Source organism: Anopheles ziemanni, chromosome 2 (genome assembly GCF_943734765.1).
Source record: "Anopheles ziemanni chromosome 2, idAnoZiCoDA_A2_x.2, whole genome shotgun sequence".
Taxonomy (NCBI): domain Eukaryota; kingdom Metazoa; phylum Arthropoda; class Insecta; order Diptera; family Culicidae; genus Anopheles; species Anopheles ziemanni.
In genome coordinates, this window is record NC_080705.1 from 12,177,665 (window position 1) to 12,466,022 (window position 288,358).

At 44.6% G+C, this 288,358-nt stretch overlaps 4 protein-coding genes and 1 non-coding gene across 5 annotated transcripts; 2 read left to right on the forward strand and 3 right to left on the reverse strand.

Moving 5' to 3' along the window:
- Positions 1 to 44,897: 44,897 nt before the first annotated feature.
- Positions 44,898 to 44,970, forward strand: Trnak-uuu (transfer RNA lysine (anticodon UUU)). Its single transcript has one exon. It is a non-coding gene; the product is annotated as a tRNA-Lys (tRNA).
- A 3,442-nt stretch (positions 44,971 to 48,412) lies between these two features.
- Positions 48,413 to 61,160, reverse strand: LOC131292981 (leucine-rich repeats and immunoglobulin-like domains protein 3). Its single transcript, XM_058321062.1, has 6 exons — positions 60,946 to 61,160; positions 52,003 to 52,077; positions 51,573 to 51,854; positions 50,844 to 51,495; positions 50,607 to 50,775; positions 48,413 to 50,529 (listed from the first exon to the last, which is right to left on the reverse strand). The coding sequence occupies exons 1-6, from the start codon at positions 61,158 to 61,160 to the stop codon at positions 48,413 to 48,415; spliced, it is 3,510 nt and encodes a 1,169-aa protein (XP_058177045.1).
- A 13,963-nt stretch (positions 61,161 to 75,123) lies between these two features.
- Positions 75,124 to 76,744, reverse strand: LOC131281164 (U6 snRNA-associated Sm-like protein LSm4). The gene is made up of 4 exons (XM_058310423.1): positions 76,637 to 76,744; positions 76,519 to 76,560; positions 75,610 to 75,708; positions 75,124 to 75,487 (listed from the first exon to the last, which is right to left on the reverse strand). Exons 1-4 carry the CDS (start codon positions 76,637 to 76,639, stop codon positions 75,152 to 75,154), a joined length of 480 nt encoding a protein of 159 aa, XP_058166406.1. The 5' UTR covers positions 76,640 to 76,744; the 3' UTR covers positions 75,124 to 75,151.
- A 581-nt stretch (positions 76,745 to 77,325) lies between these two features.
- Positions 77,326 to 79,836, forward strand: LOC131294351 (aspartate aminotransferase, mitochondrial). The gene is made up of 3 exons (XM_058322400.1): positions 77,326 to 77,455; positions 78,040 to 78,547; positions 79,030 to 79,836. The coding sequence occupies exons 1-3, from the start codon at positions 77,367 to 77,369 to the stop codon at positions 79,723 to 79,725; spliced, it is 1,293 nt and encodes a 430-aa protein (XP_058178383.1). The 5' UTR covers positions 77,326 to 77,366; the 3' UTR covers positions 79,726 to 79,836.
- A 5,501-nt stretch (positions 79,837 to 85,337) lies between these two features.
- Positions 85,338 to 233,145, reverse strand: LOC131292982 (CD166 antigen-like). Its single transcript, XM_058321063.1, has 17 exons — positions 232,998 to 233,145; positions 169,048 to 169,177; positions 151,554 to 151,668; positions 151,022 to 151,115; positions 128,929 to 129,042; positions 110,310 to 110,513; positions 107,824 to 107,969; positions 103,653 to 103,797; positions 99,229 to 99,359; positions 98,696 to 98,855; positions 97,298 to 97,591; positions 97,091 to 97,232; positions 94,974 to 95,173; positions 94,646 to 94,848; positions 88,942 to 89,119; positions 88,720 to 88,778; positions 85,338 to 85,816 (listed from the first exon to the last, which is right to left on the reverse strand). Exons 1-17 carry the CDS (start codon positions 233,143 to 233,145, stop codon positions 85,355 to 85,357), a joined length of 2,925 nt encoding a protein of 974 aa, XP_058177046.1. The 3' UTR covers positions 85,338 to 85,354.
- Between the last annotated feature and the right edge of the window lie 55,213 nt (positions 233,146 to 288,358).

Below are 288,358 nucleotides of genomic sequence, written 5' to 3' on the forward strand. Positions count from 1 at the left end.
GTACCACACACAGGACGACGATAACATCTTTATTGAAGGCTCGTCCTCCTGCACCTGCTGCGTATTTGCGTGCTGGAATTTCGTGTGTAATCAGTAGGAAATCGTTTCCGCGACCTCGGCCCGGACAGAGCGAGCGGGCCTTCAGAATCACGTCCCTCAATGGCCGCTTCCGCTGTACCGGGCCTGTGTTTACCTTACGCAATAGTCATACACAGACCGAAGGAACTCGCGACCCGCTTTTATGCTGTGTTGGCTGCAACATTTTCATTAACGTTCATGTCCTTCTATTCGCCCACCGCTGCTGACAGTAACGGGTTTGGTTTGCCCTGTTGTCTGTCAGCATTACGATTCGAGGCTCGACTTCTGCTGCGACCGTTCTAGGCTAAAACCTGGGGCTGACGTTCTTTGTCTTCGTGCAAGTCGCACAATGTTTGCCATATTTCCATAATTCAGCCCGGAAAACTCAATCAAATTGGACAATCAATCCATTCATTCGGCAGAGAAGTTTTTCTTACAATCCAAGCAGGTCAATATTAACCCAAAAGTATAAGGTGGAATATGCATAATTATCATACGAAGTTTCATTTGCCTCTTCTGAAAGAGTATAACAACCCAAACCCAAAATATAGTGTTGGATCTAGTGTTGTGTTTAATGAATCTTTTCGCGAGATTCATTCATATGAATCTTTCACCTAAGATTCATTCATATGGATTCATGAATCTTTGCGGATTCGAATCTTCAAAGCTTAGTGAATCTTTCGAAACCTAAATGAATCTTCATTAATCTTTCATCTCCGCGATTCTTTCAAAGGCGTGGATAATGCGACCAAAAAAAAAGAGGTCCCTCGACCCATTTTTGACTGGTTTTCATCACTTGTGTCTGTGTCTTCAGGATTCATGAATCTCTTGGCGAAAGATTCATGAATACCTTACAAGGTAGAGATTCATTCAGATTCATGAATCTGAATCAGATTTACACAGCTCTAGTTGGATCTATTGAAATTCCATAAATATTCTTATTCCATTTCTTTAGTGAAACATGTGGTTAAACATATTTACATCAACTGATGAGCATGTGAAATTCATGTAAAAATTTATAATTTTACGTAATAATCATGTTAAACATTTAACAATCCTTGGATTGATGTCCAATTTATTCTCGTGTCTTAAGTATAAGTTCAGTTGAGCCTAGGACTTTTATTTTTTTAAGCCAATAGTTATGAGTGGAAAATGGAACATATACCTCATATTTTCCTTGTGAGCTTCACTTGTTTTGTAAACAAACGTTAAATAAGATTTAAGAGTATTTTGTTCCGAAATTTATATGATTCTTCCATGTGAAAAACACATTTTGGTAGCGAATAGAATACTCAATCTATGCGAAGTAATCAGGAAATGGGGGGAAAAAGAAAACTGACACAAAGAGAGAAGGCGGCGTAACACATCGCGTTGTATTGTTTCGGAAGGAATAAAGATTTATTAGCATTAGGTCTCAACGGATCAAGTCACACATCGATTTCACCGGCGCTTTCCCAAGCGATGATTCTTTCTTTTCACGTCTTTCACCAGCATTATTAGTGACTATTATCGTGACGAGCAACAATTCGCCTCCGCGCCCCGGTTTCGGGTCCCGGCGGACATCAAATTCATATGAACCAATTTTCGTACCCACTCACGTGACAGCAAAGGGTCTCAACGCTGCAACGTCCCGAGTGAACCCACCACGACCCAAAGCGAGGCCGAAGGGATAGAAATATCCTTTCTCTTTATGTGCTTCCGGATCGAGGGGGAAATTTCCAACGGTAACCATTTCCTGTCTGCGTACGAATAATTTTCCTTCCTTGCCACCCCCACAAGTCCCGGACCAGCCGGTCGCTTCACAAGTAGAACAAAATTGACTTTCCTTTCATACCGAACCCGAGGTCGCGCAACTTTTCGGAATTCACCAGTTCGCTTTTCTTGTTCGTCTCGCTCACTTGGCGAAACGTTGGTGGTTAATGTGCGAAATTGCTCCGTGAACGAAGTGAATGGCCCCACCAGGCACCAGAGCCATCCATTTGAGCTATTCATTTACATTCACTCTTTCAACGAACATCCTCCCCAGGATCCGTCCTGTGGTCTTAAACTAGAACAGAACAGAAGCGCGTCAAGTGGCAAATAGCTGACAGACCGCGGATTGAACGATATTCGCGCGGAAACTTTTTGCTCGCCCCACCCTGATTATGATTAATGCGCCCCTCATTCGACCCCCTCCCGTGGGAGAAGGCGCGAGGGTGTCGGTGGGGTGGGCCGGTGCGGACAAAATTTCCACCCTAATGGTTGACAAATTATAACTGCAATGTGTGAACTTGGAAATCTGCTGACACACAAAGTAGAGGTGCGAGTTTTCCACTTCGTTTTTTCGTGTCCAACGTTACGGACGGCGTGCAACAGACGTAATTTTGCACGAACAGTGTCCTCCAAACATGCAAAAAAAGAAAAACAAGGAGATGCAAACATTTCTACACGGCACATTGCCTTCGCTCTTCATTTTTGCATTCAATTTTCTTTGTCAGAGATGAATATCAAAACGTTTTACCGTTCGTTTGTTTTGCGGTAACCGGTGGCTTCAAAGGAAAGACAAATAAAAATATGCAATGTCATATCTTTGAAAACATATATTTTTTACCGTGTACGGAAAGCAACAAATTTTGAAATTTTTACAACTAAATATGTTCAATTCATTGCTTTTGTACGTGTGCTTTTGTTATGTGCTATTGTACCTAATATATTTATTTTATAAATAAATCATTTTCTTCACACGGAATACAACATAAAATTTTTTTTTTTTGCTTTTAAGAAAAACATTCCGACAACATGGGAAACACACAAATAACGGCAGTCAATCAGGTCGCCAATCGAATCAATATTGACCGTTTATTTCTATAAACCCAATCGTACCCGTTGCAACGAAGCACGAAAGCAACGCTTAGCGTCCGTTTTTAAAAGCCTAATGCAACAAGAGAGACAGGGTGCGGAAAAAAGGCTCGCAAATCTCGCTTCAGGGCTTCAATCTGATTAGATCAGAGCCAAATGTGCCCGTCCTGGACGACCGATGCGAGCACGTGAAATCGGAATGGTGCGAGATCGAGCCGCCACTAACAAACTAACACTAAATAAGGGCACATCCGCGGACGTTGTGCTGCGGCGATGCACATGCGAACCACATCACCGCCAATCAGGGACGCCACCAAGAAAAGCCACCGTACGGTAGCGCAGCCCAATGTCACAGTTTTGCCCGACGCGTCCAAAGTTAAGGTCCTAGGACACCGAGCGGACCCCCTGTTTGCGTGCGAGTTGGCTTATAAACGTATGTACAAACTGAAGCGTAAAGCAAATGTTAGCTCACTCTAACAAGATTAGGCGCATATCGTGCCGTGCAGAGGCACAGAGTTACGCATCGAATCGACATACGGGTTGGCGTTCGGTCTAAAGTTACGAACATTGCGAGCGACACTCAGCCTCAGCCCGATAACGCCGGCATAACTGACGGCAAAGGGACATTTCTGCCAGCAAAACTGCGGGCTCATCTAGAACCTGCGAGTGATCGGGAGGACAGACCACCATATGACCGACCTTGCACTGAGTCAGATGTCGCCAGTGACGACTATTTAACCTAGAACTGTTTGTTTGTCTGGCTGACGTTCATAACGTAGATGGGTGTCTTTTTTATCACCCCAAACGGAATCCATGCATTTTTTACGCTGTATTCCATTTTAACAGACGTCATACACCCTCTCCCCGTAACTTCGATCAGTTCAAACATGAACCAAACACTAAGAGAGAGAAAAACATTCCCAGCCGTTTAATCGATGACATGTGGGGGAGTGGTGTTCGATGAACTAAACGCGGCTACAATGAACGAAAGGGAACGGCGGCAAACGGCACGTTGAGTTTCCCACAAGGTAGTGGTCACCGACGCCCGGTTCCGACGCCACCCCTTCAGCGGTGGTCAGCGGTTCGTCGTCCGCCACCCTTCGAGAAATGTGGGAAACGGTTTTATGCTTGCCTGCACAAACTGAACCCAATCCGTCATCGGAATCCCACGCACACACACACACACACATTAGGAGCTCCACAGATCTCCATGAAACGGTACACCGAGCAGCGCCGAACAGTACGGCGAGCTAATTATAATGCTGTTTGTTTGGCAAATGCCTTCGAACTCAATCGGAGCTAGCGGAGGGTGGAGAGAAAAAACACACCCACCCACCCTGGGGGGTGGTGGTTGATTTTTCACGCCGGTTTGATAATGCAAGCACATTATGCGGTAAATTGGAATGATTTGCCCGATGCTTTTGCAAGTGAAAGTGATCCGCCACTCGAACGGGGTAACAACACACACACGGAACATTCGGAAGGAAGAAGGTGTTACATTCTTAAAATGTCTAAGGAATTGTTTGGTTCCATTTGAGCGTTTATTTTTAGCGAGCCTGAAAGTATGCAATCAAGTGTTGGACAATGTGTTGGGGGGAATTTCGAAATAATTGAAAGTTGTCCGAATCTTTAACAGTTCTTTTTAAATACTTTCTACAATGTATGTTAAATTTGAAACTTTGATAATTGTTTTATATGTTGTTGTTTAAGCTTTAATTTCTGCTTTCCACGTTCTTTGTTGTTAGCATTCAGAGTGTGACTGTATGCCTTTTTTGGATTTACATAAACTCGTTCACAACTGATAGGAAACATCAACTATTCAACTGAAACGCATAATAATTTGAATATAAAATTATTTTGATTTACAAAGCATTCCAGGAAATCGTCATCTACCGGAACGCAGCCACTAGCCGCTCCACGAAATTCCGATATTACTCTCTCCGGCCGGTCGTCATCAATCATGCACTCGTTAACGCCTCCGGCATAATTGCGCCACGCATAACGCATAAGTGAGCAACTATTCATAACACTTCTAACCAGCGCCAAATCAAACAGAATGCCCAAATGTGGAAGGCGCGCACCGCTCCGAAAAGGACAGCGACGTACGCGTTCGGGAGGCTGCATCCCGCACGAGGAAAATCACTATTTTAACCTATCGTCATCACCGTTAGGCACGTGTGTATGGCTATCAGGCTTCCAATCGAAGATAAACACAATGTACCGAACCGTGCACGAATGTGATTTTAATTGTTGTTCCACACGTCATTCCCCGCTAGGCTCGTCTGTGTGTGTGTGCTTTCATTTGTGATTTGATCTTTCCACCCCGGCGCACAGCCGGGGGTGCATCGGGAAAAGGGATATGGGGCCATGTTTCCTGCACGGTGATGCCCCCCAACCGCTTTGCTGAATGCAGAATTTAACTCTTGTTAATTTCCGCCCATCCACTCGCCGGGCGTGTGGAGGTGAACATAACCTCTACAACAACGATAACAACGAGCCGTACAACCGTGAAACACATCCATTGGCGATAATGTCAAAACCCACCCGAGCCCGAATGCAGGAACCCAGGCGTAGCTGCACAGCTGATGAGGGTGGTTAGAGGTGATAATTATGTAATTACGCCTCAGTAAACAAACGGTTGACTTTTTGTGTCCCGAGTGCAGCATCGCTCCAGGATGGTACGACAGCATTCCGTCCGTACGCATGGGAAATCGCACCTTAGGGCATTGGCACAAATCCCTGCCCACGGCACGCGGCAGGCATATTGTTCTCAACACCAAAGACGAATCCGGTGATGATCACCACTAAGCTGGTCCTCGTTTACAAATGTGCAACTACGTCGCTTTCTTCGACCACTCAACCCTTCGCGGGATAACGCGACCGAAGGTGATTGATTTATGGCACGCATGTGCAAATGCAGCCGAGATCGTCAACCATTCACGCGCAACGCCTAATTGCACCGTATTGAGTGGGCCTCACTGCGTTAGCAGACCGCGTACAATAATGCACCGACGATGCATTTCACTGCACAAAAGCAAGATTAATTGACCGCCGTTGCGAAATGTGGCATTGACTGCACTTTGGAAGGAGTTGCTTTTTTGTCTTACTATTGCCTGCCAACCAACCGAGCCAACTGGTCGTAGTACATTAGCATCCACTTCTGTAAGTGATGATTACTCGAATTGGTACGCCTCGTATTTCTAACAGTGCCAATGGTACGAAATTAGGCACCGAACCACCATTGACCGGGAATTAAACCGATCTCCCTGGGGGGGAAGGAAGCTAGTGATTATAAATAATTCGACAGCGTGCTGCCCGGGGTGTTGGATGGGTGGGGGTGGGTCGAGAAATTAGGACGCCGCATGCTCCATGATAGATAGTAATCTTCACGAAACATTTAACCGATTATATCGGACTTAATCGATCGGATGAGGAAGCACAAATCGCTTCTTAACCGGTCACGGGCTTAGCGCTTATGTTCGACGGACGCTTCGGGGTGCGTTCATTAAACCGGCCGACAACAAGGTTGGCGACAGGGCAGGTTCAACGAATATCGTTATTAAATCATTTGCAACTGTCATTAGCAGGCGCCCCCAGGGGAGGGAAGCCATGCTAAAGATGGTACCCATTCGAGCCGGTGATAAGAGATAGGAGCGGAAGAAATGAATAGCGCTGATCGAATTTATGTTTGATTCAGCGTATTATGCGGGGACATAAACTGATTAGGACCAAAGCTATCAATAAATAAACATTCTATAGATGAACGAAACTAAACCATCCGATGTGACTCTGCAGTATACAAGTGAAGCAGAAAATGAAAGCAAAATCACACAAAACGTAAGTAGCATATTCTATTCAAATATTAATCAATATACCAACAAACAAAAATTAAACAGTCTTATTAAATTTGCAAACGAATGTAAACCAATGACTTGAAGCATCCTAACACAAACGGAGGAAGGTAAAAAGGGAAAATTAACGTGTAAAAAAGCATAAACATCATTTTCGTACCAATCTTGCACTCATTGAACCATCGCATAACCATCGCTGCACCCAGCGTACAGGCGGCGCTCCATTATCGCTGTGTTGACGAGAAAACTCAATTCCATCCAGCGACATGCGAATCCATCATTCAACTGCCAGACAGCACCAAGTGTTCCCATGCTGTCTCCTTGCCAAAAGGGCATCCACACCCCGGCATCCATCCAGAGCGTACCTCTAAATCATCATGCAGTCGGACAACGTTGAGTCAACAGACTGCCAGCAAAACGCATTGGCCAGTCAAACAAGCCATCGCCGTTGCATGGGTGCATGCAAAGGAGCAATTTTCCACTGCGCTATTTCCCTGCAGACTGAGTGGTACAGTGCGTCACTTGATGCGTCGGAGCGAATATGGCTACGGTTTTTATTATTTGAGCCGTTTTATTCATTAATAACTAAATACATTCGATATTTAGCGTTTACAATTGAAATGGATTCATGTTTTGTTATTTTATTTGACGAGATGGGAAACAAAAAAACATTAATTTTAATTTTATTTAAAGTCATTTTATAAATAACTATAAGCAAAACATGAATAATAGTATGCTATATTTTTAAAAATTAGTTATTAACACGTCCAAGTACGTAATATGGCTTTTTGTTTTGCCAATAACATTATCACTGTATTTTCAATCATCAGGACTTCGTAAGGACATGGGAACGCGGGAAAAAAAAACAACACCATTGGAACGCAAACGTGTCCCTCACTAACACAGCCACTTGCTCCGCTCTGTCATTGCGTTGCAGCGTGTTTTGATGCCCGGCAGCATGCATATGATGCCTTGCTTACTTTGCCAACGCCAAGAATGTACGGAGCATGGACAGGTTTGTGAAAGCGAACCTACGCCAATGCTAGTTGCAAATTCTAAATGCTTCTATTGATTTAATTTTGCGTATGCACGCGCAGCCCTTCGCATGTAAATGCAAAAGGTTAAAGTCACGCTATTTTGCTGAGTATGAGAAATGTTCGAAGGGGGTTTTCTGTTAACGGCACACCTTCGAAGGCAGAATGTAAGATGAACGTGAAAAGAAAACAATTTCTAAAATAGGTTATTTTGCTAAATGTAGCGTGCAACGATTTATCACCAAACCAAACAAATGCTCAAACAACCCAAGAATGCATTGTAAATAACATCGTATAATAGATTTTACTCGCACCAAGAGCTTTTCATAAAGTATTTTACATGTCGTAATACATGTTTATACATTTGTATGTCAAAAAAATGTCTCCTGATGACATCTCCTGTTAATATTATGAAATATTTTATTTGCTTAAATAAAACGGGCAAAGACTGACCATAAAAGTTTGAACGACGAAAATGACAAATGACGACGAAATAAACACAGACCCATAAAAACAGTTTGGTTAAACTCTCATCATACTTCCAGCAAAACAGGGTCATACATGTTTAAATGCAGCCATATCAATTAAGATTATCCTTAAACATTTCCAACCAGATCTAAATCACGAAATTATTTTACATTTCAATCCTCACGATTAATCAAATTCACACGCTTTTCCCCGAGCACGTGGAATGAGCGTTACGATTCACCCAAACCCTGGAGCTTTCAACAGCTCCACACGCAAGCCAAAATTAAACGTTCAACCTCAGTCCTGCCCAGGGGCAACCGTCGGCAAAGTTTGCCGCCTCCCGGCACTGCCGTTGTTATCGGCGTTCGTCCATCTTGACCTCGCCTCGCTCTAATCCTTCTATCAGCAGTCAAGTCAGGAGCCTGCAGCCAATGTCGAATTTCACGGCTCACCAGGCCGCGCCGGGTCCGCGATGGTGTGCAGATTGAGGCGAACAAATTTGCACCATTTTCGGCATCTTCCAGCGTCGGGGACGAGGACTGTCGGACGTGAGCCGCCACGAGTACTCGCAACCAGTCAGTCCTCGGTGAGTGAGTGAGTCAGTCCGTCAGCCTCTTTCAGGGTAGCAGAGTGCGGGGTGGGTGTTGATGCGCAGCAACAAACAGTCGGAGGAAATTGATATCCAGTTTCATTTTCACCCACGGCTAAACGAACCCCATTCCAGCGGCAAAGAACAAGTCTCGCCGAGAGTGGAAGAGATGCACAGCACAACATTCCTCCGCTGCGCTTAAGCCTGGTTTTAAACTGAAAAACAACCCTGGGTGTATGCTGGCGTGTGTGTGAAAACGGCAAGCGGTAAGGCTTTCGCTCAAAGCTAAATCGGCACGTTGGGGTTAACAGAAATAAAATAATGTTTTCAAAATGTTTTCGTTCCATTCCCGGGGCGCGCGCTAGAACACATTACTCAACCACGCCGGAAAAACCGCACACCGACATCCCACGCTTATGGCCGCGGAGTCAAGTACCAACGTCGACGGCGCTAAAGCCTTTCGAGCCCCGTGGTGCAAAGCGCGAACCAGGACTTTGCAATGAAACCGAAAAGAATTCAATTTCCCCAGAGTTTTGCATGGTTTGCCAATCCCCCTTCCATCTCGAAACAACGGGTTTCGATTTCAGCGAGAATCCGCTCCGGGAATGGGTCCTGATGGACGCTAGACGTGCCGGTGCCACCAGGCAGCATATGACCCTCTGGTGTGGTTTGCACGCCGAACCGCCATCGAACCATCGGGCAGCAATCGAACCTGAAGCGAAGTAGGAGGGAAAGATCAGTGGCAAAAAAAGAAAGGAAGAGCGAGAAGAGAAAGAAAAAACTAACCCCGCCTTACAGGGAAAACCATTTCCGACTGTTAGCAGGCTATGATTTTCCGACCGGATTTGCACAGTTTTAGCGGAACGAATTTTCGTTGAAGGAAATAGAAAATTGGCTTACCGTCTTGGTGGGTTTTTGCTTTGCTCGCCTGCACGATGAACTTTCGATTCCCTCCTCCCCGCCGCTGCTCGCGCGTTTGTGCATTTTCGTATTATTCCATGCCATCCGCCGCAGCCCCATCGCGGTACCTTCCTGGGGCTTCATCCCGGGTTCTGCCGTATCTTGCCACTCCTAATCGGAGACAAGCGAAATCCAGCCCAACTCAGCGAGAGATGGAGATGTTCGAATCAGAACGAATCAAATCCGTACCGTTCTCGTTCCATTTTATTATCCTCTTCTGTTGAGAAGGGCATCTTCTTCTCGTTTAACAGCGTGTGTCTCTATGTGTATGTGAGTGTGCAGCCTGTGCATCGCTGAAACTTTTGAGAATTCTTTCTTCGTGCTGACGAGCAGTTTTGCCCCGATAGCGGTGGAATTTGTTATGCATAGAAAACTTTGCAGTTTCCGATAGCCGAAATGAGATCTGGTTAATGATCCATCAAGCCACATAACAGACTGTGCGCGCTGGGAAGATTAAAGCACTGCAATCGAACTCGAATGTCTTTGGTCTCGGTACGCAGGATGATGGCGAGGCAAGTTTGAGAAAAACATATTTTAATAGCCATATTTTCCATCGCGTTATGTGTGGTTCTTTGTTTTCTTGGAGTCCAGATTTAACGGACCTTTAAAATGAAACGTAAGTCACTTACAGCCAGCGATAAAATGTATTTTTCTGAGTAGTTTTATAAAATCGAAACCGATGATATCAACGTAATGATCTGCGCAAACACAATTATGTTCCTTAAGGACCAAAACCATTCTTACAGACAGAAATCCGTACTGTGTTCTTCATCAAAAAACAAAAGAAATGTAAGAATGTTCGGTTTAAAGTTGTTGTGGATTGTTCACTTATGTCCCATACCAGATGTATAATAATTTTAATAAAATGTTTCAAAGTACATTCTATAACTCTAACAAAATTTAAAGTGATCCAATTTTCACAAATAAAACCATGTGCAAATATTTGCATATCGTTCTAAGGCAACTGTCAAACCCTACCATAACAACTTCGAAACTGCCGTTCCAGCAGGAGAAAGTAAGCAACGATGAAAAACGGTTCTCATCCCAGTCAGTTGCAGCGCATCAAACGATTAATTAACGCATACATTAAATCACGTGTCGCGAAAAGCTTCCCCGGTAACCAGCTACCATGTGTCTTTCGCTCGCGTTTCTACCGATAAGTAAAATTTCCTTACCCCAGAACTACACGAGCCAACGGTTGATTGAAGCCCAAGTGTGCCCCGGGTGCGATTGCGGGATAACCTGACGCCCTGTCAGACGAAAAATACACACACACGACACACGAACCACCGGGAGCACACACGCAAACGATACGGATTAATTACATCGACATTATTTGCCAGTTTTATGCTCCCGAGCACGCCGCTGATGGATGCATGCCGCCCGTCATCCCACGCCGAGGCCATCCCTTTTTGCTTGCCGGTTTTCCCAATGTCCCGCAATACCCGGCAAGTGCCCTAACGAAGTCAATTTATGTGCATAAGAAATTAATTTCGTGGTGCATTGAACTCAGGGCAGGGGAGAATTTTATCAGCACCGAGAAAGACACCTTTCGAACTCGCGAGAATTGGACTGACCGTCAGCCGAACACGGGGTCTAAGATCACAACCATCCGACCATGGGCATGCCACTCTACCCATTAGCGGCCGCGTGGTACAGTGCTCGTGACGCTATTTATATTATACACGCCCCACGTGTTCACCACACACGCGGCTGCACATCGTCCTAATGGGCGATCGGAGCGGTGGATCAGTGACGGGGGGCCGCACAGCATTGCCATCGAGATGTGAAATCAGATCGTCTTCGGGAAGTTTTGTCGCATTCCGAGTGACATGGAGACGCTGTACAAATTCTTACCGCACGCCCGCTTCCAAGGGTCATAAACTAGCCAACGGTTAAGCCAAAGAGGTGGCCCTTTTTATTCAAACTCAAACTAACGGCTCCATCTCAGCATCGTAGAACCGACCATATTATCCTACGAATAAAAAAAGATACATTCCCCGAATGACGCAAAGAAATATGTGTCGATCGGTTGAAGATGTTTAACGATTGTTTTCTAAAAATATATTCACTCACCATCGTTCTCTATTGTAAAATCAGAAAGCGACCATCAATCATGGCGACGCGATGATTCTTTCGAGAGAACAACAAACAAACTGATATTCGTTGACTTATAGCAGATTGAACATTGATATGTAAACGAAGACAGCGTATGTATCGACATTCACAAATCAGCAACAATAAAGGATATTTCAATAAAATAAATTATAATTGAAACACCACTTCAATCAACAAAGGTGCTTATTTTTATAATCAAAAAGAAATTAATGCGTAAGATATCAAATCTACTCTTACTGAAAACTTCTTTCACATTCACTCGAACGTACGGTTGAATAAGTAATCCTGTTATCATCTACCGATCGTTATGAATTCCGCAGAAAAAGTTTCCTCGTCCCGTCTAATTGATACACATCTCATCCGATTTGTAGCGAAAAATTCCCCCACATTTGAAACACAATCAGCTTAATGGGTGAAAGATTATACCTTTTTCCTTTTCACGGAACCTGCAGCACATAATCATCTGCACGGTATTCTAACCTTTGGCCTTTGGAGGGCAACTCCCGGCGGAGCCAAGATTCACCTACTTCTGCCGAAGCGAGGAGGAGGTAAGAAAACCCTTTTTGCTAAAGTTCATCAGTAGCGTAGCGTTTCTCCAGCAACCTTCTGCACAGCACACATACCTTTCCTACCATTACCGCGATCGATCCGTGCCTTTCTACCGGGTGTCTTGGAGCATCAAAAGCGTTTGGTTCGAAAGAGGACAGCGCCACAACAGCGGGTCCTCAGTCCTCAACGAGCTCGTGTTACTTCATTATCACTATGTTCTTGCGCGCTGCGGCAGATTCTTTCCCCCGCCGGGATGGAAGAAAATGTAACAGAAGAAGCCCTAGAAAAGCAGGTCATATCGGGCTGGACATCGCGCCCGGCAGTGGACGGGTTAAGAAGATCCAACCGCCCTTTTGTAAGATGCTCCGGATGGATATAAAACCAATTTCAATTAACCTTGCCTCATTATTCCCAGCACCAAGGGACGGGACGAGCGTGGGCATTGGGGGGTAGGAACAGAAGGAACTTGAGGAAGGGCCGTTCATAAACGTGCCAACAGACCGGTAATCGAGGTTAGTGGCTAGGATCAGGACCTTCGGTTCTAAGCAGCCTTAGCCCCGAAGAATCGGTAACGTGTCTACAACGGAAGGATAAAATAGAACTACAATTACGCCTTCCGTAAACACTTTTGCTCGCACTTGCGCCGTACGACATTGTTGCCCAGTCCCATAATTTATTTCGATCGAGCGAGCGAGTTAGTTAAGGCGACCAAACAGAGCACACGGTCTACTAAAATTAGACTGACAATTAGATGAGCTTCCAAATCCATGTTCGCCGTTGCTTCTCCGCGGACCGGCTGCTTCGACCGGTCTGGTTCGGTTAAGGGCACGCACGGCAGTTAAACTAAGGCACTCAGAAGATGTCCCCAACGGGGTGGCCATAATCTTTTCCTCGAGTAGCCGAGTGGAACCGTCCACCAGAGCAGAGGACAACACATTTAACGAGGGTTAGCGATGACACTTCTTTCATTCTTCTCCGACTCCACCAATCCCCTGGGTCCTGGGCAAGCGGGGCCATTGCTCCTAAACGGTGGTGTACGACTAGAAGACATGCCGACCGAAGCCAAAAGTCCATCACTCAAGCCAGCCCTCGGATGCACTGTTTACTTTGGCCAAACGATGAGCCGCGAGACCCGTGCTGGTCTGCTGCACGATGCACCTAAAATTAGACTAAACATTAGTTCGGTTTCTATAGCTTTTGCAAGTGCATCGATGGTCATCCCAGAGAATCGTCTCCATCCCCCAAACTCTATATGCAGTGTGTCACCGAAGATTAATATGATCCATCGGACGGTCAAGATTCGGTTGGCAAACGCACGCCGTCTGGCCCTGCACAATTTGGCTGCCGCGCGTACTTCCTTATCGTCGCGTCTAAACAGTACACGCAGCGGGACATGACGGCGCAAAGTGAATCCACTGTCTGCCGGCCGGCGGCTGAATCGAGCGCGGAAAGTGCCACCGAAGCGCAGCATTGAGACGGCCCGAGAACAGGTGGAAGACGACCCGTTCGGATGGAAGATTTATCTCTACACTTTGGGTGCACACCATGGGTTGCACATGCTCCTTTATTATTGCATTATTTGTGGCGCTTGTTAGATTTGCCAAAATAATGTGACATCTTGAAGTGCGCTATGGTTGAGATTTTGCACTTGCATAGACTAATGACGAGCGTTACACTGTAACGTAATGATAAAGGTGTTTCAAAATAGATCCACGATTTCTATGAAAATCTGTTCAACATAATTGTAATGAAGTAAACTGACCTTCAGTTATCAAATAAATATTCATCACGAACCAGCACGAACATAGATGATGAGATTTAGTTCGACGTGACGCTCCAACATCTGCTAATTTCTCATGAATTTTCCGCAGACATTTTCTTCGTAAGCCAAATGTGCCTATGCAAATTTAAGGACGTCAGTTTCGGTGTCAATGAAATCCAATACCTCACTCATAATCAGGCTGCTTTAAGAGCGTTGCAGGAAAGGTAGGTCTATTCCGAGTGAACAGCTGTTTCTCGCGAAAGCCTTCTCTGAATTATCGTTAGACCATTCCAACAGTTTACTCCCGTCACCTGATAGGTTTAAAACTGGGATCTTACAAAATTCATAGCCTGGTAATAATGACGCACCGCTGGCACCGCGTCCGTTAATTGAAACAAGGCCTTACGTCTTCCCGAGCCTGAGACCATTGGCTTTTCGACCACCTTCTCCAGCTGATACCCCGGAGCGGCTTAGTTTGATTTATACCAGCCTCCGGAGCGAGCGCCATTTAGGATAATCAGAGTAAAATCTGAGCCTCACCCATTTCAAGGCTCTTGTGCCAAAAGTGCACCACAAGTGTACCACAAACCTTGTTGCTTCAAAGTGTCAGACTCGGTGGAAAATACCACTCGGGAGATGGTTTACAGGTGCTTGCCGCCAGACCAGCTCGACAACACCCGGCACACACGAGCAGACATTGGGAGTTTTCCTTCTTATGGCGAACGCGGCTTACTTTCGCGTAATGAAACAGGTCGCATACCGTAGCAACTGGCGTGTACTTAGTGTTACACTAAGTACCGCCAAGAGGTCTCACCGCACACCCGACCGCCGTTGAGTACGCAAACTAGTCGACAACCGGGACGGATGAAGGTTGTCGGGAAAACTATCCACCTGGCCGCCTCGCTGGAAACCTCTTTGTGACAAAATTCTAAAAGCAACGGCAAGCGACGTAAGCGTCTTACAATTTCTTGAAAAAAGTATGTAATCTAATTAAAATTAATTGAAAAGTAATTAACATTTGCTTTGACAACGTCACATGTGGAAGGGTTCTCAAAACCCTTGCGACGAGATAAGTAAAATCTTTCCTTCGCGCAGAGTGGGAGAATGAAATAGGGTCGTATGCAAATATTAATTTTTTAGTTTAAATGTAAGCGAACATCGGGTGAATTAGGCCGAATGTCGCAAGGAGTGCAGAAATCGAATTTTACATTGCACAAAAACCTACCAACTCTTTAACCAAAAAAGAAAAACTTTGGAAGGGAAGTTATTTTGCAGGTTACACCGCATTCCGAAAACGCTTCGGCAACTTGCATACAGCGGGGTGAAAAAAAGACATTGTTAACAGTTTTTCCACTGCAATAAACTACTCCGCGATTTATGAACTACAGAACGCAAAGGATAAGCGAGCAGAAAGGGAATGGCATTTAAGGCGAAAAGGGAAACTGACCTGAAAAATAGCTTCCAAAACGGACTTCACCATGCCGGCAAGGCACGCCATTATGCCAGGGGACATCCAGCCGACCGTAAACGGAACAGACCGGCCGAGCCGCGCCGGTTTCACTTCATCAGCAACGGTCGATGGTTTTATGAGTAGCTTAGTTTTGCCTGCCTTTCTTTAGATCAGCCCGTTTTCCGCCCAGAGTGCCAGCAAAACATTCCTAAGCGGTTGTGTCGGTTCTTGTTTTCGTTTTTTTTTGCCGTCCCGTTTTCCCTTTGTAGTTTGATCCTAAGCGAAACAAAGAAAGGAAAAAAAAGGCAAGATCAACGACCACCAAACTCATCGGCCAACCGAACGATGGCCATTTATTTAAACAAAACCATTGCATCACCAGAAAACCGGTCGGAGCTGGCAAAGCGGTGTCCGGGGACGACGAAAAGGATACCCACCAGTGTACCCTTTTAGCCGGGTGTAATCCGCGGTCGGACGCTTGTTAGTTGGACATTTTGCAAAGGCAGGCAAGCCGTAGCCCAACGTCAGCATGTGGCAATAGGTTCCCCGGCACGGATATTCTCCCGTACGGAGCGCCAACGTCAGCTACTTGACTTTCGGTATAACGACCAGCTCCGGTAGTCCCTCCTCTGTCGATAGGGCAATGTCGGGGTAAAACGGTGGAATGTTAACACCCGCTTGTCCGGACGTGTGCTAGGGGTTCGCTGGTTCGCAGGAAACCGCTAACGTGACCTCAAGTTACTTAAACGTGCGGCCAGCGTGCTTACGGCAAACGCTGAAATCCCCTGTCGGGGGGAATTGTAACGGTCGATGTTGTCCAACCGACAACATACAACATGTGTAGGATGTGTTAGAAAGAAGCGGTTTGCTATTCGTCGTTAAATGCAAATAATATGATCCACAAACAATCGATCAAAGGCGAGTTTTTATTTCCACCACAATTCAATCGAACGTAAAAACGTGCAAAAGCACGTGACGTAAGTTCCGGTGATAATTTATTTCGAAATAGAATTTTACATTCAAATACACTCGACATGCATACGGACCGAAACGTTTTCCCCCAGGAACGGGGGGTTTGGTTTTCCCTGGACGTACGTACACAGTGTAAATCGTAAATGTTCACATCTTTACACTCCATATAGGACGTTCACCAACGGCCACAAAACTTCATTTAATGGCCCCGATTGCAACCGTTCCGTTGGACGAAAACGAGCTTAGTGAAAACTGCAGCGGCCCTTGACATTCACCAAAACGATCGTCCAAACGGTTCAGGCTTTCCCGCACTCCAGGGAGATCATTTTTGGTTTCATCGGCACTTTTCCTTCAACACGATAGAACCCACAGCAGTATGGTACGATACACACACACACAGGACGTCAATGGCGGCGAGTTGTTAAAACCCCCAGCAATATCACATGGGAGTGTGTGCACCTTGCTTTTGATGCAAACCTATTTACATAATTTCATTGCTCCGGTCTGGTGGACGGGCGGTCTCTGGATGCGATGCATTTTCCCGTCCCGATGATGATGACCGTTGGCGGAATACTAATCGGGGACCGACAACCCCGAGCTACGGGACGGAGGGTGTTCGTGAGCGAAATTCAAACCGGGTTTTTATGATACGCGAAATAAAACGCTAAATGATGTTTGATGGGGTAGGATTTTGGGGATGGTAGTGACCCAATAATTACACGAATTTTAACGTCTCGCACGAAACGCAACCAGCGATTGACTAAATTACAGGATAGCTTGATTGCAAAAACAGGGGAACAAGAAGAAATTTTATAACTTAACATTTATTATGGGTGCATTTGGGAGTTATTTTGTCTACTGTGTACTTTGAAATAGTTCCAAATTAAATTATTTTCATAAAGGAAGTACTTTAGGAACTCTTAAGGAAAAGAATATTATTGCAGGGAAATTTGTACCCAAGGCTGTTTAATTCCACATCACCGAGAAAAACCATTCACCCATCGGTGTGAGTCACCACAAGGTAAACCCATTTAACCAAATCCATTCCCAAGTCATTGCAATTTTCATTTCCTTTCCGCCTTACACCCACCGTGGTCGCCATCGTCTTGCCCTCGACGGGGTTCCAATATACCCAGAAGGAATGCGTCCAAGATCGGGCCGGAAAAATCGATTGAAAGTGAGTTCCAACGGCAACCATTTCCCTGTACCACCCCGTCGGTAGGAATGTGATCGGTGGAAACTGGAACTGCAACTATCCGAAGGCTTATCCGAATTGCTTTCCATTCCGTACCGGACCGCACGCCCCCCTCCGCTTTCCACATGCACTTGCACCGGACCACCGAGCCGTAAAGAATCGAATGTGTTTTTCCGGCGCAATCGGACGAACGGAGGGTTGTATGAGGTACGAAAAACAACAGAACCCGCTGAGGCCAAACGGGTTTTGGGAAAGTACTCGTGTCTGCCTGCCGTGCATTGCCGGTTTTGGGCCGACTTTGGTGTGTGCCTTATTTATAGCCTTCCCGTGCGCCCGTCAACGCCTTCGCACCGGCAGCCGGAGGGGGGAAGTTCGGGAGCGTTGGTTGGCCGGAACCAGGACGGAGGCTATCAGGATGTTGTTCCGGATGGGAGCAACATACCAGCACTCACACACAGCGAATAGCAAAAACGGCCCAAAAAAAAAGCAGGATCTATTTCCTCCACACGAAACACGCCGACGACCGGCCAGCCACCCCAAGGGAGCGCCAGGATTCGACATTCAATGGCGAGAAAACCGAGCCGATGTGCGCGTTTTTCGGTGAACACACTGCAACGCTGCAACGGCAGCGCCGCAAGGCCGGTGCCGTGGGAAATGAATTCATGACCAAGGAAACCCCCGGTCAGCTTGGAGCTATCTGCTAAGCACCCTCCAGGCAGGCAGGCAAACCGGCGACCACTGGAGTTGGCTTATGGTTGAGCGTATCCGAATGCAAAGAAGGAAGATTGAGAGGACGAATTTTGTGTCGTGTGTAAGAACAACGAAACCAAAAAAAAAAAAAAAACAAGACCCCGAGAGGACACAAGAAGCAACGCAACAAGGATCGATGGCCTTTGGCTTGCCGTTCATAACTCGCTGCAATGTGCGCGATTGAAAGTACAATGGTGGGCCGAATTGAAAATCGTGGAAAAAATATAGAACCAGAACTTTTGAAAATTAATAAAAACATGGGCTTGGAAGAAAAACAGTCCAAAACTATAACTTGACGAAGTAAAGCACTAGAAAAAAAGAAATTAAAAATTTGAATGAAAAAATAACGTCAAACAGTTAAAAAGAACACAATCCAAAAACCAATAGACAAACAAAATCTTCTTACACATAATCCAAATAAAATATTATGAAAAAAAAATTACAAAAACCCGAATAACATGTCATGAATACATTTGAAAGTAAACTTCATAGGTATAAAAAGGAAAATAAAAATAAAAATTTATGAAAAGAACGTTAAACAACATTCCAAATAACAATGGACAGCACTGTATCCGACGGATGCTACTTGCGGAAACGGATATATCCCCTGTACGCGCCCATGCGACGGACAAAAAAATTGCATTCTACTTCTGGTTTCCACCAGAGCACCGAGTTTACCACTGCCATCGATCACACTTCGAATGAATGGCGCAACTCGATACGACAGATGCGGAAGGCTGCAGGTTACCCTATCGAAACATATCTTCCGAGTCCATTGGTGGCCGGCGGGCGGTCGGATTTCCGTCGATTTTATGACTCCTGCCTACAAACACACACACAGATATACGGCGTCTGCAACCGTTTTGGCTTCTTCTGGTCGACTTTTGAGAACGCAAACGAACCGACTCGACACCACCGACTTCTACTTGAACTAAGCGTCCCAATCGGTTTCGCCGTGCACTTTGTAGTGTCTCCGGTGCCCGGTCTGCGCTCGCCGTCGGGAGTTGGCTCGGCGATGGCCAGTGCCGAACCCGGTATGCCATCGATACCGTACCGAAATCGATCCCGAAATTATCACCGACATGCCATTCTCATCGGCATTCATACCGGCGAGCGATCGAGAGCGTCTATTTTCGAGCCAATCATCGTAACTTCAACCCACCCACTCCCCATCCGATACCGGGGGGATGTGCCGCTCGAGCCGGAGTTCTTAAGCTTAAGCTTATGGGTGGATTTTCCTACCGCGTTTGATTTTCGAGATCCACTGGGAGAGTTTTGATTGCATGTTCACCATCTTTTCTGCCGCTTTTTGATCTATTCCTACGTAAGCCCCACGGCTAAAGCTGCTGGGAGCTAGAGGTTTTTTTTTCTGCGATGGACATTTCTTGGCATGATTGCTAACTTCTTACAGCAGTTTTCTGTGTTGTGTATGAAAACAATCTACTACCATTCCCTCTTCTCTACTTTATTGCCCTATTTTTATAGCCCCAACTACCTCCTATAAAAACCCATTAGTTAATGCACGCTTCGTACCAGATAAATCTTGGGGTTTTTTTGAGTTTACGATTCCGATTTTAATTTCGTTTCAATCATGCCAAATTCTTTTTTCAATTTTCAACGAAATTGTCTGATTAAAAGCCGCTGCTTACGTCACTGGAAAATGGATTGCCTTCAAACCTGTACCTCTCTAATTTCCTTTTAAAAATATTGCGATTGACGTCCTTTGGGAATCTAATATTAAATCATAAACCCTGCACTATCATGGAGGAGTAGATATGTACAATAATTGCCCATCACAATGAACAAAACATGCACATACTAATCATAAAATAACCCGGAAAATTAAAATAAAACTCCCTCCACATCAGTACCGTCTCCAAATAAGAAGTCGACAGTACAATAATTTTCCTAGCACATCTTGGCTAAACCCGTCCATTAGCCAACCTTAACGTTTAACAGGGCATTTCCGGAAAAATCACGTACCTCCCGAAACAATATACATTCGTTAGCCTACATTCATTTGCAAGACGCCATCGACGCCGGAGCCTTGCCGGCCGGCCGTGCTAACTGACGGAATGCCTATTTAAACATTATGGCACCGACCGGGACGCATTCGGCACGAAATGGATTCCGTTTAATTAGTCTCCATTTCTTAATTACACGTGCGGTTGACCCTCACGGAGCGCCACGGAAACGGAACCCCGGTCTGGTTTGTTTTTTATTTTTATTTACTTTCTTATGCTTCCACTTTTAAGGAGTTCAGGATAACACGTCGGAGAAAACTCCGGAAAAGTTACGCAGACGAACGCCCAAATTACAACCCCCACGCTCCCGGTGTTGTCCAACCGGGTGGGCAGCACCTACAAGCCCTGAACAATCTGAAATACCTGCAGCGTCACGCAATTCATCGAGGGTGCGCACGGTTTTTGTATCGGATCGGGATCGGATTTAAACGATCAATTAAATTAAGTTTCCCGACCGGTCGAAGGAGCCAGGACCAAGTCCCAAGAAGAAACGGGAAGAAGCAATCCATCCCGTCCAGTCCTAATGCAAAACCCCGTACCTACGATACCGAAGTCGTTTTGCAATCTTCCCACCTGGGGTCCGGTTGGACGGAGGGGGGGAAACCCCAGGCCGGAAGGTCGATGCCGATGTGAAATGTTTTCACTGAACCGTTCCTAATCAAATGCGGTTACCAGGAATCGACCCTCGGAGCACAGGACCACCTCTCTCCTAAGGAAATGAAACTTTCTTATTAAAACAATCTCAACGGCTTCGTATTCATTTCCCTTCTTCTTTCCTCCTCCGATGCAAACGACTTCAGAAACCACTTACATGCTTGGGCTACCGGTGAGTCTGGGAAGCATTAATCCACTTGAGAGACCACCCCCAACCCTCGGCAATGGAAAGATCCTTCCTCGTTTTGTTCGTCATCTAGCAATAGTTTTAGATAGACCAGGGAGATAGGTACACAATGTCTGGCAACTTCTACACCCAATACAATGTGATGTGACCTCTTCCACCTGGTATGTTGAATTCAGAAATCGTTCTCAAGATTCTTGCCTGCACAAGAATTTGTCTTGTGGTGGTAAACTTTTCGTCTGGTGTGTGGCCAGACATTTTAAGACGTGGCGTTGCCCGTTGCTATCCACCCGGAGGACCATACGTGCTGTGGACAATGAGCAATAAGACGGAGCAATATGGTGGCCCTTTCTGTAAAAACAAGCCTGGGAAGATGTAGATCAATTAAAAACTTTTCTTCACACACGAGACACGGGGATGGTTCATCCACTATTCCCAGTATTTATCAAGAAACTACGCACAGCAATGGTACCAGGGACCCCCTGTTGCCCTTGTCATTTATTTTTATTTCAATCTTCAACCGAATATTAGCCTCTCCCGCACCGACGTCGTCAACCAGCCGTACGGTTGAACTGTTTACGTCAATTTGGTTTTGTAATTAAAATCTTAATTATGCCACTTCACTCGATACCGGTAACCTCAACCATATTGCCCTAACTTTCAAGTGCCGCTCGACAATGTTACAGAAAACTGGTTCAACGAGCATATGTTGGGCCAGCACGCCTTATTTAACGGTTATCGTCTGCTTCTGCTGGTTGCATTGGGACGTAAATTGTTAAAGACATTCCGCTACCCATCGTTGCCTTTCTTACTATTTGTTCAAAATTTCGCACCGATCGAGATCTGAAACGGCCAAACTCGTGACATAAACCTAACCCTAATTTCAAGCAAACCCGATTGAGTTGAACTATTAAAATTAAAATGGACACGATCGACAAGAATTCCAGTACAATAATACCCTTCTTTCGTAAAAAACAATACATTTAAACAATTTCCAAAATATGTTTGTGTCCTTTACAATTGAATACTTTTTTACCCTTTCAATTCAAACTTCAGGTTTTATACAGATACTATTGTTTGTCTGTGAAATTATTTTATTTAATAACCCATGATTTGTTGATTGGGGTAAATTTATTGGGCAACATTAGCTTGTTAAACTCTTGCTCACAGCCAATAATATCTTATGTATAATGATGGTAAAAATTGGTATATTTGCAGTAAATCACCCCAAAAAAAAAATGATCGTATGAAACCAACGAAAATAGCCAGTCCTAATAGGGATCCTATCTATGATAGATCGCTTTTCTCCGAGGGCCACTAAGTGCGTGTATCAGCCGTTTTGATTTTCTTCGCTCTATCTAACCCCTTTTTACGGTAACAAGAAAGTTGGTTCATTAGATTAACCTTGGCTATTCTTCAAATGATAAAAGTATATCGGACTAGTTCACTCTTGCCCACACCGGTTTGTACGTAACAGAGAGCCTTTGAATCACAACTGGCCCGGATGACGGCTGGCGTCAACAACGATTCTAACGCCGAGCTTTTCAGCCAGCATCCATGTGGCACATACTTACGGGTTGGTTCACCGTTATCTGATGAAATGTGGGGTTCAAAGCTGTAAATTAATTGTAAACAATCCTGTCAGCAGATGCTGCTACAACCGGCAGACACCAACGTGCCGACAAGTCGGTATCCCGAAGTCTGCTCCGGATCAGCCGGACCGTGTTGCAAAACAATGGACCTGGTGGTAGACAGCACATCGACTGATGGTGCTAGACAGACTCGACCATAACTAGCCTCAACATAATGGTCTGTTCGGTAGTGTCCCGTTTGAATGGTGAGGCGAATGTTTGTACCGTCTGTGGTGTCAACGTTAAACCATCCGTTCCTCAACGGCTTAGAAAGGCAAACCATCATTAGAACTATGTATAATATCCATCCTTGCAAAGTGCCACGTTTTCATATCCTTGCCATGCCGATAACGAAATATTTTGTATTTTTTTTATACTGTGTTGCATACACAGCCAAATATTCCTCAATGAATCTGTCTAAAACGACGTATTTTAGGAAAAGATAAAATATGGAAAAAGTATTTTACAAAAACATAACAAAATTTTCAAATGCAACCTTCCCACTAACCTCTTCTTCCGTTAAAGGAACGAACTCTTCGAACCACACGACTTGCTCCTCCGCATTATCTTCCGGTGTGGGCTGCGGTGTGAAGCAGCGCTTCAGCACAACGATGTTTTCCTCGTCCACCGTCGTATAGTGGCCGTGTTGAGTTTGCACATTTCGTAAGCGCGGCTCCAAAACCTTCGGCCCGGCTTCCTCGCAAGGTACATCTTTCACTTCGATTTCCACTGCACTCATGTTGTCGTTTTGCACTACACTTTGCTTCACACTACACCAACGCGAACTCGTCGAACCGATAACCGAACGAAAAACCACAACGTATTTGCGAAAACCCTCAAACAGACGTAAGTAAACAGCTTATCGAATGGTTTGTTCACAGGTTTTTGCTAAACATTTGTGTTAAACGCGTTTTGGACACTGTTTTGGTAAACCGCACAACACATTGGTTTGTTTACAAACTTTGCGAGCCGGTTGCTTTGACGTTTGTAGAGAAGTGTTGCCAGTTCGTCCGGTAGCTATCCTTGAAACATTTCCGTGAAATGTTCAACCTGTAGAACCTTTCGCAAAAAAACTCGTCGGTGCAAGTACAAAAACCAATTACGAAAAAATTGTAATTCAGGAATACTTTCTCCTTCTACAGGTTCAGAAAACTAATTAACGAAGTAATATTCAGCATATGTACAAAATATATAGGTACTATGTTACTAACGAAGTGGAAAAATTTGTTCCAATAAGCATGGTCGAAGAAATTCATTGCATCAGTATAGTTTTACGTTCTACTTCCGTTTAACTAGAAGCAGAATCCTTTTCAGCGATAAATACCCTGCACTACTAGTAAATAAGGCTCCAGGAAAGTTTTTTCGTTCCCGATTTATCGTTCCACTCTAAGCCATAAATTCACCCGCTCAAACCGCCAAAACTCCATCAAGCACGTGTTTCCGTTGCATCAAACACGGCCTGTTTGTTTGGCCTGCCAGCCCTAGAGGTAGCCATCGCGTAACCGAAATGAGGAAATGTGCATCAATTTCATCCCGCTTTTCCACTTCCCGTTTTGTTTTGTTCGTTTGCACACCAATCACACGGATTTTATGGGGCACAAAGTAGCTTCCTGCATCAAATAAACACAAATCCCGAGAAGTTTGCCCAAAATACGGCTGTGTCATGGAGCCTTCCACAACAGAGCGGAAAGAATGATGGGGTTTGCGTATCAGGTGAAAAATTACCAACACGATAAGGTAAATTACACTAACAAGCTTCAGATTGGTTTAGTGTTCGATTTTTGGTAACCATAAATGAGACACAAACTCTTTTTTTAAGAGAAGAACAAAAGCAGACTTGTTTATAGTATAGAATTTACAGGAAAAGAAATTTTCTTTTTTTAAGCGCTTATATCTTTCAAAAGGCTCCACATGGGATTTCTTTATTGCAACATATTGATTCAGTTTATGGACACACAGATATCATAAATTAAACTATAGTAGATTATGGTGCAGGCCGTTTCGGGTTCGACCGCTAATAAGAGCAGCAACACTTGGTGCAAGATATCGGACCAATTGCCAGCCGGTTGTAAGTATCCCATACCATCCCCAAGGCATCGAATGGCAAAGTAGAAGATTTCTGGCCAACAACGACGACGACGACGACGAGACATCCGCTTTGGTCAGCGGGATCATCATCAATGCAGTTGGCCCTTCATGCATGCACGTGCTGATACTGCACCATGTGCATTATGTGCTTACTGGACGCTACATGCCAGAAAACAATTCGTCCTTTGTTTGCACTGTCCCGAGGGCTATCAAGCCGGATGCATCCGCTCTATGCGACCCGAACGCCATTCAGTAGCGGTCGGAAGCTAACCAACCATAGCGGCCCGGGATGGAGAGAGAAAAGGCACGTTCACTACTTTATGTAGATTAAGACAATTCATACGGGACGAGCGGGCTCGAGCGGTGAAGCGAAGATTCCTAAGACGCTGGCGTGGTGCATTTTCGTTGGTCTCGGCCTCCAAACGGCAAGCCATAGTGGAGTACCGACGAAATTTTCTATCCCCAGCGTCCCACTGCAACTTGGTATGCATTGGATCGAGCCGGCAACTAAAGCCGAAAGTGCACCGACGGGACACAAACGACTCCGGAAGATGGCAAACTGTTTGCCCTTCTGCACGCTGCCTTGTTTAATGAATATCTAAACACTGTTGACAATATGGTATGTGCGGTGCGAGCAGATAACATTAATTGATATGTGATTCAAATTAAATTATTTGTCCAACCATGGCAGTGCATTCTTCCCGGGAACAGTTTAAAAGGCGGTATGGTGAAATTGTGGTTTAGCTAGTTTCCACTACGACTGCCACAGTCCGAACCGTTGAACTATAATAAAATTTTAACTTTCAATTGCTGCAACTGAAACTGGAAGTATTCATACATTAACTATTTTCATTTCGGATGAAACATATTATATTTATTGTATTATACTTTTCATAGACGATCTTTCTTGTTTGTTCCCAGTGTAATTATGTTAAATTAATTATACAGCAATTCTTCACCATTTACTTTTACTTTCACTTTCACATTAAACATGCAAAAAGCACATGGATTCGGAAAACTAAAGGTTCAAAATAATCTTACTAAAATTGTGTTGGCTGTCATGGAATAATTGAATTTTCTTCTTGAAGTTCGGAATAAAGTGGACTTCTAATACTCATCGGCAAGACTTATCTATACTGAACACAACTTGAATTACAAAACAGTTATCAGTTGAAAAAATACACATATAGTAGCTTTACCCGCTGTAGGTTTCCTAATTCATATTTTTTTAAAGTCAGCCAAAATAGGTTATATAGCACTGTTAATTATTTATTAAACATATTTCAGAGATTAGATATTTCAAATGTAAAAATTATTTCAATAAAACCTAACACTCGCCTTCCTATTCATACAGAAGTGCTCTCTTCTGTCGATTTAAAAACGGCGTATTATCTAACCTCAAACGGTTCGGTTTGAAAAACAAACTTAAATTAGAACGATTATCAAGACACGTACACGCGCACCTGGATCGTGCACCTCAGCACAAAGCCGTCGCTTGGGTATCGGTTTACCCACGTACATCCATAAATCACGTAATACGCAATCCAAACTGACCACCGTCTTTCGATAATCACTGCGAAATCAGTTTCCATCGCCTTCCAATTGCTGCCGACCGAACGTCGCCGCACCAGGAAAACCCGGACCGACATCCGGGAAAGTCTGTGTGCCACGGTGCGGCTCACGAACAAAGAACGTACGCAACTGCGTCATCATTTGGTCCTTTCCCCTTGCTTAGCCAGTGGGCTCCTTCTGGTGCAATCGGTTCCGGGAGGATACGGAAGGCCTTAACCGCCCTGCTCGCCAGGTGTTTCCGGCCGAGTAGGCTGTGAGCACTAAAGCCATCGCAGGCAGTTCACGCATTAGAACGGCCGTGCACGCTTGGCCCGGAAGGTACATTTTATTGGATGTCATTGTAGCTAATTTTGCCCGAGCCTGCACACCGACCTACGAGCCTACGACCTGCAAAGACGCCAGAAGACGCCGCAGGACGTGCGTGGTGCTGTAGAACTGCAGAAGGATCTTATTATGTGCCCCAGCAGAGGATTGGCATCGTCTCATCGTGCTGCCGGGTTTCGAGCGGTTCCTTACTGCTAGATAGAAACACAGTGGTCCCCACTGGACGGACACTGCACACTGCCTTCCTACGAGCCTCCGCTTGTTCGAGGTGGAATACCCGTTTGGAATTCTGATTTATTGCACCGGTTGAGATAAATTAGCTCGGGGCAGATTAATGCACTTCCTGTTTGCAGATTTTCGCACGCATAAGCGTGCCCTGGCGCTAGTGCCAGGAAAAACTATGAACCGGAAAGAGTGTGGCCAGTGCGGCGTTGACCAACTGCTATCACCTTCCTACCCCGATCTTCAAACCCGTAAGAATAACAGATCGTTATCATGCCCGGCGTTGGTCGTCTGGAGCCGTGCACGACCGCCGTGCCGTGCTTCTAATTATCCTTTGCACGCGGTCCTGCAGGAGGCGAACGGCTTCCTGACGAATGCGGCATCGATCAGGGTTGCCGCCGGTGTTCCGCTTTTGCGGCATGACGTTGAGAGGCTCCGGACGCCGCAATGCACGGTGAAAATCGATGCCGCCTTCTCGGAGCACAAGAGGGTGGGATTTCCACGGCTCACACCACTGCCAATCTGCAAATGCGAGACTCCGCGTGGAAATAATTTTCCATTCTACGCACGCACACGCAGGTGGTAATACTTTCTGCGTACCGTGCCTTCAGGGTACGCCATCGTTAGCGGAGCACAATGCCTTAAGCTTTGCTTACGCTTCGGTACGGGGAAATACTTCGTCAAAGTTTTACATCCCACCACCATCGTTGGACCACTTCGACGGGTGTCAGAAGGTGTCAGACGTGAGGGTGAGTCCTTGCATGTGTGTGTGTGTCTCCGGCGCAAAGTTGTATAATATTTGGGTTAATGTTTCATCATCAGAATAAATTTGTACCAACTCTCAAGATCTCCACGCGCGATGTCCTTTCAAGCAGGCAGCCTTGAAGTGCTACCATTCCTGCACCGTCTCAGGTTTGCCTTACCCCGTTCTCAGTTTTCCATGCCATCGTACTTCCACATCCTTCCGCCTTATCACTCACCGTAAACGACCATGGGAAATTGTGGTGACGAAGTCGTGCACAATGAAGAGACGATCCGTGTCCTTGGCGGTAAGCGGGACCGCGAGGTAAACCGCCAAAAATCCGGCCCCACAACGAGGTGATTTTTCGGCAGACACAAACGGAATGCACAAATCGTCGCCTCGGAATGTTCCTCTTTATCTTCACGCAACTCGCGTGTAATCCCCGCGCTTCTCAATCCGTGTGGGAACTGGAGGGAAATATTAAACATTCAACTTTCGGCTCCATATACCTGCCGGCTCCCACGTGCTGCATACTACGCTACTTCGACCACTCTTGAAACCGGCTGTTGAAAAGTACGCGTGAGTTATGGGCACATGCTTAACCGTTAAACCGTTTCCGTTTGTCAGCGTTTTTGCGTTTAATGGAGCAATAAAAGTTGCTCTGGTGAGCAAATTAATTCATTAAAATAATGACTTCCTCCCAAATAATGTATATATTCACACACACACGTTTTGTTGCCAGAGGTTTTTGGCGGATTTCAGATGGCCGACACAAGACAAGGACAGGTAAAAGGTTACCTTTTTTATCGTCGGCGTTTTATGGTTTGTGAATGAGCAAAATTATAGTTATTTCTCTTTGTAACTCAAACAAATAAATAATTTCTTCATCATATTTGGATGACAAGCAAAAACGCTGAGCATTTCATTGAAGCTTTAACAATATTTTTCGTCTTCAGATTTGCTCACAATCCGATGCTTTTAGTGGTAGTAAACTGTGGTTATCAAACCCAACACACAATCTAAAATCTAGTTCTACTTTTGCTGGGAAAACAGATAAAAAAACGCTCCCCAAAATAAAAAAAGGCCCTATTTCCCAGAATCACTTCCCTGATCCATTACTTTATTTGCTTGGAAATTACTGGTGTTTAGAAAGCCTTCAAATTCATAATCAATGTCAGAACTTTTTGGTACAACTCTATCTTGACTTTGGCCGGGACATAAAAGTGACGCCCAATGTCAATTCAATAAATTACAAAGTTGTCCATTGCCGGTAGCCACGACTTGGCCCCACCAGACCAGTCATCTAGACAAATGTTTACCCTTGTCCTGGGAGTTGGTGAGAAAGTGAGTAAAACATTCCACTCCCTCACCCCCTCTCCCGGTGTACCAACGGGCCGCGACGCTAATCGACGTCTCCGGGGACCAACGGTTTCGTGACGGCGCTCGTCTCACGAACGACGGCGCCGGGATGGATGAGGTGATCGCCATAATATGTTGATTAAAAATACACCCTCCATCAGATAGCGGCGTCCATCCGCAGGGCGCTTAGGTGACATCGGCGAATTTGACGGAATTGTAAAAGACACAAAATGAACCAACAAAACAAGAGACAACCAGAAGGGGCAAACTTTTCCGGGAACTGCCGGTGAAAAAAGCAGTCCGAGTGTCGATTCGAACATTTGTTTGCCCTTGGGATCGGACCCGACACCGGACGTCATTGTTTGTCCGGGGGTGAGAAAAACTTTTTCGACGACCTTTGACGAATGGTGGTCCGAAAGTGAACGTAGTGATACCGAGTGTCCTTTCAGCTAGCTTTTATGTGACAGTATTTTTCTCAAGGTTCGTCTATCCGGCTTTATTTGATGATTATAGGCTCTCAGAAGGAGAGTATTAAATTTTCCATTACTTTAGATGATGTATAAGGCATGTACACGCCATTTCAACCGAACGAACAATTATCCAGGCCGGTCTAACGATGATCCAATTTATACTTAAAATATTTATTATGTTTTGAAAGAAAACTCTTCACTGTACTTTTGTAATTTTGTTTGTGTGGTTTTAAAGGTGAACAATATTTCGTTACATTTTTTTTTAAATAGTTAATCCGAATTTCTAACGTCTGTTCCCACAGTTTTCATCCATAATTATATTCATGAATCTGCAATCATCCCAAAATTGGATCGTATCGTTGGCCTTCACCATTGCGACCGGGCAACTGTCGCATCCTTTTACGATTGGAAACTTTTACTTCACCTCGAACTCTAATCTCGGATGCTACCGGAAGCCGCACGACAGATTAGCAAGCAATTTATAACCTTAATGATGATGATGATGCTTTCGTAGAAATTTGACATTATATCACACCGCCCACGACTGGCCATGGTGGATTTCGAGGGCTGCCAGTTAAGTGCTAAAGGATACGGTTTACGTGTGTATGCCGGGATCATTTCGGTCGCTTTCGGGTCAACCGCTTTGGGGCTAGATAAAAGATTAATAAATAACGTACAAAAAACCGAAAGGAGAGGAGAGGTGGAAAGTTTGCCCAACCCGAACCGGAACAAACTCAAACACCGGATGTCCGAAAGAGAGTGGGGAAGAAGGGGGGCCCAGAAACACCTCCAAGCAAGCCGTTTTCCACGCGCCACGATGTTTACGGAAGCGCAGCGGAACGAGCGAGGAATCCTTCGCAAACATCTCCTGATGAGAAAATGGGGAGGTTTTTTTTGCCACATGGTTTTATTTATTTATTTGGTTGTTTATTTGTTTCGTTGATGTTGGCTCCTTCCGAGCAGCGAATCCTTTTGGTTTATCTTCTTTCTTTAGCTATCGTAGGTCGCTTTTTGCGTCATCAAAAATCCCTGGACAGGCCTGATTGTTTCTTCGAAATCGGTGAGCCCCAACACCCCGGGAAAGCTGGGGAGAGGAAAAGTTTCGTGTCCTTTTTTGTGAGGGGGATTCGCTACGGTCCGTTAATTGTTGACACCGCACTTTCTTCGGGACAGTTTTGGTGGTTGGGCGTGCAATGATCAACTATTTATAGGAGCAAAAATTCTTTCGAAACCTGAGGCGCTATTTGAGTGTCCTCCATCTCGGTGGTGGTGAAGAGCAAATACTAGTTCGGAAAAGTTGCTAAAAGTTCTCGGTGGAAATCGAGATCAAAGTAAAGTGAAGCGTTTCGGAAGCGTAATGACCAGTTAATTAGTGCTTATTAATAATGCATAACACGAAATCAGTAAGAAGAGGCGCTTGTCGACATGCTAGATAACATGTTGTTAACACCGAGGAATGTACATAAATTTACCAAAAAATGCAACAAAACACATATTATCAACATTCTGCCTGTATCTCGCAAAATAAAAGCGTCTAGTATGAAAACGAAACTAGCCTTAGCTCTTTATTGTCCCAAAGTTTGCTGGAATTCCTCATCTCAAACAAACTGACAGCTAACACCTGGAAAACCTTTTTTCTGACTGTCAAAAAACTGGCGTTGCTGCCATTCGGAAAGGAAGTAACATATTTAGGTCAGGAACAATTCCCACTACACACCTAAACACACAATAGCGTGAGTTCATTGTGCTTATCCTGGGAAGCATTGCAGTATTTGGCGGATGATTGATACCACCCCTACCCCCCATGGCACAACCTTTCCCCCGCCGGTGATGATCCTTTGCGATTGTAATTCAAATTCCAAACACCCACCTTTTCCGCCCAAACATCTAGCCCGGGGGGGGGCAGAAAACCCAAACACCAAAGAAAACTATTGCTCCAACCTTTCCCATGATGACGCCCCGACACCGTGGCTAATGGCCCTTTCTTCCCGCGTTTCTTCCTAGGATCGTTAAAACGGTTTCCCCCCCACCCCGGGGTCCCTGAATGCTCCGGCATTGGACTGCTCAAATGTCAATTCGGCTATATATCCCTCGAGTATTTACACCCCGCACAGTGGAGCGTGTTTCATTTTCTGTGTCCTGTCGTGTATTCCTTTTCGTTTCTTTTGCTTCTTGCGAAAACGATATTCATTTCCAGCGTGACAGGATGTCTGCTGTGCCCGATCAGTCTTGCCAGACGTTTGTTGCATGCAGGACCCGGTGGAAAACCGTGCGGGCTTTTCCCACCGACCCGCACAGAGCACACACAAAGCTTTTGATGGAATCGAACGGTATGCCACCCCGACGGCTGAAGGGCTCGGTATTTATTTCTCCGGTGGCATTTGAGGCATCGAAATGACCCAGTTCCATTCACCTTTTCCAGCAGGTTTCCTTGTCGTATCCCCACGTAGCGTGTGAGTTCGGTCAGCGGTGATAAGTTTCCAGAACTATTGGAATGATAACAAAAGAGAAAAAAACTAAATTTAATTTAAATGTTCAGAATTTGAATAGAATATGTAGTAGCATGAAAGTTTAATGTAGTTGGAAAGAGGTTCGCCAATAAATACAATCCTTGAAGAACTGTTTCTTTTGTTCAGATAGTAATTTTCATGAAATAAATCTAGGTTCTCTCCCTTGAAACAATCGAGGGTTGTCTAACTTTTAACAAAGGTTATTTTTGTTTGTTTTGATGTTGAAAAATTAAAAAATATTGCTTAGTTCTCATAACATTTCAGCCAATAACACATGTTTGTCGCATCCTGTACCTTCGATGCAGAGGTGCCATATGATTGCGTGCCGACCAACGTCGACGTGTCAGCACGATCCGGGCGTTTGCATTGGACGAGCATTGGAGATCACGGCGGCGCCCTTGTATGCTTGTGTGTTGTGCGCCGTATTTTTACTCCTAACATGCTTTTGCAATATAAATCAAACATGCTCATAAATGGAGAACCATGCTGTTGACTGCGCCTGGTTTCGGTTTTGGCCAAGTGTTAGCCGGGGCGCTGTCTACTGTGGCAATCCCTCTCCCTGTTCGCCATCCACAGCGTTGAAAGCTCGATGGCCATCCCACCCCAGCATGACAACGGTCGGACGCGGAGGGCAAGGGTGATGATTACCAACAGGAGGACAGCCGGGGAAGTGGGCACCCCACCGTCCCCAACTGGAAGGGGAAACGTTACGCAGGATACGAGAAAATGCGTACACTAATCCGCAGCGCAGGAAATGTCGGTCGTTAGCGTCGAGCGAAAGTGAAAAATCATGAGTTCTGATATTTATTCGATATTATATTTCTTCCCACCGACCGCAAAACGCGGAAACAAACGCCAAGCGGCTAATGTTGCACGCCCCCGTTTTTGTGTGGTGAAATATTTTCCCGTGTGCTTTTGAATCATAACATCAATAAGAGATAGGGCGAAAAGATGGTTGTAAAACAATCCATGCTAATGTGTTTATTTTTATCAAAAACGATTAGTATTATAACAATCATAAATGCAATCAGTAGCTAGGATAATAAACGATGAGGCGATTGATGCATACGAAACCATTACGGCAAAAGCCATCAACGTTCAAATCAATTACTGCCGACCGTATTTCGATATCAACAAGCCTCAAGCACCCTTTCTATCCACTCGTCCGTACCCCGGTCCGTTAAAAGCCACTAAACACGACAGTAAATCCGTACAACTTAATTCCACTCGCCCGGTGTATTACATTACCAAGTGCCAACGAAGCCAGCGGGTCTCGAAGTTCGATGGGAAAAGTTGGGCGAGCAGTGCAAGTGGACATTCCAATTGATTCACCGGTCGGTGTCCATGACTAAGCTCCAGCAGTATAAAACCGAGAAAGCATAAAACCCCGGCACTGCTTCCGATGAGCCTCCGGGAGCTCGACAAGCCCGGCCACAGCTGCATCGGCAACCGTTCATGTTGTCCGTGTAGCTGCAGGTGGTTGATCTTAGTTCGGCCAGCTGCCGGCCGAACACTTCTGATCAATTGGTTTCCGTTGGAATTGATTTAAGTTGTAAAAGTCCTGCAGCATCCTGCCATGGTTGCGCTTTCGTCCCATCGACCAACCGACAGATGACGAGCGCTTGAGCCGATGACTTGAAGTGGTGTGTTCGCAAATTTCCACCGGCAGAAATGGCCATCGTACGCCTTGGTCAGTTGGACTGGAGTGGTGGAAATTGTCCATTAATTAGAACCTGCTCAAAAACACACGGAATTAACTTGGCAGGAAAATTCTTCCTTCGATCGTTTCAGAGGACGAGACCAGCACTACAGCGTTTAGTTCCAGTGCTTGAAACTCTACAGATCTCAAGTATTACTAAGCAGTAAATAAGGGAGGCATCTGATGAGTGGACACTGTGCTAGGAACGATGCCAGATACCAGCTTATGAAATGTTGAAGATAGAAAATTCAGGCATGAATATTCTGTGGAAGCATCTGCACTTGTTTAACCTCAAAGCTGAACATTTCTCGACTATCTTCCTAGAATTAACACAAGCCGTTCATTATTTGAATCAAATAACTTGAAATCAATCAGCGATGTCGTCCTATTGGCGATGTACTTATGCATTCTACTACAAAACCATAGGCAAACCATAATCAAGCCCATTGAAGCCATTTAAACATTATTTTACGTTAGCATTTTACATAGATAACATGTTTTGTTTTACAAAACTAAATGGATGGTTTGTTTGTTGTTTAAGTAAAAACTAAAGACAAAATGAATTTATATTAACCAACTTATTCACTCCACTTGAAAACTGTTATTTTTTATCAATTAATGTTGAAAAATTCTTCCGTACCATGTTGATTTTGCTTCTCTTCTTTTTGTTGTGGGACGTAAAATCCCTTTTGCAAGTTTCAGTTTTATCCTTTGCCCGGACGAAATGAACATCCGGTTCAAGAAATGAGGTCAAAGTGCGTGCGATTTACTCCCTGACCCGATTGGCGGGCTCCCCGCAAACGATCAACCATTATGGGGCCCATAGAGGCCGAGCCTGTTGAAGCGGGAGTCGATCGAAAATGGCCACATAACTGAACCCGATACGTGCGGTAAACCCTTTCCCCGTACGCTACCCCCCGGGTGGGCAGTTCACTTAATACCGATACGGTTCCGGTTGAATTATGACACCCAATAAAGTGCTGTTATCGAATGAAAAAAAGCATGCCAAAACCAAGAAAAATCGGCACCGGGGCTAAGCAATAAAACCAAATTATCCTCGTTTTTATCCATTTTTTTGTTCGGACATCACTACAAGCGAGCCTTGTTTCGGATGGAGATCGAAATGGGAGCACCGGAAAAGGTCAGGTTAAAGTGGGGTTTACCCCTTCATGGCTGGACAGGACAGGGAAAAGTGCAACGTTGTATGTGTGCATGTGTATGTGAGCCTGGCAGGATCGCAAACCCATCGTAGAACAATCTTTCAACCCAAATTGATTGGGATCATTTTATTTTTCTTTATATTTTGTATGAATCTTTCACATTCTGGACTAATAAAAACGAATAACCAAAGGTTCCGTAAAAGAGGCGTGAAGAGAAGGTCAGTGAAGAAGGATATGGTGAACGCTCAAGTAAATATGACTTGGAACAATCCAACCGTAATAGAAAATGGGTTTTTTACAAATCGGTATGAGCCATATTTTCAGTCATGAAGAACACAAGAAAAATATTTCTTTTTTAATAAAACGATGCATGCAGCATGTTTGAAAACCACTAACTTTCGTTGTCTTTTATGTGTGATGCTAAAGAACAAAAGATCTGCTGTTTAATATGAAAAATACACGGGAGTTAGGAATTTGTTGTTTTAAATACCATGTTAACGACTATTTCATTTTAAAACATTTTTAGATTACCATTTATTGCTCTTTTGGTATCTTTTTGAACCACTTTATTCTACTCCATCGTTCGTTCTCTTATATTGAAACGGCTTAAGAGAAAAAATATTATAACTTATGATCAACCTTTTAAACTCAAACGTTATTTTCGTAGCTAAACAACACTTATTTTAAGTGGCAATAAAGCTACATATTAACTTCTCCCGTACATAATACCACGCACTAATCAAAACAATTATGTTACGTATTCAAATGATCCCGTGTCACCAAACTTCGCTTCACGAAGCACTTATTTATAATTTCAATTAAACCATAATTTATACCATAACGGGTGTAGTTTAAACGTTCGCGTTTTAATGAGATGCACTCCGAGTTACCGTGGATCAGTTAGCTTTTTTTGCTGTCAATAGAAAAAAGGGTAACAATCTTGCAGTTATTACGATAGAAAAAAAATACTCCCGGGTGATGTTTGTGTTTGTTTTCATACGAGTAGCATCCATTTTGAAGCTCATAAATTCTACCATCCAGTGGTTGAATGTGTACATTGTCAATGCGGAATGTTTGCACAGGTCGTTCAAGTATGACTGCATTTAATTATTATAACATGTTACCTACCTGAATTGGGTTTCCTATAGAACAACACTCGAAAACTAAACAACGGTACATTAAAAAATGTAATAAGGGAAAAACTGACAGCAGACTAAAATGAAACAAATATTAACCTTGCCGAAAGCCTTATCAGTCCATAAATGGTACGAATGGTTGTGTAAAGCGGTTTTCACACCATTCGGTTTAAATACGTAATTGCACCCGCTAACTCGTCGGCACCCCTAAATTCTCTTTCACTGAACTGCAAGTGAACTTTCACTTACAGCGTGGTACAATCAAAACATTTAAATGTCGTACCCCTTCAACATTAAGCAAACCGCGCATAAAATGTAATAATTGATGAGGGCAAGATATGATCCTCTCTGCCATCGCCCGCGCCATTCTTGGGAAGACAAAAGCAGGGATAAAGCTGTGCAAGCAGGCAATTTCCACCCTTTCTAATGGCCCCATAAAATCCCAGCAAAAACGTGTGTTTATATTGCATTGCCACGGTGGCGAACCCTTTTCTTACTCGAAGTATCGTTTGCTTTTTGGCTTACAAATATTTTCCATGAAATAAGAGTAAAAAAGCCAACGTAATTGATCGTATTCATGTCAAACAAAAAACGAAATGCCAATTTACAAACAGCATCAGCCTTCGGATTGTCAAAATTATCAAAAGTATAAATTGCGCTAAATAAAACTTTTAATTAAACGTAACATGTTTTCTGGGAAGGGGAAAACATGGATGCTATCTGTAAGGTGGAACAATCTTTTCTTCGTACAAATGATTCGTTCAAGTTTATACTTCACTTTCAGAGAAAAATTTCTCCTATAGAGCCCCAATTAAAATGACGAGCAGAATGAATAATATCGAAATAAACAGTTGCAGTTCCCCGTGTTTCACTTTTTTGTTTTTCTTTGTTTTGAATCATTCCGAATTGTGTCACAATTCGTCCAAAGACACTCCTCGTTTTGCGATAGGCTTAGGGGTGATTCAATTAAAAATTTCCTTTTTTTGTCCATCCCCCAAAACAATCACAAACAGGAAAGAAAGAAATAAAACAAACGAAAACTAGGTTGGGAGGGAACAATTTAGGGTCGGTATAGGCTGCTAACAGGGGGTGAAGAAAAACGAATGGTTATCCATCTTCCGTTGGGCGCTAAAAATCCCGGAGGCCAATGTTTCGGACGTGAAGAATTTAAATCCATTTTTCTGCACTCAAGCGATGCAGCAGTTTTAATTGTTGCCTCCTGCCGCCGCGACCTTCTGCCGTCACTTTCCCCACGAGAGAGACCCATCAACGGCTGATGAAAACTGATGCCAAAGCACCATCCATTACATCATCACTCATTTTAATTCATTTTTCATTCATTCACCATCGGCGGGCGCCGGCCAGGGCTGAGCCGGAAGTTTGCATCTGTGCCGCCGGCATTCGGACAAGGCACCGAAAATGTGCTTCCTCGCAAAATCGCCAAACGGAACGCGGACATCCTCGCTTTGCATAACGAATGGGCGAACGAATTCCACGGATGGAATTGGGAAATGTATGAAGGCAAAACACACACACAAACACATACACATTTGTGGACTGACGGAATTCGTGTGCCAAATGTAGCACGGTTAAGTGGTGAAAAACAGGCGCATCAACAGTGGAGCAGATTGGAAAGCAGATTTATCTGGTGCATAAATTTTCACAACGGCTAGAAAATATTTCCCATTTCGAGAGTGCCTCGCAATGCAAGGCTTGGAATTTGGATTTTTTGTGCCTTCGGTGAAAAGGTAAAATCTGCTAGTTGGGTTTGATATTCCACAAGAAATAAAAAAGAATTTAATAAAATCATTGAAGAAGTAATTAAATATGCATCGACATGTTTTTTTTTTTAACTTCTGATTTAGTAAAATTAAGTTAGAATACACAAAGACTTGAGTCAACTACCGTTGAAAATTCAACTAATTTAACGGGGAAAGATGACATTTCGTAATTTATTGTTCCTCAATAGTATAGAACAGTATATTTACAGAACTCCATGACTAATATATTTCGTAGGAGATCATAAAAAAGTATGCTCTATTCAAATTCTTCATCGATAATACTTGTTCGTTTATAAACACTTTGGTGGTAGTGCAACAGTTTAATCAACACTATCCAAAAACATAATCAAACTCCACCGGAACACGGTTCCAAACGTGTCCCCAAGGAACTATTACCGGTTGGTGGAAATAACTTGTTAAGTGTGCACGGGAGGCTTTCATACAGCCCGTAGCTGCTGAATGGTCTGTTCCCCGAACCAAAGTATATTTGCGAACCTAACGAACGACTCGTAAAACATAATCTATCGGGATTTTGGAGGTGTTTCGTGTTTTTCCGTAGAACGAAAGACTAGTTCGTTCGATTCGCTCCCTAGCTCGGGTCGGTTTCATTCCCAGTATAGCGATTAGAATCTTCCTAATTGTGCGCGAAACGTGTGGTCCAAGTTTGGTGATCGGTACTCTCGGGAAAACGGGTAATTAAGGGCAATAAGAAACATGCTTAATGTACATCAAAGCGTTGGTGACATTACACTAAACCCCGATGGAAAATGTTACCCCGAACAGTTTACTGCAACTTGTTTCTTTGTTGTGTCCATTCTATTTATGTTGTCGTTTCACAAAGCCATAACACTATCCCAACAGGGCGGTTTGAGGATCCTGGATATCCCGTTCATGCACAATGGCTTGAAGTTTTATTGATTGAACACCTGTTTGAAACTGAACGCAGCTGGAACTGGCTTATATAGCACCTCCATTATTAATCGAGTCTGGAAAAACTCTCCTAAGTCCTAACGTATCCCTCGCACCGAAAGGATTTAGGCACGTAGGGAAGATTTTTAATCCCTTCCTTAGCATAGACTTTGCAGAAAGTCCACAGCACAGCTGGTACCATCACTCGCTTTACCCACGCCAGCTCCCCGGGCCCCGCTCCGTGCTCCCATCAACTCCATCAAATTTCATCATCTTTCCCGACGCAACTTTTCCCCATCAAAAAAGCCGCTCGCTCCATGGGGGCCAGCGTTCCATATGCACGTCCCGTTGCCGCCCGAAAGAAGGATTAAGTTTTCACACTTCCTGATGGACGGGTTGCAGTCAGCTGGCTGCAGTTTTATTCACGGTTCCGGGTTCTTCACTATGCTTTCACTGTCCACCCTCCCTCGCCTCTGTGGGCCCATTACTGCTGACCTTTCCCGTTTCCGTTCCATTTCCCTTTTCCCGCGGAGGAATCACCAAATCGAAAGCGGACGAAAAAAAGGCTCCACCATTTTTCCATCTGCTAGATTGCGCTTCAAAAATGAAGAGATTTTTATTGGAAGCGGAAAACGTGCGAATTTCACCAGCCGTTATCGGACGTCTGTTCCGCACCGTTTCCGCACTGGGTGGGCAAGTTTTTCCCTCGGTCTATTTTTGGCACGATCTCCCCCTCCTTCACTCCCTCGCTCTGCAACTCTAAGGATATATATTTTCACTGTTGAAATGAGTTTCTTTTATTCATTTCTCGCTGCAAACTGTTCTGAAGGTTTTCCCCCATTCACAAAATGTCCATCTTTTCCCGCATCAATTTCGTTGTTTCGTGCGTTTTCCGTTGCCCTACGGCGCAGCAACAACGTAGAATTTCTGTGTTCAGTCGAATGAAAGTTACTTCCGGTTTTCGTGCGATCATGCAACTGCGCTCTCGAGACAACATTTCACTTCATAAACTACGATCCCCCCCCCTCCGGCACGCTCGGGGGAAAAGGGCGACGCAAAACTTTGCACTAAATCTTTTTATTACACCCCGGATAATCCTTCGATCCTTTGTGTGCTGCTGTGTGCCGTCTCCTCCCTCGAACACGTAATATGCTAATCGTTTTCGTTTTCCCAGCTTGCCGTTACATCTTCCCAAGGCATGGACGTTGCTAGATGGTAGCGCATTCTAGGGAATGCACAAGTTCTCTGGTACTTCAACCCAACCACACTGACGGGCTTCGGTGTCGCTAATTCAATAGCTTCGGGAGTCTTACTGCATGTGCTATAGTTAAACGACCATGAACAATTTTATCGGCAGCTTATGCGAATGCTCGTTGTCGTGGTTGTCTCGCCCGACAGGCACACCAAGTAATAAAATTTCGATGAGGATTTATGGTAAACTTTCCATTCTGAACTCTTCCATGGGCATGTATGTTCACACCAATGAAATTTACTTTTTTGGTTCAGAACTTTTCAATCTGATTCGGCATGGTGAAATTCAACAAGTTATAAGCTTCAAGTATGCGTTACTTGCTAAACTTTAAAGTAATAGAAACCTATTCGAAAATAGGATAAAATAAGTTAAACATTCTCATTTGAAGAAATAATTATGCAATAAGTAAACTTCTCCTACTTTTCATTTGTATAGGAAACCTTTTATAAAACTGAAGGGATCTATATTTGAAATAACTTCAATAATTTTGTGTGGTTTGTAAAATATTCTTATCAAGAATAATAATTAATACATGTACCTGCCTTTCTTACCAAGTTTCTGTTTTTTAAGGTACAACTATTTATAAGTACGTACATTTATTGTTTCAGTGAATATTTGTAAACTCGATCTTTCGACATTATATAAAACATCATCCATCATTGTCACACGCTCATGAATTTTGCCACACTTCTGACCCGAACCGGATGAAAGATGAATTAAATCTGTGGCCAACAAAAACAACCCCCATTGGGAAAACTATGCTCCACCATCGTCATCATCAACTGCATCGCGATGACCAGCGCTCATGTGATATTGAACGCATAAAAGGGTGGCGTGAAGTAAGAGACGACCTTATTTCATTTAATATGTAAATATATCCGTTCGGACGATCCAACCCCCATTCCCAACCCGGTTGTTGCGAGGACCATACTCTAATGCACTTTTCGCACCAGTTGCAAAAGGCTCTCCCGGACGGGGAGCGATCGATGGTTGGCCGCTTTATGCGCGCGCTATACATAATCCTGCCAGCTTTTCCATTCGACCAGCATAAATCCACCGTCGGCTAAGCGCCGTGGGTTGGGTCGGTTTAGTGCGAACTCGTTGATGGTCAAATGCATTTTTCTTTTCAGCTTTACTTCTACAGCTTTCCACGTACATCCAGGAAAAATCAACATCAGCGATGGTTTGATGGGCGTTGTGCGATGGTTTCAATCCTCATTAATGATGCAAGTGCGTTGAAATTCAAATGACTAAACTTTTGATTGAATTTTTATAATTTTCCCTTTACGACGTCGCGGTAAAAGTCCTTTACGATCGAATTGCTTTGTGGTAATGGGTTAAATTCCCCGTAGTAGGTAGGCCATAGCTGATTGGAGTTGATAAAGCCATCACCTAAACAAAGGCAAGCTAACAAAACAATAAATCAATAAACCTTGCTTCATTCTCACATACAAAAGTGGCAGTTAATTGAAAGTAATAAATCCTCCACACACCGTGGAAATCCTTTTTTCACCACATTGAGAAATGTCTATCAGTAGTTTGTGACAAAACTTCATTCACGAGCGATTGAATAATTTATGACCGAACAAATCACACTGCATCACGTGCTCAATCACTTTGCTTACGGTTTCCAAACAATTACCTTCTTCGGGTCATCGTGCTCTTGTGGATCGTGGAAACAATTGCAATGCACACCTGACCCATTTTTCAAACAGTGGGTCTTTCAAGGATCCGATAATTGCATTAATTATGCACTTGGTGCGGCTCGGTTCATTAAGTGTACTTTCTTCCGAGGGGAATATTCCTTACGACATCCTATGTTACAGGTTCAAAGGTTACCAAATTGTCAACGATTATGAATAAGTTATGATTCAAGATGAATTCACATATTCTATTCACTTTCAAGTTGCACGTTATGAAGTTTAGGATAGGTATTTGTACATTTTAAAACTGCAAGAATACATTAAACAACGTGGATAATACATTAAACAAATAAAAATTTATACATATTTTCATGCATTGATTGCTTATAGCAAAAATACTAACTTTAGTCAACTTTATTGCTGGTTGTACAAGATCATGCAGTGTAACGCGCCTTTAAACATAATCGTGGTTGGGTACAAAACGTGATATCCTCAAAATAATTACCTAATAATCTGGATGAACAAGTGCAACCATTTTGCCCTCCTTTCGACATTAACTTGTCCGCATGCTCCAGGTACAACAAGCAATGCCCCATAACGCAATATTGTAATCTTTATCGTTCGCTCTCGATTACATAAAACAAAATCGTCTCAATTTCGCGCTCCCTTGACTTCAAGTATCCGGACAAGTATCCGGAGATGATCGTACAACTTCAACGGTGAAAAAAAAAACTACTCCACCGCGAAAATCCCACAAACACGCTGTTGATGCATTTGCAAATAGAGATCCAAACTTGGAAAAGTGCTAAGCTCGCTAGAAGTGGCAAGCGGGAAAATAAAAGGAAACCCCGAAACATAAAAGGACAACATTACAACGCCCAAGGCCACGGTGGGGAAAAACAAGGCAAAAGCATCGGGGAAGTTTTAAACCTCAGACGCGGTCGGGACACGAAACAAACAAAAAATCGGTCCACAGGCACATAAAATGGCCAGTAAAACTTTAATGCAAATTGAATTTTATGCCTCCCCTACTTCCCCAAGTTTTTTTTTTTTTTTGTAGTGGAGAAATTTATCTTCCGTCTACGGTTCGTTTGACGCGATCCAACGGAAGGATCTTTGGAACTTTGGCTGGTGTTTCTGTTTGCTTTCCCTCCGCAGTACTTCCGTCGGGGAATGTTGCACTTTTTCAGCATTCGTTTAAAATTCCTGCCCTTTTACACGGCTGTAAACATTTGTTACAGTTTTGCGAGCTGAAATGGCCGCAGGTAATGGAGGAAGAACTTTGTGTGTTTCGAAGAACGGATCACTTTCAAGGGTACCATATCCTAGTCTTACAAAGCAATAGTTTCACGATAGAAGTACTGAAAACATATAAAACCGTCCAATATACGTTAGAGAAGTAAAACTTTGTAGACTCTTCAATTTTGTTGAAAGGATCCATCATGATCGACGAAATGGTTCGAAACGTTCAGAAGGAAATTGACTATATTCGCTTTGAAAACTACTGAAATTCACTTCGTCATCATGTGCATCATATAAATATTTCAAAACAACACAATCAAAGGTGTACGATCATAAAGATACACCAGCGAAATTCAATTACATCGAATCAGCACAAATTGTGCAGTCATAAAACGCTTTCATTCTCATTCTCACTACATCGTTCGACTGTGTTCGACCGGTTACTCTACAATTTTCGCTGTGCCGCCCCAATGCAACCAAGGGAGTTTGAAGCCAAAATTTACGGTAAAGTAAATTTACATGTTTTACCCGATTTCAATTTGGTACTCCCTGAACCAGCATCGACGAGCAGCAATGCCGGACGCTGGATCTGCAGCAGATTGTGATAAATGGATCGGTAAAGGTTTGCGCTTTCTACATTTCCCGTAAAACCCGTAACCAAAACGAGAAAACCAAAGTAAGGCAATCCCGTCTGACGCACACGATGCTGACGGAGGCATCGTCCTTTATGTTGCATCGTATGTGGAAAAGGTGTGAGGCTAAGTCACGGGATTCGAAATCAATTCCATCCCAGCCCAAGCCGGCATAATCCACTGGGTTCGTTTTAAATATCCGAGCTAACAACGTCCGATCGTTAATGTCTCCAGTCGAACAATGGAGGTAAACGGTACCGAACGTTAGCGTGTATGGTTCTACACTTTTTAGTGAACACTTCCGTTCTGTACACCATAAAACTGTTGCTTACGTTGTTCTTTGTAACTGAACAACGGAGAATGGAGAAGAGTCTTTCCAACCTGCTTGATTGTGAGCACACAACCGATTTACAAACGCGAAAAGCTCAGCCTCCACTTCTATCATCGTTAAATCACAACGTTCTTCTACAAATACGAACCATTAAGAATAAGGGGTATGAGTTAAATAAATAAAAATAACATATTTTATTTATAGTGTGCTGCAAAACTAAAGTGATCTTGAATTTTTCAATAACTCGCAACACACCTATTCTTCTATTACTTACTGAAAAGCGATAAGTTGGTGGAATCAGAAATAGAGGTGAAATATATGTCTTTGCTTTTTGGAGCAATTGTTCATGCAAAACTGATACCAAGAATACGATACAGAAACATCCTGAACTATTCAAAAAACTTTTAATTATTTGTAACCTATTTCACTAGATTATGATTGGCTTAAGTTTATCTGTTAACATATTGTACGACGTGATCGATGAAAACCGCAAAGTTTTTAACAAAAAAAAAAACAGCTACCGAAAGGCAAAACCAGCATCATAAAAAATTAGCACCGTCCCAAAAATAGATTGCACAGAACGATGGGCTCTGGAATCAACGATGCGGCACACAAACGCCATGCGGATGTCCTTGAGGAAGAGTGTGCAAAGAGATAATGGAACAAATCACGGACGCGCATGGTAACCGGATCATTAGGAATCCCTCCTCCTCCAGCGGCCCGGATAGCTCAGTCGGTAGAGCGTTGGACTTTTAATCCAACGGTCTAGGGTTCAAGTCCCTATTCGGGCGGGTTGACATCATTTTTGTTTAGAATCGTATGATAGAGATGATAATTTGTTATGACAACAGCATTAGAATCTAGTTGTTGTTTGTGTATTGGTAGGTAGGAATGGACAAATTAACATCCAAGCTGTGTGGCTCACAGTCGTTTGTAAACGTTCTGCTGACGATTAGATGCTACGTACTTATCGCTGCAGTTTTTGGATTTATTACATTTTACTTACCTGTATTTTTACATTTTCATCCGTAGTTTACCCTAAGTTGGCTGTGATTTTTTTCGTGAGTCGATTGAAAGTCGTTATAAACATTTCATTTTATATTTCATTTATTTCACTTCCATAAAGTTTGACCACATTAGTTTATCCTAATTGTCTGACTTTGATTGGGCCCTAGAGTAACATTTTGCAATAAATAATGTGTTTAATCTTACGGTAGTAATATTTATGTGTACAACATTTCTTATCAATAGAAACGTTCTATGGTATCTTGTGTTCTGTTTATTTGTTATCCGACGGTATGTTTAACTAGCTGAGATAAATGTAGTCCATTGTTTTTTTATTGTGGATGGCAGAGTTGCTCGTCAAATTCATTTCTCTTTCATTCTTGCTCAATTTCCTCTTATTTTTACGTGCAAAGTTATGACCGGATGTTATAACGTTTGAAGTGCTATAGAAATGAAATGGTCGTTTTTTTTCGTTATTTGAGCAATCGTTATTAGTAATATTTATAACATTAATTTTGAGAAATCATCCGTATGATTGAAACTGGTCGAAAAGTGAAACCGGAAGCCCGGTTGTAATCCGGTCTGTGTCTTTTTTAAAGGTTTTCGCCAACAACATTAGTACAATGGAAAGCATTTTATGTTTGCTATGTACGTATGAGAGGAAGGCCAATTCATTCCGGTCCGAAGGCGGTGGTGTATGCTAACATGAAGTAATAAATTAATGTGTCAGAAAAGAAGCGTGAAGCGTCAAAGGAAAGGTTTCAAGGCAAGGGTGCGTTAGATGCAACATACAATGTTGCAATTTTTCTAAACGTACATGTTTAAGCTACTTTTATCAATCGTTAAGTAGTAGTAGAAACATTTCTGAAGGCAATAATTACAGCTGCTTGCTGCTGAAGAGAATACTGCTTAATAAGGCCATTTCTTTTTACCTGCCAATTTTAATTTTCCTGCTTTGTTATAATTTTTTAGAACGAAATATTCAATTGCACTTTAAGAATTTTAAAATTTTGTTTTACAATGTAATCGAAATCGATAGTGTTAAGGCTGTCATCTTATGCATAATTAGTAAATAACGGCACTTTTCCTCAGTTTGCGGTTGCTACTTAAAGACACTGATACATACAGCTGAACCTAAGGGTATTTCTTGCAAAGTTATTCCGCGTTTTACAGTATGTTTCAATTCCATGTACGCTCAAATTCAACGTCAACATCTTTGGTGTACAGTACGATCATTGTTTTTTTTTTATGAAAGAAACATATTGTATTAGAAGCCTCTCGATATAATTGCGAGTGTAAGAGTTCTACCGTTTAATATGTATCATCGACAAATGTGAACGTACACTCGTTTGAAACGAATTGCAAACGGGTTTCCTAACGCCCATGGGGTGAAACTTTTCTTTACATTAATTGTTGTAACATCAGTTCAGATTGTGAGTGTATGCATCGGTTTGAATATGATGGGTCTGATTTGCGGGTTGAAAATTGAGCCATGGATAGAATTCGACAGAAAATTTGTATAGCGTTAAGGTGTAAGAACATAAGAGAGGTATGTAGAGAAAGCATTTGCACTGCGCGTAAGAAAAGAACCTAAGTTTATACAATCTTCCACTTAAAAGTAAACTATCAACGCTAAACTAAACAAAAGAACGCCACCCAGCAATGCCGGGCAGTGCGCGGGGATAAACAAAAACAAATCATCACAGTCCGAAATTCGCTAACACATAGGTCTAAGCAATTTAATACACTAAAAACCCCCGTCTCCAACGGTGTGCGGGAAAGATGCATGATCGCGGTGGATCGCGGCCAAACAAAACAGAACAAATTATGCCAGTGCAACGGGGGGCAACGAAAACAACGCCCGATCATTGTTTTAGTGGGTCGCCAAACGTTTAGGACAATGGGAAAAAGGGACTTATTATATCACACCACTCAAACCACACCATGTCCACACATTGCCATCATTATTATCGTCTTATCAATTCTATAGGGTAGCAATCTTCTAGTAGCGTTGCCTTATGTCTTTCTCGAAAACCCAGTCGTTACCAATTCCCTAATCCCAAACACGGTTCAATCACAATTAAATGGCATCTGGCAAATGTGAACGTGCCGCTAATAAATCGTTTCAAACAACCGTCCGCAGTAGAGAACTTTTTTCGTTAACTTGCTTTTTGCAACCGTTTTAGAGAGATGTCCTTAACAAATGCACGGTAAACAGGTGAAAATTTGGAATTAATTTTAAAACGTGGAACCTGAATGTGTATCCTTGAAAAAATCTGGCCATCTAAATTGGGCATGGAAAATTTTATAATTAATCGGTTTTATCAGCAGCGCATTCCATCACTGTATTTTGTGGCACTTTCTTGTAATAAATTGCACTTTCAGCACAAACATAGGCACTTTACAAACATTAAGCGAGTAAAATCGAACTGTTCGTGAGCTGGTTCTGTGTTGTTTGGTGCTTTGTTAGAAAGAAAACGTATAAGCTTCCTGTACGTGATTGTGTGTTGCTGAGTATGGCTGTACCCCATAATGTGTGATCTATTTACAATCTCCTATGCGAAACATTAGAATAAAGGAACTTTTTTCATTCGGCTCCGTCTTGATAAGCAATAAAAGTAGAAAACAAACTGCACACCATTTTCTGAAAACACGGGCACACAACGTTCGCTTATCGGAACACCAAAACAGACACAGGCATAGGCGCTTATTGCGAGACTATTAGGGAAGGAACGTTTTTTGAAATAAATGTCTACACTCACGCGTTAAAACCTCAACACACTCTGTTGTGTTGCACACGCCTAAAATCTAACTACCAAACAAGCGTACGTAAACCCTACAGCTCCCTTCCACTGAAGGTCATATAAACATCAATCAACATGCCGTTCCGGAGAGGCATGCCTGTGGAATGATTGGATCGAAAGGTGGAAGAGAAGAGTTGCTATCGAAGAATGAGCTATTAGTAAGAGCGAACCGTCAGTGCGACAAAACCCTCCCCACTCAAAACCCATCGTCGCGATAATTGATCGTTTTGAGGGTAGCAGGCAAAGGGGTTGGCATTGGTTGAAGTCTACCAGTGTAGCCTATATTAGCGTAGATCTAAATAGTTTGTTTAGTAATCAGCAGAACCAGCTGCTGATAAAATCCGCCCCTTTGTGGGAACGAACAAAGCTGAATCTATTGGTGCTTGGTGACAAATCGCGTACCACGGTCTCGCTCTCGCTTCCTCTACCGGTTCACCTCCCGGCGGATGTCCGAGCCAATCGCTCGCGTCGCCGGTTTTACCCGGCCCCGACCGGACTCACCGTTCATCGTGCTACCATTACTGCTACTGCTGCCCGTATCGATGCCACTGCTACCGTCGGACGTTGCTACGCCGTCATCCGACTCACGGCACTGCTCCACCAGCGATTTGGTTCGGTATTTGGCCGGTTTTTCCACCAACCGGGGATTTTCCAGCAGCAGCTGATACAGCTGATTCACTTGTATCTGTTGCTGGTGCGGGACGGGAAGCTTCGGCGGGAGCACCGGATCGGCGGATGATTCCAGCGAGGAGGTGCGGTTCAGCGACGCGGATCCGGGTGGTCCCGATTGCGAGTGTGCGAAGGAGCTGGGGAAGGTTTGCGAATTTGGCATACGGGTGGCTACGAAGGCAGCCGGTGCGGGGATACGATCGTCTTTGCGGTGCGGGACGACCGGCGGGGAGGGTGGGATGGTTGACGAACCGACCATCAGCACGGCGGTCGTTGCGTTCACCGGTGGGATCGGTGGCGGTGGTTCGATCCGTGGATCCTCGTCCGGATCGTGCGGTTCCTGATGTGATCGCCGAGCCGGATGGTTGAACTGTGGCCGATCGTGCAGATCCAGATCGCTGGTGTGCTTGCGAGTGAGCGAGTGCAGCAGACACTTGAGATCCTCACGACTACCACGGTGAGCGGCATTGGTTGAACCGTTGGCCGACGCGCAGTCACCGCCGGTTCCGGAATCCTTCGACGAGAGATCATCATCCAGATCGTCCGAATCGAGCTCCGTCGAGCGGGTGGTGGGTTTGGTGTGTACCGCCGTGTAGTAGCAGGCGTCCCGTCCAATGGTCCGGCCATCGGCACTGTCGCCATCCTCGTCCACGTTCGTTGTGATCTCCCCATTGCGCACCATCGGAATCAGGTACTCAAAGTACCCAGCAGGAGTTGTCGAAGTTCCGACACCGCTTCGCACGATCAAATTAGGCTGATTAACCTCCATGCCGGTGGCCAGATCCAGTACCGTTTCTCCCCCACCCCGGCCAACACCTCCACGCATGCGCTTCTTAATGCGACTCATATAAACCCACCAACAGAGCGATGTCACCGCTACGCACATGAGCAGCACAAACATCACCGCCATCAGTGCGGTGTCGAATACCTGGGCCCGCTTTTCCTCCCCATCCACTGTGGGGACATCGCCCGGCACGGATTCATGCATATCCTCCACCTGCCCATCGATGACGGTCAGTCGCGTCGATCCACTGTCGCTTCCAAGATCGTTCTCGATCCGACACTCATACAACCCGGCATCGTCCAGCTCCGTGTCGACGATCACCAGCAGCTGCCCTTCGGCCGTAACAAAATGGCGCTCCGTTAGTCCCACCGGTTCGCCATCCTTCAACCAAAAGATGCTCGGTTTTGGCGTCCCGGTGATCTTGCACTCCAGCACGCTTGCCTTTCCGATCGGGATCTCCAGACTACTGACCGGCCGCAAGACCGAGGGACTTTCGAACACCACCACGGACGCATTCGCCCGGATGACGCCGGCAGCATTTTCCGCCGTGCAGCTGTACACTCCCATGTCGACCGGCTGCACGTTCAGTATCAGAAACGCATCCTCATTCGGCAGCACACGCATACGCCGCTCCTTCGCCGCCGGAAAATCGTTTCCACCGTCCTTTTCCCAGGAAATCTGCGGCATCGGGTCACCCATCGCGGCGCACTCCAGTCGGGCCACCTTGCCCGCCTGAACGCTTACATCCGAGGGCGTTTTGCTGAACTTCGGGTACGTGCCGACCGTCACCTTCACCTTCTGCGAGTACACCACGCCGTAGCTGTTCGTGATGATGCACTGGTACTTGCCGGCGCCCGGTTGCTGGATGTTCGGGATGGTAAGCTCCGTCGTGCCGATGGTTCCATTTTCGTTGTTCAACTGATCCACGGTGTACTGGGACGCTGGCAGCTCCAGATTGTCCTGCTTCCACTTGAACGTCATCGGATCGGCGGCGGTCGAGGTGGCCGTGCACACGAGCGTTAGGTCGGTCCCACGAATACCGAGCTGCGACTTTGGTTCATCAATCAGGTGAGGTTTCGGTGAGTCATCTAAAAGAACAACGGGCCATAACAGAGATTAGTTAGTATACGGAGATAGTTCCAAATGGAGAAACCCATATACTTACAGCAAGTAAAATTCGTGGGATGCAAGTTACGGATCAGCCGATTGCGCAACCACATTGGATAGATGCACTCGGCATCGATTTGGAATACTTCCTTCCGTTCCTTGATCCAGTGGTAGAACCAAACCAGGTTACAGTCGCATATCAGGTTGGTGGAGTTCATAATTAAACTCTGCAAAGGAAGCAAAGCGGTTAATTAAAATGGTTCTTGTTAGGTTATAGTGCGCTGCATTAACCTACCTTCAACCGGTTCGTATCCTTGAACGCATTGTTCTGTATCGACGAGATGTTGTTCTGACTCAGCTCGAGCACGGTCAACGATTTCAGCCCGAGGAACGCATTCCGGCTGACCGATTTGATTTCGTTCGCGTTCAGATACAGCCGCTCCAGCCGCCCGAGGCCCAGGAACGGCCCACGCATATCCTCGATCGTCCACGAGATGCGATTCTCGTTCAGATAGAGCGTTTCCAGCGATTTCGTCTCGTTGAACGTACCCTCGCCGATCGCCGAGATGCGGTTGCCCTGCAGGTTGAGGGTCTGCAGCGCCGACAGCTCCTCGAACGTGTAGCGATCGAGCGACTCGAGCCGGTTGTAGCCGAGGTCCAGGTTGATCAGCCGGGGCGTAAACTCCCACCCGGACTGCTCGATCTCGGCGATGCGGTTCCGCGCGAGGGCCAAGTTCGTCAGGCTGGTTAGATTGAAGAACCCACCCTTGCGTATGATGGTGATGCTGTTGTTGTTCAGCTCGAGCGTACCGATCGCGATCAGCCCGTGGAACACGCCGTCCATTAGGGCCGGAATGCGGTTGTTGTTCAGCTTGAGACTTTTCAGCTGGTTCAGATTTTGGAAGGTAAGACTTTGCACCTCCTCCAACGCGTTGCTGCTGATTTCTCTGCAAAAGCGAAACAAAGCGCATGTCAACACCTACACTAGACAAGTCCCTCTTATGACGCTCTTCCAAGTACTTACAATCGTTTCAGCGACTGCAAACGGTCAAACGTCCCCTTCGTCAGGAGCGTCAGCTTGTTGAAGTTCAGATTCACGTACTGCAGAATATTTTTCACCGGAAAGGATGTGTACTGCAACTCCCGGATCGCGTTTCGGGATAGATCGAGGAACTTGAGTCCCGGCAGTCCGGCCAACGCTTCCACGTCGATCGTTTCGATTTCATTGTTGTTCGCGAGCAGCTTCGTAAGATTTCGCAGACCACGCAGCACTGGCAACCGTTTAAGGCGGTTGTAATTCAAGCTCCTGCCGAGAAGAAGGGAATAAATAAATAGGTGGTTTAAATATAATCAAACAAAAATAAACCGAAGACAACAGACAGCAGGTCGCAACTCGCGGGAGATGCACCCCTTTTATCGCTGCCTTGCGTTAACAAAGTTTAATTTTTACTCACAACTCTTGTAGCTTGCGAAGGTCGGCTAATTGCGCAGAAATCGTGTCGTGGCTCAGACGATTGGACGCCAGGTCGCTAGTAAAAATAGAAACGAAAAAAAACACAGATTAGGATAGGGAAATAGAAAAAAAATGAGGAAAAAGATCGCACACAAGCATACCGAACATTAAAAAAAGAAACGCCCATACAATCGCACAAATCGTTCGCGATGATTATAAATCAATCAGGTTTCCCATTAAATTGCCCACGGCAAGGGCAGACACTGGGAAAATCGGCGGGTTATCGCCGCAACTCAACGGACCTGCGGACGTACCGTTTGTCGTCCCATCATGCGGCATGATCGTGCAAGCGTATTTTTAACCCGCGCAATTCATGTTGGACAATGATAAAGTAATTTCGTGCACTGGCGGGCTTGTCATTACTAGTTTAAAATGAAGTTGTAGGCAATCCTACTCTCTTCACCATATCACAACTAAACATTCGGGTCGACTCCCCAGGAGTCCATACATACACAAGCGTAGAGTGCAGAGTAAACAATCTTTAGTCTATTTAACCATCTGTAACAACGGGACAACCCTCACTCTTCACGAACAGATAAGATAAGGGCCCCCCAAAAAAAAAGGTGTGTACCTATTATTTTTTTATGATGGAACAAATCATACCTAGAGCTACATCGCAGAAAAAGCGTGCAAGCCCGGATTCGGGGGTATTTACTGGTTTGCAAAGGGCTTTCTGGTTGGTTCACAAGATAACCACCAAAGTCTGAGAAGCTTTAACGGTCGAGATAATTGAAAACAAAACAAAAAACAACCACCGCAAAGTAAGTACATAAAAAAGCACAATAAACCGGACTTGAACCTTGATGCGTTTTGTTTGTTTTTAATTGCATCGTAATCAACCACAAAACACGTGTTCATATGCGACCCATTTTGTGATAAAAAACTGTAGAAACCGGGCACAAAAAAAAAATGTGTCCACAATTACGTATGCTGTCGGGCGCATCATTATGTACTAGTTGCATCGCTATGATCACATTCTAATACCGCGCCATCATAATCTAATCATGATTGGTTGAGGCCGTTTTCCCCGAACGATTCCATTCCATGATTTATGGCCCTGGGAACGTGTCTCCCGGTCTGCCAGGGAAGACAGACAATTTTTTTACCAAAATAAAAACACTTGTCCAAGCAGACGCGCGTTTGAGGGGCACGAAACGTCGATGAAACCCCTTTTGTGCCCGTTGGAAGCAATCGAATGAAAATAAAAATGGAGGAAAGCAACATGCAACCCCAAAGGCGGTGACAACGGCGGGGTCTGCACTCGATGCGATAGTAAATTGAATTTAAAATCATCATCCATCGATCGGTTGGTCGCTTGCACAGAGTCGACAAGCGAGAAAAGGAGACAGAGTAGAATAGCGATAAATCAAATCAGCCCATTAATCATCATCTGCATCGTGCGGTGACGGGGGAGGAGGACCCGAGAACCCGGGTTCGTCTTTTTCCTGGGAAAATGCAAGTGTGCAACCGCACGTCCAAACAATCGGAGTGGCTCATTCGAATTAGTCTTATCACCCGAACGATACCGTCATCGTCGTCATCGTCATCGTCGTCATCGTCATCGTCATCATGATGCACTTTTTAATGCAATGGTTCGGGGTGACATTCAGTTTTTTTTTCGTATTGTCGCCCCCGACAAAAACTTGCCGCGCATTTGTCCTGTGCGACGGGGGGAAGGGAAATGGGAGATAAGTGTGCCATCAAGCGACTCGATGACTAGCGACGACGAACACACTTCGTGGCACCAAGCTGGCTGAGGTGTTCGCGGTTTCGCCATCGAAGGAAAACAAAAAGAAAACACGAGAATGTGTGTGCAACAAACTTGCATTTGCGGTGGATTAATTCACCCCCACCCAACACTCCCTCTCCCTGTTTCTCTCTTTCTCTCTCTCACACACACGTTCGCCCCGGAAACTATACAAGTTCCGTGTGGTGCGATTCATGAATGGGTCAGGTCCCCAGTGTAACCCGGCGGAACTAAAGCGCGCGCCAAACGGGTTTTAGCTGCAATCACGTCGTCGCGAAGGTGAGAAATGCACATGCGCGGGCGGACAATGCTCAATTTATGATGGGGACTCCCTACTCCATCATTAGATCGACCTAAAAAAAAAACAACCCAACGTCACCCACCGTTGTGCAATGTGTGCCATTTTTATTCTGCAAATTACATGTTACCGTGACCCAAGTGTACCATTGACGTGCGGTTGTCATGTTTGCTCTTCCCGTTTTACCCTGCGTCTGTTTTTCGAATCGATTGACTTTGGTTTATGTTTGTGTTATTCTTAGACAAATAAACCCGCGCAGCTAACACAAATGATAATGCTTATGCTACCAATAATTGCGCCCGCTAAAAATGCATGTCAATACCACGCCGAAGTTGCGAATTCATTTCAAGGGCACACAAACAACGTTTGACAAATGTTTTGCCTTTACATATTATCCAACGGGTATTCACGTCGAATGCAAAATATTTACTCAATGATTACTGCGCTGCACTTCCGATGAGTCATTGGTTCGTTGCTGGAACCGGTGCTGCACAAAATTCGCCAACGTTCGTACGTAAGTAAATTGGGAGTTGAAAGGGAAGAAGGAAAAAAAACACTCGTAAACAAATAAATATGCTGCTCGCTGCCCGGTTGATTTCCGCTGCGGCTTGCGTAAGAATAAATTTAAACATCCGCGACCCCCGCGTGACACATCCCCCCTACGGAACTCCGTGCTCCCGAAACAAGCCTGTTTTACCAGCAAAAAAAAAAAAAAAGAGCGTTACAATTTAAAAAGGGGAGACCTATGCATGCTCACGTTTGTTTGGGTGGCGAATTAAATAGGAGTTAAAGTGAGTGCGATCTGTCGCGTACAAAGATAACCGCGAAGATACTAGAAGGCAGACGATTTAACTGATAAAACAGACAGATATGGTTGGGTTTTGTGCAAACTTAAGAGTTGAAACTAAAGGGCAAACGTAATTGAATTCAGTGTAAATTGAACGATACTTTCGCTTAACTTCAAAATATTTCTATTGACCATTCCCTGCGTTCACTCCAACTCGAACACACCCACATTCCATTAGCATTTCCTCTACTTAATAGCGTTGCTGCAGTGTTGCTGCTGTTGTGCTGCCATTGTGGCTCGAATTACGAGCATTTACCGCTGACCACAATCGTTTGGGTGTGGTGTAAGATCAGTTCAAACGTCACAAACAACCACCCGACCAACCGGATTGGATTAGTCACCCACGGACCCCCGGCTCTACCTGAACGAGCGTTTCGATAGGCAGCACACACGGCTAAATGGTCAATTTGCTAGATCGCATCTTACGTGGGTCGATCGCGATTATTTTCTAACGTTTCTTTTTTTTTTTTTGAGCTCGATCGTTGCACAAAACTGCTGCAGCCCTTTTACCGCAGCTGCTGCTGCTGCTGTAGGGCCAGTTTGCCCGTGCGCCAACGACTTTACGTAATGTGTGTTAGTGCGTCTGGTGCGGCACATGGGGCGGATAAGCGTAAACCAGACCACCCGACGACGGTGAATGCAGCGATGCACTTTTTTGCATCGTTCAAAGTGCTGTTAGAAAAATCCAATAAAGCACTATGAAAGGGTAAAGAGAAATGATTAACAAACATATTTATAAAGTAATACAAGAGAAAAGAGAATGATGCGTTAATTTAACCATAAATATGAAAAATCAATGTTGAAATTAAATAACAACAGCACCAAGGATAGTTTTCACTATAGCTTTCCAGTTTCACACAGTATACGGACATGTTTTTATCCATTACAATATAACAACTATGTCTACCGTTATGCTTTGCAGTAAATATCCTGCCCCGCGCTGCTATCTGTGGTCGAATATGATGAATTGCTTGCGAAGTTGACATTGCGGTCGAAAGATAGATTATCTAAATCACCTCCAAGTTTCCGGAAATCGATCAAAACTAGCGTTCACAGAGTTTTAGAAGCCGAAGATAACGGAGCATGGTCGGGAGCTATATTTTGCAGAATGTGGAAAAACAAACAAACACAAAAAAAATACTGGTAATCCGCCGTGGCCATCACTTAATTTTGTGTGATGCATGTGTGTTTAGGGGATCTTTGTATGGGCAAAAACTAAACAAACTTTTCTGCTTCCATCATTGCGTTATGTTTATCTTTTACATTTTTCAACAAAGATTTGTTTACACGTTTACCAAAAGGAAAGAAGTTTGTTACCAGTGATTTCATAATGTGTAATTAACTTTCAATCACAGTTTAAACCAAAACAAAATATCCCAAAACTGCAGTGGTCACAAAAACCATAGAACGAAACGATCAAAACACCAGCGTTTAATGCTTAAAATAAATTTCACATAATTTTATGATACTATTTACTGTAACTTGTAAATGACTTTTGAAAAGTCGGAGGACCAAAATGTGCCATAAACAACCCCCCATAAGTGACACACAACTGATTGGCGGATGTTTCATGGCATTATCAACTTCGTTCTAGCGGATAACAGATAGCAAACGATCGTTCGGTAAAAAAAAGTCAAGCGAGCAATTTCTTGTTTACAAAAAGTGATGCATTTGCTTTTCGAACCTTTAGGAGAAACTCCAAACACGGCGTTCAAACACACGCCCGAGGGGAGGATCATTAGGAGACCATAATAAACTAGATTCTACCTTTGATGTTTTGCTTTCCGTTACTTAAAATTTACAACCAACACTGCGCCAATGGCCGTTATCGAACGAATATCGATAACTAACGAGGTGAGGGTTACCTCGGGAGTGGGGTAAAGGTGTTGCCTTGCGGTGTGGGGGGGTAGGTAGGTAGTAAAGTAAATAAATTGGATGCCGCCTATCTTATCGAACTTATCAAACCGACCGCCAATAGGGCGCGATAATGGACCGAGTCAATCGGATACTGTTCTTTCTTCTAGGAATCGTAAAAATATGTTACCCAACATAAAGATTGAGTGTTACAAATGGCATTATTATGCCAAAATGCTTACGGAAGAACAAAGTGAGTTTAAATAGCGTAAAGTTGTTCCTTAAGTTTGACGATCCTAAAGTTTGACGATCGAAGTATCAAAAATAGAATTAACCCTAACAACACTACACGTTTATCAGTAACCCTTCGCACCTAGGCAGCGTTTCAGCATTGTTTGTCCGTTGAATTGGACCTATTCAGTTGATTGTCATATATCTTTGGCAAACAATAGATAGGGAGACAGATAGTTAGCTGCTTCCAACATCGGTTCCATAGGTGGACAACTATCGCAGCACGCGTTTATCATGCACATGAGGATTCTTCTTATCACCGGCCGAAGAAAACTAAGCCCTTCGAGCCTTTTGAGGACGCACTATCGATCATCGCAACATAAACAGAGACGTTTCAAGAGCCATCCGAAGAGGGACAGTAAAAAAGCGTTCATAAGATATGTCAACAGAACCATCGATCGATTGGCAAGATTGTCCCCGAGGTTCTCCGGTGGATTCGGGTTTGGGGGTTAGGGGAGGAGGATGTAGGTCCTAGAAAACCGCCTGTTCAAACACGCTAGCGAAGCTGGTTGCTTCTTTAAGTGGTGCTTCATGTTTTGCCCTCGTCGATAGTGTTTTTCACATAAACGGTAACAATTGCAACCAAGAAAGTTGTGGAATAAGAGCAATTGCTAAGGTGTGAACACCTTTAGGGAACATTTAAGAGCATTTTGGTTGTGAAAAAACGTCCAAAATGTTAGTACATAACGTACTAAACGGCAATAATTGACATCCTAAGTATTTCATAATGTAACATCAAAGTAACGAAATAGGTTAGGTCAATAATATAGCACTCGAGGAAAAAAAGGCTGATATGAAAAGAACATGGATTCCACGTCCAAAATCGAACACACGTCCTCTGTCATCCAATCGTGGTGTTTAGAAGGAAAATCATGTCCAACCAATGACGGCAACAAACATCGGAACATGGCCTCAAAACCAAAACCGCCACAAATGGAAGCAAAAAGATCGCGTTCTGCCCTTATGCGATGCAATTGGCGCACATTGCGGATCGTACTTTTCTCGGAAATCAAGCACCGTTCCGTGGCCGCACGAGCACCGCCCGCCCGGACAACAACGGAACACAATTGCGCACTTCACGGCCGAGAGAAAACAAAAAGTGTTGGAAAATGTAATGTCAACAGGAAAGCCCCCCTCCGGTTGTTCCATCGATAGGAAATCGAAGCCGTACGAGTGGTTCTGGTCGCAACATTCAAACTTCGGTCGTTGGTGTTTCTTTTTCTCTTCACGCCTTCGCAGAAATCACTGGCGTGGCCTGTGTCACGTTTGCCGTATTATGGTGGGCGAGAACTCAATTGCAATTGGTAAGCAAAACAACTGCCGATAAGCTGCCCTACAATACTGTGGCAAGAGCAAACATGGTCTCTAATGGCTGGATGGTGTTTAAAAAAGTTGGACAATAACACTACGGTGCACATTTAGCAACTTATCGCAGCCCAGATCTACAACAAATTATCTTCACTGCAACAGTTGGGCCAAACACAAATGTACAAAAAGGGAAATTTCTTGGCCAATCTAAACCAACTCTGACTTCTTTCATTCATCGTGCCAGTTCGTTTGATTCAACAAAGAAACCATCTATAAAATAAACTGTTTTAGGAATGTATGAAGAAGGCCAAAACCAACATTCAAATCGCTCTCGAAACTAAATTCAATAAGATTAACATTCTTATTATAAACAACTCGCGATCAACAATTCGTGAATGTATCTAAAACAAACGTGTCCAAAAGTGGGATATAAAGTACGTCAAATTCAACAATGTGAAGGTGAACAGGAAGAAAATCTAAATACTAAATTGTTTACAATGAAACAAATGCAATACAAATTATTTACAACAATCTTGTATCTTACTGTATATGCAAAAGAACCAATCTTGTATCTTGTTTGATAGAACTTAATTAAACTTGTTTTGAAATAGCTCATCGAATATTGAAGCTCATTTAATTTTTAATATTTCAGACAAGAATGTATCAGGTTTTTGTAGAATTATTACTCACTTAATTTAAGTTCATGGTGATTTTTGTTCAAAAATGGGAATCTGTTTGAATTAGAATACTTTTTGTGAAATGAACCGTTCTTGTAAACCTCTATTGTATACCAAGAGTTTATTCTAGGATGTACATTCGTTTAGTTCGAACTGACGAAAGGGTTCGCCGGATGAAAACACTTCCCCTCTCCCCACCGAACGAAAAAAGGAAGAAACGGTGATCTTCCAGCGTCAATCAATCATCACCTTCGACTCTCACGAGACCTCCTCAGACGATCCGGAGCGGATCCGTTGGTGTCGATTGATCGCCTCTAACGATCACGACTGGGAACACGTGCCGGGATATCCCACGTAGGGAATGTGCCTGAGCTAGAATTTTATTTCTAGACCCTCCTATGGAGCCTTGCGGTCACGTATTTCACCACGACCGGACGTGAGAAAGTGTTAACGGGTAAGCGTAGGTGGTGATAGCATGCGGATATAGTGCTTTCTATCCTTGCTGGCTTAAAACAATGCCCGGTCTGAATTTTCCTCGCTCGATATGATTCATATAGTATCGATTATATCTTCGCATCGCAATGTGTGTACTTACACGCAAAGCCCTTAAGTCTGATGGGATTCTTTAGCACGTAAACTTCAAATCAGCACGTCTATCATATTTGATCAATTTCAGCTGTCAGAAGACTCTAATCATAGACCCATCCATCTATCCATCCTTCTATTGCCACCACGGGACGTTTTTGGCATCGCTCCAAATCATTGCCCTTTTCAGTATCAATTTACCACTTCCACTTCCCCCTCAGCCCTCACCACCATCGCATTTATTTTCCCATGCCGTGGCCGTTTGCAGTATCTCACCAAAAAGTTTCATCTAATACACACGAACACACACGCTTAGCATGAGAACCGTACCAATTTTGCAAGCGAACCGGAATCGATCAAACATTTCAAACGTCCATTTGCAGAAAGGGCGAAATTATTGCCAACCAGTGAATAAATTACGCGACCAGACTAGAAAACCGTGTCCGACCTCCGGGCCGTGTGTATGCAATTTCCTCACCATGTTCCTTCTCCTCGCTGTAGCTAGTTTTTCGTGACATTTTCCTTTCCATTTTTTCCGCCCTAATTTGGGAAAAGAACGTCCCAGAACAGGCCTGCCGTCAAGAGTGTTGGAAGTCAAAAATGGAAAACGAGCGGTCGAAGACCTTTAAATTAATGGGAAAGTGATCTTTTCCGTGGTCGATCGTGATTTTTCCGAAGCGAGGTTGGGATCCGCACCGGACGACCTTTGCATGCGCACGCCATAGAGCAAGTGCATTCGCGCCGTTCCCGGTATGATGGATTGCTGCCGTTGGCAAGATGGACAGCCGAGCCGGCAGTACCAGGATCTTCACGAACGATCCCCCCTTTCGCTGGTCAACGAGTATGACTTCTGCCGGAAATGTCACTACGCCCGGCTCGGGACCATTAATTTGCTCCCGTGTTCATGCGGTGTGGGGGAAATTATGCTACGCGTCTCGCTTTTTTGACGGTACGGCACACATCTTCCAAGTGCAAGCCCGCGCCGGGATGCTGCGTACCATCAGCGGCCATTTGGAGGAACGATCGGTAATGCGTGGCATAATGTGGCATGGCACGCAGATAGAGAGAAAGAGTGTATGGTGGTGTGTATTAATAAATCCAATCCTCCTCCGGACATCACCGTCAACGAGCGGCGTGTGGCGAGACGGTCCGCCTCGGCGAAGAATTCGCAACTAATGGAAGTTTAAAAAGGAACAACCGTTGGGTGGGAAAATGGGGAGGTCGTTGGTGGGGAAAAACATTTATGAAGGTGCCCGCACCCGGTAAATGGTACTTACAGATTATCCACCCAGTGCGGTATCGGGAACAGCGTCCGGAGGTTTTTCTTCGAGCAATCGATGGCATTTCCCAGGCAGGGACACTGCCGCTGGCAGAAGCTGCCACCGGATGCGTCCGGCACCGCGCCACCACCACCATTCTCGGCCCTCGCCCCCTCGGGCAAGCCGATCGCGACACCAGCGACAACGACGATGGTCGCAATTAATCGGAGCATTTTTATTTTTAATTCACCTCTCCTGCCCCGGTCGGCTCCTCTTCGATGGTCCACCGTCACTCGCGCCATCGAAATCGCGTGATCTTCCGCGGGTTCTTGCGCTTCGATCGATCGACACCCCTCGTTTAAATACCAACGGTTTTGTAATTTGTTTTTCCCTTTGTTTGCCAACCGATGCTATCTGCAACGCGAGCAATTTCTGGCGCAGACAAAACAATTGCAAGGCACGTCGTTTTCGCTTCGATCTTTCTCCCCTTCTTAGTTCAAGTCACACGGTAAACGAAACAATTTGACACTTTCCACACTCACACACACACACCGGGTGCCGCATTCTTTTCCCTCTTATGCTGCCGCCACACCGTTTCTTTTCTTTTCTGTCCGTTTTTACTCTCGCTTGCTCGTGTTTTCCTCCGCTTTTCAATTTGTCGCCACCGCCACAGCGTCGTTCGCCGTCATCGGTCCCCGAGCGGTGCTGGCGGCATGATGAGCATCATGGTTTTCACCGGTGTCTCGAGTTTCCCATCCATTTGCGGCCGATCGCAGTGTGCTGCGTACGCATCCCGCACCGTCCGACGGGTGCCGGGGAAAAGGAGGCTGGTACCGGCAAGCGGGGTTCATGATGTCTGCCCGAAACTGTCTCTAAACCGGCGCAAGAATCATAACTGTGACGCGAGGAGGGTAAACCTAATAATCTTTTAGCACGACGTTAAAATGGCGGCCTGCGGTTCATTTTCGCACTGGTCATTGAGATTTATTTTTAATGTTTACGCACGCACAGTCTATGTAACTGTGTACAGTGTGCGCTATTTAGAACCATTCGTTTGTTAGGTCAAACGAAGAACATCCAGTGGGTCGGATGGTAATCGGATACGTTCCTCGGTTTTCCCTACGTCGACCTCCACCGGACGTTAGATGCACTTTCGATCGTAAGCGCAACTGCAACCGCTGATTCCCGGAAAATGAGCCTCGGAAAAGCACCACCCGTTGGCACACGCTGAGTCTGGCAACGCAATCGTTACACCACGTTACCACGCACGGAAAATGGTGCGCGTATTTTCGACGTCTTTTAAACACACGCACTACGCGGTATTATTCCTTTCCCTTTTTTTATTATTTATCCACCCCGTTGGAACGACGGTGCAACCGAGAGGATTATCTCCGCTTTCGCTCTCCCCTTCTCGCCGCGGGACTTTAATTTTCTCGCATGAATTGTTTTTGTTTTGCTTCTGGCTGCACGCGGGGATGACGTTCTCGTGCGCCGCGACAGGAACCCAACTGTCTCGGCTGCTATTTTTCTAACCCCACGCTGCTGCCGGGGTTGGTGTTGTTGTTGCTGCTGCTGCTTTCTGCCTCACGTTCAACGACGAGGCCTACTTCGGTCGGGGAGGCACAGCTGCTTCCCAGCACCCACGCGCCCGCGTCTCCACGGGGGTAAAAGACGGAGTATGATTAAACTTTAAGATTTTGTTATTGTTGGCATATGGGCCAGGAGGCACAAACAACACTCTCAGCAGCAGTGTCCGGCAGTGGCGACCATCGTGCTGCGCGCCGTGTCTGTTTTCTTCGCTCTGAAGTGGACGATTATTTTCTACCGGTTATGGAAGCGCGAACACTAACTCCGGTTGTAACACCGTGGAAGGGTAAGGAAAGAAATCCCGCAACAACACCAAACGGTACAGATTTGTCCAGTTTTCCAACACTTCCCGGCGGCGCAGCGGGCTGCTGTCTGCACCGAAAGGGAATTTCCACCAGCACCAGTCGATCGTGACCCTTTGCCAGCCCGTGGGGCAACGATTTCGGGCCGAAAAATCAATCCAAAAAGTCACACTTTTCGCCCCAGCATCGCAGAGTTTAACACTTTTTCGCGGACCGAAAAACCAGTACAACACTCTCGTCGTCGCTCGCCTTTGCTGTCAATGTTGTTTGCCCGTGTATGTTTTTTTGTATGCTTCTCTTCTCGCGGTATCGTTGTCCCGCTCGCCCGCACGTGGATATCGCTACGTATCCTCACGTTTTCACACACAACACAAGTAGGCGAGCCGCGAAGCGCAAACGCGCCTGCGTCGTTTCCCGTCACTGTCTTATGAAATTCGAAAAAGGCACTGAACCACCAACACCACGACCACCACTACACCGGGAGCAGAGGGCAGCGCGTGCACATGGATATCCGCCCCGCGAGATGCGCGAGCTTTACGTGGAAAAACGCCGCCGAACCGTTCGACAGCAGCGCTCAGAACGTACTGAACGCTACATGCCCGACGCGGTCCGGGTGTTGTGTTGCCCGGCGACCATTCTCGGTGACGGTGTGTTTTCTTTTCTTCCGCACTTCGATATGCTCGAACGCGGGCGGGTGTGTGGTGGTGTTTGTGCGCGATTATCGGAAAAGAGATGTACAAGGGTGGAAGGAGGGGAGGGAAGCGAGCGGGCGGAGGCTGCGCGAGGTGACGAGAGAACAAGCGAATGCGCGTTTCTTTGGTTTCCTCCGCGTGCCTGCATCAGGGGTCGCCAATTGTGTTGCCTGTGAGGCCCAATTGGAGCATAGTTGTGAAATTATTTATGTTACGTTCTTCTATTTTGTTGTTTTGAAAGCCAACACATTTAATATAACGGGACGTTTTCAATTGACTTTATATAAGGTTTTGAAACTTAAGAAGTATGGACAGTAACTGCGAAAACATTTAACGTCAGTTATGTTAGTAATTTAGAAAGAATGCTATTTGGCATGGTCTTTACAACACTACTTCAAGTTAAGAGAAGACATAATCCTTGTTGTTGAGGACCCTTTGCTCCTTGAGATTAATGACTAAAGAATAAGCACCACGCAAATATTCCAAACAGTTAGCAATATGTAAAAATAAATTATGATCCCTCATTTTTCTAGATGCAGAAGAATTATGAAAAATAAATTGTTACTCATTTTTTACATTTCCACAACATTTATTTACATTTTTTGGTATCGTTCAATTTATTGTATCATCCAAAGATTGTGTAAAAGCGCCTACAGACTACGCCAATATTGGCGCCAAGTACTTACCGCCAATGCGCTACTCGCTAGCGATTCTACACTAGCGACTACTAGTGATGGCTAGCCCAACCAAAAGTTGCTCGTCGAGAAAATGTTGTCGCCAACACTTGACAACTTGTTCACGAAACAATCAAAGCAAACTGTTTTCTATGCGTGTGCATCAGAAATGGATGTGTCTACGAAAATAGTGCAGTGCTTTGTGTTGTGAAACGCTGTTTGTAGTGTAATTTTGTGTTATTTTGTGTCCTGGAACAGATTAGGCACTAAAGTCGTTCAACTATGAACGAATGAAAATGAATCAAATCGACTGTTCCGAAATCACCAACGGTTTCTCAGCAATTTCAAATCCAATGATTGCTGAGTATTACCGAGGGCTTTCACACACGGGCAAGACCAAGGCAAGATTTTTTGGCACTTGCTAGTAGCTTGTCAAGTGTTGCCTTGGTCTTGTCTTGGCAGGCCTTGGCGACAGTCTGTAGGTACTTTAAGAAATCTTTTTTAAATTCTATTCCACTTCTTTTGCCAACCCCTGCCTAACACCATGTGGATTTTTTTTCTTCTCTTCTTATGCTCACCCACTTCTACGCACACTACCGTACAACCGCCGAGTCTTCGCTTCTCTTCCGCTCGGCAGTCCCCTCCCGATCCTTCCGCTGCTTCTACGCCTGAGGAAGGCGTACCCCTTGTCTAGCTAACGACGAATTTCTAGACATCTTGGCACTGACTTTCTGGTCCGTCGTCGTCGTCGTCGTCGTTTCGAGGGGGAGAGGGTGTTCTGTACGGGTGGCAAGGGAGGGTACGGGAAGTCGATTGGATGCGTGTGGGAAGCGAGTACGTTGGTTGGGTTTTTTTTCCCTACTTCTATTCACAGACCAGTGGCACAGGGAAGGGGGTGGCCCGCAACAACACCAACGCATTAGGAAAACACCCCGCCTGTGCCTCCCCGTTCCGCTTCCATTTGGAAAGGAGGAAAAATTGACGTTTTCAAGCCGTGTCGTTCGAAGCGAAGACGTTTTGTCACCGACGTTCCCATCTTTCCGCTCGATGCCACGCTCAAAATGCTGTGTGGGAGGATGTGTTGCTTAATCTTCCTTTTTTTTTGTGTCTTTCTTCCGTTTCGCCCTCTCGATCGGTTTCTCTTTCTCACACCTACACACACGGTGTGTTCATTCTATCGGGTTACCTCGCGGCTTGATTTATTCGATAAAGCATAACTTCGCACCCGCGCTCTCTCTCTCTCTCTCTCTTTCCCACAGCCGCCGTTTGAATGGCTCGGATTCCCACTCACCCCCGGGATGCTGAATCTATCGCTCACCCCCAATGTCAACATGCCCGAGAGGAAGATGAGATTTCGGTTGCCCGGCGATATAGCACCATCAATTATGGGACTAACGGTGGACATTTGATATTACGATCACCGGCATATCGCGCGGTCAGCTTCGAATGGCGGATGATGTGATTCTATAAGATTCCCGTTTTGTAAAGAAAAAGAAACCCCACCGCCCATCCCCCTTGTGTCCGCTGGCTAGGGGTTGCTAGAGGTCGAGGGCGAGCCGGGTCATACGGGCAAAGGGGATTACGGGTTTTACGATGGGTAATACGATGTCTCCTTTCGGTCAATTCAATACTGAAATACTTTGCTTCGATACGAAAAGCCCCTCGAAATAAAACCACGCCACGGCCTTAAGGGAGTCGAAAGGGCTAATCCGATTTGGACGGAATGTGTGCGTATCATCTTCGGAATACATTTTCATAATTAAATCGATCATATTGCTGAGGGGAAGTATTTGGGAAACGAAATCTTATTAAATTGAAAGATTTAAATAAAAAGGTACTAAAACGACTGAGGCTGAGTTTAGGTCCATAAATATATAACGTATATATTTTAATCCATGATGATTGCAACCTTATGTATTTGAATTTATTCTACAAGATTCCACTGATTGTCTGTTATTGAATGAAAATAATCATTTCAACACCGAATGAGAAAAGAAAATCATCTTTTTTTTAAATCGATAAAAAACTGAAGAATTGAAATAGTGAAGGTAAAGTATGGATAGTGGAAGTAAAAAAAATATAATAGAAGAAAAATGCTATTGTTAAATGTTAAATCATGTGTCGATTAGACGCATCCTATTGATCAACAAATCCCACCAAATATTTTCAAGGAAATGCTCTCTTTAATAAACATATTGTAGTTTAAATCGATATCTCTTTTAAATTAAATGTTCTATGTGATATTTGAGAACCAATACTTCCACAGAGGAAACCCCGTCTTTCATGTTGTTATTTTTAAGAACCGTGAATTACCAAGAGAATCTTTCATTATAGAGTTTCAACAATAGTAACAAAACGTTTTCTGGAAAGCACATGTATCAAAAGACCCATCGAAAGATGATTTTCATTTCGAAATTTGTCCACAAAAGGACGTCCTGTTCAACGAATTTCACATTTAATTGTTGAGACAAAATCAATGAATCCCCACGAACCCGAAAAGCCAACAGCCACATGTGAACGTTGACATCCTTTTAACTTTTCGTCACATGTGACCACCATGTGTTCCGTGCACTCAAGGACATGAAAGGATTTTCCCGGCTGGAAAATAATTACGGCTCAAATCGTACGCAAACACCGAACCATAAATCACCGGACGCTCGACAAAGGAACTCGTCTTGGAAAAGACCTCGGATTCCCATTCCGGAGTCCAAGGGCAAAGGAAATTCCCTCGATCCGGACGATACAATTCTTTGCGAAGCTCTTTGAATCGCAAGATCGCAGCTCGTCCGGTGATTCCAAGGGATGCCAGGGTTAGGAGAATATGCTCACCAGCGCACACTTTTTGTCCGTTCTCTCTCCTTCCTCCGTTTCTTGGCGTGCTTTCTTCTTGCTAATCTTATCACGCGAACCGGCTACCGGAAGGCTGAGCAAGTGGGATGGCATATCACACCTTTTTCGGAATCTCTTTATTTTATCCTCCGCTTTTAACCGACCGTTTCTGACCGTCTTTCTTTTGGCCCTCTGTCCACCATCTTTCTTTCTTCACACTTTCGTGGTCCGTGAGCCGTTCTCAATCCGCTCCCTTCTGCTGGCCATATGTACGGCCATCTATCGATGGACAAGCGGGTGTCCACGTGTAAGTGTGTGTGTGTGTGTGTGCGAATGGTTTTTTTGCCTTCTGGAAGAGGCACAAAGGAAGCATAAATCTATGCCCTCGGGACGAAGGACAACCGGAGAAGAAGATGGAAAACGATCGTTTTACAACCAGCCTTGGGTGACGCTGAGAAACTGAGTCTTCCTCTTCGCCTTTTCAGTGGAATCGCTTCGCTTTTCTCCACACCCCGCACGTCATCCGGCCACCCGCATCCCTCACCTTCTTCGTAGCAATCCTTCCGCCGCGTTACGACTCATTTCGTTCCCGTTGTCCGCCGTTCTCGTGCTCTTTTCGTAATATTTTGTGTGGCTTCCTTTTTGACACTTGCTTCTACTTTTCCCTCGCCCGGTTTCGTCTTAGATGCTCGAGTGCATTGCGTGCGGAGTGTTTGAAGTTGGATGTTTTTCTTTAAGTTTTCTCTCCTCTTCGGTGCTGCATCGCCTCCCTTGCACGGGGATGCAGCCGTCCATGCAGCGCTCCATCTACATATCTACAATGTTTTGCTGCGACGGAGTGAAACCAATCGAGTGGAAAACGAAACGACTCGAACTGGCGAACGAATTGTGCAAACGGAACGGAAACGAGAGGATTTTTCAGCATCGTAACTGGAAGCGAAAACCATAAACAACGAAAAGCCATTCCGGGGACAATTTCCCGCTTGCTGCTGGAATACCATCGTGCAGGAATTGAGAATATTTCAAAGTGTGAGAATATATTGAACCGAACCTAAACGGAGCGGGATAACAAATTAAAGAAAAAATGTACATCTCGCCCGCCTGACAGTGCGAGAAGAATCGTTCGAAAAATGGATTGAACGATTTTTTCAAAACTTTGTTTCGGTTCAATAAAGCAAGGAAGAGGAAAGAAAAGCAAAGTCGTCTGGAAACTTGAAGCGGCGAAGGAACAGAAAAACCTTCCTCTTCAAACCAGTGACAGCAAAAGGGAAGGCAAATCTTCGAACACAACTGAATAGAGAATGAAATGCACACCCGTACCCGGGATTTGATGCAGTTTGGAGCGGAAAGCAAACAGCGTAGGAAAAGAACGACGAAGTGAAGCACGTTTCACTTTTCGAAAGTGACAAAAAGACAAATGTCTGCCAGGAATATGGACTGAAGGGAATTCCATCTTTTTCGGTTCCTCCGCTTGCTAGAGGATGGTTGAGTGTCGAGATGTTCTGGGAAGATGTTTTTCCGAGCGGTGTGCAAGTGTGCGTATTCCCCGCGTGGTTGTGTGGACACAGAAGGAACGGAAAAAGCGTGAGTAGGATTACAGTGAACTACGATTTTCCTCACGTCAGTTGCGTAAGAAGCCGTTCGAGTTTGAAGTCTCTATAATCCATAACCAACTTCAATAACTATCTCATTTATAATTAGTTTTAGTTATCATTAGTTTTTTTTTGGGTAATACAGAAAGTGTCATGACAAGATTGTAGATAAAAGGTAGAATTGTAAACGAATATAAATTGAAACATTAAATAGATTGAGCAAAATCAATTTAAAAAAAAGTTTTATCATTATCACTTCTTTTAGTATTATTGACTTTGTAAACAAGTTTGCAAAAACATCAATCTTAGCAAAATATAAAGACGTAAAACTGTTTAACAACGTGATTTAACATTTTTATATTGGTTCTTATTTTATTCATATTTGAAAAAACATTTTACTGAATTGAAAAATACCTTCAAATTGAATTAAATAAGAAATTTAGCTCTTCTTCAATCAGCAACGTCTAAATTGGTCGTGCAGTGTACTCTGAATACTTTGTGTTGGATGAATATGGGAGATGAGATAAGATGCGATGAGAATGATGCTGCCATCCCGCAGGGTTCAATCCATCACAAACCGAAACCGATCTTTCCCTCGTTCGTCGTAGGGCGAGAGGCACGGCGTTGGGGGAGCGGAGGCATAGACCGCGGGATCCGAACAGAAGGAAAGGAAATGGACGATCCGATGAACGTGCCATTGGGATTGGAAACTCAGATGGGTAATTATGTGATTACGGAGCGATAATTTCGGACGCGTTTTTGGAGAAACCCCTCTAATCAGCGCGTTTTGTTGTAGTAATTACGATTGCTGCGCACTGGCCTATGGCCGTCGTGAGTTCTCTGTGTGGGCCTGATTGGGCGTCGACCGTTTCTTGTTTCCGATTGTGAACGATCGATGGTGGCACGAGTTCTGACGATGGGTTGTTGGAAGCCTGCCCCAGAGGAAGCAATCATTTTGTAGCTTCCGAAAGAATCAGCCCACCGACGGCTAATGGTAGCCCATCGTTCGTTTGATGCTCTTAAAGGCTCGATTCGATTGTTTCCGGAACACATTACAATCAGACTGATCACTTACGCCTGCACAGGTGCGCGAGAGGCGAGCGGGAAACGGAAATATTAGAATTTTCCGCTACTAATTGATGGGTTTTGCGATACATTTACCAACACTTGGGTGCGGATCTATTCACGTGCAGATCTGTTCGAGGGATTGCATTACAAAATATACGTTAATGGTGGTACCAAAATAATGAGAATTCATTGCTCCCAATAAAAGTTTATTTATGAAAAAAGAAAATATTAGAAAAACGATAAATGTTTCCGGTACCTTGTTCTCTGTTTCTTAAACAATTCTCCGCAAATTGCACTGCTTTTTAATTTTGCACTTTGAAACTCCTTTTTTTTCGAGCATAGGAGATTTTTACTTATAATGAGCAACAAATGCAAAGTGCAAATGGAAGCGACTGTTGTTAAAAATGGCCCGGGCAGATGGTTTCTGCGAAAATGGACTTCATTTTAACACCACTAGCTGCCACAAAAATTATGCATGCATTGGACCGCTTCGAAAGCATAAAAACCGAAAGGCAATTTAGGGTTTCCGAGTGATGAATCTTTGAGTGAAGCACAGGAAGCTCATTTCCATCGCCGGCGAGAATGGGCATTCCCGCAGAATCCATCCATCGTGGAACGGGTGAGAGATTTTATTACCAGGCATGTTCGTTTTTCTGCTTCACCCATTTGCCCTTTTACTTGCGCGTTTGGCGTGTGGTGTAAAATAAGGAGCGAGCAAAAGCAGACGACGCGAAGGTGATACATCAACCGGATGACATCAGAATGGGCCGCCCTCCACCGGAACACCTTGGGCGTCGCGCAATGGTAATGCGCAACCACACCGACGCGGTTGGCGCATTTCTGAGTAAAAATGCGCCAATCGCTCCGGCGATCGATATTCATCGACTAGCAATTTTATGTGTTCGACCCGGCAGGATCGCGTCCCCTTTCGTGACCCCCCAAGGAAGGAGCAGGATGCCATCCCGTAAAAAGCAGCACCCGCCCGGAATGGACGAACGATGTTGTGTCCCCCCGTTCCAGAACGGCTCGGGACGGACGAGAGAATCCTTTTAAAGTGTGGCATGTATTGTGTGCCGTTGAAAAATGGTTCGCGTTCGCGTTCTTGGGAGAAATTGATCCGCATTCACGCCCAAACTGCACCACGAGGCCAGCAAAGGCCTTTTTCCATAAATTGGCACCGTTCGCCCCGCGAAAGGAATTGGCCCGACGCGGCCAAATACGGAATGCAGATGGCCGGAATCGGAATTGGTTTCGCAACAGCAACAAAAGTACGGCCTCCAAGAATCGAGACCGTAAAGAACACGCAAGGTCCATGGCTACTAGAGGCAGCAAATTAGCCCCCGTTGTCCCGGGCCACCATGAGCTCGTCCGAAGTCGGTGTGAAGTCGGCCATTTACGACCGTTTGGATGCCTTCCACCTTTCCACCTACCACCGCGCGATCGCAATCGAAATTGGACACGGCCCGGGCACGGTTTTTCGCTGGCATGATGATCGCGTTCCTTACCGCTACGGCGTGGCAAATATGGCGCGCCCGAGTTGAAGAAGCTGCGGAAAAGAGTTCAACGCGCGTTCGAGCGACGAACCTTTTGGGTAGTGGTAGTGGGGGGTTTTTCGCGCGCCACGAACGTCCCATGGCGCGGTACATGGGATATTTATGTAGAAGCAATGTTTTTTCCTCGTCCCTTCTTTCTAGCGTAACGTTCCCGGGATTGATCTCTGGTTGCACCTTTTCTTGGGGTTTGCTCATTCGCAGCTTCATTCCCCCGGGGAACTAATCAGATGTAAAAGCATTGGTTAAACGGAGAAACATAACATTGGATGCGTTTGCAGTAAAACATTGGACAAATATAATCACTTCAAACTAACATTCCTCTAATAATTTTTTAAATAATGGATTTTATTACGGGATTTACCAATTTTCATTTGTTTGTATAAGAGGATTATCAACTTCGGAAATCCTTTAACATAATATTTTTGTAACTAATTAAATTCATTTAATTTTGATTGCTTTTCACGCTTCATCTCATATCTTTCTCGACAAACAAAAACAATTATTGTAAGAATATTTAGTTTTTACTAATTTTTTTTTGAGGATTCACACGCCCATTGTGCAGTGGAGTCGCAAAGGTGTGATGGTCGCCAGCGAAAAACGATGTTAAAACGTGACCAACAACATCGGCTTTCGAACCGTCCGCTGGCCCGTGGGTCGCCGAGGCTGCATACCCTCCGACACACAATTGCAAACAATGGTACATACGTACATCGGTTCGAGCGTGTTGGCGTGGCCCTCGATCGGTTCCAGCGGGGTCCCGTCGAAGGGAGGTATCGACTTCAACGTTCGCACCGACGGGGAACGTGCGCCCGTGCTTCGAAAACGGGAAAACCGAAACTCCCCAAACACACACACATGCACGCGCGCGTGTTCAGAAAATCCCGCAGGAATGGACCATTCAACGGCGCGATCAATAAGATAAGACGCCCAAGATGGAGCGAGAACGAGGGTTAGCGCGCACGACGATGGACGACTCAGAAGGCAGGAGTCAGAATCCGAACGACGGAGCCCCAACGAGAACGGGGAGGACAACTGCAGGCGCGGAGAACCGTAGCGCGAAGAAAGAAAACCGGTTTCCTTTCATTTCACACCAGCTTTTATTCAATTTGGTTGAGGTGTCGTTTTTAACAGATTTCAAACGATTAATTCTCGCTCTCTTCCTCTTCACGCGATCGTGGGCTGGCGAGGATGCTGCTCCCACCCCAAGCAGTGTCGTTTTGCGAAAGTCCAAGTGGAAGCCCGTACGAGACGGTCCTGTCCCGACTCGGCGGCTCCAGCGATGTTCTGGACCTCTTTTCAAGATTCGTTCCGAGGCGATTGGTTTTGGGCCGGGATCCCGAGCTGCTCCAACGAGAACGCAAGCAATGCCTCTTTCCAATCGATGTTTTACCTTTTCATAAGTTAAGGTCTGCACAGGGTGATCTCGAGCTTCAGCTGATTTCCCATAACACCGATGGTTATATTTTTTATTCACTTAATTTATCAAAAAAAAAACGAACGTTTTAAACTTCCTCAAAAACAAAAAAAGTTGGATAAATCACTTAAATAATTAATGGTAATCATCTAAGTTTAAATATTGACTTCTAACTGGTTTAAAAAGTATTTCATACCTTTTTAAGTTCTAGAGTAGAATATAGTATCTTGAATTTTCTACAAGAAATGAATAATTTGACGCTTAAGAATTAAATTTTTCCGCATTGTAACGTTTCATTATCATCTTTAGTTTATTTTTGGGTTATAAATTTATCTGGAATCTATTATTTCTGTATTTTCTTAGTCCTTTTTATCTTTGCGATGGCAAAAGCTATCATGTTTTCAATATGTCTTTAGCTGAAAAAGATATTTAAAAAAAGTATTTTACTGAAAAACTAACTTCAAAACATTTTTAATCGTCGCCCTGTGCCGGTCGTGGTATCGTTTTAAAAAGAACGACTCAAACCGGGAATTCACCCCAAACCCGTGACCAACGCATGATTATTCACCTGGGCATCAGTTAAGCAGCATCATCGCGGGTCATTCCGGCTCGCCCGTCTTGCAAGACGATGGCCAACGGTCAACGCCAAGAACAACAAAACGCGCCCGCTCGGGAAAAATGAAGCAGGCGCGAAGAAGGCTCACGGGATAATTTATACAAAAAGAAATTAAATTTATCTTTGCGCTCACGCCACACCGCACGCACGCATGCACGCCCGCAAGTCGATCCCTCGGGCAGGCCCCTTTAACCGGGAGGATCGGAGGGCGGAGGACGGCTGTGTGGACGTTCTTTTCTCGACTCATTCTGCCGCCGTAGGACCCGGAGCTTCACGGGGCTGAGGTTCGTTCTTTTACAGTTCTTTTATATTTATGTGGTCTGTCGCTCAAACGGATTGGATTTTGAATTTGTAAAGGCAGACATTTATTTTTTTAACTACCCTCCCGGAGGACTTGAAGAAACCACGAAACTATTCAAATTTGTGGAGAATGGAGACAGGAAAAGCAGAATACGACGAAAAAAAAAAACACATCATCGTACGTTGGCCACGGACAGAGCGATCCCGGCTGAATGACAGGACAGCTCGTAAAAGGTGAGAAATGGTACGAATATGTGAAACCCAACGAATGCCGAATACCACGAATCACCATCATTTCTGTGGACAACTTTGGGCGGAACGTTGCATATCGGTGGACATCTAAGAGGGAATTGGGGTGGTTTAGTCACCCCGATTGCGGTCACCACGTACAATACGCTTGAAGACGATGATGGAGTCCCTAAAAAATCTTGTTAGAAAAAAGGTCAAATACCACCAAGCTGTGGTTGAGTGGTTTCGTTTTCATAACAATGTTCGGCACGGTAAGCTGTAGAATGGTTAATCCATCGCTTGGACTTCATCTGAAGGAGCAAGATCGGAGATGACGATGGGAGCCATCGCAAAGTGTCAGCTTTAATGATCGAGACGGATATCAGGGAACGGGCAGGATGACTTAATGCAGAATGTCGTCTCGGAATGATTCATCAAAAAGGGGGAGTTGATTAAAGAAAAGACCACAAATTATCTCACGATCAGTTTTTTCTGATATCCTTGTATTCAAATTGGATGTCGAATTTATCTAGCGGTTCAACCAGAGTCTGATATTCGAGAGACACGTCTATCATTTAAATATGAAGATATGCTCTATACAAGAGTATCACTAAAATTCTTGATGTTCTTGAGCTCCACGGGTGAATTTGACGTGCCGAGTGCTATTATGATCTCGATTAGGAATCATTGCTTCATAAACGATCGTTATATTTTTGGTTTTGAAATTCGAAAGTATCCAAAAAAAACTGCAACCACTTTTTTTCGTCCCTAATCTACATATTTATTCGAAATTGATCAGCGATCATCCGCTCAATCAACATCACGGCGGTAATTTATTGCCACCGGGGTGCCTATTTGTCTCATTTCACGCCCCAACTTGATGCTAATGAGCAAACCGTGCATCAAAGTGGCGAATAATGACACATTTAAATTTTCAAAACTGCCGCATTACCAACGCCGAAGCACGTCCATCAGCGCCGTTCACCGTTGAATTATGAATATGAATGTTTGCCAATTTCTATTTTCCTTTCCCAGCACAAACGCAACGCCCCGGGAGCGTCACAAGCGACGACAACCCGCTGTTCGGTGGAGACGTCACCAAATAAGGCGACACGCTGCCAGCAATTATGGAGACGATGGTGTTCTTTTTTTTTGTTTTATAAATATCTGGCATTTGTTTGATTTCATCCTCCCGTGCAGTTTTCATCCAGACGCGACCATAATTTTCGATCCGATCGATTCCGGAGGGTGCCTTTAATTTTTAACTCAACCCACACCAGACAAAACCATCCTTAGTAAATTACCAAAAATAATAGAAAACATCCGAGCGGTCGAGCCAAATTTCACGCTGTCAGCCATTCCATTTTTATTATTTCTTATTCTGAGCATTTCGATTCGGATTCCCCAATCCGGCACGGTTGCCTCCGCGATTGCCGCCGAAGGTGTTTCGGTTGTTGGCGTTCATATTATTTCGCCCACCACCGCCGCCGCCGCCTCCACCGGCACCACCGCCACCGCCACCACCGCCGCCACCACCACGACCCTGATTCTGGTTCCTTCCGCCTTTGTTCATTTCGGTCCGATTGCGTGACTTTGCCTGGACGTCCTCCTTCACCATGTCGATCACTTCGTCCGGTATGCGCAGATACTTGATCGTGCTGCCACGGATGTAGCATTCGGGCATACGCCAAAACTTATCACCATCCTGTGCGTGTGTGTGTTTGTGTGTGTTCGGGGAAAAATATATGGCTCCATTAGTAAACCACCCTGCACAATGCGGGACAGAACAACACCGGCACCGGTAAGCAACCGTGCTGAAAAGCTTACCTTAGAAGTGCAGATGACCTCCCGCAGATTAATATTCATCCAGGTGTCACAGCTCACCAGGTGTCCGTTGTATGTTTCGCCATTTTTCAGCTCCACCAACTGTGTGCCATGGCGGAGCGGAGAAAGAGGGAGTGGAGAAAAAGGAGCGTAATATAGTAAATTTATTGGCTATCGGTTGGTGGAATCGGGGTGTGAGTCAATCGGCGCATTAATGGAGATCTCTTCCAGGAAGGACCCCAGATTGCGAAATGATCGTCTTCAGGGAAACGGTCGAAAAATGGCTATTTTTCATTTCTTTATCGATCTCTGATTAAAGATAGATTCGAATTGATAAGATCCTACTTCGGAGAAATTTATGTTTATATTTAAAAATTACAATGACTGAGTTTAATCGAGTGTAGGACATTCTTTAGCCTGGTGTGACAAGACTGTAAAGAGTTGAATTTTAAATGAGAAACAAGATGACGACATGCTGCTTCGAATGCATTTGTTGAGGGAACCGTTTGTATCATTCAAAATATAAAGGTTTTGGGATGGAAGGAAGGGATGCTTTGGATTGGTGTTATGGAAAAAGGAAGATCCTTGGTGGAAAGGTGGGAACTAGTAAAACTAACTTTCTAACTGGAAGGTATAGATAACGGGTCACTTTTTCATTCAGCCGAGATTAACTGAAATCATTTGCTTTAACATTAAACAAAAGTTTTTAGAAACAGACCACGAACGTATTGGTCGTTCGAAGGAAGCCATTAGCACTTTGTAAACATTTCTTTGTTTTAATCAAAATCGCACTTCGAGGGTTAAGGATTAACAGAGTCTCAATGTTAAATACAACTATTTTGTACCGAAACACATTTTATAGTTTCCTTTCGGGCTCATATAGTGAAAGTTTCAATGTTTTGATTTACTTACCATCGGATGACTCTGGGCAGTCTTTAGTAGAGACAGCGGTAGCTAGAAATCAAAGAATGGTTTGTTACAAACTAATAGCTCTTTATGTTGATATGTTGGGTGATTTACAAATACGTACCATTTTAAATTATCTAGCTGAAGTAGATCGAATTGAGAAAAGATTGCAAAATCAACGCGGCAAACAAATCTTCATTTCCAATCAAAACAAATTGTACCTACTAGAGTTACACTTGCCGGAAATTTGACAGCACCAAATGGTTCCTGTTTTTGGATCGCAAAAGATGCCTAGGTTCAAATGTTGTCAGATATTCAATTTTATTGTTTGAACAATATCCTCAATAGTAGTTAATATAAATAAGCTTCAACATTGAGTAAAAAACTATGCAATCGTTGATCGGTTAAGTGACTTAATAAAGACAAAATTGCATCTTGCGGGACGGGTATGATCCGTTCCGTATAAAAAAAACTAGTTACAGTTCCTGGTTTATCCCACCACTACTTAGCTGTCATTTTGTCAAGGTGACTGAAGCTCTCGCAAGCAGAACTGCTTCGTTCTAGTTACCTTGCAGGGTTCAATGCTATCCTACTTGACGTGTCAGATACCGGTGCTATACAACCCTGCGTGTTGTTGATCTGAAAAGTTGCATTTTCGTGGTGCGTTATCAGTTGCATTACTTGACAAATCTTATCAGCGGTAAGTCGAAAGAGCGTGTGTAATCTGTTCCACAGCCATACAGATTTTGACCGGCACGATAGCAGTCCACAAGTTCTACTGCGACGTCCATTAAAAAGTGCAAATCTTTTTCACAGTCGTTTCGCCAGGTGAAAGCAGTGCAGGTTCTGGAAAAATGGCATGCTCGAAGGCACTCCAACGCAGCTCAGCTGTTCTGATGCGGAATGTTCTCCCCGTCCAAAGTCAGCTGGCGGTGCGCGCTAGGTAAGACAGTGTGGCTTTTATCCTGCCGTTAGTGAATTTGGTGCATCGGGATCGATTGCACACAGAGCCCTGAAAATGGTGACCTTCGGTACGCGTGCCAAGGTCGGATCGGTCAGTGAACGAAAACGTGACCGTTCCGTGATGACGTCGAAAGTATTTACGCTTGAACGATTATCTAACGGAGACTGGTCAAGATTCGTCCCGCGGTTGGGTGAAAAAGAGTGGTCTATAAATAACAGATGAAAGTGGCCGATCCACAGACAGATCCGTCCTGCTACTGCAACTTCCAAAGCGGATCAATAACCTTCACAAATGGTTAGCCTAACTTTAACATTGGTAATTATAGAATTACGGTGTATTTTTGTAACTTTTCAATATAAATGGGTAGATACTTATATGCTTAACTAATTTCCATTCAAATGTGTTAATTGATCTCAACCGCTTGTGGCTTCATGATCATGATCAGTAAAATCAAATAAGTAAACAGCCCTGTTCGATATAAGTTAGAGTGCAAATACGCCTTTCATGCAAACATGTTTTGATTCGCTAATAAATTATCCTTTTCTTCTTGTCTTCCGTTCAAGCTCCTGGTGGAGTGCCGTACAGATGGGACCCCCGGACGTCATTCTGGGCGTTACGGAGGCCTTCAAGCGCGACACCAATCCGAAAAAGATCAACCTCGGCGTAGGCGCCTACCGGGACGATAATGGCAAACCGTTCGTCCTGCCGAGCGTGAAAAAGGCCGAACAACGGCTAGCGAACAAGCAACTCGATCACGAATACTCGCCGATCGGCGGAACGGCCGAGTTCAGCAAGCAAAGCATTCTGTTGGCCCTCGGTGAGGATAGTCAGCACGTCGCCGATGGCCTGAATGCCACCGTACAGGGTATCAGTGGAACCGGTTCGCTGCGCATCGGTGGCGCGTTCCTGGCCAGCTTTTTCCCCGGCCCGAAAGATATCTACCTGCCGACGCCGTCCTGGGGTAACCATGGGCCCATCTTCCGGCACGCGGGACTGAACGTAAAGTCGTACCGCTACTACGATCCGTCGACGTGTGGATTCGACTTCAAGGGTGCCCTCGAGGATCTGTCGGTGAGTATGCCGGCGGCGCTTGTGACGATTATGTTTGTCCCACTTTTAAGAGGTGCCGAGTGACGCCACTCAGGCGTCGGGTCGAAGTAACCTACATCGATCATAAGAGACCGATGTCACGATTCTCTCCATTATCAGCTCGGTTGAATCTTAAGTAGGTAATGACCTCGCCGTAAAGTTGTTTGCTTGTGAGTTGTTTACAGATCCTCAAACAGTTGTTTTTGTGTCTGGGTTTACGGTTTACGCTCGAGTAAGAAAAACAATTGATGCTTCTTTGTGGTTGTTTATTATTTAATCCGTTGATGAATGATTCAACAGAATGAATTTCATATTATCCTATAGTCAAACTTTTTTATAAATTGCAATTCATTCTGAAGATAGCTGTACGCATAAAAAAGATATGGAAATTGTTTTTTTTATCATTTTAATATTGTAGTTTTTATTTAACTAATCGATTTTTTTTTACTATGATCGGTTTACAGAAAATCCCAGAAAAGTCGATAGTATTACTGCACGCCTGCGCACACAATCCGACCGGTGTCGATCCGAAGCCGGAACAGTGGGCCGAAATGTCGGCCGTCATCAAGAAGCGCAATCTGTTCCCGTTCTTCGACATGGCGTACCAGGGCTTCGCGAGCGGAGACGTCGCCAAGGATGCGTTCGCCGTGCGTTCCTTCCTCCGCGATGGCCACCAGATTGCGCTGGCCCAAAGCTTCGCCAAGAACATGGGCCTGTACGGTGAACGTGCCGGTGCGTTCTCGCTCGTCACCGGCAGCAAGGATGAGGCCGACCGGACGATGTCGCAGATCAAGATCATCATCCGACCGATGTACTCCAACCCACCGATCAACGGTGCCCGGCTGGTGGCCGAAATTCTGAGTGACAAGCAGCTGCGTCAGGAGTGGCTCGCCGACGTGAAGCTGATGGCTGACCGGATCATTTCCGTCCGCTCGAAGCTGCAGCAGAACCTGAAAGATTTGGGCTCGTCACGCAACTGGGCCCACATTACCGATCAGATTGGCATGTTCTGTTTCACCGGCATGAACCAGCAGCAGTGCGAGCGGCTGACGAAGGAGTTCAGCGTGTATCTGACGAAGGATGGGCGCATTTCGATGGCCGGCGTAACGTCAAAGAACGTCGGATACCTTGCGGAGGCCATTCATGCCGTTACGAAGTAAACACACACGTTCCTTCAACGCATTGGGACCCGGCCTGAAAGGCGCGCGTATGACTTTTGTTAGCCCAAATTGAATGCATTTAGAATGCATTTGACTCTACTGAACGATATACTGTGCTTTAAAGCGATCACAACCCAAAAGTTCACACCATGAGACACATTTAGGAGATGCATTTTTTTTTATTGCCTTACACAAAACCATCCCATTTTTGCCTTTACAACTTTGGACCGCATACGTATACCGGACCATCGGATCATATCAAACGGAAGCACTCGGAAGATGCACCGTCGAGCTTAGCTGTAGTCAATCTCTAATTGATAAAAAGTGACACAATTTTCATGCAAACAGCCGTTTTAAAGCAGGCGCTATTTTTTTATTTTTGTTAGGAAACTTAATCAAACAAACACGTGTGCAATTGGATTGCTCGTGTCCCATTGAGGCCCTTACATAATGATAACTTGTTTAGATAGTTGGTGAAGGATCGTTTGATATCTGCTGGCATTGATTGTGAAAGTGTTTTGCGAGAGATTAATATAGCATTATTTAAAGTGTAATAGATGGTAGTTTAAATTCCTGCATCACTGCCTTTTGGGAAAGGGACGTGTATGTGTTTTGTTACGCTAACAATATCACAATATAAATTGATTACTAAAAGGTTTAACAAGGTTGAAGGTTTGTTTTTTCTGCTATTGTAGAAAATTCTTATAATTAAATTAAACCATACCTACCGAATCAGATCCGCGTGCCGGTTCCGTAAATTACTGTCAACTTATTATTTTTCCACATGCTGATCTGTAGTGAATATGGAATTGGAAAGGAAACAAATCTGCCCCACGCACGGCCTGTTGCACGATGCACTGGAACGTGTTATGCAATTAAATAATAGATGCGATGATAATGAACGTCGGCGCGCTGCAATTACTATCTGCAGTTCATTTGTTAGATAATTTCTGACAATTGTTGATGATTCGAAATTGAATTAAATTGAGCTGCAGGTAATTGAATTCCAAGCCTGCATGCTTGCTACTCGTATTGTATGCCGCATAGTTTTCCTGATCGACGTCCGGAAGTGTTTCTGTCTGGAGATCGTACACAGATTTTTAGCTCGTGATAATCAGTGAAATGATTAATTGGAAATGCAACAACTTCCATAACGCTTTGTGTGGATTCTAAATTTTGTGCATGGCCTAAATCCGTGAAATTTGTCACGCTTCGCGACACGTTAATTGATCGATGATGCCGCTGGTAATGCGTTCGACTGATTAGCTCACATTTATTTTCTAACCGGTAATAAGCTTATCTGGCGGACGGTGATCGCTGGAGCATTAGCCCTGTGCGCTTTATCGATGACATTGATGAATGAAATTACAGTTTTTGAATGCATCAACATTGTGTCGCCATGGATGTTTCGGCCGTTGTCAGTAATTCAGGGCGAGAAAATCCATTTTGAAACTATTTTCCCGTTTGGAGATTTATCCTTTGAATTAGGTGAGTGGTTAAAGGACCATCACTTCGATTTTGAATTAAAGTGACAAAATAATGACTGAATGTTTTAAAAATGTATCATGAACATCATTGATTAACTAATTTAGGGAAGCGGAGTTTCAAGTATACAAATTAGGTTTAATTGTTTACTCATTGTTTGTTACTTGTTTACCATTAAAGGAAATGTTTTGGAGTCTCTCTCTAGCCGTGCAGCCGTGTTTGTGCTAATCCAGCTGTGGTTTCACTGTATACAGCCCACGTGGTAGGGCAAAACAATGCACACATCGATGCACGCACCACGGGAGCATATTTGCCGAAAAGCGCTTTCCATTCCCAGGCCAAACCGGGGCAACCGAAGGACACAAAGCTAACGGAACCGACTGTGGCGGTTAGAGATGGACAAGCTTTTCTCGTTCCAGTTTCCGGTTTCACCAACCAAGCCATTTTGACTACCGGGAAAAAGGTGAAGCGTAGCGTTTGGTGTGGCAAATGTGTGTGTGTGTGTGTGTGTGCGGGGTACAGTACACCCGACCGATCCCACATACCACAATCGAGCGTCACAAATAATGCATTTACACTGGCCACATGCACACGCACCGAGAATCCCGCCCAACCATCCGCTACGGCGCCGCATAGCATACCGTGGCCGTTGTGGGTTGCAATAATTAAATAGATGTGCATGAATGTAAACACAGTGTCCAAACTTCTGCGGCGGGATGGGGGGGGTTGCTTCCGGGCGGGATGGGATACTAGGGATACAGCAATTTGTACGGAAGCTGCGCCGGTAGGAAAAACTTTTGCGCCATGATGTTTGCGCTGGGTGTTTTGGGGAGGAGGAAATTGTTCACTCGGTATGCTCGGTTTCCCCTCGGTTGGGTTCTCCCATTACCCCGAGGTGGGCACGGGTGGCCCGCCCTAGGCAATCAAAATTCTCCGCTTGGCTCGTTTATGGTCATTTCCGAACGATTAGCGAAAAAGTCGCACCGTGCGTGGCAAGGAACTGGTTCGTATGGTGAAGCGTGAAAACATTCCGGGCGGTCAGTGGACAATGGAACGGAAATTTCGGAGCTGCATTTGTTTGATTTTACATTAAAACTTTCCCATGGTAACAATATGGTAATTAAAGGCATGAGAAGAAAAAACAGTAAAATATAGAACAAAACAATGGACAAAAGGAAGTCACAAATCATAACACCAGCACTGAAATGGTTGCTTTGTTTTGTTTTATTACTTCCAATCGTTTGTTTCTTTCATGTTTCCTTTTTTTCAAAGTTCATTGTTTTCCACAATTTTCGTTTACTTTAGTCACATAGTTTACGTGTGTCTTTTTTTTCCACCCCCTTCCCAACATTTCACTTGCTTGTTTTTTTTGTTGTTTTTTTTCCTTTCATTTGTTTTGTACAACAACATTACACTCGTTTGATTCATGTGTTTGTTTTTTTGCTAATGATTTATGCTTCCAACACCCAACGCGTGCGTCTGTCGTATCGCTCTTCTCGGGCTGTTCCACCAACGACTTCCTACAAATTGCAGTCCGCGGGAAAACATTTTTCAAACTTGGTTAATGTTAATGTCTCTGTTCGAATGCACTCTTCGCTTTTCGGTCGTTTCGGATTAAAACGTGTGAGTGTGTGATTTTTCCTTTTTTTCTTATGTACAAATACTTTCTACGACCGCTCACGTCGTGACTCAGGGGGGAAAACAGTTGGGAGGCGTTAATGGGGCCCTGGCGGAAAAGGTGATTATAAAATCTACCAACTCGGGTTTTCTTTATTCTGTAGGCAGTTGGGTCATATTCCTTCGCTTGCAAATTCTATTTTGTAAGAGGAGAATTTCCACCGACTGTAATGTTTCAAACAACCGCTCAAAGTTGTTTACTCGACCATGTGGTTCGTATATTTACATAAATCCTGCCTTGCAAGGGTGCATTTATTGATTTACTTCACGCTCGAAAAATTGAACTAGAATAATATGTACAATTATTAAATAAGAAACACCACCATAAAAACAGTCCCGCACTTGAAAATGATTATGTTCGATAAAACCGCCAACGGGTTTGGGGATATGCATGGGGTCGGGTTTCGTTCGTGGAGAAATAGAGGCAAAAGGGTAATTCAATACTGAACTGGTTTGCTGGATGTACCTAAAGTGTGGCGGGCGACTGTTCGAAACCAGACCGGATTATGTTGTGCGTCGGATGATATGTAGGAGATTGGGTTTTCACTCATATTGGCACAGAATAAAGATTCTAGGAAGTTTATATTTGGATCGGGCTGCGACCAAATCGGGCCCTTCGGCTTTGGCAGCCTGATTCAATTAATGTAGACTACCTAAAGAAAAGTGATTAAAAAAAGGAGTGTGAGTGACCATGCGCCTCCATCGAAAACCTAACAAACACGGATGTGGCGGGCACCCACACACATACACACACACACACATACACACACGGTGTTTCTGCAAATGACAAGGTTCATTCTAATTAAAAAGTTATTTCGCTATCCACGGCGTTCGATATACTCTATAACATTTACTTTAACATCAACTTTTCCACCCGCTAAAACTTATGTTTTTATCTGCTTTCAACAGACTTTATGGATGTTTTTTTTTTTTTTATACATCGTTCAAACGGATCTTTATTTAACTTTTCCTTCGCGTTTGCACGAAACGATGGCTTGTGCTTGTGGAACAAAAATGGGAAGATATAAAAACAGCACCGGAGCTGGTAGGGAATGTGTTTTATGAGACTCCAAAAAAACAAGCTCATTCCGTTGTGTACAACTTTAGATCGTTTCAAGGTTCTTTTTTCCTTAACTCTGAACAAAATAAAACAGATTCACCAGCGGTAATATTTTTTAAATGTTTCCTTCCCATTGGTTTGTTGTTCAACATTTATGTTGGATAATTGTTTGCACATTTCACAATGCTTCGTCGGCGTGTGAATGACTATTTTCTAACGCTTTGCACCGTTGCTCACTGAAGATAAAAATGTTGGCCAGTGCCAATTAGCGGAAGGTGTGCGCAAATGCACAAATGATTTCTTGGTAATGGTTTTTTATTCACCCATGAGACGTTGGTCACATCTGTACGCTGCGTTGGCTTGTATTTTCTTATTTTGTTTCCTATGATTTCTTGCCCGAGTTGAATGTTTTGTGTTTTGCCTTCACCATTCGTCCAATTATTTCCTAACAGTCATTAAATCTTCGCTTTTAACCTTCGATGGTCATTCGGCACTCTAAAATTAATAATTTTATTATTTGGATATGCATTTCGTTCAGTCAAAGAAATTATTGGTTTGTTTATGGTTTTTGATAGAAAAACCAAAATTGGTAACGTTCATAGATTACACTGCAGTAATCGTAAGTATAAAGTAAGTTGACGAAACCTTTTATAATTTTTGAAAGTTTTAGAAAAACTCGTTAACTTTGAAGTGGTTATAAGGATTGCCTAATGCACGGTTTAAAACAAGCATCTTTCCATAACCAACTGATGATCGGTTAAGCCTCGTGACAAGTTTTATAGATACCAACTTTTGGTGTTTTCTACAAAAAAAGGTATGATAAGATAAAGTATTTAACGAAGATAAACTAGAACACTCAAGAGTAGGAATCGGTTACTTTGCGTTGCTAAGTACATTTAGATGGAAGCAGTTTTTGGTTTTTAAATGATAACAATTTTAGAAATCAAAGAAAATGATAAAGAATAAAGCATGGTAGCCACCCCAATGAGAAATTAATAATAGAACTATGAAAAGATGGAGTTTTGAATGACCAATCATTTGAACTTGTAGGATTGGTGTGTGCCACAATATGATCTCATGGAAACCTATAAAAAAGTTATATTTTTCAGTCATAATTTTTGAGTAAAATTAATGTTACTGTACGGCATATAACAATCCAAGGCATTAACTTTAACCTCAAAATAATTCGTATCGGATGATGCGGGAAAACAAGCCACCTTTCAGCAGAATCGCAACGCCTCGAAGAAGTAAACAGTTATGCTTTGGATTTTGCAACGGAAGCGAAGGAAACCCGTTCGGCTGGAAGCTCCTTTCGGCATTCGGGAACAACCCCTCTCCCACCCAGTCTGCAAGAAGTTGGGGTAGGCTTTTCCTCGGACCATCGACCGCCATTCCCGGTGGACGCAACTAGACGCAGCTTTCGGGCACGCGGGTCGTCATTAGCATATTTTTGATGGTATGTACATTGATGTCATAATCGTTCGGATTAACTCCGGTGCCGGTGCCACCGTTTGGCAGCAGGGTTGATTGATGATGGCCAACTCCGCCACCACCACCACCACCACCACTGCCAGTGCTGCTGTACATCAGTGCGTTTCCTCCGATTCCGCCGTCCAAACCGCCACCGTCCAGTGGATGGGAGACCCCGGCAAGGTACGATCCACCCCCGAGCGGTGTCCCGGTCTGGCTGGCCGACACCGGCAGTCCTCCACCGCCCGGCCCTGTCAGCATACCGCCGGACGTGTAGTACGGACCTAATTTAATACTATCGCCCGGTTGATTAACATTCGGGTGTAATTGATTCGTGGCTCCCGCGGACGGTATCAGCAGCTCCGATGGTCGTATGTCATGGTTTGGGTATCTGTCATACTGCAAATAGAACGTCATACGAAGAGAGAGAGAGAGAGAGATAAAACGAGGAAGAAGCGGAGCGACATTTGCGTGCAGAGGGTTCGATTATTTAATTGATTTTAGATCTGGTAATTAATTTTCTGTAACGACAACAGCGACCCCGCCTCGACAAGCGCAGATGGTATGATGGCCTGGCCCGAGAGTGCGGTGCAATCTGTGCGCTCGAGGGAATTTTCATTAGCGGTTTCCAGCTTATTTATGTGTGCTCGGCAGCGTGGCCTTCGGCGGCGGGTTTTAAGTCACATCACTGGAGACTCGTACTTTAGTACTCCAAACGTTATGCTGGCAATGACATCGAGTGAAGTCACTCGCTTCGAACTGTTTGATAATTACTGTTCAAGATCAGCCTGGATAGTGCCGGGTTAGTTTGTTCAGCGAAAGCGAAAGATGCAGTTATTGATACCGTTCTGCGAATCTCCATATTGATTGATATTGCTGCTTTTGCTTGGAGGAGTTGAATCGGGCATTAAGTTTATATTAAACGGAAAGCAATAGGGAAGCGAAGTCGAAATATTTGATACACTGGTACCTTTCTGAACGAAAGGCTGTTCCAGTTACTGATTCATTCAATATTATTTTCAATTTATTCCTGCAATATTATTCCTGGTAAGCAAAATGTTGATACAGCTCAGAGGAAAGGAGCACTTAGAACATGACATGAAAAAGATTAAGTCTGTTTAAATCCAATCTCAAAACTGAATAATCTTTGTGAGAAAATGAAATAAAGATTACCGACTAATAAATTAGAATCTACAGTGAAACCCAATACATATTTAATGGTTTGTTATATTCTCAGGAGGAATGATCTTATATTGAAATCTGTTCTGCAATTTCATACAACAATGTGACCTATAATTTCTTGACACTTTTGGGCGAAAATAAAAAGAAACAAATGGCATAAAAATAACAACCATGCAGACCATGTGACAGCTAGGATAAACAACTATAACAACTTCTACCATTCCAACACCTGCCAAAGAAACATCCATCTATTCGTATCAATCTCATCTCATCTGCGATAAGGACGTGTCGAAATGACCTGATAACAAATGTCAAGCATATCAGGCATTGTATCCAACCGACAGCAGTTCGGAGAACAATGTACCCGATTCATAACGAACGCAGTAGAAAACCACTTCATCGGAGCACCGATCGGAAACTCCTTTTAATGGGAAATTGTTACGAAGACCAAAAAAAAAAAAAATGGTTGCGAGAAAGAATAAAAAAACACAGGACAATGCGTGAAGAAGTGGGCAGAATGGAACGATAATTGACACCGAGCGACATCACTTCACTTCTTGTGGCGCTCCCTCCCCTCCGGTTGACCGATGGGCGGCCGTCCTGGATGGGGCGTTTCCGGTCCGGAGCGTGCCAAACTAAATGAGCAAATGCTGCTGCTGCCGGGTTGGTGGAAAAATCGGACAGTGCAAGCGATTTCGGGGAAGGAAACTATTGTGGAGGCCCGGCCCCGGCAGCGGGGGGGTGGTGTTTACAGTTGTTTTTCCACAGATCTGCTAACAACTTGTTCTGGCACCTTGTTTTCCTGTTGCCGGTCCATTGTGTTGTGGTTCGGTTGTAGGCCGGGGGACGTGAAAAGTCGGTCGACTACAGCGACACGACGTTGTGTTATCGAGATCGTCACCCCCCCCCCCCCCCCCCCCCCCCCCCCGGCGGCTCCTCGGGCGCCGACAGACATTCTTAGCATGTAAAGCATCGATACGGTACATCGGGTGGTCGGGTGGTTTCTCTTCGCTCTTGGTTGGGGTGCGCTTTTCCCTACGCCATCGTACACGATATCTTTCAACAACGAGCGCCTTTCGACATCGAATGTTTTCGGATACACCGAACACGGCTGTCCATGGACTCTCCCGGACTGGGGCCCGTGTCCTGAGCGGAAATGCCGGGGGGAAGCGAATTTCAGCAATGTATTATTAATACATGAAATCGAGACGAACAGACCGTACCACACTCCGTACAGCCGTAAGGTACTTTTATCGGTTTTGTCTGCAAAACGAACGCCCTGGCCCGTTCGTCGCTTCGGAAAATGTGTGTACTCGCCACGGTTTGGAAAGCTGCTTGGGAAAATATGTATGTATGTTCTCCCTTCACCCGGGCGGAAGGCTTTAAAATTCTCTCCATGCAGTGTGGTAAACATTTTACCGAACGCCAAAAGGGCCTTGGTGTAGGCAAAACTGTTCCGCTCGCATCTCATGGCCACGGGGTTGAACGATTTATGCCGGAGAAGATTGCTTCCACGTAGCATACAAATATTGATGCATATTAAAATGGAACGTGTCGAACGCGGGGCACAGGGACGGACGCATGGATGGAAGGTCGAATGTGAGAACGCTATTAGGATAAGAGTTTTTGGTAGACGAATCTTGCCTAGAAGTTTGTGACAGCTTGAGTAGAAGACGAACCTTTTTCTTAAATAATGTCTTATCGATTCAACCATTCTAGAATGGTGATGGAGACTCCATATCGAGTTTCAATGGAAGCATACAACGATCCGGAACGTCGCATATGATGAGTATAGGCAAACATATTTAAAAATCAAACGGGAAGGAAGTATGACGTTATACTTGCCAATGCAATGATGATCGAAAATAACCAAGTTTTGCAAATTTAATGGTGCTAATTTCATACGAAAATTATATTATTTTTGATTATGCGACTAGTTAGACATCACATAATTATGAAATACACTTGATTCTTTCTCAGATTCTGATTTAAATCAAACAGTCAATCAAGCTTCAAAGACATAAAACAGCTTTCGAATTGGGGTTTATCCAAAAGAAACACGCTTAACTTATGGTAGCAATTTTCGAGTGCAAAAAAGGACACTAGAGTTTAATACTTACAAAGTTCCCGTTTGGCCACTTGGAGGAGTTGAAGCTCACACTTTCCGAATCATTGGAAACTGAAAAAAAAAACAGTAAGGAAAGGAAAGTTGTGGAATGATGAAGAAAGAAAAAAAGGAAAGTAAACCGAACCGTGGATTGATTTGGGGAAAACTTTTCAATGGCGTTGAATGGCGAACGGAACCCTGAATAGAAGGAAAATTTGTATTAATCGACTCTTACCGAACTGCGCCGGTATCACGTCCGGGTCCCGCTCGTCCTCCATCCCGTCCGGTGCGCCCAGCTTGTCGTCCCGCGTTCGCCCATCGACGATCAGTCCACATCCGGTTCCGGCACCGCCGTATCCACCGCCCGGCCCACTGTTGCCCTGCTGCCAGCGGGGGCTCTGCTTGGTGGCTTTCTGTAGCCGTCCGCGGTGGTTTGATAAATTGTGCAAATTTTCCGTCCAACGAACAGCGGCAGCGATCCGTTCGGCGTTTCGCGTGAAAATAGTGCAATAACAATAGAGTGAATGGTGGGCAAATTAAGAGTAAATAGTGGAAATCCGTCCGTCGGTAGACTTGATTGCAGCTGATTTTCCCGGTCGATTACCGCAGCCCTTGCAGAACACACAGGAAGCTAATTAAGCTTGAAAGAAAATTCCCGTCAATGGTTTTTTCCGAGATTTCTGTTCTTCGGGGAACAAAAACTAGTGATTTACAGGTATTGACTTTATTTAACTTTTCTTTTCTTCACGTGCTTTCTTTAAATCGTTGTATAACTGTCAAAGCTATGTAAACTAGTGTTGTGCTTAATGAATCTTTTGGCGAAATTCATTCATATGAATCTTTCACCTAAGATTCATTCAGATAGATTCATGAATCTTTGCGGATTCGAATCTTGAAAGCCTAATGAATCTTTCGAAACCTTACTGAACCTTCATGAATCTTTCATGGATCTGTCATGAATCTCCCCGATTCTTTCTCGATTTTGGCTGGTAACTTTTCGTCATTTGGTGTGTCTTTCGGATTCATTGTAAATCTTTAAGTGAAAATGAAAGTTTTGCGTGAGTCATAAATAAACTCTTATACTCAAGAAAAATCTTTCCTTCATTGAATACAACCTTATTTAATTTGCCAGACAAAGCTCAAAAAACTGCCAGCAAACGCTAGTTAAATTATTCATTTCCAACCTACAAACGGTTGGACATTTTCCAAACCTGTTTTTCGAACCAATTCGTAGAACTTTCCGTTGCCGCGTTTAAGTTTAACAAGCTCACGACAGGGCCGCTATTTTTAGGCAATTCATTGCTGTCAAGTCGTTCTAAAACTCTCATAAAACCCGACCCCGTAGTGACAGATTTACCATCTTTTTTTTCTCGCACCCGCAACCGGCAAGAGATTCTTCGGTGGATCAAGCCCGCCCGGAGAACATTCTAACTTTCATTTAAACATTAAGAAATTTGACATCGTTTCACGTCGGTCGTGCTCGGGTGAATACGGTAGACTTCTGCTCGAACGAGGAAAATAAATTTTCCTCGTGCGCGAAATGGCTTGTAGCGTTTGTCTTGTTGCTATTTTAATCGTCATTTCCGTTTTTTTTTGTCCTCGCCTCCATCTCTAAATCCGAACCATGTTTTACGCCTCCCAGAGTCGTAAAGTTTTTAACATGACTGCTCTCCACACCAGTGTCCGCTCTGTCCGTCGACATGGAATGTATGACGGACTGGCGGCGTGTCGTTTCCAACCACTCCACTTGCCTGGCAGTTGCACAACGGACCAGCTGTACTTCCATTGTTTAATGAACGGAACATCATTCAATTATAATGGGAAAAGCGTGAATTAACGCCTCGGACGGAAAATGAAAATGGGACCGCGGTTGCTTGGCCAGGGGGGTTTTTTGCTCCGAAAAGGCAACCAAAATGAACCCTCCGGCTGTGGACAGCGGAGCTTTCCTTTTTAGCACCTCACTTTTTCGCCTCGCCTTACAGAGTGTCACAACGGAGACGCGTTTTTTTTGTTGTTGTTCGGTTTTTGTTCTGCCTTAATTTTACGATCTAATCACCAAAACCGCGTGGCCAGTCACGGCCTCCTGGCGTAAATGTGTTTTAACAAAATCGAAAGCAAAAGGACGTTGGTTGACTTATTTTGTTATTTTACCAAGAGGAGATGAAATAAAACACCGAACTGCTGTTTCTGGACGTTCTTTCTTTTGGGGTTTTGGGATTATTCTCAGCAGACACACACACAGTTTTTTTTCATTCATTTATCGTATCGAAATCCAGTGGGTGGAGAGGGCCGGGGACGTGGTTCCGACAAGGCTAGATCCGTTGAGGTAGGTGACAGCGTGAAGTGAAAAACGAAGATTTAATTACGCCCAGAACACAATTGCGCGGGCTGGGGCAATTTTTCTTCACTCGCACATTTCAACGCCATTTCGTGGGGTGAATGTTTTCTTGCTTTTACCAATTTGTTTTTTTTTTGTTCACGGGGGTTTTTTTCCTGGTTTTGGTTTAGGGATGGTGCCCTGCCACAGACGGCCCGCGTTTCCGGGAAGGTTTGCTGGTTCTTTCCCGGTAGTTCTTTCCCGTTCTATTTCTCTATTTTCCTCCCCACGTTCCCGGCGTTGGTCTGTTGTTTTCCCGTTTACGAACACTGTCGGTAATGGATGCTGGAAAGTTGCCCCGCAAGGCAGGACCGGGCCCAAGCCAAGACAGTGCAGAGAAGTCAAGTTAAAATGTCAGTGCAGGGAAAACCCGGCGTGCGAAAACGCGGAAGGGCGTCGTTCCCCCTGTCCACAGGATGATGGTCGTGGGCGCTAATGGCGAGCGAAACAATGCCGAAATGGCTAAATTACGAGCACCAAGCGCGACGCGAGCGCTTTGACGGCGGATTTTAATTGCATTTAATCTAATTTTCACCCCGACGCCTCGAGGACACGGGCACGGTGGTGCCGCGCTTTTTTCCTCTACTCGGGGTATGCTACAAGGAAAACGAGCTTGCTTCCGCCATTCCTTGCGGGTGGAAATGGTACAGGTAACGGAAGGCGAGAAAAAGGAGAGTATGCTGAAGTCGGTTAGTAGTAAGCCCTCCGGTTAGGGAAAAGTTTATCCGGCGTGCAAACAGCGTCCGGTGGGGGAAAAGAGGGGCAAGAAGTGTAGATCATCACCGTCAGGATGCGACTTCGTATGCAACGGTGCAACCCGGGTAGGTGTGTGGTGCAATTGTGTGCGCGGGAGAAAGATGAAAAATTGTTTCTCATCCAATTAAGAACGAACCGTTAGCGTTCGTTACAAAGTTGCACCGGGAAAACCGTTGTGCAATTTAAAAAAAAAAGAAGGGTTGGAGAAAAACATGAAAACACCATCACTAATTCCTCGCCGTACGCGGATCCACTCTCCCTGCCTTCCATTCTATTCCGAGGCATGATGATTCTGTTCGTCCTTTCTGCTGGCAAACCAACATGGGATCTACTATTCCGGTCCCGCGGTGCACGAACGAACGCCCGGCGATCCGGAAAGGTGCAATAATGGAAACGATTGCCGTGCACTCGCCGATTGCCATTCAAAGAGTGTATTATCGGAGCTCACGCCCTCGCCTAACGAACCCGCCGAAGCGACTCCGCCGGTCGTCCGCCAGGACACTTTCCATCGACGGGAGAGAGAGGAGGGGGAATTTTATCGTTTGGACCGTTACTTTTGATCGAGTATTTAACTGCGGCAATTTGTTGGAGGTTTTGGTGCTGCTCAAATTTAGCATTAATTGAAATGATGATTGTTAATAGCCGCCGCTAAAGAGGCTAACGGGCACGACAACATTTGTTCGCATAGATAATGGACAAATGGGTTAAATGGGGCTTGTCGTGAGTGAGTTGTGTGTTTTTTGAAGAGCGCACAAGGGTTAATTCAATCAAACTAAATGTTATCAATGGAAATTTGAGTTGCATTAGCGTACCTGCCATGTGCCTAAAAAGCCCAAAAAAACAATCCAACCATCATCCAAACAAAACCAAAGTGAGTGTACTTGTGTTGTTATGTAGTGGTATTTTTTTTTTGCTAAATTGAAGCTGAAAGTGTTGATTTTTTTAACTCTGTACAACAGATTTAAACAGAGATATTTGGTTCGTACATGAACAGTTGAAAGCTGTAAATTTACATAAACTAAATCATTTGTTTTCTCAGAATTGAAGTATGGCTTTGAAAACATGACAAATAGAATTGAAAATATGACTCTGAAAACATAAGTCATCTCTTTTCTCGAATGGTTTTTTGTCCTTTATTACCTCATGGGAAGTTTGGAAGTTATTCATAAGCGTTTCACAATTACGAGTATGTGCTCGAACGATATTGTGAATGTTTCACAATGTGTTGAAAGAATTACAACATTGTTTGCAACATAATAAGCTCACACTCTTCAGGCAGTTTGTGCGAATCCAATCCACGAAGTTCTTTTTTATTTGACCAATATTTCATTCAAATTATGTAAAATATCAAATATTCGATTAGCTGAAGCACTTTTTGTATCATTGTGGTGATGAAATGAGAAGAATTTCGTGTACTTTAAAAAACATAGAACAATCAACGCATTGCATAAAATGACGGGCGTCATTGAAATAATTTAAAATGATGGTTTTAATCGATCCATGGATCATTTAAAATTATTTATAAAATACCTGTTTCACTCCACAAGCTATTTTTCCAACAATGTTACCCTTCGTGCCGTCACAAAAACTGGAAAATAACCAAAGAGCTGATAGAAGCTGATTTTTCGCGTCGTATCACGTTATTCAGTGATTTGTTGAAAAATCGCTTCAAATCGATACATCGCGTCAAACCGAATCAATGGCGTTTGTTTCGCCAGCTTCTATTGCGGCAGAGATTACACGTGACGTTGGACAAAGTGATACATACATCAATATGCTTTTGCACACCTATCGCACAAGTGGGAGGAGCGGGTGAGGTTTCTTTGTTCGCAGAACCGTGTCTGGAAATAAATAGGAAAAACAGGTCCGCAGGAAAGCGCAAGGTAGCAGCCATCTTTCCACCCTGGTACCGGTACCGGGAAACACAATCAGTCAGCTTTCGGTTCTTTGTCTACTGCCAGCAGTTTTCCCCGGGTTTTTCCTCCCGCAAGGCGTCTGTACTGGGAAGTGATTTGAAGATGTGCGAAACAAGATAGGAAATGACACAATCACATGAGTTTTGCAACTTGCCGGAAAGCTCGCACCATGCGAGCTGGTATCGTTTTTCCTTGCACGAGGTGGTGGTAATGGTGGTGTGATAAGAGAAATAGAGAGAGAGAGTCGTGAAATGATTGTTTGATGTTTTACATACGTTTGTTTTTTAACATCTTTTCAAAGCTGCTGTTGCATTGTGTGCCGATGACGACGTGTAAAAATATCTGTGTTTGATTGAAAAGTGTGTAAGAGGACTTTTTCGAACAAACAAAAATAAAGTTCTTGTTGAAAACATGGATAAATATTGGGAATTGAAAAATAAAAAAAATAAAAATTTAATGTAAAAAAATAAATTTGATGGAACAAATTGTTTATTTGAAATAAAATCGTCCGTATCAGGATGGAGTTTGTTCAGAACAAAATGAGTTTGCTATTAGATAAACACTATAATTTACGAAATAATTAACTTGAATGTTACCGAAAAGCAATAAGCATTGGTAAATGGTTTCTATTTCGAAGAACTTTTCAACCTCGTGCAGAGTAATAAAACATCCCGAGACGAAACAGCTTCGGAAACATTTGCAGGGGCGTACTCTAGTGTCTAGGAAAAAACAAAAATCACTGAAAACCAACCCGAATCGGTGTCACACCGGGCTGCGGTTGCCAGGTGCTGCAATCAGAGCCGAAAAATCCGACAACACCTCGAAGGTGGCATGCATCCCTTTCGGCGGGTGGAATGTCACATACACACCAGCACGCGGCGTACACCTACCTTGCCGAGGGTATCCTGTTTGCTGTTACCCTGCTTTGAATTACTAACTAAGTCATTACTGACGTTGGTGATGGTGGTCGTGGAGGTGGCGGTCGCTTTGATGTAGTACACCCGCACGAAGATGACGAAGCACAGGACCAGCAGCGTCAGCAGCACCCCGAACAGGATCGGCGAGACGCTGTCGAGCGAGCTGCTCGTTAGCACTGGAATCGTTGTTGTGGCACCAAAAACCGGAGGGAAAGAGCGGGAAAACACACCCAAACCAAACGGCCAAGTCAGTCAGGGGTGGAGGGAAAATCACTTTCCATCCGTCGGGGCTTCGACTTACCTGCGCGGTTTTCGACACTGCTCTCAAGATAGAAGTCCTTCACGACGACTCCTTGACTGCGGCCCTTCTGATTGACGGCGTAGATGATGGCTTTCAGTGGGTTGTCGTCGCCGACGTCGTCGTACGCGGCCCCGTAATGAATCAGGTTCTCGAGCGACTCCACCAGAAAGTACGGCTCGTCCGGATTGGTGAGGTTGTACCTGTTTGGAGGTTTTATTTTTGCGTGTTGTAGTTGGCGGTGGTTTAATGACACTGGGGACGATTATCGAATGCAATCAATGTGCGCCGTGCGGAACCGACACTGCATGTGCCTGCATGTGACGTGCGGCAAACACTTTGTCGCGGAATGCAATTGTGCACCGACGGGTCGGATGTTTATCGCACTCACGATGTCGACATTATCTCACATTATATCCAAGGATGCCGAGGAGTGGATGGGGGGATACGTAGACAAAGAACCCAAGAAAGGTAAAAGCCTCGGTCGGGGTTGTGGTGATTTGCTAAGAGTCGTTAGTGAGTGACAATCGGAAAGCGATTGGAAAGTACTCATCCGTTCTCATGAGATTTAACGTAGATAAATTAGGTAAATTTATTCCTGAATACGCTGTATGCTACCGATAAACGTGGTGTTATTTGGGCTATCAAATTCTTTTCAGTAGAAACACTTTTTTGTAAACTTTATAAAACAAACGATTTTTAACAATTAAAAAAAAATTATTATGAACAGTTTGTTCTCTAATTATGTAATCCACACCATTGGAAATAATGATGCTGTGATTGACATAAACGTTATCGATTGTTGTACAAATAAACGACATTTTGTAAAAACAAAACACAACAAATTAACGTACAACGAGACACTTTTCCTTACTGGCTTAATTTTTCTGGATTAGAATTCGCAAGTTAGTTAGAAAAGTTTTATGTCATGGAAGTGACATTGATTACCCACTTTATACAAACGAAATGTTTTAAAACAAATTTATTTTGGTTGATTTTTTCAGATTTTTTACTCAAGAGTATTTAAAATTTGGGCGATTTGGAAAATGAAAATTAATCCACCATATCCAGATCCATCCTGGATGAATGAATTGGAATTCTTTTTTTCGAATCAAGCTGTACACTAGTTGGTTTTGTTAGCGTAGTATTTTACCTACACAAGAAATTTCTCTTATGTCAATCAATTCAAGTACGTTGGAAAATTTATTAAAAAAACACCTAATTGTTAAATAATTCCCTGAGATAAAAGTAATCATGTTGTTTCTTGCAAATCTACATAACAATGAACCATTTGCTTCTGATGTTAGCAAAAGACCTTTTGATGTCATTTTGTAAGAAAAACCAACAAAACAAAAACATGGAGCAAACGGTGTCTTCACAGCGTATCAATTTTCCACAATCTCTGATCCTTTCGAGCTGCCACCTCGTAGGTGTCGTGAAAAATGACCGTGTGTGTGTGTGGGTGCTGCTCATGAAAATACGTTGCCGGGCGTCGGTGATTGGCATCGTGCAGGAACGGTTTGAACGCATTCTCCATGCACCTTACTTTCCCAGCGGTACGAAAACATCTTTTCGTTTGACATCGACAAAACACACACACACACATACATCGCTTGGAATCGAATGTGCTGTTGAGGTGCGGTTGTGTTTTCCACTTCGCTGGCAGCGCCGATGTTCCCCTCCATGGCCACGAACTCCGGCGGGGTTGCATTTCACCGCAGCGGTATTTGCAATTTCTCACTCAACTTTCGACCCACTGCTAGGGTGGGTGTAGGGTTACGTTCCCTTTGAACCTTCCAGCTTGTGGGTGGTGATTGGGGGGGGAGAAGGCCGGGTACCTGACGGGTGAGAGATAATGATGGAGTGTTTCCTATTGTTGGCAGGTGCGCACCGAAACGTTACACTGCAATTGATGGTGATTTGTTTGCCAAAGAGAGGGAGGGAGGGAAGGGTAGCTGAGGGGTGGATTTTTCCGAGGTGGATACGGATGTGTCACACGTCGAGTGGCACTTCAAACACTCTCCCGCACGCCAGGCGCACATCGATTGCACACATAAACACACAAACACGTTCAAGCTCCCGAGCACACAAAGTGTTGTGTTGTGCGTCCTGTGACTTACCGCACCCGGCCCGTCCGGCTGGAAATCACCTCGAGGATGAAGATTTGCGGTAAACCCCCGTCGTACCCGGGCAGACACTGCACCTCGACCGAGTGCTGCGTTTGATTGTTTATCGAGCAGTTTTTCACCGCCGACGGGAGCCCTGGAGGGACGGTTGAGTTGAGTTGTAATGAGAGCGCAATTTGCCACCCGGTCGAGCCAACTTACCCGCCAGGACGACCTGGAAGAAGCAGGGCCAGTCCTGCGTCCCGACCTCGTTCTGGCCCCAGCAGGTGAGCGTCCCGTAGTCCTGATCGCTCACCGGCATGTAGTTGAGCAGGCTGACCGAGCCGTTCTTCACGAAGCGCTCCTTGCCGATCTTGAGCGTTTCGCCCGAGTTGTTGAACTTCCAGTTGAACTGGCGAGGCGGCGGATCGGCCTGCACCTCGCACGGTATCTGCAACGACTCGCTCCGGAACGCACCGACGATGATGATCCGATCGGTCGCGCACACTGGCGCATCTGCGGGGAGGAAGGATGGTTAGCAGGCACTTGGTTGCATGTTAAGAGCGTTCCGAACATCACTTATTAGATGTTGCCAACACGAAAGCGAAACAGGTGACAATGGAAAGGGATTAAGAAGTTTGCTTCGACACATAATATATTTTATGAATGCTTTAAACATATGGTATGAATTCAGATTTTCTCATTTACCATCATTCAGTTTTGAATTTTTGTAGCAAATTTTGTAAGGTTCCCATTTAAACCCATGAAAGTTGTATCTAGATTACTGTAAGTAGAATTTAAGCATTGCCCTTTGTTTTCCAAAGTTCTGCAATCAATGTCATTGTGCTTAAATAATTATTAATAACCTTGTTTTAACAATTCTTTTCATATATCTGCTTTAACTGAAGGTGGTTAAGAATATTTTCAAACAGCTGTTTGTTTGGTTGTTTCTAGACCCTACAACTGTTTGGGGTTTTGTTTGTTTTTTTTTGCAAAGGAAAAACTTTCAACTTTTAACACGTCCACTGCAAAGTGTTTTTAGCACACTTGTTTGGTACAATTTTTTAAAATAAAATGTATTTATAAGATTTGTTAAATGGGCGGGTTTCGCAGACAAAACGAAGACTTAGCTTCCCAAAGAACTTGTTTTTAATAATACTATAGTTTTTATTTATAGGTCAAATACTATAGTTTATTTATAGGTCAAATACTTTTTAGAACTAGTTGCTGTTGTCACCCACTTTTGGCTGTTTTCAAACTTTGTGCCTTGTAATTTTAGTGTTTGAATGAAAATCAAAATTGAGAACTCATGTATACCTTTTTAAATGCGCTAGGTATTAATGTGGTTCAACTTTTCTTCTCCAATTCAATAGTATTTATCGCAAAGAAAAATACAGATGACGGATGATCGTTTTTAAATTTTAAATCTCTTTGTTAACCGATTTAAAAAGTGATACAGTCGATCGGAACCAATCGGTCAGCAGGAAATTGGGTTGTATAATTTCCTCCTCGCTTGGAGGGGAGGATCGGACTGGATTTGAATGAAGCAAAAAAAAAATGGGAACTTTACAACGGATGGGGTTAACCGCAGAAACCGGCAGCAAGGGGGAGTACACTTACACTTGACCCGCAGCGCGAGCTGATTGCTGACCGTTTCACCTTCGGCGTTGATTGCGCTGCACGAGTAATTTCCGGACGAGTTGCGGGTGACCTTCTGCAGCACCAGGCTCTGATTGGACCGTATCACCCGCGCGGACGCGTTGTGAGTTATCAGGACACCCTGCGGGAAGGCGGAAAGACGAAACGGTTCTGGGTGAGGGCTGAAAGCTTCGGAGCGCCCGGAGAGCGCTTATAAAAGTTTAATATCTCATTCGCCCATCGCTGATTATCCGTTCCGGTGCGGAGACTGGAAGCCATCCGCCGCGTGCCTCCGAATGCGGGTTGGAATTGAAAACATCTTTTACGATCATCGGTTCATGGTTTCCATTTCCACCCTGAGGGGGCGGGAAGAGTGCTGGGAAAAGGTGCTTGGCCGGGCGGACACAACAATACGACTCCCCCGAGGAAGCCGCAGGCCAAGTTCGACGGCGGATGTCTCGGGTCCGAAATCGCGCGCTGCGGATGTAAAAGAATTGACCATAAATAACACTTACGTCGTGCAGCCAGTGTAATTTTCTCCACGGAGGGTTCGCCTGCACGTGACACTCGAAGTAAACATCGTCGCCTTCCTTGATGTCGTCCGCCGATAGCGTGGAGCCGAGCCGCAGCGACACGATCGGAGGGTCTGTGCGAAAACCGGGGGAAGATCGGGTAAGTGAGATAGATGTGAACGGAAATGTGGTTAGTGTGACGCGGCGGGGGCGGCGCGAAAGGCGGAATCAAACCCGCAAGATGGCTGACAAATAGAAAATAAAAATCCTAAAGCCAATCCAAAGCGATCGGGCTCGTGTGTCAGGCGCCTTTTGGAACCGTTTTCTCCAACCATGCCGGAAAATCCTTGCCTCCGTGTGTATGTGTGTGTGTGTACGTGCCCTAGTTGCCAAGGGTTGGTATGCTTGGAAAGTTTCTCCGATGTGACATCTGCCACCCTATCACTCCCCCTTGCTCCCAGCCTCCGGTCCTACCCCAGACCTTTCATTCAGCTTAACAATAGCGAAACGCAAAAGAGATAAATCATTCGGACTAATCTTTTTTGTGCCTCCAAATCGATAAACCAGAATTCCACCGGTTTCGCCTGTTCGAACGGACAAAAAGGTCACACTTTCTGTGGACTTTCGCACTACACACACACACACATAGACGCAGACATTTATCCTTCCCTGCAGCACGGCATGGAAAGCGGTAGCTCCGGCGAACGTTCTTGAGATAATTTCTATCGGCAGCCTTTGGCCCTCGGGCTGCTTCGCTATTAACTGCTATCGGATCGAACCGGGCGGGGGGAGGTAAGTTCTAATAGAGAAAAAGGCATATTTATTGTAGCATTAACTCTGCCGAACCGTTCCTCGTTGGCGGGGCAAGGCGAAAAATTTGTAACTCCATTGTAATCAAGATATTAAGTAGCTTAAAAGGCGGGGCTTTCGCAGGGGAACCGGCCAACTTTGGGGCCATCGTTGGGGTGGCTAAGTCATTCTAGATGAGAAAAGTCTGTGCCGCTGTTGAGTGGCGTCAAACCCTGCCACATTGAAGCCTTCCTCCCGAGATTTCGTTGCATAATAATTTATTTTGAAGAAACTTTTCATTGAGAACCTACATTAAATTTTTGTCAAATAAATCCCAGCAAAACATAACTGAAAAAGGATCAACACAATAAAGACGTGTTATTTATTTTTATTTTTACATCCAGTGTACTTTAAACTGTAATTGCTTTACGTTAAAAATAGAATCCTTTTGCAGTTTGTGCATTTCTGCCAGCTTTAAATCGCTACAAGACCTATCGATTTCCATTTTCATCCGTTCCGTGGGCGAACGGAAAACTCCCATCGGTTGAGTGAACTTTCTCTACCATTCTCCGAACCGATCGATCTGACATTGTCAACCCAGCCCCGCGAACGTGTGGACAACCAGGAACATATTGGACCGAAGTATCTTCCGTAGGTTTTCATCCCATTTCCCATTTCCCAACCGACCGACCGAACCCGGGGTTGGCAGTGAAAAATGTATCCTTTTTAGCCCCGGCGAAAGACCGGCCGGGAACGAGACACCAGTTAGCGGTTAGTAATGCACTTTTCTCCGCACCGAGGGAGGGGACGGGGGTAAGCGGTCGTGTTCGTATCGAGAGTATAAGAACGTCACGTAAGGCCGGTTAGGTTTCGGTCTTTTCTTTTCTCCTCCGCACGAGCAAGATGGAAGGATTTCCACGAGGATGAAAAATTCAGCACTCTGCACTAATATCATAAATAAAATCTTGCATTTAGGTTAATCGATTGGATTTGGTGCTAAGATTCAGGGGAACCGGGGCCACCGAAGTGCAGTCTGGGTGGATTCGGAAACCAGCCGGCACGTTTCGGCATCTTCACGTGGATCGTACGGCTTTCGGGAAAGTATGCTCGAACACCGAAAAGCGGGAAGATAGCAGTTCGTTCTTCGGCTAGTTTACTGCCGTTACTCCCTCCTATCAGTGCCTCGTTCGGTGCCATTTCCGTACGTAAGCGCAATTGTTTCGTGCATCATCTGGTTCGCCCTGCGGTTCGAAGCATGTAATGGAACCCGGGTCTCGAGGCCCGGCTGAATGGAGCGGAAAATCGAATATTTAAAGTGCATCCCAGGGCGTTCTGTGGCTATCGATTCTTACCGGTGTGTGATGCACGGGTGACGATGAGATGCGAGATTAAGGACCGGGACCGGCTCGGTTTTGGTTCAGCACACGGAGTACCGTACACTTTGCCATTTGCAGCGGCTCGTGTGTGTGTGTGTGTGTTGACTAGTTGTTTACGGAGAGTTGCTTATCTGCATCAAAAAACTATTAGGGGGTTGTGCCAACCGACCGGTGAACAAATTTGAGCTCACCGAACCGGTTGGGTGGTGCGGTGCGGTGGGAGGATATACTTGAGAGCTAATACTATTACAAGATTAATGGTGAGGATGCTTTGCACGAGGCCTTGCAGTCGTTTATCGACGCGTGGTAGAGTTTTATGGTGAAACTGTTACATAAGGTGGATTATATGATTAAGAAACTGGTAAAATTATAACTGGTTACGTTAATCATAAGTAATGGTTTTTTCAAGCTCTTTGTTAAGGGTTCACATTATTGTAAGTTTTACTCACAGAAAAGTATCTAGGAAAAGTGTTGTATGGTTTAGAAAGGTGTTCGAAGAAGCTTGTTGTTTAAAGTAAATGAAGGTGGACTTATAAAAGAATACTTTTAATTATTATTTTTTACTAAAAAGAAATTAAATTCACGGAAAAAATCAATTTATTCAGTTTTCAAACTTTATTATCCTAGTTTGTTAAAACACCTAAGTTACGTCTAATCAGCATATGTTGTAGTCGATGAACTGCACTAGATTATACATTTTGCATTAACAAACATGACTCCAAATGAGTTCCAACTCGTTTAAAAATTTTAAAAGAAAAATATGGTTGTTTCAAGCCGATCGTTTAACCAGTAATTTTCTTAAAGCTGTTGTAAAACCGTTGCACATCAAACTGCCTTGCATTAAACATTCTAGTTCAAGTTCATAAGCGGAATGAAACCAAATGTAAGCATACTGAAATAAAGTTGGGAAAAATATGTTTAATCACTTTGAAACTAAACGACCACATAAAGGCCCACATAGTTTCCCAACTACCACCAATTGCTGCGCAGTCACACCGAACGGTACTTTCTCCCGACCAGTAATTGTTCGGAAGTGTCAGCCGTAACCGAAACTGCAACTCAGTTGGTCGATTTTAATCGAAAAAGCTTTGCGCACAAAATTTGAGCAGAAAACTTTTTAATTATCGCATCGAACAGACGGAACGGCCGGCCCCGACCCGCAGGACTCCTTTCCTCCACCGAGACCGAGGACGAAGGATGTTTGACGCCATATTACAACAAACCAGAAACGGAACGGCTTCGGTTTGGAATGCTTGCTCGTTGTGGAGGGATGGTGGTGGTGGTGTTTCAGATAAATTAGTTACCCTACCCCAAGGTCGGGCACGTTCACCAATTCCGGCCGCCTTGGAATCGTCCCCGGGAACCGTGACGCGCGAGGCCTAGGAACGCTCTCCGCGAAATTCTTCCACGAGGTTCACCGGGTTCGGCTGGCGTTTGTGGAACGTTTTGTCTTTTGCGCAATTTGGCGCAAACAGTTTCCGAAAATCTTGGCCACACCATCAACGCGTGGGTTTGGGGAGGGGGGGTGCGGGGGACTGCGGCCCACAATGATAAAGTTTTATCAAACATACCGAATCAAAAACCGCAATTAACTCGACAATAAAAAGCCGAATTGTATTTTCCTTACCCACCATTGGCCCAAGAATTCCGAACGTCCTTGTCTTGGGCGGAAAATTAAGGGACGCCGTCTTGGGCCACGGATGGGGCACCACCACCCGCGTCTCGGTGTTTGCGAGAACCTTCCTTTTCGACGATCGGCGGAAGGTTGGAGTTGATGGAAAACTTGAAAGCGCCCGAATTGCGCGCAGGCCGGCTCTTCTACCGCCAGCCAAAAACCGGAACTACGGCGCGCAAAAGTTCCCACAGGAAGCGCGAACCGCCTGCTACCCCCTCCGTCATTCGGCACGGCACTATAAACGCGAATACTTTTTTACGATTGTTGATTTGAATTTAATTTTAATTAATTTCTTCGCTTCCACGCTTCGATGCGCCGCGGCTACGGAGATCTTTTATGGGATCTCAGGCAATCCCGTCCCCTTCCGGGTATTCCCGCCCGGGCCAACCGGTCCCGCACGGTGGAACGCGACCGACTTCCGGTAAAGCGCAGTGAAGTTTTGAATTTATTCTTCCCGCAGAAATCCAAAGTTCTGTAAACTTGCCCTTGCCCGTGCCCAGCGTGCGCCACAAAGGCCTACCGTTTGTGGGCTGGTTCTGGGCCTTCGAGCTGAGCCCTTCCCGATGGTACATGGTAATGCTACTCACAGACAACTTCAATCTTCCAGGATGTTTCCAGAAACAGTCCGGTGACGTTCGGGTTCTCGGCACGGCACGTTATCAGCTTGCCATCGTCCTCCGTCGTCGGCACGAAGCTTAACTCCGACCGGGTCGTGTTGTTGAGTATTTCCTCCTGCGGGGTAAAGAGAAGCGAAGAAAAATGGCAGACAAATAATACCAAGGAAGGAAAACCATCACGAACGAGAAAGGACATAGACAGTGTGGAGGGTAATTTTATTGGAAGGAACCATTTTGCCACACACACACATTCATACTCATACACATACATAGCAGCGAGTGGAACGAGAATCGAGGGAACCACTCCGGATCGCAATCCCATCGTTTGACGGCAACTAAATGGAATGAAACACGAGGCACTTTTGAATATTAGAAATTGAAAATTGAGAGCCACTCGTGACCGGCGCTTGGGATAGTGCGGGGGGTTTGGGGCCAAGAAGTGGAGTCGTTTGATGTTAAACTTGATCCATAATGGCTGGTAAGTAGTCGGGCTCGTTATCGAAATGCAACGATTGAGACGCACGTAAACGGACAGTTTGTGGAGTTCCTCTTCCGTGGAGGTTAAAGTTCAAATAGGTTGCGTCGGCTTAAAGAATGAAAATAAAGTTAGTTAAATGTAAACAAAAATACTTCCAAGTCAATGGAGTTGTTAGTAAAGTTATTGAGTAATATATTTTAAATGATTTTGAAAAAACATATTGGCTTTCGTTGAATTATCTTAATCAAACACAATAAAGAAAAGTAAATGTGTACTTTCCGCATAATTGCACTCTACAAGGTAAGCACAACATTTCCATACATAGTTAATTCGATTTAATGATCGTAGGCGAAAAAAAAACACGGTTGGGAAAAGTTTCCCGATGTGTACCAAAGGGTGTGATAGGGGTGAAACAAATTATCACCTTTATCAAACGTCTCATTACATCGGGGCCTCATTATGATACGTGCACTGTTTCTTTTTTTTTTGCGGATGTATTCCGATGATCAAAAGCTTAAACTGCAATTTAAACGATAATCTTCTCGGTTCGTTGCCTTTTCACTCATTACAATTAAATGGTTAAAAACAGTGACACCGGAAAAGCAGGCTGAGATAACGTGATTACAGTTTTTTTTTATCAGATAAGAGGATAAAATCCGATTACGGCTTCGGGGCTGTTCGTTGTTGCAGAATGAGTCTGTTTTATTCATGTGACTTTTTCTTTCGTTTTTACTCAATTTGAATGGTCAATACATTACTACCACTACTATTTAGGTAGAAGGTTGATTTAGCTGTTTTGTAACTCTTGCTTCTAGTTGTTATTGTTTGTTAAGTTAGTATATCAGATGTAAAAAGCTACATTAGAACTATTTTGGATGCCTTGGATTTTTTTTTTCAATTTTACATATTTTGTTTGATTAAGGTCCTTGTTGTTTTATCATACCCAAAATTTCGTGGTGATGTTATATTTTCAGGACATTTAAATAATATTTAGAAAGTATCTAGAACATGTACCCACACATTGCAGAATTTGCTCGCCAATGTTGAGTTCTGCTTTGCCTTGAAACAAAACGTAAAAATCACACAAAACCTCTGAAATGCACTGCAAACGTTTGCACCGTAAATTGTGTCTTTGTCTACGCTGTGTCCCATTTCACGGTGATTATTTATTTACCATTCGACGAGCGATTATTTTCCCCCGCTTCGAAAAGAACAGTGAAGCAGCGGCTCCCGTCCGAATTGCAAATCAATTTGAATATTTAATTCGAAGCTTAAACTCTCGAGCTTTTCCGAGACTATCTGCGTTTTGCTGCGGTTCATTGCTCGGGCATTAGATCGGGCAGGAAAAGTGTTTGCATTCGTTTATCAAATCGTCTCGATAAGATTACTTTGTATTTATCCTCCGTTTTGCGCTGGTTTATTTTCAGTTCATCAATGGGGACTGAAATATTTTTTGTTTTCGTTTCTAGTTTTAAGAGTGCTTTCGTTCTAAATTGAAATTGGAAACACAATCGTTCAAGATGTGTCTAGTGTATTTTTTTACGCCGCTGCCATTCTCACACACTTTTGTTCTTCTCGCAAACTATGGTGGCCCTCGGAGTGAGCCTCGGAGAGGCAAGAACATTCGCGGGGAAAAAATCATTCCCGGCTGTGAATCACTTGAGGGCGAGCGACAAAAGGGGCGGAGGGGTGTGGGGGCTACGTTTGAAAAAAGGGCTTCACTAATTGAATGTCCGTTTAGTATTAATTGCTGCCCTGGGCCAGCTGGTGCGCTATTTCGCTAAGTGCAGTGTCGTGTTTGCGCTCGAGCTGCCCCTCGTGCGCCGATGTTAAATGTTTGAACACTTTTCCAAATTCTATTCCACGTCAAGAACGTACGCAAGCGAGCGATTGAGTGGCGCTCGGGCTTAGTTGTCCTACGCAAGCCGATGATAAAGTAATCAACCCGTAGTGCAGCCGAAGCGGCAGAGATATCGTATGCGCTTGGGTTGAATGATTGATGCTCGGTGGACAACGACGAACGCCGGGGGAAAATCGTGGGGATGAAGTTGGGAAAATTTCACACACTTCAAGCACATAAAAATGTAACTTTTAAGGTAGGTCATGCCGACGTAGCCTACCCCAAAAAAGACAAATATTTAAACAATTCGAGTAGCTTGCACTGTAAGTAGTGGCACACAGACATGTTAGGCTTTAAATAAATAAAACTGGAACGTTCCCGAGCGTTCCGTTGATTGACATTCTGAAACGTTTCAAAACATGCAACTGACATGCAACATAAACTGTACGTATCCCTTGCGCCGTGTCAATTAAAAAGCTTTTGCTTTCAACGGCTATGACTTTGGGCCAACACGAGCAAATCATGCCCAGAGTGTGTGACTTTGATGCAATAAACAAACAAAAGGGGGGGAAAACACAGCTTCTAGAGAATTTAAATTGCGTTTGCCGAATGGTTGTTTTGCCTTTCATCGCTCAGCCCACGATCGATGGGAATGACATCGAGAGTAATAAAACTGCCAATAAAACTTCAAATGAAAAACTAACACGATCAGTGTCTCCGGTGTTATCGCATTTTCTCGATCCCCCTTTCCTCATGCGCTCCGTTTTCCGCCGGGTTGCTTTCCGAACGGCAAAGCTAGCCCGAGCCAAACTCGGACCGATAAAGAATTGATGAAGTTTCGTCTTTTGTTTGCCTGGGAAAACTCTCGGACTGCCTGTGCGATGGTCTTGAATTTGATTTTGCCAAAGTGGTACTGTCCTGATAAGACGGTAGAATGTTCAGCCCAAAACGAAGTCAACACCAGCACATCGGTTGTGGTAGTTGTCATTCCCGGTGCCCGATGTTTGTGATACAATGTCGTACACTTTGATACGGGGAGCGTTAGAAAAACTGGCAGCATGGGGAGTGAAAATGACGAGCCTTTGCATAGTTTTGCGCATACCGAAAGGTGCATTTTTCCAATCGACCTTTAAACAGAAGGTGCATGCAGTTTACTTTCGGGATGCTTTAAAATGCCGCTCACGAAAGACAATCGATGCACTCACCGTGCATGTTGCATACCCATGTGCAGTATTCACAGACAAAGCAAAGTTTTGCCATAGTCAAACACCTCGTAGCGAAGCACCATAAAGTCCTGCTTTCCTCGAGGGAGTCGGGTGGGATCGTCCCCCCGAGGGAGGAGAAGAATGATTCCTTATTTATAGGTGCATATACTTGCTTCCCGCAAGCACACGCCAGACTCGTTCATTCCGAGTGCCCGTAGTGCCAGGAATTGGCAATGGTTTACGTCGTACATTCTGGGGCTTAGGCTCCGGTACGGAAATTCTATGCGGTGCTCTCTGGTCCATTTTCATAAATTCAATAAAACATTCCCCCTTCGCTCCGGTGCGGGTATTGTTTTTCTTTTCCTGCTGTCTTTGGCTTGCGTCTGGAACTCACATTTCACCGCATCCCGGGTGGACCGGCCAGGTTAGGGTAATGAATGGCGCTTGCGAAAGAAAAGGCTTGCTCAGGCTTGCACCACCGACTGTCCTGGTTTTCCTCCAGCGCTCCTGCTATTGACGGCGAATTGGACGAGTTTTCCCACCGTTGCCCCATAACTTACCCGTCCTCACCTGGTTTTCCACGGGGAAAATAAAGGGCATTTTTTTATGTCCACTCACCTTCGCACGGCGTAATTGTCGCTTTCCTTTGTACCAGGTTATAATCGCATTTGGCCTCGAACCGACGCTTTCGCAGGAGATTTCGTACCGCCGATCGGCTACTAATGGCGTCTGCGGGTTCATTATCTTCACACTCAATGGTTTCACTGCAGCGGCCGGACCCGGGGGGACGTTCGGTTGCGACGGCGGTGGGGTGGTGGGGTTGAAATATGAAATGAGAGAAAAAGATGGTTGGGCAATAGATGAAAGCAAAACGGAGACGGCAACCAAACGTCCAGTATTAACCTGTAAATGTGCCCGATTCCGAGAGCGACCGAGCGGGAAAAACGACTCCGGAGAAGGAAAATAACGAACCTGAAGGCGAACGGGGCCCGTGCCTTGAGGTTTCCAATCAAACCGTAATATTTGCTTGTCCTGTGTCCACTGGGACAATGGCCAAGGAAGCTGCGGAAGGATATACCATTTCCAGAAACCGTGACGAAGCAAAGTGATTGGTCGGGGAAAAGTATACAGCGGTAGGGAAGCAAGAGATATGGGCGGAAAATTTAGGTTCAATGAGACATGATATTTAGCGAAAAGGAATTGTATCTGTGACATGATTATTTTTATGCATCAAAGAAACAAGAGCGCGCGATCCGTGAATGAACGATATTGCTGAGGCATTCGAGATAATGGATATGTGTGTTTTCTAATACTGGGAAAAAAAGATTTGGTTTTCCTAAAGGTAAAATTTCTTTTAGTATATGGTTTTGCATTGGTCGAGGAAAGTTTCAATAGGAAAAACAACACCTGAAAAGAGGTGAAAACTGAGAAACACTCTTTCAAATGCAAAGGTAAAAGGAAAAGAAACCCGAAGCCTACAATTTCGGCGAACGACCAAACTCCGGAGGCAACCGTTCACTTTCCGGGGAAGAGGAAAAAAAAAAACTCCAGTGAATTATTATTTTCATCATTTTATCGATAACTCTTTCATCTTCCCTCCGCGGCCCCAGGGCGAGGACACTCGGTTACGCAAAACCGTTTTTCGCTTTCCGTTCGGAATCGGTCGATTTTCCGTTTTTTTGCCTCCATTTTCCACCCGGCCTTTCCACTCCCTAACGACTAACAACTCGAGAAGAGCTTCGCCGGATTGTCATTTGAGGATGTAAATTCGATGCTTTTCGTGCCCGGCTCGACGCTATCCGGTCTGGTCTGTTTTCTTTTATCTGCCGCAAATCCGTCATTTGGTGCGCCCTACATTCAAAGGAAGGTTCGGTTTTTCTTCGTAATTTTTTTTTTCTCGCTTTGGTTTGGTTTACCAGAATTGCCCATCCACCATGGGGCCTTATTGCGCAAGATGGATTGAAAAAGAACACCAGTCCCCGATGGAAGGGAGGGAATGGGATTTATTTCCCCGAACTCAAGCCCTCAAGAGTTCTGCTTTCAGTCCTTTCCGAATCAAATTGAACTCGACCGGTAGCACACTGTCCAGGTATTATCATTATTGTTTTTAGGTTTTCCTTGTGCAGTTGTCGGTTCTTTCTGGTTTAAGGGTCTCTTTTCGTGGAATCTAGCGTTTGATCGAGATATGGTTTCCCGAGCGATTGCTTGTTTCTCGTTAGAAACAAACCGTTTCGTATATCATTTCGTTTTTTGAATATACAATGTTAAATAAAGGGCAGTGCACGCTTATTTCTATCTTTCAAATGACTATGAGAGCATGAAACTTACATTCAACGTTAAATTTCACCAGTAAATAACATGTTTTACCTCTAAAGTACTTGACAAGTGCTACTAATTTTAAAGCTCCACAAAGGAATTGATCGATCGATCAGCTCGTTAGCAGCTTTAAATTTGGCAGGCATTCGTATGAAACACATTTATCACGCAATAAAAACCCCAAAAATAAATGCCACCGCGGAAACTTCCCAAGACAATGTTCCATACAGTGAGAAAATTTCCTGCGGATTCATTGTCGCCAGAAATGGCTCACTCCCAGGAGGATTGTGCGCTTGGCGTGGAGTAGTCGTCGAATAGAAAAAAAAAGGAAACGTTGCCACAAATCAATGGCTAGCAACGTGAAGAAGAATTTTAGAAAACCTTGCGGTGGTTTGGTGCCAGTGCCGAAGGGAGGGAGAAATACGATGACGTGCTCAATTTTGCAGCGCAGCAAACGTCTCGGTGGGCCCGCGGGGTCCGATGTTGCCGGTGGTGGACCGGTCGGCAAAGTAATGAGATTTTAATGAAATGAGAATTCGACAATCAGATGGATTCATCCCGTGGGGACTACCGGGTACCGGAAATCATAATCCCGGGGGAAAATCTTTTGCCCATTAGTTGGCACTTCTTCGTTGGATTGGGTCGGGATCGTCGGGGGGATCGTCTGGAAAATGTTTAAAATGGCGACAATGATTTGCAATGAGGCCGCGGTCGACCAAGAGAGAAAGCGGGGGAAGGGGGTGAGAGAGAGAGGAAAAAAGCAATCCGAGCTGGGGAAGGATACTTACGGTGTAAATCCAGCACGAAGCTGCTTTCCTTCGGCTCCACCAGCAGCGTGTTCGTTGCCTGGCAGGTGAAGATGGAATTCAGGTCGGAGCGCTGGATCGCCGGCCAGAGCAGCCGGTTTTCGATGACGTCGCCCGAGTTGTGCTCGTACTGCTCGTCCACCAGGATCCCGTTGATGAGCCACTTGACCGACGGCTGGGGGCGGCCTGTGGAGAAGTGAAACGGATTGGAGAGAGGGAACTGTTTAGTCCGTCGCTTTAGACAAACCGCTGAAGCTTCTATGGAGGGAGGAGGGTTTAGGGACTGGGGGTGTGTTTGTTTGCAGCGCAAGCGGAGATAGAGGGTAATTGGAGCATACTGCATATTAAACGATTCCCTCGAGTAGCATAATTTAGATGCAGTTCGATGGTAGATAGAGGATTTATGCATTTTTCTCATTTTTCCATTTCTCGTAAGCAGGTTTCGGGAGGGTTATATGGTGAGGCAGAGGTGGCGAACGAGAAGGGTGGATGCTTTGGTATGTATTTCGGTCTGGTTATAGCGGGATTCTTGGAGCTCCGAGGGGGTTATGCGATTGTTATGAAATATTTTACTGCAAATGAGGGCAGGCAAAATTGCATCGGCCTCGAAATACATATTTGATATGTTCAATATGAGGATTCTGTTTTCGATAATAAATATTGATGATGGTGACTGGATGAACAGTTTTCAACCGCTTGAAATAAGCAAAATCATAAGGTGCGGTTGAAAAGGAATGGGGAATGCATTCCATTATTAATTATTTAGTTCAAAATTTAGGTGGTGAAATATCACAAAAGATGCGTTTGCTTCATTAAATTTGCGTGGAATGTTTAGTCACAAAATGTTATAAATATTTAAATGAATTTTGTTTGCACTGAAGAGGCGAATAACAGATTTTAAAACTTTCATAGAATCCCATCAAACAGCTAACATACACAATAGTTCTGAAAATGACTGATTCTAATAGACTTCTAAACTGTATCCTGTAAAAAAGTTACTCTGCGTCGGACGTTGGTCGTTCCATCCTTCAAACGGTTCCATCGGCCAACGACAATGTTTGGAACGGAAGGATGGAACAAAAGCCGCCGTGCAGTTAGACACTTCCGCCCATCGGACTCATGCCGCCCCCCAAAAGCCTATTAAACAATCTATCGACTTTTTTGCTGTCCTGACATGGCGTACGCTCCACCCTTTCCGGTTAGTTTAATTATGAATCCACCCATTCCGTTCGGCGACCGGTCGCTGCCTGCTTTCCAATGCACATCTCGTCGTACCCGATCATCGTACTAACCGGGTGGGTGGCAAATGGTGCACCGGTGTGCAACAACAGTTTGCCGAAAGTGTAGCCATTCGATTAATTAAATCTGGTGGTCGAGCGATGAAACCACGTGGATGTAGATTAAAAATATAATTTATTACTCCGTGGTGGTTTGTTCTGCAATCAGCTGTACCCGGTGGTACGTACACCCTGGCTCGTCATTGCTCGGTAGCCATGTTGGTTGGGCGGAGTGTGAGTACGATAAAAACCCATTTGCCTTTTTTGCGGCGGTTTCCCGCAAAGCTGTGTGTAGAACTTTAAAGTAACGGAACCGGTGCCGCTTTTGTACTGCGCGCGGTGTAGGTTTTAATTTAATAAATTATGTCAACAAAACGGGTACAGTTCAATTAACTTTACTAAGAGCCATCAGAATGGACGATTTGTTCGAGTTAACCAAGGCGTGTACAATGGAATCGTTTGGTCTTTTCGTGTGCATTGTTCATGAAAATTAACATGGTTGTCCTAAACATGATGATGAAAAATAGCTCGGTAAACTGTAGGAAACTATAGAGCCTTTTCTCTTTTGAAGAATTTGTAAAGTTTTACAAACATCTTCAAACAATAAGCTAAGAATCTTTACTGTTACTTATTTCATTTTAAATTGAAAGTTTTCTGATCTTCTTCGTGTTTTTCAAATTTTTAAATTATTAATGTATCATCAATAAAACATCATAAATTTGTAGATTGATTTATCAATTCAGGAAACTAGTTCAAATAAATGCTTTTGTACAATTCTTGTACCCAGTATATAACTCTACAACATGCTTCGATGATTCCGTAAACTGTCATGCGAATGTTGTAAAGTAGTTCAAACATTGAACAGCTTCCAAATCATTAAGCTCTGATGGAACCGCAGTTGAGGGAACTTTTTACACGTTTTACGTTTACGCAACCAACAAGCAACCAACCGCAAAACATCATTAAAGTTCATGCAAGTCGTTCAAAATCTCATCGACGTCGATGGCTGTCAGTTTTCAATCCACCAAACCAGACCCATTCAAGCATGCGTGAGTTTCGCGGGAGTGTCATGCATGGAGAAAAGAATTCACTGCCATTTTTTCCCCCAACATTACACCATTCGTTCGACGCAACGATGAAAAGGGTGTGGGTTGTAAAAAAAAGGGCCACTCCTCTCTGAAGACACTCGTTGATCCTGAAAAGCATTCGCCCGCCAGCCGAGTCCTTCGTTCGTCGGTGGTGTGCAGTGGAAAGAAATTTTAAAATTGCAGACATCAACCACCCGTTCGGTAGCACATGTGCACGCCAACGGATTTTCGTCTGCACGCTCCGTTGAGTGGCAATTATTGGAAATCCCAGCGGTTCGATCGTCGGCGAGCAGCTCAATAAAAAGTATATAACCATTATCTGCGTCTGAAACAAATGCCTTTTCGACGGTTCGCGATATCTGGCATCGTTTGGTCGAACGGCATCAAACACCATCTTGGCTCGGTCTCGAGACGCGCTGATAGGAGTTAAATTTGATATTGATTCTACCACTAATCGATTTTGATTCACCCAACGTCTTGCGATTTCGCACTGGGGGGAAGATGGTTATTTGGCGCAGTTGAGCTACCCTTTGGGTGAAATACACAGACTGCATTTTTTTCAGTGTGGGATGTTGTCGAATTCTGGTAGCATTTTACAGTCCATCAGTTTCAGAGCGTTTTGTTTTTACGAAGCGATGCAAAAGAATTGTGCCAAACGTTTGTAATCCAAAGAAAAGTTTTACAAAAAACAAAAAAAAAAACGGTTATATCAACGACTTTTAATAGGTATAACTACAAACGGCATGACCTATTCTCTAAATTTTTCATTGAAAAGATATTCATAATTTAATCTCTAGGTTTGATAAATTTTGAAGAATAAAGAAAGCAATTGATAATAACTGATTACATGGCTTCTTCAAAAGGAAACTTTCCGTATCATCCACATCCAAATTACGCTTACCTAAAACGTAAATTATGACATGTCGTATTATTACTCTTTGCATATCCAAATGTATTTCTACCTTGAATTTCTATCATGCGTTCTAAAGTAGGACCAAAGTTGTAAGTAAAGTAGTCAAACCTTCATCGTTTTTCCTCGTTGGCATCGCTACAGGAATGTTTCCACGTAAAGCGGCGGCATGAGCTGGAACAGCCACACGGCACCTGACCTCACCCTTCAATTAATCCCAATAAAATTGCTGCCATAAAATCAATTCCTATCGCGTGAAAAAATGTAAGTGGGTGCTCGGCACGCAGAACACCTCCGTGTGGCATTGTAAAGGGAGCTTAAGCATGGAAATGTTTCTGGATGCTTGTACTATCCCTTCCAAAAGTAGCCGGTTGTGGTTAAGCCCGAACGAACGGAAGGCGGTGGGCGGCGATGGGAAAATAATGATAGAACGGGAAAAGGGTTAAGCGGGCAACTTCACCGCGTGTACAAAAATACAGCGCAACGAGTCCGAAAGTACTGCCGAACTTTGCCGTGTACAAATTGTTACCGGCACGACATAAAGCGATGTATGGAGGTACCCATCGTAAGGATGGGAGAACTCACGAACCGTGGGGACGTGGACCTCTTTTGCGGCCCGTTTTTTTTTTTTTTTGCAGGACTTTCCATTCCTTCCGATACAATGCGCTCTTGTTTCGCTGGACGAGTAGCACGTTTTCGAGGTCGGTTTTACCTGAGCGGTTGGATAGTTACGGGCGTTCAATGGTTTTTACCCGATTTTCCATCTTGCAGGAGGATTTTCGTCGATTCTCCGGCGATTCTTTTGCAACAAGGCCACAACTAAAACGCACGGAACCGTTGGGTTTGGGTTCGAAAATTATCGTTTTGGAATGCGATGTATTTGTGCTGCGGTTTACTCTTTCGAAGCGATTAAAAATCCACAATAAAACGTGCGGGATGTTTAAGTGTAGTAAGGTATGAAATGAGAATATAAAAGCAAAATTCGAAAAAGTTGCGCAAAAAGAGCTTCACTAAACATATCGATTTATAACATCTTGGAAGTTGATTAATTGTTCTTGTTTCGGCAACCTTGAAGGTCATTTGTTTTTGTAAATTATAAAATACAAGAGTAATTATAGCAAATTTGGTGGACAACACATATATTTTTACATACTTTTATCCATTAGACGGTCTTATAGATCCAGCAGTACATATTTTAGATCGAAACTTTAGATCGCTACGGTTGTTGAACGGTTAAATTCTTTCTCGTGTCACCAAAGAAGGGCAATTGCATTCCACGGTTGAAGCGTGCAAGTTCCTCTCCCCTACGTAAAAATGGCGCTGAAGAAGCGAACCGAGGTGCTTTCAGTGTGACAACGGTTTGCCACCCGTCTGTTATTCGATGGCTGGGAAAACCACGCTCATGGTAATGTAGCTCGCGAGCCACACCAGCTTTTCCCATGTACCAAGTGTAAGGGAACGGGTCCTTGTGAAACGAAGCGTGTTGTACATCAAGAAACCCCGATCGTAGGTGTGGGTAGGTGCTATTTATTTATATAAATAATTTACACTTATTTCCACATCCCATGCATTCGCAAACGCCATTACTGGCGTCGGTTTCCTTCCGTCGGCACTTCGGGCGCACTTCCGCACTCCCGAGCGGACGGTTTTGCGAGTCCTTGCACCGCAAGCGAGACGTGCGAGAAAATAGCGACGCGATGGAAAACCGCTGCCACCCACCCACTGCCGAGGCCCTTCCCGGGGCGGGCGGGCGGTATACTGCGTGTTCGACAACGACCGACCTTTCAGTGGCGAATGAATGATGGATGTCAGGGAAACCGTTTTGCAGTATCGATAACACATGTCCTTACGGATCTCGTTTCACTTTGGCTTGCGCTGCCATCGCCTGTGCCACCGACCGCAACAAAGCTTCCCTTTTCTTCCCTCCCCCTCTGATCCCCACCCATTTCATCTCCCTTCCGAAGCGGCTCCTTCCAATGCATCGGAATGGATTGCTTGTATCAGCAGATTCATTCCAAAACGCCACCCTCAGGCCCCCTACACACTTCCGGCTTTTGCATAACCGGATGCTGGAAGCTGGGGAATGTGATGAGAAATTTATTTTGGCTCGGATCAGGCGCACTGTTTTCCCGCTATATCCGTTTTTTCCCCCCCGGTTCAGCCCTCTCCACCTCCCGGCCTTGCTGACACTTTTATGTTGGCCTCCGGCCGCTCCGGCAGTAATCGATCGAATTTCGGAATTCATGCTGACAAAACGAAACGACATGCTCTTCGGTTTGCGATCGGTGGTGTACGGTAAAAGTGTGTGTATGTGTGCTTTGGGAAACGTTTTTGGGCATTATGAGTTGGAATTGTTTGGATGGAACCGGGGTCAGCCGGCGCGTCGGCCAGCCGGTGTCAGCCTTCCGGCAGATGAGGCGGCTGTGAAGGGCGGCCCGAATGTCCACATTGTGGTTCGATTTCGATGTACCACTCTAGTTGGTGCAATTTTGCTGACCTTCGCTACGTTGCGAAATGTAAAACATGGTTACCACGTATTACCATTCCTTCTACACGATTCCTCCGGAAGGGTGAAAGTTAATACAATTGGTTTCATTTTACCAAAATTTAGTAATCTACATCAGCCATGTCTTTTATTTATTGTAAAAAAGCATTGATTTAAAAGCAACATTTTTAACAAAAATCTGTTTAACATACCTTATTGTACAAAATAAACAAACTGTTCTCATTCTGCACAACTCATTAATGTATGCAAAGGGGCGAGCTTGAAGGTATTTTCTGCCGAACGCTTGTGGCACTTGCAAAGCAGTCGCACCGTAGAGCGGCCCTCGTAAATCAGCTTCCGATAAGTGTGGCCGACGTTTCACGTAAAACTCGAAATAAAACCCGATAACGAAGCTGTAGTACGATTTCAACGAGATTCGTTTTGTTTTACCAACGGGACAAACGGGCGCACAAATGTAACGCAAATGATGGGAAAGCGATAAATTTATGCTGAAATTATTCAATCCGCTGCCTTCGGTTGATTTTACGTGAGACTGCACCACAATGGCGGCTTGCGCGCCGAAACTGGCTGGGAGGTGAAATGAAAACACAAGCACACACAAATTTACATGAAGTGGGAAAAATGCAGCGCACCGAGGATGTGGACAGAATAAAGGCTCAGCTGTGTCGGAAACGAGCAAAAAAAAAGTGTATAAAATCCTTTGTAAACAGTTTCGGTAAAGCCTCGTGCCACGCTTGGTGAGCGATTGATAAAACCAATCTTTCATGGTGAATATATTTTATTATTATACCATCGGCTAAATTGAGCGCCTCCGCAAACTACTCCACGCACGTGGCAAGCGAACGAGGAACATGATAAAAAAAGCATCATCGCATCCCTCGATGGGAATAAGGACGAAGTAAAACGAAAGATGGATTGAGTTGGTCGACATGGAAAAAAACTTGTTCACGCAGACAGCCGTGGTAAGCCTCACTAGTAGTCGGAGTAGGCGTGTGGTCACAGGAGGCATATGTGACAGGAGTCTCCGGAGCTGTCACGTTTGACATGTGATTATCATGTCAATACCGACTCACCGGTGTGTATTACTCCGACAGTCATTTCCGTCCCGTCCCCTTCTTGTACCGAGTACATGCACCCAAAAAGTACCACAATTACTTTGTTTATCATCTAGCCCGTTTTCGTGCTTCCTCGGCCTCCTCCGCCCCACGGTCGTTACGCTTTTCGGAAAGCAATTTTTCGACAGCCTTTGTCGGGCGTATCCTGGCAATTTTCCTGCGCTGGCGGGAAGTGTGGCGGCAGGGTGGGATAGAATTTTCGATGGGATGGATTCCATCAACGCTATCGGGGAAATTTATTTGCACGAAATATGTAAATCTGTGACACTTTCGAGCCGCGTCGGACTCCCAGCCGAAAGGGGAGAAGGGGCCCCGGGCTAGCCTCCACCAGAGCGGTAGGGATTTGTCACAGGGGGAAAAACCTAGGGGGAAATTGCAACCGTTGCGGAGGAGGGGGGAGGGACGAAATCCGTGGATTGAGATATATGGGGCTCGTGAATGGGCACATTTTGTCACATAAATGTGCGATTCTTTTTCCCCCGCGAGCGAGCAATGGCTCGGCGTTACTAGCGTTACGGCGTCCGGTGCTTGAGCCGATTTTGCTGCTGATCCTTTGTGCATGCAATTTTTCGCAAGTGTGTGTGTGTGTGTGTGTGTGGTGTATGGCTGTCCAAAGGTACTATTTTTCATCCCTTCGCAACACGCTGCGAGTGGTCTTATCACGCTGTAAATCCGGGCACTTTAATACACGTTCCCAATGCTGCCGCATTTCTGGGGGGGGGAGGGTGCAATGCGGCGGGAGTTGCACTTAAATTATTGTTCACAGGATAGTCACAATATTCGCGTGCTATTTCGTGCACTACAGTACACCGAGCTTGCTTGGAAGTTTTGTTTTTCCTTTTTTTTATTACCGTTATCTGAGATGCCATTTTTCAGCATTATTGCATGAAGATAATATTTTCATATTATTAGCTTTCGCCTTCAAGTGGACTGTCCTTGTGGCGTTCAGGATGGTGCATTGCAACTGTCTCTCTCGCCGGTCGAGGAAACAAAAGTTCAAAGCGCATCGCTTACAAGTGAGAGAGATATCACGACTAATAGTACATCAAAAGGAATGTTCCTTGGTTATTTGAATTGGTTTCGTTAAAGCCATTGTATGATACATTGTAAGCTTACTGTCTCATCATGGAATTCGTATCAAGCTGGATGGTTTCGAGGGTTTCTTTTGGAATAAATAATATTTCCAGCACAGCTAGGAATTCTGTTGAGTATGACTTCGACATCTCGTGACCTTGTCTGTTTTGAGATAAAACGGAATGTTAATCAGCTTTCGCAATTTTCGTATAATGTGGCTGCGAATAAGCTGAGCTGAAAAGTATTTTGGAACTGTATGCAAAATGCATCAATTATTAATGCGAATATTCAAGCTTTTCAAACAATTGTTTTCGACAGGTTCGAAATACGTTTGCAAAATGGCTTGGTTAATGCTTTAACTTAGCACCTAAAATAATAATGTTACATTATTTTCGCTCAAGTAACCAAGCTACAACAACTCGATCCAAGTTTTACATTTGTCATATAACTGACGAAGAAATGGATAACCACACGTCGCAACCAGCGCAATGCCACGACCCGGTGCCAGTGAAGGAAACTAACCCTAATGGAGCCCGCCGAATTCCCTCGAGAATCTGCCATGATGGAAAATACATCTCCTCCGAGCGATGCCATCAAGGCACGTGCAACGCATGCATGGCCGGACCTCGAGACGGACCGAAACATGAGCTTTTCATTTTTTGTTTCATCGGCCATTTTCTTTCCGTGCCGTCGATGGGTTAACGGTCAACTAATGGGAAAGCAGGTTCCAGCTGGCATCGTCGGCGTCGAGAAACGGACGACGGGGTTTCGGGGTTTGCGTACGCTTCCGAAGCGAACCGAAACGTGACCACAAATGCTTTTAAATGGAACGTTCGATGCCCAAAAGCTGGGCCCGGTGTCTTTACTCGTTCGGTGAGGAGCGTTGGAAGCGAAAAAACGGGGTGGGATGACAGAGGAAGAAAGTTTTTCGGAAGCTTCGGATACCAAATATCCTACGGTCGGGGCGGCTACGGAGAAAACTGACGTCCTTCTTCTCAAACAGGCGTTGGAAGCAACCGGGTGGAAAGAATATCTGTGGGTAATACCAAAAGCCGACCGTTCGACGCAAAAGATCGAATGCTTCAACGACGCATGGGAAAAGCAAGAGAAAAGCATGAAAAAAAACATCACCATCACAACGATCGCAAGTGTAAGATCAAAGAAATGCTACCGAAAGAAATTAACGATTTTTCCACAGCGTGTCCAGTGTGCGTCCGGCCGAATGCCGAAACCGATAGGAAAACGAAACGTGAAGGAAAAAACTTAATCATTCCTCGGGGAATGCGTGTCATAAACCACTGAATCCAATCAAACGATTCACGATGCAGGACACGGAGCTCGCTGCTCGCCCATTCGGAAACCCGCAAGGACTCTGGTGACATTCTGCCGGTTGGGTGAATGTGTTATCACAAACCGACGCGGTGTGGTGCGGTTGGAGGGTTTTTATTTTCTTTCCCCCTGTCGGTTCATGTTCTTGCCTTCGTTCGGACACGCTCGCGTCTCGTACGTATGAACGGTTGTAAGAATGTTTGGGAAACGCTGAATGCGAGGAAAAAATTGCGTTCCGATTTTCCCCGCTTGTCTGCTGGTGTTTTCTCTTGTTTCCTCTTTCATTAGCCAACTCATCTGGCAGGTTGATGGATCAAATGGTGAATAGGATGGACAATTCTCTGGACCAACACTGACGCTAGACAGTGGAAGATTGACGGATTTACGAGATGTTTGATAATTTAGAACAAAATTTTGTTGTTTTTACTTGAATTTCTAGTAAAACCAGTTCAAACTATGAATAAATTACATGTTTGTAGTAAGTATTTCCTTTTTCTCTTCAATTTCAACAAACATCAAAGCCTCCAATGTGCCTGTTTAGTAAGGGTAGTATTTCTTAGAAACATTTTCCAACTACATTTCGACTGGATGTCATTTAAACTGTAGCTTTTTGTAGGAAAATGGAAGACTGTGCGTTTCCGGTTCTATCTCCGTTACGTCCTCCAGACCGTTACAGAACGGGTCAGCTTGATTGTAGACAGCATAGGCTATGTTGAGATGTCATCCATGCCACGGTCAGGCCAGCGTCAGGATCGATAATCACGTTGTCAAAGTCCGCAACACCGCAATGCCTGCCGAACCGGAAGAGGCCCTTCCGATGGGTGGCCCGGTATCGCATCGAATACTTTTAATTCCAATATTAGAAGGATAGATGAAAACCAATTTATTTCCAATTTACTTCCCAACCACACCGGATCGACGGTGGTGATGACGACGGACCCGATCCGCTGCCCTTAGCTGAACGTTTGTGCTTTCCACCCGCAAGCCGATGTTGCTGGACATCAGCTTTCCGGTACCTTTTGGATCCTCGGTAGGTCGTACTATTACATTTCGGTCTCGTTCTGCCTTGCGACTTGGTCGTCGTTCTCAACGTTAGCCGTATTTCTATTTTTGGTTCATTGACCGCGATTGACATATCAAACTGCGTTACTGTAGGCATATACAGTAGTTAACATTAGATTTGGCACAATCGATATACAGTGTTTGTAGAATAATTAATAAATAGATAATTTAAATTGAAAGAGTTCTCTTTGCACAGTGAGTATTAATACAAAAGAAAACTCAACAATAAGAATCACTTTTCTAGAATAAGTTCTAATAAAAAAAAGATCAGCCATCCGATAAAACTGTACCGTTCACAGTAGCTTCCGGATTAAACACAACCATTCGAGCACACGCACAAGAACAAGACTGAGGCACGCATCGGACGGCAACTCCCCGTGAAAGCCACGTGTAAACAGTTCCATTTTACGAAGCAGAGCTGCGGTTAGCGTATTCGATTATTGTTATTATGAAAATGATTGCCGCTGACACGGCCAGAGATTATGTTTTCCGGTGATACGTGATTCGGAAAAGGGACGAAAATGGACCTTCTTCGCGCCCGGGGGATGGACGCACACGTGGTGGGCTGAAGGGCTCCGAAGGGCGCAGGATTCCTTGTTCAAGCACTGGCCGTTTTTCCAGTGTCTCCTGCCACGCAGTGTTGCGTCGAGAGTGGGAATGGTAGACATTTCGCACCTAGAAAGCCCATTACACTTAGAACCACTTATGGTACATTATCACCACTTACGAGAAGTGATGGTTTTTCGTAACGTGGGAAAAGAAATAAAAAAGTTGGACACTTAATTTGACAATATGGACACGAAAATTGAGACAATGAGCTTTTGTGCTGCGCGCGGAGGAAGATGTGTTTATGCATTTCTTGGGTTCTTACTTTTCTTTTCTTTTCCTACAATATAAGTGAAGTTGATCTTTCCGTCCACCTTAAAGAACTTTAAGTTATTCAATCCAATCTGAATCAGTTTACCTTAAGTTCGTAATCTTTTCGGTTTTCATTGTTGAGTAGAAAAATCGCATTCAATTCTTTGTTTTGAAGAAATGAAACAAATCGAATCCTTTCGTGCAATTGGCGCACTCTGGTCTGCTACCTACCGGAGCCAGATGTGTCCAAAACTCGTCCGTAAAATCAAATTACTGTCAGCAGTACCGTACGACGATGGCGATGTTAACGTTGTTTGATTGGCGTTGGGTGATAAATTTCGACGAGGATTCACAGCAATCCGACAATCGGCATTAAACGTTATCCTTGGGAACGCACCTGGGAGTGCACAGTAGTTCAAACGTCCGTTGTTTTCGGCTATGGTGGTCACATGGTGGTGCAAAAATAGAGTTTAAGTTATTTAAGAAATGCTTAATAATTTGGTCACGTTAAGAAGAAGGCGTTATTCTGTGATAGGAAGTATTTTTTCTATTTAAAAATTAACTTCTTTGATGAGCTTTTCCGTTTGCTTCTACCCTGGTAAAATCTATTTAATGTTTCATTAACACTCCAAAGAACTCGGCGTCAATTTACTGAAGCAGCCGGTTGAGAGGACTTTGATTTGAGTACCGAGTATAATAAGTGCTGAACCAAATGAAACGAGGCCTGACCCAATGTGCACACGTGCTGTATTTAGAACAGCAGCTGTCGGTGCTTGTGACGCTGAAGAACACATGTGGAAAAACCCCTCCGCATTAGCTGCAGCCGGGTCCGGATGGATCATTAATTTCAATCGCCAAATCCGGCATCCGGCCGGGGAGCGGGGGACACATTCGGGCGGCAGGAACGCGGCATCCCGAGCGCACGGGATGGGTTTCGATGAGTGATGAGATTGTGATTGGCAGGCTAATTAAATTATTTACCGAGCAATCCGGTGACGGCTGCTTCGGACTCCGACGTTCGCTTGGCACGGGGACGTGGTGTGACCTGGACTTTGCTCACACCTCTGTGGTACCTGTGCCGAGGCTAGCCGGGTTGGAGATGTATGCCGTACGGAGGCTTAAGCCGATGACGAATTTCTGTCCATGGAACGAACGGTGCCATTGCCGAAAACGGAGGCGATTCGATGATGTTGATTGAACGGTGATAAATCGGTGAGTGCTGCCGATTTAATAAATCTTCAAATCAGGACACCAGGCCAGAACAACTAGCAGGAAGGTGGAGTAAGATCGCCCAAAGCTCCACCATCGGTTGGAATTTTAGGATGCTGTTGGAATTTCGGTCCGGCAGCAATGTCGACCGTTTGCATGCGTGTATCGAAGGGAAAGGTCGTGCGAAGTCGAATTCCGTACTGGACTGCCGTGGCCCAAGGGATCCTCCGGAAGGACAAGAAAACCCTGCCAAACCAACCAACCGTCGACGCCCGGGAAATGATTAATCGATGGAATGGTTAAGGGTTAGGTTCATAAATACCGTACCGCACGTCAGTGGCCGACAAATTCCGATCGGTGCGGTTTCGCCAATGGGCAAAACTCCACCAAGGAGCAGGGGCTGCGACAGAAACCGACCGTACTCATCAGTGGTTCGGGACCGGCCAATATCTTCATCATATTTACTGCCAATCCGCCTTGTGGCTCCGGAGCCACGCCGGCCGCGCGTTGATAACGTCCTAACGGAAGTCGACGCGTTCCGGGGCCCGGAACGCGATGATAAATGACATTCAACGCTTCGGGCAAGGCGTCCTCCCACCTGATCCTCTTCGCCCACTACTTTGGCCTAAAATCTCTAACGCCCCCGAACAGCCTACGCCATTCCGAGCTGATGCTCTTCCGTTTGATCATCGGCAAAAGAAAATATAAATAAATAAAACCATCCGAACTATTTATCAACCTTGCAAGAGGCTGCGATTTTGCCCGGCGAGTGATTGGAATGGAGTTTTTTCATCTTATTTTTTCCACCCTATCCCAATTGGGCTGTTTTTTGCTAGGGTACGGAATTGATTTTTCACACTGTTTACGGATTTTCCTCCGAACCTTCTAAGAGCCGGCCGCAACGCACATCATTTGTCTCTCGGTAAAAGGTAAATATCTTTATCTTATCGCGCGGCACACTAGTCACGTAGAGTGAAGAGATAATTATGTCGAAGGTTTTTCTTTTTTGTGAAATGGATGATTTTATGGCCTACAGCAAGGACTTGCATTTGCTGTAAAAACGCTAATATTTTAGCTTGTTTCGAAAGAAAACTGAAGAAGATTAATTTTGTTTCTGGGTTCGAAAGAGAGTAGGATTTTACTATTTGTTGAGATGTTTTTTTGAAAATTTTTTCTCAGATAGCAGTACCGATAAAATTGATGCGTAGGTTTCTGAGGTCCACCTGCAGGTCTAGAAACCTACAGGATTTATCTATCTTTTATTGGTTCTATCTATTTTCAAGAATCCAAAACATTTTGTATGAAATGGTAATGTTAAAAATGAAGAAAAAAATTGCAAAATTAAATAAGAATGATCATTTAACGATTGGAAAACTCATATTTTCCTACTCTCCGTTATGTGTGATCATACGCATTTTTTTTATTGTTCCTTGCAGACGCAAAACGGATAGCTTCTCGAGCATACTTCACTTGCCTCAGTGGGTCATAAAGTCTAACTCTACCGCTCCGATCAGGATTTATGATGCATAAATGGACCGAATGAAACTATTTCCGAACTGAAATAAATCCATTTCCTTCCGACACCTTGACGAACGTACGGGTCATGAAACTATCGCAAAACGAAGGGAAGCTGGCGGGGGTGAGGTTGAGAAAAATCCATACACCGTAGGATAAAGTTTCATAATGAAACAGTTTTCAATTTCATCTTGCAGGGTGCGCTTTGTTGGAATGGTCCCGTCGCCCGGTTGGAACCTGCAACTTGCTTTCAGCAGCGGAAATAACTCTCTCTGCTGCTCATTGCACTTCGACCCCGTTTCCGGGCGGTCTCGCCAGGGGTTTCGCAAGGTGACGAAAAGTAACGGAAACGCTCCGTTTAGCATACACGTACGGGTGCGTACCACTGCGATGGATGTGAGGTTACCTTTTTTGGGAGAGGGGGTTAAAGTTTTGCATAAACTGAACTATAACTTTTCAAGCACAACGTCAGCCGCTTTATTCCACAGTCGGTATACCTTAGCTTTCGCTTTTCGCCCTCGTAAGACCTCCCGGTTTTTCCGTGAGCCAACGACGGAACGAGGAGACGTCTAGGGTTTTCCTAGCCATGTCTTTAAGTGTGCTCCCGGTCCGGGGCCGCCGTGCCATGTGTGCTTTGCTTTGAAGAAGTTTTGTTTGCTGCACTTATCCTCTTATTTAAAATCCCTTCCATTGAGGAAGGGGGGCCTGTTCCTTCCGGGAGGAAAACTGTGCCGGTTTGTATTGCGGACAGGGAAAGCCACCGACGGCGGCGCTTTCGACCCGAAACTACCACCCGACTGGATCTAAGAGGGACGTTATCAACTGTTTGCATACAGGGAAAACTTGCACCGTACCCAGTTGTGTGCAAGCGCGTTCCCGATCCTTTCACGGAGGGTGGGAGAAAATTGAGGAATCATAAATACCGGTAAAATGTTCGTTTGGTTAGCGTCGAGCTGGCCGGGCTGGAAGCTTTTCAAGAAAAGCCAAAAAGTCAGTCGCATGAGTTTGGGATTTAGTTTTAAAATACTGTGCTGTTCCGGTAGCCTCCTGCATGTGAGGGATGCTTAAGATAAACATAACCACATACATTGGGTATTGTACGGAACGCGCACCTGGTAAGCGAATGCGTCACGAAAAAACAAGATTTTACCCCTTTGTCTTACTCGTTCCATAAATTTCTACACACAACCGCTTGGAAAATCAGAAAAACCCGCCGTCCTCCTCCTCGCCATCGTTCCGACCTTCAAAAACAAGGCCACCATAATGAGTTTACCCAGCGAGAAGTTTGTACCGCTCGCCAACCGTCGCTCTCGTGCGGGCAGAAGGCGGAAGATTAAACATGTATAACTGTAGCTGTTCGTTCGTAGTGAAATCTGCTAGCGTGTAAGAAAGAACTGCCATGGATGTGTTAACATTGGGTAATGGTTTGGTAAAAGGTATAATTTTAATTGCCAACCAAGGTGTCGGCGTTTGCCGAAATGACGTTGTTCTTCGGTAATGTTTAGGGTTTGGTGTGGCGCGTTATAATTGAGTGCCGAATGGAACGGTACGGTTCAGCCTTCCAGCTGCTCGAACTTTAACAGCAAAATGAACAATGTTACATAAATTATTGAGTGCTATTTTTGTTGCATTTGATTTTCTCATAGTTTAATGCAAAACATCCGTGAAAATAAAAACTTTGCAATAGTAATAGTTTGAAAATTTACAATATGGTTGCAAAGCCTTGCCAATATGAGAGATATCTTTTCGCAAAGATGTGCAATCTGTGGTTCCATTTATAATTACTTTTAAATTGTTTTTAATCAACTTTGGTGCATAAGAATAAAACATTAATGTGTGTTAAAACAACAACAGTTGAAAAAACACTGTATTTTTATATCTTCACCAAGTTCTTGTAGTAGTTACTTCAAAACAGTTCGTTATCACTAGGTGTCGGTTTGAAACAGTCATCTAGGAACCTGCACGATTAATCGAGACTGTCCAGACCGAAAAACGATTATAACGCTCGAAATGATGAACGTAACGTAAACATTGCGAAGACAATCACAACAGATTAACCATTTCATGTAGTCTATGCATTACGGGACTTATATGAACAAAAACCAATAAAATTATTCATAAAATTTACGTTGTTAAAATACACTTTGAATAAAGAAGACAATGCATTACAAGTAAACGTGGGTTAAACATGTTTATTGATTTATTTGCAAGAGAAAATCGAATTAGATACAAGGTTGCCATGTTGCATCTTTCTACACTTGAAGTTCACTTCAATTCCGATGAAAGAGGTTTAATTGAAGTTCACTAACGGTCGCAAGTATTCGATCTGAAAGTACTCCTTCTTATACTTAAAAAGAAAAAGGAAACTTTTCGCTGAATATGTAATTCGGAAATTTAGTACTAGAAATTATTTTTATAACAAATAACTAACAATAATAAACTAAAAATCAATTTCCTTTGCTGTCTGAATTTATTTGAATGGATCCCAAGAGGATCCTCGTTGGCCAGAAAATTCCCACAGAGTTTGAAGTAGAATTTGAAATACCATGAGACAGCCATACTCTCAATCGTTCCAGTGCAGTGATGTGATTCGAATCGTCAAAGGAAAAGCGTCCACACGCCAGCCTATAAAAGCCCCCAGGTCCTTTTTGTGGGCCACAATGAATGTTATTATTATTCATTATTAAGTTGGATGGATTGAAAATTATTATTTACTCCCTTCTAGTGCCTCTGGCGGGTGAGTTAGCTATGGTCGGAATCGTCAACGAGCGCACGCAATTGCTCTGGTCACGGCTCACCTGTGCGGCGCACCAGTTTTTGCAAATGACAATCACTTCTGATTCCCAGCGGACGAGGACAACACTCGTATGACGGTATGCTACCACCGATCTGTTGTGTAGGCTGTTTGGGAGTTTGAGATTCTATTTGCCGGTTTTTCCCAGACCCGGAAGCGTCCGCCCAGCGACGTCGATGGACCTTATGTAAAACGGCACCTGCACTTCCAGGCACCTGCGGCTCCGAAGCTCAAAGTGGTGCTGGTGCTGCTGTTTGTCGTTTGATTCCATGTGGCCACAAGCCCGACAAAATGAAGCATCCTACAGGGAGCATCATGCCGGCACCTTGAACTGCTACCAACTGTCCCATCGTGCGTATCGTCCGAAGGCACGTCGACAAAGCACCGAATGGATCTTGCCTTAAGCCGGCACTCGGGTAAGCCAAGAAACAGCCGATCCCGTACGGCTGAGGTTGAGTTCTGCGTTTCCGGCTGTGTAAGTCTTGCATACTAATGAATCAATTAAACTTCTGTCATTATCAGTGTAAAATGTGCGCTCTTCCGTCGGTGCCGGCAGGTCGGGTTTTCGGTTGGCCCAAGCGTTCGTCTGGAAATTATGTGCGGAGATCTTCCCTGGCGGAGGGAGAAAATCGGACGACGATTTGTAGCACACCGCCCCATGCTCCACGCCGTGCCGGTTCCCGAAGGAGTGGAATTCTTGGTCTAATTGAGGTTAGGAGTTGCTCCTCGAGCTGACTTGCTCGTGGGAGGGAACGTCTTCTGTCTTCGGGGCTGTCGTTGTGAAGTTACTGCCAATAATTGCATTAGGCGAATGGACTCTGGTGCGCCGGTGAAGAGTTTGGGCTGCACTGTCTTAAAATTGAATCCGAACTACTTCCAGTCAGTAACGGTCACTGGAATTGCGGTCGTTTCTATGGTGCTTGGCTTCATATCGCTACGCCAAGGTTGACTGAACTTTGTGGACAATGGCCAATCTACGCGGATGAGATTGCCAAACGGGAATTCTATTCGGTACGGTGAAATTTTCCGAGGAAACATAAATAAATTCCTGGGACGGGAATTCCACAGTTAAAACTGTGACCCACTCTATGTAGGATTTAATTTTAGCCAAAACATTCAGTGATAGACTAATTGAATATGGTTGCTACAGAATGGAATGTTAGCTGGCTGTTTTTTGTTTTGTAAAGTATGAAAAATTTTCATAAAAAAATATGAATTTATTTTTCAAAAACCAACCGGATGATAACGAAACCAAGAGTTTTCATAATTAACAAATTTCAGTCAACAACTCACAATTAATTAACACATTTGTCTGATATGTGGTAGGTATGCAGTAGATAAATTATGTGTTTTTTAAATTACTTAGAAAAAAAAACTCACAACCAACATTTAATGCTGCATAACCAATATAGGTAAGTGTAAATCGAGAGGTGTGAGCCAATTTAATTTCAATCACCGGGCAATCGATGGGTGGAAACAATCCGTAAGGAAGGGCTGAATTACTGCACCCTTCTGCCACCAAATCGCGTATTGGAAGGGAAAAAACTTTTCTAATTATAGCCTTGCCCATCGGATAACCCCAAGTGGCTCGATTGATGTTGGCAGTTTATCCGCACACTGTAAATCGTTTCCGGTTTGGCTTGAGGTTTTTCATTTCGGTTTGTAAAACGTGTCCATCCAAGGTGAAGTTGGTTGAGGTTTAGTATGTTTCACCAATCAAATTATCGTCTTTTTGATAAAATTAGTTTGCTAAAAAACGAATATTCTGTTTGATGGGAGCATTGAGCGGATTAAAGGACTTGTACATTTTGATTTTCGTAGTTAGCTTCATAAACTTATTAATCTTGTTCAAATAAACACTTACCTCCAACAACCCGGCAAGTGAGCACGATATCGTCACCTTCCTCCTTTGGTCCTAGTTTGGAGCTGTTCAGCTGTTGACCCCATTGGCTGAGCACTACCGGATGCTCAGGAAGTACTGTGGAAGAGGTATAGAATTATTAACCAGTTTACTTGATTGTCGTTTAATGCTCTCTTCATACATTTCTCCAAAATATAGGTAATGAAAAATCGTCTGTCAATGTCTTAAAAGAATATTTTGTGGCATTTATTTCATATAACATTATATTTTTCTTTATATAGACAGAATCAAAGAAGAAAGTTTCCATAAAATGAGTGTTCTTGATCTATAATTACAATAATGATGTCATTGCGTCATTTAAATACAGCTTGACTAGTGAAGGCCGCTAAATACCTTCGAATTCATTCGTCTGCAATACTTTAAATACCTAGGTTGGGTAACTAGTGTGCGAACAAACGATTTAAACGGTTTGTTGTTACACCGATTTTGTGGTTTTTAAATACTAAACAAATGTCTAAACTTCCCGCATAGTAAATCACCCATATAACGCTTGTTTTCGCATCCATTCCAACCGGCTGGCAGTTTAGAGTAAATAAATAAAACCTTCTCGTTGGAGAGTCCATCTGAGCGAATCGCGTATGGCGCAGTAACAGTTTATTTTATGCATTACAGGAAACTATCTCCAAACTCACGCAAAAAGGCAAGTTGTTGTTCGCGGGTGCACTGTGGGAAGTAATCCGCCCGGTGTAATGTTGATGGGAAAATAAAATCTCAGTCGATCTCGCCGTTGGAAACGATGAAGTTCGTACGCCAAAGCAGGCTTGGCTCGTACCGAACGCTACCTCCGAGTCAGGGGAAAGTGAGGGCACACAAAAAAAGGCTCACTCCCATACGCTACCTTCGGCAGGATGCGGCATTGGCAGTGCAATTGGCTTTAGTTATCCGGCCCAGTGCCCACAACACCACCACGTTTCGCTCCCCCCCCCCCCCCCTCTTTCCCAAAGTTCACCACCATTCCCAAATGGCACAAAACTTTTATGTCGGGATTTTATTGCAGTTGCCGAGCCTGCGCTCCCGATGAAGAGTATCGAGCGTTACAGCGGAAAACACTAGTACCGGTGGCATGTAATTGAATTTCCGAAACCTAAATTAATGGGAAAAGTTTTGCCCGTGCCGCCAGGTGATTTATCCCGGGAAACACGTACCTCTCCACCCCAAACGGGCGTTGTCCACCGGTAGCAAGATGCACAAGAAGGTCGGCACTGCGCACCGAGATTCTTTCGGGGGATCTGATTTCCGAGTAGTTTACCGGTGAGCAGAAGAAGAAAAAAACAACAGGAAACTACTTCCCCTCTCCGTTTATGCATTCACTAAGAAAAGATCCTCGGAGGACATCAGTCATGTTGGATTTCCACACCGGATTATCGCAACTAACTGACAAAATAGAGCAGTTGGCAAATAAATCCCCTACTCGGTCGGTTTTCATCTTAACTTCCTCGGAGAGGCGGGAGGGGTGCTTTAGATGAGCTTTGCACATAAATCATGTCGCTTTTTCGTCACCCCCCACCCGTGGATGACGGAGACGTGTTTGCGCATATGACCGGGGCTCGAATTCAATTTCTCAATTTGGCCACACAAATTGATTCGATAACTTCTGTTCAAACAGTTCATTCAAACGTTGGTTTCGGCTTTGGTTCGGCTGCAATGTTTGCAGCCGGCCATAGATTGCATCAACGCTGGATTATCTCCCGGTCCGGCGCCGTGCGGATTGGTCAGAAGGAGCCGGTGTCTCTAAACGAGATAAGCCACTGTTCCAACACGGGTTGCACTTTGGAGATGCGAAAACTGGCCTGGACTGCAAGGGGCGAGGCAAATCATCTGCTATCGTACCAACTCCCGGCATCCAGCAGGCATCCGGGTAGTCCGGTCCCATTGAAAAAGCGAACCAATTTAAGCTCATTGAAAGTGTCACCAACAGATATGAGAGGGGAGGGAGGGAGGGAGAAAAAAACTGAATCGTTCAGAGTTCGAGAGATGGTTCGCATGAGCAAAGGTGCGGTGGAATTTTAAATCAATAAACAAAACGAAGATGCAAGCGACTATTTGTTCGGCTGCTTGTTTGCCCATTCATTATCATATCTCCTGTAAATCTCTATATTCGATTCGATCGTGCCTCTCGAAGTGTATTGCATGGTACTCCGTTGCACTGTGGGAGTTTTTCACTAAGTTTCAAGGATAATATGACAGTCCCTGGGGCACTCTGATGTACTATATTGTATTTTCAGCATTTTTGTGCTTAAAAGTTTATTATAAGGCAAGTGATTGTGTTGTCACCAGAAGTAAATTGATTAATTTTAGAATTTCCCAGACTAACTGGTGCTATCAGTAATAACAAGAAATGTTTTATATTATCTATTCAATCAGTGTCAATTGCTGTAAAAAATTGATGTCAATGTTTACGTTTCGATAAGAAAAATGTTCTAGGAGTTTATCAAAGTAAAAAAAGAATGCTCCAGTTGTTGGGAATGTTACCGAACTTAAGCATCCTTTCGATTCCGAAAATTCATTTTGTCCACCTAATCTGACCACCTTGCACACGGTGCCCCCGTCGGTGGTGGTCACATAAACGAATCACCACCGGAGACCATCCCGAGGCACAAAGGACATTTTGATTTCGTCCCCCAGCGAAGAATATGCTCCGGCGCAATATATATGGCTCGTTGGCAAGTGGATGGATTTGCATAACCGATGCAAGTCGAAGAAGCGAAACCCAGGATCGAACTATTTGTGTGTACAAGCGAAGGAACAAGTTTATTGGCTGGGATCGTGTTTACTCCACTCCGTCCGGAGGTTGGTTGCGAGGAGTCAAATATCGGATAGGATATTGTGTATCTGCAGCCCGGAACCGCTGGTCTCTCCCACCGCCTTGTGGGAGGTTGCTTCAAGGAAAGCGCCAGCAGCTGCCGTTGAAGGGTGTGATCCAGTACGCTCCGGTGGATATGGATTTCCCCTTGTGTAGCGTGTAGCAAACTATCATCCGGTCGGAATGCCACAGCACCGACATCGGCGAATTGATTCCTTGTCCTTTTTTTTGCTGAACCTCAGTCCATCCGCTTCCCGGATGCTTCCTTTTTTTGTGTTGTAAATAGTTCGCCACGATTTGGGGTACGATGGGCAAATTCTCCTTCGGGGTACCTTTTCCGCACACGAATTCCGGGACGCGAACGAAATAAGTTTCGAGCTTCGAGCTCGATTGAATCTTGTACGTGGACGAACTTTCCCCGAATGGGGAATTGAAACTAGATCATACGTCGTTGACTCAATTGCTGTTAAACCATATGACGTCTGGTTTCGGGAGAAGAAAATGGCTCTTTTGTGCGATTGATGAAGAACAAGTTGGGTTGTATTTTCGACCAAATAATGTTCGTTTAAAATATTGTTTTTACCGCAAAACATTTTATTTTAAAATTGAAAGGTTTTTAAATCTATTTGCCACTTTTTTAGCTCCATTGGTAATTTAAGTCAGATGCAAAAAGGTTCGTTCTAAAAGTTTATTCCTTGAATATACTTCTAGGAATTTACCCGTAATTGCTCTGATCCGTAGCGCGCGCTGCCGGATCGAATATGTTTCCGACGATTACCTCCACGTGAACTGAAAATAAGCTTTATTGACAGCATTCAAAACCTGATGGCTAATACACGTTCACCCGGCATTGATCGATCGTAGCCGAAACCGCAATGGGGTCACTAATCCGACCCCACCACCTCGGGCTACTGGGTATATTGGGTTTCCTCTTTTTTTAAAATAAAAACAACATCCTGCCGTACATTCTGCCACCGGTAAGCGCACAAACAAAAACCCGGTACAAAGCACACAAACACTAACGGCCAGCAGCCTCCATCGGATCGCAGAATTTAGCAGCGCTTTGCATGTGCCACTGCTCGTCGGCACTGGATCGTTGGCAGAACATCGTTTTTCAACTAACGCTCGCTGCATTTTCCAGCGCAGCATCGGTGCGAGTTAAAAGATGCTGCTGTTTGCTTTAAAAATTTATTCTCCCGTCACAACACGGCCCAGCACCGAACGGCTTCAACGCTCGCCGGTATGCAGGAACGCCAGCAGCAGCCATCGCCTCTCTTACGTCCGTGTCCGGGCAGAGCTTTACCCGGGGCTCGATGTCGGAACGGGTGTCGGTGCGGTTGCCGATATGTTTAGTCCCAGGTATTAGATGGTGCTTTCTCGGGTGGCATGAATTTTGCATACGACAAGCAAAACTGCATCGATTGAGTCCAGGGGGAAAGTTGGGAGATTTGTGTTGGCCAATTCTTGCTTAATACTTGTGGTAGCAGAGTAAGCTTATTTTGCATCCAACAGGTTTAAGTTTCACTTATTTTACAGTATGCACAACCAAAGGAACCTAAAAAGCTCTAAAACACATTGTAGTGTTGCAAGAAAAGAAGAAAAAATCTTCAACCAATTCAATATCATTTGTTTGCAGCCCAGAGGTGTGAGTTTAACTTGTTTTACGGAAAGAACGAATAGGAAAAAGATAAAAGACTTTAAACTATATTACATTTTTGCAGCGTATAACAAAATCTCCTTCCGTTTAACACATATACAGAAGAGAGATAGATAAATAATACATGAATGTATATGAAAATTCCCTGATTATGCTTGAGGTGTGGCGCAATAATTTAATATCATAACAAATTAAGAAGCTGCACGCAATTTGATACATGATGAAAAAAAGAATACATATGGGTTGAATGACGCAAATTTCCTTCAATAATATTCCTTGAAAGATATTTATGTAAATATTTAATTAAAGTATATTTATTTTTTTAATACAATCACACTGTTATAATGTCTTCAAGAAAGATATTGAATCGTCTTACAATATCCTGGCAACATAAACTCTTTTGAAGATCTTAAAGCTGAGTTTAGAGATGATAGAGGTAAAAAGTTCATTGATTATGTATCTTTACAGATGGCATAAAAATCGTCAATCTTTGGAATGTCCCTGTTTTGCAATTCAAAACATCTAATTTAAGTGGTATTAAGTAATACAGTTTGCATGTGTATGTGTTAACTTATGTTTTTCTTGTTTTTTTTTTCAGTTGACCTATTGTGTTTAAAAAATTTTCTAGTAAAATTCTTAGCGAACTTTTTTTAATTGAAACTATTTTGATGTTTTATGATTACTTCACAGTTGATCTTCGATTTGCATTTTCTGTATAGAATGGAACGATTCATGAGAGAAATAAAACCGGTTCGATTCTTTCGGATGCTTGAACAGGAACTGAAACAGTTGGCCGCTTCTTCAAGCCTGCTTAAATATCATGCAATCTTGGTGGAGATCGGTTTGGTCGAACTCCGGCACCAAAGTCATAATCATGGCGAAGGCCAACATCCACCGGTTCCAAAACGGGTTTGCGATTGTTGCCGATAGCAGCCGGGAAGCACCGGGCCTCACCACCATTATCACGGCGTTATGCTGCGGGCTCGCCGAACAGCTGAGAGTACGACTGAAATCAAGTTTTTTAATCCACACTTGTGCGCTGGCCGTTCCATTCCGGTTCCCTTGGAAAGAAGACGATGCTGTTTCGATTTCAAATGGTAACGGGGCGGTTGGTTCGGTGTCGTGAATGTGTTGTTGTGTTGTATTGCTCTTCCGCTGTTTATTTTCATTTTTGTATGCCCTCGGGCAGGAGGTTGTCTACGGTCAGACGCATTTCACGTCGCAGTGTAAAAAGGTTCGTTGCTTAGAACAGTCCCTCTTACATCGTGGTCATCGAAGCTTCGTCAAACCGGTCACTCCCATAGTTGGCCGGCACGGGTGTCGTTCAACGAACTCCGCGGAGTTTGTTGTTAGTCAAAGAAAGTGACTGGTTGTGGCGCGACCTAAACCTACGAAAGTGGAGCAATAAGACTCACCAGCCTAGCGATGGCAAAAGCGGTGGTGAAAGCATCCAGTGATGACGATCGCTCCATACCCCTGCGGGTGGGTGACATGTTTCGCAAAGTGCGACATTATATCACGATCGAGCCGGTGATCGTTTTCTACATCTTTGGCGTCGTCTGTGGGACCGCGTTTAAGGTGTTTGAGTACGAAAAGGTACGTGGGCGGTCGATCGGCGTGGAACCACTGACCCGAAAAAATTCGCTAAACCTGTCCGTCGTCCACCAATGTAGGCCTGTGCCGCGAAGCTCGGTTATGATCTGCAAGTTTGTGAGTATTTTGCCCAGCTAGAAGATGACGACATTTGCGCCGAGCCGGATGATTCCAACCGGACCCTGCCGGGGGTCGAAAACTTCACCGAGTTTCGAAGTTTGGTGTGCGGCGCGCAACAGGAGTCTACTGATGCGGTGGTGTTCTTGAACTCGTACCGGAGCATCTTCGGTACGGCTTGATGAGTGCTTAATGCTGGTGATTTATGATCTAATGATTGATGAGCCTCTTTTGTGCGTTTCTTTACCCACTTGTTTGCTCAACAGTCGGTATCGTGCAGGCAGTGGTGCTTCTCTTCGCGGGCAGTTGGAGTGATCGTGTTGGGCTACGGAAACCATGCATACTGGTGCCGATCGCGGCCGACATAGTGGCATTTATCGGTAAGCCATCGCGTGTGTGTGCTCTTTTGCATTTTTTTTTGTTAAACTTCAACGTCAGTTCAACGCGATAATGAGACAAGATTGGATGGGAGGTGATGGAAGAATCATTTATAATTATTACACGTCTATAAAGCGTGCCCAGTTTTAGCTACGCTAATCAATGTTGTTATTGTACCGTTTGAGGTTCGAAACAAAACAAATCTTACTTCACATTCCTCCATAAATTTCTTTGCAGTGTACATCGTAAGTGCGATTTTTATGCGGGAAATCCCCCTGGAAGTGGCGGGAATCGTTCCCAACATTATCACCGCGTTCAGCGGTGGGATTCCGCTGGTGATCACGGGCATCTACAGCTATTTGACGGTTTGCACCGAAGAAAAGGATCGAACGTTTCGGTTTGCCTGCACGGCCGTGGTGTACGCCACCGTTCCTATAGTGGCCAACTTTTTCAGTGGCCATCTTTTTAAATATTTCGGTTTCATCAGTGAGTACCGTTCGGTGAATGAAGAACCGAGAAGCTTGCCCAAGAATTAATGGCACTTCGCATTTGTATCGTTCTAGAGCTATGTGTGCTTTGTATCGTGACGGACAGCATAGGACTTTTGTACGGTTTGTACATACTGAAAGAACCAACCGAGTTGAATAAGGAGGAAAACGCACAGAATGATGATGCGCCGAAGAAACTGTCCTCCGCCAACTTGCGCCAATTGTTTGACATAAGTCTCGTGACGGACTGCGTCAAGGTGCTAGTGAAGAAGCGTGATTTCAACTGTCGAAAAATTCTCTACCTGACCGTGCTGGTCTACTTCATCAACTATGGCGCACTGGGGGACGCGGAATCGGCCGCCATTTTGGCGTACGTCGAGTTCAACTGGATAACGAACCTGGGCACTTGGATATCGTACGATCTGCTGACGACCATGATGGGCACGCTGCTGGCGATGGGCGTTCTGAGCAAGCGGCTGGGAGTTTCCGATGCGATGGTTTGTGTGTTTTCGGTTTGCTTTTCGATGGTTGGAAAGCCGATCATGGTAAGTAATCGTTCAAAATAATAATAATTGTGGAATTGTCTTTAAGCTTTCAGTTTATGACAAACTAACATTTTGGCCCTGTTTGACAATTGTATTTACTTTCCTCAGGCAATAGCGGTGGCAACCGTTAAACCTTATCTTTACTACGTCGCCACATCGATCGACTTATTTGAAGGAAGCAAAATTATTGCAATTCGTAGTATCGTGTCAAAGTTGGTTGGAGAGGACGAAATAGGTATGCTATAACTTACTTTGTCATATTTTATTCGAATGAGCTAAAATGTTCACCAAATCGAGCAGGTTTTCGGCTCACAAAAGGCATCGCCTTTTCATTCATGTTTCCTCTCATTTATTTTAAGTTAAAACAATCAGACGATACATATCTTCACCACGGCTAGAAGCCTTTTATTGCATATTCAACTAAAAGTTGAACCAAAAACCTGTTAGGCAGACATATGCGGATCTGATCCCCATTTTATGTTCTTAGTTTCTGCAGACCGGTTTTTAAAACTATTCTTCAATATGGGAGTCTTTGAATTTTGGATTCTTCTACGCCTCACGCATATCATTATTGTCGCATATCATTGTGATACGATAGAAGACACACAGCAAACAACCTGTGCGTATTCCCTCCAAACTGGGAACAAGGCTCTAGGACTGTTTTGTAAAACAGTTTTTGTTTTTCGTTTGCCTTATCGTCCAACCATAGCAAAAGCAGTGGAATGCAAATTTAAAAACGAGCAATAACAGATTGTTCTGCTGAAGAAACTTGTCTCTGGCAGGATGTCCACAAACGCTTTTAGCTTAAGAATTTTCGCTTAAATGCCAGCAGTTCATTATATTCCCGTTTTAGCATAAGCTTGATCAAACGTGGACAACAGCATTATACTAAGAAGATTGCACGAACATTTTGCAAATCTTACATTCAGCCACTTAGAAAACCTAACGTTTTGATGTTGCTTAGACTTTTAATTTTCCTGCCAGACATAAAAAATTGAAATTAATAAGAATGATAAACGTCGGACACAGTTTTCTTCGATTTGCCTCCATTCAAGTTGGCGCGCATAAATCAAGATCTTTAAAAAAGGATGATTGAGTGATTTGCATCTTGTATATAGCATTGCTATTTACTCATTTTTAAATGACGATTGATGTAATGCATGTGAGCCGTTTCAATTGAAATGGAACTTATACTCTTCTTATCGTTATTCGCAAATAGGGAAAATTATAGCCATTCTCGGAATCATGGACTCTGCGCAAGTTGCTATCTATCCAACGATTTACAGCACGGTTTACCTCAAGAGCCAAGAGTTCTTCATCGGTACAGTGTTCCTGCTCAGTGAAGCATTTCTACTCGTCTCGTTGGGAATGTACATGTAAGTATTATGAGAATCGTTTATTAAGGAAACCTCGGTTCCAGAGTGCGTAAATGTTGATGATACGGTTGTTTCAGCGTGCTGTTCCTGATGACCAAACGATCGAACCGCGATAGAGCCGCGGCTCAATCGTCCGATAAACGGGGTATTGACAATCCAGCTGTGGATATTACTGCACTTTGATGTTCAATTCGTTTTAAAAACGGTCTAAAATCGTACTCTTGTACATTTTTGTACAGTTTATTGAATAAACATATTACACTTAAAAGCAAGTCTGTAAAACTTCGTACCAACATTATTCGAATCACGCATGTTCAAAAGTCGTCGCATTCCTAGTCTCCCCGGGCAAATGATGTTCAAGGTTCTTCCTTGGCGAAGTGGTGACGATCGTTTTACCACATGTTATCCCACTTTCTTCTATTTTTACCACCAAGACCGGTTAGATACTAAAACAAGTTTATCCCACAAACACTTTGACAACGCTATGCTACGATCTGCAATGTTTTTGGAATTCCCAAAACTACAACTATGTTTTGGTCAATCCGGTTCTGAAAAAGATGCTTTTGGTTACGAAGAGCGAAAATTCGCAGTAAATTTCAAGACAGGATTTTTTATTGCGGTTCATTTTTGGTTTTCGTTGGTGGTGGCATCTTCCAGCGACCGGTTTCTGGTCGCTGTGTTGCTGCTGTGTAGCTTATAAGAGTGGCTTGTACATTCTCCATGCTTTACTGATTTTTGGAACCACACGGCAACTGGTCGCAATTTGGCAGCGGTCGTCAAATAAATTAAACAGTTATATTTTTTTAAGTGACGAACTAGGGTGTGTGCCAGGCCCAGCAAGTAACCAAAGTAGCTATGGCAAGCGACGAGCAGTCTGTGAAGCGTGAAGGTTTTATTGAAAGTTGGCGGAACTTAAGAAACTCTATCACCGTTGAACCACTGGCAATTCTTTTCAGTTTGGAAGGTATCGGATCTACCGCAATTAATTGGTTTTATTTAGAAAAGGTACAAGTAATATAATCGTATTTGTCAGATAATCAGTAACGATGATTTTGCATCGTTTCAGGCTTGTGCCGCGACTTTTGGCTACAGTGACCAAGTTTGTGGTTTTTTTGAACAATTGGAGGATATCCCCATTTGTGCAGAGGGCAATAACATTACCTCAATAGCAGGAGTAGAAAACTTTAATGTGTTTAAAAATGAAACTTGTACTGCGCAGCCTAATTCTACCGATGCCGTGACAAAGATGGAATCGGTCGCTACACCCGTCGGTACGATGTGATAAGTGTTTAAATTCTGTTAGTTTTGGTCTTATGTTTGATGTGATGTATATTTTTCTGCCTGTAAATTACATTTATAGTTGGTGTTGTGCAGATACTTGTGTTACTTTTCGTTGGAACTTGGAGTGATCGCGTTAAGTTGTACAAGCCATGCCTTGTTTTGCCCCTCTTAGCCAACATGCTGACCTACGTAGGTAAGTGCTGATCCGTGGTATGATGAATTTTCAGAGTGCATACAATTAAAAGTGATATTTATGTAGCATTTGGGGGTCCGCGACAGCCGAGCGGTAGCGCCGGTTAGAAAATCGGCCCATGAGCTCCGAGGCTCACCACCTCGACGGCGAGGGCTGACTATCCACGTACAACAGGGAAACAAGTCTCGTAAGCTCTTAATGGGCAGGCATGACCAAGAGGTCGTTACACCAAGAAGAAGAAGAAGATGTAACATTTGTATAATGCTATACATTTTATTTAACTATGGTAATTGAGTTCAAGTAATATTTTATATAGGGCCCATAGATTTGCTTTTTCAAGACTAATGTATATAATTCTATACTTCGCATGCTAAAACAATTTAAGTCAGCTAAAATTTATGCGCTTCGCACAGAAGTAAAGACACAGAATCTTGCTTTAGGTGTGAAGTATAAAAGTCAGTCCACACTTACAGTGGATGTGGATGAGTGGTGGTTTCTAGAAATCGTGGGGTAATTATCATACTAGCTTAATCGTATGCGTGTCTCGGACCCCAAAACATTTTATTGTATTCACCTCGGCGAATTTCTCATTTTAGGATTAAAGCATCGAAACAGCTTTGTAAATAAATTTCTATTAGTTGAATGATTATCTGATTCAAGCATTGAGATAATGTTTGTCCTCTGAGATAGAATGACATTTTTGTTTTTTTTTTAAATTTAATTTCAGTTCTTATCATATGCAAAATTTTTATGCGAGAAATTCCTCTGCTAGTGACCGGAATAGTCCCAAATGTAATCTTATGCCTGTCTGGCGGTAGTGGAGTGTTCTACGCGGGCCTGTTTAGCTTTTTGACGATAGGTGTTGAAGAAAAGGATCGTACGTTTAGGTTTGGCTTCGTACAATTCCTGATGCTCATAACAACCGTTGTTGTGACCTCCTTGAGTGGTCCAATCTTCAAATTATTAGGTTTTATGAGTACGTATCTAATGTTAAAATAATCGGCGGATGATGTAAGTAATTAATTAAAAATCATTCATTGTTTTCAGGCGTGATGATAATTTGTGCTATAACACAAATAGTTGCCGTTATTTTCTGTTTGTTTGTTTTGAAAGAGCCCAAAGAAAATGAAAAATCTGATACAGCTAATAATGTCGATAGTTCCAAGAAAGTATACATAAATTCTTTGCGGAAATTGTTTGATGTTACTAGTGCAAAGGACTTGTGGCAGATGTTGATAAGAAAACGAGAGTTTAATGTACGGAATATTATCTTTTTCACCTTGTTGGTGTATTTTATCAACTACGGTTCAGTTTATGACGGATTAGCTACTAGAAATTTAATGAATAAAAACCATTGGGTTTCCACCGCTGGCTACTACATATCTTACGAAACATTGACGACGGCTTTAGGAACTCTACTGGTTGCAAACATTTTGAGCCAACGCCTACAAGTTCCTGACCAACTGCTCTGTGTGTTTTCTGCTGTTTGCACGCTCATTGGAAAATGTATCTTGGTAATGAATACTAAATAATTCATGTTGTGTCCCGATTTGTTTTCTTACGTAACGAAACATATACTATTACTATTTCTTTTAGGCAACTGCTGCTTCTGTAGGAATTATAAATCTTTTATTTGCAGCTACTACGATTGATCTGTTTGAAGATAGTCGAGAAATTTTAATTCGGAGCATATTATCAAAGTTAGTTGCAGAAGATGAAATCGGTAAGTTTTGAGTTTTAGATGACATTTTCATTGAAGTAAATGAGCCCATTTTGTGTGAAACAGAGAGAATGAGATAAGTTCCTTCACAGCGGTTATGTACGAAAATAATGAAACAATCAAGTTTTTGGTTTTGCCCTCAGTTTCATGATTCTACCGAAAACTTGTTATGAAATTTAAAATCTGCTTAAATTTATCTTTTAAATAGTATGCTTGTTTTAATTTTCAAGGAAATAAAATATAAGTATTTATTAATTTATTTATTTATTTATTATTGTATAACGGACGTTGATAAAATATAGGTATATACTGTTTCTTTTTATTCATAGCAAAAATAAACTGCGTATTGGGTATTTTATCTGCAGTCGCTGGTGCCAGTTATGTACCGCTGTACAATGTAATTTTTGAGATGACCAAAGAAAATATCATCAGCACCGTATATTTCCTCAGCGCTGGATTTTTAATCGTGTCAATAGGGTGTTACATGTAAGGATATTTTATTTTGAAACTTTACTACAATATTTTCTTCTGGTGGCGGTTTGACCAGAACTTCCCGTATCAGAGGGTTTTCAAGTGCCACGGATAAGCTTAATGCAGCTGATGATGATGGCTGGTTTTCCATTTACCTCCGTTCCAGAATGTTGTTCCTGATGTCACGTCACTCGAACCGCGATAAAGCCGAAGCTCAAACTTCCGCCAAGCAAGGGATCGATAATCCTGCAGTGGATATGACTGCAGTTTGATGAATTTATCTGCAATCAGCTAAAAAGGATCGGTGGAGCTTCCTGAATTTGTGGCCTTCGCCTTGTTGCGCAGCGCTGACAAGTGCGTGCTGGGACTCGAAGTCAACTAGCCGGACCCAAGTTGGGGCAAGCCAATTGCAGGATGCATGCAGCTGATTGGACGAGAAATTACTTCTATCCTCCAGCACAGTGGCGCAATCAAAGTAAAACCATGAAAAAATGATAAAATTGCCAGCCCTTGATGTAAATTTGAACAAATCTAAGTTTTATTAATTTCGAACCTATATCGTTCTAATACTCAATAAATTAAAGAATAAACGATTCAATTTTGACTATTTTAATTTTTTACATCGCTTTCAGGCCCTTCTAGGGACATGCAACCGAAAAATAGATGTGATTATTTTATTAAATATTATTTACAAACATAATTTTATAAATAATTTTCCAACGCTCCCGTTAAGTTACTTGTTCTTTAAACTGTTCGTTGAACAAGACAATAACATTTAGATTTGTTACCAAATGTGACAAACTTGTCGATTCAAGACGGGAAAACGTAGCGCATTTTCATTACAGTAGATTTAATTGCACCGAAACAATCTTCCGACCAAACGGCCTTGAGATCTCAACGAACTTGCAGTCCGTTGGAAATGAAGAGATCTACTAGGCTCACGGCAGTCTGTTATCGTGACTGCATTAGCCTATCTAAATTATAACATGAGGAAGCACTAAAACTTTTACGATGCCATTAGAACGGAAGATTCAATCTTATTTTCTATGCGGACGGAGGAAGAGGACTAAAACCGGGCTCGTAATTCGCAGACAGGGACAACGGAATTTTACATCGAACCCGGTATCAGGCGAGGGTGAGTCAATCTTGAAGTCTGTCCGTCTGAGACTGAGTCTTTTGGCACGACATGTTCCGAGTTTGCGTTTGAGCGTCTTCGGGAAGATGCTTGGAATGGAGCATGAAAATTATTATCTTCTCGAAGGACGACGACGAATGCCATTCTAACCGAACCGGCACCGAAGTGACGAGTTGTGTGTGTGTAGTAAAAGAGGCCCTTCTTTGGACTGCTTCTTCCCGACAGGTTTGCTTGTTTCTGAGGGCTCTTTGCATAAGGCCCACCGACACGCACGGGCAGCTATGGCCGACAGCTCGTGTGTTTCACTCGTGTGGCGAAGCGTGGAAAACTTTTAGCGCAAGTCAACGACATCCTTTCGTCCACTCGAGATGGAATATTTAATTGAAGGCAAGAGTCATAGAAATAATTACACCGCCGGGGCATCCGCGGGACAAAGTGGTTCCTCCTAAGGAAAGAGACGTATCTCTGAAGGGAAAGCCAGAGCTTTTAAGTTTCCAATGAAACGGAACGGCGTCGAGTAAGTGCGAATAAGAGGGCTCTACGGCCACGTCTCGCCAAACACGTGAACCTCTACTAAGGGCATTCGGGCATCCTTGAGGGGTTTTTCCCGACGGTCTCAGACGCCACCCCGAGTGTGAGTGACTTTTCGCTTGTCCTTTATGCTCCATACTCACCTGCGCTACTTGGCGGCGTTTTATGGGAGCCATGATGGGAGTTAATAAAAAATTACGATATTAGAACGCCGGGCAGGATGAAGTAAGGGTGGAAAAGAAAAACTCCTGCCCGCGCTTTATTTGCAGCCGGTAGCGTCGCTTCGCCAAAGTTATGCCATATTCTAACATCTCTTGGCGCTGGGTTTTGCTCCTCCGGTGAAGGGCCAGGAGGGGGTCGTTCGCAAAGTTTTCCTACTTCATCGGTCGTCCAGAATGGTGTACTATTTTGGGTTCCGCTTATGATTAGCGCCATTAAGCGCGTGAACCTTGCTTCTTAACTGTTATTTGCGCGCGAGACTGCTGGAAAACTTGGACTAGCACCGGTTGCGGTGGTTTCTGCCGAGGACCGGCGAGTGTCAGTGACCGTTGGCCAAGTTTATGGTCCAGATGATTACGCGGATGAGAATAATGTGCATAAGTCTTTGAAGGGCATCGTTTTTAGCATTCTGTTTTGAACGAGTTTTCTTGAAGATTAAGTTGACTCATCAATGGCAAGAAGGTAACACTTTCGGGAAAAACAAGACTTAGATCGCCATAGAATTAAATCAGATTTTGGAGCTTTTTGTTAAAAAGTTAAATTCACAAGCGTTTGGACGATATTAGGGTACCTCATTGCTAGATAATTAATGGCCCTTAACTCTCCTCAACTATCCACTTCCGATGACTAATAGTTGTTTTGCCTCCAGAATAAAGTCATAAGCATAGAATTGCGCTTGCAATGCTCCAAGGATTTGCCCAATCCATTTGAATGTTTTAATGTCTCAAGGCGCGCTCAAAATAGTTCTGCGTTCCATTGTGTCTGCTGTTTAGTTGTAGAGTCTTTCGACCGACGAAGCCATCGCCTCAAAATCATGGCGTAGGTCGGAAATTACGCGTAGACACCAGGACAGCTTGACGAGGCCACACTCTGGCAAAACTAGGTGCTGAAGAGCAGAACGGAACTAATTAGCGGCGGAATGGAACCGGAAGTGGCTTAATTAAGAAAAATGATACCATATTCGCTGGTACGGATATTCCCGCTATATTCTGTCCGTCTGCGCTTGAACGCATCAACTCGACTGAGGGTGGTGTCGAGCTGAATTAGCTTAAGAACTTTGAAGCTGGTAGAAAAATAGTTCGCCCCGCTATCGCATTACTTAGAGTCGCAGTTTTTTTCCGTCGTTGAGAAAACGTTGGCTCAATCTATGTTTATTCATCAGTCTTCCGTTAAGCGATGGTAAAGTATTGTTTCCTCCCGAAAGCCGTTGCATGAGCGGAATATTTTCCCTTAAGTTGACGGTGTTGAAAGGGATTGGTTTTTGGAAACACGGGATAACAAATGGGAAGAAACAATTCACTCAACGTTAAAGTACCAATCTGTTTCATTATGGAAACAGTACAACAAAAATCGACTGGTGATGGACATTAGCGATAGAAAATATGTTATTTTGAGTGTAATCTTTAATGCTAGGCATTGCATTACCTTGGCTTTTCGATAACTTTCGATTGACAAATTGGAATGACCTCGGAAATATTTTGGGCCTAGATTGCCTAAAACAACCATTGCTTAAAATAATATGAAGTACTTTCTCATGGTAATCCTGCCAGTCAATCATGCTTGCTTATAAGATAGTCTCCTTTGCTAGATAAAAACATGTGTTTTGGTAAAATATTCGCGTCATTGTGAGTATGGAAATGTGATCCTTGGAATGAAATTCCGAACCTGCCTACAGCCCGTTTCTATTACAGCTTTGCTGGATTTCCAAAAGATGTTTATCTACAAAATAAGCAAGTGACATATATGCAATGGTTAAGCGAATCAGCATACCTCACGCAGAAAAGCTTTCCACGAGGCGTGCTCTTGCTTCGAAGGTTTCGATACTTGGCTTTAATCAGGCTGATTGTGTTGCATACAAATTTCTGCATAAAACACAACTTCTCAGGCTAGCTCGGTGGGCCTTTGGCGTCTGTTCATTGCTAAAGCTTGTACCCCGATAGTGTTCTGGCGGCTTCGAATCCTTAAAAGCTTCTGACAGATCCTGCCATCGAAGGTGCGTTATGAATTTTTCATGCCCTGTTGATTGATGCCTCACGGTGGAAGGCACTCGCCCTGAGACCGGCTCCGATGCGCTCGAACTCCATTCTCAGCCCGTTCCAAAGACGCTAATGCACCTTCGGGAATGCGAGCAGGTGCGATGGGTTAGCGATGGTCCCATCAGCGATATGCTAATCATTTTCTCGCGGACGAGAAAAGCCTCGAACGAAAGTGTATCGTAAGACGGTTGGAGTTTCGGGGCCAATGACATTCCCAAGATAACGTCCTCGGCGTGTCGTCGATTTGGCAACAATGGCTCGGGGAAAGAACTATCAAACAATCGTCACCATCAGTCCACCAAAGGAGCGGCTGTGAGTTCATTAATTTTCCTTTTTCTCAGAATCGATGGCACCCTCAGGGTCGGAAAGGAAAACTGTGAATTCAATTCAGCAAAAATCAAGTAAAATTTAATTCCGAACGTTTCCTCCCACCGCCTGTTACGTTCGCGGTGGGCAAACACAAACATTTACTTATGCAAATGCGTGCTCGTCGCGTGCGCAGCCCCCCGAAAGCGCCCGCGAGGCAAGCTGTAGCCTGAGAGACAACATCCGTTTGTGCATACCGCGATGACAAATCAATATTTGGCGAAGCGTAAAAATCCGATTGTGTTGGAACGAACGGAATAATTTCACCTTCCTGGAACGCGGGAAAGTGAGGGAGACGGTGGGCCGGTGGCCGCAATTGCCGTAAGATGCTAGTGAGAGTTTCGCCGCGAAGACGTTGATTTTGCATTAGCGTTCCAGAGCTTGTTTGCAAAGTGTTGGCGCGCGGTGACAAGTTAGTCAGCCCGACGGTTGTGTTCTTTTGATTATCATTCTTCGCGAAACAAAGTGATGTTTCGATAATTGAAAGTGTTTGTGCGCTGTTTGCACAAAACTTCGCTCGATTAATGAAGCTCGCTCGTGCAGCTGGGGGAAATTGTTGGTTTAATTTTGGATTTGACAAAACCAACCGATTTGTTTCTTATTGTTTTTTCCAAACTGTTGTCTGAAGTAAACGAAGGATTCTTACTATCCGTGGAATCCTTTTATCATTTCTCAAGTGAATTACCTTAAATTTAAACTAAACTACTCTCTTATTTGCACACTTTACACTTTACTCAATATTTTGATTAGTGTTTGGATGTTAAATCATACTAGATGTATTTCTCTATTACTTCTCTCTCTATTACTTTAAAGTTCCACAGCGAGAAAAATGTGATCGAATTTCCTTGCACAGAAAATTCTCCTGAACAACTCCTAACGGTGCCGTACAACAAATTCCTTTTCACTATGATGCAAATAGTTTCCCACGTAGGCGTAAACTATTTCCCACGATTGTTCCAAACCCAGTTATTAAAACAAAACTCCCGCTGAACGTGCGGGCTTTGATTAATTTATGCTCGTCCCCATGTCCCGCTGTCTTCCACCGGCTTTGGTGGCATGGATTCGGTAATGTAAGTTTATCATGTTGCCGCTACATTTTTCGCCCTCGGAAATTCATCAAACGGAATAATTGATGAATGCTGCTGGCTTTAATTTGACACCCGGTGCTTTGGCGCATTCAGCAAGGTCAGCTCGCGTCCGATGGGTTTGGCAGGTCGACGGTTCCATCGATCCTTTTGTACTTCACATCAAAGCAGAAACAGGAGAAAGGGAATAAATTATCAACCAGCAACCGGGCAGGGACCCACCGTGGGCACGTCGGGACACCCGCGACGGTTCGCTCGCTGGATTATGGCGTAGAGCGCCGCGGAGGTGTGGAAAACAAGTTTCCATCGTGTCCAGGGTGAGGGTATTATGCTTCTCGCTCGGTCTAACCCGACAATGGGTGCTTACTCACGGTGGGGGATCTCATTTTTCCCGCCCCGGTACGAGGCCCCCCGGCATGGCGGTCCGCGAAAGTGACAAATTTTCACCGTCAACGTCACCGACAAAGTCCAGCAAGGATATCCGGCGGAAGAACCCGTAGTTTGAGCGTGCTATCCTTGTCGTGCAGTACTCTTTTGATAGTGAGTTGGACGAGGAGGTAAAAAAGAAACGTGGAACTGAGAGCATGGTAAATGTTCACCTCGATACGGGAATGATTCATACTGCGGTAAAAATAGTTTCGCGCCAGGAAGGTGGTTGAAAAATTAGTCTAATTAATAAGTGGGAGTTCCTCAAGAAGTAAGTGACCGTTCGTGTCGTACGAATCCGGTTTGGCGGAAAACTTTGTGGTTTCTAACGAAACTACATTTAAGAACATTTTCTACAAGAAAATCGACCCCTAAAATTTCTTCACATAAAAGTAACACCTTCCTTTCCGGCAAACCAGAAAATGTACGATCCCTTGAAGTAACCTGTGACCTTGGGCGGTGGTCACGTGGGCCTCGTAAAACGCACACCGGAAGGCGAGGGAACGACGCAAAGAACGGCATCAACTATATCGTAGGTGCGTCGGGTCAAGTAAGCAAAAATAAAATACAACCCGACAGTGCAAAATTTATGACTTCAACCCGGACGAACCATCCGCCGATCTGGGTGGATCTCGAGCCTTTCGTGCGCCATCTTAGTTCGGTTTGTTTTTGGCCAGCACTTTCGAGGGGGGGGGGGGGGGGTTTCCAGCCAGCATACGATGTACCAAAAGCGAGGCAACGGTCATAAATAACCTTCGAGTTGGCGCCCGGGATGGGATGGTTGGATCCTGTCTCGGGGAGAGGGTAAAGTTGGTAAAGACAAAAGTTGGGAAGGAAGACGTAAAAGAATTGAACCTCCTAAAATAAACGCGTTTTGAAAAGAAAAACACGAAATGTAGACCTTCGACGCAGATAGAGGTTGAAAATCTTTCACAACCCACTTGACAACAACCGCTCCGTGTTGATCCGTGTTCGAATTTCGAGGCCATTTCGGGGTTCGGTGGTGCCATTTACATCACTTGCGAATTGCGAAACGGGCTGTGGAAAGTGTGATAAATGGTGTACGAGGTTCCGCCAGGGTGCAATGGGTACAAATATGTGTGTGAGAGTGTGGCTCCTTCATCTTCAATTCCCTTTCCATCCTCCCAGGCCCCGCTGGTGCCACAGGGAGAGGAACCTTAATCTGCAATGGTTTGTTGGAGGCTCAATCAACCGGAACTGATGTGTTCCGAAATTCCGTAAGAAAACCCCACGATTGGGCGCACGGTTTCTTCCCCTCGGCCGTCGCCTCCGCCCCGGACAATAGACATTGATCGATCACGGATCGCTGAGCGCCAGCGTCCTTGTCGTCGTGGCCACACGCGCTACATTCGACGGCATTCCGTGCGTTCCTATCGCCAGCCACTCTCCCGCTCACCCGTTCGACCCCTTGGTCCCTCTTCCAGCAGGCAATTTATTGTGTGCCAAAAGCCTTCGCCCGATTGTGCCGACCGGTGGTGATCCCGGCGAGAGGCCTATTTTCCTCGAAGGAGCAATATCTGTGCCAGAAACCGAATGCGAATCGTATTCCTCCTTGATGTTGGCTGGTTTTGGGGAAGTAGTGAACGTGCAACAGTGTGTGCCTTACTGCCAACACCATTGCCAATCGGAGCGGGCCATTCGAGGGACCACAAAACACCATAACGTCCATAAAAGGATATGGTTACTCGTTTGCACCTCTACGGTAGGGCGTTTATTATGTTACCTCGTAATCTTCTTCTGGTTGTGGTGGCGTGAAGAATGAGGCAGAATTGTGTTGTTCGTTGGTGTAGCTTCAATCTCGATCCGGCAGGGGAAGCTCAGTTTAGCTCAGTGAGTTATTTTAATTTGAACTGATCCTTTTAACGCTCGATCGGGCAATAAATTGATGGTATTCTTCTCAATTGGTTAAAATTTCTTATAACCGTCAGAGGTTTAGCAAAATTTTCTCACAAAGTGGTTTAAAACGCTGTGACAAGCAACTAACCTTAGGGATCATGGTTAAATCATGCGTCAACTTTTATCGTATAATCATCAAAAAAGTATCAGGTTGTTAGTTTTCATGAAACCTTTTCACTGACAACTCACCTGTGCCGATGTAAGGGTTCCATTTTGAGGTCAAACGCTAAGTCGCTTATTTTCCGAGCCCGAAGGCAACCCGATTGTGCTGGTAAAAAGAGCTCAATTCAAAGGTGTCACAGGTTGATTAGCTATAATAACTGGTCTTTGTGGTTCGGTGGTGATCACTACATGCCGCAATTTGTGTACTGGCATAATTTGCTACGTTCGTGTTGGCGTTCGCTCACGGAACATGAACCTCCCGTGACTGCTGCGCCACTGCGGTGGTACGTGAACTTGAAGAACTTTTCCGTGTAGCTCTATATATATATAGGGTAGGTTTTTTACTGTATTCATAATGAAATCGTACCGAAACCGCAACGGAGCGGTATTCTCACGAATACAAAACCGCACGACTCTTTATCACAACCGAATGCGATTGCTGGTCCCCGTGCGGCCCACGCCCGGTATGAAGTTGAGTAAAATTGAATTAAATTGCTTATAATTTGACAGTGCCATAAAGTGACACGAGCATCCTTCGCCATCGCTGGTTGTGGCTTGATTTCGAGCAAGCGGGTGGTTGTAATTTTTCGGTCGCTGAGCTCGCATGTTTCAGGGGCAGTAATTGTGGTGCAAAGCATTTTCTACCATGGAACGGTGAAATTTTCAGTTGTTCAAAGCTGGGTTTAAGTGGAAAACGTAAATTTGTAGTCATGGAACTATTTTTGTAGCTGTGTTCAATACATGGAGTATGCTGACGAATAGGCTGCCTGATTTTAAATTATTTTTTGTTGCATTCTGGACGAATTTAGCTGAAATGCGGTCCAAATCAAATATTTTCCTGGCTCGTTCGGGGAATTTATTTGAAATTGTAAATAATCTCACAGAAAAATTGATTTTTTGATGACCAGAATATGAGCAGATGGTTTGCAATTTGGAGGAAAATTATTTCACTCGAATGACCAACTGAGTTGCCGATTAATTTTTGATAGCTTTTTACACTTTTATATATTTATTTTCAAGTATTTATTTTCATCAACAAGTTGGCAAACCAAATCACTTTATTATTCAAATGGGATTGCCGAAAGGTAAAATAAATTACAGCGAAGGGAATGTTTCCTGTGAAATAAAATTCATTTGGAAAATTAATCCACAAATAGAATGCATCGGACCAAAAGTTTTCGCTTTTACAGATGACAAAGGGTTAAGTTCGTTTGCCATTGCGCGATGGTGTTTAAAGAATGTGTAATCCCAAAAGTAGGTTTTACCTTTTTCGAAAATTTCCGATGTCACGTATTGCTGTGAGGGGTTTGGTATAAAATATGCAGCAATGTAAAATGTCAAATTTAGCAAAGATTACGACAGGCGCCAGTATGTGTACGCGGGCAGAGATGAATGAGTGTACGAGTTTACTTTGTCGAATGGTCGTCGTGTGGCGGAAAATAAGGGTAGAAAAGGGGAGCAACAGACGCTCCGAAGCGAGGAGAAGGGAAAGAAACATTGCAAATCATCTATTTATGCTGGCTGGGTTTGTACTTACTGATGATGCTGAGATTATATCGAAAGCTCTGTGTTTGACTGGTACGAAAGTCAACCCGACAGCGGTAGACACCCTCGTCATGGCGCCGGACGTCCTAAGCAAATATTTGGCCCCATCAGTACCCGAGCGTTGTTCCGCCACCGCACCAGGCCACCGGATGCAGCGCGATGATGCCGATGTGTGAGGGCGACAGAGGGGAGAAAGAAAGTGTGGGAAAAAATGGAAACGATCAAAATCAAAGTCAGCTGAAGATGTTGATGTTTAGGCGAGTGGGGTGAAAACCCTTTTCGGGAGTTTTGTAACTTTCTTTTTTCCAACGTAAACATGGAATCGGATCGTTCACTCGGTGGCAAACATTACCTGGGTAAAAAGGGTGATTGTCGGGAAGGATGGTGGAACAATGTTTTGGGAAAAGTTACCAAAAGATATACCCTGCCGTAAGACTGGATGGAGTTGGTGGGAGCGTGTACCAGGTGAGGGAAAAAGGAAATCGGAAAAACTCGCGGATTGTACAACGTTCAACCCAACGTACCTGTATATCGAGCGTGGCCGGATCCGTATCGGTATTAAAGTGGGCTCGTGGACCGAAGATCTCCGGCGCTGACCAATGGCGTGCTTGCTGTAAGGGTTTCCCCCGTACGTCAAAACTGCAATGAAAAGAAAAAATCAGAAAGCAATAAATTTTTAAATATTTTCTATAGTACCATTGTTGTAATATAACTTCAATAATAAATTGTATTGACCAATGCAAAAAGGTAAGAAAAAGATACTTCTGAATATTCATCAGTTCCTGGATATACAGGTTCAGCTACTGATGGACTAATTTTGGAGGATTGAATCGAACTCCAAAAACTCAGTTATATTTTAAAGACGCTATCAAAGCATACAATATTTTTTCATAAATGTTACTTACCAGAAGAAAATTAATTCATGATATTTACTGGGAGACTGCTGGTTCAAACTTGTTAGACAAATTATTTAGATTTCTTCTTCCGCTCCTCAGACCATTGCAAGACAACACAACCACAAGCCAGAATGTGTCAACCGCGCGATTCATGTACTCTTTCCTCAACCGATAGCAACCTGTTTGTTATCAACCGCTTTGGATGGGTTTAGAGAAAGTTGACCCCCTCGTCGTTGTCGGTTCCATCCGACCAAGCCATCTTACCCCCTCGTAGCCAACAATTTCCACAGTTTAACCCCGACTTGGGCATTATCACAACGCCATCCACGCCTGCTAGCCGTCGTTGTCGTCGTCGTCGTCGTCGTCGGGGAAAATTCCCGCACGTAAACGAGAGTGGCATCATTATGCCAACCCAAAACGCCAGGGTCCCCCCTCCCTTCCCGGATGGTGCGGGCTAAGGCAGTCTAGATGCTTTGGCTCCGATGCTCGTTAGAAAACGATGGCTTAATGGTGGAGCAATTAAGAAACGTGTGTATGAGAATGGCTTCGCTTTGATGACACTAATTGCTAAATAAATTTATTAAAACTTTATCGTCTCCGACAGTACACGAGTATCGAAGGCCGGCGCCCGGACGGTGGTAGTGTCGCCGGCTGTCTGCGGCTGGGGCTTTGTTTTCTTAACCTTTGGCGTTGCGGATCGCGTCGGTAGGTCATGGAGAAGTTAAGCAAGTGTGGGTGTAAAAGTATCGGCCGGAACAGTTTTAAGTAACCTATCAATTTTGACAAAGCTACTTAGTGCGGTGAGGAGGAAGGTTAGAATTATTTTTGGGCTCTAGATTGTATACTTCAACGCACTTCATTACAGCAAAAGGACACAATCACTGAAGCAAGCTGATTAAGAAATCGTCTTATCAAATAATGCGACACGTACCATCGTCGATCGTGGAAAATCCAAATAGATAACTAATGCTTTCCGGTAAACAATTCACTTCTAAACGAGGCGAAGCACCGCCATTCCGGGAAGGAACTTATAGAATCGAATCGTTTTCCGTCGCTTCCTCGACCGTCGTTGTGAATTTTAATTTTACTACCGGGGCCAATTTCCTATTTTACAACCCTCGGGTACACACGAGATATACCCGTGTGTGTGCGATCCTTTACACCACGTAATCACTTCACGCCCTCGGTTGGTGTCGCTGCAAAATGTGCGATGTAGGGAAATTAATTTATTGAAGCCTTCAATCTAGCAATTAAAAGAAGGTTCTTTGTTCTCGCACCGAATAGAGACGGAAAAAGGAAGAAATTTGAACATGAACCCTGCACAAATTTCATCTGCACCAATGGAGGCGCATGGTGGTGCTTTCGGTGGAGGCGCATGGTGGTACTTACGGTGGGGCCGCATGGTGGTGCTTACAGTGGAGGCGCATGGTGGTTCGTAAAATAAATTTTCTGCGAAGAAAAGCAATCGCGCCACCGAAAAATATCGAAGTAGGTCGTTCATTTCACGCGCGCACCGACATCAAAACGCGGAAGAAAATGCGTTAACTAATGTCGGCAGGCAGCAAACGAACCGAGTAGGCTGAATTGCTGGTGAAGCATATCAACGCGCTCGCTGACTTTTATCTAAACTTTTCGACGGCACCCTTCACCCGTGGCAGGCGAACGACGTACGACAGCCGTGGCAGGTGGATGGCACGACGTTTCCTAATGATTCCTGGGTGCTTCCACTTGACGCGCGTACGACACATAACGTGTGACACATATTAACGCGTTTCGCGTTCGCCTTTTTGAAAAGAGTTTGTTGTTATCAGTTTGGCCCCGGTTTGCTGGTGGGTTGGTGAAAAACGCCACCGAAACGCTCAAAGACAGTTGATGACATTTATTAAATGATTTATGTTGTACAGGAGATGTTTACGCAGTGCTGGTGCGTATGCGTATGTGTGTCTGGTGTGCTTTTGTGTGTTCGTTCACTCTCGTATAAAAACACGAATAAACAAGATGCAAAAGAGAAAAGATGTCCGTCCGCTTTGTCCGCACTTTTGAGGCCGTGTGAGGGAATGGCAGCCGATGAGTGGGTGATTTGTTTTCCTTCTCCACCCCATACGGCCCCGTTCCGCCCATTATGGAACAGTCGGTGAGTTGTGAACAAGTCGACAAGCCGCGCGGGAAAGAAAGAATGATGGATGGGTGCACCAGTGTGGTGTAAGTTTCGTTCTCACGTGACGCATGAGGTGAGGGTGCGATTCTGTTGTCTTGACGGGCCTTGTCGCTCTGGACACCTGCAAGATGGCATCGGCAGCGAAACATTGGCAAAATCGGAATACACTTTTCAGCCTGAGCACCCGTCCGGAGGAACCAGTGATTGATGGATGCAATAAGCACCAGAAGGTGCGCTTTCGGCGGAGTTGTAGGAAAAATGAGAAATTTTACAAAGTAAGACTACCGAACGAGCAGTGAGGCTCACGTGAAATGGTTTTTTATCCTTTGATTCCATACAAACTTGCAACAATGGCTTTGAATGAAAAAATCAATTTAAAGATGTTTTTCTACCAGCTTATAGATATCGAATCCTTAAAGAATCTAGAGAAAAGCGATCTTGCACGAGACAAATGAAAATGTAGAAGCGCTTCAAACAAAATAAATCTAGAATTTCACTGGAACCTTTCTATAGCATACCTTTTGGAGTAATGTTAGCTGAATTTAGAAATTGGCTGTGTTAAATGTATTATTGGCTGTTTTAAATGTTTTTATCGAATGGTACTTTATTTTTCTTTGTTTTTACATATTTGAATAACCATGTAAAAAGTTGTGATAAATGTTTCCATTTATTTACTTGTTGTGAAAATATCTGAAACAATTTGTAACGCTGCAAGTTATGCCTGCTGGTTATTGTTGAAACTCTAAAAATAAAAACCAATAATTTTTAATAATTCTGATTACGTAGCACAACACATCCTGTTACTTTCCTTAGTATTACGTATTGAAAATTGGGGCATGGCGCTTGTGGAATGAGAAAATTAAATTTACTTCTGTTAACGATCGCGTCGTTTGGAAAGCTATCTCAGTTCTGGCCGAATGTGGATTGAAAACGGAAGATAAAATATTTTCCAAAAGCACGTGGCTACCGGCAGCTGAATTCAACCGATTTCATAATTCGCCTCGACTCAGCACGCTCGCTCGGATGACCATTCTTGCTTTATCCCCAATTTTCCATCTCTTCGGACGCTCGGACGGACCGGTTTTCGCAGATGCGCAGCTGAGAAGCTGCTAAAATGATCAACATAGCAAAAAAAGCACCCTCACACATACACAAAAAAACACTTAAAACTGTGTAGTCCGGAATGTTACGGAAATTGGGCCAGCTAAAGCGGCCATAAAAAAAGCAACAAGCTATTTTCCATAACCGTTACCATTCGGTAGCCGTTTGCTTCGGCATCATGCTTAGAATTTCGAACCAATTTGGAGTGGTACATTCTTTCGCTGCCGCCCCAGCGCTCAGTTCGTCGTGCACGTCCCATGGAAAGCTCATTACGTGGAAAATGGGGAAAATGGAATGTTGAACAGGTTCGCCGGCTGAGGCGCGGTCTGTAGCCGGCCCCGACGAGGGACCGTCCGAAACGCAGCAGTTTGCCGTGCATTTGAAACGAAGCAATCAAAGCTCACGTGGGGCAGAGAATGGCCTCGGTTATGGTTCAGCGTTCCCCAAATCGGTCGATCGTCTTGATGAACCGAAAGTCCGGTAGTGACCCGTGGCCCTGGCCAGTAGGTTGAAATTCTTAAGAGTGGAAATAAAAATTACCAAACATACCAAGCTCTGCAAAAACGATGGCAGACTTTGCTGTAACTTGCTTTAACAGTTTCGACTAAGTTTGTACAGCCATAAAGCTTTTTTACCATTCTTTGTTCGTAGAAAATTATTCCTTGGCATTTCCGCTTTTCTTCGAAAATGCTACACGATTCTTCACCTTCAAAAATAGCTGCGATAAGGGTTTTCGCGATGAACAAAATTAATTGTGCTTCCACACGTAAACCTTCCCCCAAACAAAACAGTACGACCGGAGGTTAAGGAGGGTTTCGCAAGAGTACAGTACACTTTAACTTAAAGAAGGAATTAAATACATAATATCGTCGGCATTAGAATAACTCTTTGATGGGTGCCGGGTACCTAATTGTGAGTAGTAACGGACCCGCCAACTACTATCGCAAAATCAGCCCATCAAGCATCGTGTGGTCTTGACTTATCCTTGAGTCGGGAGGCAAGTAAACAATGCTTTAATGGAAGGTCTAACCAGTAATGATTAACCACAAGTCGTTGTAGAATGCGTGACGATACAGATAAACGTTACAAACAAGTTTTGCTGTGAAAGTAGGTCAGGAAATGCTTAGAGTTTGTCTTTGGTACATGCAATGTCAGGCTGAAGAGTCTTGAAATAGTTTCGGTTTATTTAGCAATATTTCAAATGCTCTCTAGAGTTTTTATCTTCTCTTTTAGTTGCTGGTCGCTTGAGTCCACAACAATTAACAATTATTTGTCCCAGTAATGTTTCTTGGATTTCACGTTTTTCGTTGACTGCATTTCAACAAGTTTCAAGAAAATTACGATGCACGTTCCATGAATGAATGATCGTCAGACTGTGTCAGCTGAGTTTGCGATTTCTTGAACCCGTTTAGATAAACACGAAATTGAAGAAAACCTTCACCGAACCAAAAACTGTCAGCCAGAGGCCAAAACAGGAGTCCCGGCAGGCGCAAACAGTCGTAGATGGTACGACCTAAGGTCGTGGCTTTAGAACGCGCCCACCCAAGCAATTGCACCGAACCCGTCAACCGTGGTTACAGAGTTTCGCGTTTTGTTATGTTTTAATTATGTAAATGTACAATAATCTCCTGCAGAGCAAGGATTATAGCGTCGACTTTGTCCCCTGCCGCACTCGGTCGCCCGGTCGCCAAAGTATGGCGCAGAAACAGCGTGGGTTAACCGAGGGAACCGTTTCTTCTGGAAGAAAGCAGACAAACGTTCGACAGGAGCATCGAGTGGCAAATGCTCCAGTTACTGCTACCACGCTGGTGATAAACCGCAGCTGGAGAAAACAAGAAGAGGCTCGCCAGGGACGAGGAGAGCCATACAATTACACCAGGTGGCGCAGAGGGAAGCCTCGCCGAGGCGGGAAGGTGTGGTTTCCAGACAAGAGAATGAATAAAAAAATTAAATCGTCAACGTAGCAGGCGAGCGAGTCAAGAACCGGATCGGTTGTGTTAAACCAACCGAATTACAACTACTCTGTGGTATTACTTTCCCTGTTATGAGGGGGTGGAGGGGGTGGGGGCTGGAGGGAGGATGGGCAGCGATCGATTTTTGGTTGTCAACATGTTGATCCGGGGCCGCCGAGTTGATAGTTATCGTTAGCTGGTGGCAGCGAGAACATCGGCTTAGCTCCGCCAATCCCTTGTTCTGGGACTCAGTGTTGGCGACATTTAAATCCTTCCATTTTACACCGACCTTCGAGGTACGCTAATGCGCATTCAGGCTAATTTGGCGCTTCTCATGGTTAGATGATGATTGATCCTTTTCTTTGGATGGAAGAATTGTTTATGGAAGGGTATCGTTTGAGTGGGCCGCATTTCAGAAGAGTTTTTTTTTCGTAATAGTCTTCCGGGATTGAATCAATTTATATATTAATTTAACGTTTTTTCTATATTGTTGAAACAATTAAAATTTAAGAAGTTGGAGCTTAATGTTGAACGAAATCGAGAACGCATTTTTTTTTTCTTCTAACTCTGTGAACATATTTACGCAAAGTCTAAAGTCTTTTATGCCTTAAATGTTCAATGTGATTTCAAAATAGACAATATGCCAAATGCAGTAGGGTTTTTGAATAAGGCATAAACTAGTATTGCTTGTTATAACACTTAGAAATGCACTGAGACATATTGTGTGTTCAATAGCAATCCAAACCAATCTCTTCCCAGGTTCATCTCAAAGCGGTAAGAGTTTATGTTGATAAAAAAGAAGCCGTTGTTCACGATTACATACAAAGAAGCTCTTCCAAGCACTTCTCCGAATGGATGTGTTCTAAAGTATCATCGCTTGTAAAACGTGCACCTAATGTTCGTTTTATTGAGTTAAAGCCCCTCCCTACGTCCTTCCGGCACCGTTTTGCGGCAGTTGCGATTCATTAAACGCTAAATTCATTTTATGCTATTAAACCAATCTTTTAATGTTATTTCCCTTTCCCCATGCTTGTCTCGGGAAACCGCACGGTCCAAGAAAGAAGGCGGCTGAAAAGGTAGGCGTCTGACACGAGGTATCGCGGGCTGCGGTTGTGAGCCATCCACGCGCATTAGTATTGACATGCACGCGTACCGCTTAAACCAACAGGACACGTACGGCACGACCTCGCTATTCTCGAGTATTCCGCGTCCACCCGAAGGGGCCCCCCCGGAATGAGATAATCGTCTGGCGAAAGAAGAAAAAAGGCCAGGTGAATGAGAACCGGCTCACCGGCTCACCGGCACGGCCGAAGTGGAAAGCATCAGGTTCCTGCACCGTCATCCGGGATGACGCCTTTCACTCAATTCGGCGTTCGGCATCTTGAAGTGCTCCATCTACTTCGCTCCTAACCGGGCACATCTTCATAGAACGTGCCAGCCGTCATATTTCTCCACCTCATCCGCATCCCCATCGTCAGAGAGTAAGGGCTTTGTGTGCGGACGACGTCATTCTGAAACGACCGCTTAAAGAACCATCATCAGCCTTTTCAGCAGCTTTTTACCGCCCGGTACGGTTTGGGTAAGGCGAGGGTTGCCCTTAAAGTGAGGAAAGTGACACTCGCTAGCTTTCGGAGTTGCGCTTTTCCTTGGCCCTTCTGCTTATGTGTGTTGATTTTCATCGATAGGCGGACGGGATGGGGGTTGCCGTTGCGTGCGGTGGACCCCCAAACGGGCTGAGTCCTTTCACGTTGGCTCCCCGCTGGGGAAAACGAAAGACATTAATGGAGCAATGTGACATACCCTTCAGACACGATGATGTACACATGCTTACACAGCATCAGCTTCGTCGGTCGATGTTGATGGGACGGAGATGTGAGAATGCTTTGAATGGGGGAAAAGGGAACCTCCTTCACTGACGCCGCCAAAACGCTTCCTCAAACAGAATTTCCGGTGCGGTATCGAGCGCTCACGGTTTCCGGTTCTGGATGCTCCCGGCTGGTAAACACCACGCCGCTGCGTTCACACCGCTCGGGCGAGATAAAAATACACACTCAAGCAAGGAAAAAAAGGCCGCTTTCTCACCAGAACCGAACACAGAGTACTCGACTTTCCGAAGCGTTCTCGGGACGACTAGAAACGACTCGTCCCCACCATTAGAGGTGGGGACGTTTTCAAATTTGCATAAATATTTATTTACACTACACACCAGTACACCAGTACATAATTTAATCCCCATTTCAACGGTTTATTGCATCCCGGGCGCTTGAGGATGCTAAATTAGGACCAGCTTGCGAGCGACCGAGGGAGGGAGGGCGATGGCACGGTTGGGCTAAATGGAGTGTTTCTTTGAAAAAGATAGCCATGCATGGAAGGGAAAAACAACCCCACCCCACGGCAGATGGGATGATGAAAAGATACGAAACTGGGAGTGGGGAGATAGAATAAAAATCAAAATCGTAAACGAGAAAATGGTTACCTGCTTCACGCGCACCTTCGCTCGGGATGTGAGATGCTAACGCCCGAGGACCTGCCTTGAGGGGGGGGGGGGGCGTCTGTTTGTTTGTGGATGTTATCGGAAGAAATTATCCCATCTACCGGTGGGTTTCCTATTTCCGGCAGCATCTTAAAAACCACCTGCCAAGCTGCACGACGATGGTCGAAGTGCGCGCACGCGTTCCGACAAACTCGATTGCTCCCTTCTCGGGAGGACTCGAGTGTGCCTATCTCGGCCGACTTTGATCCATGCGGACGCGGGTTTGAGGTGTTTTTGGCAGTTTTCAATACGACGTTTTGTGCGATGGATGAAGATATTCAATTATGATTACACAATCTGGGGCATGAATAAAATTAAGATACCGTAGATCGGGTATCGTGGGTGCAGGCACGTGGCCATTTGAAGGAGGTTCTTTTGGAATTGGATTTAAAAACAGTTTGCCTCGGTGGGACATGGTCATTAGGTGGAATATTGATCTAAAAAGTAAACGGTGGCACAAACTACATTTCAACTATTTTAGAGATGACTTAGTTTGAGGCAAATTATTGAATACATCAATATATTTAAACGCTTATAAACGTTAAGATTCTTTGATGGTAGAAATACTTCCTGAGAACTTAATACTGAACAATATTGAAACAAATATTACAAGCATAAGAATATTCAGCCCATCGGTTTGATCTCTCAAAGAGAATTAATGAAGTTAAAAATAAACATAGATTCTCAGCATCTTTTTTCTTCAATAACGTACTTCCATGCTTTCACTCTTCTTGTATTCTGTTTTGGCCGCTCATTCATTGGCATTGACAAACGTTGCTATTTCCATCGAAACGGGCTGCAGAGGGTTAAGGGCGGCCGAAAGGTCGACTCTTTTATGCCTCCGGTCATCGCCGACCTTCGTGTTTCGAGGGTGTATTAACGAAGCAACACAAGCACATCGGCTCGAAAATAGACCCGGACAGTGCAGTGCGTGCAAAATCCGACCGAGGACCTTCCGTGGCCCGCACTGGAAGTCCGCTTGAATGGGCCCGAGGGTTCCGCCCTAAGGAGCGATTTGTCGTTCCAAGGATCCCGCACCGTTGGATGTTTCGGGAGGGGGGGCAAAATTGATAAACATGTGAGCGTCTGTTGATAGGCAGGAAACATCCATTCTGTGTGTGCTTTTTTCTCACCGCACCCAGCTGTGTGTGTGTGTGTGTGTTTGGGTGCGTGTGAACCGTCCGGAACGGATCGATAACCGGATCCTCATTGACCATCGGCTGTGGCGATGCGGGAAGCCCAGGACAGGAAGCAAACACTTTAGGGAAAGTGAGTGTGCCTTCGATCCCGGGCGTCTCTCGACCCTCGAAACCAAAAAAAAAAAGGGTCTAATATGGGAGCCTGCGAATCGGAAACGCATTGGAGCGGTCAAAAGCTATGAATAAATGTATTGTCGGCAAATCGGTTCACCGGGTGGCCTCCAATCAGTCCACAGTTTGGTGGTGATTTGCGTTCCCGGTCTCCCTCCAAACCCCCGAAAACCGAGTTCATCTTGCCCCTTCCGGGGTTGCCCAACGAACCGTGCGGTCCGACACACTTTCCAGGCCGTCCGAGACGCCTTTCGAGGCGGTATTCTCGGGCAGAAAGTGAGAAGCAATTTTGCAACCGTAAGCGTATTATCGTGTCTTTCAGATGAAACTTTTTGGACACGGTTTAAATTCTAACACAAACCTTTCTACAACCGGTGCCCGGTGGAAGGCCACCAGGAATGTTTCGCTTCCTGCGAAGTAGCTTTCGTTTGAGTGAAATATTGCGGACCCATGAACCCATTTCTTCGGTGGGAATCATCTGGCGAGGAAAGGTGCGTCGGCCTCGTTATTCAAATTACCTTACGGTGTAGTTTTGCTTCCCGGCGTTGTTTCCTCTTTTCCGATATTCGTTAGTGTCGAGATGAACATTCTCCATTTTCATTCCGGTTCCGAGAAATGGATGCGAAAAACAAAAGCATCACCATTTCTCTTGGAAACGAAGGTTGGATAGGTTCGAAACCTATTAAAAATGGTTCACGTGCATTAGAAAGGTCGAAAATCAATCAGGGCGATTGATGTGGTGGTGTTTTCGGGTGAAAACGAAGGAAGCGGGTTGTTTTTAGAATTGTGAAAAGGTCGAATAAGTAATTTGGAAGATTTGTTTACCATGATTTGAATGCAGTGGGAGATGAGAGGCGTTAGATATTTTTATTCAACTACAACTGGTTCGTAGGAAGTAAAACTAAAATGCTTTCATAAAACATCAGGCAAATAAAGGATTTTAATGAAGCCAACCTGAATTACTTACGATGACTTTCATTTACCTTAATTGGATATTGATTCTTGTCATTGTGAGTGGATTTTATACGGTTTAAAATTTTGCCACCCTAACGATCCCACTTGGCCTCGATGCAATTCGCTCGGAAGCCAACTGCAATCTGACTTAATGCAAACATTTGTGCAAAGAATATGATTGAAGTTGCTCGGCTCTCGGAGTCGATGCTGGAATTTCGCACGATCACACGTTAAGCCGCTTCAGTTTGCATTCGTTCTCGACTGTTACTTCGGGTTCGCAATGGCATTTTTACATCACCAGAGTGCTTTCTTCTCGTTCTCCCTTTCAACATGGTTCCGTTTCGGTGACGTCTTCAACATGCGCTCGCAGTGAACCACTCGCTTTCAATACATTCAGCTTAGGGAATGATTTTTATGTGAAATATGCAAAATATTCATTGGAGGCACTTTTTTATGGCCTTTCCAAACCAGCACTTGCCAACGCGCCACCGTGCTCTGGTTCCTGCCGGCCGGAAGTGAATCGTAGGTGGATGGAATCGTCGTTCATTCGTTAGGTCGTTCGCTTCGGAGGATCGCAACATTTCTTGCGTTCTGCTTCGTCATATTTCAAACGGTGCAAATCCTTTGTGACCCACGCCGTCCCTCGGCCAACTCGTCGCCAACTCCGCCAACGGTTCGGAAAACCCGTCCTTCATCGGGGCAACGGAATCGGCTTTGGGGGTTTTGTCACTTCTGCCAGCCAGCCCCGCAAAGGCGGCTTTATTGCGCAAGATCACTGCGCCCGGGCAGGGGATCATGAAAATAAAATTGAAAAATTTAAGAAGCCACAATGAATTTATGAATAAATCCAACGAATGGCAAGCGAGCACGGCGAGGGAATGGTCGTTAGTGGTGGCCAGGAAGAGTTTCGCCAGCCGGAACCCATCTCCCGTGGGCAGGCCTGGTCCGTGTTCGTGGAACCGCAGCTTGAGTGAAACTCAGTCCGAAGGTATTTGCATCGATGCAGTAGAGCATAAATTTGCGAAGCTCCTTCCACTATGCACGGTTTGCAGACAAAAACGACGAAAAAAGTAGTCATCCACCATTTTCAATGGCCAGAATTCGATTCAAATTTATATTCTTCCCTTCGTCATCAAAAACGGCTTTGAGCGTCATGAAATTCGCCATACTTTCATCACTCAAATGGAACTCTGCATCATGAATGAGTTAATCTGGAGAATGGAAAACCAATTTTATTTGGCAAAGTTAAATTAGACGATCCAAAGCAGGCTACAATGTTTTTTTTTGAAATATTTGTGTACAAAACATGATTTTTCCCATTTTCTGAAACTCTTAAAAATATTTTTTTTTACATATGACATTTTATATTTCCCACTAATGAAGGTGTGAAGCAACCGCTACTTAATTCCATTGAGGTGAAAGCTTTTCATCACCTCGCCTGTGAGAACTGACGCTACTCGGTGACTAATTGAATATAATTATTACTTTCCCGTCCGCGAGAAAGCGGGTCTTATTGTCGCCGCTTCTCGACTGCCAGCGCCTGGCTTGGTGACGATAAGGACAATAATTGCAGTATCATGGGTAATGAGCCTCGGTGGAAACGGTGGGTACAATTTATGAAAGTAATGGACCACTCAGCTGCGGCTTTGCGTGAGGAGAGTAAAAAAAGTGCACTCATCTCGTACCGGTTGCGGTTTGGGTGCTCCTTGAAGGTCCTGAATGTCCAGAAGTGTTTTTAAATTGACTAAAGAGATTTCATCTTAGAGTGGTACTTGCACGTAAGAAAAATAATGTAAGAAAATACATAACGATTGAAAATATTATGTTCAACAAGTAGCTTTCCAAAAATCTCTTCGGTGCAGAAATGCTTTAATTTGCATGAGTCAATCTTGTCAAGCGTTGTTAGACAACGAAATTTGTTTTTGTTTCAACCAACCACTTATAAATAACTTGTCGTTACTTTAAATTTACGGTATATATCTATTGTTTCGGCTAGTTTTCCAAGAACTGTAGCAGAGGCCATTCCACCAGAATTAGTGGCGAAAAATATCATTGCATTGGATGTTTAAATTCCTTCAAATATTACTTCGAATATATTCGAATAATTATTTAAAAGTATGTAAAAAGAAATAACCAGTATGAACCCAAACAGGAAATGCGAGACAAAATATTGTCACGCAGTGCAGGGCTAAAGAAAAACTTCTGCTTTCCCCTTCCCCCGCCGGAACCCTTTCAAACCCATTCGTTTTCCCATCCATCCGTCCCTTCTCGCCATTGTTGCAAAAACCATCGACTCACGGTGACGACGTTCTGGGTGCATCGGCGGACTAGATGCTTAATTTCTCGTGAAATAGAAACCGTTCCGTGGGCACGGCTCGCGAAACTTCGGCGCGCTAATTACCGCCAAATGAATCGACGAAATCGTTTGCCACGCCGGTACTAATTGCTACTAAATGGCAATTAGCGCGCGCGCTCTTCCCGGCTCGATGGACTCAAATTTCGTTTTTCGCCGGCGCCATTTCGCCAACCTTCACCACCACCACCAAGAACTTTCCACCGTGCCCAACCGAGGGCCGGGGGTCCATTGTGCAGGGACGATATTTTCCGGTTAAATATTTGTCAAAAACCCGGTGGCAAATAAGCTCCGCCGGTCCGTTATTACTTCCGGGGTGGCGCGAAGGCTGGACGTGTCGTGGGGTCAAGTGGCTCATTTATGCGGGCCCAGCATTTGCCCTCCCAAACGCCCCGTACCTTTCCCTTTACGTTAAGATGGACTTATGATATTAGTGGCTTGCGGCTGGCAGGGAAAAAAGAATACTGCCAACCAACGGAAGTAAGGATGATGGAGACCATGTTGATGATGATGATGATGATGATGATTATGATGATGAAATTTCGTGTCGGACAAGTGCGATAAGTATGTGTAAGTGTGGGCATGTTTCGAGATGAAGTAGATGATATGTGTTCTTCTGCTCTTGTCGCCACTTGACAAGTTACATAAATCCTTAACAAGCAACCTGTTGCCAGCGAATTGAATGAATGGAATTGGCATGTGGTTTGGTTGTCTTGCTTGTTATCACTAACGACACTTCCGCTCGAGATGATCTTGTCTGCCATTTGCAGCTCTCGTAGGCTTAGATCCTGGTAACTCTTTCTCTGGCACAAAAGTGTTCTCTTATCGAATAGTCTTTGCAAAGGAACTGTCAGTCTCTTTGATCACTTATCCGGTCGATTTATAGCATTCCGATTTTCCGATAGTGTGCTTGTAGTGCAAAATGTGGAAGATAATAAAATTGGAGGCTAAAAGATTTTGTTTTTCCATTACAAACATTAAAGCAGAGGACTAACTAGGCATATCTAATAACCAATAGTTCGAAGGTCATTTAATGTTTCACATTCATCTTTTTGTTGAGTAAATAAACTAACAAAATAGTGCATCTTACGTTCGGTTTCTTTTCTATCGGCATAGCTTTACGTCTTGGTGAACTCTAGATGCAAACCAAGTGTCTTTGATACACGTCAAAACTCGGACTCCAAGACGACGGTGGGTTGGCATGCTTACAGCACCACGCACAGCACGTTGGCGCTGGCAAATACTTTAATTCCATTAGCACACCTTTGCAGTGTGGATCTTCGGTTTCGGTTACGGGCATAACCTACGTCGTGGGAGAATGGTTTAAGCGGTTTCATGCTCGGGGATTTCCCAATCCTCACGCAAGGCGTGGGATGTGAAATGAGATCTAAATTATGAAGCATCAGCCACCCATGCAAACGGATGCGCATACATGCTGGGGCTTTCGAAGGAAAATATTTTGAAATGTGCTTTGGAAGACATTGCCTACGGAAAAATTAATTTCTACGAAAACTCTTGATATGAAATACCTTCTAAATGTTTGATCGAGTTGTGAGCCTTTTTCTTATGTTTTATTTTGACCAAACTTTTCAATGTTTGTAAAATTGCCATGGTATGACAATTATTTAACGTTACAGGATTTCAACCTTTTAGTACATCACCACACATTAAAGCTTTTGAGTTCAGAAAGCAGAACAGTTTAAACTAGTTTTTCGTAATAGGGCTTTGCGTTGAAATCAGCTGCAACCATGAATATATATTCTACGGTTTGGTTAATTCAAAGCATTTTATTGTTACTGTTTTATTAGCTAAAGTAGTTATCTTTAAATCCTTATTTCATTGATTTGATCTTAAAAGTCGAAGAATAGTTTATGATTTTGTCTTGAGACTAGCAAGTCCCACTTTTTTTCTTTGTGTACGTGGGTCGTCAGCTCTCTCGTACGGGGGCTGATGGTCCGGTGTTGGTTGGGGTTTGAACCCACGCCGTTGAGGCAGTGCACTTCAGCATTCGTGGGCCGATTTTCCAACCGGCGTAACCGCTTCCCACGGGCTGCTCTTTATATTCTCTACGATGATAGTTTTCTGACAGGTGAAATTTATAATTTTCGTAAAATATATATCCATTCAGCAGTTTCTAGCAAGTCCATTTAAGTAGAAAAAGCCCTTTTTCGAACTAAAGTAAATAATCCGGACGGTACGAGCAATTATCAATTTGTTGAATTTTGATACCATATGCCCTTGAAAACGTTACTTATTTTGCTGGAAAAATCATTTCAAATATTGATTTGGGACAAAACAACTGCCCACACCCAGACTGACAAATGTCTCGAACGTGCTGCGAATGGTTAGTATGTCACCGGCAGTCCGCGGATTCTACACGATCAGGTTCAATCGCTTCAAACAGTTAAGCGTACACTCGATAGGCACGTTTCAAATAATCCCTTTAGGGTAATGGTTGAATTATGTCACCTCAATGGTATCGCCCGAGAGGGGGGTTTGCCCACCCAACGACACCGAAAGGGGCGCATTTTGGGAGAAAAATTGAAATAAATGTACCCAGCGCATGTGGTGTGTCGGAACAGTTGAAAACAATCCCTACTCGGACGCGCCCCAGGTAGGTGCCTCTCGCCTACGTACATGGGCGTTCTGTGTCGACAAGCAACAGCTACGTGAGCGGGCGCCACTTTCAAGTGGTTTGCCTTATATTGTGAATTGTTTTCAAAAAAGGAAAAAAGAAAACCTGGCGCCCACCCGAAATCTCACATGATATCGCGAAGACATAAATTATTTGTGGTACTCGGGAGATTTGAGTGAAGAGAAATTACATTACCCGTAGCACATTATCGGTGTGCTCCGGGGCCATAAAAGTGTCTTTAAGCGATATTTTGCGTGCGGTGATATTTTTAACGGTTCTCCACCGTGGATGGGTCTTTTTTGGGGCGCGCTTCCCACTTGGAAGTGGTGTGCATTTTTATTATGTCTGGCCAGGTGGTGGCTACGAGGTCAGAAATCAAAGCTGACACAGGTTTTTCATGCCACCACCTCCCCGCGAAACCCCCTTTGGGGTGGTCCCAACTCGATCCATTTGTGTCGAACATAAAATTTGCGAATAATCTCAGCAATGTTCGCGGAATGACCGGGATTCCGCTGATGGGAATCACCCCGTTCGCATTGATCACGAGCCCGGATTAGATTCGATTAGCTAAATAAATGTTTACGTCCGCACTGCTTTTTTCTTTCTGCTTTATAGCACACCGATAATATGAAAATGAACGTCCCTCTGACCTGCCCCGGCGCCCTTCGACAATTTTGGGTCAAAGGTTAATTCATAAATCAACCCAAACCGCGCCCCATCTTCTTGCCCGAGCAACTCTGCGCCTCCCCTTCTGCTCCAGATGGCCGTTTTCTGTGCATACCTTTCCGCAAACCGCAGGCGCATTTTTCCCCAACCACCCATCGAGGGGGGGAAATGTTTTCGGGTTTTCGGGTTTTCTTTCGCGTGTTCGCCTGCCCGAAAAAAAAACGCGCCCCATGGGTAATTAAATGGTTATCAAGGAAACACTATCAAGGTGTAGTGTGAAAACGTTGAAACATGAACACGTTGGCAAATGCGATAAAAACGTCGTACATTCGTATGTTGGGTCGGAGTGTGTTTGGACTGTTTGCTGTTTTTTTCTAGTTTGGTGTTTTTTTTGTTTGGTGGTTTTTTGTCCATTTTCGTGTGCGCCATCGTTGAATGACGTGATGGTTTTCGAACAGCCACATCAAAAACGTGAATGAAAAGGACGAAAAAAGCAAAACACAACGGTAGCGAACGGTTTCGCGTGCCTAATTCCAGTCCATTATGTGGCGCATAATTGTTTTTGGGCTGTGATTTTGCAGAAAGTTCGTCGAAAGTCATTAAACGTGTGTTTCCTATCGGTCGGTGTTCATCGGCCATCAAAAGCAATCGGTTGATTGGATGACGAGCGGCGGACGGAGCCGGTTGGGGTTGGAGGCGGTGTGTGAACATTGATTAAATGTCCAATGGTGGAGGTTGATGTTTGCCTAAACCATTTACATCCGAATGTCAATTATCATCCGAATGACTTTATTAGACACAGCCGTCGGAAAATCGGATGGATTAGTATAGATTTTGTTCATAAAACACACACTCACTTCGATGGAGGCTTCCTGCGGGGTTGTTATTGGTATTAATTGCCCGTCATTAACATCTGGGTTAGGGATTATATGAACGAGGCTATGTTTGCAGCATCAGGTAGTCTTTGCAGAGCAAGCTTGCCACATTAGTGAAATGAGGTGCAACTTCATCTAACTTTATTTAAGTATACCAGGTCACTCATTTTGTTGAGACTTCAAGAATCCATCCAACACTAGAAGTCCCTACTCTCTTGTAGTCTGTGTATCTCCTTGGAATTCAAGAAACAAGAAAAGAAATGTTAGCGTAAGGTAAGATCTTTTACGAATCTCGATCTTATTTCTATCGATGTTTCGATGGATTTGGCAAAGCTCATGAAAATTCCAATCGAATTTTACCTCCGCAAAACTTTCGAAAATTTAAGCTGTTTGCTTTTGCTTTGGCCCCGCAAACGATTCTTCCAACATTCCAGGGGTGTCGTGTATCATAACATAAGTGGGCCAGCTCTCCTCGCCTTTAACCTCATTCTACTGTACTGGCATTCTATTTCTCCCTTATCTCTTTTTCCCTTCCCTTGCCAAAGTTCTGCCACCTTTAAAGGTCCGAGATGTAAAGTAGCTTACCTGTACAAAGGAATGCCAGCGTCGTCCTTGAACCACAGGACCATGTACACTTTATCCCTGGACGGTGCTGATAAAGGGCATGGCAGCGAGATCTTGCGGCCTTCCACTGCCTGAATTTCGGACGATTTCACTGTGAAAGATAGATGGAAAAGTAAATTAGATAGTGATATATTGGCACAGCTACAGCCCTCTGTTGAATTAAACCATTTTTGGCGCTATATTTTCGCTGGAATGATTTGCATTCGGAAAAGCTTTCAACTGGATATGGTCTGAAAATTATGTATCAGCATCACGATCGCTTTGTAAGTTTCATGCCTATTAAGATTTCATAATTTCCTTAATTTAGATAATTTTTTAATTTAGAGATTTTTATTAAATTAATTGCGCCGTTTGTTCGAATTCATACCTATACAGTAACTAAAATTCGATAGAATACCGAAATTATAGCCTCACACATAATTTTGACAAAAAAGTGCTTTAGTATCTCTTTAATTTTTACTGTAAATGCTTTGTAGACTTGGTAGTAACAAGCCGTTCTAATTTGAAACTGCGATAATTAAAGTTGTCAAAAAAGTTCCCACATTATCAGCTACTCGTGGTCACGAAATGATAAGAATTAAAACTTCCGAACGCCTCGTTAGGGAGCCTGGGACATGAACATCTAACCACAGCCAACGGGACACAGCTGGCCAGCGTGAATTCGCATGCTTCGGGTGCGAATAGTTTTCATTGTGACGATAACATATATGCTGTGCGAAATGCGCCATGGAAGCTGCCATTTCGACCGAACTCTTTCGTGTCCTTTTTTCCTACCTCTCTCTTCATTTCTGTTTCACCCTTCTGCGCTACCGACAACGGCGTGAAAAGGCGAGAAGATATCGGTGTCGGATAGCGATGGCACCAAGACGGTCGTTACGAGCTTCCTAGAATGGGCCAGAAATGGGGAATTTTTCCACACGTCAGCAAAAACATGCTGCGGCTCGTTTTCATTTTTTTTTTTATATGTGTGCGAGTGTCCCAGGCCTCCAGCGAGGCATGAGCGCCAGAAATGGAGCGACGAAGTGTTGAAATTATGAATGTTTTTACAGAGTGTCGGACACAAGAGATGGTCCCTTCCGCCTAACGGGTGCCGGCCTCAGAATGGATCTGCTGATGGGCCTGGATTTTCGTGGAGCTATATATATATATAGGACCATTCCGAGGGAAACTGTCTGGGTTGGTGTTGTATTTTTTCAATTTCGCTGCCTCCAAACGACCGGTAGGATTTTCGCACCGAAAAGCAGGTGGGATAAAGTCGTACCGCAGGTAAAGCAAATGAACTTGAAGGAGGTGACAAAATCTTTCAACTATGGCGTCATTTCGGAGCATGGAACGGTGGACGTGAGCCGTGAAACGTGGAAGAACCCCTTTTTCTCGAGTGACGTGTTAATGTGAGCCCTGCAGAGTGAAGACTTTAATCCGAAATGATGTTGATTTATGCAGGGAAACGGAACTACGTGAAGCGACACTATCTGGGGAGTCTCCGGGTTGTGCCATTAGCACGGGAAAAGGGTTCTTCAGCAGAATGAGGGTGTTTTGACAGAGTGCTGTCGTTACCCATCCAGAAAACATAGCTTCAATTTCACTGTGAAATGAAGTAAGGTTGTACTAATTTTCCTTGAATAAATACAAACCCAAAATAAAGCTTTCCTTGTAAAACACTGTCAATAAATTGTGTATTAAATTTTTTTTATGGCACAACAGTACTGAGTGACAACGTAAAAGGCCTGTCAACGCTATGCCAACGGAGCAATCTGCATGGCTTGACACTTCGGCGACGTTTGCTCTCAATCCAACGCCACCCTCCGTCGCTTCTCGCCAACGGATTGATGCGTTTCTTGAGTGACAAAGATTAAGTGTATGATTAATGGAGAATCATATGTACATGCCAGTTTGTCCAGCACGGTCCCAGACACCCCATTCACATCCGGGGGGTGTGATCCCGAACCAGCTCACGGCTTCGTCGCCTTTGACGGGGTTGATGAATAAACTTATGGCCTTCACAAAACGGGGCTCTCCGCAAAGGAAATGATGGATGGAGCAGCGCCACGGACGGAACCGGATCGTGTTCGGCAATGAACAGCCCCGAGGCAGAAGGAAGACGATGGGCCGGCACCTTTCCTTTTATGCCGCACAGAACGGTTTCCGGTTCCGTTGACAAATAGAGACGTGAATGGAAATCGTTCCGACCAACCGTTGGGAGTTGGGTGCGGCCAAGGTATTATCTGTTGATATATGATCGGTCATCGTTATCGGACGCGGCAGGATTAGACGGCTGGAGGACATATTTCCGATTCCACAACACCGGGCGCCCGACCCGGAAAGGCAAACCAACACACACACCCGCTCGGGGAGAAAGGAAAAAAAGGCTTACAATCCCTTTAGACCAACTCCCATCCGGTCGGACAACGGGATGAGGAGGGATTGCGTTCGATAGGGCTTAGCTAAGCGGAAATCAACTATAAATACATATTAACCATTTGATCCGCTTACGGTCGATCAATCACGTGCAGCGGCACGTGAGGGGATGAGCTCGGTTAAATCATGTCGAACAATATAGTTCCCAGCAAGCGATTGCTGGATATTTTAATATAGCACTGTATGCAAACTCACATTCTATAGGATTTGTGTGGGGGAATATTTATTTGTTTGTGGTAAAGAATTCTGCAGAACACTCGGTATTATCACGGAAGTTAGTCATTTGAATGCTGTCGACAATACTGTTGGTGGATGAAATTGTTATTTTTGAAATATATATATTTATTCTACGGTGAGCTTCATTGGTTCATTTGTATTTGGTCGAGTTGTAATGCCGTTAAATGAAATACATTTATTTATGAAGAGAAATATTGGCGAACAAACAAGGGTGGATCATTGATACCAGAATGATACAATACAGCATGATACTCAGAAAAATGCGTGAGAGTAAATGTTTTGGCAGGAAATGAACAGGAAAATATTTAACCAATGCTATTTAATCAGCAAATAGGATGCTGCTGTGAGTTACGTTGTGTTCAAACAATTGTTTCAATGAAAATGTTAAGTTTAAATTAATATTTGATTTTATAGGCATAATTGGCATTCATTGTTCCGTTCGAAAACAATTGGATTTCACAGAAGAAATGTAATACTAACCCGACGCAATCGTTGGTGACATCGGATTCAAATGTAAAACAAGATGTAATCTGTCATTTTGCGGCACTTGGTGGAGGAATAGTGGACAAGCGGCCGGACAAACGGCCACCACCCTAAGCCTGAGACAAACTCGATTTAGCAAAACGAACCAGGAAACCGTGCCGTTTCCGTTCCGACGGAGTGGGCTTAAGTCGGGCTTCTCGGTACGTGCGGCTGTACCGCTTTCGTTTCTTCCCATTCGCCAGCCCGGAAGTGTCCTTGAGGTGGCCAAGCGTATCACTGCTGTCCGGTGCAGGGTCGTAGTGGGATAGTTCCTTCGTTGCACGGGACCCTAGCTACGCGGATGGGAATTATGGCTATAATAAGAGATAATGCCTTCAAGCACGGAGCCGTGAGTGTTTTGACGTCGGTCGGGAACACGTCGGGTAGCGGTACTCGTGGTAAATCCCGTGTTGACTCGGTTGAATCGCCACCGGGACCCAAACGAACAACAAACGAGTTGGAATCCAACTGACCGCACGGAGCACAGATTGGATTTCCAGCTCTCCAGCTGGGTTTCAGATCAACATGTGCGCGTCTGCCACGTTCCCCTTCCCGATCGACGAGTGCGGGAAATCTCGAGCAGCAAACGGGGTCACCGAGATCGTCTTAATCTCTTCGGGAGCAGCTGACTTCTCTTACGGTATCGGATTTCGGTTACACGTGAGACCGTATGTGCCAGGCCGTATGTGGCCTCATCAGCGCGGACCTCGGTGGTTGTGCACCGATGGAAGCTACTTTCACGCCCGGCTGAACCCACGCCTTAGGGTGGAGGTGGAAAAGTACGGAAGGGCGTGCATTAGTCAGCGCAAATCCGGTGCGAAATGGGGAAGAACTCGACCGCTCCGTAGATACTTTGCGAAGAAACAGCGAACGCAAACGAACACGCAAAGTCATCAGATTACGTATTTCATTAAACAAATTACCGACTAAACAACGTCGAGTGTAGCATCGCCAGGACTTCCACTTCCAGCTCCCTAAGGCAGGGACTTGTTTGTGGGTCTTAATTTGTGAAAGCCACAGTCGATACGTCACACATCCGAATGGCGTTCACGTTGCAGCGGGGAGTTGAGTGACGCTGTCGGTGGTTAGGTTAATTCACGTTGGCCTAGTCCTCGTCGCTAACGCCGTGGTGACTCTGACAGTGCGAACAGGAAAAACCTTTGCCTTTCAACGATGGCGGAAGATTAAGCTGTCGAGAAGTCGCTGCCAGTTGCAGGTTGCCATGGCAGGTAATCTGTAGGATGGTCGTTGCTAGAACTCGCCTCATCACCGTCGAGGAGTAGGGGTGGTGAGAGTAATTAATTTCATTTTGCCTCAAAAACGTGACTGAGATTTTTTTTCTGGTACGAAGAGGTTGCATATTCTGTAGATGGATGTAAGTGATGTGGTTTCTTGACTATCATGTTAACCAGTTGTATTGGTTCAATTATAACATGAAGGGGAGATATGTTCTCATATGAGAAAAAGTATCCAATCAGATAGAAATGCTAGTTTTCATAACGTAGTAACAGTTAAGGTTTTTTTTAACAAAAAAAAACTGTAGGTAAAGAACATGATCAGACCCTGGGAAATAAATATTTCGATTGACTCAAATTGTTGGTTTACATAAGAAATATTAAGTCCACTCTAATTACACTCTTTACGGAATGAAAAGACTAAGTAGTACACGTATGTGAGGTGAAAAGGTCTAGTACGTTTTAAATGAATAGGCATCACCGGAGACGGTTGTTATGCCACCAAAAAGAAAAGATTATATTCTGGTATGAGGTAATGAGTTAACGAGTCACCAAAACAGTTCTCGTGTCAGAGACAAATAATAACAATAATAAAAAACTTGAACTTCTCAAATATTCAACAAATTTGTCTCCTCGCGTCTAAAACAAGTTCATCAGTCGCCTTTATCTTGCGCTGGCGTGACTATTGCAGAAGCATGAGCCCCACGCTGGTCCCGTTTCACGCCTGTCAAACTTTGCCAATTAATATGCATATAATTCCTTACGCCGGGTCGTTTTTCCACCAAAATACTCGACACCATGGTCAGTGCGAAGAAAATGTGCAAAGTGCTGCTCACCCCAATCGCCTGGCCCAGCCCCGAAACAGCCCAGCGCTAAGCATGCTAGCTTATCTCGGGAGTCCGTTCAGCGCGGTGTTCGTGAAGCCGTCCGTACTGCTTCAAGGTGGCAGTTGGGGAAGAGGAAGGATTTCGTGAAAATTCCTTCCCACCCACCGAACACCCACCAGTTGAATCGGGCGCGCAGGACGCAAAGCTGTACACCGGGCCTGCCGTAGGGAGTTGGCCAAGCTCCGGTTTAGAGGATAAACGGCGAGTTTTCACTAGACAAACAGTTTCCGGCTCGTGATGGGATTTCTTAATTTGTGCGTAAAAATAACTCAATTACGGTGAATGCAACGCTGAGTGGAATATTTTCTTTTTGGAGGAACAAAAAAAGAAGCGCGAGGCGTTGGAAGAAATTATCACCATGGGAGCTTTAGCTTCCTAAGAGGTTGGAATACATAAACGCTAAGGTTAGCAAGGGACCGGACGGTTCTGGGAAAATGATTTCATGCGAAAATGTTGTCGTGAAGTTCGGGGATCAGTGTACCGGCACTAGGAACCAATAAAAAGATAATGCATCATAGGATGTTTAGTAAGATATAATAAATTGAGAAATTTATGGTTTTTAAAGCAGGATTTATTCCACCAAGCATAACCAGCGATGTTGATATATTCATAGTGCTGTATCATATCAGGGCCATATTTTTGCAGCAAACACGTCGTGTTCTTTCAAGTAGTAAGGTTATACCTGTAAAAACACAACGTATGAAACAGGCTCGACTTTTAGCATTCGAACCACAAGAACGAAGAGGGAAGCACAAGGCGGGTACAGAGATACAACAAACTGCGAAGACAACTAAAGACACATGCAGCAAATCTCCACCCGGTGCCATCGTGGCACGCACTCAGGGGGGAGGATAAAGTTTGTCGTTCCTTAACCATGTCATGTTAGCACAGTGCGAGTTGTGAACATTTTCCGCTATCGTCGTGCACATTGCAAGCGCTGTTCGCAGAAAACCGGCAGAGTGTCCCGGGAGGGTCACCCGGAAGAACATGCTGCAAGTGTCTGTGTCCTGCATGGTGAACACGGGCTCTCCACGACACTTCACCCTGCTTTGGGGGCTCTCCAGGCAAAGCAGATTCATGACCTCGTACCATTCGGTGTCGGAACGGCCTCGTGACAACAGCGCTTCTTCCGTAGAAACATAATTAACGATCTGTTGCGAAAGCGGAGTGCGACGAAGCGTCGGTCGGAGGAAACTACGCCGTATCACATCACATGTTTGCCAATGCTCACGTACACAACGGCATGGGGACGGACACAATGAGACAAGCCAGCCACGGGCAACCAGGCGCCTCCATTATGAACATTTCGACAACAGTCGGACTCGGACTTCTCGGTTCCCGGTGACGCAATTGTTCGTAAATTATTGTAGTAACATGGTGTGCGTTAAAATTTTTATGAAACTTTGCACAACTCCTCGCAAACCGAGGGGGTAAGTTAACAAAGCAAGCGACGATGGTTTGATGGGATGTTTTCTTTTCTTTATGTAAAGCACGCTATCTCTGCGCGTCACGATGGCGCTCGGCGGAAACCCCTAAAAACAATGCGAGCGTACCGTTGTTGGCCGTTTCTCTTTTATCAACCCTTACACCTACCTGCACTTAACCTACCCGCACCTTCCGTCACCGAGCATGCCGTTTGACTCCGACGGTGGCCGCCATTCGCTCTTATCTACGAAATGTTGCTGCTTTTGTTGAGGTTTAATTTCCACCAGCTTCTTGTTACGGTTTCGTACGGATTCATTTCTTGCTTTCTTCTGCTGTTCTGTTTGTTCGTTTGTTTGCGTCCCGGTTGGCATTCATTATCTGTGTGTTGTTTTTTTTCCAAAGGGCGTGCGCCTTGGAAAACACCCTCTCCACGAACGCTACCTGTCGGTTTTGGGTTTCAGTTGTTTTGTTTCAGGGGAGGTAAAAATGAAACATTTCCACAAGGGGGTTTTCCTTTTTTCCTTTCTTTCCTCGCCATTAAACCACCTGCCACCGGAGGGCACGATGTTCGATGGTAGCGAGCGAAATCAAAAGTAAACGACGTGTTGTTTTTGCCATTCCACCACCACAACAATGGCTTGACAAGACCGGGTTTCAAAAGATTGTCATTGTTGCTTCATTCGGTAGCTCGGTCTGAACTTTTAATGGAGATATCTGCCAAAGTATCTCCGTTCAGATGAGTAGCGTTTCCCTCTCTCACATCCCTAAACTTTGCCGGAACAGACCAAAGTAAAAGAAAGCCTGATGAACTCCTGCACCACGCAGCCCGGTGAAAAACGTTAAGCACACGTCGCACGGAATTTCGGATTTTCGCACTAAAACTGGGGACAAATACATCGGCAACACTATGCCAGTAAAAACCCTCGTGCCGCGTGGTCGCGCACAAACTTTCCACCTTGTGCTTAACCTTCCAACTCGTGGCTCGTAATGAGCGCTCATGTTTGTTTCATGCTGCTCCATTGAAAAGTTTACGAGCCGAAACTTTACGGGCGCCCCGGGCGTCCGATCCCAGGATGGATGTTTTTCATCAGCCCATCATTGCGTCAATGCGGCAGTTACTTGTGATGTTTGTTGCAAACATAGCCCGGGTGGTATTCTGATGACGCTACTGAAGGACTGGGAGATTCGGTGGCCAAATGCTACAATGAAAAGGCACACTAGCACTAAAGAGACTAACCTAATGCTAGTTGGAGTTTATCTGGAATAGGTGCAAAGGGATATGTGTGCTTCAACAGGAAGTAATTTTTACGAACTCCATATCATAATGTATGAAAATGGTTGTTTTGCCACTCATCCTTTGAATGCAGTAAAGACCTATCACACTTCTTGTAAATTAAACGCATATGTCGATTTTTAACAAAAATGCTCAAGGCTTATGTAAAATGAATATATCATGCTAACAGTGTTTTAAATTTGTGAAGATTCAATGACCTATTTAAAACAGATTGTCAATATTTAGTAAGTAGCAAAGACAATCCTAAATTGTAGTCGACCATTGAGAAACCCCTCTTTAATTATGTCACATTCACACCTTTTCTTGTATTATATTTTCTGGCAAAAGTAAAAATGTTCAAGAGTAAAAACGAATCGTCAGCGCAATCTCTAAGAATTCATTTCCAGCACAAAAGACACTACACTCTACCGTTGCAAGATGGCAATGCACTTCACTGATTTGGCCACCATTTCGCTTGCGTTTGCCTCGAGTGTCAAGAAGCAGCCTCGCATTTTTATTCTTTTTGTTACTATACCCTGGTTGGTTCGCCTTAGGCAAACGCGTAGCTTTGTTTCCGTGGATGTGAAAATTGGATTTTTTGTTCGTATCCTTTGTCTATGCTCTTTTCCCATCGGGATTTCACTCGAAGCCTTCAATACACAGTCTTGAGCCAATCCATCGGTTCACTGCTGTGCACCAGCGGATTTCGCCATCGGCGAAGGGAGCTTCCTTCGGTACGCACAGCAAGTGCTATCAACCGAGGCAAAAAAAAAAACTGCACACAAAAATAGGAAACTCCGAAACGGGGGAAATGAAAAACTCGCACACGCCTGCTGCCAGCACGCGGATTGAAATGTTTCCGGGAAATTTATGATTATTAGTTTTACCCATTCGAACAGCGTGTGCTGCAGCGGAATGGGTGCTCTCGGGTCTTTCGGTATCCCGCACTGGGAAAAAAGGGTACCACGAGTGAAATGCGGCGCCTGGGGGAAACCTACCCAGCGGCATATTCATAATCTTGGGCCCCAATCTAGCTTTTCGGATGCCTCGGGGCTGGCACTTTTCACCAACTACGCCAGCACGGACCAACGCGCACCATCTGCGGCGTTGCGCGGTGGTAGGAATGCAAAGTACAACGGGTTCATTTTGTTGCTAGCAACGTTCGGAAAATGCTACCGGTTGCGATTGCGTAAGCTCTCACCGGTTGCTTGTTGTGCCGGTAGAATATTTCTTGATGAAGCTACAAATTCGAACGGTAAAGGGTAGTTATGGAAAATCAATCCAGGAATCGGCACGATCCTCCATCATCTGGAGCCCTGTTGAATCGGGGTTCGGTTCCAAACACCCACGCCGGCGATGGTCGTTCAGCCAGCAAACGGGCAGGTTCGGTCAATGGTCCGCAAAAGTCCCCGCCATCGGGTTGCGCACATTATTTTCATCCGTACCCATTAGATTTTCATCTAGAAAGTTTATTATGCCCTTCAATTTCGATTTCGCAAGAGGTTTCCCGGTAAACTCGATCATATGGAAGGGTGTATAGTGATGAATTCCAAACCATCCATCCACCGTTCAATGCAAACGCACTTTTTGCCCCCAAGTTCAGTGGCTCACTCAGCCGTGCTACGGCACGGGGGAAAACCCCTTTTCCACCCACGGGCAAGAGGGTAAAAACTAAACCCCACTCGAAATCCGCTCGCTATTGGTTCGGCAGCAACCCGGTGGTGGGTTTCACCAATCCGGGGGCCCTAAAATGCTCGAAAAACCACCGGCTTTTCCAATTTTCACCCGGCAGCGGAATTGCCCGCCGTAATCCGCGTTAATGAAGTTGGCAAATTTATTGGGAGAAACCTAAACTTGAGCGCAATATTGCCGACACTTGTGCCGCGCCAAATTGGCAAAAGGTTTCGGTGAAGTTCTAGGTAATCATGGGCGCACTATGAATCGCAGAAATATTCGGAAGGGCGTATTGAGCGGGTTTAGTGGTTGGGTGGTGGTGGGATGGGGTTTGTATTGGATGCATTGTAAACAATTTTTTAATGCGAAAATTTGAATTTAGCGAACGGTGAAAGGATTTGCATGAAAACTGAAAAAATAATATACTTTTTAATTTATTTAATTGAGTTCGTCCCAACCTTTCAGATAGCCCTTAAATGGTACTGTTTGTTCTTTCATTTGTGAATGATTTCTTACCAAACGAAATTCCCTTAGTTTTTAGTGTGTATAGTATTCTCTAGTGACAATTATTTCACTTGATGAACATCGACTGAAGAATCTTTTAAGAAACTATCATTCTCAAGCATGCTCATTGTCCTGATATTTTTATTTTCCATTCGAAAGGTCAATGTTAGGACAAAAAAAAAGACAAGATATCCATTACAAGAAGTGCTGAGTACACAGAGGACATACAGCATCGCACCTGTTCGGCCCATCCAATACTGTTAATGTGACCAAACGTACACGGGCTTATCGGCATAGCTTCCATTACGGTGCAAGGGCGTGCGGCCGAACGTGCTCAGTGACCAAGTGGCCCACATGGGTCCGGTTTTCCAGTTGCCCAAAGCCGCCTTTTCCCAGAAAAGGTGCCACAGGACATTCGAAAGGTGGCGCACCGTTTCGTACACCCAGGCTGAACTGGCTAGGTTGGACGTTTTACACCTTCGTAGTGCGGTTGGATCGATTTTGGATCTCGGAAAAAGTAAACGTCGTTCCCAAAAAAAAGGACCCCCTTACTCAGACAGCACTAAGCACCCATTCGCGGTTACGATCGTCCTGTTCGGAGGCGTCATCGGGCAAGGTAAGTCTGCGAACGTTCCGAGAAACAAGTGTGTGTGGGTGTATGTTTGTCCTCGAAGAAGCTTTTTCCGGTGAATGTTTTGCTTTGGTTGTTTTGTGTTCATCAGGGAAACCTCGACCGCGAGGGGGTAGGTTGGAGGGGAAAGGATTGAAAAAGGATCCACCACTGATAGTCCTCGAAACCGCCGGCCTCCGGACGCGTGTTTCTCCATTACGGCGATGAGAACGTCGACACCGTTCAGCGGTCGACCGCCACAAAAGAGCGAAAACTGCTCCTCGAAGAAGCGTTCGACGCGGTCGGAAAAACAGCCCACCGGAAACGGCATGAGCTTCCACTTTACACTCGTGTTTTATTCATCACCGCGGTGGCTGCGTGCTGAATAATTCCACCCTTCGAGCTTTTATCTTTCAGCGGCAAACCGGCGCTGGATGCACCGGAGTGATCGGCTTTCTGGTGGCGTTCCGTTGAAATGAGTGATTGAGTAAATGGGAATGATGTACGTGGGGATGACGCTATGGAAAGTGGGCGTCGCAATGTCGTGGGGGTTGTTCAGGCGGTAAGCTCACGCTTGGTAAGCTTTGTTTCGCTCGGCACTTCAAGGCATGAAGTATGTCCTTGAATTTTGAAAGCAAACGTGAAACATTTAGTTGAACAATAAGCATTTTAAACGGGATGGCTTGAATTTACAATCACTGGTTGGTTTTTGTTACCAAGCTTGAATTTGGCGAAGGTTTTTGAAAAATGGACTTCTATTACTTTTTATTACTACCATATAAACTGTTCAGTTCTAATTAAGAAAACTTATCATCAACGAAAATATATATCCAATTTTTTTCTCATTAGGGATCCAACGATATTGACCATTTTTCGAAATTTTCGATACCTGTAATTATGTAAAATTAGCTTGACGTCCCACCAATGATAGGTAAATAAGGAGTTGAAAAAATGATTGTGATTGTAACTCTTAACTTGGGAGATATGTTTTAATTCAATAGTTACAAATACGGTATATTTAAAATGATTGATATTTCATCGATTTCCCCGTGTTGTATAAACCATGTTGTATAAGTTTGGTGGATACACCTTGAAATATGTAACAAACATACTTGTTTTGTTTGTGTTAGTAAAACTGAGTTTCAATTGTAAAATGTAGATGATTTTATCAAAAAATAATGATCAAACATATCTTCAACTACATCAGCAGTACTTAAAATTAATGTTGGGAATGTTTCAGAATCGATGGTTCAGTATTGGTCTACTTTTTAGTGTAGAAAAAACTCCATACAGGAAAAAGCTAAAATATTTAATTGATTTCAACACCTTTGAAATTGCTGATTTATTTTATGTCAATATAATTTTTGTAATTCAAAAACATTAACATATATGAGAAAGGTAATATTCAAATGATGTTAGATGCTACTTAACAAAAAAATTACTAATCATGGAAAAATGTTTCCAACAAACAAAAAGTTGGATACAAATTAATAAATATAAAGCTTGCATCAATGTTCAACATTGCCAGCGCCTGATGCTTAAGCAAATTGAGCATCAGACCATATTTCAAGCTGGCCCTCCGACTATCGAGTTTCTCAAAATAGTCCACACCTCAGCAGATCTTCATTCAGCCATCCATCCATCCATCCACCGAACCCGTTCATCGAACCGTTCATCTATTCATCGATCGACCGATTCACCATTTTGCACCCCGTTGCTTCTTGCCATCACACCTTTCCCCGCCGCTCGATGCAGCCGTGCCACCCGATTCGCCCGCCGGTTCTCGGGCCGCCAGCAATTGCTAACCTTTGCAGAAATTAATCCTTTTACACGCCATTCATCACGCCGATATCAGCGTCGTTACGACTGGTTGCACCGCGTGGCTTAATCGACCCCAGTCCGACCTACCCACCCCGATCCCCTCAGCCCCCACAGCGACCCGTTTCCATTATTATTGATCCGCTTCCGGGTGACGGTATGAGGGCGGTTTTATTACCACGCTAGACGAAGCGCTTTCACCACCACCACCACCACCACCGCTACAGGATTTTCGGATGAAACCATGGCTGCCGTGCACCGAGCATCCAACCAATGGGGAAGCTGCTGGCCTTGGAAGTTCGTGCGCCAAAATGCTGCGACTGCCATTCTGCGGACGCTTTCGGGCTGCTGGCAATCGACCAAGCGCTCGCTATTCTCTCGGGGGGGCCCTTTTGTTAGATTTATAGACGCTTAAATGAAGCGATACCATGACAAGGTAGAGTTATACGTAATTTCCTCAATGTTTTATGAATTTATTATGTGCCGGCGCACATATCCTGGCCACGGCACCTTAAACGTCCGCCCCGACGCGATCGATGGAGCTTCGCGTGGTCGAGCGGTGTGTCTTAATCGGGCCCACCCCGCGTCTCGCTAATGGAACGGATCGGGCCAGTTCCGGGTTTGGGTGGGTGGCGATTTGAAGGGTGTAAATTTCATAACTTCAACTTACAGACCGTTAAGTCGATAGGGGATCGTGAAGAAAATTGATAACCACCCGGCTGAGCCCGGTGATGGAAGGGATTTGGCACAAGAAAGATGAATGCAGCTCGGTGATATTCATAAAGGATGTAATGCAACTAAACGATATGTGAGGAAATATAAAGAGCCTTGACCCGAATAAATCGAGGATTTTAAATGCTGTTATATACTTTAAATATTTCAGTGTCATACACTCCATTTCATAGAAAGTACAAATTACAATTGTAAATGAAAATTGTGTATCGTAGGTTTAAGAAAACTTAATTTAACGAAATTTAAAGGACTTAAAGATGATGGCGCATTGATTAATGGTATCAAAAAGAATTTATGACTGCTTAGAAGAAATAACCGAGGAATAAAATAAATAATTTTAGTATTTTCGGCATACAAAAGAGGGGAAGTCAAAAAAGTAAAAAGTTTGTCTCATATAAGTGCGCTTACAGAACGAATTAGGAATGGTTTACTAGTACCAGCTAATTAGAGCAGTTCATACCATTCCTGTAGTGGTACTTTTTTTAAAACAAGACTTACAGCGGGGAAATGAGTTAGATTAGATTAACATTAACATCGTTTGAAGCGTACCTGTAACGATAGGAAAAGAGAAAGAAATAGTATCAACCAAACAGTGACACGATGAAAAAGGTGCCTAGGGTGAAATTAGACCTTCCGGAAATAACATCACCAAGCGTTAGTCAGACAGTTCCGAGAATGTTCGAAAGTGTGGTGGAAATGGTTGAAAAACGGAAACATCACCATTAGACAAATAGAAGGAGTTACGTCGACGACGCCGGTGTCGTCAAATTAGAGCTGATTTGCTGCTGATTAGAAGCAATGGTACTTCGAATTGCAGTGGCGAGCGGTTACGGTTCAGGCTGGCAGGATCCACTGTTCCGTGCATGTACCGTCGAGCAGGATGCTTCAAGAGGTCATTTGCGTCCCTTTTGATGCGGCCCCGGGGGAACGGGAAGGCGAGATCAAAAGATCAATTAGTGTGTGATGAGTGGTTGATGAGTTCATGTGCATCGAAAGGCGGTCCATGCCGTCATCGCACCGTCCGATAAGAAGCTCTTGGTTCTTGTCCTCCCTGCACAAACGACATGCCTCCGAACCCCGTCCGTGACCAGGTCGGGGGAATGTTGTTCGTGTGCAATCTGATTAGAGTGTGATTTGACTCGGCGCTACGAGTTGTCCCGCAATGTCATACAAATGTCATCAGGACGTCCATTATTAATTCAACGAAGCTACCCGCCTCAACTCACGTGTGGAGAGGCAGTATCGGATTTGCTAGGGTCAAGCCGATTGTGGGCGAATTATTTTTGATCGGGTCAAGACGGACACCGACGGATGCGGATGTGATGTGTTTGACAGGTGCGATTGCCGACGTAATTGTGCAATAATCTAAATCTATTGAAGGGCGCTGAAGTGGCGCACTCTTGCAGATTTGCCAATGGCTCTTATCGTCCATCGGTCACAATAGTGCGCCGTGTTGTCACACAAAAGCTGACATGTGTTCTTCAGCGCTTGAGAGATGTTAGTGGGATCTTGTTCATCAAGATTGGACCTACGGACGATTTGACAAAAGCCGATCAAACGATATCATCTTTTCTACTTAGTTCATGTGCGCTTTTCGTTATGAAAATGTGCTCAAGTATTGCTGTTTGAAAACAATAGTTAGTTTCAACATCTTGTACATAGACTTTACAACCACACGCTTGAAGCAGTTGGGGAATCTTAGTAAAACTTGTCATGCTCGAGAAAAGATTTGTCCCCAATTATAACATCTTCTAAAACCAGCGACACACTCCTACCAGAGCTATAATTTCTTTTATGCACACTTATGCTTCGCCGGTTCCGGTACCACCGATGGTTCGGTCAGCCATTTGCTTCAGCGCTATAGCGAACCGGTGAACCCTTTTCCGACCCAGGATTTGCCAAGGTTCCGTCCCACCGTCTCCATCCGAGATCAACTCTCACGCCGTGCAACAATACACCCGAGAAGATTATATTTGCACCCGCTCTGCACGACATCACGTCGGGCTCGGACCAACGCCCCCCCCCCGTGTCATCCATGTACAACCGCCCAGCCCCCGAAAGCCTCGACCGAAATGAGTGAGCACCATTTAAATGAAACGGAAACCATTATTTTCACGGACAATCGTGATTTTCGGCGAAAGCTCCGGTTGAGTCGGTGAGTTGGCGAGGAAGGAGGGGTAGCGCCCTAAGCGGGGAGAAGCTTAGTTCGTCCAGTTGCCCATATGCGGGCCCCATGGCGTGGGGGTTGCGCCTTTTGGGAAAAGACATGACAAAGCCTTTGCCGCCGGCGAGGCACCGTAGGGATTAGTTTCTGTTTGTCTATGAGCACAAGAAGAACTCTGTTGATATGTATTTCTATGGGTGTGTGTGTGTGGGGGGTTTGGTGTCCCGTGTGTGACCAAACCAACCCCACGTCCCAGGGAAGTGTGTCCTTTCCCCGAGCGGAGCGAACCGACATGCATACGCAAAAAGGTCCCTTTCCTTCTTGTTAATGCCACTTTTGTTACACATTGTTTGTCGTTGTGCGCGTGCTATTTCGGGCCGTTTTCGGACCGGCGATGGTCAGCATGCCTCCTGCACAACAACTGAATAAATCCTTTAATCTGATTTTTAGAATCCTACCCCGTCCCAGCGTTCGAAGGAGGGGACCCCAGAGTTTGCCGCTGGGGTTCCGGTTTTCCCGTCGGCTCTATTTTCGGTGCTTTCTCGAAACAATGCGCCTTGTTTCTTCATGCAAACATTTCACTCCCACACTCACACACCCACACGCAGTGTTTGTTCTAATCCTTTGTCCTGTACTTTCGACGGGTGATACAAATTTTGCAGCCCCACAAGGGGAAACTTTTCCGTTCGAGCCTGGTCGAGAGCCCCGATCGAGCGCTGAGTCTCACGCGCCCGGAAAATCTTGCTTGACCGCTTCGACCGGGGAAAAAAAGGATCAACCCACGGGTAGATTGTTTGTCCCCGCATGCAAACACGCACGATTATGAGAAGTCCTTCGGCCGGACCAGAACAAGATTATTAAGAGCAAACCACTGTAACGGCCATTGAGATGGCCATTTTGTGGGTTGGCTCAGGTTTGCCGGATCGCTCATTCGCACGGAGAAAAAAGGAAAGCGGCAAATTACCGAAACAATATCACACCGAACCTAATTTTTGACATGTGATGCGTGCCAAGGATTAACGTGACGCCGTACAAAACGAGAACAACGAAACACAATCCATCCGGTAAAACATTTTTCGCGTTTACGATTCGGCCCGAATCGGCGATTTGTCCCGACGGGCGGCCGAGTGATGACTCGATTCGCTTTTTTCACCGGAGGATTTACAAACATTTTTTAACGCTCTTCATCCCGTTTCCCTCGCCCCCTTCGTGGTTCTAATGGATTTTTTGCGTTCCGCGCCAGGTTGATGAGCCTATGAGTGTCGTTTCGCTCCAGTCGCGTCAGGTGATCGAACGATAAAAGCTCCACCGAAGGGTGAAAGCATAAAGCCCACGAATATGAGTTTAATTAAAAACTCCCCCATCTCGACCGCGACAGGTTGGGCTCGGGCTCGCGGTGGGACAATTTCACCATCAGGGAAAAACAGAACCCATTTTGCGATGGCATAGTTTTTGTCCCAGGATCCCACTTTGTTTCCTTTTTTCGAACCGGGCCCATATGACCGATTAGCCTAACGAAAAATGGTTCCTCTTGGCGCTGGAAAACCACGATGCATCCTTTTTTTTATTCTTACAACTACATACACCAGTTTCGGTCGTAAAGAATCGAACGTTTTGGGAAAACCCACCAGTTATCCACCGATATGGTGCCCATCGCAGGCGCTCGCTGAATATTGACTATTTTTTATCGTTGACTTTTGTTACGGAATGGGTAGTTAGCAGTTCAGTCAGGGTGGATGAACAAATTTTCGTGTTTTTTTTCATTTTTCACCAGTCAGCTGGTGCGTTTACTATCAACTTTTGGTGGCCAGAGCATTGTTTCGTGTTTTTTACTGAATCCTCGTTCTATCCCTGTGAAATCCAACGTTTGAGGTGTGTTTGCGTTTATTTCCGGATGATTTTTAAATCGGTTATCTCGTGGCCTGGCACTCGTTTGTGCGTTTTGCAGAGATTTTGGTTTACGTTGTATAATCAGTCTCACAATCGATCACCGTTCTTGGGTGTTTATGCTTGTGTGAATGGAAAAGTTTCAAGTTATAATAACTGAAAGATACAAATGATACAAATAATAATTCAATGCGAAACATACAATGCTATTTAGATATCACCTCCCCTTGGTTTTCCCTAAAAGCGACTGTGCAGTCTTTAAAAGGTTTCATCTACGATTCAATTAATCTTGATTAATATTTAACCCTTCCCCAACCATTAAGTCGATTCCAATATCAACTATGCATTAATTTAAAACTTCATCATCGTCATCATTATCATCGTTTTGTGCGATCATACCTTGATACTAGAGTCGCCTTCCTCCCAACGGCTCCAACCGCTAGCCGCTTTCTCGCGTTCCGCATTAAGTTTTCCATATTGCCGAAAGCATATGCGGTTTCGTGGTTTTGCGTTCCGTGGTCGGCCCACATCAGCCGTCGTCTTCGCTTGCCGGGAGAAATCTTGGAAAGACCACCTTGGCCCACCTTGGCCCAGATTGCACTCATCCTTCCTCTCCTCAGCCGGAGCAGCCCAATCAACGTGGCCTGTGAATCGCTAATGTGGGCGACGGCATAATTCATAACCGACTTTATTCACCGGGATCGTTGCTTCTTGCGTACCGGTTCTGCTTCCTGAATGTGGCCCGATTTCCTCGTGCCTGATCTTCCCTTCCCCAAGAGAGAAGCTGCTCCAACGTAGACGGTTACCATCGGTGACTCAAGAACGAACCATTTCATATTCAATTAGTCTCCCCCGAGGCTCCCAAACGGGACTTTTGTTTCCAGCGAATATAGGGGGGAAAATTGGATGCATTTGCTTTTTGCTTGTTGAAGGTTGAACAATTCATACGAATCAAATATAGTTCAAAACAGAAAACATATACCGAACAACAAACGAATATTAAAGACATTTTATACTATTACAAATTGCTACATCACTATCTTTTACTACGTTTTCAGAAAAATTTGGAAACTTTTTTGATGAAAATTGAATTACAAAACTTCACTTTTAAATTCTCATGTACAAGATATTTTCAATCAATCTATGGTATTGTTTCCTAAAGTTAAAGCGTTGCTATTTGGGATTTCATAAAAATAAATTGCTTGAAGTTGTTTTAGGGAATCGCACAAGGAGGATTTAATCAGAAAAACCCACAACAAATCAGGGTGTTGGTATCAGAAAACAATACTAGCTAGTATGATGATTGGACTACATTTTGATAAAAATACTGTGAGGAAAACTTTAAAAGACAAATTCGAATAATTGTGAACATACTTTTCCTAACCTTTTCCAATCCCATTTGACCAAGTTGACATTATTGTATACAATTTCATTATTTTAAAGCTACCGGGTTAGCGATGGCTGAATGTTTTAGCATCGCAAAGAGAGTACTTTAAGCTCTCTTTTGTTTTGTAATTCAAGCCATCATCTGGCAAGATGGAAAGCACATTAATATACACAGAAAACCTTTTTTCCCAACCACGCCTCGTTTTCCTGAATGTTGCGAACTTCCGGATGGCGGGATGAATACCTAAGAGAATGCTTCGCCCAGGACGATGGAATGTGCTGTAAAACGATATCCACCTGCATGGCTTCCATTTCAGAGACGGCGACTGCAGTTTGTAATTTGTTGTGCATCAGCAGTACCAAGTCCTCTCGCACACATATACACACTATACCGACAAAGTCCATGTTTTGATGATGCTGACGAGCTCTGCTTTGGTGTTGATGAAAAACTTTCTCACCAAACTCGAGAGGAGCATCGAGGAGGGAGGGTGTGCAAGTGCTAGTTTCCATCCTGTTGGCATCCTCCGCACATTCACCGAAAGTTTTTCACCAAACCCATTCCCGGGGCACTGTTTAGCGCTCGCTGGCGGAAAAGATTCCTTAACGGCGCTTTAATTATTACCACATTAGCATAAATAAAAACTTTTCTCGCACCCTCACGCGGTGCTCGCGGAAAGAGGAGCGAAGCGCACGGCGCAGGGGGGCCGGCAAAATATAATGCACATTTTTTAATCTGTCTCCTCTCCGGTGGTTCGCGTCTGCACTGCCGGTGATAGTGTCAACGCATCGCCACGACACGGCACGAAAGTTTCGATAATGAGGATATTTTTATTTTTCTTTTGCGTGAAAAGCGGATTTTTTTCCAGCTTACCACCGCCCTTCAACACATCATGCTGTGCTGATTAATATGGTGATTAATATGATAGTTTTCCACCCCGGAAAGCTCCGCGGGGTACAACAATGGACGTATTCAGGAAAACTTCCTGAAATTATCGTGCCCTGATCTGTAGGGGAGTTGAGGAAAAGTTGAAGAAAAAAACGACAACGAGTCCCCCGCGAAGCACCGGTAGCGCATTTACAGCATGCCCTGATCTTTGACGTACCGAAACTTGAAACTTTTCCCTCCAGCGTGATCAGAGCAGGCAGGCCGTGCCCGAACATCATCGCCTTCTGGCGGTGCGAACGGCTCCGAACGCTCCTTCGATGATGTCTCTCAGCGGGGATATTCGTGTACCTTTCGGATTCAATTTGCATAGAAAGTTGCATCAAAGTTTGCTTCATTTTCGTCGACAACTTTAGTCATAATTTTTAAGTTTTTCCGCCATTTGTCTACCCGCTCCGACGGTCCGGAACATCGCCCTTGCGCTCGCCTCCCGATGGGGCTGCTTCCTGCAGGGCAGTCCGATGCCTGACGGTCGCTGCATTCGGCCTGTGCCATCGCTACGGTACGTTCCGGAAAATGTTAAGAGATGTTAATGGCCATGATAATCCCCAGGCCGGGCTCCAGCGCCCCCTCCGCGGGGAAACCCGGGGGGGAGCAACAGCAACAGCGTGAAAATGCGGCAAACTTGTCGACATCGTCGCTGACTGATAGGCCTCCGAAAACCGGCGCGAGGACGCTACCGGGATAGAGTGCCGGAGCGCATCCTTGACTGAACCGGACTGGGGAGTAAAAAACGAACTAACCTTAAGTTGAGCACACGCGAGAAGGAAACAAAGCTGAAGAAAGGAGCATCGAAATTATTCCTCAACTGTTTGGCGTTGTTTTGAGCCGAGAAATGAGGCAAACGAAGGAAGTAGAAAAACCGAAAAAGCGGAACGAAACTTAAACACGTGAAATTTAGCAACAACATGCAAACCCTTCGCGCCGAAACTGTGGGAACGACAACAGTGCAAAAAGGTTAAAATTATAACATGGCAAAATATTTCCTTCTCCGATGCCGGCCCTTTCTTACCCTCCCGAAACGGATATGCCGGTGTCGGAAACGTTTGCTCATTAAAATATGCTAACCGTTCCCAGCCACCTCCAAACCAAACGCCCTCCCTCTGCCAGGGCGCACTTCGTACTCAACACGCAACCCATGAAAAGGCACGTCGCTGTAGGAATGTATCGGCCGGCAAAAATTACCATTTGCGAAACTTTCATTTCGGGGAGTACTTTTTGTGCCTTTTCTTTTTTCTATTTTCTTGGCGAGCTTCGACTCATTCACCCGACACTGTTTCTGTTTAGCGCGTTCGAAAGAAAGCCGTTAGCCGGGGTCTCCCAAGGCAGGGGTCCGTTTTTCTCGCGGCTATCCGTCCCAAAGCACATCCTCCGTGGCGTGGCGTGGCGTGGAACAGATTGAACGATACGTACAATTTAGTGAATCGTATAATTAAGCCAAATTTATATTCAAATCAAAACTGCTTAACATTTATACGACTTCTTACTTTCGACTCCAGGAGAGAAATGAAACGAAAAAAAAATCACAAGAAATGGAAAACCCCGTACAGAAACAACCAAGGACGTGAGGAGTTTCCGGATCCACCGGAACGTTTTCGCGCCGTGTAGCTGTGTTCTGCCATTTGCACCTGTTCCGGTGTGACCTTCTCTGGGCAGTATGTGTTTGTCGGGTGAAGGTATGTGTGGTGATTCAGCCGAAAAGTTTCATTTCCATTCGATACGGTTCGCCGCACAACCGAAACGCGGGATACGGGTTTAAAATGCAAAATTGTCACCGAACACCGAATGGAAAATCACCTTTTGTGGCTTACGGTAGGTCAAGGCGAGACTCTGCGTCGTGCGTTTTATTGATCGGGCCTTGATCCGAGGGAATCTGCGCTTTTCTTGGAGTGGCTTGCTTTTAAAGAAGACTTCGAGTTTAAAGTGTATTCTGTTTTTTAAAACAGATGTACATCACAAGAGAAACTGAAAGTATTTTTGTCTGTTTCGATGAAAACAGCTAGAGTTTTCAAATTAGTTTAAGGTTGTTATATTTGAAAGAAGTTAGTTTTATGAAAAATGTTATCTCTTGCGCTACTAACAGTACTAGAAACCTGTTTTTTTGAGCTTAAAATATTTCAGATTTACAATTCCCCAGTAGATCAATTACTTACCAGAAGACACACAAATAAACACACAAACACAGAAAAGTAATTAATTTAACCTTGAATTTAATCGATTTGGTTTACGCATCCGGTTGGACTGTAAATCGATGAAAACAACTAGTCAGCTTGTTTCTGTTGAGACTTTCACCTCTTTATCATTCGATGTGAAATCCACATTCGCTGCGAAGACACACTCTATTATGAAAGTTGTCAAAAACCTCCCCATCCTGCTCGACCCGGAAGAGGCGAATAAAACTTGCAATGAAACACGCCTTCCTTTAAGCGATCCTCTCCGTTCCCAGCCCGTCCCGCTTTCCGGTAGTGCCGTGGTGGGCATGGCCTCCAACTGTATCCCGATAGATATGTAGATTAAATTACCGCCGAGCTTTGGTAATGTTTCAATTTGGATAATTTTATTCCCCCAACTCGGCTCCGCACTCCCGCTTCGTATTCGTGGTGCTTGTTTTCGCGCCGCGGGAGGGGAAAGGGGGGTTGGGGGCTAGGAAAGGTTCAATGGGTGGCTTCGGGTTGAGTTTTCCCACCAACCGTGGGAACCCTCGCTTTGGGCTGTTGTACAACGATAGTGGCGGAAATATAATTTATTAGAGCGTTTCGCGCCCGACGATCGTATTTTCGGTTTGCGAGCGAATCCCACTTTTGGCCGGGGGGATGGCTTGGCTCGGGCGGATCGAGCCGGAAAACGGGGCGGACATTTCAATTACGATAAAATCGTGCGAATCATAGTGCGGGCGCGAAGAACCCTGTAAGCATCCGGGAACCTGTCCGGGACGTTTTTGACTGGTCCAAATTCAATGTTTTCCCCGTTTCCTCGCGGGTGTCGCTGAAAAGCTTGTTTAAGGCATGATAAGAAGCTGAAATTGATGAGCGAAGGATGTGTTGAAGATACACCGGCTCGTAAAGAAAGGGAACAGTGTGGGTAATTAATTGGGTAGATGATTTGCTAATCGATTCTGGTGACTACTTCATGTCAATATTTTTGTTCTATGTCTTGAAATTATTTTAAATGTTTCAATCGCTATGAAATAAAAATAAATAAATCCCTTAAATTCTCCAAGGACCACCTTGCTTGTTGACGTCACAAGCAGCAACGTGTGAAATAAAAATAGAAAAATACCATCACTTCAATCGATAAACAGCATATAATAATAAAATCAAATAAAAAACGGTTTCGCTACAGCCGTAATTTTGAACCGTGCGGAAACAAACGACGCTCGTTAGCCACGTGTGCACTGTATTTATCTCAACGTGGCTCGAATCTACGATTGGGCATCTGGGAGGGGAGTGCGGTCAAATAGGTGGGGGGGGGGGGGAATGCCAAGGATCAAGAGATCGTTAGGCTTCGTTGCCCGAGAAGTCAAATAATTTGATGGGTGTGGTGAAAAGTTCTTATCTTTTGGGTGCACGGGACCGTTGTCGAAATTATTGCTTCGTGAAGCAATGAGGGAAGGCTCAACGGGGATGAGGCCCCCCCCCCCCAATCCCGGTTTGGGGTGACGAAATTTTCACACGACAAAGTTTTAGCCCAAGACCTAGAGTTCCGTTTCGGTACGCGCCGTGCTGCTGGGAAGTGTTTCGATGTTCGGTGTGCTGGAACTGGTCTGTTTGTTTTTATGTACGAAAACTCGGCACCAGAATCGTCGTTCGAATGCGAGCATAGGTTAGTTTATGTTGTTTTCATTAGAGTGTGGGGACGCGTGTGTGAGTGTGTACGTCTGTGTGTTGGCATTCCGTTGGGGAAGCAAACGGAACAGCCAACGAAACCTAAAACGCTCGGCAGACGCAGAGAATGGTACTAAATAAAGCCCTAATAACAGTGCCTGCAAAGGGAAAACACATAAATACATCACAAATTAAGTTCATTTCTTCCTGCCCTTCCCATCTTCCTCACTCACGGTCACACCGATTCGGTTTTGGGGCATCCGAAGTTGGTGGGTTCTGTTTCGCTCGAAACGGAAGGACGAACAAATCCTTCCGTTTCAACACGAAACCATCCAACACTTGGATGCAATCGAGCTGGATTGTGCGGCGATGTTCGGACGCCTATGCCTATGGGTGGATAGGTACAAAATCCTGAATCCCGGAACGTTCCATTCCTGTGCATGTATCGGCAACCGATTTCAAAACGACAAAAAGGTAAAATACATTTCTAGAAAGTCGACGGTCTTGCAATAAACGTTCTGGAAGTTCAACCGTGGAATGAATACGAAGCTACTAGATCCGAACAACCTTTGCCATGGTTACCACACCCCATGATGGTGATGCTACCTTTGATTTGTTTCGACACTCATCGGGGTGTGGAATATTGAAAACATGAACATGCATGAAAAACGCAACCAAAACTTCTCCTTATCCAATTACGTACCTTCCAGTAGACACTACCGACGAAGTAAACATTCCGGATGCTCGCTTAATGTACTCTCCAACTGATGTAGAGCTTTCGTCCAATGACACCTTTGAAGGATGCAACGGGTTCCAATTCTACATTTTATCAATTTACCATCCGAAGAAGAAGTAAGAGCATCCCCGAGCGGCTGCGTTGCAGCTGACAGGGGTTGGTGTGAAATCAATTCATAAGCATAATCGGTTCGGTAAGCCAATGAGTGTTTCTTGGAAATTTGATACAAACCCCAGCTACCCTTTAGCACCCTTCGAGCTCCATTTTCTATCATCCACTTCTCCGCTCGCCCGGCTTACATCGTGGAGAAAGCTTTATCTTGCCGTCCAGGGGCCACGCTGGCAATGGTAATCTACGATCAATTGGGATGTGTTTCCACTTCCAACCATCTGCCCCCCCACTTCAGATGGTGTTGGGTTGGTGTCGCTCTTTTTCAACCGCATCCTTAAGTGCGTGTGCTTGCACTGCAGGGGATTGAAGACGAAGAAGATTGAATCAATAAATTTGGGCTAAATTGAGAAAGTAAAAGGATTACGAAACCCGAAACGTAATTTCCCATCGGCTTTCCTTGGCCTGGAAGGTGGATGGGCCGGTTGCGTATGGGCAAACGAGACGAATCTTGATTCTCGGAGAGATTGTTGTGGTTGTGCTTGTGTGTGTGTTTGTCTGGGTGTGAGTGTTGGCAAAAGTGGCCGGTTAGGGACACACTTCCGCTTCTTGATACGTCCAATTCGTTAAATTGATTTCGAAAGGATTAATCCACAACCAGGAGGTGGCAAGAGTCCATAGATATGTGACCTCATCCTCAGCACCTCGGACTAATTATAACTTCTCGCCTCAACCCCCTTCCGCACACCCGGTGCGCTCGGGTGGAAAGAAACCCATACAACAGACGGTCTGCCTCACGTCTCGACCACGGTGATCCTTTGCCGGACTTTTAATTTCGACTCGCCGACTCGAGCTGACGGTCGGGCGAAGACGGCAAGGACGCTGTACCCGGGTGGAAGGTATTTCAACATGCCCCACTAATTTGGGCCCATGATTTGGGATCGACCCCAGGGGACCAGTTTTTATCAGTTAGTGCGGCGGGCGCCACTCGGCGAGGAAGCGCCAGTGCCGAACGTCGACAACACGTCGTTTTGGGGACGACTTTTTCGGTCTTGCCGGTGGCCAATTAACAATTATATAATTTAATCAAGATCTGCTGGTTTGTATCCAGTTTCGGGGCAATTTTAATCAATTCGCCATCTTATTGGGTGAATCGTCCATCCACAAACAAACTTTCGGGGTGAGCACTGTTGAAAATTAAAAAGTCAATGATGTTATTTCTGGTTTTTGGAGTGGAGCTTTAATTTTATCTGTCGTTCATATTTTACTGCTGGACTTTACAAAAACATATAAACAGTTCAGTGCAGATTTTCATGAGCTACTGTCGTACATTAAAGCGGAAGAAAAACATTTCTATTGTTGTGTTCTATTCTCCTGTTTATTCCCTATCAATTGATGCTTAAAACATGAAGATACCATAGGGTAAAAAAAAAAATAAACAGTATGAAGACTGTATAAATATAAACTAGTTTTCAGGTTTTGTAAAGTTTTATAAATTTGATTCCGATTTGAATTCCGAAATCATTTATTTTGAATTGGAAAACAAATGCTCAATAAAGAAATCCACCGTCCGCATTAAAACTCTTTTTCAATTGAAGGAAAAATAATCGTATTCATTTGAACGTACCCAAACCTCGCTCGTTCAATTGTGCATTGCAAACCACATTTTTGGAATACAATTTGAAATCGGTACGATTTCTCCCATGGGACAATCATCGGGCAGTTCCATGTGGGGCACGTACGGACCCTTTTCCATATTTTTGGCCCCATCCTTTTCCCTGGTACCTCCCAGCTACCAATATACGGGCCATATTATGGTTTTGTTATTTCACTCGGAAGAGGCCTCCCTCGAAGATAGTGGAGCGGAAAAAGGATCACGCCGAGTCACTTACTGTCGCATTAGCTGGCAAATGTTTTTCCACGGGAAAGCGGCTCTCTCTCTCTCCTCGAAGAATATGGTCGATCACGAAAAACCCGTTGGGTAGCGCCGTGGAAAACAAAGGTACTTTGGTATGGCGGGGCAAAAGAAGCCGTCGAAGCGCTGGCAGCAATCGTCCGCAGTTATGTTGGTGCTGCTGCTGCTGCTGCTGCTACTATTATTCTATTTCACACCTTACGATGGCGCACACTTTTCCGACCACCGGGTCACATTCTTCCGGGCACACCTGCTGCGTCCGCAATAACAATTCGTGCTTCGTTTGTGCCCCGGCCCGCCCGCGGGGCCGCTCTGATAGTTTCGTTCGTCCGGTTCGTTTTCTTTTATTATTTTCATGTTGGCTTCCCGCGCCACTGTCGGAAGTTTTGCGCCCGGCCGAAAAATATCTTCAGAATTCCAGAGGCCAGCCCCAACGCCACCACTATTCGCCCACGTGGGAGAGGCTTTAATTTTTACCTTTATACCCCGACTCGTTATCTTAACGGCTTCATAGTGGCGTCCCCGAATGGCGTAGTTCGCCCAACCTTTGAACGAACGAAGCCGAGGCTTTGAATCGTTCCAAAACAGGCTTAGCAGAAGCCCGGACCGGAAGGATGGGAAGATCTTTTCCGGGTTTGGCACGCCGACTACCGGTCCGGTTGTTTGTGTGCGAAAACAATGGTGAAAGGAAAGAGGATAAATTAAATGAATTTATTATACAGAACACAGGATCTGGCTGCCAAAGCTCGGGCATGGTTTGGTTTGGTTTGGGTTACGGAAAAGACGTAGAAAACTACCGACCCCGGTACAGAGGCTCGTGTGTCTCGTTTCGGTAAAACGGAGCGGATTCGAATCCTAGTTTTAGCACTGGCCGATCCCGGGGCCGGCTACTTTCATGAGCGCTAGACGAGGGACACATTTTTCACTGCATAAACTGTTTGGAAAAGTTTGTCATTTTCCGGGAAAGTTTGTAGCTAAAAGAGGATCAAATAAATTCATGTCCAATTCCGGCTCCGGAGCGCCAGGCTCTGGTCGGTACCGGCGTTAAGTTGGGAAAGTAATGTAGAACACATGGACGTACATCCTGCCGGTGCTACTGCTGCTTCTGCTACCAAGTTTGCGGTCGCCAAATGTTACCAGAAAACTTTTCGCTATTGCCATTACATTGAGTGAAAAAGAAGCAACATAATGTGAGCCTCCAAAAACGGGGCGCAAAGGCATTCGGGAGTGAGCATTACAGGTTCGCGGAGCCTTCGCTTGCCACCGCACACGCCTACACTCCGGAATGCTACTCGCCGTCCGAGTAGCTCATTTCGGCAGCGTACGTACGGGCACCGCAAATGAATATCGAATTCCTCCAGAGCCCACGGAAACATCGCTTCACACACCCACCGTAAGGCCGTTATTTTTCAGCCCACCTCCGCTCGTTCCCTGCCTCCACACATTCCGTCACGTCCACTCCATGGTCGTGAGTCCTTGACTGGCCCTTGACCGGCCACTCCGATACCGGCCCTTCAGCGAGCCGAATAAATTAACCATCCACTCACGTTGTCCGGCCGAAGGTGAGGATGGACCCGAATGTCCTACCACCCGCTCGAGAGGCCCCCCCCCCCCCGCCCTTCCGCGATCCCGTTTCGCTCCGTCACGCAGCACGGTAATGAGCCCGAACCGGCATACCGCAAGGATAAGCGCTGCCAAAATGGCGAAAGAAAAATTAGGCAAACGGAAATGTTAACCTCAATGACACCCGGGGAGGCCTACCTTTCGGTGACAGTGAGAAGGGAGAGGAGGGGGAGGGGGGATGACACACGTGACACGATTCGCTAATGAACGACGCAAATGGACAAATTGAAATAATGATGTTCCGGCTCGGATGTTGATCGAAAATCACGCCCGGGGATGGAGGGATGGATGAAAGTGGAGAGTGTCGTGGGACGGGTAGTAAGGAAAGAAATGCCGACCCAAAATTGTTGTTTGGGGACCGTTTTTTTCCTTCTCGTACGAGAAAACCAGGAGCAAAATAGAAAGTAACGCCTGAACGGAAACAGATTTTCCCCGAGTGATGACGTGCGAGTTTTCCAGGTGCAAAGAATGATGACGATGCTTGGCCTACTTTAATCGAGCCTTTGACTTTAAATCTTGAGTATCTTATTTTTCTTCTACATGGAATCCATCCTTATTTTAATGGAGTAGTTACTTTACATTCAAAACATATTTGATAGAATATTCAGTCACTTAAGACAACTATTCCTCGACTTTCTAAGAACTTTATTTTAACAAACAATAATATTTGTAAAATAAAACTCTGTTCCGAAATGTATTTAAATTCCCGACTTAAATATTAAGTGATTAATGATTCCAATTTAGATGAACATTTAAAATATTTATCAACAAATTAGAGCTAATTTCACAAAAGTCTTTAACGTACGATAAAGTACGAGCACTTCCACTCGAGGAGAAATGAACAAACGGACAAATTTAATTCCATTACGACTCCACCACACCTGAACCAACCGTTGAATTGATCGTTGATCGTGCTCTGTTCGTTTCGTTTTGCGTTTCCACCGTACTTAATACGCTCTACGTGACTGCTGTTGGGCTTCCCGAGGGGGAGGGCAGGACTACATTTTATGCTCCAATCGTCAACGGGCTTCCGAACATCGCCAATGTCTGCGCACGACCTTCCGGGGCCATCAGCAACAGCAACAGCACCGGGCAGCACGGTACCATCGTCTCGCAGCGCGGACGCAGCGCTGGCCAGCGGATGCTGGTTAAGATTTTAATAGGATTTACTGGATGAGTAAGTAGTCTTCCATTTCCCGGTGGCCCCGAAGGAGGCGGCGGGAGATCATTGCGGACACGGACCGACGGTGTGGTTTTAGCGCGACCCCGATTTGCACCCAGCACACTTGGCGCTTCGATCGGTTCGGGCTCCCGGAATGGTGGTGCGAAGCCATTAATGCCCGGGCGAAAATCGAACCGTTTGCGTTGTCGGTGCGAATGCAACATTTCAAGATTTAATGGGATAATGGAAACCATTTCCAGCAGCTTCCGAAACGATGCCAAAAACCGTTCCACGGCTCCCTTTTTGGGGTGGACATGGAAAGGGCTTGTGGAGGGTGTTTTTCGGGCCCGCGCTGTCGGGATGTGAGAGTGCACAAATATAATGCACTACATCACCGGCGGCCATCGGGAGGATCATCAGTTATTCATATCTCTATTAAGCCGGAGAAAGCAATGGATATAATAATCGTAAACGTTTCGAAACAAAACCATAAACATTTCGCCTCCGAAGTGGGTCCGCGCCGGGGATCGGTCACATGATGGCACAATCTGGGACCGGGGATGGGCGTGCAGCAATCCCAGTGCGTCCCATTTACTTGCCGTTGGCCTGGGCTTTCTCCTGGCAGTGATGTTACGCCTGGTCGAGGAGTGGAGAATCGATAAAATTTGAGAACAACTTCACGGGGGGTTCACGATATGCAAACACATCTCCCCAACCCCGAATCGCTAAAAGTTTCAGCTCCTTTTGGTTCAATTAAATTCTACATTGCATACTCAGATATAGTACAAAAATATTTTAACAAAGATTGTGCTTTTTTTAAATACATTTGGAAAAAATAGCATTAGTAAAGTGAAAAGTAATGAGATAAGTGAAAATCAATATTTGCATTGGAGAAATAACATTTGCGCAATTGTAATGAATGCTATTTAAAGTGAAAGAAACAGTGGAGAGTGGAAAAAGAATTAAAAATTGTAAAAAGATATTCTCTATATAGGATCAGAACACAACGGATTTAACTGGTTCTTTACTCAATTCGCTTCATTGAACCCCTCGTTGAGCGAAATATTTATAGAAGAGATAATGAACAATTTCCCAAACACGCGCATCATCGGATAGCAAACCTCATTGGTTAGGTTCTCGACCATAAGCTGGCAACAAAATGCGTCCAACTTCCACGGCACGGCCTGGCGATGAATTTTCAAATTAACACCAATTTATGGTGACGAACAAAAACGCTCATTTCGGTCGATGCCATAAACAATTGCTAGTCCGTTCAGTGGATAGGCTTTCTTCGGGAAGAGTCGGTAGTTCTTTGGATCCTGAATGTCCAAAAATATCCCCTTTCAGAGCATGTTCCCGTTCGAGAGCTTCACTTGCGTCAAGCGACCGTACGACCGTAAAAGGGTTCCGGTTGGTTTGGCCTGCGTCACGTTAAGCTTGGCTTCGTAAATACCTCAAAAGCCACTGAGATGTACCGGTTGCCTGACGGGTGTCGGTATTTGTAGTGACGGCCTCCGACGGTTTTCCGCGAACGCACAATGCGTGCAACTGTCCGGAGGGTGGCCTTGGGCGGCTTCCACATGTTCCCCGTACGCAGCATCGGAACGCGGAAGTCTGTTGGTTTAAAATTATGAACGAATTTGTGTCTCAATCAGTGCTTGCATTGTGCGCTTCCGGGAAAAGCGGTGGCGTTCGGGGCCGGACAAAGGCGTCGCAGTCTTCCCTCGGCTCGTGGTTTTCGCAGCATCACTCGATTTTATGCTTCACATCCAGCGCAATCCCTGCGTCGTCGGTGCGTGTGCGGCCTCCGCAAGGGATGTTTACCCACAAAACCGACCCCGCCCGAACGCACGGTCCGTGATCGGCTTCGGGTTTCGGTGAACCATTAACATACCGGGATCGTTCAATGCCTCAAACCACGCCTGGGGGGGGTGTGGCCCGGAGGATGGCCCGGGGGTCACCATTGTTGATGGTAATGATTTTAGTGTTGACTTTAAGCAAACACCGAACCACCGGTGCGTCTGGATGCAAACGCTTGCAATTCGGGCGAAAATTCCTTCCGAACGCCACCGCAACCGACGGCCGGGTACGTATAAAGCACGCAATTCCGATGGTTAGCGCAAAACGGCGCGTGATATGCGATGAACGTCGGTTTCGGCGAAGTGCATCACGAGCGTCGACTGTAATTGATTACAGTTTAGCATCCGGCTTAACGGTTGGCAGGAGCAAACTGAGCAGCGAAATTTATTGAGTTCAATATCCCGACAGCCTTGCGAGACGACGCTATCCTGATGGCGCATAATATGCTCCTAGACAAGAACCGGTATGAGAATTTGAGTCACAACTTGAGCATTATTTAGCAACTACAAGTGAGTAAATATATTTACTTTTTATTCAACAACAGATTTTAACTGCATTTTTTAGGTTACTTTGAAACTTTACCTGCTTAATTTGAAGCAATTCGTTACTAATGATGATGAAATAATCAATTACAACCAATTGAAGATCTTTTAGTCTTGCAGAGTATGTGCAATTTGGCGGTATATTTTAAGTAGTAAAACCAAATTTAGCAAATTCTGGAGTTAGAATTGTTCTTGAGAAATAGGAGATTTTTCCTTTATCAATATTTTCTATTTTTCTGAAATATGTTTATACTATTCTTTTTGTGAGGTCTCTGTAAAAGCAAACAGCCCAAACCGTTTGCCTTATTCTCTTTTACTGTGAAAAAAAAAGTTCAACGATTCTCCTGGAACCAACAAAAACAATAAAAAATGGTATTGTTGAAAAATCCTGTACCGGATCGTTTGTTTGGGGTTGGCAAGTAAATAAACCCTTCAACTTCACCCTAGCCTTGCTGGGGGCGAAAAAAGCCACGCAGCATAAAAAAAAACATCGACCATTGGACACGGACGAAGGAAATGGGGCACTGCTGAACAACGGCAGCCAAGAATGGTAAAAGCAAGCAAGGCGTCTTGGTGAGGAGTTCGTTACTAATGCTCGCCGGAAAGAGGACGACTGACTGGCCCGTGGAACGGTCCGAAGGAAAGTAAATAAATTTCACCCAATCACTCACAGATTGTTTTTATTGAATCGAAACAACAAAATTGTATTCTATAAACACACTTCACACCGTCCGAACCTTGTCCGGGTACTCTCGAGCACCCCGTGACGACGGTGACGGTGCTTCTGCTTCGAAGAAATGGCGTAGATTTGCTCTCTAATTTTTTCGCCACTTCACAAGCTCTCATCAGCCAATTTCAACCGGGTGGTACGCAGCACAAAGCGTTGCCCTTGATTGCAGACTCGACAAGTGGGGTCTCTGGCCTACGCCGGATGGGGCCACGCTGCCGTCAGCAGCCAGAAGGCGGCAAGGATATTTGGCGAGAGGGCCAAACTTCAGCCACTTACCAGCCAGGCGTGGTGTTGTGCCGTTTCAGCAAAACGGCCAAACTGACCATTTACTGGCAGCCGTATCAAACATCGGTGAAACGTGCTCCCATGACTGCTGATGGAAATGTAATCTAATAAACGGCAACGGCGGCCATTGCCCGCCATTTGCGCAGCACGCAACGCTCAAGGCGAGAGTGATTTATTTGTACCGAAATGCTCAAACATTTCGGGAGGGGAACAAGGAGTCCAACCGACAGGAATTGAACATGCTCTGCCACCGACAGGAAAAGAATAATAATGCTTTAAGGTGACCGTGGCGTTTTTCGGGGTTGAAACGGTTTTTATTCGAGCGTAAACAGATGAAATCAAATACCAGCTTTTTTTTATAGCGCATACTTTTACGATTCAAACAACGGTGAAACATTAAAAGATCCATTTTGGGTAGGGCGAACAATAAACAAGTATGTAAATTATGAAATGTAAGATGGAATTTAATACACTTTTGTGTTTGATTTTTAGTGTGCAAAGATCGTATTGGTCAGATAAATTTCTTTTGATTTAACTGACCTTTACCTTCATTGTAGAAAAACCTCAATGTCGTAGAACGAGAGCCTCACCTAACAGTGTTGGAAGAAAATACCTTTCAAGATTACCTTTTGAAGGCGCAGAAGTGTTTATCATTAAAAATAAATTAAAACATATGGAGTGTTGTTGCTGTCGTCCTTCTAATTGCACTGCTTCACAATAATTAATTGCCTGTTTCCGATCCATAAAACAATGTCCAGCAAAAAAGCGATACTACATCTTTTTTGCTTCGCATGGATGCTTTTTTAATAGGACCAACCCCGAGCCAAGGAATCATTTTCAACCGAACCGCAACCACGGCCTAAGAGACCCGCCTGGAAGGTACGACACCATCGCCCATAACTTGTGCCTCATAATCGAACACAATAAAAACATCCTTTTTACATGAGAAATGATTATCATGAACACGAACCCTCGCCGCCCCCTCATCGATCCTGTCCGTATCGTCCAGCCGGTCGATCGAGACCGGAACATTAACAACAGCCGATGGAAGAACGGAACACGGTAGCCGGCATGAGGGTGGCGGTCACGGTCGGTAGAGGGTGGTTTCCGGGCGAGACCGACACCCAGCACTTAGCACCCCCTCCGAACGAGGAGAAACACCACCGAAGACACCCTCGGGCCGGTTCGGTTCGAGCCGGTAATCGGCCCTGAAGTGGGGCCGTTATTATATTCCAATATTTATTTTTCAATAACGATCGACAATTTATGATTATGGCCTTATCGAGGGCGGCCTCCCGCCCGAGAGTCGCTCCGGACCCGGTTCGTGGCTTCCTTCGGAAGGGAAAACAGAAGAGCTCACGTTATTTGCAACCGCAGTTCCCGGCCGAATTTCTGTTATTTCCTCCCCGACTGTTCGCCAAAGACATTCAGCTTTTTCCTCACAATCGTTTTCGGTAGAATGCGGGACGAAAAAAGTATCGGCCGGAAGAAGGAAGTGTTTCTGGCTTCCTTCCCTCGCCGGCTGGAGCACGGCACATCTTAGTCAGCGAAGCACTTCCGGACACTTCCTTTCGGCGGTTTGCTGCCACCGGCGAGGGAGTGATTGTTATTGTTATTGCCGTGTCGATGTTCGGAATGTGGGCAAGCGGATGGATTCATGAAAGCATTCACCATCATCGCCATCCCTTGGCCGCGTATGCTCAATGGTTGGAAAAAAAATAACCAACACAACAACCTTCGTTTCCCATATGAAGGTCCATCAACGCCAGGCAACGACGCAACACTGCTGCCCGCTGCAGACAAAAGCGTACAACAGGCGGCTCCTCCTTTGGTTGGTTGATGTTTTCCCATATCGGGCGAGTCTGCATCGGATTGTTTTTGGCCATTTCGGAGCCCTCCGGAGAGGGGAGGTGGCTTGTTTTGGAAAACACTTCAGCGCATCGTATATCTCTCGAATTGCCGCCGGAAACGGGAGTGCATTGCCACTGCGGGCCGCAACCTGAAACCACTCGGACCACTTCAGGGGCCACTTTGAAGCGGCGTTTATTTGTTGTAAAACACGTGATCCAAGTCCGAGACCCTTGAAGGAGTCAAAGCGGTGGTGGGGGTAATCATGCTTTAAGGATATCGCGCGCAAACCGTCTTTTGGAGAGTTTTGTTTTGCCCGGTGTACGGTAAAATGTCCCATGAGCACCCTTGTAGGACATAGCTTCCCAGGAAGCGGTCGTATATGGTTCTGACACGGAATGGTTGTTTCGTTTTTCTACGTGCAGCACCCGAAAGACGGAAACCACTCCAACGGTCAACGAATCGATAATGGCAGATTGTTATCCTCGTGACTCACGCAAACAACCGGGCTTTGTTTGCTTCTTCACATCCATAATTGATGCGTAGAGAAATGTCATAACTGTTAACCAAAAATAAATGGAAATAAAAGTTTGAGATGGAAGGAATGAAGTAGCTGTTTTTGTACAATAGTTTATGTAAAAACTAAACTAAAAGCTACTGACATCTTCACAAAAAATTAATAGTAGGAAACTTGTTTGTTTCATTATCTAGGAATAAATAATCCTAATCAATACCTTTCTGACAAATACGATTAATAAAACTCCGATTACTATTATTTGAACCGTTTTGATTTCATTACCGTTATTTTCTTGTTTTGGTCCTCGCCATTAAAATAAAAGTACAATGTTCATACAAAACTGACATGAAATAGAAACAATTTGTCAGAGCTTTCGCATATACTTATTCTTTAATAAAATATTCTAAAATTCTTGATCCGATAATAGACAAAACCATAACCTACAAATCTCATCTACCAGCCTAAATTTAGAAATTGCTTGAATAATTTACAAATTTAAATTGGGAACAGAATTGTCGTTTGCAAGTAAATGACCAGAAAGTAAAAAAATACCAAAACTACCATCGCTGGTAATGGTAATGTGAAAAATACGGTTAATGTAAAGGGGACCGATAATTTCGTTTTGATATTCTTTCATTTCCTAATTTTCCTTCAGATGAAGCCAATAAGAAAGAAAAGGTTAAGTTCATAGGTCTACAATGACACGAACCGGAAATTATTACCAATTCAAAGCCAAACAAAACATGCGTCCAAAGTGTATTTTCCTACCGGCACCGGAGATGGAATATCACGGCCGCGCGGAAAAGATGGGCCAAACTTTTAGCTTAACTTTTAATTAAACGGACAATTTATTGTCATCATTCCGAGCGGATCTTAATGCGCAATCAGAACCAATTATGGCTTTATTAATTATCATTACGCTTAACGGCCAGCTCTCGACCGCACACCATCTTGTACGGCGCCGCACGGTGGCTGTGTGCGGCCGCTCGCTGTGAGAGATTAACTTCAGATTTGCTGCTACATTTTGCCGAGCGCTCCGCCTTTCCACTTCCACCACGGTTGATGACCGGCACGTATGCGCCACGCTACGAACAGCGGGGGAGATAATTTTTCTCTGGCCCTCCGAGCCGAGGGCGAGAAATTAACCAGCAACAAAGAAAAAAAACACCAAAAAGTGCCATCTTCAATAATCATTAGCATCAAAGTGGTGCGGATGAATCACCTTCGGATCTTTTCCGTCCGACAGCGATGCGCCACTTCGGTGTGGATAAGAATCATAAGTGCTGCCGTGGGGGACGCTCGAAATCAGGCCTTGTGGGGATGTAAAGTTCGACACGAGTCCTTCAGATATTCCCTTTTTTTTCCTCCACTCTCGCGAAAAAGGCTTCACGGCACGCTCCGGCACTCGTGATGGAACAATGTGTAGCTCCACTTTCATTAAATTTTAATCCCCATTCTATTAAGCATCATTAAATTTAATAGTGCTTGGCACGTAAGCCACCGTAAGCGCAATAGTTCCGCGGCCGGAGTTTTTGAAGCGTTTTGAGGGACGGAAGAGGGAGGGAGAGAGAGAGCTGAGCCACAGCAAAAGGATACTACTTTGGTTCCGGGAAGGAAAGGACAGCAAAAACCGAACCGGCGCCCGGAGGCACGGTTTGGGATTTTTGCTTCGTTTCATGGTTCATTGAACGATCGAAACATGCACATATATTTGAGCTTCCCTCCTCCCGCTCAAACCCCAACGCTTAAACGGCCGAAAAAGGACGCGCGTGAAGTTCCATCTTCAGGTTCCGGATGCTATCGCCGTCGGGCTAGCGAAAAAGGTTACGTCTGCTTCCGACCGAACTCATTTGCCCATACTTTGCCATGCATTCGTGGCCCGCGGGTGAACGGATCGAAAATGTGAGATAGAGGGCGACGGTCCCCCGTCCATACACGATCATAAACCTTAAGGCCAACCCGTTAAAAGTCAGCGACCTAAATGAACTTAAGAAAACCTGCTTTGGCAGTCGGCACTACCGGAGCCGAAAAGCAAACGAGCATGGAATAAATAAAGGAAACTTTTTATTCGTTAAGATTATCCTTTCCCCCGGCGCCGGGCTAGGGTCCTTTTAGTCGGCACGGAACGGCTGGATTTGGCTTGCGGCCCTCGAGGGGGGTTGCGCTAAGTATCCCGTCGGCTGCAGCGGGGGAAAGAGTTGTCCGAAGCGGCGGTTGGATTTCGGCAACTGACTCCAGATTTTTCCGCTTCGAGACCGGCTCGTCAGCATGCCGCCGGTTACGCTTGGTGCCAGTTCAAATAAGCATAAATATGATGCCGGAACGCTTTGGAAACAAATCTCTGCCCCGGTAAGGGTGAAAAAAAACATCTACATGGAAAGGCAAAAACCCGATACATATCCGTGATGCGAATCGAATCGCATCGAACGGTCCGAAAGCCGGGCATTTTTTTTCCCCCAAGCCGCCCGAAGATAAATCCCTCCGTCGAGTGGATCGTGGAAGAGCGGGTCAAGTTAAAGAAAAAGAAGCAGTCGCAAACGGTATTCGACTGCCAAAGGACATTCGTTTGCTTTTGCCGTCGGCGACGGGGTATCCGGATTGGGATGGGGATCCCACGGAGACCGGGTGTCCGGCGCAGTGGTGGTGTATTATTGTTGTGAATATGATTTCCCTTTATTTACTCAACATCGGTTCGGTCAAAAGGGCATCCCGCTGGGGCTTGTGGTGGAGGGTATGGGATGAGAATACGATGGCATTGGGATTGAATGATCTTAAAAGAAGCATAGTTCCGATCAGAAGACATTTCGCTTCTCTTTACCTTTTGCTCTTGTGATAATCGTCTGTTGTTTGCTCCGAAAAAACAGAATTGTTTAGCAGGTTTGAAGTGTTGCGAAGAGCTGGATCAAAAAGGCGATCCGAAAATTAGTGAATATTGCAATTACATTTTATAGAGAGCTCTTTTATTCGTAATGCGATTCACGATAACTTTTTTTTAAGATTGTTTGAACTTTTATTAAAAATCTATATACTATTACAGACAAATCAAAGTTTCGATTACTTTATTGTCTCATACTACTCAATTCATAGAACTTTGTTGGACATTGATTTAGTGTTGGTACTGTTCAAAGAACTGTTATAAAATTTAGTTCATGACATCATCGGCAATGTTCAACAATCAGGCATTTTTTGTTAAGCCTTCCTCGGCAACCCAACTCCGCTAACAAATATCGGCTTGTTAGCGCTCAGTGCCTTTCCACAGCATCGCTCACAATCAGACCATGAAATGAATGAATGGTTAACAACATTATGGCCCATAACATCTGTCCCCTTAAAGGCAAGACAATTTCAGCAAAATTATGTTTATTCGACCGACCGGAAAACTGCATTGTCTGCAGGTCACTGAATACGGGCCAAGCGGCAGCGTCATAGTTCCGTCCTGGAAAGTGGAAAACCACCCACACACGTACACACGCACAGCACTAGCCATCGGATCTCGGCTATGCTGGTGCTGTGGTATAATTAATTAGATGCCATTAATTCGAAACTGACCATTAAATATAAATATTGATTATCAAAGTAATGAATCTTTATTAAGAATCCAAATTGTGCCGCCAAAACTGGCCGCATTCATCGGCAGCCCGGCCGGTACGGTTTCGATGAGGAAACTTTGAAAAGATGGTTGTTTGTCAATTTCCGCCGTCGGGCCCATTGTTTTGCTCGAGTGGACATGCCGGTGGGGGGACATCTGGTAGGGGGCTGCTAATGGATATTGATCCAGAATGTGCGACCATGACGAACGCGCGTCGAAGAATCACTCAAATTATCGAGGAACTTTTTAAGAAAATTATTACAAATGTTCATCAAATTGCATGATTAGTAAATTGTCTGGATAATTTATGACGTGTTTTAAACGGAAAAATATGTATTTTTCATGATTAATGAACGTCAAGTGCATGAGAAGAAACTGGAATGTAAGCTTGTTATCGGTTGAAACCGTGTAGTTAATGATTCGTGAACGTGATGTTGATTGCACTTACACTTCAATTGGAGAACTCTGAAAATCTCCCTTCAATTCGATTATAATTTTATCGAATGAATGAGTGTAACAATTAAAATTGGAAAAAAGCTGGTTAAACCTAATTGAAGCTCAAACCACAAAAGACTGTTGAAATACCAGCTTCTCAATTACTGAACATTTTCACTCCAGCAAATGACTATAAATTACCTGGAATGACGAATTCGATCGGATGATTCAACCCACAATTATAAAATCCCCATAAAGCAATCCTTTTCGCGCGAATTAAAGCAACAATTTGAGCACATCGAGTGAAAAAAGGAAAAGAATATACAAATTCACCGAATGTGACAGAGAATGAGATATCTATCGGTAATATTCGTTCCGGGCAGCTTACTGTTCACTGTCGATGGAAAACGAAAATGGTTCCATCACTAGTGTCACCCCGATGCTCCCATCCGAAACCAATTTAATCACTGTTCATTAATCAAAACCGGTCTGATTCGGCATAATTGTAATGAATAATTTTACCGCGTCCCACCAACAGCTCCAGCTTCCCGTCCCGGAAGGGAGGTTATTTGTGTGGCAGGTCCAAGGACCAACGGGTGGAATGTCTGCCCAGGACGTTGATGGCATATTTGATAGATCTCGAGCATTGAAACACTATCATTGTGCACCGTAATGGAATGTTGTGGCAAATGCTCGTATTTACGAGCAAATTGTAAGAATATAATTGGTTGATGTAACGTGCCATGGAATCTTTATCGTGAAGAATGATAGCAGTCTCGTGGAGCAACATTTGTCAGCAATTACTTTTGTGACCAGATATGCTTCACAACAAGCAATAAAGGATTTTAAAAGGCTTAGAAGATATTTCTGAGCTTTTGTTTCTATTAGATGATTGAGTAGAACGATTTATAAATATTCTTAAGTTTCGTTGGAAAAATTCTAACCTTTTTTTTACCGTACCCTACTTTCAATACAAAACCTGTAATGTGGAATAGGAGAACGTATCAGGAAAAAACACTCCTCTGGAGATTTTCACGATTCTTTCTAAACTCTAAACAAGTTACTCCAAACTCGAGCAAAAACCATGTAAAGCTCTCGCAGTAACCAAAGAACTGCGGACGTGGAAATTACTACCAAGCAAAGTCGATGGAAATTGTACGCATTAGGAATTAGAATTCCGAAACACCAGAGTGGCTCACATTGGAACACACCCAAAAAAAAAAGCCAGTCTTCACCAGCGTGAGCTCCGAGAACTTCAAAGTTCCGTACGAGAAAAGAACACCCCGAACGCAAAAGGCCGTATCTGATGATCATTTGCTTGCCAACAACTGATGAACTAGCGAAACCGACAGCCACCCGCTCGCACTTGCTTCCTCCCCTCACCCACTGACCGTCGGGGCCAAACCGGTCGTCCAGTTCTTCACCATAGCCTTAATCATTGGTCAGTTTTCTTTCATTCTTTTCAATGGACCGGATCGTTTGCAGGAGTAGTAGAAGTTGGAGTTCCCCATCGACCCCAACCCCGGTCCCTCTTCCGGCAGTTAGCTGCTCCGCTCCACCGTTTTTCGGGCCTTGCGGGAAGATTAATTTGCTCCCGGCCATGCACTCACTTCAATTTGGGTGAAAGTTATCTTTTAATTATTTTCTTCTGTGTCTTCCGTTGTGCTGACTGGAAGATTTTGCCGCTCTCTGGTGATTCGTTGCCCGGCTCACTATCTGCTCCCTCGGATTACGGCAGCAGCATCGAAGGGCGGACAATGGACTGAAAAGCGGTCGACGGAAAAGCGGAAGTGCGAGCAAAGATGAACTCCGGGTGTGCCGCCGTAGTGTGCTACTTACAGTGCCTCAAGGCACTGGCATGAAGCGCACGGAAGCGCACTCGTGCCATCCAAATAAATTTGGAGCGAATTGTACAAGATAAGCCCGTATGCTGGTGTTCGTACGTTGCCCGGAGGATTAGACGGTGGCAAACGGTACCGATAGTGACTGGATGCCGGGCTCAACTGGGGCTGGCAGCTGACGAAGGGATTGAAACAGTGGCATAATTTGAGCTGGTTAAACTGACTAGAGACTGGAATGGCAGCCGGTGCCACAGTGTCCGTATCTCGGCTGATTGACGCCTGTGGCTTTAATCAGGAAGTGTTGAAGATCAACTTGCAAAGAAGTTGATTTTATTCCTTCCGACCGGTCCGATGCCGATGTCCTGTACCCGAACTCCCAGGGACTAGCGACGGAGCAGCATTGGCTTGCTGGAAGCGACCAATGTGGTGCTGATAAAAGAATGCCGTATTTGATTGGATTACGCTAGTGTTAGCTGGGGAACCTAGGGACGGTTGCGCTGGAGTGAGTCAATGCATAATTGAAACACGATTCACCTGAAACAGTGTTCGAACTTGTGTCGAATCCAATCATCTGAGTTCCAATTGGACTTCAAAAAAGGTTCGTTTCTTTTAAAATCGTCACAAACAAATTTAAAGATGTTATCTTCAAATGGTTTGTCAATCAACGTAAATGACATAGCCTCGAAGAAGGTATTTTCTAGATACACTTAAGCTCAACATGGGTTCAATCAAATGGATATGTATTAGAATTCTCTAATACAAGAAACAATCAGATTTTTGGAAACAATCTAATATATCGAAGCGGAAAAGACCAGATATTTCCGATTGGTTTAAGCAAGAATATCCCTTGGAACATACATAGGACTCTGGACAATCAAGGACCCAATGATCCGGTACAATTCAATCTTTACGACCAGTCCCCGTTTGCATCTGTACAGCAAGCATTCCTCAACCGATTCGGAGCATGTTCCACCATTGCACTCACTGCGACATCTAGACATCTTCGGCCCGAAATGTTTGTCCCCTTCATCCAGACCCGTAACCAGCTGTCCGATATTCGATTGATGATCATAATCATGTACGACACTGTCACGATGGCACCGGCACCGTTTCGATGAACCGTTTTCCTTTCGACGCCACTGGCCGTAAACCTATCCCGATGAAGTATCGTAACCCGATGCAGGCGAAGATGCTCGAGAGCCGCATACTCGACGGTAGCACACTGACGGTGCCCTCCGCTCGTGGCCAGAGGGGTTCGGGTGGCGCTACGTCAAAAAGCGTAAAAGCATCGTCAATCATTTGCGCCTCGGTGGCTGCCGGCTTTTTTGGCTGCAGGCATCGCAGTCAGGCCATGGGGCTGCGACTGAAACCTTCCACTGTGAGGCCAAAACCTTCCCATGCCCGATGGAGTGAGTGGCGTTGGAAGTTTCGTAAAATATTCCACCATTTCTTCAACCTGACAAGTACAAAGCGAACGTTTTATCAGCCAAAACGGTAAGAGAACGGGAGAAGCTGAGACCCAAGAGTCCTTCGGCACTCGCTCATATATAAATATATAAACTACGTTACGCTTTTTTCCATCCACCGCCAATCGAGTGGCAACTCTTCTGTTAGCGTAGTTTTCACACACTTGCCGAATAAAAGGATTCTTTTTTAACCGTAGCAGATGTGAACATTTCTGAAGGATGCTCTTGTCACACACGACGTATATTTTGAATAAATGAAACTATGAGAAAACGGATGGCATCAGAGTTCAAAACATGAAATCGTTTTGACTAAGCGTCGATCAATCCCCAGGAGTGGATGATGATGAGATTTGAATGCAAGGCTTTTCTGGTTTTATAGTTTCATTGCTTTGCTCGATAATTTTTATTTGAGGAATCGCTCGACTAAATTTGAAGTGGAAATACTTAAATCCTTCAGTGCAAATCACCAAACGAAGCGAAGCGTTTATGCATCCACCAAAAAATCCCAAATATTAAAATGCAGCTCAGTGTGCAGCGCACAAACAATGCAATGATGCGGTTTGTCATGAAAACCGCTTGGCACCCGGCTCAAGTTGGCATCGTTAAGTGGTACTTTTTCCTCGCATCGTTGTTACACTCGACGGGAGTCACGCCGTCAACGAGATGACATTCCGTCTTCTGCACGGCGAGACGTTCCACTGCCGTGACAGACAACTGGCGCTGGTGGTGGTCGGTTTGCTCAATCGAGGGTGAAATCATATTTGCTAAACTTTGTCCTGCAACGAGGCGATGAATTTCCACGCCATCCACATCGGGACCGCCAGCACCACCGTAGCGGCACAAAACGCAGATCATTTCGTTCGTTCGGTTGCGACGAAAAAGGATCCCCGCTTGCGCCATTTCGGATTCGGGATGGCGAAGTAAACTAAAAACACAACCAGAAAAAAACACTCTTGTGTGACTCGCTTGCTTGGAACGTTTGTAAAAGTTTTCTCATATCGTTTTCCACCAGCAAACACGATAGAACGGGTGTGGGTGGGAAGAGACACAACGAAAAACTAAATAAAGCCGCACACGTTCAACGGTTTCCCCCAAACGGTGCATTCTCGAGCGTGTCCCATGTCTCAGTCCCTCCCGATCGAAGTAACTTTTAGGCTGCCCGCGATCTTCCGCCTCTTTTCGTCCGCTGTAGCTCTAGGCACCGAATCTAGGCACCAAGAGATTGGCAAACCATTACCCCCGGGGACCAGCTGCAACAAACCCGGCGAGCATTCGCACGGTTCAATTTTCAAACGGCAGTGGGCCATCGATTTTAAGTTGAATGTTAACGAAATTTTCACAAGCGTGATAATCACACCTGAACGGAGACCACCGGTCCGTGTCCAGCTGATGCACGAATGGAGCCAATTGACTTTTCCAGCACGGGAAGTTGTTTGCCATAAAACTGGATGTTGTCGAGGGTTTGGAGCTCCGTTTTTTTTTTTTGTTTAGTTGGTTTCCACTTTACGTCGAAGAGTAGATTGAATTTGGTGCTCATCTTTATGGTTTGCATTGTTCTGGCTCCGATGAAAGCGTGAACTATCCGGATCGATTTTAATTAAAGAAGTTTTTCTAATAGACCGGTTTCGAAAAGGCATTCCTATTTTAGGATTGCTGACGTGGAAACAGTTTTGCAAAACGAAGGCCAAACATTTAGCTTATTTCATCCCAGCTAGCTCTTAGTAACATAAGCTTTAAACTGTGCACTTCAATGTGCTTATGAATTTTAAACTATTTTTGGACCCAACGAAAATTCTTACAAACGCATAACATCAAGTACAAGTTGCTCCTAAACCATACTAACGGTCATAATTCCACTGAATAGTTCTTTCTCAAAAATTCGGTACTCATAAAATGATAAACTACCCAAGAAAATGAGGATACAGACTACACTTCAGCACGAAAAGCACTTCACCAGCTTTTCGCCTTTCGAATGAAAACAGCCAGCTTAAAAAAAAATATCGCTGTTAGTAAAAGCACGACTCATTATTCTAACGACTTCGATTACGCTTCAATCGATGGTGTTAGACGGGAAGCCTCTTCATGATTGCCCGTGAAGTCTGTGCCTCAAAACGTTGCCCTTAGGTGCCGTCGTTTCAATGGGCACTCACGGCGTTAATCCACTCCAAGAAGCCAGCACGCTTATTTGTTCGGAACCAGAATTTATTGAAACTTAATGAACGAATTAATTTTGAGCCTCACCGTTACGACAAGCCAACGATTTAATGCCACGAAGCATAAGCTACCGAGGTGGAACGGTTACCATTTGTAAAGCAAGTGCTTCAACTTGCCACGGGATTGAAAAAGAACTGGAACCAGCTAGGGATTGAATGAATTACTCCAACGAGCGAAAGCCGATTATGGTTCAATGGCTTCGGAAATTATGCTTCTTTATCGCCACAATCCACGCAGGACCGTGGCGTTCGTTGGCTCGCTTGAAACTCGTTGATTTTTTGGAAGAAAATTTAGCGTCCCGGCGGCTGTTGAACGACCAGTTTTTGGTGTAATCTTTCCCAGTGCCATCCGGTAATCCGTGGAAACCCGCTCACGCTCCGATCGCCCGGTCGTCAAGCGAATCAGTAATGCTATGGCCGACGGTGAGGAAGCAAAACGCAAATGTAAAGCAAAAATCAAAACAACCTAAAACCATCTGCTGACATAAACGAAGGATAATTCCAGCGGAGGTGTAGCACGTGAACAGATTCACCGTGTCTGGTCTGGGTTGCTGCAATCGGTACACGAACAGGGATGCATAATCTGACGGATGCGAGGAAACCAGGGTTGCGGAGCCAGAAAAGACAAAGAAAAGCTTCTGCCGGCTGCGGCTGCAAACACCGCGCGGCATTAGGCATGCAGACCGTTATGCAGGCAGGATGCAACTTTCTTCCGCCGTTACGATGCGCTATGACTTTTATGAATTTTAAATTAGCTTGATAATCTGGCATTTGTCGGCTTACGGTTCTGCTCCCTCCGGCGCAGAGAGGTTGGAGAGCTTCAAGAAAGAAATGAGAAAAGAAACCTTCTGGAAAAAATCTTTTTGATGGCACAGTAAGCAATGCAATTCGAAAGAAAACCAACTCCCGGCCTGCAACCACTCCGAGGGACTTTCTTCATGCAGGGTGGGGTACTTTTGTGTGAAACTTTTCTGAAGAGTAGACTAGCTGCTCCAACTATGGCGGAAGATGTCTCGGACGAGAAGTTTCTCCCGTCACCCGCAACCGGTTGTGTTGTCGTTCGTTTGGCTCTTACCCGAGCAGATTTTCGTAAAGTAGCACACGCTTTCGTTGACGCTCAACGCCATGTGAGCTTCTTCAGCGCAGCTTCGTTAGAAACACACTGAATGAAACGCGTCAAATTACTCTCTTTGGATTGTTTTCCTTTACAAATTCGTTTTAAAATCGTTAGAAGCTGCCTTTAACTATTTTCTTCCCGCTTACACTTCACTTCGGCTAAACGCATACTGCTTCAGCCTTCGGTTGTCGCCGCCTGCTGAACCGCGCGGCTTCACCGCACACTAAGAAAGCTGTCTTCCATTGCAAACGCTTTGAAGAACAATCTTTTTACTTTCTGAACAATGCGTCCACGCCGGGGAAGCTAGGGCGAGTGCTTTGCAACCACTTCCCTTTTGCAGCTGCAGTGCATTAAAGCCGAAATGTCACCGACAGGAAAACGAACAAACACACACACGCGCACAAACTGCCACACAGCCGGTTTCTGATGTGCAGCCTTGCGCAACCGAGTGCATCCGACTGCCAAGGACCCATATGCTGCCGGAATGGGTTTTGGCGAGAGACTTGTCCCGAACCGCAGCGGAAGTTATATTGTGCCAATCTCAGCAAATCACACCGAATCTTGGTAAACCGGCTGTCACGCTGTGCCCGAGGAAATCTCCTGAGAGTGTTTCCGGTTTGCTTTGAGAAAAAACACTTAAGAGTGTGAAGGTTTGCCACCAGCTTGAGATTACTTTACGTTAAGGTGTTTGTCAGTGGCCAACAGTTTGGAAAATTGGTCAATGAAAATTATTAACAAAACCATAACCAGCCGTGAGTGATTTGAAACTAGCTTAGTTGTGCTTTTAAATTAAATTTTAAATTAAACTTCTTAAACTCAACACGTGCTTTAGTATAGCCACCATTCAGCTGAAAGCAGTTTATTAGCTTCATTTCTTTCTTTCCATCCGAATGAAAGAATCACTTTTCTCAATTTTCGAACACACTTTCATTTCCGCCTGTCCGGTGCAATAGCGGCATGCTAACGTTTCTATTCCAAAACCATTCCGACTGCAGCATGAATGGCTTCAAACGTTCAAAATGTGACCAAAGGAAAAAAAAAAGAAACATCAAAACGAATGAACGAATGCCAGCACGAATTCACAAAACCGACGCTGTTTCTTCACTCAGAACTGAATTTCCGCTTACGTCCGTAGGATTGTAGTTAGGTCGCCCAATTGCATTTCAAGTATGAGATCTTTTTTCGTCACTCGTCGGACGGTGTGAAAATAAACTGTTTCACATCATGAAGGACGAAGCAATGGATAAAAAACGTTCCTTGTTCTTGAATGTTTCTCATTCTTACACAAATATGTTTTTAGACAAAAGTGTCGAGAAGGATAAAATTTCTTCAAGCTGCATGCTGCTATTTAAAAAATGTGTTATTATAATGTTAAGTGTAGCGGATGTTCAACACTTACGTCAAACATATAAAACTTTTCTGTACAATGATGCTTTTCCGCATTAAACGGTAGAGGCACGAAGGAAAAATCCATCTGTGAGTGTTGTCCTACAGTCTAGCAAATAATTGACTTCCAACACATGCACACAGCCCACGGGTAATTCATAATAATGAATGTATTCACAATCAAATTAACGGTTCCTTTTGAGATTCAATTACTTAAAATATTACCATTTCATTGCAGCGCTGTGCTTAAGATTTCCCCGACTCCGTGCTTCCATCATTAAATCCATGAGAGAAAAGAGTAATTACAGCAGCTCCAACGGACAAAAGTTGCCCCACGCCGAACACGGGCGCACCACGGTTCTCGCACCCTTAATGAGCTTCTTTTTTCCCACATCTTTTCCCCCCGTTCGTGCCGGGGTGCCTTTGGTGATTTCATTAATTCATTACACCGCACCGCAGCACGAACGATCCGCCAGACGGAATCGGGCGGTCCAACGATGCTGGATTTCGATGTTCCGTCAACGAAAACGAGCTCATGTTGGCGCCCGGCATCCCACTGGCTGGTTGGAGCTGTTGAAAGTAGGATTCACCAAACCGGAGAGCTTACCCCCGGGGTCTTCAGGCCAACCCTGAAGTGATGGTGCTCTTGCGGGGACTCATGTTTCGAGGCCATTCTCCCTCAGTGGATGTAAGTGAGGCAAAGCTTCGGTGATGCTCTTTTGTCGGCACCACTCTTCTCGGGAAAATCTTTTGGCCCTTTTTAGCCCATTTTGGTACTTATTTCGGCAGAACAAATTACTTAAATGCAGTTATAAAAAATACATAGGACTCACTTTAAACTTAACGCCTCCGCATAGACGCCACGAGATGGCGGCCATCCGATTCTTTACCGCCCTCATTCGGGGCTCGCAAACTGTCGTTCGCGCAAAGTGGCGCAATGACGCATCCGAGCAGAAGGTTCCCTCGTAAACTGTGCATGTAGTTCGCTGCCCTACGGACACCGTGCGACAACGGCTCGCCGACACTTTAAGGATCGCCCGCAAACGCGGCTCCCTTTTTTTCATTGCTCGCGAAGCGAGTTTGGAGCGGTCCTGACATTTTTTCCCGAACACTTTTCAACCTCACCCAACCCAACGGTGGTGGACCATGACCGTCTAGCGTCGGAGCTCGCGGCCAGCGATTGGGTGTGACCTTTACGAGTATACTTTCGGCGCCTTTCTGTCCTGTTCGTGTGGCTGGAGGGTGCTTGTGTCCTCCCGGTTTTGAACCACAATGCAACTGACGTCATGTGGAAACGGTGGGTTCTTTTCACGCTTTCGCCATTCATTCCTGGTTCGTGCTCGAATCGTTTTCTTCATTTCATAAAACCGACGAAAAGAAAATGAATCAGGAAAAGAACACCGTGCCACTTTTGGCGCTTTTCTTCGGGGGGAAAAAGGCTAGAAACCCACCGTTCGAAGACGCGATTCTTCCGGGGGCCAGCAATTTTTCGCTCCCAGCAAATTATCTTTAATTACAGTTTTCGGAACAGATGACAGACGTTCATTAAACGAGCCCTCGTCAGCCGACACCAACCAACACCACACCCACTGTCCGGAGCGGGGACTGGTCCACTGGTGAAAAAAGTTTATAGCGCAAGTGTCCCGGAAGACCTCGATTTCAGTTGAAAACTAACTGTGCAGTAAAGTGAAGCGGATGGTTCCGGAAGCGGAGTTGGATGATGTTGATGAAGTGACCTAGAGTGACATTAATAAATGAATATCCTGTTTTTCCAACCCGGTGCGTCAAAATATGAAAACTCTTTGCTTGGTTTTGGAAAAATGAGATACCAATGTTTCTCCCCTTGGTTATAATGGTGAGAATGAAAATATGTACTGGCAAAACTAGAACCGACTGGTTTTGCAACGAAATCTCTCTGGACCAAACCGAACCAGTAGCAAATGTGGTGCTAGTCATAATTTTTAAAAATCGATAAAACAAGGCAATGTCGGCCTTCGACGTGCCACAACGCCGCGAGCAAATTAAATGAACCGCTCGATAATATGAATAATTTTTCCGTTCCCAACGGGCGAACGCGCTCGTTGTAGCTTGCAGTTCATCGCATAAAACCATCCCGGCTACCGCCAAATGATTTCAAATGACCCAGAATCGGCATCAATGTGTGACGGTGAGCTAGCAGTCCATATGAAAAAAAAAAAACAATCGAAATTTTCATCATGTTCCCCACTATTTTCTCCTTGTTTTTCGTGTTAACTGGTATTGCAGAATGATTCGGTTTTTTGTATGCTCTGGGCTCGCAGGCTCGATACCGCAACGAAGAAAGATTAAAATTGGTAATTTAATTATGACGAATTTTTAGTTATTCCGAGCCCCTTCCACCAACCCAATTTGCTTTTGCCCGTTCGTGCTCTAATAATACGGTTCGATGTGTGGCAATTGATTGCTACACTCGGATAAATGCTCAAATCGCATGCTACACGCCCGACACCCGACCCGGTACCCATAAACCACTAGCGCAAAGGGTATGGAAGTAGGAAACGTTCATTTTTATTATCATAAAAAGCGGAGGGCGAAAAAGTTCCACCCGACGGCACACTCGTTTATGCACAGTTTTGCACCGGGTTTATTGTGATGGAAAATTTAATCGATTATCGATTGCTCGGGAAGGCGGCAAATTGGATTAATGGGCATTGTACGGTCATTGAAAAATGGTGATGGAAGCGATAAAACGTCGGCTTGGCAGCCTCGATATGTGCTGCGACTGAGGCAGGATGCACTGGTTAACCCTTTTTGCTGGCAAGCCGGAAGTTTGCGTGACGAATGCGTGCACTCACCTGAAATGAGATGCAGAAAATGTATAAGCATAAGTACGAGTCATAGGAAGTTGGTTAGGAATTTATCAAATGTTTACGTATATTTAGTTGTGTGTGAAGTTGTACTTACACATCATTCAGTAAATTAATTGAAACAATAGTACGTTGAAGAATGGTTTCACATGCATTTGTGGCAGGAAACCAAAATCTATAATATTATTCTCATCTAAATACAATGTTACAAAGCAATAACTCTCGAAATGTGTTATGTTAATGCCTGAGAATTTGGCCATTTGTATTCGAAATCAATTGTTTTATAAACCAAAATTGTTTTATAAACCGCGATGTTTTCTTACGTCGAGTATTATTTTCCTTTCTTATTTCATCCAGTGAATATTTTATTTCCATCAAATTGTTTTTCACGATTTAGGGATATTTTGAAAAAAAGGGTCTACGTTCAACTAAACTAACCAGCCTGAACTTCAACTTCGTCGCTGTTTTAGGATTTTCCCTTTCGCCTGCCAAAGCAATTAGAATAATTTCGCAACCCCAATCCATCACGCTGCCCCCCCCCCCCCCCCCCCTCTCCCTTCGAGCACGTTCGTATGTTTTTATTTGCTTAAAATTTCATCTCATTCAAAAAGTGCCCACTTTTCGTTCGTTGTGTTTAAATGTCCACCCCTCCCTCCCTTCTTCGCGGGCCATGGCTGACGTTGTGTTTGTATTTCTCAACCCGCACACCCCCGACCCGGTTGCAGCGAGCGGCGAGTAAATTTTCCCGAACCCCACCACATAAATCTCCCCCGGCTAAAAGGACTCGAAGGGTTTAGCACCTGTTCGGATCCCGAGGACGGTCCGAGCGCGAAAAATCCAAGCTTGCTGAAAAGGTTTATCAACAACCGGCAGCAACCATCCACCATCCTTTTCAAAATAATCTTTCCCCTTCCGCGCTCGAATGCGGCACAAAGCCCACCCGGGTTGCCGTCGTTCCGTCTTGCCACCCCTGTCCGGCAACGTCCGGTACGGAGGATGTGGGCAAAGGCAAACTTTTCTAACCTCATAAAATTTATCAACTCCAAGCAAACCCGTTTGCCAACGGATTCGTCTTCGTTGGCGTTGACTTATTTTTTTGTTTTTGGTTTTCGTTTTGTATGGTATCCACCAACGCCTACTCTTTATGTGGCTCCCAAATAAACCCATTGCACTGATTGTGGCAGTATATCTAACAATTAGATGGTCCCCGGGCCGCACGTTGGCGGGCAAACGGGACGCGCTTTCGAAATTTATTGCCAGGGCAAGGCGCATTCGGTGCCTGCGCAACGTATTGCCAAGAAAAGCAATTATAGGAGAAAAAAAGAGACGATTAAAACTTCCTTTAAAATCCACAACAAGCGGCCGGTTTCGCTTGAAACAAAGCTAAAATCAACCGAACGAAAGCTTATTAGAAGGACCACAGGGTCACAAACTTTACAATGGTTTTGAAGTGTTGAGTGAAGGCAATATGGTGGAAAATATATATAAATAAATAATATTAAGGACAACATTTATTCTAAAAACTTCTATTGCTTTATATTGCATTCAAAAGTTGAAGTTGTTTAAAATGTTTAACGTTTCACCCAGCAAACATTTAAGCTTTACGCCAAGCTAACGATGGTCAACCCGATGATTTGTTGATCCCTGCAAACTACTCCAAGCATAATGTGTCCTCTCGTTATCAGTTTAGCGCTGTAATAAATTCCATTCATGACGACCCAAACATGATTGATAGTTTGTAAATAAAATCGTTCGCACGTATGGCTCCCCCTCGCCGGGGTGTGCCGATCGTTCACCGGAAGTGCCGCACTTAGGACCGGCGTCCCTATGGTGCAAAGTAACATAAAAAGGATAATTTATTAATATTCCACCGGTTTTCGCTTCGATCGCCTTCTGGAGCTATCGCTTTCCGGAGCGTGGCGCAAAAAGAAAACACGTCGACCCAGCGGAATACCAATCGGTACTTGGTACACGTTTTTGCCCTTCAGCATTGTGGCCATCCGCCATCCAATATGCATAAGATGGATGACTTAACGGTTGGTGCGAACATGAAGCAATAATACCCGTTCCGTTGCTTTGAGCTTCCCGGGGGCGAATGGTGTAGAAGACGACGACGAGGAGTGAAATAAAATGCGAACCGGCAAACGCTACACGAATAAACAGATGACGGGATCATGCCTTCGGATGGACTGTACAACGAAGCAAATAGAAAAAAAACGACACAAGTTCGAGATGGATTGCTCTAGTCGATTGAAAAGACCTGCCACCGGCCGGGAATGGCTTCCAGCTCGGGTCCAAGTTGATGGACAAAACGCCCACCCCGTTCCCGTTCGACGCGGGACGCGGACAATGCGATTCCAGCCACATTCCATTTCCGCTCGTAGCCATCCGGGTCCGTTTGCTCGTCGATTTCGGGGAGGGAAAAAATCTCCAGTTTCTATCTCGCAATCGGACATGCCACCAGTTATGGTGGCAACAGCCGACACCCCGGCTTTAAGAGACTGTTGCGGCATCCTTGGCCAATGCCCCGTGGGCAGAGTATCGGTGGACGGATGTCGGCGGGTTTCAGCGATAGATTCGCTGGAACGCCGTTGGGGGGAAAATAAATTGAAAACCGTATAATCCGAAATTAGATCCAGATAGATGGTCTAGAATAACAGCACATATTTCTTTCTCTGTTTATTATCCTGCCGAACGAATGAAGGACCGGCTGAGACCGACTTTCCAACGCCGTGGTTCGTCATCCCACTCTGCATACGGTGCCAACGCCGGGGACGCAGAGCCTTCGAGATTGGTTTTCGTGTCCTATCAGATTCTATGTTTGAAGAGTTTTCCTCTCGGCTCCGGCCGAAAAAAGAAGCAGAACTTCACTAAATGACCGAGGGAGTCTTACTTCTCGTGGCCTTTTTTCGTCGTTCCATTTTAAAATGCTTGTCCTGAGTTAACTTTTCTGTCACCCGTGTAGATCTGTTATGAAATATTTCAGGGTTTCAAACTATAAGGACAGGAATTCAAATGAAACAATGAGCTAAACCAAACAACTATTTTAATTTATCAACGTTAAAACTAAATAAAACGAAAACGAAGCAAGGAAACAATAAACTTTTTGGTTTTCCATGTCCTTCATCTATAATAAACATGGTGGCGAAAAATATAATAATCCTCGAATCCTACAGGAGCTTCTCAAACTGCTCCTTATGTTAGAAGCTTTTGTGTACAATGGACGATTAACACTTCCGATCCAACTATCAAATGTTTTGATTTATTAAACACTGTTTGAATTTTGAAACGTTTTCTATTACATTTATTCCAAGCTATGTTTTGACATCCTTACAACAAAATAAACATCACAAGTCCTGTGTATACAGCAAAAGGTTGGAAAGCATTGTTATGAGAAGGCATTCTGAAGTGTAAAGAAAGTAGTTCAAGATTCCGGCATTATTTTTTGGCTCAATAAGAGAATTGTTTCCTTTAATTTCAGTATTTTTCGAAATCGTTAGATTTTTGTTTTTCAAAGACAAGTAAATTATAACACCGATTTACGAAATAACACTTAAACTTTCACTAACGCATTAGTGAAATAGTTACTTCACGAGCGACCAACGGATGTTCGTAAAGGACCGACAACTTGACGACGGAGGGGTTTATAGCCCCAGGTGCGGTTGCGTCAATAAATTAATATGCAACTAACAGCAGTTGTTTATGTGCGTTGGCGAATAGACGTCATTACTTAAGCCAACACCACTTGGCCATTTTCCACTTGGCATTCCTTCGGCTGGTCAGGTGACCTATGAGGGCGCCGTCGAGACCGGGGCGAGACCGCAAGGAAGCTGCACATAGTTTCCACACATATGCACGCAACCGCAACGGGCGCGAACATGTCGTCCGTCCTGTGGTCGCGGGCCATCTTGGTGGCATGTTGCTCAGCATCCTGCCAGCCCGCCGGGTTCCCGAAGCCAAGCGAGGCGGTTAATAATTGAAACAGTCTTGTTAACAACACTCATCCGCACGAGAAACAACCTGTTTGTTTCAGGGTGCAAGTCGTGCGACGCGCCGTGGTATGTCGAGCAGTCGGGCTGACGTTGACCTGACTCAAGACGTCACACTACGCGAAAGGCGTTTACATGCCCGGCATGCCCGGAAGCTCGCTGGTGGAGCTCGCGTTGCAAAATTCAAATCAATTAACCCAGTGTAAATATGCTCTCGCAGAATGGGATGTAATTTTCTCATGCATAATGAATAGCCTCTCGATGGCGAAGACGACGACGCGCGATGACGGCCGGGGTGGGGCTGGTTCGGAATGAAAACCATGGCATGTCAACTATGGCAGTCCCTCTTTCAGACATAGGGTAAGTTTTGGTGATCTCGTATGGAAAGGTGAAGCATAATTTCAATGGCGTAACGGTTTCAGCGAACAAAGACAAAGGATACAATAGAGCAAATATAATTATACCAGAAAGGGAATTTCTAAAATAGTTTTGGTCCCATTTATTTCCGTTGGGTAAACACAACATAATACAATGCCGCTAGATCCCATTTCTTGAAAGTGCTGCACAAGTAGAAGGCAAAACAATAACAAAATATTGGTTCAATGTTTATATTATTTAAGTTTTCCATCTACACCTCTGTTAAAAACATTCAAAAGCATTGGCTTGATATTCAGTTTTTTCTCTCTATTACCCCCTTCCTATCAGTAACTTTCCCGCTGTCAGCCTTCAATCAATCCTTTCCCGTTGCGCATAACTCCATGGTGACAGGTTGACGGTTTCTTTCTGCAGCCTCATTTATTATGAACACTTTCCCGGTGGTCGTTTTCGGACCCTGCACCGAGAACGCACTCCGGCTCGCTGGCTGCATTACATTGTAACCGTCCCACGCCGGCGAGTCCTGGCTTCGCTTGATGGTGCAATGATGAATGATACCACTTCTCACACCGCTGGCCGGTGGAAATGCAAAACTGTGGTTCCTGGTACCCACCGAGGAGCGGGCTAGCTCCAACGGACAACCGGATGGATATAAACTTCATCCAACTTCCTGCACAATGGCGATCAAGCCGGGCGGTGCAGAAGGGTTTCCACCACGATTAGCTTAAAAAACCGGCGGAATGGGACCGAGTTTTCCGATGAATTATGAAACCTGCTAAGCAGCGGTGGAAGGTGAAGTGTGTGTGTGTGGTGCCTTTTTATCCTACCTTCCCTTAAGCTCTCACTAACCGAGAAACCCGACCCCATCCGAGCAGTCCCCGTGGCAGACAGTTTGATACAGAAGACGAGCCCGGAAACATCTGGGTTCACGGTCTTAGATGAACCTGTGGCTTTCGGCGAACATCCCAACGGCGCGTCGTGACCCTCCGACCGTACCAGCGGAGCAAGTGGCGTGAGGAGTGTGCATGCAAAAGGATATATATTGTGACAGGTGAAGAATCATCACCATCACTCCTGCTTGCTGCTACTCACTCGAAGGATGACACTTTTTCGTGTCCGTCCGCCACGTGTTCCCTGCGCTTCCGGGTCCGGGGGTAAATCGGTGGATACAATATTTTCCAACTCCTCTCAGCGGCATTCCGGAAGGGAAAGTTTCTCCCAGGATGAATGACATGCACCAGTTCCCCGGTCAACAGGTCGGACGAGTTTCCCGCGTGTTCACGTACTTGTTCATCCGGGATTCTTGGAAGCTTCCTTTCGTTCCGTCAGGAATACTTTTGCACGATTGACATACTCGGTGAAACTTTTGCGAAAACAGTGAAGTGGCTTTTTTCTTTCGTATCAGACATCATTTCGTTTTGATTATTATGCGAAAGTTATATTCAACTTGGTTCTCTCTTCAGAGAATGTTTATTAAACATGTTTTGATAAGTTTTCGGTAGTATTATGTAATAAAGTGTAATGTGAATGTAGCTCAATGTTTCAATCATTTTGTTTTCATTTTACTTGCCGATCAAATAAATTGTAGTTTGAATATAGTTAAACAGTTTTTATAGAAACTTGAAATTTTAGAAGCCATATGACACTAAATCTATTGTTTTAGTAGGATTAGAATATTACAAGTACAGTAAATCGAGTTCTTTTAATAAAACAATTGATAGTTTTACCAAGTATTTCGCTAAAGTCTACTCATACAGTATTAGTAGATATGTTTTAACTCAACAATTTACAGTAATTTATCCAGGCATAATATGACACACTCTATCTTTAACGCATGTGATACGATTCGATACATTATCTTCTCCTTTTTTCTCCCCTACTACTGCAATCTTGTAGAATGTGGTGCCACGGTAAAGCCAATTAAAAGCAGTTTTCCTCACCAAACACTTTCTAAGCAGCGCACCAAAAGGATTAAATCAATTGCTAATTTAAATCCGTTTCTTCATCGATGCACAGCGGCTAAGCATTCCGTTCCATCCCGGTACGCCCCTGATTCGTGGAAAGCACTTGTCCGACTACCCACACACACACACACACACCAGGTGGTAATGTTGTGCCCTAACACAAAACACTTACAAAAGCTTAACAGGTTCGAGGACGGGCACGGTCAAAGTGGTCCTCGTATTCCTCCTCTGGAACCAGAACCTGGTTCTTTTTGAGCCGAGTGGAGGGGCTGGGAGCGGTATGCCAATTAAATGAAGCTATCACCGTAACGCTCCCGTAAACCTATTAGCCCAAGGGAGCCTCAAGGTGCTTGGTTCACTTAACAAAGACAAAAAACCACGGGATACAAAGCAGCAAGCAAGCGCTAAAGTGTATTAAACAGTGACAAAAAACTTTAAACCCTGCTCTCCCCTTCACGAACAGGCGTCGTGTGTGTTTTTGGCCGGAAAAGCGTTCCACAACCCACGGTTTTGTGCCGGAGTAATCCTCCTTTACTCCATTTTCCCACCCGACCCAGCCTCGCACTTCGATCTAACGAACGGTCGATGATGGTCGATGGACTGTGAACAGGACGGGATGGATATGAATGGCTAGTTCTATGTTCTTTCCCCCTTCTTTTTCTTCGTTTGCCTTCGCTCTCAAAGTCCTTGTTTGCAGATCATTCTGGGCAACTAATTGGCTTCATGACCATCGTAGTGATTATGTGACGGTGTAGACACCCAAACACACACAAAAAAACTGGACCGTCCCGTAACACAAACTTAACCGAGCCGACCGGGATGTGTGGCCCGAGCTGGGCTAATGAAGCTCCGAAAGGTAGGATTATGAGATAGTTTAAACTGCTTTGGTTGATTGAGAAAGTTTTTATCCAATTTTCCAGTGCCATTTGAAGATGGAAAAACGGCTTACGGAGGAGCTAATAGGGGTCGTAGGACCTTTTGAACTTCCTTTAAATCGACCATCAACAAAACCACGTATCACAATCAGGTTGAAGTTTTGCTTTGTGATAAGTGTAACGTCTACTTAAAAGCACACAAAATGATGCACAAAATTATTCTTTTTGATGAAATTTGTTCTGAACCATAAGTTATATGTGTTACTAAGTGTGAAAAATTGTTTTCGGAAAATTTAAGCTCTAACAAAAGCGATCATGTTTATAATAATTTTCTTCGATTTAATTCAAAGTGAACCATTTTCCTAGTACAAAAAACGAACTTAAGAAACCTGTCAAAACAGGGGCCAGAAACAGAAAGAAGGAGTCCTCCGAAACAACAGAAAACCCCGTTGCAAAAACGGTGCTAATATTACCTGCTTTTTGCTTCAGTTAACCCTTCCACCTTTCGGTAAATAAAAGGTAGCAATAGAGCGGAGGATAATTTCGGGTGCAACGATTTGTCGTGCGAAAATCCGTGTCCTTCCACCCAATCAACGAGATTTCCAGCGTGTAGGCGTTAAACCCGCTTCAACCATCCTTGGCACGTTACGTAGATCCGCCTGACAGTTGGGGTGCTCTTTCTTGGAAAATTACCTTCGCCCGAAACCGCCCCGCGATACGAACAGGTAGGCAAGTGGAGTGTAGTAGCAATTTGGTACAACACCTCCTTCCTTCCGCCGGCTCCCCGACCGGTAACGTACCGTTAAAAGTGCGTAAATATAAATTGTCCAGATTAACTTTCCCATTGCCCTCGTTGGCGCCCGTTATCGTCCTGGCAGCGATTAGCCGGAAGAAGAAATTATGGTACTCGGTTGCAAATGATGGCAGCGGAAGACGTGAAACTGGAAGAAGGCAAGAAGGTTTCCACCGGGCAGCCCCGGGGTCTACTTATAAACCGGAAAAAGGGTTCTTCTTATTTCTTTTCTTCCTCTCGGTCGCGCGTTTGGGGTCGGAATTGGGCAATCGTAAAAATTTAAACACCCGCGTTTGGTCTCTCTACATCTTCCGGCGCTTGATCGAGCCGATCTACCCCGAGAGCGGTTTTTGACTGCTTCTTCAAGCAATTGTTCGAAACGTAGAATATTTCTTTGCCAATTTGCGGTCCCACCTCCGGCTGCCACTGCACTGACCTTCAGGCCGGCCAGTCAACTTCCTACTTGAGAACCTTTCCCGGTTCGATACCCGAGACGGTTGGGGAATGGAAATGATTTTACCGGCTCCCATCCGCTGCATAATTAACCCGTAAATGTGTTCCCCGCCCGCGATAATTTGATTTCACAATTTGCCAATGTCGCACGTGCTGAACTTTTGCTACAATCTTGAGTTATCCTTTTCATTTGGGTCGCTTTGAAGGGTACACAAAAAATCATCCAAAGAGTGGACCCGGGATCCTTCAGAAGAAACAATGCTGTCCAAAACCGGGTACCCAAACCATTATCAGGGAAATCAAAAAGGGGATTGGCACTTTTTAACTTACAGTTGGTTCTCCTTTTCGTTGTCTCAATGGATTTTGAAGTACAGCCAGTATGTTTTGTGTACATTTTCTTAATTTATCTTAATGAAAGAACCAAAATGACACATTTTCTTCATTTTTACGCTCACCGCTTTTAGAGTGGTACCTTTACAAATAAGATAAAAGCAATGGAACCGCGATGCAGTAAAAGCAACGAGAAACGTAATTCTAATTAACACAAAGTGCATTGAGAGTGAGTCTTTTTGGTGGATGACTTTCTATGCAGCCACTAGTGAGCTGCTTCTAAAAAGCATTCAACGGCAGCTGCGCAACTTTGTCACAGACAAACGACTCTTTCATGAAACCTCTTGATGAGTAAGATTCTAATAAAACATGCTTGGTAAACACTAGTCTACCGTAAAGTGGGTTTAGAAACAAGAATAAATGGATGAGAAAATAGGCTTAAGCACAAAGTGGCAGAATCTAATGTTTGAGCAAAAAAGCACTCTTTGAATTGGGCAAATGCACAGATGAAAATGTATTTCTTTTCATGATTAGGTTTGCATTAGTCATTACAATTTAGAAATGCGTCCCACGGCAAATATAAATGCCATGTGGATATTTGCGATGGATCTAAATTTTTAATCAAACTCCATTTCGATGATGTAAGCAAAGTGTAGCAAAGTGAGCATCAGTAATTATTCTAAGAAAATCACATCTCAAACCTGGCATGGATTTGCGAAAACATTTCCGATGAACGCACATCTCAGCTATAAATATATCAAAAATTGTACAGTACAAATTTACTGCCTGACATCAATAAATGCACCGTTGCTGCCAGAGGTCGCTGGAAAGTGGATACACTCCACTAATTGTCAATTACAGCGATGGGAACACTCGAGGGAAAACCTCGCCCGTTGCTGGTTTATCAGATTTCACAACAAACCTCCCGGTCGGAACTCACACGGCTCGGTTGTTTTCATGTTGTTTTCTCAGCCTCTCGTTCCCGGGAATATGATTCGCCAGCAGCCGTTTCTAACAGCACACTATATTATCGGGGTCATGAAAATTTCACCTCCAAGTTCACCCGAACCCGGGGGCGTGGGCTCCAAAGGACACGATGCCCTTTTCGACGGGACTCCAATAAGAACGCGCACAAAACCCTTCTCGGCGCCCGGTGGCTCGAATTGCTATGAAGTGGCTGGTACTGGGGCGAAGTGGAAAAAAAGGGCGAGGATCTTTACAATGACATGCCAGTGCTATATGTGTGTACGTATGAATCAAATGTGTCTCGTTACATCATATTTCTTCGTTAGCGTCGAGGTAATGCTCGAGATATTACGTTACCGCCCGGCGGTTGACGGTATCTTTTGAGGGAAAACTAGTAACCCAGAGCAAAAGCTTGTAGCGCTAGAAGCACTGGCGTTGCCTTCAGCGAAGCCAGATTTCTTGTTGCCTCCTCCCGGAGGACGGTACTTCACAGCACCCGGTGGCTTTAAATCAATGTCGAAGAAAATGTAATGGAAGTGGATGGGAGAAGATTTTTCCCACACTCTCAAGTAGTGTGCACATGTATGCGGGTTCGGTTCACATGCCCGAGGATTGAATCGAAGACGGGAGTTGCTTTGGTTTCTTCTGGTTGTGATATGTTCTGTTTGTTCGATGGCGTAAGACAGTTGTGAGTGTTTCGAAAAGCTAAAAAATTATATCTGTTCAGATCTGATGTTTTGATTTTACAAATACTATTCTCAATCACAGATATAATTGCAGGACGGTAACAATTCAGCAACAATTTTTAAAACCCCAAACATCTCAGCAAAACCTTTCAAGGTAAGTAAAATTGGAGTGACGTAGGATGTTTTCAGTTTTATCTACTCCCATTTTGGAGAAAGCAAAATAATAAGAAATGCCTACCAATACATATCATGCGGGAAACATAACATCATATCATGCCTGAAACATTCGAAAACACCGAGCAGCATGAAGAAATCCAGAGCACTAAAGGTTGTTGCGCTTCACAATCTCTTTTTCCACATTCGTTTTCTTGCGTTTATTTCCACGAGGAGGTTTTCACTCCGTTTTACTTGCAGAAATTCTTCGTTGGGTAAAGGCATTTGACTAGCTGAAATTGACTTTTAATCCTTATATCCCACGCGTCTGCATTCTACTCCACAGGGCCTTTAACCGTATATTCTTGCCTTCTGTCTCGCTTTCCTCGGCCATATGACATCGAATCGACAAGTCTCGTTTCTTGTGTGCTGTCCCACGCCTTCAACTGCTATATAGATTCCACCTCTGCGAGCTTTCATCCACCATCTGTAGCCCCGAAAAGCTCGTGCACACTTTCTGCTTGCAATTTAGAATAAATATCGTTTATTTTCTCGACATTGCTTCTTTGTTTTTTCCGTCGAAATACCCGGTGACAGTTGAGCACAACGGCAAAAACACTCCCTACCACCATACTGTACTGTTAACCTTACTCAACCCATTTGTGATCAGTCACTTTAATCTAAACCATTCGAGCGCATCATTTCATCGCGGAGGTCCGTTGGCTGTTGGTGCGAAGAGGCGAAAACAATACTGGAAGGACATCGTACTACGTGCGGAGCAACAAAAGAATCATAGACAGACATTGCTTTCCTGGAAAAGCGTTTCATATCGTCGCTGTTTCCCGGGCAGCAAGAAGTCCCCATTCCACGCGTGGTTGAATTGTATTGATCAATGGAGGCGCCTGGTGCTTTACGTTGACACGATGTTATTTGCCCGTAACGAATCGTTCCTGCTAGCAACAAGGGCTGCGCATTGATTCTCGACATTTTGAGAAGTGAGCAAAAAGTAGAATGCATGTTTGGGATACATTTAATGCGCTTTCTGTAGAGCGTGTGCGTTTTCTCCGATCGATGAAGAAGAGGTATAAAAAACTACCAATGGTTGAACATCAATAATGTTTCTCATAATTTACTGCCATTCATTCATTCATTTTAAAAATAATTTGTTTTAAAACAATTGAAATTCTCCATAATCATTTCGTTTGTTCAATAAGTTACATGAAATACGGTAATGGAGGTGCCCAGTAGTTGATAAATAAATGGAGGCGCCCAGTACTTGTTAAATAAATGGAGACGCCCAGTGATTATCGAGACATTATCGGATAAATGTAACATCACCTTTACTTTTTCAAAGTTGAATACAAAAGAAAAGAATATAACAGTTTTTCATTCATAAAGGCAGTCAAAGCATAAAAAAACAATGTTGAATGAACTCTTTAAAATTTGCTTCTTGAAAATTCGCTGGGATGATTTTAAATTTCATCCCCATTAAAATTTATAAAATATATTTGATTTCAATTTTTCTACGAAACTATACTAACAAAACGTAGAAAAGTAAACTCACTGAATGGAACGCGTCACTTAAAATAACGTCTTAAGACGTCAGCGGACAGTCATAACAATTTGAAACCGTTCATCATCAACCAACCACGGCGCTGCCGGTGAGAAAAGTCACCTAATCCCTTCCAATTCCAGTTCGCTCGCAATGAGGCCACTCGTTTGCACTAAGTCCGATGGGATTTCGTTTCCATTTCGAGCGGTTTCACTTTCCAATCAATCTTATCACAGCTCATTTTTCTTCGTTTTGCACATCTTTAATACTTTAAAAGGGCGCCATACCCCCCCTGAGTCCTTGTACTGAGTGCCGTCTGTCCAATGTGCTAGAGGGTGCTGCCTTACCTTAACCAGGGCTTCAAATCTGAAATTCTGACGAATCCAGGTGCGAAGACGCTGCGAACGTAACGAAATGATTTACCTTGCAGACGTTCTCTCTCGCCCCGAAACCCGGTACAACACAAGATTCACGCTGTTATTTTGGCCGCAAATAGAGACTCGGGATGGACGGATCGGCATTGGACGATGGAGGAACGCGCTGGGAAACGTCAACAAGTTCTCAATCAATCATTGTAGCCCAAGTGTGTGATAAGCTTTTTTTCGTTCAATGTCGTCGGTGTGGAGCGGTGACGACACTCGGCGTTAGCATCCACTTCACTCAACACGTTTCGTTGATTCATTCATCAAACACAAGGCAACCGACTGACAAACGACCGGTGAGCAAACGAACGAAGCACGAAAGAACGCAACATCCTAGCTGGGCAAACGGTTGATACTTTGCGCCTGCTGTAGGATGTACGGTGGTATTTGATTGTGGTATCCCCATCACAACCAGCATGACTTTAATAAGAATCGACAAAAGAAATCTGCCAGATTTCAACGCTCAAATGATACTGCCCGAAGTGTTGATTCACTCGAGGAAATAATATATTATTGATTTACTAATAGGAAGAATAAATCAGCAAAAAACTGATCGTTCAACTATCCACCAAGATCAAAACTACCTGGTGCGATTTCTTAGAGGGATTTATTGAGTAGTAACTTCAAGCTGCAAAATCAGCTTTAATCTCTGTTATCGTGCAAAACCATGCTAAAAAACATTTTCAACCCTCAATTTGAAACTGCTGCAGGAGCACGAAAATTCAACAGGAAAATTAAGTTTTCCTCTTTTATTGTGTCACTCGTAAGATGTCTTCGACCCGGAGGCAAGGTGGTCGTCGAGTATTTCTTCTGTGTCTTTACTTGGTGGCAAAACATTGCTTCCTTTTTTATACCCTCGCCCTAGACCAGATGCGACCCAGTTGTTTTTCGACGAGCCTCTGCAAAAACAGAAGTCACCGAAACGGGTTAGCGACGAAACCATCGCTTCGGGCGCCGGATGTTGTCCGGTCCGGTCGACATGGCATGGCACTGGCATACGGTTTCGCGGTTTGGCTTCACTGTAGCGAAACAATAAACAGACAACGTACAGTAAGTAAGTGAACCGAACGTTGCCGAGCCTTCCGGGAAGCGTCGTCCCAAAACCCGATGGCCACCGAGCGCCTTGCGACAAGAAAATATTTATCAACCGGACGTTTTCCGGGTGAAGGTTTTGCATTGTTTCGGTTGGAAGAAAAAGCTTCACAAACACAAAAAAAACACAACACAACACGAATCGAGTTGACAGGAATCATCGGAAGGTTGCGACAAATTTCTTCCGCGTCGCCCAACCCGCGACAGCTATGTACAGTTGCTTTTTTAAACGGAAGATTGTTTGTTTTGTTTTACAACCGCTTCTGGCAAAAGACGCTTTGAAAATTCATTTGCGATTTTTTTTTTTGTTTTTAATAAGACATCTTTCTTGCAACGGTGAATCGAAAAATTAATTTTGCAACAGTCAATTAACTTTTTCTCAATATTGATCGATTCAATTTACGAAATGTTTTTGTTTAAAGGATTTGGTACCATTTGGTGTCAACCTACAAAATGTTTGAAATAATTTAATATTAGATATTGATCCATCGTTTGAAACTCACCATGTTTCTCCTTATCGACCGCCGTTTGCTGAAGCCCGACCGTACACTGCACGATGATGATATTGATAAAGATGATATTGAACACTCGATTGAACCTGATCGCGATGTTGTGCCTCATTTTTCGTCGCATTTTCACCAGCCAGATCATCGGGTCAACGCATCAATTTCAGCTGAACTGCACCCGAGGTTCAAGTACGAAACGTTACTCGCATCCCGAGCTTCACTTAATTAGAAGAGCACACGAATTTCAAGCTTCACATTATCTGACACGGAAAAAAATAACTACAGGACACATTACTATTTTTGCACTCCCTTCGGAAAGTTTTCATCAACACTATCGATCTACGCTAGAGAGATTCGATTCATTTCACAAGTAATCACAGACTTGTTTTTACCACTATTTATCTGCAACGAATCGACGTCTTTCACCAGATTCAATGATTCTGCAAATAAAGTAAAAGAAATACAGTAACATTTGCGCAAAGCCTGCTTTTCGGGAAAGTAATGGTTATCCTTTTCCCGACCGGAAGCGGCGGGACTTTTTGTCTACCGGGATAATGTTTTTGCTGCGGCTAACGAGTTAATTACGTTTTACTTTCGACTTTCGCCCACCGTCCTACAAAGCCCTTCAATGGCGGCGGTGCACATATTTCACCGAACACTGCTGACACTACTGTCCCGGGGTATTTCCGTTCGGCCATGAATTGTAAGCCCGATTCGATGGTTCTGCAGCATGTTCTCGCGTTATCACCACCGCACATTACGGGCACGACCTTACGACGACGACGTCTACGGTAAGCGGGCGGCTTTCGATTGGATAAATTATGACTCCCTCGCGCAGCTCACCGAATCTCCGGTCACGATCTGGAACGAAAGCGAAAGAACAAAGACAGTGGGGGATACGTTAAAATAACGGACGGGAAAAATTGAAACTTGAATTATGACCCGTTTTCGGGGCGGGCCTGAAGAAGACATCTCTCGGCCACGGGGCCTAAAACTCGGAAATCGGAAGAGCAACGGAGTGGGGCGGTTGTTTTGTACCGCGAAGAAAGTTAAATTATGACATTGTCCATAAACCGTGGTAAGGATTAAGTGTCGTGAAATACGAGACAAACAATAACGTAGCGCGCTGGCTGCGCTTTTTATGGAGCGTTTTACGAACCTCGTACTCTCTGTCTCTTTCCTTTGGAGTCATGTGGCCGATAGGCAAACATGAAGGCGAACATGGTATTGTCGGGCCATTTCGGGCTGTAGAAAGTATACTTTCCAAAGAACGTAAACTGGAAAGTGTCCTAGCGATTAAATTGTTTGGTGATCGCACCGAAGAAGTAAGGGACAGCGTTTTATTTATGCTGTACGTGAAGATTTTTATGTTCAAACCAGTTTGAAAAGCTACAAATATATTTCTCTTGCTTGTTTCGCGTTTTGTAGTTGTCGTTTATTTTACCATAATTACTTAACCACCGTTAAATGAACAGCCAAGGTTGAATGAGCAACATTGTATTTCATGAAAACTGTTGCACGGTGTGATCAACATTTAGCTGACACATTTAAAATCAATTTAACTCATCTCCCCAAATTACCGAGGAACGATATGGGGAGCCAAAAATTGCTTCCAGCATTTAAACTTGCCCCGCGAAAATGCCGAAGCGACAAACCGAACTGGTGAAACATTTTCCGACATGAACTTTCCCAACCGCCATCCAACATCGGACCCGATGAACAAAGTACGCTCTAACAAACTGCAGCAACCAAAAAAAGTGCAACATTTCTGAGCAACATAATCGCTCTAATTAGTTGGGAATGGCCACTAAACTGCTTCCCAGTCCGGTGGATGGCACAGCGTGGACTAGTTTAGCACGGAATGGATTTTGAATTTTTTTTTGTTCTCGCCAGCGCAATGTGGCTACTGCTCCTGTGAAAAGTCCTCGCCTCCCTGCCCGACCCGAAAGTTTTTCCTGTTTTACGCCATTCGATACGAAACCACCCCGAGATGATCTATGGTGCTCGGGATAACTTTTTTCCCAATTTCCTGTTTAAACTTTCACCACCCTTACCATCGGCGTGGGGGAGGGGAGCGTGTGGGTGGGAGTTTATTTCGATGGCATCCCGATATCGATGGAAAATTGCTTTTCTATTTTCCGGTGTCCCGGTGTAGTAATAGAACCCCATCCCGTGCCCTCTCCAACGCACCCCGCACAATGGTTCGGCTAATGGGTGGATTGGGTGGAAACAGCATGCGGAAAAGTTTTCCCCCGCAGCGCCACCATAATGTCCGTGTGTGAGACCAAATGCAAAGAAGAAGGTTAACGTGAAAAAAAAAACGCCCACCAGGAAAGACTCCATCATCCACCGCAGACGGAACACCCAATGGGGCGGGAAGGGGATACGGAAGGGTTTGCAGGAATGTAGCTAACTTTTGGCAACGACGATCGTCAACGCAGCGGAACAAGGGCACACGGGGAGGTCACAGGAGCAAACCGCTACACACAGGAACACGTCCCCGGGAAATAGCAATAGGGGGAGGGATTTAAATTTGTGTGTTTGTTGGTCCCGCAGCAATAGCATGAAGTTACCAAAGTTTTCTCCCTTCTGGTGAAGGCGGAAATAGAATTTTACTATTCCTATTTATGCGTCCTCGTAGATCGGTGTGTATGTGTGCACGAGTGCGCGGGCGTATTTCTATGGCAACGCTGCCGACTCCGTTGATTTCTGCGTTTTCCCTTTTTCCACTCCAAGGGTGGCTTATTTCGATCAACCATTTTATTATTTGCAAGCTCCATTTTTATCAAACAATTCACGTGCCGCAGTTGCTCCTGTTTCAAGGACTTTCTCTCCGTTCCCTTCGTTTTTTATTTATTTTTGCTTTCACCCGAGTCACTTGATCCCTGGGTTTTCTTCCGGGAACGGAACCCTTCAACAAAACCTCGGTACTGTGTGATCCGGGGCGGAAAAGTTTCTTTTATCGCGCCGCAAAAGAACGTCTCGTAACCGGGAAACGATCCATGCGGAACAACTGTGCCACTTCCAATGGATTGCTATGAAACTTCCCGGGGACTAGCCGAATCCGATAGAGGCTCGCAGGCCAACGGTGGTAGGAAAATGCGTACGGCCGAAATAAAAGTTGCGCCAATTTCAGCCACTGCGGCACCGTTTGCTGGATTGTTTCGGCAAAAGGGTCCGCGAGTAATCGATCAAAGTTCGACGACGGGAGGGAAGTGTTTCGAAACTACACGCAGTACGTGTTGGATGATTTTCTTCCGGTCGGCGCACTAATCGATGGCGTTCCAATCCCGCCGACCTGTTGGAATAGTTTGAATGGTTCTCAAGCCCTCCAGGGTGTTTCGAGAGTTCAATCAAGTATCTCATGCAGCGCAGCTTTTCTTTATCCTTATGTACGAAAGTTGGCAGATAAAAATGGTTCTTTTCCGAGAATATCCCAGCGACGGAGCGAAATGCCAAAGTAGGTCGCACGATATCACCGTAAAAGGGAAATCGATCGTAGTGCGCTGGAAAAGCGGTTCACTCCGTTTGCAATCCGTTCCGTACGCCGGGCGACCCATCGCAATTCAAATTCACCATCAAACTCACCACCGGCCACCCAGTAACCCACGCCAGCACTCGCTACCGATGCTGGATGGAGCTCATACATATTTATCAACTAACATCATTAGCAGTAATCATTCCGTTTCGTCCGGATCGTCACCCGGTCTACGGTCCCTGCGCAGCAATCTCGGAGCCGCATTTCGATATCCGATTGACTTTCGATTCAGTCCGTACTTTTCGGGAGCCGGTTCGACGGTCGGGTTGATTCCGGTTTCGCTGTTTTTTTTCTCGCCGACAAAACGTCTCGCTCAACCGGCCATGTTTACTCACGTGTCCACCGTGATACAATATCGTGACCGGAAATTGCCACGTGTTTAGGCCAGAAAGGCGGGCTGAAACAGGGTTGGAAGAGCTTTTTCTCCCTCCCAATAATCGCTCCAACCCCCTCGCAAACCCAACACTCGTACGTTATTATGCCGTTTGTTGCAGGAGTCGATTGGAAATGAATATAGAATTTTGGCCCCATCATGCCCTTGCATGCGAGAAGAGGAAGGAACTGATTCAAGAGGTCAAACCGGGACAGGCCGGGTGGTAGGTCAAATAGTGGCAGCCTGTACTGTTTGTCGTCAAACAAAAGGTGAAGAATATGTTTGTCATGCCGGGGGGGAGGGCTGTCGCCATGCCTCGGGCGTAAGAGTTCGGAGGTGAATACCTTCATTAGATTCCGTACGTGGCTGGACGTGGTTGTCGCAGCGACTCCCCCGCCTTAGGGGGTCCGTCGGATGAGGAGTAGTATCGATGCGGTACTGCACGTGTCGGACGCACGGGAAGGATATCATCATGACACCCGCACATTATCTACGGATGAATTGAATGGTTTGATCCTGATTGATTTCCCTTCCCGACGGGAATACACGATGAGCCCGTGATGAATGGAATGCGGATATTCTCGGCTTTGTTTGAGAAAAGGTATTTATAGTTACTCGCGAATTGGTAGCATTCCGTCGGGTAAACAACTTAAAGAGGATCTTAGCGCGTGAGCGAAAAGAAGGAGTAGTTTATTTATGGTACTGATAAACAGATGAACGTTACTGTCATTTACTGACAAAACTAAGTAGAGTTAAAATAATAAATATTAGAATAGAAATGCCAATCATGAACGTAAAATAATGATGAAAAAAAAATAAAATAATTAATAATAAAAATAAGAATAAAAAAGTCTTAATTATAGATATTTACAAACCACTTTCTATATTTTATATTTCCAAAGTTCCATTTCAAATGGGTATTAAATACATATTCTTTAAAGATCAAAGTCCAGCAACCGAAAACACCTCAAAAGGAGACAAGCACATCACCGTAGCAAATCAGCACACACGGCAAGTCCATCGTTTTCCACCGAAGCGGAACATAAAATCAATTTGGCAAATGGAATCAAATCAAAACCAGACAAACTAACCTGTCCCGTTGTTCATTCTTCGGGCAAACATTTAAAGTAACGACAGCGCATCCTGTCTCCAAGATGCTATTTCACAGAAGCGAAAATGAACGACGTAAGAGAATGGATGTGCTGATGTTCCGGGACCGGAATTTATACCAGGAAAACTTTTTATATTCTACCATTTCCCACCGAGTACACATTCCTTCCGTGGACGGTTTCGAATGGATTGAAAAGTTTGCTCTCCAACGATTGCCCTCCCCTGGGAGCGGCAGTGAAACGGATTTACTTCCTAACTCGCAGTGACAAACGATTGGAATGTTTCCCTCGCACCGCCCACGTCCACATTCGCCAGCATTATCGAAGGAAAACCGAGTCCCTTCGATGTCCGAGCCAGCGTCGAGGTTGGGACTTTTCAGTTACAGTCGAGTCCATTGGTGATTTGAAAGGTTTTCAGGGTGTCCTAATCTTGGTGCCCTCGCCTCGCCGCTTTTACCGCACTCGCTGCCGTCGCAGGGTCGTAATGATTGTCACCGTTGACCGGAACCATCTGGAGAATGGTTCGATTGGCAGAATCCGTGCCATCGGCATCTTTGTTTGACCGATTTGGCGCTCCGGACCCTGGATTCACTCAGGGGAACCTTTCAAGGATCTGAAATCTAATTTTCTAGATTTACACTTTTGATAAGCCACCGGTTCTGCTTGTCCACCGAGTGCTTACAGGTGCCTCGGGGCCACCGCAGTTTGTTTTCTCCCTGGTAAAGATCGACCTTGTAAAGTGAAAGACAAAATGTGTCTTCAAAGCGGTTGCTCCAATTCGACGAACTTTGCTGTGTTGTATTTTTTAACCATTTTCTAGCTTTCTAAAACAAATGGGACGACGTTAGCTTCTGCAGTTGTAATCTTGTAAGAAAAGACTAAATGGGTGTTGTTGAATTTCTATAAAGCAAATAATAAAATTGAAAAATCATCTAGTCACATGAAATTGATATTATTATCGTAATGATGAGTAGTTCTTAACCTTTTCGAGCATCTGTAACTAAAATAGCTTGAAATAGTAGTTTTTTTTTTATAGCTAGCTTCATTATTTAAACTATTTTTGAGCCAGCTTTTCAAATTATTTTTTAGCAATCATTTCTAACGGATGAATCAATTATACTGTCAGTCAAGTCAAATAAAAGATTCATATTTGCCCTACCCAAAAGTTCACTTCCATGTTCTGAAGTCCATTAAGCGTGCTAGGAACAATTATAATTGTCTAAATAACATCAACAATGCAACATGTATTCCATTCAAACACACTTATCTTCCATGTTTGTCTCGTTAATCCTGTACGGGTTTCCCTGCTGCAGGCAACACACTAGGGTAGAAGGAAAGTAAAAATAAACGTAAAATAAACAAGAACAAACCCACACGGGACCGCTCAAGCACGGTAGAAGAATGGCAAGTGTTGGCGAATCCTCGGCACTCGCTGTTTGTGGGGTAATTTATTCATAACCATACAATCGGTGAGCGATAATGTGGCTGCTCTGCGCTGGAGCGTGGCGTTGTGCCGGGCGAGAAAACCAATGCCCCCCGAAATCCATCCACCCACATGCATGATGCCATAAACAATTCAACCAACTTTTCCTTTCCGATGAACCCGTCTTCCATGGGCATCGTTTGTTTCGAACCACGCGGCCCGCGATAACCTGCGCGATGGAGGGAAATAAATGAAGTGGAAAACGAAACTTTTCCACCTTTCGAACACCCATACACACAAGCCCAAAAATATACATTTGTTCCACTCAACTCAAATCCTACGATTCTTTTTCAACCATACTTCTCTTTCATTTTCCATTGTACTGGGAAAACTGGGGATCTATCCTGAACCGAGCGACGCCGGGCAGGGTGGAAATGATTTATTCAGAAAATATAGCACATAAGAACGAATTATCTTTATAAGGAATGATTGATTTTGACTTTTTTATTTTCCGCATCCTTACGCCCTACTGCACCGGCGAGAGCGATGCCATTGAGATTTCCCATTTACAATTCGATTCTTTTCGGCTGCGACCGACACCGGCCCCAAGCCTTTTCTGCAACCAATCGAAGCTCGTGTGAAGCGATCGCACACCGTGCTGCCATTTTTGCACATTCACCGGCAAAAGCAAGCAACGAAAGAAGGCACGGAACGTATCCGTCGAAGTGTTTCCCGGCCGGAAACTCGCTCGCGCGTGTTGGCGTGCAAGTGAAGAAAATCAAATTGGACGTAAGATAATTTAATCCGGCGCGGATAAGTTACCGGGCGGAGCTGGGATGGGCTTGAATGGAAATAGCTTATCAATAAGCGATGACTTTCGGTGCGGGGTTTGCAGCGGATACGAAAAACTCGAAGGCGAACCTGATCGAACAGGTGTATGAGAAAGTGTAAGGAGCATTTCTCAAGGCAAAGATAAGACAGGAAAAATTGGTGCAGGTTAAAAAAGGGATTCAGTTGCGGGTTTAGAAAACACCAAGAAAAATGAATGTTGCGAAAATGAGAAGGCTCCTATGCCACATCAACCTATAAAACTTGTTATGATATCTCCTATCAAAATGCTCAAAAAATTTCTCTCTAAGTTGAAGGCAGATGGAAAATAAATTTGGTGCAAAACAAATTCACCGAATCGCACCTTGTTTCGCTACAGTTTTAACACATACAGAGTATTCACTCGCTGGTATCAATTATTCTTTCGCATCATTGCACCATTAGCGAGGGAAACGCAAATAAAACATCGGTACGATGCAGTTTTGGAATAACAAATCAAATGCATAAAACATGGCCATCTATCAAACTGGTGTTTGCGTTACCATTTCTTCTAGGATCTATTTTTTGTTATTTTCCCGTTATTCACCCTATTGAGCAAACGCAGCACCAGAGCCGATGGTTGGTAATAATTTTTATTTTCTACCGGTTGAATACAATTTATGCCAGAACCACAATTTACTGCACGCCGAAAAATGATTTTTCGAACCTATTTCCGGGAACCGATTTCACGCAACTGAAAGCAAAGCGAAGCGTGTTTGTATATGTGTGTCCTTTTGTGGATGAAAAATAAATTCATCTCCAAAGCCGAAAAGTCACTGGCGCTATTTATACCATGCACAAGATATGCGTAACGTGCACACTGCACCAAAAATTCATCGCCAGCTTCGAAAAGGCCAACAATAACAAAAAAAAGAGCGAAAGCTTACTGGAAGTATCGTCCGTTTGTTTTGCATGCTCGTTTTATTTGGCAGCATCCATTGGCACTCGGTTCGAATATCAATTCGTTTTGCGGCTCACCGGACGCACTGGAAATTTCCCCTCCTTCCCCTTCACTTCTCTACTTCTTTCAGTTGCATTTCACACACGGATTAATGCACTCGAGCATAAGTAACAGTCACTCATTGCCGGATCAATCAAATTTATTGGTACTTTTATCGGATTTTTTTTCAAACGTTCAGTTGAGGTTCCACCGAACGCACCGCGTCAAAAGGATAGTGCTATTTATTTTCATCCCCCTTTTCAGCGGCTTCAACCGGGCGTAGTTGTATTAACCATTTTTGTTAGGCTTTTTGTTGCCCCTCAAGCAGACGCAATCTCTTACGTTCGCTCTAGTGGCCCTATTTTTGACCCCTAGAACTGTGTTTGGAGTGCTATGAATTTCACAGCAGAAGCAAAAGGTGGAAAGCAGAAATTCATTTCGCACTCCGTTGGTTCCCGGTAGAACTACGGATGTATATCTGTTTATTTGTTATATTTTAATTTTTGAAAAGAAATAAAATTTTGCAGTACGCTTCTGAAAATTCACATGAATTGGTTAATATCCTACATACTTGCTTAACTGTAACAATTCGATGAATAAATAACATACAGCAATATACTAAAGATAAATACATTTTCAGCTGCTCCTTATTCAAAATCAAATTATTCGATTTAAGGCACACGTGTTACCGCTTCACTTCATGTTTGATGTATGAAAAAGCCCATGATTTAAACACATACAAAAAAATCTCATTGTCTATCATTTTCCATTTCGAGTCGCCCACCCGGGCACAGCGGGAGCATCCTAAGTGACCCGAAGGGGGCGATTTTTGATCTATCCCTACGTGCCCGGAATGGAAAGTGACCCATTTTCTTTCCGGTCGCTACCGAAACTTGGGCACCGTTGGGCTCCTGCTTTGATGAAGTGTCCGTATGCTAGAGAAACGCTCATTGTGTGAGCTTTCTGACGTGGTTTGGCCCAAGGTTTTCCCCGTGTTGCCTGTGGAACCAGCAAGAGAAAAAAATAAAACACCTTCCAGGCCGCTCGGAAGGTGGTCTATTCTCCGGAAATCGGTTTATGCTGCGGTTTGCCGACGGTTCATGATTCGTTCGTTTATAATTCATCCGCTGTCTGGGGGTGTGAGATTATTTTCTGCACAAGTAACTAGCGCCCCTGTTCGCCAATGTCCCGAGCAATGTGAAGCTTTGTCATAAGCAACATGTTCGTTGCATCCGCGTGACCTCCCTCTGTTCTCAGTCCACACTGCTTTGGCACGATGTTTTATGTTTTATTTGTCTATCCCCATCCACACCATCATCTTCCTCGCTTTATCCAACGCTTCACGCCATGTCTCATAACCATGTTTTCCTTAATTCCCACATGGCAAATTCGTCATCTCGTTACTTGCACGGGCAAATCTTCGCCACATTTTTCGGTGCTTAGTATTCATCACCTTACCTGGCCAGATGGCAAGGGATGGAGTGTCGAAGGCATGGTGCACATCAGCTCCACCATTTTCTTCTCGCTGCACCCGCTGTTTGGTTTATAAAACACTTAAACATTCTCGCCTATGATGTGCGGAATTATGTGACACTGTCGAGAAGCAAATCGTGCACTTTTTCAAGCGGATTTTCTTCTCGTCCCGTCGCACCAAGAAAGAAACCGAACGAAAAATCCGTTTTATTTTCAAAGTGCGTGTCTTACGCACGCCAACATCCCCCGGACAGGAAAACGCGAGTTGGTTGGCACGTTTTCTAGCTGCTCGTTAAGCATAAGGTGAGCGTGAGAATTTCAATAACGGCCGTTGAATAAACAATTGATGGAAAAGCGGACGCATGTACGCTTTATATCTCTCCATTTGAAGGATTTTTCCATACTGTTTTATTTTCCTCTCGCCGGCATACGTGACCAAAATGTTTGGGACACTATAAAACCTCAGATATTTCAAATCATAATAATTGTATTTGATGATCGTTACATTTTAATTCAATTGAATAAAATGTCTTGTACTTTTAATGATATTTTTTAAAACATGATCCAGTTATTGACGATTGCATAAAAATTATTCTACAAATGATATTTTCACATTTTAATCAACTATTTCAAATTATTCATTCGTCAATAACTGGAACTCGCAACATTTAAGAACATTGAAATTCATTGCCATACTTCAAACCACGCACAAACTTGCACATGGCGATGCGATACAAATTCACGTTCAATTTATTCCTGATCCTCCCTCCGAACGGGCTTGCATTTCAACGGCACGTTGCGTGAAAGAGATTTCCAAATTTAATTATTGTCAATTTCATCAAACGACGCCCTGACAGTCGGTTGTCTCCTATTGCGATGAATTCGCTAATTTGCATTGATTTGCTTTGCATCGAGAGTCAAATCGAACACACGGTGCCTATTCGCGTTTCATCCGCATCCATTTGCCAACAACCGAACGAAACGAACCAAACGGGCGTTCGATCCGATGAATAAAGATGTCTGTACGTTGTTTCGATGTCACTCTGCTCGGGAGTGTTGATGTGGTTCTCTGGTTCATGCGTAACAGTGGTTTAAAAGTGTTTTCGATTTTAGTGTTTTTGCGTAGATGAAATTTAACGCTGTTTGTTCAAGCATTCGATTTAAACTTTGCATCGCAATTTCATTTGTTAAATATTTCAACCATTTAAAATCAACTGTTGTTTAAAGGAGCTTGAACTCTCAAGTTCAACTTCCGAAAAAAAGTTATAATTAACACTCAATACATAATTGACTGATTTAATTTATCAACTCAGAAAAAAATCATCGTAGAAGTCACATCGAAACTTGTCGAAACTCAAGACCTAATTAATATAAATATAAAAAAAAAACTAAGCATGAAAGCAGAGGCCATTAGAATTCCGACTCTAGCTTGGAACGAATTTTCCGTACACTGTAATTAGCAGCTCATTTTAGATAGTCTTCACCGGCTGCCAGAACTCGCTGCAGAAGTTCAATAAGGCAAAAATGGGTACTTCAAAGGAAAAGTAAACAACATCACAGTTCTTCTCCAGCGAACTATCATGTTTCGTCCGTTCAAACACGTGCCGAAGCGTTTGGCGGGTGCACACGGTCAACCATCCACTCTCCCACCGTTTGGCCGAACCCCTAGCCCACAGTGAATCAATAACTTTAATTAATTAGCAGTTGCGAAACATTTCACCAGCACTACCAACCGGGCACATTTTGTGGGGTGGGAAATGCTCGCCATAAACTTACACCGTGGTTCATGTTAAAAGAAGTTTAAGTGCCATTATGTTTGCTCGATAGACTTGCACTCCCCGCCACTGCGTCACCGCACGAAGTGCAGCTCCGCCCGCCCGGAAAACTTTGATCGGTCACCGTGTCTAGTTTGCGTTCGGTGCGGTGGAAAATCGACGATGATGCACGAAATGCCGTTGAACCAACCCGTCCCCCCGGTCGAGGTTATTGGTTTAAGCATGAACTGTTTTTCCACTTTTCCACAAAACACACACACACATACACCAACCCCATGTGATGGCACATGTTGTAGGGAAAAGAAGTTGCGCAATGTGAAAAGCAAACAGGACGGTACGTACGTACGTACGAGCCAGGCAAATCAGTTCGCATGCCTCGTGTCGTGTGCTTTTCTTTCAGTCAATTTATTTAGCTGTCGAAAGTTGTGTTTTTTTACACCACCACCCTTTCCCGTTCCCATGCGCGCGGGATTTGACACAGCTATGAACCCGCGCATCGGGGGAAACCCCTTGGGCTCGATTCTGAAGAGCATGCACTTTTCCGTTCGATTCGGTTTTGGATGTTTGGTTGTTCTGATTCGGTGATATGTTTTTTTTTTTAATTTCTTCCATTCCTCCAAACTAACACTTTCCACTCCCATATCGGGCAACATGCCAAAAGCACGCTCCATCAAAAGACTCCCGAGTTTGACCGGTGACGGTATTATTTTTCTTACGCTCTGCCCTTCGAGTAACCTGTGGTTTGAAGTCGTCCACTACGACCCAATTCCAACATGACAGTCACACGTGGGCTTCAGCAGGGAGACCCCGGGGGGGTGCGTTGGGGTCATCCGTAAATCAATTGCAATTCGAGTTCGCTCAAAGCATTCCCAGCAACCACCGTTTTCCAGATTGGTTAGAGTTACGAACGATTTCATACGTTCCCAGTCTGGTTGACAGGTGTGGAAATGAAATTGCGCTTATGTTTATGCAGCCGGCCCCTCGTACGGCCTAGCAAACAAACAAAACCACACACAAACACACTCACACCCGCACTAGCACAAACAATGGGATGCAAAGGAATCCTTTTGGAACGGAAAAGTGGTGCTACTCGACTGCAGTTTTCGATAGGAAACGACACAGCACCTCGAGTTTCTCGGGGAAAACGATCGAGGGAAAAGCGGGGAAAAAAGGGCAACTGCGACTGACAAGCAAACAATTTTATTGAAAAACAAATGCCTGCTGTTGCTCTCGTGCGTGAGGCAAGACTCCGATAAATTACTATCACGGAGGGGCGGCCTTTGGTTGCACGCGATCGGAAAAGCACGCGGCGTACGGAGAGTGTCCCTTTAAAGTGGAAAACAAAGGTGATTTGAAATGTGTTTTTGCTAGGACGGCAGATAAAAGGAAGGATGTGGGTGACGTATGGGTGTAACCATAGGTTGGGGAGAGGTTAAAAGTCTTTATTGTTATTTATGAAACTCGAATGTCGGTCGCATGTTTGCCTACTTTAAACGATAATCTTCAATGAATTTTCTCTAAAAAAAATCAAGAGTATGTAAAATATTCAAATGATTTGCTTAATAAGTTGGCATGCACACATAAAACATAATACTGATTTTTTCAAAACCTGATTAATGGAAATTGAACATTTGAACAGGTTTCAATTTCAACCCCCATCGAAACCTTTACGCAGAAGGGTAATTTACAGCTCGAGTGATTGATAGTGTCATCGAGTGTGAAAGAAAGCTATTTAAAATGCGTTCCCTGTGCCTAACTTCAAAGGCCTACACCGGAAGGGATTTTTTCCTGAAAAGGATCGGCACCCGGAAAAACTGCCATCGCCGGTCACGATCGACTTAAACACCTTTACCGACGCTCCATATATCTTGGAAATCTTTCCACCTTTACAATACTTTTCAATCAAGCTAAACGACCGAAGGTAGGATCGTTGCCTATTTTTTGGGATTTTTTCATCCATGAAAATCGTCTCCGTACAACGTCTTAGAAAGGCAGCGCTTCGATTTCGGGACCTCCGAAGCAACGGCAGCTTCGGGGAAAAAGAAAACAACTGCCGAAAAGATGAAACGCGATCCGAAGGGATCCATGGGGCTCGTTTGACGCGAGTTCAATAAAAGAGGAACCGGTGGATTTCAATTTCAACGAGCTTTTTTCTTCTTTCCCAGCTCCACACACGATCCAAGCACACCTAGCACACACGTTCCTAACATTCCTTTGCTTTTTGTTGTTCCACCAAGGCCTCTAAAATGTCCTCCCGGCGATCGGAAATTCAAATCTCTTTCAATGTCTGTTTTTTGTTGCCCGGGAAACCAACGAATCCATCACACTTCGCGCCACTATGCCGGGGCGATAATTCCGAGCGAAGGTTCGCTCTCACTGATCTCATGGGATGAAATGATAAATTCTTGTTTGGGAAAAGGTGTAAGTGGATACACAGCGTTGGAAAAGCTCCTTTTAGTCGAAATGGGACGGTAGTGATCGTAAATTCATGCAAAGTTATGTGGCGAAAGTGTAACAGAATAGAAAGCTGCTGTTTGAAGAATAGCTTATTTCGTAACATTGCGACGAAAACAGCTTCCAAAAAGTTATCTTTCCTTTTGTCGGAAATTTAAAACCCAAATATTGGGATTTAAAATACTGTAAATATTATTTGAGCTATAATTTTGACCATTTTCCAAACTTAGAAAAGAATATATTAAATAAAAATTGAACTCAAAGGAAACCCGGAAGAAACCCTGAACTAAAGCCGTCTGTTAACCACCCCAATTGGGGATCAATGGATCATTTCACTCTTTCTCTGCTCAGCCCCATTAAGGGATAAGTGCTAAACTTGTACCATTTTCTGCTGACCGATGCAGCAATAAAATATTAAATTCCTACCATCCCTTGAACATGGACCAAATGTTTAATGGGACTCGCCGTTCGCTGCCAGAAGTTCGACATCCCTTCGGGGCACGCAACAAGACACGCTTTTTTCCCAGGAACGCGTCCCTGTTCATTTCCGATGAACCTTATTTCTCTTCATCAAACGCAATAAGCATGAAAATAAAATGTGGGCCCATAAATTCTTCTACTTGCAGTAATAACTGTCACGGAATAAACACTTTCCCCTCGGGCGCCGAAAAGAAGCAAAGCCGTCGGGTATGCCTGGTGGCGTGGCAGGAAGCAACGAACCGAGGAATGGCAAAGGAAAGTGATGCCACTGTTACCACGCACGCCAACCCAGTCCCCATCGGCTTCCCAACACCAAGCCGGTCGGTCTTTGTTGAGCATGGAGTGTCTTCTAGCCGTACACGCCTCGTTTGGAGGCGGAAGGAAGACTCAAGTTTTCCTAGTTTTTCCCCCCCCGTTTTCATCATGAGCCTGGGGGAGGGGAGGAGTTTATGAGCGCTTCTCCATGCATTCCAATGACAGGAACACGGTATGCCTTACACCGGGCGGGATTCCCAGCGGTGACACGATTTTCCGATTACTTACGTCGTCAATGCTTCGTTTCCACATGTGAATTTTCCGACCCGGTGTCAGTTTCGCTGCCGGAACCGAATGGTGAAGAATATGCGCCAAGAAGCAGAAGCCTACCAGGAAGTGAGTCACGAAAATGGGCGATAAAATTCGTAAGACTCGTCTCCATTCTCAGCTATTCCCGAGCCGGAGAAGATGAAGTACGCTTTTCCCAGAATTTCCCAAGTATTCGAAGCCGGTAGCGAAGGTTCTTCGGGGGAAGAATGCACGGAATAAAATAAGTTTGCCCGAGCGCAGGTTGCCGGAGAGGGCGCCAACCGCATTTTTTGGTAAATAGAAGTACAGGGCATAATTTTATACCTGCTATTTTTCTTGCCCTTCCCCGCCAGCAGCCCCTTCGTGCGGAACATTTCTCAGATTGAGGTAGGAAGGTAAGAGAAAAATGGAATGAAATATGAAAAGCAGTTCGTGCAAAGTTCATGATCAATGGCGGTGGCATGGTTGGGTCACGGATTTTTATTTTCTCCCTTTTGTCGCGCCCAGTGCCGCTCGGTGGCATTCGGTAAGAAAAACCTTCCCCACGCAAAGACACCGACTGAGGGCTAAATAATCGCAACTTCTTGTCAGGAAATATCACTCTCGTCCCGCTCGGTTCACAGCACGGCAGACGACGTAACTTTAGTTTATGAAAGAGAAAAGTTGTTCAATTAGTGGAGAAATTACGGAAAAATATGGCTGCCATGCGGGTCGGTGGAAAAATAAAGCACCAAACCGTTGTTCAATTTCCGCGAAACATTGGCATTGGTTGCAGTCGGTAATGGAAGCGGGAGGGGGGGGGGGGGGGAAAGCACGCTCTTCGGTTCGCCTTTCGATGAGGTAAAACAAAAAGGACGACGAGTTTGAGGGAGCGAAAACTAAAATAAAAATGAACAGCCCACGAAAAACATAGTCAAACCATTAGTGGTGCCAAGGGTGTGCCACCGATTTACGACTCCGATTGTTTATGGGCGAGGACTTTCCCTCCTCATCGGGCAGGAGGTTGGTTGTGGCAGCGTCGCGGGTGTTTAGCAAATGCCTTCCATCGGGGTAAACTGCCAGTACACCGTTTATGATTTTCTTTGTGCTTATCGTATTACGCCGGTAGTGATGGCGAAAACACTCACTCCATTCGTATGGAGTTTGAATTGTTCAGGGAAAGTGAATAATAATTTACTGAACTATTTTTCCAGGTAGCTTTTGTTAAGGAGAATGTATAAAAAATGTTTGTTATTAGTTTATACCATATTACAAATCAGGGATTTAAGAAAAGAATAAGCAGCATCAAAAATTAATTATATATTTTTCAGTCAAAAAGAAAGGTATTAAATAGCTAAACTTAATTCAAATGTGTTATGGCAGTTGAAAAAAGCAGCAAAATGCACTTCTGTTTCTATGTTTACGAAGGAACATAAGCATTTGTTATTATTCCGTCACGATAGATCAGATAGATTCCCACAACAAGGTAATCATTAATCTACTTTCCCTTCCCAAACACGGATGAAAACTCTATTTCCGGGTGAGGGGAAAAATCACGCGCTGCAATCACGAAACACATTGCCAAAACTTACGACGTAACGATGCAAACCGTGTTCCGGATAATTGCAACTGTTTGTTCGCCAAATTGCACAGCCGAATCGCTACTCGGCTGGATTGACCGCAATTCACTTAGCGCTACAAATCCATTCCATCATCATTACCACCAATCACCAGCACCATCATCGGGACGATGATCATCTGGTGGGTTCTGGTCGGATGCGAAGTCACCAGGCTGCGATCGTAATCGTGATTCATTTCATTTCGGAAATTGCCTCCAATCGTCAACAGGCCTTCCTTTTCTTAGGGCCAAAAAAACAGCCACGAAATTGGCTTCGCCGTAAAGAAAAATGGCTCTGATTGAAGGGAAAAACACTCGACACGGACGAAAAGAGAAGAGTACGTAAGGGTGATACTTTTTTTCTTTCTACGTTCTACGTGTTGGAAAATTGGGTATCCTTTTTTTCACCCCCGAACAAGGTTTTCGTTTTTTTTTCGACTTGCTTTCTTTGAAGAGTTGAAGAAAGCCAGACGCAACTATGGACTCAATCTTTCACCATGGGTTTTGGGAGTGGAACGTGAGAATAAGGGTGCGCGTGGCAATCCCTAAATTTTGTTTTTACTGTTCACTGCCGGTCCGCCTACAAATGCTCAATTTTCCTCCACCCAGTGTCGGGAAGCCCGGGTGGTGGCTTCTGTTTGAATTGCGTTAGTTGGAAAGTCTCCTTCCGGAATGCAGGAATAAAATAAGAAAACACAGGAAAAAAGAAACCAACTGCTTCGCAAAAGTGGGAAAACACTCAAAAAATCATCGAAAGTTTGAACAGAGGGCGCGACGGGACAAATAAAAAGAAAAAAGAAAAGAAAAGAAGGAGGAGAGCCTCCATCCGGCCATAAGCCAGCCCGGAGCTGGTGTAGCAAATTTTAGAAGTCAGAAGATAAGCCCAAACAAACCCCGAGAAGCCATCAAACCCGACACGGCGAAAGTTGGCGCAGAGAAACAAATAAAGCCTTTATGATTTCACTTTACCGAAAACGCAGGAAAACTTTGCGCCGCTCGGGCGGGGAAAACTGGGCCGGCTGTGTTTTTTTTAGGGAACCGGTGGGCTCTACGCACGAGGTCAAGTGCAACGGGGACCGGGAAAGGGAGCGCCCGCTAAAGAACCTTCCGCTGAAGTAAACCTTAACCGGAAAAGCGAGAAAAGCGCATAAAAGTTGATCCAAAAGGAATTTTATTCGTTCCCCGTACGGCGCCCGTGTTCCCCTTTTTCCTTCATTTTCCTCCCAGTCGATGATGAGCGTATTTGTCGGAAGCAAGAAAAGAAAAAAAAGAGTAGAAAGAAAAGTAAACTCGACAACGATGTTCATCTTTTCTCTTCTAGCTGCTTCTAGCCCCCCCAGCCAAGAACAACCCCTAGAAATCGAAAGGACATATTTCGGGGATATCACTTCCGAGCCCGAAATTCGAAACTTTACTTTCAAGCTCAATTTAGAGGGCTCCCGTTCTGCCGTCCGTACCGGGGGTTTCGGGTTTCCGGGTGTGCTCACGCTGGTGAGAACCCAAATCAATAAATTTTCCCTTTCGTCATCAAACTAATTGACCCTAATCAGATGGGACAATGAAGAGCCCGGGGAAAAATGAGCCCAGCCAAGCACCGAGAAGGTTCCCGATGGGGAAAAGCACGCGCGCGCGACTTTAGCTCTAATGGAATTAAAAACTTTTCCCCAAAAACCTCAAACAAATGATTGTTCGGGTGAAAATGTTGTCGACTTCTCTCTCTCTACGGTCCAAGCATTAGCGCAAACATCATTCAAAGTCATGAAAGATTCAGTCCGGTCCGCAAACGGGGAAATGTGGCTAATCGAACGAATTTTGGGGTTTTCTTGGGCGAGGAACGGGTCAACCTTAAGCCAGCCACGCTCGGTTGTCATCAGTTTAACGAGTAGCTAAACTGATTCTTCACATCTAAGGTACATCTGTCAATAATAATAATATTAAGATAAGATACACCAAAAGCCATATTTAAAGTTTCTTAGAAGGATAAACAACGGCTTTCTATCAAAATTAAGGTTTACAATCTTAATTTTCAACCAGGTTTGGTAAATATAGTCATCTAATGGAAGGCAACTAAACTGGAACTAAGATCGAAATTGATTATAACTTTGTTTAAAGACGCCCTTAAGCTGTTGTTGTACAGTCAATGTTTAAATCAGGCTTTTCAACCACTACGCTTCAGGAGAAGTATGAAAGATTATCAGGAAAACAATTCTATTTGTAAACCAGAGCTCTTTTAAAGAAAGTTGAGTAGACTTTTATGGCATAAGATGTCATTTCTTGCCAATTAATGATGCAAGCTAAAAGATGTTCATTGTTGTCTAAGTATAATAATATCTCCTACTTTAAAACCCATTTTTCGTTCTTTACACGTATCTTGTCATTTTGCTTAATACAAAAAGAAGCAAGTTCAGCTTTTAATTAAATAAAAATGGTGTACGATGATTGAAACAGACTCCACAGTTCGGCCTGTTTAGTGTCATTTCAAAGAAGCATTCGCTTAGCAGAGTCGAACAAAACAAATATTCCGATTATCTCAAGCATTTCCCAAAAACAGCGACGGTTTTCTCAATTAAATACCACCTCATAGGAAGAGACACCGAACAAAAGCCTCTAGCAGCAGCTCAATAAGAGTTTCATTGGAAATTAGATTAGAGTAAAATTGTTGGGCTGAAATTAGCCCATCCGGTCTGCCCCACCGGAGATAAGAGTTACTTGTGCGAAAACAATGTCGAAGGCCATCGACGAGGGCGCTTCGAGATGTGATCGGGCTATTTAAAACCCATCTTGACCTGCAACCTCTACCGCGATCGGGTGGCTTTTTCCGGTTTCCCAAATCGACGCAACAACAACAACAACATCGGAAAAAACACCACGGACAAAATTGCCCAAACCTTCCGGAGCTGGCGGTGTCCACCGGGGTGAGCTTGAAGCAACAATATTGAACCTTCTTCGAGCCTTGGATCGAGTTTTAATTAATTTCGAGCTCATATTGTTTCCAACCATTCGGGCAACTGAGGGCAAGGAGTTTTTTTTTTTTTTGTGCTCTCTATCATAGCGACCGTGCCCAACGCTTGTTTTTCTTCCGATCTCCAGTTTTGGGGCTCATTTTAGCGTTGCCGAATGAAATCGATACGTGGCTCAGGGAGCTCGTGTTACGGCCGTTCGTTCGTTCTTTGGGTCATTTTCCATCGCTTCCCCGTAGCTACCGGAAGGCCCTACATTTGAACCCATTTATGTGTGACCATCCTTAGCGCAACACCTCTCGTCGTTCCATAGTTCCGAACCGGCGAAAAAAAAAACGAAACGAACGATAAAAGGATCAATGAACTAAATGAACGCTCGCACGCAAAAAACCCTCCGGACGGCAGGGAACTGGCTACTCGCTGGCCGTATCGACGAAATCAACAAGGTCACCTCGCGCGGCCAAGCCCTTCCGGTTTTTGTTTGCATGTCCGCCCGGGCAGCCCGGGTGGAAAAACCTCATCGGGCCCGTCGAAATCATAGGAAAATGCGCACCCTCGCGCACAAGTGTGTGAGCACTACGCGGACGGTAGCAGGTGTCCAGTCACGGAGGGCCTTGGAGGTGGGCTATTTGCGAATTGGTTCAAATATTTGTTTTTGCTTGACCTTTTTCCGATGCCAGCTTTCTTGCGACTTCCGTCTGCTGCTGCAGCGTTCGGTGCGGAATCGGAAGGAACCCGGGTTCGATTTTCCACGAACTTTCCGAACGCGCCTATGTTAAAGCATACAAAACCGAGTGGCAACACAAAATGGAGCAGACCACCGCCGGTAAGCGCACAGATGTTGAAAGGGGCCCGAAAGAGGCAGACAAAATGGCAAACCCCACACTCGTGCCGCGCACATCCGGCGTTTGGGTTTCTTAGCGAAAAGTTTCGCTCGAAAAATTGCGTGACTCGCATTCGGCGATGAGCAATATTTGGTAAAAAATTTCAATTAAAATTTGAACCCGGTCTAGACCGGTGGAAAAAGGCCTCCTTACGGTTGAGCCTGAGATGCAGGAAAAAAGGAAAAACCAAAAACCAAATTGGAAATACTGAAGGAATGTGGGGTGTTATTTATAAATTCGTCTTCCCCGTCGGCCCCCGTTCCGCGGGTGCTTTGGCCGCTGGAGATTTTGAAATGAATTGTCGAGAGGGAAAAAGAACGACAGAAAAGAAAACATTTTAGCTGTAGAGGAAAAAAAAGACTCCCAACAAAAAGCGGATCAGTACGGTGGATGATGTTTCACGCGGAAATTGGAATTTGCACGCAACGTTCTTGCCCGGCTCGCTCCCAGGGGTTGGAAACGATACGCCAAGTGCGTCAGAAGGCCGATGATAGAAGTTTGATAGAAAATCTCCGCCCGGCCAATCTGTTCGCTGAACAATTTATCTTAAATGAAAAATGGATCAATATTATTCCACGACACGAATCGCCTCCCCTCCTTCGTTGGCGCAACTCCAGCCCGAGCCCGGGCAGAGCTTATGAGTCTGAGTCATTTTTATTTGTTTTTCGCTCACTTTTTTTGGTGTATTGCTTCCACCGCGATCCGTGCGATTTATGCTATGGAAAGATTTTTCATTCCGCTTGAAGTGGCTCTAAGTGCTTTGCAAAAGGTGGTCCTTTGTTAGAATGGCAGCCCAAACGAAAACACCCGTTTCAATCGACCGGGCTTATCCATGAAAACAATTCGAAGAATATGGTTTTCTTATATCAATACGAACTAAACGGAACAGAAAGACTGAAGAATCAATGTACAAAACATAATTTTTGTTCTAACGGAGGAAAGATGTTGGATCTCACATAAGTAACCAGTAATATAATCCGAAATCCTTGGGTATCTTACATTGTTTTATTAACTAAAATATTTCCCAGTTTCATATAATCGATCCTCATATTCATATAATCGAACCTGTTATTGTTTTAATTGCTGGATTTTGTTGTCATTTGTACAAGGTTTGGAGAGGCTATATGTTATGCTTATTTGTTAGAAATATTCTAACAATGACAAATAAAAATTGACAATTCTAAACACGGTTCACCAAACGTAACATGTATTGACGATAAAAAAAAACACTAAGATTTTGTGGTCAGAGGCTATAAAGTTATGCTGTCAAACATCATTAATATTGTTTCTTAGTGTTAAGTTTAATGTCATCAAAAACACATGTATTTGCCACAACCAGCTTTTCAATAATCGATAGAATTGCGTTATGGTTGCAAACCAAACTGTAATATAATTGAATTGAGCACACCTATCTGCTCGTAGAACAATCGATTCCCCATGGATGGCTCACACATTTAATTGATTAGTGAAAATCAATCATAACGTGAAATTGCACACATGATTTACTACCGGTGCGTTTTGTTCGACAATACCAATCAGTCGATCAAACAAAGTTGCAAAGAAATGATTGCGTAACGTTGCTCGAATGCTAAGCAAAACTTCACTCAATCCCGGTGCAAATCACCAACCATTGGTCCTGGCTGGTCCCCAGGAGATCTTCACAAACGATTGATTCCGGTACATGCAATAAAAATGAATTATTGAACAGTGCAGGAAACCGTTTGCCATTATAACAAGTAATGCCATTAACTCTCCAGCTCCGGCTAAGCGAGCAGTTGCTGAGCTCGGATGGACGATTTATCACTCCGACCAGTGGAGGACACATCAGAGCTGCACCATAGAGACATCATTCGTACAAGTGCATTAAAAGTGTTATGTTATGTCAAACAGGTCCTCCCGTCCACCCGTGAGGCGGGCCCTATTCTCTCCGGTCTGGCCGGGATGCAACCGTACGGTAATCGGCCCTAACCCGAGAGACCGTCCCCGAAAAGGACCAACGTCCGGCGGCTCAGACACTCAGTCAATCCGTGGACCCGGTCGGCGTGTAGACACACGCTCGGATTCGCAAGTGTCATACATCAACAATCCGGGTTTGCTCCGTTGTTTGACTTATGTGTTCAACTATTGAATTAATGCTGTCTTTCCGTCCTTGAAAACGCTCGCCAGGGCTCCGGCCGGCCGAAGAACAGCGGCCAGTATCCCGATGGGCCCGCACTTGGCATGCACTTTAGCGTCCGCTTCGGCACGCCCGGCCGACTTCCGGACGGACTGTGTTTGTTTGCACAAACAAAAATAATGCCCCGATATATTTGTCCACCCACTCCGACCATCCCACGATGGTCACTCACCGTTACGAGACATGTCGTGTTTGACTTTGGTTCCGTGCGGCAATCCTTTCCATTTCCCTTTTTCCCAACCCATGGGGCACCTCCCTCCCGGTGAATGGACACGGTGTTGGTTGTGTATCTTTGCATTTTCTCGTCAAGCTCTGCTGGGACCGTCCGGAGCTGAACGACGCTCCGTACCGGCTCGGTAGGGCTGCGGTCCGTTGGGGGTCGGACATCGTCGTACATTTGAAATATCCTTCCCGGATTGTGTCACCCCGGTGACCGATCGGGTGAACGAGCAGAGAAAATAAAAGGTGAAAAACGTCCGCAAGCGCAATCGGTCTGTGACGGTTGCCGCTGGTTACACTTGAAGTGGCCCGGGTCTAATCCCAAGTTTATGAGTGTTTGTGAGAATAAGGGACTGTGTTTTAACTTTGTAACGTGTATCAAAATTTATTCATAGGGAAAATTCATTTCAAAACCCATTCGTTGGAATACGTTTCGTATTTAATTGCCAGACAGAGCTTCGAAGAATTATTGTAGGGAATACGCAAAAATTGTTGTAACATTTGTGGAAATTCAGCTGATAAGTTATTTTTGAAGGTATATAATATATGGACCCAGATAATTGGAAACTATTTGAGAGATAGCTCCATTTGGTATAAACATTTTAAAATTCTGCTTCTAGAGAAACTGTCGGTTTGAATAAGTGCATAGATTATCGTTGGTTTTTATCTTTGCTAATCCGACGAGTAATTGCTAACTTCGTTTTAAGCCCTTTTATACCACAATTAACAAATGTTTAGTTTTTTTTTTTGCAAAACAGCATCTTACGTCGCCACAAGGAATATTGATAAAATCCTTCAGTCTATCAACAAATTCCACCACAAGACCACATTTTTATAAGCTGATATCCACAAAGCTATGCCAAATGAAATCAGTTGCGGATTTATCTCACCTGCCGAGCCGGACGATTCATGTGCGCCTCGTGCAAAACTCTGGGCACGAATCGGGAAAAGAATCGCACCAATCTTGCGAAAACCGCAAAGCAACGCAATCGGTGCGATCCCTTCCCTGCCCGTAACTTTTCCAGCTGCGTGTCTCGGGGTTTTCTCGTCGTAAATGGGTCAGCTACCGCAGTCGGTTTCCTCCACGGACGCACACGTACACTTGGAATGTTCGCAAAATACAATCCACTCGAGTCCTGAATCCTGATGGAAAGCCCCCGCCGACGCGTGCATGACGGGAAAGAGGAAAGTGTTAACGTGTGTGTGGGTTTGGGAAGGCCAGCAGCAGCATTCCACCGATACAAATCATGGGTGGTAATAATAATTACAACACGAATCCCGTTATAAATATCAATTAGCTAGCAGCTGTACTTTATTTTCATTTCCTGTCGAGCGGCGCTGCCAGTGGAAAGGATTGTTGAGAAAATTATCGTTCCATATCACTGATCGGTGGGTGGGGAGAGGCGGAACGGGGTGGCCATGGGGGGGATTGAGGTAAAGCCGCATTAGCTCTATCAAACCCCCTCGGAGGGCGAATGGGGAAAACCTAGGAGGACGTGGAAGTGTGAAGCCTGGAGCCAAAGAGGCAGCATAAAACATGAAATACAACCTTTGGCGCGGCTTTACGGGGTGAAACAATGGGGAGGAGGGTTTGCGAGCAGGAAGGGAGACGAAGGCAGCCATTCTTCTTTGGCTGCGGTTCAGGAGGACGGTTGTTTACTAAGACGTGTGCCCCCTGGGAGGCAGCATGGTGGACGCGCTTGGGAAGAAGTTTTATGTTGACTAGGGTTTGCTGTACTTCTGCAGCCCAGCAGAAGAAATAACTCATTTCATTTTTAGTGCCGTTCCTCTTCACCCTCTCCAGCTCCCTCCCCTTCCCTCGACCGGGCAGTTCTTTCCTTGTGGGCAATTCTGTTGATTCTGTTTTTGCCGTGCATATACCGTTTGCTAGCTTGTTACTTTCTTCGGGTACTATGCGGCACGGAAAGCGCTTTGTGTACAATTTTGCTCGGACACACACTTAAACAGTTGGATGCTACTCATCATCCACCTTAATCATACACGCGAGGGTCTGCCGAAAGTGCCTGCAAGAACAAAAGTGGAAAAACGAAAGAAAAAAACATAGGAATCCCACACACACACATAGAAGATTAATAGTAATTGAACCGCAAGAAAAATGCAGTCACACAAAATATGCAAATTATGATGCCGGTAATTTGTGGAGCGTTTTAATCACGACACTCTAGCGTTTTTCATTTTTTATAATAATTTATTATCATGTTCTTTTTCAAACACGCAAAACGTGACATTCAGATAATAGACCTTACGGACCATAGAAGAAACCGAACAATACATTTCAATGCATAAATGAAATTTTGAAGGCAGAATGAAAATATAATTTAACAAATAAAATTGTTTTACCTCACCAGTACTCAAATGTATACAAACTGCATATTTTTAACAAATGTAATATACACTTCTATTGTCTTCTTATTTCGAGACTTTTTGCACAATATTATTTTCCATAAATTCTTATCTTCGGGATATTTTTCACTATTTCTACTGTTCGTTTCACCCATTCGAGTGGCGAAACTCAGCAGCGAGATTCCACCCGGAGGACCTTGAGTTGCAACAATTCCGCTTCCTTTTTTCACTTCCGGCACGGGTTTGCCTGCGCTCCCCCGCTCCGAAGACACTGCGATGGACGCCTGGACACAAAACGACGCAGCATAACTTCAGCATAACAAGCGGTTCCATTCGTACACTGCGAATAAAATGTTATTCATCTTCAACCCGTTTGCCAGCCCCCCCCCCCCCTCCCCCCTCCCTCGGCCCACCCACGTCGAGTGCCTATAAACCGCCCAGGGCGATCACATATACTTTTTTGCCTTCCATCTTTCCACCCGCCACTCACTACACCTTACCTTCGAACGGCTCCGAACGGCGCTGTTCGACAGCGCAGCGAAATGTTTACGAGGAAAAACATTAAACTCTTAACTCACGTCCCAGCGGCGGTTTTCGTTTGTTCGTCTTCTTTTTCTTTTTGTGGGATGGGGTTTCTTTCTTTTTCCTTGCGCTTCCTCACAATCGGAAATATAGAGTAGCGGGTAGTGCAGCCAGTGCGATGCCGGGGCCGGCACTAATGGCGAATGTACCAGCGAACGAAACCGGATAAAAATGAGCCAAATGTAATCTTTTATCCTTTCGCATTATGAATGTGTATTCGTTGTGCTATATTTTTCCCAAACTCCCTGGAAAACCCACCACGCTCGGCGCGGTGCGAACCACGGTGGGAACACTCGATTCCGGCCCCGGACGCAATAGCATTTGCACCGATGGGAAAGCATTTGAGAGCGTTCGTCCTGTGCGCTCGGAGTTTCCCCTCAGTGCACGAGTTCTCAGTTCCGCGGAATGGGTTTCCTCCCGGTTCGCGTTTGACGATAGTGATTCGCATTTTCAAGTCTGCTCATTCTTTTTTAGTGCATCCGCCGAGCATGCAAAATACTTGCCTCTACTTGAATCTTCCGCATTTGCTGCTGTTTTCGATGCTGTTCTAAGCACTCTTGAACATATGGGCTTGTTTTTGTAGCTTTTTGCTATGTCGATTCCCATTCACGGTGCATTATCTCGGAGTACAAAATCAGAATTAAAGTGAAGGACAACGAAAAAGTGCTTCTGAGGGGGGGGGGGGCGGATGAAATGGATTAATCAGTTGAGTGAAATGTTAACAAATATCACTCGGTAGCGCATTAGACGAGGCTACACTACCAAGCACTGCAAAGTATAAATTTCCTGGAACTCGTCTAAACATATAAAGGTAAAGGAAATATCTTTTTTATCACAAACACAGCTATATTTTGGAATGGAATCCCAATACCGTGAATGAATGTAAATGGCAGTAACGAGTAAAACCGCAATCATATTTTGAAATGTAATATCTTTTCGAACAAAAATATTCCTACCAAGAAGAAAAACTGTTAGTCCTTTCATCCGTTATGGATTACATTTTTTCAAGAGTTCATGTATTTATTCCTACACTACTTGTGGAGTTTAGGTCAGTAGTTTAGTGTAATGCAAAAATAATTCAAATTCATTCAAATCCCATATCATTTTTAAAGCATGTTGCAAATGTGAATGTTTTGTATCAGGAAGTCCTGTAAACCCGTACTAGAAATTCATCTTTCAAAGCTAATGTCATAACATAAAAGACTGATATTTTGAATAATCTGTTCCTTCAACATTATATTATAAAATTTAAAACTTAAAGATCTTAAAATGGACCAATCAACGAAGATTTAGGCTTCATTTTAGGGTAAAAATAAAACGCAATCCAAAAAAAAAGTCTTAATTTCTCGCCTTACCATTACTAAACGATAAAAGCACCCCCTGCACCAACTGCAGCTCAAAGTTACGGCTCCACTTTAGCTAAACCGTTGCAATTGCTGCGAACACAAGCGATTCTACAAGCCTTCTTTTGTCCGTTGCTGCGGGCAGGGATTTCGTGATTCGAGGAATTTCCTTAGCACGATCCTTCAGAGAAAGTGCCCGACCGTTTCTCGCGAAACAAAACAAAAACAACCCCTGCACATTCATCATAGCCGGAAACGGATGATCCAAAATTTACTTTACCTTATCCCGCGTTCTATTCGGCTGTTGCTCCGTTCTACACGGTTGTCCATCTTGCGCGCTGGATGGGAGAGGCAAAAACTACAAAAGGAAACCTTTTCTGCCCGTTCGGGCGAGAACGGGTCAGTGTTGGGCCGCGCGGACACGGCGCATCGTGGTCGAAGTTGTTCGCCCGGCGTTAGGTTTATTTACTCCTTTTCAGCGCCACGGCGCTGCTGCCGTCGTCCTTTGCGAAAATATTCATTTCCCAGCTGAGACGTTTATGCCGCCCGGGATTATTCCTTTCGCGGAGGCGTGGGCAAAAACTCTCAGGAAAAACAGCACCGTGTGGTTTGTTTTCCGTGGCCTGATTGCTGTGCGGTACCCGGCAGAAGAGTAATGCTTCGCAGCTGGCCGGCAGCGTGGTGAGATAATTTATGACAGCAGAAATGAGGTTAATTCGCTCACTGGTTTAACACGGTGGCACCAGATGGCACCGATGGGAGTTTGGCCAAGGTACACCATAATACGGGCAATTGTACTGCCACTTGGCACACATTTTATGGGAGTAAACTCGGGGGGGGGCGATGTGGTAGCAGCGGAAAAAGAAAACCATTGCCTTCCGAAACAAAGACCATCGTCTAAAGTCCTGCCGGCCATTACGGGCCAGCGGCGCGTGAGGGCAAGGTGCTGGAAATAGTATTTGAAGCAGCAGAAGAGAGGAAAAAAAACACAACCTACGACCACTATTTCGCATCTACGACTTCCGTCTTTCATCGCCTCGCCAGCAGGTGCTAGTAAGGAGGAAGGCGTTTCTTTTCCAGTTTTGGGAAACGATTGCACCCGAGCAAGGTACAAGATATTTCACCGAAATGAGCGCTCGTTAAACGCAAACCGTGGTGAAACATTCGGATAACATCCATCGAGCAAAACCCGACAAGCTCATAAAACATTATGTACCCATTTTTGAATTCCGTCGAGATGCTCCCGAGCTGTGAGGCTTCAGATGCGCTAACAAGGATGCTTGTTGGCATAAATCAAAGTGTTCGTCAGGCAAAATGGTGGCCGTGTGTTGGCAGATGTATTTTAAATTATTTAATTGAAGAAAAAGGTAAGCAGCGCACTAAAAGTCATTAAGATAAATGGTTAGGGCGGAGGCAGTATCTACCTTAGCGTTTCTTTAAAAAGAGATTGTGAATTCTTAGAAAATTAAGCATTTTAGAGTTTTTCACAATACTTAATTTTAAAATTTTTGTGGATGGAAAATTATTTACGTTATCCGGTTTTATATTTCCCTACATTTCCGAATACCGAGTTTTAAATTTAAAAATTCAAATCAGCTTAAAAATAAGGTTAAAGAGTGCTTCAACCAATTGAATCGTTTTGTAAAAGAATTTGGAAGGGCTCGTTCCCGGATGATCACTACTGGTTAGGTTAATTACCTATTGGGCACTTCCAAAAGTCCAAACACACAAAAACAGCACTCGCATTGTCCAAAAGCAATAAGCATAATGCTTAATAGAATCGTTCCTAGCTAAAGCTGGCAACTTAACAATCAGCCCACCCATCGGCATCCGGAGTGATTGTTGAATCCTAGCAACGGATGATTCAATTTAACGCCGAACCCACAACGCTCAACGCAAACTAATCCCGGACGTCAAACAAACAAAACCAAACCGGCCACCAATAAACCCGGTTTAGCTAACTAGTGAAAGGGCGGGCGAACAGCGAAAAAACAAGGCCCGTAGGTATATTTAATACCATCGCCGTGGGTTACCTGAGCTGCCGAGCCATGACAAACACCCGATGGCGACGGCGAGTACTTGGTGGAATTAGACGAAAACGCCGGAAAAAAAGGGCATCGGCTCACAACGGCTGGAGCCTGTGCTTTGTTTATCCGCCGGTTTTATGGCTACTAACACATCAACCGCCTTCGGACGCGGCCACCTTGCGATCAGGTTCTCCAGTTTGGGCCCCCCCGGAAATGACCACCGGACCCCAGGAAATGGGTCTCCTCCACGGGAGGGCAGCAAAGCTCGATCACGAATCATTAGCCCCAGAGTCCACGGGTTCTGGGGGATGTGCTCTGTCGTTTTTTCCCTGGGCGCCATTTGGACCGTTCGGCCAACCGTACCCTCGGGGATGGAGCAAAGTTTGCGGCAGTACCATAAAAACGGCTCCATCAAACTCCACTCGGCGCCATTCAAATGCCATAAAAATCTCATTAAACCAGCGACAAATCGGTAAAAACGAACTCCATTATTGCACCGCATCCATTGCCGAAGGGATTTGCCGTTCGGTTTGCCGTTGACCCGGACGATCCTGCGTTGGCCATTTCATTCGCCTTTTCATTAGCACTAACTAAAGGCTTAGTAAAAACAAACCAACATGCACAAAAAAAAGACAAGAATACTATCACACACGATGAAGGGAGAAAAAAGCCATACAGGAAAAGATTATGTGTCGAAAACAAGAAAAACCCGACCATCCTTAAAGTCGATTTGATCATCTTCCGAAGCAGGTTTTTCCCGACGACCAAAATAACGTGAAAATTGTTGATAAAAACCAACCTGCCCACCAACCAACCGGCATCATCATCACCCCCTCGGGGGTAAGTGCGTCCGTGGTAATGACTACCGAATTCCGTTGGACACGCCGAGCACGAAGCACGAAGGGTTTATCTGACCGACGGAGATGAAGCATTTATTTTTCCATTCAGGTTACGTTTGCCGGTTTTTGTTTGCCTCGTTTTTTTTTTCTCTCTGGAGGTGTGATGTTGATGACTCCTTTTCGCACGCACTTCACGCATCCATCATCGGGCGGGCGGGCGCCTTAGCCAAGACGTGGTCAACCCCAGAGGCCGCACAACGTTCCGCAAAAGAAGCGTAAAACTCCAACCGAAGGCAAGGAAACCGCAAGGATTACCGTGATGGCAACCACGGTCACGGATAAAAACCACATTAATTTCCCGCACGTTCGGCAAACTTCATTCAAATACTACATTTTCCGAAATGGCTCGCCCGTTCATTTGTTGGGTAATATGTTCATGTCGGTGGATGTTCAACGTGGTACGTTGCATGAAAAATAAGTCTAAACCATCATGGATGTGCGGAGAACGGAGCTTTCTTTTAAATGAATCAACAATATGATTTTCTTCGATTATCTTCATTCAGTTGAGGTTTTTCCTAATAACAAACCTGATTGACTTTCGAGAGAAATCGTACTTCACTTGACACAAAACGAATTGTGTTTGCTTACGATTTCCTCGGGAACTTAATTTTTTCATGTATTCCTCCTTTGAGGTTTTTTCATTCAATTTCATCAGAAACTAAAAGATCAAATTCTGATGTCAATATTAGTTCTTAATAGAATCCGTACCAAATCAAAGCGATATAATGATCCTTTTTAGTTTTTCTCCAATACTTCATTATACCGTACGACCATCATTGAATTCAGCGGTATTTTTCTACCAAATTATTTCTCCTTTTTTCTCGTTTATTACACATTTCAATGCACATCCCATTCGTTCATCGGTTCTGGAAAGGGAAACAATACTTGTAAAATCGAACTTTTTCTGGCTTCCAAGCCATGCGAGAAAGTTCTCGAATTGGTTTCTGCAATCGGGCAACAAAACGAAGCGCAAACGATGATTACCTTCCGCCAACTCGCTAATGAAGTTCACGTGCGGCCATAGCTGGAAAGAAAAATTGGACTAATATTAGCATGGTCTGAGAAGCTCACTTTATTCCCAGGAAAAAGTAATTTGGTATAACAATTTCACAACTCGAGAGCGTTCCGATGCAAAAAAAAATAAAATCTTCCCTCAACAGACAGAAAAAAGTACGAATCAACATTCCGAGCGGCGTGGGTCTTCTAAGTCGCATAACTACGTCGCACATTTAAACGGAACTTGAAAGGATCCTATTTTGCCAATCACAGCCAGAAACACGTCTTACCGTTTTACCTTCCTCGTTTTTTCCCCCCCTCGTCACACATTGGGTCAACCGTTTAAAGAGAATAAAATGCAGCATCATCGGAAGAAACTGTATATAGTTTCACCTAGTGCAGGGAAAAACGAAACACGGTACCATTCTTCTGGTGTTCGTTTTCATTTTTATTGGCTCACTTCTTCCGTCCGACTTTTATTCGATTTTCGTTTTATATTTATGTGCCGTGCCTCCTTTGGCGGCCCTTTTTGTGGCTCCCCCGCTGGTACTCAACAACAGCAGCAACAACAACAACAACTAGCCGCATTTATTTTGTCCTGTTTGCGTTTTCCGACCCAAGCCCCGGGCTAGGCATCAGCCAACTCCTTCGGGCACCGGCTTCCCGCACCCGTGTTTGTCAACTGGCCATAACAATTTTATTATGATCACAACCCACCAGCGTACCGTAAAAATGTTTCCTCGCCGAACCATATTTTCCTCTTCATTACGGTTAACGGATCGAGCGCTGAATGCAACAACCCCGGGCGCTTCGGGGCCGGCAAGACAAAAGAATGTGCCTGCAACGAGGAAACGAAGCAATGGTTTCCATCCGAAGCCTTACCGGGGTCACTTAGGTTAAAGTTGAATAGGACAGGATCTCATGCGTCAAACATTTACTTCCTTTCACCGGTGAACCACTCGGGGTGAGAACTATTATTCTTTGTTCTCTTTTGGTGAATTTATTTTCCTCAAAAACCGGCTGCTTTTGTACACCCTACATCTCTGCTAATATTACGCAAACTAGCGTTAAACGTTCACTTTATGGTTTCGTCCTAGCCAAACATATTTCTCCACCTAACTAACAGCCACCGTCGTGCATCGATAAGTTAACTTGCCCTTTATTTCTTTTAACGATTGAAATCATTCTCCCTTCTCCAAATAACGCTAAAACCCCTGGCTGGAGGCCTAGCTTCTATCACATCTCCAAACTGTTGGATTAAGGATCGACCCCCGGCCGGTACGATGATGTAACAATTTATTATTTTACGATTGGTCATAAACTTAAGATTCGATGTTACACGTATTAGGTTCGGTTTTAACGATAATCAATAAAAAAATGTATATATCGCACCCCAGTACGTCCCGCTCCGTCTCAGCTGCGAGCGATGGCCAACTCATGGGTTGGGACTTTTATAAACATGTCCATGCGACCATGTTGCGGACTTTGGTGGCGTTAGAAAAAGAACCGAACGAACATAGACACAAAATCTTAAATTACGATCGTTTGATGAAGGTTTCCGTTCCGGTCCGTGAAGCCGAGGCGGATGTGTTTATGGCTGATCAAAGACGGGAAAGTGTTTTCCGGATGAGAACACATCCGCCGCCGGCAGGCACCGTTGCCTAGAGGGCACGCTCGGGCGCGGTGTGTGTTCGGGACATTGGGTGGCACACAGCCGACGATGCCATTGCCGATGGGAACGTCGGGCAATCTCCATCGTGGAGCTCCGGATTTAACGACAGCCAGCCTGCCTAATGGGTTGCTGCAAATTGAGTGATAACAGGAAACTGAGGAGATGGGTTTCGTTAATTGCCCTTGCGCGTTCGATCACTTCCGACACAAAGCGAAATGATATGCTACCGAAAGCAGTGTCCCACGTGACAACTGCTAAACGGCGGCCATTTACGGGAGGGGTTTTCCAAGTCAGTTGTATAAGCCAATGGCCGACACAGATTTTCGATGAAATCAAGACAATTGATTTCAGCATACAACACCCCCTCAAAAGTCATAACATCTCTCGATGTTAACAACGATGTCTGAGGTTTATCTAGTTGCAAGTAGAAACACATGTTTGACATCCCTCAAAGCGATCGGTATCAGACTCGGCGTAAGAAACAATAACATGTTTATTTTTCGAATACCATTAGGGCAGAAAGGAGGCGTAAAGCTATCGTGTATCGGATTTAGCCCCAACAGTTCCTGATGCGTTTGCATAATTTACATCGATCGGTTCGGACGTTTAACAGCAGAGCTCCATTCGTTTTTACACTGACCCACGTGCAGGTCATAAATTACGTTCTCGTAACGGGCTCGTATGCTAAATAACCTACCAACCGGAGCCGGACACAATGCTTTCCCATTTTCCTTCCATTCTTTTCGGTCCCACCGTCGTCAATTTCGTATGCCGAGGGCGTCAAGTAATGCATAATTGAGACGTAATTCGCCTCCACCCTACTCGGTTCGGTAGGACTAATTGCAAACAACTACTGGAAACGCCGCACCCTTTTTTCCCCCCGGGTCGTGGGATCGAGAATCAAGTGCACCGGAAATGACGTCTACAATCGCCATCAGCAATGAAAACATACTCCTCCGGCGTTGGACTCCTCCAGGTGCAGAGGTCCCGTGTGAGGGCCAACCGACGAGTCAACTTTCCTTGTCACGAATCAGAACCGCACGCAGAGCGCGCAACCAATTTCCTGAGTCGCGTTCCAATGCTCGAGCAAAGCAAGCAGCGATCCTGAACGTTCCCGGAGAAGGAAAGAAATAAACGCCACTAACCTATCCCGCTCCTGCCATTGTTATCCGAGGCTCGAGGTCAGCGCACATACGTGGAGCGTTCCGTTTCCCGAGGACCTTTCGCTCCGGAGACTTTCCAATTAATTCCTCGGCTTCGCACGGGTGCCTCGGGGTGGCGTAGCGGGCCATAAACATATCAGTAGGCGTAATGAAAAACATCCGACAGAAACATTATCGTATCACATTTCTTCCATCTCGGTGAACTCTGAGAAGCACGCCGGTTGTGATGGGGTGGTCCTTTTGGCCGGGTGGAAATCCTACCTAGTGGGGCGGGTTAAATACTCCAGTCTCGTTGCTACTCTGACGGTGCGTCAGTTGAGACGGCCACGTCGAGTCGGTTTTTGTATTCATGTAAGAGCAACCGCTAAACAACTTATTCTTAGATTTTTCTAGCCGTTCCAGCTCACATCATTAAAGGTGAATTTCTGAATGGTTTATGATAGATTATCTGAAATTCAGAAACACTGTTTTTGAGCCATAACTTCCAGTACTTCAGTTGTTTTACTTGATAGAAAAATTAAAGCAATTTTTGTAGATTAAAGACGCATGTTTTACTCAGTTTTTTTCATCTTTTGTCAATTAAGCCTATTAGTATTGACTGTTGACTTTGATTCGAAAATACTTTTCTGAATTCCATAGAATTTTAACTGTAAATTAAGTTTCACAAAGTTCGTTCCTTCTAGAGAAAATTACTATCGCATACTTTCTCTTTTCGTTAGAATTCAAGAGTGAAAATTACAACAACAAATAACCATCAAGGGTAAATTGTTGGGCGCTCTTCTATTTGTCCAATCTCGATTAATTAATTGAATTCTCTCTTCGGAACAGAACGGCATTTCAATACACTTCAAGTGCGAAAACTAATATCAACACACTGATGGAAATGGTTTCAGGCAAGTAATTTCATACATAGAAATTCTTTTGAAATGTTTCAGATTCTCCGGACATTCAGCAGAGCAATAAATTTAAAATTAAGCATCACCAAGTGGTACGTTTCTTTTGTGTTGACCAAACATTTGGATTTGATTAAACATCGCCCTAATTGTATTAAAACTCACGGGAAACTGAGGATTTTCATGAAAAATTGAAATAGTTTAATGAGATTCTTTTAGTCCGGGAAGCAGGAAGAGTTAGGTATTGTGAACGAAAAAGAAGGCAAACCTACACAAGAACAAGTCGCACTCGAATCTACTCGCGTTCCCTTTGCCCAAGGCAAAACAAGACTTTCCTTCTTATTGTGGGTCAAAAGCTCGGTTGAAAATGCCACCCTACCATACGTCAGCAACCGTCATCCATCGCCTGCCATTGAAAGGAAAACCACCCTCCCTTTTTCCCTCCCGGTAGCTTGCCGCCCGGTCTTCGAGGGGAGACCTTTTCGATTCCTTCACATGCAGTGAGTGCAGGAAATCGTCGCCGCGAGTAAGCCACAAATCGTGAACCACGCCAAAGTGAGCACAAAACCAAGGAAGTGTGCTGTAGTGTTTTGCGCTTTTTCCTTTTTTCCTCCTCCTGGAAAAACAAGCTTCCTGCTTCGGGGCATGGCTTTGGGGTGGTGGCAAACGCACGGCACACGACGATCGGAATCGGTGGTACACGTTGTACCCGGAGGAAGTTTTTCCCAGGACCCGGGGGAAAGAGGGTGGTGGAAATGGGTTGCGGTACGACTCTGACAGCTGGCGGCAGCAAAGTCGTACGACAAAGTAACAACCTTTGACCGGGAACGATTTCAAGCAGCAAGAATAGGTCGTAACAGTTGCTGTTGTTATTGGTAGTTTGTACCGATGGTGTTCCGCCCCATGCCTGGCACCCCCCCCCCTCTCTCCACAAAAGGTCGGGAAAAGTTCGCCCACTCAAGTTTCCCCCCGCACGCATCATTCCGCAGCGCGATGACGAACGGTTTGGTCGTCGTTCGGTGGCGCAGCCGAAAATTTCCATCGATAAGCAAATCCGCACGATAGTTGGCCCCGTTTCCTGTGCAGGTGCCGTTTGTTAGCCAAACGCTCTCTCGAACTTTCCCCGGCTCTTCCGACTCGTTTCAGCCCCTTTCCAGTGGCGGAAGGTACACAAAAGACTACGCCGTCGTGTTTTCCCGTCCCCTACCGGAATAGGTAACACGCCCGATCCGAGGGACCGTTGTTCAGCCATTCGCCATTTGCCCTTCGCCAGCAGAGTGGACTTTTGTCGTGTTTCACTGGCAGGATTTTCAATTAGATAACAGTTGCGCGCCACTATCGGGCTCAACGCAGCGTAAAGTGCACCTACACCAGCTGCAAGCTTACGCTACCATCAACATTCTTCGTTCGCGGCGAAGACGACGACGACGACGACGACGACGACTTCCAGAATGAGAACGACTTTGGAGATGTTGTCTCTGATTTGGTGGAATAGAGTGAACAAGGAGGGAAAACCTCACCGGAAATGGAACATATTTTTGTTGAAGATTGAAAAGTTACGAAAGCATTCTGCACTCAACAGTTGATCGAGTTCACTTTCGAGGATGTTTTACCGATTCAAGCGTTCAACATCGCTTTGGAATGATTAAAACTGGAAGAAGGATGTTGGATGAAACTAAATGGCGATAGTTCAGAACTCTTCAAAACTACGATATTGAAGCGAAGAGTTATTGCATTCTTCGACAATTAAACGGATTTTTATCATGGACCAGATTCGATTGAAATTTGGTACCACTGAAATTTGTTTGTTTAAGAATTTAGTATTTTTAGTTTGTTGTTGAAATAGTTAAAATTGTGTCGTTTTGTTTTGATTGTTTTCCATTGCATTATCCAGACACGATCACTATTAAATGAATTTAAAAACAATTTCGAAATGTGATCAAGACAAGACCTGCTATAACATTTATTTAATTTAATTTTTTTAAATTTTCATTTAAAACTACATTATTTAAAAAATAATTTTCTTCTACATTAAAAAAAAAATAATTATATTGAACCATTTTGTTTAGCAATAAATAGGACATATAAAATTGTTTAACCTTGCATCGGGTCTAGCGACCGTAAAACCAATCGTTGAATACAAAAAAAGGTATAATTGCACAGATAAGCTTCTGGTGCAAGACGTTCTAAAGAATTTAAAACGAAGATCCCACGATCTTCACTTTCTCGCTTGTTCTTGTTTATCGATCGAAAAACTTTCATTAGCTGCTTGAATTTTAGATGGACTTTTCTCCCATCTGCATCAAATGCCGCTCGGTTTGCGTGTCCAACTTCATGTGTTTGTGTGAATGTCATTGTCTCTTCGGTCTAGTCCTTCTTCATGTCCCCTAGCATCCTCCTTTTGCTTCCGGATGAATCCTCACCGAACGATCGAAAAACACACAACCGGATGGAACGCGAAAAAACAACTTCCCTGGCACTGAGCTACAACAAAAACAAAAAGCATATAAGAAGGAAATGCTTTCTGCACTCCATTTCCCGCCCAGCAGCCCGCCACCCCGACTTCCAGCCAACATGCGTCGCATGGAATAACTTTCGCGGCCATGATGGCGGTAGCAGTGCACGAGCCGGAAGTTACTTCCAACTAGCATCGCCGGCACACCGGCGAAGGTTCGTGAAAGCTCCCGATAGAAGCAGTGAAAAATTGGATTATCGTGAAACTTTTGAAACGCGACTGCTGCCAGCCTTCCCTCGCCCACTTCGCCGGCGCGTAACCATCTTGTACGTTCCACCACATTTTCCTGCGTCTTCAAGCGCTCTGGTGGCTTTTCCCCCCGCGTTCTGCTGCCCAGCATGCTTGAAGATTGTTCACACCGTGTGCCTTCGCTCGCAGGATCCAAGGGAAAGCGGTAATACGGCTTTAAGAAACACTCGCTGCTACCTTCTACCATCAGAATGCACCAGGCTGTGTGCATCCGCACGTAGGGAACGTTTTTCTTGTGTTGTTCCATCGCATGCACACATGCCGTGACGTGCCGTTCCGTACCGGGTGTATGTGTGTGTGTGTGTGTGTGTGTGTGTGTGTGTGTGTGTGTGTGTGTGTGTGTGTGTGTGTGTGGAGTGTTTTCCCGGATCTCTCGATTGTTACTCCCGAAGCCCGGTACGTGCTAGGCGCGCACGACCCTAAACTGTATCATGGGAAAGTTTTAACTTTAAATGAATCTCGGCGCTAGTTAACTCCGGCAAACTACTGCTCCGTTGCCTTCCATTTTCCTTCCGCCCAGGCAAGCGACCCGGGTAAGCCGAATGCCTCCCCCACTACGGTCCCGGTTTCTTGCGGAAAAGTTTCCAATTGTTGCACTCCTTTCGCATCCCTTCGCCTTCTCAGCGGCCCCTTTCCGGGACGCCATGGATGCACTCACCCCCCCCCCCCCCCCCCCCCCCCCGAAAGACCCCACGTGCGAAGTGTTCGTCCACATCAAACGTGGGAAGACGCGAGCGTGCGCTTCGGCCGGCGCTTGTGCAGTTTTACCTTGTTTGAAAAATTACAGTTAAATAGTTTCTGGATTGTTAATGAAATATTTTCCACACCACCACCTACGAGGTAGGCAGCCCCCGTTTCGCTGGCGGATAACCGTCGGCAAGTTGTTGGAAGAATGCTCGTAATAGGCACATTTTGTGTTGTGCAAAGAATTTGAAGAATGCTTGTTAGAGATAGCACACCACCACCATCATGCAGGGAGCCTTTGTAGCCGTCGTCACCGAACTTCGAAAGGTAAACTTTCATGCGTGCCAAACCCGATTCTTCCCAACACCAACGGCCCGTGGGAGGGGCGGTGGAAGATGGTTACGCTAGGAGTACTAAATTGGCCAACCCCCTGCCAGCTGCAGGATCATGAAACGAGACATTTCCGCCGTGCTTCCGATTTGATTGGGAATTAGTTGGAAATTAATTTAAAACTTTTTTAACTTCATTTCTTCGCCCGGAGTTTATCTGGGCGATCAATAACTGTTTATACGTAGTGGCCGAACTAATTGGCTACCGTGGAATTGGTATTTGAACAAGAAAATTGGCTCCCTCTATCCATCGGGGTTGCTCTGTGCAAACCACAAGATTGTTGGTAAATTGAAATGGGTGATCTAGGTAAGTATGAGATTTAACTAATTCTTCATTGTTTTAGGTCGACTGCACTTCTAAATGTTACAAATGTGTTTATTCGATGTAGAAATTATCGATTCTAAATGAATTTTGAAAATCTTGGAGAAGACAAACATTAGCACAACTAACTTTGGTATTACAGTCTGAAGAATGCAAAGAAGATATACTGCATGTAGCGAATCACATGTGACTATGCTTTTTATGGTTTTTGAGCTCTTTTGCCCAGTCAAGACCAGTAGAGTGGTTTCTAGAAAAATGTAATAAATTTATTATATTTATTTTTGTTATACAAATAAAAAAGTTTTCCAACCTTTCACTTCTAGAAAATCCAAATGTTTTGCAAGAACAAACTTTCAATCACAAACCATTTCCTAAAATAAAAAGCATATGACATATGAAAAATGCAAAAAGGTTTTTCTGCTTATAAAACGTTTCCAATTATGCTTGATTCTGAGAACACTTTACCTCGCAGGAAGCTCATTCGAGAGCAACAATGTTACAGCTCAATTGGTTCCTTCCAAGGAAAGATAATTTCATTCTACGCAGTAGAAGCAACAAGAACAACCGCTTTCCAGCGACCGAATCGATTCTTATCCACTACACAAAGTCCTTCGAGCACCGGAGCATCGTTTCCATTTTTTTATTTCTTTTAAACATCAACGGCGCCTACCGATGCTTTCTCGAGGAGCTTTACGGGTCCCTCGTCGGCTTACTGACTGTCACGTGTGCAGACACCTGACAACCACGCCATTTGCCATCGGTCCCCGGGGCTAACGGTTTTTGTCTGTTTTCGCTTTCCGTTCGTCTCCTTTCGGGCACATGACACTCGGCGGCTGAAGGAAAGCTTCGATTCTTCAAACAACGACCGGGACAAGTCCCTCAGGATTCCAGCCTAGCAATGATAAACCGTGAGCATTGGGCAGCGGGGCAAGCAACGAAACGACAAAACAAAACACATTTCTACTCCTAAATCCGATTCCCGTCTCCAAAACCCTCGCTTGCTGGCAATCCTTTCCGGGGCCGTTTTCCTAGACAACGTTTTGCGACCGAAGAACTGTCCCAGCGCGTCGTGATTGCTGTCGAATCTGATCGATGGTTGCGCGTCCTTCGCCTGGCTGGCACTACGAGCAACAAACGCATCCTTTTCCGTTAGTTAACCGAGTACGTACCATTTTGGGTTTTTCTCTTTTTTCTCTCTGTGCCTTCCGAAAGGTCTCCTCCCAAAGGATAACGCAGCAAAGTAGCAGTGAAACTTAAAGACTGCTCAACGCAGTCGAACAAGCTACTTTCCTACTATTTCCCATCCTTCGCTTGATGCTCGCTGGGTCGCTTAAGGTACGCTCCAGGGATCAAGGTTTAAATAAAACAGAAAAGAACACGCTCTGCCCTAGGCACAAAACACACCAACGACCATCGAAACAAACAATTGTGCCACGCATGCAGGGAACGCAGATGTGAGCGAGCAAGAACGAGGAAAAAAAACCTAAGCCGAAGAAAACAACTTCCTTTCGCAAAACGACCAAGGACCTCCTCGGAAACAAGGAAGGCGTAAGAAGACATTCGTAGAACATCAAACATCAAACCCCGTAACGGTTCGGCCGTATGGGGACCATTTGGGCAAAGTTGGACAGCATCGTAAGGCCTATGGCCCCGGTGTCCCTTGTGCATGGGGAAAAAGAAAAAGACCATTTGCTTCTTTTTTTCCTTAAATCGATCGTCCTTGCAAGAGAAGGGCGAGCCGGATCAACGGGGAAGGATGAGAAATGGGCATAAATAAAATCACCTAAAAACTTTATCGCACGGTACAAGTTGTGACATGGGTTTGGCCTTGCTTTTCTTCAATTGTTGGTATTTTTTTTTATTCGTCCGGGGTCTTGAAAGTTAGTTTTCGTTGTGTCGTTGTTTTTTTTATGAAATACTTAGCTACTAATATAATAATATAAAGAAAAATATAAATTAAGGTTTATATGCAACCAACAAGTTAAAAAAATTTAAAAAGTCCCTATGTAAACACATTTTTTTATAAGTACGCACTTTTAGTTAGCAGAAAGAAGAAGGACATTTTCAATGTCGATTGTTTCTTGCTTAAAATAGACATATAAACAACATGAAACGGGTGATTTAAAATGAAAATGTAATAAAAACAGACGGCCCTCTACCACCTGGATCGGAAAGTATCGCAAACGAAAGGGAGAAAGTCGGTGAACGCATAAATAAAAATAAATATCAATCCATTCATCAAACGCCACTTCCTCGAGCTTTTCTCTCAGTGCTCCCTGCTGTCCGGGAAGTTTCATCACACCGGGCCGCGAGGGTTTGTCACGAGCGATCGCGAAACGCGAAACCAATCGCGAAAGCATCGAAATGGCTCGAGGCCCACGAAAACACGCCGTCGAAAAACTCCAACGAGGAAGGGGACGGGCGTCCGTTCAGGAAGGAAGCATTCACGCATTTTGTTATTTATTTTTCTTTTGCTTTCCAGTTTTTCCTCCGCTTGGTGCGCTCGACGAAGGGCGTCTGTACACACAACCGAGTGGCTGAAAAGCCGGATTGGAAATGATGTGGGTTATTCGTTATTTGCACATGTACTTTATTTTTCAGCTTTTACCTTTTTTTCCCCTGTTTTGTTGCCTTCCACCAAGACGAGCCGCGAGAAGCTGAATCCTGACAGAACGGCGATACGATCTCGTGCGAAAGCGATGAAAAGCGGGACATCGTTCGCGTATTTTCGACTTTCGCATCTAGAGCGTGTGTTGTCTGGTTTTTTTTTATTCCACTGGGTTCTTTCTCCGCGACACGACTTGCGGCTTTTGGCGCGGATTTTTGATACGCACTCTTGGCGGCCTTAGGACTCCACTTGGAAAACCCCCCAGAAAAGCTCTCCGTTATGAGTGGTATAATATCTTTCAACGGCTCGTTTTCATTGTGTGGATATTTTTATTCTTTTCCCATTCTGCTGCGGCTTCATTTGAAGGGCACTTTTTTGCACCTCCAACCACTCACTATCGTGGGCCGACGAAAGGAGGCACTTATTTACATCTGACATGAGGTATGTATTTATTTCGCTTTTTACTTTACACGGCTGTAACGCATCAAGCATTCTTTCGGGCATTCTTCGTGACAGACAATGGAAATTGGAGCGTGTGTGTGGCACCGTCCGCGTCTTATAAGCCGATATGATACAGCTGTACCAACGTTTGATATGCCTCCGTCGCTGAACTGACTAGGTGGAATCGAAACATATCTTAGCTGGGCATATTTTGTTTGTCCTTCGAAGGAAAACATTCAGCACGCATGGAAAAATAAACTAAAAACTTAAACACACTACACGCATTCGTGTAAAAAAATAGCAGGCGTAAAGATGTGCTGTGTTGTGACAGAAGAAGCCTGGCCAACGATCTTCGTGAGACATTTTTATGCTTATTTTATGCTGCGTGCAACCTGACTTGAACAAGTTCGCATAAATTGTTTTATGTGTGTTTACGATTTTACGATCCGAACGATTCTCGATTCACTAAAGTGGGACATGTTATATGCTAAGTACAGTTACATATATGATAAACAACTGTTTTTGCAAAACCTGACGTGAGCAATTATGGATTCATACATCACTAACCACTAAAAGTATATTATTATTTCTTGTGTTTTATGTTTCACTATAACAGTTTTGAAAATCATTATTCAAATATCATCATAATAGTACAATTACTTCACTACTTATTGTTCCACTTTAGAAACCCAACCGGTGTGTTCGCCACATTTCCTACTTCCTTTAACGCCAATAAATTCTATTGCTAAGTAAATAAATAATTAGTGGACTGCATCGAGAAAATTATTAATTACCTCTACCCATCCTACACAACGCTTTACCGTGTGTTTTCGCAATCCTTAAGTAATTAGAAGATCTCTCCTGACTCCTGATGTGTACGGGGTGTATTTTTAATTCCATTTGTAGATCTACACCAGAAGCATCAGTTTATTCTCTTCGAGTGCTATTTTTAGGTAGGATAAGCAATTTGTTGTCTTTTAAAACCAGGCGTCGGTTTACTCACATCCCGGCAGCCCTCATAGTCTGGGAATCGCTAATGGTGCACCAAGAAACTTTTCCTCGCCCCTTGGGAAAGATAAATTGAACATCATACTCTGGCATTGAAATAATGGCAGAAAATTGTTACCGCAACCTACCTTTATTCCTCTATCAAAAGTATGTTTCCCTACATCACAGCCCGCTGTGGAGTTAGAGGTTGAAAGTGAAGAAAACTCCGTACCATACATTCTTGTACGATTTCCAGGTATTGCAAAAAGAAACCAAAATATGTACTGATCAAACCAATGCAAAATTTGTTAGAAAAACAGATTTGTTATAAAATTCTATGTACAGTTTCTCAAACAAAACTCTCCTCCCATACATTCAATGCCAGTTTAAGGCGTGTTAAAGATCATGAAAAATGTTTTCCACAACATCACAAACAGAACAGTCAATTGCTAATAGACGCTTCTTGACAGTTAAACCCTACCAGACGGTTTAATGAGCGTAGTTTGCCGTCAGAGGCCGCGGTAAGTTTAAGTTCCACTTGCCCGGCTGACACGGCCAGGCCAAGGCCTAAGTTTAGCGTGCTCAATCATCCAACTCGGGACAGTAAATTGATGGAGCTGTGTATGAACAGGCACGTGTCTTGCAGCAACGGAACGATGAGCCACGAGGTACTGGTCGACTTTCTGCTAAGGACGGCAGAACTTGTGCCCGGTTCTGGCAAACAATCGACCACGGGAGGAGGAGTGCAAGAAAAATCGGAAAATTCCGTCCCTTGCGGTACAACTCACTCCACGAGCGAAGGACCAGCTGAACACTACCGATTACCAGTGCTCACATTTATGCCCGTCCGTGGCAATGGTTCCGTCCGTGCGGTTCGCTGTTTGCGAATTATAGTTCGCTTGAATGGGGCTTTCGCAAACGGACCACAGTGGGCATGTTTGCGTCCATCGGGCAAATGATAAAAGTTCAAACAATAATGCCTTGCCGGTCGTCTCGGTCGCCATGGTCGCTCGGGAAAACCTCGCTCCTACCTTCGAATGCAAAGCATTCAGTATTTTCCGAATGGAACTGTGCGAGTGCACCGGTTTGCGAGGTCGCAGTATTCAGTTGCTGGTACCTCCCACGGCGCCCAGAACTTGGTCGCAAAAGACCGTAAAACTCGACCGGTAAGCACTGACGTTGATGGTGATTATGGCGGTAGGGCAGTAAGCATTTTGCGAACAGGTCAATGTAACCAATGGCTTCTGGAAGTGGAGTTCATCATTAGACGACCATTCGAGGGTAAGTTGGAAGTTGATAGTTAGTTCATTCCTGTTCCTGCTGGCTGATCGGGGGTTTTGATTGTTCGGATACCCGGAATGTACTGATGAGGCACATAAGAAATTACTGTGATTTACCAGCGATGTACCATGAGAGTTTAAAGAGAGAAGTTGGAATTGTTGACTTTATTTTTGACATTTTGAAGAATCTTTTTCTCAAGTGAAATTTACTAATTAATAGACTAGGAATTACAATTCACTTTAAGGGGCGCCATTACGAGGACAATGAAAGAAAAACTCACAATTCTTAAACATCCGCCTTAAATTAACTTCAACGTTTGATAGCAAACAAGCAACCAATTTTCTAGGTCGCCAGTGTAAGCCGGTGAAATATTCAAAAACTTGTACCATTACCGTGACCCAAACACTAATTCCTTCCTCATTCTCCGTCCAGCCCGAGGAAGAGGAGAGGCGAAAATCACGGCATACAGAGCCAGTGGCAGCAAACCAAGCTGCCGAGACACGCTCGCCAAACATAAGCATGAGGAGGTTGACACGACGCCACCCGGCGCTGAGCTTCCCACCCGAAACCCATCACGACCTATCGCGTTATCGCAAACGGCCATCGACAAATTTTCCACAACATATAATTCTTGAAAATTTAATTCCCGCTCCAAAAGGGCCACCCAAGCACCAAGCACCAACCGACCTTCCGTGGCCAACTTCTTGACCTGAGTCGCGATTCAAGGGCGGTGCAAACGAAGCAAAATTCGAGCATCCGACCGGGGGCGCCTTAAATGCCACGGTCATGATTCGCCCCGGAGGGTATCGCCAGTGTCGCAATGGCGTGGACCAGGTCCTCACACACACACACACAAACGAAAAAAAATACCGTAAAACGTTAACGATCGCCCTATCCTGCTTCGGCGGCATCTCTAATGCTGTTCTTGGCGTGTCCACACTGGGATCGTCTTCTGCCAGCTAGATCCGTCTTTCCCCAAGGGCGGAACGGTGGAGTTCCAGACACCTTAAAATAACAATAATAATAACAATAATAGCAAAAAGTCACCCATCCCACCCATCGCCCCACCCCACCTTAGCTAACGAGCCACCCGGGGGGTGTTCGTGGGGGCCAACAAGAAAGCCAACTTATCGCAATCAATTTATCTGGACCGTACTGGAAGTTTTTGATTCTTTTCACTGCTTTCCATTTTTTCGCTCTTTGGTGAATTTCTGGATTTGCCTCCCCACCTCCTCCACTGTTCGTGCTCGGTTTGAGCATTACCTGGGCATTCTAGAGCATTTTCCCGGCGAGCCAGCGGGGGAATGTCTCCAAAATGCATACCGACACGAGAAGTGGCAACGACCGAACGAGGACGAAAAACGCAGGCGAGAGATCTCGAGCCAAAATACTAAACTTTTCTAGGCCACTTCTACAGTACAATTTGGAGCGCGTATTGGCCCCGATGCATTATCCACAGTACATAAACCGGCTGTGAGGCGGCGACGGGGGGGGCTCGCAGTCAATGTGGGGTCACTCCGGTCAAACGGTGTGACGGCGTGAACGCCTGGAATACTGGCCTCCTCGTGGCGCCACTGGACCCCCTGGAGACAGGGGTGACGAACAGAGATCTGGGTGGGAGGGATATCCGCCCTCCCGTGCACTATCAGGGTGATGACCCCGTTGGGCCGGGGTTATGGTAGTGTGCCGCAGACGGAACGGGCCTTGTAAGGTGTCTCTAATCCTGGTTTTAGATACCTAGCCCTCTGGTCTGATTAGCCTCTCCGAGTGAGGGAGGTTAGGATGGACCCTATGTCAGCGGACAGGACCGCGAAGACATAGGGAGTGTTTCGGAAGGGATTCACTCTCCTGGAAGTTTCACGAAAAGTCGCAAAGGTCGAAGTCCAGATGTGCTCTGTCGCCTCCCGGGGCGCAGGACTGAGACCGATGCGCAGGCCGCGAGTGGACGTTCGGATACGAAGGAGTTGGTGGTGCTTCTCCTGGGGTTGCTGGCGGGCGAGTATGATGGGATGGTCACATCGAAAGCCATGACCAGCAGCAGAACGGACGACGCTCGCGGCACAGGCGGGCACATTAGTGCAGGCGCGAAAGCGCACAGTGTGGAGTGAGGGCAGGACAGGCTATGGGGCGACTTGGGATTTGTCGGTAAGGGATCCATCGGTAAAGGGCCGCCGGTGATAACTATGCGATAATGACCAAGTCAATCCAGAAACCTGAACTGTCAAGGGCCTGGCACAACATCGGCCAGGCCAAGTGGACGAGGGCAAGTCCGACATAGACGCGACAAAGGATTGGTTGACGTAGGGCGCCGAGGATTGCCGACCAAGGCAACCAAGTCTTCCATGACTAAGTCAAGTCAGACGTTGGACGACCTCAGGGTGAAGGGAACAAGACTGGATACTTAAGGTTTGTGATGCTTTGGGGAGGGATGCACCGGGGGTTACAGCTGATACCCGCCAATCGCGGTACCGAACCATCGCTGAACAACCTCTAGGACACCAGTCGAGTTCAGGGCCTTGTACATACCAAACAGGCCACAGGGGACGGCACGTAGACTGAGCAGGAGCTTGGTTTTGCGGGCCAGCATGAGTAACATCAAGAAGTGTCAGATATCGGAGACCCAGCACGTAGACGAGGCAGGAGCCTAGTTTTGCGGGCTGACGCATCCGCATGATATTTGAACCTTAGTGCAAGTCCCATTTACGGGTTTTTAGGAGGTAGTGGTGTCATGTAAGTCAGCTGTCGGATCGATCTTCTGAGCCGCTTAAGTTGCATTGCGCCGAGTCCGTCGCCTTAGGCTTGGGAAATAGCCCCTGGTAGTCAGGGTAGTACCTGTTAGACCTTTGGAGACACGCGCTTTCACCCTTCAGGAGTTAGTTGCGTGCCACAGCGTCCGTAAACTGAGATTTTAACCTAGGGACAGATGCCTCTTCCGTCATCGCTTCTACCGTGTAGGTGCATAGCGTGACGGAAGGTGAAAGGCTCAGAGGAGCGAGTAATGTTGGTCATGGTCCCTCGGGGCCAAGGCCAATGTGAACCCTCGTCCAAAAAAAAAAGGAGGCGACGGGGGGGGCGTTTGGCGTTTTCGTGGAAAATCACCCCAGAGGTGAGATAGATGGATCGTCTTGATAGAAGAGCTGATGCAAGAACGAAAGCAGAAAGTTTGCCTTCACTCCTAGAACAGCACACACACACACACCCACAAACAGAGGCGAACACAAAACGAAAAGGAATGTTCCCACTTAATACTGGAATGGATGTTTGGTACTTTCCGTGCTCTCGCACAGACCAACCCCAGCTGAGCTGATAAATCATTTGGCAATGCTTTTAATGCTAATCTCGCTCCCGGGGGCTTATTACCTAGCCAGCCAGCAGCTTCGGGCTGGCAGCTTTCACTCGTCGCTGATCCCTTATTGCCGGAGTGCCCGAAATGTTCCACCCAGTGTGCAGGATTTCATAATTTTCTGGTCTTTCTGGAGCCGAGATAAACTGCACAACTTTTTCCGCAAATTGCGCGGATTGGAGAAGCAAACAAGAGCCAGCGAACAAATTTTAATGGATAAGTCTGCGAGGGCCGAAGGGCAAAGGGAAGAAGATGGAAAGCGTAATGTACTCCTTAATCAGACACGCTTTTGAAGGTGTTATGGAGTCTATTTTAAAAGTCCTAGAGTCAGCCAATAGTTACACGAATGGTAGGATTATTTAAGTTTTTAATGAATCTTCGATACGAACGAGGATTATTTTCTAGTAATTTATTCTGAGAATGGATACATTTTTGGGTCGAACTCACCAAGAAATTGACAGCCAGAACTTATGAATATTCCTATCTTTAGGAAGTTAAGGGATTTATTTTACAAAAAAGGTTATTAGTTTAGAAATAAGGTTTGGTTGATTGGTAATGCTTGATTTCTCCTTTTGAAACCAGAGTAACTAATGTAGACATACAATTAATTCACAAGTCTTTATTCAGTTTCTCTTGGTACATCTATAAAACCCGCTTTCCTCAAACGGTGTTGATGGAAACCTTAAATCTTCACCGATTGGACTTAGTTTTTATTTCACGCTCTTCTGCTTGAACGAGTAAAAGATTATCTCCGTTCATCATTTACTTCCATCGTTACCCCGTGGGATGCAAACGGTTCGCTGGTTGCTAGGTTGATCCCGGCAGCTTTTGGGTCGCGGAGCGGCTCATAACCATAACTCGCTTCGATTAGATCGGGATGCTGTTTTTCACTTCACCAACCTTTTCGTCACGCACCGAGCACCACGTTCCACTAGGGATGGGTCGAGGAAAAAAAAGGAAAACCCTAGATCAACCTACGAGAGGTATGAAAAACAATCGTGCTCCAATCCATGCCGCACAGCGTCTCTTATCAGCTATCAACACAATTGGATCGGCGAAGCCTGAACTACCGACCGAATGGAAAGACAAACGACAAAATGAACCATGGTCCTTCGACTTCCGTACCGCCCAATGGGCTGGATTGCTACCATCCGAAAAGGAGGCGAAAGAAGAACACGAAGGAGGGACACAAGAAATCGTTATTTCCTTTTTTATGATTATTATTGACGATGTGATGATAACAGCCTATAATTCATGACGCCTTTCCGGGCGAACGGACCTCCCCCACTCGTGCGGAGGAAGTAAAAGAGGGAAAAAACACAAGAATTTCATGCTGGGAATCCCCTATACACCGCCCACCCGGTCACAGCCTCTCCCCCATCGAAGGATCTAAGCGTGAGAAAACCGGATGTGAACGATCGATGTATTTTCGATGATACGCCAGCGGATATTGCCTCCTCCGTGCACCTCGGAACACATTTCCGGTCTTTGATTTTTCGCTCGACGAAATTCGCTCGGGAAAATTCATGTTGTGCGGCACGCTTCGTTTGCTTCTCCACAGTTTTCCATCACAACTGCAGCATTTGCTTTGCTCGTGCTTACACACCCACACGCATACACACCACACTGGGGCATACGGAAAGGGAAATTAGATAACAATATTTCTTCCCAATTCGATTCGCTTCGTTCCGGTTTCCCGTTTCGATCCCGTTCGCGTTGCCTGTAGCTGCCGCCCTTCATTAGCAACGATTTGGCGTTTGGGAGGTTTTTCACCGAACGGAAACCTATTACACGGCGATGGAGGCGTATCCTTCGGCCACAAACCAGCAATGGGTAAATTCAACGAGATTTAATTTGGTGCGATTTCCAACCGGTTAGCAATCTTTATGCATACGGCGGGGGAATGGAAATTGTTCTTCCATTTGCAGCACAGTATCAAACAATGCATTAATGACGCTAATTGTTCACAGAGTTTACAAACAATCTAAGAGGTGGATTGTTCGTGATCAAAGTTTTCTTTTCATTACATTTATTTATATTAGAGTACCTCTATGGTTTTGGGCAGAGTATACCAAATGTCAATTTGATAGTTCGTGCACATGATGAGTTTCTTTAAAATAAATACAAGAAATAATGTTTGCATACACTTAGCAAGTTTATAAGTTCACCTCGTTAAAGTGAAAAGTGCTCCATTTTAAGGAGCACAAAGTAATTTTATGGAGAGATTTCTCTAGTTAGACCAGAAGTCTTAAACAGCATTATGGCTTCTATTATTGTTACGAAAATATAGCTTCCTTTGCTTGCGTTGAAATCGTAACCACTACGTTTCAAAAGAACAGGAGCCTATTACAACAGGATAATTATTGATACAGAAAACAGCCCTCCTAGCGATTCGATATCATCTACCGAACTCAGATCTCATATCAAACAGTGTATAGCATACAAATCAACGATGCTAACGAACTTATTTCGCCGAAAGACGCTTACCTTATCTTCTGCCTGATCGCTGCAGGTGTTGAAGTGCTAACAGGACCTTGACGGTGTTCCGTTTCTTTCGCACCTTATCCAAACCCAGGCGCTGCCCCCGGGGCGCTAATCCGTTTTCCACCCGAGGCGAACCACCCCCAACGTCACCTCAACACGTTCGAACAATCAGCACTTGTATTAATTAAATTGCTTTCCTCGGAAAGTGAGAACAAACCGACCGCGGCTGAGCGAGCCGTGAGTAAAAAGGAAACCTTCACCACACACCGCACACTTCCACGAAAGCGCTAGATTTGACGCTAATTTCCTTCGGTTTTCTTTTTTTCGGGTTTGGATTGTAATGGCTACCGCGACGTTGGGAATGGATTACTTCACGTTTTGCTGGCTCGTTTTTCGTGGCTTTGGGTTTTCACCTGCCTCCTTTCGGCTTCGGTTTCCTCCTCCGTGTATCCATGTTTTTCAGTCCAATTCTCGCTAAAGTGGGCTTACGGATGAGACGGAACGGATCGGATACGCACTACATTTATTCGTCACAATGGCTCACGTACGGTTAATAGACTTTACGGGAAAATCCATCCGAACCCGGGGCGGACGGTGGAAGCCGACACCTTCCACGCCCAACACAGGTAAAAGCGCACGTGCACCATACGAAGTACTTTCAGGAAAAAAGAAAACCAAAACACCACTCGCCCCCGGACGTCCCTTCCGCCGTCTGGCTCGAAGCGAACGGAAAGCACGGAGCGAAACAATTTCCCAAGGTTCCCGGTGGGGCCGGAAAAGTCTGTCCCGGATGGTAGCGGACGTGGAAAGGGCGGCTAAACGCCGCGGTTCGTAACCGTCATTTGGTTGGACCGGTTTTTGTGACAGTGTTTCTTTTTTTTTGCCGTTGTTTACTTTGTTTGCACGACATTTGCACGACGACATCAGCCACATGAAAATGGCGCGCGGCGGTAAAGGCTATCCCTTGGAGCGCGCACAGCAGATTAGTGTTGTTTAATGAATTTAATTAATCCCTTTCTACTTCAGCTTCAACCTTCTTGGAGCTAAAAAGTAGAAAAAGTGACACAAAACAAATGCCGATGCGCTCCGGGCTCTCTCGCTGCCGGCGTCACATCCGAACGGTCCGTCCGGTTCTAAGTATCCCTTTTTAAGCTGTCACTTTTTTGCACTGATTGTCGATTTAATGTCAATCTGGACTTTAGCGACGCGATTTACGCCAACTGCTACGATCACATCCACGGGCGGAGTGAAATAAATAGAAAAGCTTAAAATCTTCCTCCACATAGAAACCAGTCGGTTTGCAGATTATGTTGTAACTAGGTGGGATTTTTTTTCCGGCGTTCTTTTCCATCGTGGAAAACAATTGCGGGGATGCTTATTCTTTTTATCCTGCCTCCAACGTGTTCCCTACGTTGGTCTATTTCCATCACAAACGAAACAGGAGCGAAAAAACGTCGTTGGCAAACAGCAAACTGGAAGCAACGGGAGCGCTGGAAAACCGGGAAAAAGTTACCAGAAAAAAAGTCGACTGTTGTATAACAATCAGCGAAAGAATGGTGGAAAAGAATAATATTGCAAATTTTCCGCTGCCTTGAAGCGTTCGGAACATTTTTCCCTGTACATTTGTGTCTGTGTGCCTGTGCTCGAGCCCGTGCCCACCCCGTGCCGTCAATTAATCAGATTTAATTTGACGAGATTATTCTTTCTTGGTTTTGACTTTCTTTTCCTTTTGTTTTTCTCATCTTCCCGCCCCCATGCTTCACCATTCGTTACGCTCCCAACGTTCCCCGAGGCACGTTTGAAAATCCTTCAACGTTTGAACTGCTCAAAATCCAGCCCGAGGGTTCGCCAGAGCTGCCTACTTTGATGGGATTCAGCTCCATCCAGGTCCCGGCTCGACTCGATATATTCGTCGGAAAATCCCTCCCAAAAGCCACCCACGGAAACACCGCACTCCGGAACGGAAAAAGCGAAAGCGAACTCGAGCCGGTGGAAAAATGTTTCTCCCATACCAACCGCGCACCACACGCGGGTTTGCGTGAGTGCCCGGAGGGGTCGAACATTTCGGAAGGCCGAAAATCTTCACTTCCCACGGCAACACCGGAAAAGTCGTTTGAAGATCTTCGATACCTTCCGACGTTCACTTGGCTTCGATATTCCATCCTTGCCGAGCGCTACCACAGGCAATCAGACTTGCGGCTACACGTTGGTTTGGGCTCGGTAAAAGTTTTATCAGGTTCAGCCTACAGCGGTACACAAGGTTGGTGCGCTCATCGAACGTAATTAAAGGTAACGGATCGGTGGGTATCGCCCTGAGCGGCTAAGAAATGATTTTATGCGTTCAAAGTTCACCACCCGATATTGCTTGCGAGCGGATCAATTAACGTCACCAGCAAACATCACTCATGTCGAAGCTGTCGAACGAAGGCTGGCTTTCCTGCTTGACGATCCACGCTCGTTTCATGAAGCTGCACCTGTTTTATCATTTCTCTTGATTGGAATCCCGAAGCGTTTTTGTTTTGAATGATTGCTTATCTCTTTTCCACGATATGCTGAGATTAAACAAACAACCGGAAAACACATATCGTTATCGGTCCGATCACAAACAACACCACCGAATCGTAATGGCTGCAACAAAAAAACGGTCACTAGAGGAGAAAGGATAACGCGCTCAACCACGCCACGCAGGGATATATATTCTCCTTTCGCACCTGCACGCCACAGAGGGGAACCACTTCACCGAAAGTCCCAACGGGGGACCATGGGACACGATCCAGCACGCACCTTCACGGGAAAACCATTCGGGACGCGTAAAACAGCAACGCAACCGGACGTCCGTCAAACGTCAAACCACCCGCGTACGCACGTGTGCGGATCACATCCGAGCAGTGACAAATTGATACTGAGGCCAAAATCTGACTCGCTTCGGCATTCCCCGAGCGAACAGAGTCCGTGAGAAAGCAGCGCCGCGTTACGCGAACACGCCAGGTCCCGTTGGCGGGAGGGATAGGGAGGAGGATCGATGAGGGAAAGAAAAACCCCACGAGTGGGTGGGTTGATTCTTCGGGAAAAAGTCGGAAGTAGCGGCGAATCCTGCGCTGGTCGAACCCAGCGAAGGCGATTTCGGTTCCAAGTTGGTGTCGAAGGACCTGCCTTGAACGAGAGAGAGCGATCGGGAAGAAGTTACTTTTGGAACGTTTGAAAGTTTGCGAGAGGACGAAAGAGCGTGAGCGCGATGTAAACATCTGACAGAAGCATGGGAGTCGGTGAATAGAGGTTTTTACAAACAAAACCCAACTCACGGCACATTCCCTGTTCACGATGCACTGTAAAATGTTCTTGGTACAATTCCATATAGCTGAAATGAACAACTGCACTGTTAAATAAACTGGTCCCTTTGAAATGGTCCTTGTGCGCATGCGCATGCAATCGTAGCAAGGATCTTTCTACAGCTATAGGAAAATGTTTCTGGAAGGGATATGAAACACGTACGAATGAAGCAAATGCGGTGTGAATGAATCGTCACCAACGCATGAACAGCCCTAGACATTCGCTCGTTGCAAGGATGTTGCGTTGGGTTGTAGAAGAAATCTTAGTGGAGGGGATGACTCATCGTCCTGAATGAACCCTTTTCGTAAGGAATGAACACAAAACCCGGTGTGTTGCAAGGATGTTGCGCCCCGCGGTATAGGAAATTTCGGTGGTGGGGATGGAAAACCGGTCCCGCGTGAACCATTTTATGGTGGAAATGAATCTAACTGCCACAAGAGCGCAAGGAAAACTCAATGGAAATGTTTCAAACCAAGACCGAACCGTAGAGTGATTTTTGAGTTTTGTATTCATCCATCCCTTCTCTTTTTAAATGTTATAGGAATGAAATGCGATATGTTTCTCGCCAAACCAAATATTTTCTGATAGAATTCAGCTGTTATGGAAGTATAGTGTATTTGTTAGAAGTTTAATAGTTAGTTCACTTTGTTATGCTACTTCGTTAATTCCTTTTACTTTCGAGACTCTTTTCCCAGCAATATGATCAATAAGTTTTCGGAAAAAAAGATAAGCTCGTTTAAATTGTCATACTTTATTAGTGTTCAATCAATCAATAAAAAAACTAAATGAAAAGAACTAAAACACTTATTTTTTATGCAAATCAATTGTCAAGAACATAATCTTCATAAATTTATTTTAAAGCCCTTCATAAAACCAATGCAACGTATGTATAAAGTGAAATAGACACAAAGTTACATCTGTTCTCGTTAATTACATTGCTAAACACCTTTTATTATATGGCTCAACATAATTAAATAATCTTTAAATCACTTCATTTAAAAGAGCTTGAATTTCCAAATCATTTCCGTTGCTGTATCTCTTCCGGATGAAATCCACAAACGCATCATTGACTTTTCCCTTGCTACCCCCCGATGGTTCCCGTTCCGATGCCAAGCAAACCCAATCATCAAACGACGTCACTCTTGGTGGAAAAAGGTGTATGCCCTCTTGCAGCAATTGATACAAATCAAAAGACATCCGCCAGCGACAATCGTGACCGGAAGGGAACAAGAAAAAGAGCCCAAAACAGAAACGACTCACTACTAGGCTGAGCTGGGAGGGGACGGTTGACCGAAAGGCAGCTGGAGAATTAAATTTAAATGCCTCTTCTTTCACCCGAAAAGATCAAGTGCTGCTGATAAAACGGTGATCCTACTCTACGCCAGCTTCCGGAGCCGCAACCGGAGGATGCAGCAAGGCCCAGCAAGAAAGATCCGGTAACGAAGCGGACAGAACAATTTGAAAAATCGTTCCACCATTGGAACGGCTCCAGCCGTCACGTTGGTCGCGGGTTTTTCTCTCCAAGGTGGCGGCATATTTTCACACGAACTACCAAATACGGCCCGTCTGCCGCCCGGGCAGGTTGAGACTTGCCATTTTATATTTGTTTCTACTCACTTTCCACGCGATCTACAACTAGATGAAAGGAGAAGTGTGATGTGAAGCGAAAAGTTCCGCTTAAAAAATGATTATAGCCCACTTTCGGCCATTAATAGAATCCCTTGGAGAGGGTAGAGAAATAGCGGAAAACCCATGAGGAAGAAATGGGGTAAACTTTGCGTTCTTAACGGAATCGGCACTAGGTCGGAATCAACTGGTAGGGATTTCCGCGGGAGCAGCTTGCTTTTTCCACCGATCCCAAACGCCTACCATTCCTACGGTGCACTCAATCGTGTCTTCATCCCGCTGGACAACCGTTTCCAGCACCACTTTCTTACGTTTAGGCCTTTAGGCT

What these genes read in the sequence shown, in the direction of transcription:
- LOC131292981 (XM_058321062.1), bottom strand. Translation starts at nt 61,160, where the DNA reads ATGCTCCGATTAATTGCGACCATCGTCGTTGTCGCTGGTGTCGCGATC. An exon ending in AGGATACGAACCGGTTGAAG is followed by an intron (nt 50,776 to 50,843) that starts GTAGGTTAATGC and finishes CTTCCTTTGCAG; the next exon opens with AGTTTAATTATGAACTCCAC. An exon ending in TCCCACGAATTTTACTTGCT is followed by an intron (nt 50,530 to 50,606) that starts GTAAGTATATGG and finishes TTGTTCTTTTAG; the next exon opens with ATGACTCACCGAAACCTCAC.
- LOC131281164 (XM_058310423.1), bottom strand. An exon ending in CTGCCCAGAGTCATCCGATG is followed by an intron (nt 75,709 to 76,518) that starts GTAAGTAAATCA and finishes CATGGCACACAG; the next exon opens with TTGGTGGAGCTGAAAAATGG. An exon ending in AGGTCATCTGCACTTCTAAG is followed by an intron (nt 75,488 to 75,609) that starts GTAAGCTTTTCA and finishes ACACACGCACAG; the next exon opens with GATGGTGATAAGTTTTGGCG.
- LOC131294351 (XM_058322400.1), top strand. Translation starts at nt 77,367, where the DNA reads ATGGCATGCTCGAAGGCACTCCAACGCAGCTCAGCTGTTCTGATGCGG. An exon ending in CAGCTGGCGGTGCGCGCTAG is followed by an intron (nt 77,456 to 78,039) that starts GTAAGACAGTGT and finishes CTTCCGTTCAAG; the next exon opens with CTCCTGGTGGAGTGCCGTAC. An exon ending in GTGCCCTCGAGGATCTGTCG is followed by an intron (nt 78,548 to 79,029) that starts GTGAGTATGCCG and finishes ATCGGTTTACAG; the next exon opens with AAAATCCCAGAAAAGTCGAT.
- LOC131292982 (XM_058321063.1), bottom strand. Translation starts at nt 233,145, where the DNA reads ATGATCTGGCTGGTGAAAATGCGACGAAAAATGAGGCACAACATCGCG. An exon ending in GCTGGCATTCCTTTGTACAG is followed by an intron (nt 151,669 to 169,047) that starts GTAAGCTACTTT and finishes TTTTCATTGCAG; the next exon opens with TTTTGACGTACGGGGGAAAC. An exon ending in CTTCCAGGTCGTCCTGGCGG is followed by an intron (nt 97,233 to 97,297) that starts GTAAGTTGGCTC and finishes CCGTCCCTCCAG; the next exon opens with GGCTCCCGTCGGCGGTGAAA.